At 37.8% G+C, this 288,358-nt stretch overlaps 1 protein-coding gene and 3 long non-coding RNA genes across 7 annotated transcripts; 1 reads left to right on the top strand and 3 right to left on the bottom strand.

The window, feature by feature from the left end:
• Positions 1-70,388: 70,388 nt before the first annotated feature.
• Positions 70,389-229,092, bottom strand: MEI4 (meiotic double-stranded break formation protein 4). Of its 3 annotated transcripts, none has more exons than XM_040551737.1 (5): positions 228,209-229,092; positions 217,483-217,731; positions 201,282-201,841; positions 188,723-188,854; positions 70,389-70,846 (listed from the first exon to the last, which is right to left on the bottom strand). In XM_040551737.1, exons 1-5 carry the CDS (start codon positions 228,249-228,251, stop codon positions 70,691-70,693), a joined length of 1,140 nt encoding a protein of 379 aa, XP_040407671.1. In that variant the 5' UTR covers positions 228,252-229,092; the 3' UTR covers positions 70,389-70,690. The 3 variants fall into 3 exon arrangements, with proteins under 3 accessions (XP_040407671.1, XP_040407670.1, XP_040407672.1); XM_040551736.1 differs by lacking the exon at positions 70,389-70,846 and adding an exon at positions 149,358-150,803; XM_040551738.1 differs by lacking the exon at positions 70,389-70,846 and adding an exon at positions 174,216-174,828.
• Positions 227,467-235,279, top strand: LOC121067352. The gene is made up of 3 exons (XR_005818251.1): positions 227,467-229,003; positions 232,002-232,035; positions 234,160-235,279. It is a non-coding gene; the product is annotated as an uncharacterized LOC121067352 (long non-coding RNA).
• An 11,243-nt stretch (positions 235,280-246,522) lies between these two features.
• LOC121067350 lies at positions 246,523-255,616 on the bottom strand. The gene is made up of 3 exons (XR_005818250.1): positions 255,497-255,616; positions 251,580-251,798; positions 246,523-251,046 (listed from the first exon to the last, which is right to left on the bottom strand). It is a non-coding gene; the product is annotated as an uncharacterized LOC121067350 (long non-coding RNA).
• A 13,651-nt stretch (positions 255,617-269,267) lies between these two features.
• Positions 269,268-285,219, bottom strand: LOC121067349. Of its 2 annotated transcripts, none has more exons than XR_005818249.1 (5): positions 284,851-285,219; positions 279,683-279,739; positions 277,844-277,955; positions 276,350-276,451; positions 269,268-269,453 (listed from the first exon to the last, which is right to left on the bottom strand). It is a non-coding gene; the product is annotated as an uncharacterized LOC121067349 (long non-coding RNA). The 2 variants fall into 2 exon arrangements; XR_005818248.1 differs by lacking the exon at positions 269,268-269,453 and adding an exon at positions 273,081-274,121.
• Positions 285,220-288,358: the final 3,139 nt, after the last annotated feature.

The raw sequence follows: 288,358 nt of genomic DNA, 5'->3' as shown, positions 1-288,358 counted from the left end.
GAAGCCACCCCTATGGCCCCCTGCTACCAAACCTTGCCATGTAAACCCACTACACTTTTTTTTTTTTCCTTTTTCATATGTGAATTCATAACATAGTGGCATTTAATATAGCCATATGTAAAAGCACACATTGAGCCTTAGTGTTAATATAAAAGCCTGTGAAGCATAAAAGCTGTAACCATAGAGCTTACGTTGTCCAGAAAGTGCTAAGCTCAGCTCTAGCAGCTTTGTTGCAGCATTTATTCAAGGAGGTTTGGGAGCTCACTCCTGGATTAACTGGCATTTGATGAAATTTCTTGGTTTGTTCCTTATGCCCAACCTATCTTGAATTTACAAATTATCAGCATTGTAGAATGATAGGTCATTTATTAAAATGTACTACAAGAATAAATGTAGTTTCTCTAAGAAAGTGAGAGTTTGAAGGAAAGCGAAGGTCTTATTTATTTATTTACGTATTAGCAATTGCTGTGCTCAAGGCTTTCTGATGGAGCTCTCCTTCTTCTGGTTCTTCCATTTCAGTCCAGCTTCAGGACTCAGAATCACAGTATTCTTGCCTTTTTTTTTTTTTTTTTCCCTACAAATAGCTATACATAAGATAAACAGGAAGACACACCTTCTGTCTATCTATCTGGGTTTCATGATCACCTCATAGCAATGAGTAACAGCTTCAGATGTTCAGCTTCAGAGTCAAATTACTTGACTCTTCGTGGAAGAATATTTTGTGCTTCGCTTTCTTATGACATTTAATGATGTTTACTGTATCTTGATTCTAACATCTGAGTGTTTACAATCAGACATTTGAATTCTGATTGTCTGCTTCAAGAGGTAGTGCTCCTGAATTCAAAGATGATGCCTTCATTTAGGAATGTGAATTTAAATTTGAAACAGAATTTGACTTAAAAGTCTTAAAACATTCTTTCAACAGCTTTTTATACAATTTGACAAAATCCCCAAGGTGCAAAGAAGTGTTAAAATTCTACTACTTTTTAAAACTTTTAAACACATAGCACATTGTAATCCATTATCAGTTCTTATAATGAGGTGGTATTCTATACCCAAGAAATAGAACTTATATGAAATCTCATGCTCAAAAATATGTTCTCTAACAATGCTAAATCTGCATAGTTTATAGAATAACCCAGTATCAATATACAATATATATTTTTCAGAATAACAACTGAAGCTGTACAGTCTCTCTCTCTCTCTCTTTTCCTTTATAGGGGGTTTATTTCACTAACCATAACTTTATTTGCTGTTTATTGATTTTTTAATTCATCATCACAAGTCGTTCACATTTCTTTTGGAGCCTCTATGTTAATCCATTTTTACTTCATATTGATTCATTAGGTATGTGAAATCTAATAACTTTGTTTTCTTCAAATAACAGTCATATATATTTTTCTGTAATATATTAGGATCTGAATATAATATGGAGGATAACCTAGAAAAAAAATCAGAAAATTAACATTTTTTATTTTATTTTATTTTATTTTATTTTATTACTTATTTCCTAGAGCACCATACCAGGATCAGTCTGCAGTATCTGGCCACTTAATAAATATTTCTTTGTTGAACATATAGGAAAATATTTCTTTCTTGCACATTAGTAGTTCCTTAGGACTGATGCACAGAAAAAGGGTTTTGTATTTCTTTCCATTTAAACCGTTTCATAAGATCCTCAATTTTGTTGTTGATTTTCTGTTGTCCGAAGTTTATCTTTTTTTTTTCTTTTTTTTTTTTTTTTTTTTTTTTCTAATTCCAAATTTAATTTTGGCTGAATACCACAGAGATAATCTTAGGTATAAATATGACAAAAATATTGCATTCTGTCAACATAATTTCATATTCTCTGAACAGCTTTTCAATATGTCTGGAGCCATAAGAGAATTGTTCTTCATGGGCTCCTCCACCCCCCTTTTTTTTTCAATAAGCCATCCCTTAAGGAGACATACCTGATGTATGTTAGGACCTCAAATAGACGTCCTATCTCCTGAAGTAGCTATAAATTTCATGTTTCCAAGATTAACTTTTGCCTTTAAATCTAGTTTAAATGCACTCGTGGCATGAATGTTTTGCCTTTACTGTGTGATGTGAGGTTGGCCTGAGTTCAAACAATGTTTCCTCTTTAGGTTAGTCACCACAATTAACATACATTAACGGATGAGCCAGTGTCTAGTTTCCAAAGGAAAATATTCTACTTAAGAAGGTGATAATTCTACGTGAAGGTGATAAAACCCACAGAAGTTACAGCTATTCAGTTTCTGTAGATGACTTTTTTTTTTTTTTTTTGAGGGTGTGTATATTTTGTTCCTTTGGAGATGTGCACAATTCTGCTCTGCAGGCCTCTACAAAATATTTTCATGCTCTTGAAATTGCTGAGCCATACATACATATTCTGAGTAAAAAAGGAATCATATTTAAGATACTGCAAATACGACCCCTATGTTGCATTAAAGGGTAAGGAAGTTTGGCAGGACCTAAACCCCCTTGCATTCCAGCTTGTCCTCAGATATCAGAGGGGCTGGGGGTGGCTGGGCTTAGATTCTGAGTGATGTTTAATTTGGCACTATAAGTTTGGTCGCATTCAATATATTAAATTATCATGATCATGGATACACAAACAGTGCAATTGGCGCTCTAAGTCAGATTGCATTAATCGTGATCATGGATGCACAAATAGCTCAATACACTTTCAGTCTAGTAAATGACTGGTGTAGTTTATTGAAGGAACAGGAGTTCCTTTGGATTGCCTGTAATAAATACACTGCAAAGCACATGCAAATATTAAGAATATGACAAACACAACCAACTACACATGTGCTAATTTGTGAAACAACTCTGTAGAGAATGTTTGGTTTCCTGGGGAAGCACTCCATATTGTTGGAGAATTGGAATCTCACCCAATAGCTGTCCCTATGGGGGCAGAAAGAGAGTTCAGCCTGTTGACCGATCCCAGAAGTCAGCGATGTTATTCCAGCTTGTCTGTGATGGTGTTTCCCCTGACAGTTACCTCTCTTGAGCCATTTTAGTACTATTTTCTTTTAGATGGAACTTGAGTGACTCTAGTCATACGTGTCTGTTGTGATTGGTATAAATTTTCCTTGCTTTTGTTTCAAAGGTATAGGCTCAGAGAAATTCAGAGTGCATGCTCAGTGAGGGGTGGTTTCACCTTGGAGACGGGTGGCCTTCATGATGGAGGTGTTTTGGCATTATAATGAGATTATAATGAGTGAAGTTCACCCAGAGGACATAATATGGTTATCAGTTAGACTCAAGGCTGGCCATGCAGTTGCATAGTACCATCAGGTTCTCCATCCCTGCAGTGATAGCACAGAGCCTGGCCGAGGTGTCTTCACAGTGGTCCACCGTCCGTGCTATATCTCTTAGAGATACCAGCTCCCCTGGTGTCACCAACGCCTAATGTTGCAGGTTATGTTGCCAAGGGGACTATCATGGAACCAATTCCTTGCATATCTGCCACCTCACCCTGCAAATTTCCTCAACCTTGAACCTTCTCTTAAGATGTGGACGAATGTTTAGGTTCAGTAAGTGACCTCCAGCAATTATTCCACACACCTTGTAGAAAATTTGAATGAAATATTATTACCAGGCTTTCTGTGAGGGTGGAAATAATACAAATACTGACCAGAAATGAAAGGACAAAAAAACGTCAGAATATATTTAAAATAAATATATATTTTTTGGAAATAATATAAATCACAACTCTCTCTCAAAAAAAAAAAAAGAAATACATTCTAAAACTCTTGCACAAATTGCTGTAAAAAGCAAACAGTTTTAAGCTACAATAGAGGATGATGAAATGTCTATTCATTGACAGTTTACTAAACACTATAGTGTCTTTAGGTCAGACAAAATAATCACAATTTTAATTACAGATGATTTCTTTTTGCATCTGTATGTGACCATCAACTATGAAGAGAATGAAAGAAGATGATTGTATTTTCCCTAGAAGTCTCTGCTGAGTAGCCAAGTTCAGCTGACACATTTAAAAAGACTTAATTGGTGTTGGAGTGGTCTGGAATCACAGATTTTACAATGTCTGATGCTTATAAACAGGATTTGAACAGAAGTGCTTTCAGAGTATTTAAAACATAGCATTTCCTAATCTGACTTACATTTAAGCCTGAGATTTAATTCTTAGACAAGAAAAAAGAAATCCAAGAGTTTATGAAAACCAGGTGCAGGAGAAATGACATTGTGACAGCTCAGGCAAAAACAAATGTTAGGCATATTTTCAGGTTTCTTTTTCTTTGTACTCATCATTTTAACCAAAAATGCTTTTATGAACAGCCTTGGGGTACCACTAGATGCATTAATTTTTAAAGAAGAGTCAAAAACAAGCTTCTGTTCAAGCTTGCTGTTTCACTTGCCTGCTAAAGTTATCCTTTAGCACTGGATGAATTGGAAACAAACAATTCTGGCATCTTTTCATCTAGTTTCTCCTGCTCTCTTCACAAGACAGCTGCCTCACATCATGAGCTGAAGAACAAAAAGCAGTGTTTAGCCACACACTGTTTAATGAAGGTCTGAGGCTCATTGTTTTCTCCGTTGGAGGAAACCTCACAGAAGGGTCATGATATTTAATTTGGAGCCTACGCCTGCAGGGTGTGGGTAACTGGTGACTAGGTCTCGGTTCATGCCCTGCTGAGAACACAGTGAGTTGCCTTACAAAATCAAGTATGGGAATTTTTCTTTGATTTCTGGGCAAGAAAAGTACTGTGGCTAAGAAGTACTTCATTTGTCTCCAGATGAACACATAGGAGAGGCTGCATGGTAGATTAAATTGAAGAATTTGTAGCCTTTTCTGGCAAAAGGATAGCTTGGGAGATTCTAGCTTTCCTAGGAAAGAAACATAATTCATGCCAGTTCTCTATAAACCCAGACATCAGCTAATTAGTGGTCTCATGAAGCAAGTTGCCACAGAGATCAGGTGATTTAGCTATTCTCAGAGAAGTGCTTTGTCACATATAAGAGTGAAATCAGGAGTGTGGAGGTGGAAATGCAAATGTAGACTGGCAGTCCAGAGGAAAAAAATAAAAAAAAAATTCCTGGAGTACTTGTCTGGTACTCGGAAAATGAATGATGGTGGATTATTTTAACATTTGGAACAATGTTGGTGTAGCAAACACCTGTCCATATTTCTTCCATGCTAGGAAAATGCAGTTTTAAAAGCAGAAAAATCCACTTCCCTGGTCCAGGAACAGCAAAGGCAGCTGCTTCCTACCACCCCCTGCCTCAGCTGGTGATGGAAAGCCCAACTTCTTTAACCCAAGATGCCCACTCATTGTCTGAGGTTTTATTTTTCTCTGTCTGAGGTAAGTGGGAAACCTCACTGGAGGGTCACTGTCCTGGTTTCGGCTAGGATACTACACAAGCTACTAGGAGAAAAATTAACTCTGTCCTAGCCAAAACCAGGACAGTCACACTACCAACGTAACTTAAAAAAGGGGGCAAAAGTACTGAAAATTTGAGAAAATGTAAGATGAACAGAGGCAATGCCTCAGCATTAAAAGCTAAAAAGGTGAGACGAAGTCATCTGAATGTCATCATAAACAGAAAAAATGAAGTCAATAGGAAATAAACTTTTATCAGGCACAAATTTGTAAGGATTACATTATTATCTTAAATCTTTCCCGTATCACTTAACACAGTTGTTCAATTTTATGTGTGGATCCCAAGAAATCTTTACTTCACAGTGTCACCAGACCTTTTCATAAGCTGCTGTCCCTGAATTTCTGGTGCACTTCATAACAAAAAAAAACATGTTTCACTCACTTCTTGAGTATTGAATACATTCTTATTTCCCTATGACTCCAAATGCACTGCCCAACAAACATACCCCATATCCTTTCACAAAAGTGTTTGCTGTTGAATCTCATAGGTGAGACAGCGTAGGGAAGAAGAAAAAGAGAGAAAGCAAAAGAGAACTTAAAACAGCTCCTTGCTTGACAGGCCTATTATTTTGAGTTATAGATGGAAACAAACTGAAATATAATTTCTCTGTCTCCTTTTGAAGGGAAATAATTTTTTGGATTTTGAAGTTTTGACAGGAGGCAACAGTGAAGATGGCATGTCAGAGCAATGATTTCCTCAGCTCATACTCCTCTGTCAAAGGCAAGATCTTATTTCTACTTATTTTCAATTTTTACTCAGTTGCAGCTGAATTTCTCTTCCTTAACATTTTTTTTCCCTTCTGACTCCTTTTCTTCTACATTTCTCCTGAGGTTCTTACATTTTTCCCTGGCACCAAACTGAGATTCTTCAGCTGTGATAGGACTGTGCAGCTCTCAGTTCTGGCAACACAGCCTGCCTTTTTGTTTGTTTGCAGCAGTATGTCAGCAGGTGATGGAGTTTCCAAGAGCAGAGCTTCCTTCCCTCTTTCTTCTTTTGAGACCGTTTCAGCCATTAAAGGCAGAAGCCATAGAGTTTGAGCAAATCTGGCAAGAAATGTTTCCCTCCTAATAGGATATCAATCAGCTCCTGTTCCAAACCTGCAAGTGGCTTTGGGAGAGAAGAAATGGTAGAAGTTGAGAAATGTGGGAGCACTAAAATAGACAAAAGTGCAGGCAGCCATAACTTGAGTAAGATATTACTCACCATAAATAAATAAATAAATAAATAAACAAGCAACCAAAAAAGTATTACCTAGCAGAGCCCTAGGAAGTAGGGTCAGGATTTCCCCTCAGGACAAGAACTGTGCCCTGCTTTTCTCTGGAAGAGGATCAACCTGTTCACGGCATCCATGTTGTAGGTAGGAGAGATGAGGGGAGAAGCTGTGTGCAAATGTGGGCACACTCAGTCATGTAAGGACAAAGAAGAGACTCAAACACAAGGAACCTTTTGAACTTCTCCCACTTCACACTGATCTGGAAGCAGGCAGCAAATGGACAATCTAATTCTTCCACTCAGCATGGACCTGACACTTGAAGAAATGTCAGTGAAGTATTAAAAAAAATGGGTCAAAAGACGTTTTCTTCTCCAGACCTCTCTAGTATGCTTCATTCTTTCATGCCAAAGTATTACTTTCCACATCAGTTTGTACATCAATACTATATAATCCTTTTCAATACTTTTGAAGCCACCTTCGTGGCTTCAAAAATCAGAAAGGGCTTGCTTTTCTTGTCTAGCACTGCATCTGTATTTGCAAGAGTAGGTTTGCCTGACTTGTGGTTCAGTTTTGTTGGATAAAAATTCCTTGGTCTGTATTCAGTGAACCCCAATGGATCTATGCAGTACTGGGAAGCAGCCTGTGGCACAAATGCAACAAATCTAGCACACAGATTGCTACCAATATATATATATAAAAAAAAAAAAAGGCATGAAAAAATATTTGAACTTTAGCCTGCTTTAGCCTGATTCGTAACTTGAATGGAGTGCAATCAAAGGCACTGCTGATATTTCCTGAATTCCCCTCCTTTTTTTTTAATTGTACTTTTTTTTTCATAAAAGTGGGGTAGTCCTTGAATAAAAATGCAATGAAACATTGATTAGAATACAGTGTACACATAAATGGGTACAGACATTCAGTGCTTGGACTAAGAAGCCAGAATGCTGTAACTGCAAAGCTTAATCTTAAATAATACACAGTGGCAGTGAAAAAAAAAAAAAAAAAAAAAGGAAAAAACTGCAGGAAACCTCATAGTGAAAGAAAGGCTTGCATGACAGCAGCAGCTGAGATCAGGCACAGCTGAATAAAAACAAACTGGTTTTGTTGATCTGCAAGTGGGAAAGGATGTGTTTTAATTGTTCCTTTACAAGGCTGAAAAAGTCCTTTAATGAAAGTAACGGCATCAAGGATTAATAGAATTCAATTAGTCACAACAGGTGTATATTAGAGACCTTTAAACTACAGAACACAACAACATGGTCCTTCAGAGCAACTGGCAAATTACCTCCTAATGAATGCTGACAGGAAACCCCAGACAGCAGGAGTGCCCTGGAAACACCAGCACTGCCAAGTCATTATCAGCAGGAAAATTAGGGCAGGTGTAAATGTTAAGGTTGATGGAGGTTAATGAAGGAGTCAGCAACAATGGACCAGATTGCCTTTTTCTCTGGGAAACTGTAGGGAATTCCGTGTGATTCCTGGTTAATGTTCACTGGCAGGAGAAGCTGCACTAGACCTGAACATTGTAGTTCCCTGGAAAATGCCTTGGAGATGGTGGCAGTGATGTTTTGCCCCTTGGAGACAACCTTGTCAACAACATTTATGGCTGTGATTGAAGTAGCAGCTAGGTTCTGCATTTGGAAACAATTTATTCTTCAGGGGAAGAAAAATTCAAAAAGAGTGTTGTCATTTTATGAAAACAAATAGCCTGTAACTTCTAATATTTTCTCACCTGGCAGAAAGAAAAATGATGGAAAGCTAACAAATGTAGCAGGTTAAGGAAGTTCTGGAAAATGCGATACCATATTTCTATTTCTTGTGATGTTTGTACAGTTTTTTACTTTTTTTTTTCTGCTTCTAAAATTTCAGGTTCTGGATTTCTTCACTATGACAAAAATCTCAGGTTTACTTTTTTTTAATAACTTTTTTTTTTTCATTTAGTGAGGCTAAATCTTGGATATTTCCATGCAAATGTTTCTGATACCAAAAGACAGATACAAATAACCTAAAAAGTGTTGTAGAAAAATATCCCAATCTTTAAGCTAGACTCAGGACTCCTTAATAGGCCTCATTCATAATTTGAGGTTCTGGAGGCTGGTCATATTGTGTATGCCTACCTAGAGGTAAATGAAGGACATGATTTTAAAACACAAGGTTAGACATGCCATATGTGTTCTAAAGTGCTTCCATTTCTCATATCTTCCAATTCTAGCATAATATTAAAGGCAATGATATGTTAGATTAAAAGTCTTGAGCTGTATCTGATGACAAAGGGATTATCAAAATGCTTTGACATCTTTTCTGCAGAGATCTTGTTTTTCTTAGTAGCAAGTACTGAAACAAAAATTGTTGAGGTATCAAAACTGCAGACGTCTCAAAATATTAAATAAACAAATTACAGAAGTGTTGATGCTGTCATATTTGAGTGAACTCTGTGTCCAAGGAATACCTGGGAGATAACCTGAAAGCCTTTTTGAGAGGATATAAACTGTTCTATATAGAAAGGAAATAAATATAAGCTTCAGAGTAATGGATATTGGAATGACTTAGGTCATCTTATAAAGGTATTCTTTAGACATTAGTCTTTTCTGTAAAGCACAGAGAATGGGATTTCTGAAACTGCCCTTTGGACTCATTGAAGTCATTAGCAGAAGCCAATAGATTTCAATGAACACAAGGAGTGGACTGCTGCTGTGATTTTAAAAATCCAACCTCCACTCTCACATCAAGTAAGTGTTGATTAATCTTTAACTTAACAGATTGATGAGCTGCAGGCAGTTTTATTAAAGAGCAGGTAACCCGTTTCATTTCTGTGTAGAAAAGCCAGTGCAAAGCAAAAATATTTCAAGTTAAACTGATGCCAAGTATGTCATACTTGTTAGCTTGATTAAGAGTACACAGAACAATGGTTTTAATTTAAAAGAGAAGAAAGAATAAAAGTATGGCAAATGGGTTGCAATACAGATTAAAGGTTCGTACTGCTTTTTCATCCTGATGGTGTTTTGCCACACTTAGAGAGTTTGAGGAAGGCAACCAAAGTGACTTTATGTTCTGCATAATGGACTGATTAAATAACATTGTAAAAACACTGGAAAATATGAAGAGATTTCATTTCATTATGAAAAGAGAAAAACATTCCGTCTGAAAAGGCAATGAGCCTAACCTTTTCAAATCCATGCAATGTTAACCTAGATAGTTATATTGCACTAAGCACGAGGGAAAGCTTTTGCAAGGGAGGCATGAAGCTGTATGGGTCAAAGCTGAGAGGCAACATAATCAAGAGGAAAAATGGGAATGTGCTTGGGAGAGAAGACAACTAGCATGTCTCCATCTGCAGAAACACCAGATAAGTTTAAGAATGTGTAGCTAATATGAAGGCAAGGAAAAAACAAACAAACAAAAGCCCCAAATAAACAACCAAACCAGACCTTGAACAAACAAACAAAAAACCAAAACCCTCTGACCTTTCATGTTAGGGAAACTTCAAGGCATGTCATCAATATTAAAATTTTTGTGCTGCAAACAAAATCTTCCTTGCCAAACTTACTGATGACTAATACAGAATAAAAACTAGATTTTATATTTGATGGAAAATGCTAATATTTTTACAGGGAAGAAAACATAGATTAGGAAATAGTGAAGATTTCTTTGGTATTTTCTCTCAAAACAACACACTTAAGACATTCATAAATCAGAACAGTTCATGCTGTTATTTTGAGCTTAATACTCTTCCTGTCATCTACCTAGTGTTTCTTTTAAAATGTTTATTTTCCAGCCATTTCACCATTAATTTTCATCTTTGTTGCTGCTTTGTCTCCAAAGGTGTAATTTGGGTGGCCGTTGGAGACTGTGTCTCTCCTGATGCATCTGCAGCCATGACTCCCATGAGATGTAGCACGGATGGAAAAGATTGCACTGTGCTTTCCAAGTCAGGGACAGAGGGACTCCCAAAGTGCCTTGAGAAAACACAACATCAAAAGCAAATGCAGACTAACAGTCAACTAGTTTAAAAAAAAAAGATCATTTCATTCCATTTAGTCCAGTGGAAATATCAGAAAGTTTCAGCATCACCAATGGTAAAAACAGGTCTGACAGAAAATTCCTGACTGACAATATTAACAAGACACTTTGTGGCTGAGTTATTTGAGGATACTAGATTATTTTCCACTAGTTGTGATTCAAAGTTTTGTTACAGTGTTCTCTGTGTGAAATATCAGTTAAGTCTGCTTCACGATCAAGTCCTGAATGGTGTACTGTGCTGCTTCCAAGTAGCAGTACCCAAGTGTTCATTGGTTTAAATGGAAGTTTAAATTTGCTGCATTGAAGCTTTTAGGTGAAAATATAGTGGTATTCGAGTGAGTCTTATTTCCACTATAATTTCTGCTTTGTTTTGTTTTTTTTTCCTAAAATAAACATTTCCCCAGTTTAAGCTAGTGTTGCCCCAGTATATGCATCATAAAAACTCAGCTGTGTTACTCCACTGTAGATAGATTTACTCCAGCAATTGCATTGGCCCAATTCCTTTTTTATTAAGCTCAAATGGAAAGGAAATAATTAGATCTGATAGCTATCATATAAGATAATATGCTGAGGGTGAAGTAATTAAACTGTAATTGTGGTAAATTATGTTTTTCATTGAAGTTGTAAAATGTCTGTTAAATGATTAAGTAAAATATTTTGGGTGTTTAAAGTCCATTCTGTTTTTTAATTCTGCAGACAGAGAAGGGGGATTCACAATATGTGAATGTATATTTGGATACTTCACTGTCTCCTGTTATCAATATCAAATTGTTTCCTGCTGGTTCCATTTTACTATGTATTGTTCATGGTTGATTATAGATAAAATATGTAAGACTCTTTCCCAAAGATGAAACAGAGCTGCTGTGAGAGACTCTGAAATGTAAAAACAATCTTGTGTCTACAATAAGTATTTTATTGTATTTACAAACAATCTGAGTAGCTCATTTACTGATAATAATATTATCAGTAATGATAACAGATAATTTTAATGTCTTTATGTTATCTGTCCTGCTTTCAGAACTCTCTCTTAGAGAACAGCTATTGCAAAAAGGTGTTTTCTAGGGAAATAGGTCTGGCTCCTTTTCAGTGGGGACAATGTTATATCTTTTGTGACTGCATGTGAGCTGTGACTGTGCACCAGTAAGAGGTTCCTGAATACCCTGGTTTGTTCTTGTCTGCTTCAGGTACCAAATCCACTGAATTCACAGCATGTTCAGCTAACAGCCAGGTAGCCCAGGTTCTGTGTTTTTCACACATCATGTATGCATGAATCTCCTAAACAGCATTAAAATACAGCAGTCCAGAAAGAAGAAAGAAGGAAAGATAAAAATAAAATAAAAACACATACCAAAAAAAAAACCAACTCTCTGGGGAGTTGCATGAATCAGGTTATTTTTCTGTAAATAATCAAAATCTTTCCTGATACCAGCAAGGGTTACAGAGAAAATTCTGAGTAAGAGTGAGTTCTCCACAGCTGCAAGACAACCTGAGTTAGATGCTGGCCATAAATCCTCCCAGTCCAGTTTGCCATCAAGCACTGCAAAGATGTGGCAATGCATGGACCATGTGGAAAGAAGGTAATGCTTAAACAAGTATTAGACTTGGAAAAGGAGTAGACATTGTCTCTGACTCAAGGAAGACCTTCCAAATAAATTGAGGACAAACACGTCTTAAAGGTAAACTGAAAGCAGTCAAGAATTACTGTATCTGCGTGGTGTGGCCATCAGTGTCGACATTCATCTTCTGAACCCTAGGGAACTATAAGACCTGTAGCACACACAGGTGCTGCTGGGGTGGGAGTGTCATGCCTAATGTACTTAAAAGCTAGGTGCAGGTTAAAAGGTTTTCTATTCAAAGTTCCTGGATTAGTTAAGGGGCTACATTCCTATATGTGACAGTGTGGTGTGGACTGTTTTAAAGGAAGCATTTAGTCATCTCCTTTTTCCAGTTAGCTAGCAAATAACAAATAAGAAGACGCTGAAGGAGGGGTACTCCAATGGCATCTCTCTAGGGGTTCCTTACTTGGCCTTTGAGGTACAGACCCCATACCTTCTTCTACATTCTTCCAGCAGTAAATCTGTTTTATGCATCGTGAACCAAACAACTACGTGTGGTATGAAAAAGCTTCATTGAAGATTATGTCTCTAAAACTAGAATTTCATCACTAATTTGGCTTTTCTAAGGTGGTAAATGCATAGCATTACAGTCTTGTTTCTAATCCAGTACAGTGAATTTAAAGCATGACTCAGATCCACTACAGCGCTTAAGTCAGATTTAGGCAGAATTCAGTCACTGGTGTTCGCTGGAACCATCTGTGCTACCTGCTGTGTGTAATCCTATGAATTTGGAAGTGCCTAAGAACTTAAAGCAACTGACTTGTATGCTCTAAGCATCATCATCTGGGCTCGCTTAAAAAAGTCTTGGTCATAACAGATATCTAGAAGCAGACAAGTAAGTCTCCAGAGAAGAGAAGTCTATCCGACTGCCTCAGAAAGTGCCTTCAACTCTCAAATGGCATGAAAAACCCAAGAAGCTTGGTGCCACAGATCTTTTCATAAAGCCTGATGATAACCATACTTGAGGGGCCTGGATTTTAGGCTCCTGAAGTGAAGTATCCTTCTCCACAGACAGAGACTGGAAAAGTGATCAGCAAGGGGAAAACTACCAGAAAACTTTAGATTTGTGAAGGATGTGGAGATCATTTCTTAGCCAGTGTCTGTTTTTCTTATTATGTGAGAACTGGGATAGGGGGAAGATGGGGAGAGGAGTTAACACCAAATGAGATTTTCAGGCAGCAATTTTAAAACAATACAGAGGAAGTATTCTTCATAAAATGCGTACTGAAACAGTGGGATTTGGTATTTGAGACCCGTGCAAGGGCATGGGCAAATTGATTCCAAAAGCAACTAACAAGTAAATGGAAGTGTCTCTCCAGGGTTCTTTGAAGCCATACATCACCAAAAAACAAACAAACAAACAAAACAACAAACAAAAACAACCTACTGATTAACAAAAGCTGTGGTGTATGTTGTTCTACAATTATCTTGAAAGAGTGTCTTGTATTCCTCCTTCAGCTGCAGCTGTCAGATGTAGCGTGAAAAATTAGGTGGACTATTGTTCTGATCCCAAATTGTCATTCTGGGGGCCTAAGGGTCAGAACTGATCTAGGCAAAAAGCTTAAAAAAAACCACTGTAAATAACTGAAGAGGTTAGGAACCAGGAAGCACAGCTTAGAAAGCCTCCAGGAGGGAATTTATGTGAAGTTTTCACCTTATTTTTGCTTAAAAAGCAGTACTGTGGGAAAAAAAAATACTGTAATGGTTAACAAGGTATTGGACATTGGAGGAAATAAATAAAATGTCTGGGTGTGAAGGTAAAAAAATCATTTCTCTCAGGTATGCAACATTTCTGACTGAACTTGTGAACAGGAACTCACAAGAACAGGTGCATCCAGGAATGACGGTGAAGGCAATGTAGAAATTTGGAGATATGACAGAGAAAGTGAGCAGAAGAGAGTGCTGAAAGAGTGCAGAAGAGTGCAAAGACAATCTGCCCAACAAAAGGAAAGGAAAGATAGACCTCTGAATGGATGAAGAGGATGAACCATAGAAAAATGAGTAGGGGACTGGAGCATCTCTCATATGAGGAGAAGCTGAGAGAGCTGGGCCTGTTTAGCTTGGAGAAGACAAGACTGAGAGGGGATTTTATCAACGTATAGAAATGTCTGAAGGGAGGGTGCCAAGAGGATGGGGCTGGACTCTTTTCAGTGGTGCCCAGTGACAGGACAAGAGGCACCAGGCACAAGCTGAAACACAGGAAGCTCTGGTTGAATGAGGAAACGTTTCTTTACTGTAAGGGTGACAGAGCACTGACACAGGTTGCCCAGATAGAATGTGGAGTATCCTTTGGAGATATGCAAAACCCACCTGGACATGGTCCTGTGCAAAATGCACTAGGTGACATGCACTAGGTGCAACCTGCTTGTCAGAGAGGTTGGACCGGATGATCTCCAGAGGTCCCTTCCAACCTCAACAATTTTGTTATTCTGTGAGGAGAACAAAGAGGAAGAGACTAGCTTATGGCGGGAAAACAGAGTTGAAAAAAGAATTTTCACTGGAGGAGAGGAGAAGTAGGAAGAATTTTTATCCTTCCCTCCTGTCCCTAAAGAATGGTTACTTATTATTATTATTTTTTTTAATGGCAAGGTTCTAGGATCACCTGAGTTAATGTTTATGTTAGTGAGTGTGAAAAAAGTCAGCTGTGACTAAACTATCAGATAGAGAAGTCGCCGAATCAGAAATATTTATAGTGGAAGATATGTATATATTTATGAGTCATATATTTATGAGTCATGAGCGATAATAAGAGAATTGAGAATTAAAACTAGGGTCCATCCAAAGTGGGAAGAGCTGTTCATGCAAGGAAGGATCCAGTATGGTTCAGGAAAAACTGGATCACAAAAAAAAAAAAAAAAAGCCCACTTGTCAAAACAGTATTTTTCAGGAAAAGAAGGCAATTTACTTCAAGCTTCTAAAAGTTACATATAAAGTATTTGTACATATTAATTTACCTTAAAGCTGTAAAACGTTATTCTCACTGTTAAAAAAAATCAAAGCATTAGATGATGATACTAACTATTCTCTTGACAGTGTGGAAGTTTGAAGGGCAAATTAAAATGTTTCCTAGCAGAACTGGGTCCAATTACAGTAGAAAGAGATGAAAGAGTAGAATTACAACACAGGATGTCTGATATTTATAGTGACAGACTTTGCCCTTTGGGTCGGCGTCATTCTGCAGAAAGTTTAGAGTTGCGTTTCTCACATTTTTTTAACTCTATTATGTTGTGATCAAAGACTTTTCAAACTACTAGCCCTTCAAATTTGAAAGCCACCGTAAGTGGGAGACAGAGAAATGGCAGTCTCATACCCTTCTAGCTCCCTCTGTCACTGCTGTTTCTTGATATGCAAGTATCTTTGGTGATAAATAGTTTTAAGCAGTTGAAATTAAACCAAGCTTATTAAATCAGTAACTCACTGTGTGATTACTTACAAATGGATTCCTTTTGAAGAAGCGTTAATTTAAATATTAACAGGTATTATTTTAGTTGAGATTGTGTATATTGTGTTACTATCTGAAAATGAATTCTAATTCCCAGTTTCTTTCAAAGACATCTGTAAAACAGCAATAAAGGTTTTTAAAAAAGGAAATTGGAAGCATTGGGCAACTGAAAACTAAATCTGTTACTTTATTTATTTTTAGGTTTCCAATTATTGTCTGATGAATAATTTCATGAGTTCTTAAAACATTTTTGGGAGATTTGTTACTCTGGAGAGACAGCTACTGTGGAAAAAGGGATCTTAGATTAATTTAAATTATTAGTTTAATCCTTTTAGTGGGTTTAGAGAAAGACTAACACATTTTTTCACATTACAGAATCACAGAATCACAGAATCGTCTAGGTTGGAAGAGACCTCCAAGATCATCTAGTCCAACCTCTGTCCTAACACTAACAAAACCTCCACTAAACCATATCACTAAGGACTACATCTAAACATCTTTTAAAGACCTCCAGGGATGGCGACTCAACCACTTCCCTGGGCAGCCCATTCCAATGTCTAACAACCCTTTCAGTAAAGAAGTTTTTCCTAATATCCAACCTAAACCTCCCCTGGCACAACTTTAGCCCATTCCCCCTCGTCCTGTCACCAGGCACGTGGGAGAATAGACCAACCCCCACCTCTCTACAGCCTCCTTTAAGGTACCTATAGAGAGCGATGAGGTCTCCCCTGAGCCTCCTCTTCTCCAGGCTAAACAACCCCAGCTCCCTCAGCCGCTCCTCGTAAGACTTGTTCTCCAGACCCCACACCAGCCTTGTCGCCCTTCTCTGGACTCTCTTGAGCACCTCCATGTCCTTCTTGTAGCGAGGGGCCCAAAACTGAACCCAGTACTCGAGGTGCGGCCTCACCAGAGCCGAGTACAGGGGGACAATCACCTCCCTAGACCTGCTGGCCACACTGCTTCTTATACAAGCCAGGATGCTGTTGGCCTTCTTGGCCACTTGAGCACACTGCTGGCTCATATTCAGCTGACTATCAACCAGTATTCCCAGGTCCTTCTCGGCCAGGCAGCTTTCTAACCACTCATCTCCCAGCCTGTAGCGCTGCTTGGGGTTGTTGCGCCCCAGGTGCAGGACCCGGCACTTGGCTTTGTTGAACTTCATACAGTTGACCTCAGGCCATCGGTCCAGCCTATCCAGATCCTCCTGCAGAGCCTTCCTTCCCTCGAGCAGATCGATACACGTACCTAACTTGGTGTCATCTGCAAACTTACTGAGGGTGCACTCGATCCCCTCGTCCAGGTCATCGATAAAGATATTAAAGAGGACCAGCCCCAGCACTGAGCCCTGGGGGACACCACTAGTAACCGGACTCCAACTGGATTTGACTCCATTCACCACAACTCTTTGGGCCCGGCCATGCAGACAGTTTTTAACCCAACAAAGCGTACGCCAGTCCAAGCCGCGAGCAGCCAGTTTCTCGAGGAGAATGTTGTGGGAAACGGTGTCAAAAGCCTTACTGAAGTCAAGGTAGATCACATCCACAGCCTTCCCCTCATCCACCAAGCGCGTCACTTGGTCATAGAAGGAGATCAGGTTCGTCAAGCAGGACCTGCCTTTCATAAACTCATGCTGACTGGGCCTGATCGCCTGGTTGCCCTTCAAGTGCCGCGTGATGACATTCAAGACAATCTGCTCCATGAGCTTTCCTGGCACTGATGTCAAACTAACAGGCCTATACTTCCCCGGGTCTACCCTCCGGCCCTTCTTGTAGATGGGCGTCACATTTGCTAGCCGCCAGTCGACCGGGACCTCTCCTGATAGCCAGGACTGCCAATAAATGATGGAAAGCGGCTTGGCCAGCTCCTCCGCCAGTTTGCTCAGTACCCTCGGGAGGATCCCATCCAGCCCCATCGACTTGCGTACATCCAAGTGCTGTAGCAGGTCGCCAACCATTTCCTCGTGGATAGTGAGGGCCACATCCTGCTCCCCATCCCCTTCCACCAGCTCAGGGTACCAGGTATCCAGAGAACAACTGGTCTTGCCGCTAAAGACTGAGGCAAAGAAGGCATTGAGTACCTCAGCCTTTTCCTCATCTCTTGTAACTAAGTTTCCCCCCACATCCAGTAAAGGATGGAGATTCTCCTTAGCCCTCCTTTTTGTGTTGATGTATTTGTAAAAACTTTTTTTGTTATCTTTAACGGCAGTAGCCAGGTTGAGCTCCAGATGAGCTTTGGCCTTTCTAATTTTTTCCCTGCACAGCCTTGCAACATCCTTATAGTCCTCTTGAGTACCCCGCCCTCTTTTCCAATGATTATAAACCCTCCTTTTTCTCCTAAGCTCGAGCCACAACTCTCTGTTCAGCCAGGCCGGTCTAGTTCTGCGCCGGCTCGTCTTTGGGCACGTGGGGACAGACCGCTCCTGAGCCATTAAGATTTCCTTCTTGAAGAGTGCCCAGCCTTCCTGGACTCCTCTGCCCTTCAGAACCTCCTTCCAAGGGACTCTGCCAACCAGTGTCCTGAACAGCTCAAAGTCAGCCCTCCGGAAGTCCAAGACAGCGGTTTTACTGGTCCCCTTCCTGACTTCGCCAAGAATAGAGAACTGAACCATTTCGTGGTCACTCTGCCCAAGACAGCTCTCGACCACCACATCTCCCACCAGTCCGTCACTGTTTGTGAACAGAAGGTCTAGAGGGGCACCTCCCCTGGTAGGCTCTCTAACCAGCTGCGTCAGGAAGCTATCTTCCACGCTCTACAGAAACCTCTTAGACTGCTTTCTCTGGGCTGTGTTGTGCTTCCAGAATATGTCTGGGAAGTTGAAGTCCCCCACAAGAACAAGCGCTGACGATTTTGCAGCTTCTGCAAGCTGCCTGTAGAACTCCTCATCCGTCTCCTCATCCTGGTTCGGCGGTCTATAACAGAATCCCACCAGGATGCTTGCCTTGTTGGCCTTCCCTCTGATCCTAACCCAAAGAGACTCAAACTTATCATTCCCAGCCTCAAGTTCCTCAACATCAAAACACTCTCTAATATAGAGAGCCACACCACCACCCCTTCTGTGCTGCCTGTCCCTTCTGAAGAGCCTATAGCCAGGCATTGCAGCACTCCAATCATGAGAGTGGTCCCACCACGTTTCCGTGATGGCAACCAAGTCATAGCCTTCCTGCTGCACGATGGCTTCCAGCTCCTCTTGTTTGTTACCCATGCTGCATTGCCATTACTTGTGTTGATGATGATAAAATTGTGTACTACTTTTTTTTCTCAGTTGTAAAGTTGTAAAGTTTCTTCTTCTTCTTCTTCTTCTTCTTCTTATTATTATTATTTTTTTAATGGCAGTTCAATGTCAAAACAACCCAATGGTACTTGTCCAAGAATGCTTACAAGCTCTTACCAGCAACAGAAATCATTTTGAACAATAGATCAAGAATAGCTGTTTTTATGTCAATATCAAAATTCACATTGACATGTGCTAGAATTTTACTGAATGAATCTAACTACCTATTTATTACATAGTTTGGAGTAGTCACTGAAAGGTGGCATGTTACTTTAGTTTCTCTAGAAAGTGCCAATTCATTAGGATGGAAATCTTGGAATAACCTGAATGCCTTTATTTTCCTTACATGATTAGTGTTCATATTTCTACAGTTGTAGAAATTTCTACAGCAGCAAAAAAAAAAATGCTGCTAAGAAATGGTTCAGTAGATATTCATTAGTTCTAGAGTAACTTTTGTTAAATTTACTAATGTGTTACTAATATTGCCATTATAAGTTGCTAATTATTAGTTCATCCATTACCATTCCTAATTGCCAATGCATACTAAATAGGAAGGTTGCTTTCAATATTCCAATTTTCTGAATGGAACTTGTCATGCTTGTCAGAAATGCATTGTCATGCATGTCAGAAATTTCATGCATTTCAAATGACCTAAAAAATGATATGTTGTACATAGGAACAGTGACTTGAGTCCAAAACACTGTCAGTGTGAGACTGCACATGAAAGACACTTTTAACACATTTGAAAGTTGAAGAAATGTCATTATAGTGCAGGGGATAAAAAGATTTTATAGAGTGGTTATCACAGAATGACATTCCTTATTCTCAGAATCCAATCATGCAGTCTTAAATGGTGATGAGAGAGACTCTCTCCAAAGTAGCCTTATTACCTTCTCATCTCTGCTATTCAAATTGAGAAAGGAAAATTTACTCAGGTGATAGGTTTTCCAAACATCCTGCAATGGAAAAAGCAGTTTGAGGAAGATTTGCCAATAATTTTCCCAAATAATCCTTCCTCTGTGTTTAAGTAGATGAGATGTCTTAAAGAGCCAAATTAAAACTCTGAATGTCTTTGAATATTTGAAGTCTAGCATATAAGAAAACACCTGCTTTTTTGTTGTTTTTTGTTGTTGTTGTTTTGTTTGTTTGGTTTTGTAAAGGTGTAAAAATAAACCTAAAAACACTTATGTCACATGTATCTTGTATTGTTTTGTCCTGGAAGAGGTGTCCCTGTCCTTTGCATACATTTAGTTGAAGATCAAGAGGTTTTCTATGGATGTAGGATAAAAACATCATTGGTCCATTTTCAAAACATTAAAAAAAAAAAAAAAAAGATTTTAAGCACCTTGGAAATACTTCAACTTCTGGAGACCACATGCAGTTCTTTCCTACCACACCAGAGTGTTCTTGCTGTCTTAAGAACATAGATTACATTTGTCAGTTGCTCTCACACAAGATTTTATTGTCCTTGTGATTAGCATAGGTCTGTGTTTTAGAGATCTGTTTTACTTGACTTGGGAGTGGTCTTAAGTCCCTCAAAACTGGTGCTTCAATGAACGCTTCATATCTGGAAACTATCTTTCTGAAAGGCTCAGGGGGGTGAAGGGAGAGAAAATATCAAAGTTCACTATTTTCTCTTGAGTACATTTTGTTTCTCTAAACTGCAGAAATCAGGAGCTCTGTCTATGTAAATTATCATGGGTAAACATCTGTCTTATGCATGAATATTTATTTCAGTGCTGCTGTATGTGACAGAACAAATAAAATATCCCCAAAGCTCTAAAGTGATTATTTACAACATTCATTTAACAATAAGTTAATTCTTAAGACAAGTGTAGTGAATGTGCGTGTGGCTAGAGCAGCTGGTGCGTATGCTATTTACTGAAGAGCCTCAAAATAACATGTTCTGTCAAGAGCAATCTGATATATACACATATATAGAGAGAGCTTCATTCTTATGTCAGGTTACAAGACAGACAGCCACTCTGAGAGCACTGCTCACCTATCAGTCGACTTAAAGCTGTCAGTGAATAAACTCCTCGTGGTGGAAATTTAAAAGGATGGCTGGGGAAGAGCCCTTGATTATTAAAGGCTTGAAACCTAAACAGATCTCATTAAATCAGGAGCTTTAATAAATTATACACATAGGAAGCTGTCTGCTCAGCTCTCCGAGGTGCTATGAACAGTAGTTTGATGTGCTCTTTAGACCTACTGCTGTGAGTCAGACAGCTAAAAACACTCCCCTTTCAGATGTGCAGGGTGGCCTGACACCTTGCTCCTGTGTGCCAGTGGTTGTGAGCCACATACCTGGCTACCTGTTTAATGCAAGGTGATACGGCATTATCAGCAGGCAAGGTTGAGCCCTCAGGCCAACCTCTGAATACAGCATCCTCTTCTCTTCACTTGGATTTTCTCCGCTGGAAAAGTCTTTGTAAAGACCTATTTCTATCCATGCAGTTATGTCAGCTGTAGAAGAACTATTGCCTGGGTTCACGTCCACAAAAGTAGCTGACCGGATTACAGTTAATCCACTCTGCTAGTGATCTGCCAGCCTCCTACTGCTTAGCTAGTCCCCAGCCAGAGGGCTGGTTCCCATATATGTGGATGGCTGGTACACAGCAGGCTTAGGCTATTAGGCTGTTAGGCTGTTATCTTCCTTTTAGCATGACCTGGGCAGCTGGGAACTGTCTGTTCTGTCAGATGCAATCAGACTATAACCAGTACATTTTCAGTCTCCCCAATAACTTTAACACTATTTTCCAGTCTGCACATCACCTTATTCTTTCCTCACAGTGGTCATAACTCCCTCTTGCAAGGAAATCATGGCTGTACAGTCACTCTCCTTGCTTCTGCCAACCCCCATATACCACATGGCCCAGGTAGTAAGTGGTAATTAGGAAGAAACAGAAGAGACCATTAATACATAGGGAAAGTAAAGATACAGCTTATACACTGTCCAAAAGCTGCATCAAAGCTTTTGGAGCTGGGAGGCCAATTTCCCCTATCTCCATCTGTCTTTGCACATCTGTCACTGGAGAAGTCAGTCTAGTACTGACAAACAGAGCCATGACATCTATTTAAAGTTGAGTAACGCACCCCAGTGCTGGCACAGAAAAAATTGTCTGTCAGTGGTGCTCTGTCAAGAGCTCACTAGTAAGAGATGGGGAAGGGCGTAAAAGCAGAACCTCGTGGATCTCAGGACAGCAGAGATGCTCAGCTCCAAAAATGCTCCATTTTCATGTGTCATTCAGAGAAGGGACCCAGGAACCCAACCAAAATCACCGCCACACAGTAGCAATGAATTTATGCCCTTTGAATGCATTTTGAATTTATGTTTTTTAAATAGGGGAAGTTGAACTGCTCACTGGACAAACTGAGGTCATTGTGGCAGCATTTCTGCTGCTTCTGGGCAGCTCTTGAGACAACAGTGACACACTTCTGCATGGAAATAGAATTTTTGAGTAGTAAGGAGTGAACATCTAAGTTTTTGGGTAAACTTTGTCCTGTAATCTGTCTCCCAGACACTTTGCATGTCTCAACCATGTCTCATTTGTGGCCAGTGATGTCCTAATTTGTTTACAAAATGCCTTTCTTATTCCATCTGAGCCCAGATTTCTAAGGTTAATTCTCCAGTCTGAGATGGAAAGCACAGGAAAACAGCCTATAAACCTATAAGAGATGTATTACAATTAAAGGCACTAGGACCCTCCCTGACCACTGAGAGCAGACTGGTGCCAAAAGATAATGAGTTGGGTAAGTCCAGACAAGGTATGGTGACCACAGGAAGCTGGAGAAAGGCTCGCATGACCAGGGTTGACTAGCCATTAGAAAAAAATGGTTCAGTTGGAAGGGAGCTGCAAAGGTCTTCTAGTCCAACTGACCAACCACTTCAGGGCTAACCAGAAGCTAAAGTATGTTAATGAGGGTATTATCCAAATGTCTCTTGAACACTGACAAGCGTGGGTCATCAGTCACCTCTCTAGGAAACCTGTTACCATGTTTGACCACCCTCATGGTTTAAAAAAAAATCCAAACTTTTTCCTCTGTTGAAGAACTTGAGTCACACTTCTTATCTAGAGGGTAGAGACTAGTCTGTGCTTTTATATTATTAGCTGTTACTGGATTTCTAAGCTCTTGGGTAGATGCAACGGATACAACTGTTACTTGAATAGGGACTGTGCATTTTGTATTAAAGATATCTCCTTCCCACTCAGATTTGTTATGAGGCAGGAAACTTCCAATAAGCAGGGATTCGCACTGCCTGGTTCTTACACAGCACTGCACGCTGGCTCCCCACATCTTGTGCATGGGGCAGAAGAGCCAGTGCAAAACTAATATTACACTGAGAAAGACTGGTTTTCTATGCTGGGACATGAGAACAGGAGACAAGTGCAAATGGAGGGAAGTAATACTCTGCTAACCCACCCCCAGCTTATGTTTCCTACCAAAGCACTACTTCCAAAAAAAAACCCAACAAAACAACAACAAAACTACCCATTACTGAATAGAATGGGTTAGGAACACAGAGTTTGATTTCTGGTTAAATGCCATCTAGACAGTTTCTCACTGGGCACCAATGCTTTCAGTTCCTATAAATGAAGCTCGACAGAATGAGAAAGATTTTCTCAGTGAACTATCTTCAGACTTATTTCTCATCTAGAGCCAAGAATGAGCGACTGAAAGGCTCATCTTCCAGTTCAGATATCTTCAATCGCCAGTGAGCAATTCAAGCTTTAAGTAAATCAAAAGGCATAATAGTAGGTTAAATAAAAGCACATCTGTATAGCCAGTGGTATAATATCACAAATGCCATTAAAAAAAAAAAAAAAAAAAAAAAAGTATTCTTAATTATTTAACTGACAGTAAAATATTTGTCTTAACAGAAGACAAAGCAACTCTCTTCATATGCGGGAAAAAAAAAAAAACACCAAACAACACTTAGAAATGACATTATTTACACGTGCTTTAATAGTTTTTAATGCTTCGATACTATTTAATGCTCTTGGGACCGAAGCAGCTTTGCTGACAGGACCTGTGGATCCTGGTGGACACCAAACTGAACATGAGTTGACCGTGACAAAGAATACTAACAACATCCTGGGTGGCATGAGAGGGAGTGTTTGCAACCTATTGAGGCAGGTGATCTTTCCTGTCTACTTAGAAGTGGTGAGGCCACACCTGGAGTCCTATGTCAAGTTCAGGGCTCTCAAGTACAAGGGAGACATGGATAGATTGCGTAGAGTCCAAAGAAGGGCCACTCCTTTATATTGGAGTATCTCTGCTCCGAGGAAGTCTTAGAGAGCTGGGACTGTTCAGTCTGGAGAAAAGAATGCCCAGAGGGGAGATCTTATCAAAGTGTATAAATACCTGAAGGGAGGGTACAAAGAAGACAAGGACAGGCTCTTTTCAGTGGTGCCCAGTGGCAGGACAAGAGTCAATGGACATACACTGGAACACAGGAAATTCTATCTACAACAAAACACATTTTTAGTGAGGGTAGTTAGACACTGGAACAGGTTGACCAAAAAGGTTATGAAGCCTCCATTCTTGAAGATATTCAAAACATGACCAGACATGGTCTTGGGCTACATGTTCTAGTTAAGCCAGCTTAAGCAGGGTGCCAGTTGTTCTCAAGACATCACTTCCAATATCAACCATTCAGTGATTCTGTGATTTCTTTTGTATGGAAGAATTTATTTATTTTTTTTCATTTTTGAAAGAGACGACATATCTAAGGATGTCTACCACCCAAATAAATATCATAGAACTTTTCTTATTTATTAACTCAAGAAGAATATATCAACTCTACTGCCTATTTATTTATAATATTGGTTATTACTTTCCTTTAGTACTTGAGAAAGAACTCCACTGGAAAATGTATACCATGGCTTGGCATTGACAGAGGTAATAAAATCATATCATCCTACTTGTAGGTTCCTAAGAAGTTTTAATGTAACACTCCCATGAACAACATTCTTTTAGAGCGAGGGAGAACATTTCAGGAAGGAAAAGTTTAGCAGTGACACAACTTTCTGAAACGCTATATCCTTTGAAAGAACCAGTGATCATTAGTCCACCAAAATCACCTGAACAATTTTGAGCCCAATACTCCAGCTTGAAGCACGCATTGGAAAGGGGGCAGGCAACTTAAAAAAAAAAAAAGAGATAGAAGAATCAGAGGCATGGTTTTCTCTCTCAACAAGTGACATGTCAATGCCAGTTAGATACGCTTTTGTTCTGAAAAACAAAACAAAACATAACAAAACAAACGCTAGCACTTTTCTTCTTGAAATTTTTGTATCTTGTAGCTTACACCAGTCAAATATATTTTCTCTTGATTAACTCCAGAGCATGTGCATAGCCCTTTCTCCTGCTAACATCAGCAAGAGTTTTGTAGTATATTTTAGACGGACTTGAAACACACCCATATTTATTAAGAAGATGAGATGCAGACTATCTAGAAAACGTTATATCCAGTAGCATAGTGCAGCAGTTTGCTGTGAACATACTAACAAGTGCTGCACTGGGCTGTAAACACAGACAGGAAAGCTTTCAATACTTAGGCCACTGACTTTTTTCTTTCACCTCCCACCGTATCTCTCCAGCTCACTTGTAATTTATGAGGCCTCAAAGCTTGGTAAAAGAAACCTGACTAAAATACTTGTGAACATTATACTTATTATTTTGTAATTTGGATAATCAGGCAAACAGGTTATAAATATCTTAAATCATAATACAGACTTATACACACATCTCTAAATTGTAAAAAACTATTTGTTTTAACTCTGAAGCTATCAGGTCATTAGTGGAAATAGAGTTATGCATTTTGCAAGTAGCTAGCAATAATGAAAAGTTATGAGAAATAGCAGCAATAAATTAATTATAACCTGTAAGCACAATCACTCTGCTATGAAGCCTCAAATGCTTCTACTTCATCATTCATCCATTCCTTTCAGTTCAGCTATCATACAGCTTTCACCAAACTGCTGTAATCAATATGTTGATGAGGATAAATAAAGAATAAGGTGTAACAGTAATGTGCAGTCCCAATCCTAGCAGATTCTTTTAAACCTATTGAATTTCTTTACAGTACTTCTCATTTTCAAGTGAAAGAACATTTGGAGTGAATGGTGGGCATCTTGATTTATTAATTGCAAATTAACTATTCTGTTAACAGTAAATCTATGCAGTAAATCCATTAATTCCTAGCCTTGCATAGTCAATAGGTTTTGCATACTCCAAGTTGGTTTCCTAAAAGCAGAGAGACAGCAAAACAATGATCATCCTCCTTATCCCCCAAATTGCAACAAGACTCATTAGAAAAACAAAGATCCTCATAAATCTTGTGTACCCACAGTGATTTTTGTAAGTATTCCTGAGATCACATTTTCATGTTAAAGTTTTTCCAAAGGTTTTAGCCAGGGCACTCAGATGAGCTCCATATTATAAGACTTCAGTCACTGTTACAGCTTGTTAATGATGTGCTCGGGACACTGAGACCCTCAGTGATGACATTACTTATCGTGGTCTCAGGTCTGACCACTCAAACTGCCTTATCTTCTGTCTTTCAGGTCACAAGTTTCATTATGTTAATCTACATGGAAACACATGTTAAATGACACTGAGTATTTTGTAATTTTTCATAAAATAAAATAACTTGTGAATATCTGTGCTGGTATATCCCGCCAACCTGTCCCTTCACTGGTAATTCTGCTCAGATGGCAGCCATCAGTGGCAGCTGTGATGAATACACCTAGTCATGATAGCTGAACCAGGTTCAAGGTGGATTTTGGGGAGATAGGTCCAAGGGCTATTGGAGCATGCACCAAACAAATACGGTTGGTATACAAATATGAATAGTCATTCGTCTTACCCTAAAAATAGGGGACAGCCCAGATCCCGTTGAGCTCTCCTACTGCATGCCAGGATCTTCCCCCGGAGCAGGGACACCTCTCAAGGTTACTCCTTGATGTTGAAAGATTTTCTGCCTGTGACAGATAGTCATTGACTAATAGCTAGCTTGTTGAGACTTTGCAAGTAATTTGCTAAACATGATGAAATTTTGTAAACTTAGCTAAGTGATATAAAGGATTGATTGTGCATATAATCCTTTACGCATCAACTGTTAAGTCTGGGACTGTGTTGTATCTAGACTCACTCCTTGGAGTTTGGATGGCAAAAGGGGCTTCACTCTGAACCTCGTGACTCAAGGTGAGGGTCTTCCTGAGACCTTTAGACTGACCCTGTCCTCAATGCAGTGAATAATTGTGTAACCTTGCCATCATGAATCTTGTTAATGTTACATTTACCATTAGAATTTTCTTAGATCACTGTCTTATTCATGATTAAGCCCTGCTAAGTCTCTACTTTCATCAATAAATATATTGCTGCTTCTTTGTTATGAGTGAAATGCATAACAGCATTTGCGACAACACCAAACTGTAACCCTCTACAACAAAGGCCTTTTGGGAGCCATGTACAGTAAATGTGGCCCTATCATAAGCATAATACATGAAGACATATCTTTGAGGAAGCTGTTTTGCACATACCATTATTAGCTAAATATATAATTACACGACTGACTTGTTTTATCTGGAAATCATAATAAGTATTAAGTCATGCGTGGTTCCTGGAAAACCACTGACCGTGAATCCAGCTCATTAAATCTGCCTTTAAATCTCGACTTTACTGTACACTAGATTTGGTATGAACTATCCTGGCCATACTAAATAAATTTTTTTGTGACATACTAATATGCTTGGTGCCACGGAAGTGATTTTCATTAATTTGCCATTTAAGCAAAGACTCTTATTTCTGGGGAGTAAAGTAAAATCTCAGACATGGTTTACATCAATGGGAAAATCCTTATTCCTTTGAAGCAGGTCAGTATTTTTCCAATAGAACAAATGGAATAATTTTGAGCAGAAGATTTTAATATCTTCTCCAGCAGTGTCCTTCCCCTTTTCCTTGCACCTGGTATTCCATGAGTGAACAAGGCATGTCTTTTTTGATACAGACTAAACACAAATTGCTTCTGAAGTCATTCCTCTGGGTCTCATCCAGCCTTTTCAAAATCAGTGGTATTACCTGGGATGTGAGCTGGAGCAGGAATTGTCCCAGCGTGTGTGTAAAACACTGTGAAGCGTTTTACAATCCTTTTGCCCAAGTACTGCTACACTAAAAATCAATGGTGGTTCCTTCTGTAACCAAGTGAATTATGGACTGAAAACAAACAACAGCCTCTGAAAACTAGGAGAACCTATTAAAATGTCATCAATCATTTTTAATCTTTTTTTTTTTCTTTTTTTCCTTTTTTTTTTTTTTTTCTTCACTTTACATAGACTGCAGCAAGACATTGAGCTTGAGTATAACAGGAATTTTATTCCTTAGTTCTCCCATTTGTTTCCATTGACCACCAGTATGCTCATCATACCTAAATGAAAAAACAGAAGATATTTATAATAAACAGAAAAAATATACCATTTGGGGCATTTGATTCAGCAAGATTTGGTCACCATACAAAATTAGACCTGTTACAACATCCTCACTGTCAGTGTGTGGGGGACTCTGAAGCCCCAGTTGAACATCATTGTTTAAGGAATGGAAGAGAAAAAATCTTTCACGTCATATTGGAAGAAAGAAAAAAGCAACACTGCTTAGTTCATATAGAAGTTTTCTTTTCCTGATATTTCTATCTAAATGCAGATGTCTGTTTTCTTGTCTGTACCATCTATATAAGAAATCCCTCAAGACAAAGATGCTGAATAGAAATGAATGCTTAAAATGATTTTTTTTCTTCTAGAAGGAAGACAAATTTATCAAGTATGTTTTGTGTCACTTTACCAGTGAGCTGAGCCTTCTTTTTCTCTGGGTAACACTGCAAATGTGAAAAAGATGAAACAGACAAAGAAAAAAAAATAAAGATCCTAGGATTGTGTTTGAAACCCTATCCTTGATTCCTCGTTTAGTCTGCTTCTACCAGAACAAAAGCAGAGAGCTCCAACCTGCCTTTAGACAAGACAGACCCATTCTGCAGCCCTAGGGTTAGCGTTTCTTCTAGCTTTTGGGTAGGTAGTATTGATAATGCTGTTTAAATTGCTCTTTATTTGTGTAAGCATTTGGGGCATGGTTTTACTTTCCTACAGAAGAAAAATAAAATACGGCAGAGAGTAATCCATATTCTAATAAAAGAATTAAAACAAATAAATAAATAAATAAAAGAAAACAACAAACTAACAAACAAACAAAACCACAACAGTCTAGCAGTTTAGACTGTAAGAGATTTCTGAGTGACTGTCAGTGCTGGCAAGCTCTTGACAGTGACAAATGAGAGCAGCCAACATTCACAGCAGCCCGCTTCATTGCTTGTGGATAGTGACGTGGTCAAAGTTGTTCTCATATTTCACTGTGCATGGGAGAAAGCTCAACCTGCTCAAATCCTGTCAGGTAAATAACAATAAATATCAACATTTTGTTTCTAGCTACTTTGCTCTGAAGATATTTATTTTTAATCAGTTAAATCAGATGGGACTTACTCTTAACTGTTACACCAAGGAAATGAGAGCAGTAGAGGACCCATGAGAAAGACTGCATAGTTCAGGGAGGTGTCACATGCAAGCTGGAGGGGTTAAAACGACAAAAAAAAAAATTAAGGTGGGAGTTGGCAAAGGTCAGACTGACAAACAAGGAACACAATTTTAGGATCTGTGTAGAGAAGTAGGTGACATTAAAGTCATGAAGGTCAAAGAGAAGCAGGCTGAGGTGAACTTAAGCTATGTGCACGGGAAGAAAGGAATGAATCTCAGAAACCTTAAGAGAGAAGGATAAGTAGAACTTTTATCTAATTTCAATGTGCAAGGTAGGGGCAACTTTTTGGTTTCAGGCAAATGGGGAAAAAAATATCCAAGTGTTGCTTTCAGCTGTGGCTAACAATGTGGAGGAACTGTGAAAAAAGACAGGGTGAACTTTTTTTTCAGTCTTGTTAGGATGGATGCAGGAAGAGATGTTAGGCAGGAAGTTACTGAACTGTAGAATAGAAGGTATGGCAAGATGGAAAAGAAGATTTGTGAACATTCAGTATAAATTGAAATTTGAAACCACATGAGTGCATATAATTAGCCACATGCAGGGCGTAGGGGACCCAAGCAGGAGAAACAGGTCCTAACTGGGACACTGCACTTCGAAAACTAAGTTTCCAAAACAGTGGACTTGACACAGTGTTCAGGATGTCCAGAGTTGTGCTCCATGACTTCAGTGAAATGAGGATTCCTCAAAGAAAGAAAAAGAAAATAGCCAAGTAAAAAAATCTTTTCCTTGCAGAGACAATAAGAGGTAGAGTCTTCTGAGGAGCACTTAAGAAGTCTTAGTAATAACAACACTTCTAAGTTATTTTAAGCTTTCCAACAGCAATGCTGTAAAATGTTTGCAGAAGAGCTGTTTGGTTAGCCCTTGTGCAGTGCCAAGGCTTAGGACCTGGTTGGCATCTCAGAAAGGTCCCGTTGAAACAACCAAGAGCACCTTCATATCCTAAATGGATCCAGAGCTTTAACTTGGAGGGAGGGACCTCTAACAAGAATCTGCAGATGTGGGAAGGAGAAAGTACCATCTAAGTTCTGCTTTGCTTACAAAGGTGGAATGTTTTTTTCTTGAAAAAAAAAAAATCATAAGTTATTCAGGAGTAGAGTAATTCAGTGAGATGTGGAGTAATGAGAATCACAGGCAGTGCAAAATAACAGCTAATGCTAATACCATTCTTTTGTAATTTATTTTTATGTTTGCAACACCAGTTTTTCCTCTCTGTACTTGAAAACCCAGACAACACAAACAATGAACATTAAGTTTAATATGAGACACTAGGTTATGATTTCCCCAAAGTTTCTTAAATTTAATTTTCAAGCTAGAGTCAGGTTTATTGTTTAGAAGTGAAAGTGAGAATTTTCTATATGAAGTCTGAAGACATTAGTTTTGTATACGCTAAATGAGTCAATACTTCATTCTTGGAATATTTTTTCCTTCCATTTAAAGTCCCTCCAGCTTCATTTTATCCAAAAGATAACAGTTCCTTGTAGTTTTCTTGTCTGTCACCTATATCTTTGAATAGGAATACTGTGTGGAGAACTATGATAAAATGTACTTCTTACAGATAATATCACAATTCTCAGTCCTACAAGCACCTAAATTTTTACAACTAAGGAAGGCTGACAAACAAGAAGTAATAGAGTCCCCAGTCCAGAACAGGGTGCATCTCTCCTTTAACATGTGGCATCAGTAGCATTATTGATAACTTTGTCTGAAGAGAGTCCAATTTTAAAAATACAAAATTTCAATATGCAGAAATACTTATATATTTCCTTTTTCTCTATATCAAAAAGATTCATTTTTTCTGATGATTCTATATCTATTATAACTAACATTAAACTGTCAATGAAAACTGTGACAGTGGTAACTATAATAAATTTTTTTATTATGAAAATTAGATGCATAATTGCATATGACATCACATGTGGTAACTGCAAGCAAGTGCTTACTTTTAACATTGTAGTCATTACACATCTTCCTGTCCTACACAACATCACCTACAATGAGGATATTTGTAACAAGTAAACAGATTGTTTAAAGATGCATATCATCATAAAGACGCATTAATAAAGAGGCACAAGATCAACAGGAGATCTTTTGCTAGCATCAGATAAATACAATCAGAAAGAATGAACATTTCTAAAAATTGTAATGCACTCGAGTAATAGCATATGAATTATCTTAGAGTATAAAGATTGTGAAGGAATTACTGAGCAGTGAAAGAATATCTGTACTCTTTACGTTAAAAAAAAAAAGCTAATAACTACAGAATTAAATGAAGTCACATTAAACAGACTACTGTGTTTTTTTCCATTTGAAAACTGTCTGAAAAAGCTCAGCAATATGTATTTATAATAATATGTGCGTACTGTGTTCCAGGGCTCCAGCAGCCAGCCTGTCCTGCAGTTCTCATTGCTCTAATGAGAGGTGACAGACCTCCAACAAAGTGTGTGTAGCTCAGGACTGTGAGCTGGGCCCAAGCAGCAAAGCACCTAACATTTTCCTGCTGAGCTGAAAATTGGAATACCTCTATTTTTTGATAGACAGCCAAAAGCAACTTGTGGAACCATGAAATTAAACGTATTGCCCGCACAAGCTCATTGTAGCTACAAGTTTTAGGTGGCCACTCAATTATAGGTGATTACATCATTCAGCAAGCAGTGCAAGATTGCACTACACTTCTGGAGCTGTTCTTTGACAGCAGAGCCCTGCAAAAAAACAGTTCATCATCCATATGATGCAAACTGTATATTTAAACATTTTGATTTTGAGAAGAAATTGAGACAAGCAGGTCTTTTACTGACTACCTTATAAAATTACCCTTCATTTTCTTTTGAAGAAAATACTCTATTTGTCTTGCAGACGAATCATTGCTAAGTAAGAATCTTTCTCAGACTGGCCATGAAATATATATTAGAGAGCAGAATGCTATCAAAGGCTGAATTTTTTTTTTTTTTTTTTTTTTTTTTTTTTGAGTCTGAGAGCAACAGGAGTCAGGGGAGCAGCATTACCTTTGATCTTCAGTTTACCGCATCTTGTTTGTCCACTCAGACTTCAATCCCCAAACTGACATACTGGCTGCAATTGTAAAAATTATATAGTCAAAAAGTTGTTCTGTTCCTGTTTTTGTTTGTTTGTTTGTAGGGAGGGAGGGAGGATCTGAATACTGTTAATGTATGACTGGAAATTTGTTGATTTGTTGTTTTGTTTTCTTTTGCCTTGAGGCCTTGCTTTGCTGAATGCCCTTACCTGCTCTGGGGATCTCAGCACCCGACCTTTCCTCTCCCGCTTGATCTCTCCCTTCTTCCTTCTGGCAAGTTCTGCTCAGATAAGATCGGATTTTGGACTAGAAAGATGAAGTGAGAATGGGATAAGGTTATAGTTTGTGCTATAAGCACTGAAAAAACTATTAAGGTCTTGAATAGAGCAGAATTTAAGACACAACTGTATGTTTAGTATATCCTCCTTGGTTAACTTGTATTCAGTGACATCTTCTAATAAGGCTGTGCTTTCTGTTGTGTGTGACTCTGACCGCACAGGAAGAGCATTGGCAGCCTGCTTGCATGCAATGATGCCAGCATTTGAATGTGATGTTGTAACCAAAGAGAGCAACCATAAAGGTGCTGCCATGTACAAGTCTAACTTTGACCATGAACAGTTTTAGTCATCATAAAAAAGACCATTTTTTTTTAACATCTTTTTAATCAGACAGCAAGCTTTGTTATTTTATTATTATCATTATTGAAGAGGGATGTTTTACCCATTACTTGCCCAAAATCCAGACATGAAAGATAGAGCCATTCTCTAACAGATGGCAATACATAGCATTAGAGACAAATATATAGAACTTCTTAATGGCTGAGAATGGTCATGAGTATTATAAGCAGATGTTTACATTTTAATGCTAATGTTCCTGTTTCACATTAGGACATTTTCAGAATTATATTATCTTCTGCTTCTAAAGAGAATAAAGTAGCCTCCATTACAGAGGAACATTTTGGTGTAAAGACATCACAGGAGATTTTTAAGAGCTGTGTTTAATTCTTACCTGCAACGTGGATGTCTAAAAGTGTAATATAGGGATCATATAAATGGACTATATAGGAAGTACTGATCACCACCACCACAGAACTTAAATGCTTCCTTTGTCTTGCTGTATTTCCCATAGGTTTCTTATATCAATAGGTTCCAGCGTTACAACACTGGATGTTTAGGACAGCATGAAGCTGTCCTAAAATGACTGAATGTATTGATCAGTGTGCCTAAGATACAGAAACTGTCCTTTACTTTAAAACAGAGCATTTAAACTTTACATCCAATCTCTGTAGCAAAACAAATCATTTCTGCATGAGATTCCTCTTCAAAATTGGGTGTTATGCTGAAATACCATAGAGCAATAGGTATGACCTTTGTAGCATATCAGCATTTATTTAATGAAAAATAAAATAAAATAAAAGAGCAGACGGCATTTGGATATAAACAGATTTTGAAGGAAAATGCTTTTGCTTACTCTGATATACTTCGTATATGTGAAGCAATTTTCCTGAGGCAACACAGAATAGTTCAGAGCAATTTGGTATTTCAGAAATTTTCAAGTGATAAACCTCAAAAGGCTCCCTCATGAATAATAAGAAGGGTCTTCACAGAAACCTTGCTCACATCCTGAGCCACATGATACATTAACAGAGGGACATCTGGAGGCTTAAACAAGTGGTGGCTGGATGCTCTCACAATGGGGGGGTGGATGGTGGGGGGAGGCTTGTGACTTCTGACAGCAGGAGAAATGCTTCTTCTCTGTCCTCAAAGTTGAATTTGCAGTCTTGGTAAAATGTCCTAATACCCAGTGAAGGGGACCAAGCTCCATCAAGAGAAACTACAGGAACCATCTGGGCCTGAGCTGAAAGTCAGCACCAGGAGGAAGCAGTTGGTGATGGTGGTTGCAGGAAGGCACCATCAGCTGATGGGTACATTGTCACCAGAGGTTGCTGCTTGCTGGAGGACAGGATCTGTGATGTTACAGAGACTGCCAAGGTCCCATGGGAGTAGCTCTGAAGCTCAAAGGAACTCAGGAAACCTGTCCTTTAAGAATGGTCTGTCTTGATACTCAGGAAACTGAGTGGACATATCAGGAGACCAGGCAGGCCAAAAAAAGAACTTGTGTCAGTGCTCCAGTGTGAAAAGGGAAAAGAAAAAAAGAAAAAAAAAAAAAAAAGGAGAAGAAGAAGGAGAAGAAAAAGGAAAAAGAAAATATAAAGGAGGTAAAAGTGAGGACAGGTTACAAAGCAGGATATTATCCAGGCATGAAGGAATGGTGTCTGGAAAACTGGCAAGGGCAGCAAGAGCATCTGCTGCTCCCTCACTAGTAAAAGAATAAACAAAGAATACGCTGATCTGCTGTTGAATGGGACAGGTGACTTAGTGACAGCAAATGCAAGATAAGGGCTGAGGTAGTCAATGCCTTCTTTATCTCAGTCTTCAACAACAAGGTATCCCAGACTTTTGTGTTTAGGAACAGGGCTCAGAGAGAAAAGGATTTTGATTTTACCTAAGATAAATTATGCCTGACCAATGTAATTTCTTTCTATGTTAAAATGACTTACTCTGGGGATGAAAAGAGGGTAATGGATGTCATTCACTTCAATTTTAACACGGATTTTGACAACGTGTCCTGTACGATTCTTGTATTAAAGTTAGGATGTTATGATCTGGATAAATGGGTAAAAAAAATAAATAAAAAAGAAAGAAAAAAAATAAAAAGAAAGGATTGGATGCTTACAGAGCAGAGGTTAATGGGTTGTACTTCACCTGGATGGCTGTGACAAGTAAAGTACTGTGGCGTTACCTGCCTTTTACTGTCTTAGACCCTGTACTATGTCTGGCTGGAATGGAGTTATCTTTCTCTGCAGTGACCCTTACAGTGCACTTGTAGCTAGAACAGCCCTGGTATCACACCAGTGTTGTGTCTATGGCTGAGCAGTGCTGGCACAGCACCAAGACTCCTTCCAAGCCACAAGAGCCAGCAGACTGGGGGTGGGCAAGTGACGGGGAGCGGATCTCACCAGGGCAGCTGACCTAAACCAACGAAAGGGATATTCCACACCATACAGTCTCACACAGCAATAAAAGGCAGGAAGGGGAAAGGAGAGGGGAGGCTATCATTATGAAGTCTGTCCTCCTGAACAACTGCTACTTGTATTGAGGGCCTGCTTCCTGGGACATGGTTGAACATCGCTCATTGATGGGAAGTAGAGAATATTTTTTTTCTCTCTCTCTCTGCTTCTGGGCAGCCTTTGCTTGTTTTTCCCCTCTTCCTTTTCCTTTAATTAAATTATCCATATCTCAACATGTGAGGTGTTTTTTTTTTTCTTCCTTCTCCCCCTCTTCTTTTGAGGAGGGGGAGTGAGAGGTGGGTTGTGGTGGAGTTTAGCTGCCCAGTGCCCAGCTGGGCAAAACCAGCACAGACCTCCAGCATAGAAAAGACATTGATAACGTGGAGCAAGTTCAGTGAAGTCACTAGGATAACCAGGGCTGAAGCATGTGCCCTGTGAGGAGAGGCTGAGGGAGCTATGCTCATTCAAACTAAGAAAGACATAGCTTCAGGAGGACCTGACAGCTGCCCCCCAACATCTGGAATTTATCAAGAAGTTGGAGCAAGACTATTAACAGTGGTTGCATGACAGGAGGATGAAGAAGGTGGGTATAAACTGAAGTGGGAAAGTGGAGATAAAGGAAAAATAAATCCCTATGAGAACAAGAAAGCACTGAAACAGGTTGCCCAGAGCAATTTTGAACTTTCCATTTTGGCTCATTTTTTAAGAAATGAACAGGTAAAGCCTTAAGCAACTGGGTCTGAATTCAGCATTGACCTCAGTTTGAGCAGGAGGTTGGAATAGTAGACCTCAGATTTCCTGAGGTCCCTTCCAGCCTGTATGGATCTGCAGTGCCATGAATCTATGAAAATACACTATTGCAATAAAAAGAAATATGCTACACAATCTTGTTTGTCTAAGAACTTTTAGTATGTTATTGTGTATACCAGCAGACAACTTTTTACAGGAGACAACCTTTTGCATGCTGAACCTGGGAACAAAGAGTTCTTTGTATCAAATTAGGATCTACAAAAAGCAGATTTCTGTAAATACACTCAGAACAGACAGAAGAGAAATAGCAAGTTAGGTTTTAGAGATGAAGAGACATGAATATGAAGGACAATGTGTTTAACCATGGATGGTTAAACGGGGAAACACAGTACAATCTAATGCTGGATAATTAATGGTTAATAATGCACACTGGTCCAAATTGCCCCTTTGCTGACTGAGGGATTTATCTGGATTGTCATAAATTAAAAAAAAAACAAACAAAAACCACCAAGCAGTGGAATTAAAGTTAGCCATCATAAAGCTGTCTAGCTGAAATCAATATGTACGTGACTGCAGGCTCAAAGAAGCAAAATCCCCCAAATTGTCAAGAAAAGTCCTACACTCTGCTTTCTCCAAAGACACTCAAAGTTTTGACACTGCCCTTAACGGGCCAAGCCTTCATTATAGGGAAATATACCATGGTGTTAGAAAGACACATTTTATTTTCTATTTAATTGTCTCATGATAGCTGAAAGAGAAAACAGCCATCAAACACTTTTTAAAGAGGAATTACTATTAAATACTTCCTTTTTTACACTTCACACATTTTGGAAAATCTTCCTCAGAGCAAAAATGGACTTTCATGAGCATTTCATGTTTTTTGCCTGTTAATCAGTTCCAGGCTGTATCGTGTATTAATAGTGAAATAACTGATGGTAATAAAAGGAAAATCATTTACTGATTTTGATCAAAGACTGAATGTGACATTACTCCTTCCAACAATATCTCCATAAGAGGATTAGAGAAAGTATGTAGTGCATTTGAGACTGCTGTCACTTGGAAAAAGAGTAACAAGGCAGTGCTGCTAGTAACGTTCTCCAATGAGCTGATGCTAGTAAGCACCAGCTTTGTCCTAGGTTAGAAATGACATTATTTGTTACCAACAATTGTAAGGAAAATAAGTCAATATCACACTTACATTAATTAATTCTCCTTCATTCATCTTCCAGAGCTGGCAGAAAAAGAACAGGCTTTTCTAGTTTGAATTATCATACTGTTAAGATTAGTATGCACAGCTCCATCTTCTGATACTTACATTCAGAAGATCATCACATTATGTCTGTGAGGAAACAGGAGGGAGACTTGTAAATCTTACATGTTCATGGATTCATAATCTTCCTCTTGTCAGGAACGGCAAGTTTTACAAGCTATTTTAAAGGCATGCCAAGTAAATCAAACAACTATTGGTTTTAATTAGCACTCCTGCAAGCTGTAATGCTCTTTAACTGAAGCTAAGTAACATCAAAGAGATATGAAATTCATTCTTGCCTTTGATGTTTTTTCCACATAAAACACTTCTTCTCTCATCCATGCAGTTTTTATTCCCATTTCATTAAGCAATTGAAGGACACCAATGGGAGCTAATCCTTGGCAATGATGTACCTAAACAATCATGAACTGAATTACCATAAAGAAGAATATTTTAATATAATAAATAATAATATTTTCAACAGGGCTTTGAGGTGGGTAATTCTCACATGATTTGTCATGAGGAAAATATGGTTTCGTTGTATTTGTATTCAAAATGATATACAGTTAAATTCAAGCAAGAACACAAAAATACATATTTATTTGCTCATATTTTTTGAGGACACGATCTATACACATATATTTGATGTGTCTGGAGGGAGAATGAAATGCATATTTATCCACATATCAGTTTAAAGCTATCATAAGCTTCTCTGTAATGGAAATTTTCAATATAAATACAAAATGTGCTTTTACAGGTACTTGATACCCTGCTGGGGCCATAGCTGACCTGCAACCAAGGTGACTCTAGCTACTGGAGCCAAGCACATGGACTGTGGTGTCAGCTACAGGCTGAGGCCAGCATAAGCAAGGCGGCTGCAGGGCTCTGTGCTGGTGGCTGAGCCTGTGCTACTGGTTGAGCCTGTAAAAGGGAACGAGGCAACCATGTCCACTCCCAGTCTGGCCAGACACCATGGGTACCCAGGCATCTGGCTGGGCACAAGCACCTGGGCAGAAGCAGTCCTGGGCTGGAGTGGCTGGAGGAGGTGGCTCACTGCTCTTAACATCACTTAACATCTTTACCCAAAATTATTTATTTGTTAGTTGACTCTCTTTGCAAACATGTATTATTTATATATATTTTACTCATGCAAAATTTCTAGCAATTCTGAAAAACAATTGCTTATTGCTTTAAGTGTTTCTAGAATTACTGATATAAACTGCTATTCATTCAGGTTCAGCTAGGTTAATTATTTAACCACATGTTTATTTATTTATTTATTTTTTGCATACAGGCTGCAGTGCTTTGTTTCTTAAGTATTACTTGCACTCAAGATTATTTAAAATGTTAACCTAATGATAAATGAAAGCATAGTAGTGTCCAGTTATTTATAATCCGCTTCATTATTTAATGGATATTTTAAAGGAATTATGAATAGGCTCAATCTTGCTTTCACTGAAATCAATGGAAAATCTCTCACAGAGTTCAATGGATTATGACTAACCTCACTATGTAATGAGTTGTTATTAATGCCTGGTTTTGCTACCTTAATCATTCCCTGACACTAAGCATATAGTTTCTGACTTATTAAATAAAATAAAATAATAATAAAAAAAGGAATGAAAGAAAAGAAAAATCTAATGACAGTAAAATAAAATAAATAAATAAAAAGCAAAATGAGATATTTTACTTTTCCCATAAGACTTTTTTCTGGACTATTAATATGTATGTGGCATATTTAATAATATACAATACACATGCCACCAAACAGGTAACAGGATTAATTGCTTTTCATGGTTGATCTATATTTATGCAAACAGTTTAATGAACTCCATGCATTATAGAAAGTACACCACAAGGAACAGGAAGTCTTAATAACTTGCCACAAGTTATTTAGGTATTTTTCCTCACGAACAGAGTTAATTCACAGTCTCTCTGGAACTTATACATCCTATTGATATATTTAGATTTGGATTTAAGTTGTTAATTTTTATCTTTACCGTTATCTGCAGCTGGTTGAGGAGAGAATAATAAATAGTGGATTTAAATGAAATTATACCAGTTATATGTGAGCCCCCTTACAGCTTTGGTTCTTTACATCTGCAATAGTAAACTATGAGCACCATGTACCAATAAAATGTTAACAGAATATTCACATTTAAGGGACTAACTCAGAGCACAGGCAGCTGTTACAAAGTTAGACATGCATGGACAGATCTACTGTTCTTTGAAATTGTCAAGCCCTTATTTCCTCATTGTATTCATTTAAATTGTAAAAATGCTGTGGAACAATATCATTAAGATACAAGCATCTTGTTTTATGAAGGGTTCTTGGTTAATGTAGGCAACTCAACCAAAATTCTGAGTATTCTTAAAATTTTACAAATTTTTCTTTCTGTTTTAGTGTATTTGGGCAATGCTCTAATTACACCCTTATTATTAAACATAAGGATAAAGAGATTATGCAATAATTGTAAAAAAAAAATACAACAAAAAAAGCAGATTCTGGTTTATAAAAATTCAGTGTGACTTGGTATGAAGCAGACGCATGCTTGCTACAAAGATTTAGATTTTTATGGCTATTAAATCCATGCCGAATAGTAGGATAAGGGGCTTTTAACTCACTTGTGTGCCCTGCTCCATCTCAGAAGCACCATGCAGCCTCATGTCCCATGCCACCACCAACATGTATGACTCTCCTCTGATTGCTGTCTTGCTTTGGCTGAAATGTTGCCTAACAATTGCTTTTCAGAAGCTTGATACCTGGACCATAAAAATTCAGTACAGGTTAGAAGTAATCTATTATTTATGGTGAAAAAAGACACTGAAATAGAATAATAAGTTAATTTTTTATTTTATTATGCTTTATTTTCTAGGGGATCCAAAGTAGGATTTTATGTCCTTGGACCAAGGTGACAAAGAGTCCTGAAATGCAAAATAACACCTGCTCAGAACATACACATTGGATATGTATTTGGACACAAAGAGAGAAAACTACCTCTCAGAAAACAAACATTTAATTGGTGAACTGTAGTAGGTTAGTTATATATTTCAAAAAGTGTCAGATTTGAAATATTCATTTGTTCAAGTCAACAGACTGTGGATGTGCTTTGTGTCTGGAATTTGCTAAATAAAGTAACAATCAAAAAAATAATGATTCTCATCCAATAATTATAAAACTAACTCTAAAACCCAATCCCACGCTAAACAGTATGCTCATTTGAAATATGGGTGTTTGGGAAACCCCTGTCTACAAAGAACTCTGTCTGGGGTCTTGCATTGTATTCCTTTTGATAGTTCCCCACTCTTCCTTCTAGTCTGTGCAATATAAATACAAAGGGCAGTGTAATATAGACAGAAATAAGCAAAAAGCATAAGCAATTATGGCTAACTTTTTTTTTTTTTTTTTTTTTACGATTTATTTATTTATTTATTTTATCAGTTTGATTTATTTGCTTACATATCAGCTTTTACAAACATACTGAACTGGGGTACCAGTTTTGCAAAATGCTGACACTGTTTTTAAGCTACTTGCTTGACACTGTTTCTCAATTCTTGAAATATTGCTCTTTCAAGAAGTTTTAAGAATACAGCAATTATTTTCCTCAGGTTACTTGGCAAATGTTGAGATGAAACTTTACATGCAGACAATTCTGCCTGAGACAGTGACAGCAGCTGCCTCAGGCAGTTGGTGTCCCTGGAGTAGGAGAAGGAGGCACAGACAAGCAGAGATTCCTTCAGGTGAACAGAAAAAGTAGGATGTCTCGTGACATCTACATTGGCAAACTAGACAGGGTCTGCTCTCTGGTTCTGAGGCCAGCTGTCATGGTCAGTCCATACTGATAATATTTAAGTATCCTTATCTCCAAAAAGAGGTGTGTACATCCAAACTGTTTATTGAGAATGGTCCCTTGACCATGACAAACCCCATAGTGAAGTCTGGGAATTGCTGGTGAGAGTGCCAGCTGGCCCAGGCCAAAATCATGCCAGGAACCTATGTTCAGATCTACAGCTTTGCTCTGCTTAATGCTCTGGTCATAATGCAACCATGCTGAGTTCTACGCAACTGCATAGTGAGACAGGTTGCATGGAAATGTCTGTGCTTAAATGATGTTCGGATTTGACATCAACAAAAAGCAAAAGAATTTAAAGCAAATCCTGAAGTGATTACTTTATATTTTCAAGTCCATCATTGTGACTGTATCTTCTGAGACACATTAGACAAATAATTTTCAGTTTGTTATATTCATGTATGTCAATGGCTTATTCCACCGAAGATACATAGCTTTCATTTTGACTATTGATTGAATCCTTAAAAACATAACTTTAAATACTAAAACACTGAAGACAACCATTACTAAAAAAAGAATGAAGCACTCCCAAGATGCTGTTGTCAGGTAGTTACATTAGCGAGTAATAGAATAGCAACCCATTTATGATGTATTGATGGATTAGAGCAATACATAATCCAAAAAGAGGCATTTTGAAGACGAATTACTCAAGAGATGGAAAGGGGTGGGAGTAAAGGATCCAGGAGAGTCAATAAATAGTAATTATAAAACTTAATGGAATCTTTAAGGAGTAGTTCTGCTGACCATTAAATGGAAGAAAGAGACTATAAACAAATGAACTGGTAAATTGCTCATCAGCCATTCAAATTCTTCAGTGAGATGGTCTGTGAAGGTCTAAACTTCAATTATTTTGATCCTTGTTTCTCTGGAAATTGCAGCAAAAGTCCTTAAGAGAAGTGATCCCAAGACTAATTGAGTTGATGAGCATTGAAATGTCTTGTTTTATACACTTGTCACATCCCTCCTTTATGCCACCACAGATAAGAAACAACAACCTTCCATTATTCAGCTGTTTCTGTTTTTTTGTTTGTTTGTTTGTTTGTTTGTTTGTTTGTTTTTTTCCCACTTGTTCCCCTGCTGACCTTTTTGTAGGCAGAGTGGCCTGGGTTTTAGAGCTCTGGATACTAGTCCTTGATTTGCCAAGGTCTGTATTAATAACTCATCCATTTTTCAATTTCCGTTTTTATAAAATGGGATTTTAAAATACTTTTCTGTCCTTTGTAAGGTCAGTTCTTGGAGACATGGTATATATTAAGAGAGCTACAGAAGTAGTAAATGTTTAGGATAATGCTTTACAATGGTATAGCTCTGTTTAACAAGATCAATAGGCACTTGACTTTTAAAATTAGGAGCTGTGAAGAATGTTCTGCAAAGCATCACATGCAATAAGAACTTCAGAGTGAACATGAGCAAATGACAAATGATGCTGAAATAATGCTAGCACCATCTTAGCAAGGTGGCTCATTAACTGAAGGTTGTTGAGTAAGTGGAATCATCAGCACAGCAGTCGTTGAAAAAGAGATCAATCTTTTATTCAACATCCTGCACCAGTCAGTGAGGTTCAGTGACCTATAGTTAGGCCATGGCATGAACAGGGATGAAGATTTTTGTGGGAAGAAACCTGGCTAAAGATCAGATGGGAAGAGATGCTGTAAGATCAGGAGATGATTAATTCTTAAAGTTAATGCACAGTGACTGAAGAATTCACTTCTACATTGGCCTACTGTACCCTACACTTACTCCCCACCTTGTGCTTCAGACATGACATTTGCACTTGAAGGAGAGGTTTGAGGAGCCTGGTAAAGGCTTATGTCCTGGTAAAGCAAGATATGTAGTTGGGTGTTAAGAGCTACTTTAAATGGGCTTCTGAAGCCGGCTAAGTGTTCATAAAAAACACCATGTGAAGAACTGCTGAAAAGCTCTGAGGTATGAAGCAGCTCAGATGAGTGCTTCCTATTCTCCTTTTAGCCCATAACAACAATGGCTTGTTGTTTAGATAACAGGTGCCATATTATGATTAACAGGACTATTGAAAAGAAACTACATTAGGGCTACCAGGAAAAGGTTGATGCAAAAATCAGTCCATCTTGAAGTCTTGACACAATTTCTCACAGGAAAGAAATAGAAAATCACAGAATCACAGAACATCCTGAGTTGGAAGGGACCCACAAAGATCATCAAGTCCAAGTCCTGGCTCCACACCGGACTACCTAAAAATCAGGCCATATTTCTGAGAGCTTTGTCCAAACTCCAGCAGGCTCAGTGCTCTAACCACGTCTCTGGGGAGCCTGTCCCAGTGCCCAACCACCCTCTGGGTGCAGAACCTTTCCCTAATACCCAGCCTGACCCTCCCCTGTCCCAGCTCCATGCCGTGCCCTCAGGTCCTGTCGCTGTCCCCAGAGAGCAGAGCTCAGCGCCTGCCCCTCTGCTCCCCTCGTGAGGGAGCTGCAGGCCGCCATGAGGCCTCCCCTCAGCCTGCTCGGCTCTGGGCTGAACAAACCAAGGGACCTCAGCTGCTTCTCACACCTCTTGCCCTCCAGACCCTTCACCATTCTTGCTGTCATCCTTTGGACACATTCTAATAGTTTTACGTCTTTATAGACTGCTCTAACTCTGTGGGTTGAAATAAAAATGAGACAGCTCTTCTTCCATAGCCTTGCTTCTCATCCTTTTTTGCCTTTCACACCGGCACATGCAGCCTTTCTCCTGGAGACCAGCAAGTGTACAGATGAAAGCTCCCTTTGGGAGAAAGCTTGGCTGTGCCCAGGGTCAAACACCATATATATGTGAAAGAAGAAGCTTTCTGACCTTGGACTTAGGCAGAAAGTGGAAGTCTGAAGTAATTCTGCATAAAGTTTGGACATGAACCTGTCTCTTGAGATGACTAAACACCTAGCAATAAATCTGGGAGTAGGGACCAGATTCACCCTGCTTTCACCCAAGTGACCTAACCTTTAGTCTGCAGCTACCACATTCTTCAGACAGCCTCTCCTTATACCTCACCACCAGGTCTATGTTACTTTCACCACACTGGAAGGATTTCAATATGTAAAAACTGGAGTTCTCATATGTCCTAGCCAAATAGTGGTGAGTGTGCATTCCTGGGAGGTGTGGGTTTGAGCTTTTGCTGGTGGAGAAGTGAGCCACAGCCTGTAACTGTTGGAGCCCTCACTATAAATGTTCTACATTAAAAGTAACTACTGATGTTTTAGAGAAAGAAATTACAGCTTTCTGTCATTTGAAAAATAATGGTAAGTACTCTAGTGGTCCTGTTTCTAAATGGGACAGAAGCGCCTACTGTAGCCCTACCTACATCTACAAAGCTCTGGAAAGAGTGGGATACCAGACAAACACTCCATCATAGCCTCCAGTACCATGTGAAAAATTCATGTTGCCTGCAGTTTTTCCTCCCCTGCCTGAAAAAGGGACAATCCTTGCTGCCCAGTTTTCCCAGCTCCCTCAACTCTTGGCTGGTCTCTTGAAATGGGTGAGAGCCATCCCCAGGATCCACAGGGTGTCATGGAGGTGTTGTCCTTGCTCCATGGGGTGCTATGGAGCTGTTGTCATCCTTCCACTGATCTCTGCTTGCTTCACTTCTCAGAAGGGTCTCACTCCAGAAAGGGAGCCTAAGGTGAAGGAGTCAGATGTGGCTGTAGGATCAGTGTGGCTGCAGCAGCTTGCCTCCTGCTTAGCTCAGCTTGAAGCTGCTTGGGCACAAAGTCACCAAAGCTGTCAGGAGCACATAGCCTGTTACCCCCCGTCCTCACTCCGAGTAAGTATCTCACAGTTACAACAGAGAAGAAACTTTTGGAGCTTGGGGACTGGGAACAAAAGGAGACAGAAGAGGATTTGCCTTGAGATTACTAACTTGTAGAAAAGAGGAATGCAGACTGCAAGCTTGGGACTCAGAAGGGGAAAGAAAATAAGCCAGGTTGACATGTCAAACTTGTAGACCTAGACAGGTTCCTTCACTTCCTATGCCTTCTCAGCCTGTTATTCTTCTTAACTCTTGGAGGAATACATACATAGTTCATATTTACAGTGCTCAATGAATCACACTTTATTAAGAGTCCTTTATTTCATGTGGTTTTCCCAATTAATGATATATCCAGAGAGTCCAGGAGGCAGTCAAGCTTCAGAGAAGAAGAGCAGAGGTGGTTACAAGAAAGGCTGGTCTCAGCACTGTTTGAGGTGGAAAGTTGCCCAAGTTTGAACTGTAACTCTGGATTAGTTTCTGAAAAAAAGGAAGGTAATGTGTATGCATGCTTATGAAACCTTTCTATTTACTTTACAAAAGTCTCTGAGAAGTATGGAAATGACATTAAGGAACCCTGCCAACTCTTTGAAAATCCTAATAAAGGGATAACAAGATTTCAGCACTTCCATTTCTTTGGAAAATTTTAGGGATGATGCAAGCTGTTCACACAAAATATTTCTGGTGTAAAAGAAGCAAACATGCCTCATAGGTTTCTAGGTCAGTGATGGATGGATACATATTTATAACAAAATAAAAAACCTTTTTAAACTAGCAGTGAGTTAATAAGATTGTAACAGTGACAAAATGAGCCTGTGACTTTTTTAGTTTGGGAATTCCTAAATAATACTCAATAGTTCTGCTTCGAGGTACATTCAGTCTCATATATATGCACCTCATCAATAACCTTATCTATAAAAAGTGACATGGTGTAAATTGTATGCCTCTCACCACGTTGACTGCTTAATTGCCCGCATCCATTGTGACACTGCTGCCCTGTCAGCATGCTAAGTAATTGAAAAATTGTTGTGTGATGGAAGATCAATACAACTCTAACAAGAAACAAATATCATACAGTACTGGAAGTAAGCAAATAACCCAAATTGGCAGTTTTGATTATCTCCTGAAGACACACAGACAATGTTTGGTGTTTCACTGGTTCATTTCTGTGTTAACAATGGCAGCCAAAGAGGTTGTTCATGTTTCTATAGTACTACTTTTTCTGGCAGGACCAGTTTGGGGAGATAAGTGAAGTTGTTGAATTTTTGACTTGAAAGCTGTCTATTGTCTGTTTTTAATTAAAACAGTTAATAGTCTTGATTGATTCCTTAAAATGTGCTGTACTAGATAAACCGTTTGTACCTATCCTTAATTATTTACGTCTAAGCATTTTAGGGCTTCACTAAATTCTTTCACAGAGAATTTTTTTTGGGGGTGAGATCAGCAAAAGTACATTCAATTAATTGGCTTCTCTGAATATTTTAAATGTACATTCAAATACACAGAGCAGTACAATTAAAAACAATATTTTAGCATTTTTATTTGCAAGTCCACAGAAGGCACCACAGTCTAGTCAACATTCTTCTTGGAAGTCAGACCTGGATAGGAAAATACAAATTCCAAAAATTTTTAAGTTAATTTTATGCCATTATGTACCATGTGTTCCATAGGTTTTCAGCTTTATCTCGGATAAACTGTAAATTCAAAAGAACATCTAGCAGGTTGTTTTTTTTTGTTTGTTTGTTTGTTTGTTTCATTTGCCAGATACTTTCATTATCTTATAATTTAGAAACATCATAAACTTGTGTAATGCATTCATATAGTGGGCAACAGCTACATTTCTTGATGAGTTACGGCTGAGGAGCTGAAGGGATTCTATCCCTCTGGAAGTAGAATCCAGGTGCTGACACCAGGGAAAGTATGATCACAAATAAGTTCATTTCTTAGAATGTCATTTTTATGTTAAATGGAAGCTTCTGTTTTCCTTAATTTTAAAAATTACCTTAAATCAGATATATTCAGAGAAAATGTAAAAGCAATCCCTGCCAGAAATGACTATGTAGACTAGCACAATTCATTCTACCATTTTCAAGAATATTTATTATTTTAATTTAATCTATCTTTTTTGTTTGTTTGTTTGTTTTGTTTTCCTTTGAGAAGATTCATAGTACTGTATATATTTTGTCAGGGTTTTCTGATCATTTTCACATAAATAAATAAAATCTGGTTTGCCCAAAAAAACAGTACATGAGAACACATCCAATACCTGATTATTAAAAGCAGTCCACAGAAAAAAACTGAGTCAGATATATGACTGAAATATTTTTTCTCCAGATCATTACAATGATTCTTTTAGTCATTAAATTGTATCTATTTTTCCTTAATCCAATATGACATAGTAGCTGCTTCATTTAAACTTCCAATTCTTTATAGTTATTGCTACATACAAAATCCATTTTTCTCCTATGTCAAAATGAACCATCCATCTTTCCAATAGCAAAAATAAATGAGAGACAATATGGTTACAAAGACCACTGGAAAGATTCACTCTGGCACAGCTTTTGTTTTTAAGACATCTATTCCTGAGGACACATTGACAAATGAAATCAGCAATGTCATCATAAACAGACTTGCTAAATAACTGGTCTACCACTTCCCATGTCTAGCTCAGATTAAATCAATAGAGTCAGAGCAAAGATAAATTTGCCTTGTCTACCTGGGTCCAGCACAGATATCACAGCATCTGATGCTGCAGTTATCTGAACCAAACACAGCTTTTGGACCATTTTACAGTCAACAAGAGAACTCAAAAAAACCTGAATGACTGTAAAGAACTAGTTCTTGAAGGCAACAAGTAAGGTGTTACAGGTATAATTCAAAGCAATTGCAAAAGTATGGCATTTTTTCTTCATCTATCAGGTAACTATGCTTCTGCATTTCACAGAGTGAGCAACAGGACAGACTTATGAGGTACAAAGGAAGAAGCCTATACTACTTATACATTTTCACATGGGACCTTCAGTGGAGAAAGAAGGAAGAAGCACAGTGTAAAGGATGGGAAGAAGAAAGAATATGGACCTGAACCATGTATGCTTTCATCCCTGAAGATATGGTGGTACAGCTAGCATAAATCAGCAGCAGTTGGCTTCTTGGGAGGCTGTTATCTTGTGTTCCTGCTCCTATCATGATGCTTTGATCACTGAATCACAAGGGATAAGTCATGCAGCCAGACAGTTTTGTTTTTCATTTCTCTATCTCTATACGTTTCACTTGCAAATATACTTGTCACCTGAGAGCATGGGTGAAATAGTGGTTATCATTAGCTAATTGTCTTCACCTCATGGTGTGTGGCCTGTAAGGAGGAGGGGCCACAAAGTAAAGACGATAAAAAGTCCCACAGAGGGAGGAAAAGACAGAGAAAAATAAAGGATTTAAAGGTCAACAAGTGAGTGCACTATCAGAAAGCTGGTCTGTCTCACCATCCTGCCTAGTGCAAAGTTTATTCTACGATTTTTTTTTTTTTTTTTTTCCCCTGTGAAATCAGAAATCCTTCCCACATTTCATAATGGAGATCCTGGGCTGCATGCAGCAGGACATTTCCCAGGAGGGAGTAAGGTGTAAAAACTTTCACTGCACAAATGTGTCTTTTCACTTCCAGGAGGCAGTGCTGACAGTTAAAGGACTGACAAAAGTTAAACTCTGTCTGTAATATTTCCTCATCCAGTGTAGGTAACCACCCAGTGGTTTGGTTCACACTTTATATAGCCATGATTTTGTAAAATATTCTAGAGAGTTTTCCCATAACCTGCAGAGTGTATGTAAGGCAGTCTGTGTATTACTTCTAAGGATTAAAATAACCAAGAAAAACAAGTCTACTTTTGGTAGTCTTATGTCATTTATAGAGTTGTTTGTACCTTGAAAAAGGTACAAGGGTCAGTAATCAGAAATAGGTTAGAAGCTGCAAGACTGTAGCACTTTTTAGCACTTCTGTAAACTCTAACACAACTCACTGTGGCTTGCTGTGCTGCAAACTGATGCTTTAAGCCACCAGAGTAGATGTGTGTAATAAGTATGCCTCCAAGGTTTAGCAAAAGGTTTCTGTGTCAAATCTGTAGTGTGCAGTTAATTTTCATGGAAGGAGGAATATGAACACACAAATAGTGACCTATAAAATGATATGTGGTGAGCTGCATCTCATTTTACACCTACTTTTTTTTTTTTTTTTTCTGAGTGAAACATTCATTTAATAAATGGAATTTATTAATTTATTAATTTATAAAGGAATTTATAGGACTGTCTGAAATGTATTTTGTTTATTGTTCATTAAATCTAATCAAGACTAGTACATTTTCCAACTGTAAAGAGGCTGTATTGATTAAAGTAGAAATCATGCAATGCATTAATAAAAGGTAAAATGTCATAATTCTGAATTAGGTTGATGACCTATTGTCATATTTTGAACTGAAACATTGATGAATAATGTATGTCATTTTTCATTTGATTACATCTGTAACTTAGCATACATTTACTGATTTTTTTCATCCCCTTTTTTCTAAATCACTAAGAGACTACAATATTTTGATGTTGGTCTTACCTTGTTGCACGTCAAAATGTTCTGTCAAGCAGTCTTGTAGAGTGCTGTAGGAGACAAATATAAGTATTTTTCTCCTTTTTAAATGCTATAGAAGTGACGAGTAGTATCACCATTTCTTATTTATTAAAAACTGTATCATTATCAACTTTTCCCTTCTCTGAGTACAGATTTTATGGATAAAATAGGCCAGACTTTTTTTCCCGACACTTCTTTTACATTTTACCAGGTTTCATCTGAGCATTTCTTATCTTAGTTTCAGCTGTTTGAAGCTTTTTCATTCAGCATTCCTTTTTCAGTGCCGAAGGCAAATACATGTTGTATGAAGAGTTCTTAAAAAGTTAAATTATAGTAAATGGAAGTTTTCAATAAAAGTCTAAGTGGATCTTTAATACTGAATGATTTAAAAGAAAATACATTCCACCTTTTTTTTTTTTTTTTTTTTCAGAATAACTAATTTTTTGTGAAATATTTACTTAAATATTTTTTATCTACTTCATTTGAAACCATGAATTATAAATCTTTGACACATTAATTTGATTTTCTGGACAACATCTGTGTTAAAATCAAACACATAAACACATTTAAGAAGTTGTAGTAGTAATAAATATGAATGAAATCCACAAGTTATAAATCACTATGACAGTCACCCTGAGTAACCAACTCTATTACATGTGGGACTATGTGGAAAACATCCTTCTGCTGAACTTCTCCAGCACATAACATAGACTTTAAAGCACTGCCATCAGATACTGGCTATTCGTGCTTAATTTTATTCATAGCAATGAAAACTTTTTTTTTTCTTTCAGCTTTGAGGAAGCATTCCTAGCTAAAACTCAATCATTTATTTTTAAAACTCAACCATTATCTTCCTGTTAACACAATCTTTTCTCTGTGCTATCTCTCTTCCTGAGATACTTCTAATTTTTGCTAAGGATTACACTTTTTGCTGGTTGCTTGTCTGGTACACATATATATAAAATGCCATAATAAATAATATCCAGCCAGACACATCATTCACACAAAAATGAGAACAGGTTTTCCATAACTGAGTTTAAAAGGCACAGACCAGATTGTGTGGGACAAGAAAGGAAGAACTTCTGCAAAGAGCTCCAAAATTTTTTTTTTTTTTTTTTTTTTTTTTTAGCATGTTGCTCATCAGAGACTGATGCTGTGCTTTAGGCATCTGAGAAAGCTTGGAAGAAACATTATGAGAGGTGTCCCAGTACCTGACAGGGCTTTTCTTTCACTGCTTTTGTCTGAGACCAGTTCCAGGAAAGTTCATGATGGTTTGCTGAGAAGTATATCACTGTTTTCTCTCCTACAGAGACTTTCAGCCAAAAAGCCTCTATAAAGTACTCTGCTAATTAGGGATTCAGGAACTTTCAGAAAGATTTATTGAGTTTTCCCACACAAAGTATCCTGTGTGTGCATTAAATCCATAAATATCACTGAGGTAATAATGTTTGGCAAAGCTTCAAAAGTCCATCAATAATCCCTATCTTTTGAGTCTTGCAACTTCTCTGTAACATGTACTATTTATGATCATATTTTACCTTTATATCTATCTACTCTTTTAACAGATGGTATGAACAACTAGTTTCAAAACATGTAACATTCATATCTTGACTACACAAAGAGAAAAAGGAGTTAGGTGAAGTACTCTAGGTAGTAAACGAAACAAAAACAACAAAAAAAAATCCTAATAAATATTTATTAACTCATTCAAAATTCAAAGATACAGTTCAGATGAGAAGTCTTTCCACCATGTTCTTCTGTGACATTTTTATTTGCACACAAGCATTATTTTCCCCTCATCTTTCATTATTTACCATGGTCACCAAGTTTAAATTCATTTTGTCTTCCTTAAAAGTGATACTAGAGCAGAGAAGTGTGTCACCAAATATGGACTCATGTTTTATGGGCCAGGCAGTCTGGCAAACTGGCTTTGAGAAATCTCAGTGAGTCCATCTAAAGGCATTAGATTTTTGTCTTAGACCCTGATCCAGCTCCCTCAGCATGGTTACTACATTCAGGAGATGAACTGGCCCCCCTCTGTATTGGGATAGAACATAATCCTAAAGCTGACAATGTTTTAAGGCAATTGTCAGATGCCTGAGAGTAAGGCAATGCAGTCTGATATAATGGTGGGACCCCATATACCAAAGATCCTTATGCTCCTCTAATTTCTACTGTCCTTTAGAACAGAAAGGCTGCAAATCCAACATAATATACCTATAGTAGATGGTATAAATTTCCTCTTTTCTACGCCTCTTATTGAAGACAGAAATGAAATTTTGGACAAAAATATTAAAGGAAGAATTGCATCAAATGACTGCATACATATACACATATATATATATATATATATATGTCCTGTTAGTATTAGGGTTGATTATTGCTTTTCATTTTCACTTTGAAAAGTCCGTTATTGAACAAGTCAGTTATTATAATACCACAATTAGTAATAAATATTAATAACCTTTAAGTAATTATTAGTAAATATTAGTAGAATAATAATTAATAATTAACATTACAGCTAATATTACCTGTAAAAATATTTCAGCTATTATACTTAAAACAGCAGACGACAGTTTTATGAATGGCATTGTAGTCTATGAGACTTGTCTGTGGGAGAGGAAGGACTCTTCAGGATTTGTGAAGCTTTGGCTCATAAATTTGAAGAATTTGCTGTATTTTTTGAAAAGATGGGCAAGAATAGTTGCACTTTTGATCCTATGTATGCAAAAACACAGGAGGAAAAGGAAGAAGCTTGTTCAAACTGATGATGGGAAAGAATTCTGAGCACTAGATTTTACGCAAGAAAAGTGACCCTGGAAAGCACATCTGGTGAGTGACTTGGGTTGCAGCTAAGTCCAGACAGGAAAACGACACTGAAAATATCAACAGATATCTAGTGTGGTACTAGGTAGGCTGTCAGTACTCTTCAATTCACCCTGACACCATAGCTAAATAGGATGCCCAACACTTTATACAAATATTTCCCTTATATTGAAAAACAAGATTTAGATTTTTTTTTTGGTGCTGTCATCCTTCTCTGAATTTGGCCAAAAAACCAAACAAGCAAAAAAACAAACAAACAAAAAGAAAACACAAAACAACAACAACAAAAACTGGCCTTTTTCTCTCCCTTTAGATGCATTCCTTCAGTATATAAAAACCAAAAATGTAAAAGAGAATTAAATCAGTAGGACTGTAAAGCAATATACTAGGCTTTACTGAAGTTATGCTAATAACCTACAGACCTAAATAAATTAGAAAAATGATAAAAAGAAAAAAAAAGCTTTGAGTGATCAACTCTGATCACTTTCTACTAAATATTAAAGACATTTATACAATGAAAGGAATTTATCTTTTGTCTAAGCAATCTCTTCAGAGGCTGCGTGTTAAAGCAGAAAGCTTTCTGGAGAAAAGAGGTTTTTTGTATTGCTCTTTAGGGAAATGTTCCTTTTTATGGTCAGGACACTGAAGTTCATTGAATGTCACAGGAATACAATATATACAAAAGATGGTCGCTGAAAATCCAGTTTGTTATATTTGCTGTTTATCAGAAAAATAAACTACTGTGACTATTTGTGAAGCCTTCTGGATGAAGCCAAATAACATAAATTCTGGATTAGGCTGAGAATGAAAAATGTGCTCTTAAATATGCATTATAGAATGATTGAAGGGACTAGCTCCCAGGATGCCTTCAACTCAAAGGACAATAGTAAGGAAAAGACAAGAGTGAGTACGTAAAGCCACCATGCCTCAGGCCTTCTATTAAGTCCGACAGCACATAGTCTACATTGTATCTGTTGCTTTATTATGATCTACCCTCTATGAGCTAAACCTTTTCACTCTCTTCAGTTGTAACTGAAATAAAGTGTGCATTGCTGCAGTCCAAAGAGAAGGCACCATGCAGTTTCATCATTTGAACATAACTTACCTCTGCCAATCTCCTGTTGGAAAAAAATAGTGAGAAATAAGCAGCAAAGATCTTGCAGTCACACACTGTACTTGCTACCCAGAGAATTACTGGTAATATGCAGTTAGCACTGACTATTGCCTGCACTTGCAGGTGATAAATGCTGAGCATAACTTGAAATGTATGCAGTTGAGGTCTTTCCTTTGAAGAGCTGAGAGAGGAGTACTCAAAACCACTTAGTTAGCTCTGACTCTGATTTACATCTTTGGGACTCAGTCAAACAATAGCTAGCATCTTACTCAGAATCAAAAGACCATTTTTCTCTGTACATCTTGTCATATTTGCACATTTCAGCAAGCTAACCTAGCCTAATAAATTGTAATTATTCAGAGAAAAACTAGTGCAGTGGAGAAAGTGATTTTTTAAGTCCCTCTCTTAAAAGCATATCACCTACTGCAGTCCCACTTTCCTCAAAATGTATCACGTCAAGTCAGCCCATGATAACTGAATGTCAAAGGTAGTTTAAAAATTTCCACTCTTGACCCAAAAGGCTTTTTTTTTTTTTTTTTTGAAGAATAAATTTAGAGGTGTGCTAGATTTGAGCAAAGGGAATCAAGAAACTGATCTGAAGACATAAAACACAGTCCCTTTCCATAATATCAAGCACACATCATTGGGTGTGGGAAATACTGCATGAAGTTCTATAATATGGGTTCTGCCATAAGTCACAGTAGATGATCATGATTATTTCCCTATTATTTCCAAACAACAGTGGATTTATTGTCACTATAACAAGGCCTCTTCACACTACTCAGGAAGTGTAAAGTGCCTTTTAAGTGTGCATAAATTGCATTTACTCTCACTTAAAGGACACTTTATCTTGCCACAACTGTATTAAAGACCTGTGATTTATGTTAAAACCAGTCCCTTAAATATTAATGTTCTAGGTTCATAGATTTTAGGTACAGAAGGGACAGTTAATGTTCTCCAGTCCAACGTCCTACATAATACAGACCACAGAATTTAATCCAAATAATTCTTCTGTCATCTCTGGTTGGGCTAAATCTCCTATACTTCAAAGATAAATCTCAACTTGAGAATTTAGATCAAGTGCATTCATAATACCTCTCATGCAGTTGTTGCAATGTCTACCGGCCTTTATTTACAAATCTGAACCTTAATTTCAAGCTGAATTTATCCAGCATCCATTCATAACCAGATAATTTTATTATAACAATGGCTGCTAGATGAAAGAGCTCTTTATCATCAAAAAACTCCCCGCACAGATAACTACTGACTCCATTCATAACTTCTTTGGTAAGTTAAATACATTGTGCTGCCCTAGGGTCTTGCTATAGTACGTGTTTTTGAGGACTTGAATATTTTTTTGAAATATGTCCTCAATGTTCTCAAAATCAGATGTTCTCAACATCTGTTTATAATGTGAGAAAACCAGAAATAACTACAGTAATATGGAAATAATCTCTTCTACATATGTTACCTCCCACTTTCTCGTCCTAATGCTCCCAATGATTGTGTTCCAGCACTTTGTTATCATCATCTTCTCACCGAAATCCAAGCTTTAATGGACAGGAATATGGAAACAAAACAAAACAAAACAAAACAAACAAACAAACAAAACCAAACACAAAAACATTATTTGTTCAAAGAGAATTTATTTATTGTTATTTATTGTAATATCCATACCAAGAACAGGAAAGATCATCCTGCAGGGCATATTGCATGTACTTTATTCCACTTTCAGAAAAACTATCTGGTGCTCTTCACGGAGTAGACTAAGTACATACTCTTTATTGTTCTTTATTTTCTATTTATGTGTTGGGGGATATACTTATTATCCAATATAATAGAGTTACTCTCATAAAAATATTAAAAGACAACTTATTTTTAACATATTCAACACAAACACAATGCTTAGTAAGGAGGTGTGATTCCATGCCCTTGGCCAGTGATTGTTTTTGACACCTCAGATCATATTTCAGGAACGCTGGAAAAACTCTTCTGCCCTACACTGCTGGAGGTGTTAGAAACATCCCTGAAGAATTTATCTTTACTGAGACTAAGTGAAAAAGACAGGGTGGCAACAGCTAAGGCAATTGAGACAGCCAAGGTGAAAGAAACAATTAAGCAAGTACAATTTCATAAACCTCCAGGGAAGGCAGCAAAATTCTGCTGGCACAGATAGTTTTTTGTTGCTTTTAAAATAATTTTATTTTCTGTTTCCATGACCTGTGCATATCTGTGGGAACAATACCAGTATCACTTATCTCCAGTCTATGCTGGAGACATCAGCTACTCCAACACACTACTGAAGGAAAAAATACGATTAATTACATTTTAAAAAGGCCAACTGTACTATTGCAGCATAAATCTACATGTTTTTGCCGGAGTGTTGGTGACAAATCAGGCAGTAAATATGCTCAATTATAAAATGTTTTTGGGAAACACTGATTTCACATTGTTCATCACCATCTGTCAGAGTTACAATGGATGTCATCAAAAGTAGCTGCTGCTTTTTCCACTTTAAGCTCAGAGTATACCAGAAATCTAGAAAATGGAGAATTTAACTTGTATGTTAGATGCTGAAGTTTTTGAACCATGTCATAGACAAAGTGCAGAAGGACTGTCTACTCCAAGTTACAGCACCAATGAAAATCTAAGTTTAAATAGAGGAGCTCAGAAGAAAAAAAAAAAAAAAAAAAAAAAAAGAAGGAACATTTTCAAATTAAAATATATGTCCTTATTTGCTGCTTATTTGCTGACACATTCTAATATCTTGAAAAATTCCAAGTGGTGCTATCAACATGCTCTACTCTTCCTTATTGCAATTTTAAAGTATAAAACACCATCTCGATATTTCTATATACCTTCTACCTCTTCATCCTTATTTTCATTATCAAGCCAACATTTGAAAGAGTGCTTTGTATTCCTTTAGGAATGTTTTTACAGACAGGAAGAATTGTATTTTACAGTTCTGATGGGCAAATGACAAGATGATTTTCCACTTCTACTAGAGAGAAGCAAGAGGAAAAGGACAGTAAGTATTCAGAGAATACTGCTAAGGGATGTTGCAGTTTCAACTTTCCATCTAAGAAAAATTCCATCTCCGCATAAAGTTTCTGAACAAAGTAGATTGGAACACTGCCCCAAACTGATCCAATTTAAATTTTGAAGTAACAAATGAACAAGTACGTTTCAATTCTCTCAGGCACACTTTGATTTATGGTCTGGGAATTAAACTATGCCTTCTGTTGAAGTACCTGTGTGTAAAAAAAATGCCTTTGATAGCTCTATGATACTCACAGCATAAGATTTTAGGTGGATTCAGAGACAAAATGGCGAAGAAAGAAGAAAGAAGAAGAAAGAAGAAGAAAGAAGAAGGAGAAGGAGAAGGAGAAGGAGAAGGAGAAGGAGAAGGAGAAGATGACCAGATGGTATTAAATAATATCCTTCTCCTAACAACCATAAGCATTTTGGAAAGTAATAAGTAGGAATTGTAAAAAATAATAGAGATTTTATTGTAAAAAATGGGGATTTTATTATTTTTTCTCCATAGGAATTGAATTTGAGCAGAAAGTCCACAAGGAAATCCTGTTTCAGACCATTATTTTTAAATATTATGGTTTCTCCAATTTGTAGAACCCAATGAATACATGCAGAGTAGTCTAATTGAAATTTACACTTAAAGAACAGGTAGGATCATTTTGTTTTCTTTGATGCTCGTTAACAGTCACAGAGAGATCTACAATAACCCTGGTAAAATTGATATATGGCATTTAGAAGCTAGGAAAAGAAAATCTACAAACATAGGTGACTGATTTTTTTTTTTTTATTTCAGATTTACAGTGAAGAAAAAAAAAGTGTTATTATGCACAAAGACAAATAATTTTCACTGACACTGGTGCAACTCAACATTCATCTTGCTGAAAATAAAATGAAGTGACTGCTGAAGTAGAACAAGAATGAGAAATAATGATGCAAAAAAGGCTGCCAATGGTACTTTTTACTCAGTTGGGCTACGTTCTCATAGGCTTTCATAGCTGTCAGGTTAATGATTTAGAATTCTGATGAGTTATGGATGCTGACTTACCTGTCACTAAATTACAGAATCCCAGAATGGCTGACATTGGCAGGGCCCTCTGGAGACCACCTGCTTCAACCCCTGTTCAAGCAGGGCCACCCAGAGCAGGCTGCCCAGGACCATGTCCAGGTGGCTTTTGAAGATCTCCAAGGACAGAGACTCCACAGACTCTCTGGGCAACCTGTGCCAGTGCCAGGTCATCTGCACAGTGAAGAACTGCTTCCTGGTGTTCAGATGGAAGCATTTGTGTTCCAGTTTGTGCCTGTTGCCTCTTGTCTGCTCACTGGGTACCACTGAAAAGAGCCTGGCTCCATCTTCTTTGCACCCCCCTTCAAGTATTTATAGACATTGATGAGATCTCTCCTTGAGCAGTCTCATCTCCAGGCTGAACAGTCCCAGCTCTCTCAGTATCTCAGTCTCTCTCAGTCCCAGTATGTCCACATCTCTCTTGTACTGGGGAGTTCAGGATAGAAAAAGTAGCTTAACATTATTTAGATTTTTAAAGCAAATGAATAATGTTAGTACAGCAATGGATTCTTACAGATAAGTGTCTCTGATTTTGCAGTGCTTACAATGATCATTTAACCTGCAGGCCAGCACTGCATCTAGTGTCTCAGTGGCTCCACATGTTACACTGAAGAAGCACTTAGAGCCATCTATCTGCTAAATTTAAGCTGCTTTTAAAGAGGTGAAAGCATAGAAAAGCAACACATCACTCATGTAATACAGTCCCAAATATCATCTGTTACAAGAAAATCAAACATAGAAATTTCCACCATCATAGTTTTGAAACATTCTGTTGAACTATTTTCTCTTCCTATTCATTTATTTAAACTGCATTTTGTCAGAGTTCCTGTGGTAAAAATAGTCTCAAAAAGACTTTGTTATAGAGTCAGATAAATAGAGAAAAAAGTATAGACAGCAGGTAGAGTCAGGGGAGACAGCCATTAGAACTGAATAGCGGGAAAATTCTTTCCTTTCTGCAGTACATCATTTTTCCATCTTCATGATGATATCAGCAATATATAAGATAAAAAGATTCAAATTCTGCAGAGAAGACAGGGACTCAATTGCACAGAGTATCTGCAAAGGCAGCAGGAAGCAGAAAGCAAATTGCTTTACCTTTCACTCCCAGATTGCTGATTTGGCACATTATCAAGTCTACTTGATACTAGTTTCAGGTTCTACAATAATATGTACAATTATTACAGATGATGATGATGATGATGATAGTAATTATAGTGACATAACTGTAGCACAGAAAACAAAAGAGGAAAATAGAAGGTAAAATTCTACCTCAGCTCATCACTTGTCTGAAGGCCCTCATCTAGTTTAGTAGCAAGCACAGTGCTCTTCCAAGGACTCATGATACTACCATTGTATCAACACTCTTTAAAATTCCTAAATATTTTGATAAGAAGTATGTGTTACTGATAGTTCATTGTCCTTTTGTTATGAGAAACTCTTAGTTATCCAGTGTAACTAACGTAACAGTTTATCTCCATTTGTTTCATTCCATCACTTAAAAGAGTTACAGAACAGCCTCAAAAAAATGAGTGTACAAGTAATATATTAAGCATGCTTGAGAGAAATGCTAAAGTAAATAAACTAAATTATTAATCTCTATGCCATGATACATTTTTGTAGTGGAAATTTTCATGAAAAAATATTTCTTGATTTGCTTTTGGGTTAAAATAACTGAAAACAAAACAAAACAAAACAAAACAAAAACTAGAACATACTATTGAGTCCTTCCAGATTTCATTTAAAGATGTATAGATGAAGGATCCTCCACACCAGATACTTCATCTATTGATTCACTCCTATTGCACTGTTCCACTTTCTTAGGTAGGTCTAACATAATTTAAGGAAGTAATCACTTCCTCCCACAAGGGAGAGATCAGGTGCTTGAAAATCTAGCCCATCTAAGCTTCAAATTGTCCCCTGGTGAGGCTATGACATCAACTGAGATCCTAAAACAGGAACTACAGTTAGGTACAGAACGAGGGCTTGCTAGGTAAATTCTCAGAGTGGACTGAAAGAATATTAAGGTGCTCAGCTTGGAGGATGATGGGGTATTCCAAATCTGTTTTCCAAAAAATAATTGTTGTCGAGGTTGGTGTTTGTCCTTTTTGTGCTGCAACAAAGATATGTTTTTCAGGGCTGAAGTAAAAAGGTGGTTAAAATGGCTTAACTCTACCTACAGCTCAGTAATAGACATTTCAAGAGATCTCTGCAGCCCCTTTTCATGGCCAGCACATGAGATATGGATCAGGCCTCAAGGCTGTAGGTCAGTCTACCCAAGTGCTGTCACTTTACAATGTGGCTTTTTTAAAGTCTTCTCTTTATTTAATGGCAGACTCAGGACTGGTCCCAGGAGCTTGGTCCCATACAGTTGAAAACCATCTTTAGCAAGTTTCACATCCCACTGCTGAGACGTGGGAGTTGTGTACCACAGGTGAGGGGACAACCTGGCCTCCTCCAGCCAAGGAGCTGCCATCTCTGTCACCATTCCTGTATGCCCTCACTCTGCCCCCAAATCCAGTGGCACATTCCTGAATTAAGCAATGTAGGGGAAACCAGCTCCTTCCTTCCTTCCTTATTTATTTATTTATTTATTTATTTTATTTTTTGCCATAAGAGAAATTTGGTGTGTGTTGTAGTACTACCCGATCTTCCTTCTACTAGAGTTGTAAATGATGAGAGGAAGTTTTATTTACCTCAGATCACAAAACTTAGAGATGACCAATCTATTCCTGCATGTATTTGGACACCACTGCATCTCTGAACAACAGGTCAGCACAAAACTAATGTGCAGTTGTCAGGAAACTCTCAGGAGTTCTCAAGTTATTGCATGGAGGGTTATGTGATTTCACTTCTGCTGTGATCAGTGCAGACGAGCAGACAAAATCTTCTCTAAAATCTGTAAGCCCTGTTTCTGTGCTAGCTAATGCAAGTTTACCTTGTAAGTAAGGATCTGGCACATGGGAAATGAGAACTACATAACCTGACTATTTGATAGTCTCAGAGATTAATAAGCAACAATATAATGCAGTATATAGAGCAGTGTGCACAGCTAAGGACATATCACGCACAGTAAAAGAGAGCAGGAAATTAGAAATGTCAATAAATTCTGTCTCTGCCATCCTAAACCAGGATACCTCAGATAATACTGGGAGATGTTTATTCAAATTATTATTTAAGAACTTAATTGGTAATATTCAAGTAGGATACTGTCAACAACCATAGTTATAGAGAAAAGTAGTTATTTGCAGATGTCTACTTTACAGTTAGATGAAAAAAAGTAATCTACAGATATCCTCTCTTTGAATTATGCAAATGACTAAATGAATTAACTGAAGGTATCAGCAAGGGAACTGAAGAATTTTAAAGATGAGTGTGTGTACATATTTTACAAAGGGAACTATCCAGCACAAATCACTGCTGCACCCCAGCAGACAGTCTATCTCAGGGGAAGGAAGTGCAACAGGGAGTTGTCTATCCCCTACTCCAACAAGGCTGATAAACACTCCAAACTTACAACTGTTTCATGAAGGAAAGATTATGCAAATATAAAAGTTGCCTTTATATTTTTAAATAATCCATATTGGCATGCATTAGCCCCAAAATTTTGAGAATTTGAGTTTTGAGAATTTTCTTAATCCTCTTCAGGGACATTTTAGCTACTTCAAATTTTTATGGATATTGTTATTGTTCTAACCATTTCTTCATAAATGCTTAGAACAGAAAAGAGTCTTCTCTTGGGAACACTGTGACTAATAGTTTGAGATTCAACACATTTTTTAGTTAGGACTGTGGGCACTAGGGCAGCTTAAACAAACCCTAAAATAAAATCCAGAGGGCTTTGCAAAGATATCTTGGAAAGTCTTAAACATTAAAAATCATCATAAGTGTTTAAATGTTGTTCCTCAAGAAAATATCTGTGACAAGAAATGGTAGGAAAGATCAAATCTCAAGGATAAATTGGAAGTTCTCCAATCAGAAAGTAAAATAGGCAACTACTGAAAGAATAAAGAATTTATTTACAGGTTATTTCTGCTAATTAGAATCTTTCCCAGCTTATTTACTTGGTTTTATGAAGATACTTACCTGAACAAGCACAGGTTTATATCAGTGATACTGAAAAACATAAGAATTATCATTTAAAATAAAATGTGCTGCCCTCTGAATCCAATAACCTGTAACAACTGAGAGGTAGGCACCAGAGGCACAGCTAGTAGGTGTAGACCTAACTAGAAAGTATCTGATTTTAAAAGTGAGTTAATTTCTACAGATTGTATTTAGTCATCAAAATTCCATCATCAGTTGCAGCTATTTCTGTATAAGGCAACTAATGGCATAACAGATTTCTATAGGTGGAATTTAATTTTATTATTGGCTTAATTCATTTAATTAATTAAATACTTTTATTTTATTATTGGCTTAACTGAGAGCAGACCATACAATATTCATCCAAACAACAACCACAAAAACCCTCTTTCTATAACACTTAAGCTACTCAGCACAAATAAAGACAAAATTTTATGTTGAAACCAATGTCCCATAAATAGAAATCACTAACTGACCTCAATGACTAACAATAAAAACAACTTGATTTATCATAGCAGGTTGATTCCACATTGTAAGCCCTCTGTTTTCTAGATGCTACCAGGCTAAGCTTTTCTGTCCCTCTCCCCAGGCATGAGTTTGCAATCAGTCTTTCCTGAGCTCTCAGAAATTCTCTGTACATCTTCTGTACATCTTGCTTTCCTTGATCTTATATGTGACCTGTTCTACGAGGTGTAGAAGTCCAAGCTATAGCCTGTTCAGCTTCAACCTCTAGTCTCTTACTATTTTTTACTTTCCCATCTTTTTTTATCTTTTTTTTTTTTTTTTTTTTTTTTTTAGAAAGGAGTATTATTTTGCCAGACTGAAGGATGGACGGTTTGACATTTGACTTCTTGTGATTACTCTATGAAAAATCTCAAATGATGGACCACTTTAAAAATTGAAATTCATAGTTATACCTGTGACTTATATAGACTGATATGTGTTCCTCTGACACCACTGGAGAAAACAGGGACAGTGCTAGTACCAAAGAGGAAAACAGCAGTTGATGCTTTCATGGGTTTATCAGGGTTCAAAAAGAAAATTAAAACTTCTTATGACAGTGTTGTGATTCTTGTGGCATCCTAAGGAAACTTCAAGCTGTAGAAATGTGCTGAATATTGAAATCCTAGATTTTGTAGGGTTACCATTCCTTTAAAATTCATAAGGAGTTAATTCCTAAGGTAACATGATATGTTCACATTTGATGCACCTGAATCTTTACTTTCACTTACAAAATATTCAGAAGAGCAGGCTCAAAAACAACAACAACAACAACAAAAAAACAAAACACTCCAACAACCAAACCAACAACCAACCAAAATAACAACAACAACAACAACAACAACACATATTTGTTCGTTGCAGAAACTTTTCTGAGGCCTTTTGTACAGTATAGCAAACTGTTCCAGTTTTAACCAGCATTATCTTGCAGTCAATGCCTGAACAAATCTATGAATTTTCACAGTCAATTCAAGCATTTAAATCAATTACAATTATTATTAACACATTGCAGTAAATGTACCTTTGTGAAATGTGATTCTTAGTACCTGTAATAAATAAGCAGGATGATGATCCTCCCCTTTACTGCTCAAAGGAGAGAAAAAAAAAAAAAAAAAAGGCAAAAGAGTCACGTGAAAAATTGATTAGTTCTATTACATTTCTCTTATCATGAAGTGGTTTGATACAAGCAACTTATAATTCAATTGGATTGTTTGCACTAAATTCCACTGCTTGAAAGCAACAAGGGTATGAAAACACTTTTGAAGGTTAATTAAAATGGGATATAACAGTATTTTCAGTTTGCTATTAAGACATGTGGGAAACGAGACAAACAGATGAACTTGAGAATAAATTATGATAAATTATTGTGGTAGCCGTAATAAAATATCTAACTTTCAAGGCTTACCTAAGAATAAATTGTGCCTGTATTGCTTTTCAAATGATACCATCAACTTTGCATATAGATTAAAATATGTATGCTATGGTAGTATCTAAGGAGAAAATCAAAATACTTCAAATTAATATTCTGTGGCTGAATCTTACAACCATATTTCTCCTTCAGATTTCAGAGAATATAGCTTTCAGTTGAAACATAACAGTAAGTTATCTTTATAACCTTCTGTTTACCCAAGGAAATATCATAGGCCGGAACTGGATCTAATGCTATTTTGGAAGAGGGGGGAATTTAATACGTTATTTTTAGCATATCCTGTAGTTATATCATTCAGAAGTGAAAACTCATCACAACAGTGTATCAAGCAAGTATAACACAATTTATGTAGAGGTTTTTACCCAAGAACTTAGTAGAAAAAAGTTTCTTTAACCTACTTAGTGAAGAAATCCCTCAAAAATTTCTAATTAAGATATATTCAGAGCTAAAAAGAACAAAGTCATGAATGAATTTGACATAACAGAACACTGTAGACTAGAAAATGTGGAAAAAGATCACATTCTTTGAAAGTTATCAAGGTATGTTCAGAGATCCACAGCTGATATATGAGGAGAGCTGTGTGTAATACACTTTTGAAATAGTGTATTACTCTTGTTTTATTTTAATGTGTGTTATGCTGAAGCTTCTCAGTATTCTTGTGATTTCTGATACCATCCTTGCCATTTATAAATTCATAAGACACAAGACATTTGGAACTTAAACCATGCGTGTATTTGATTTTATAACATAATTTCCAGAATGTAACCCTACTTTTCTGCTACATTTGGAGCTTTAAATAAAAACAAAAATATCTCATAGGAATGGATAATAATTGGCCTAACACATTATTTATTTATTTGTTTGTTTATTTATTTATCTATTTTAGGATATAAGATATACGTACAAAATAATCAGAGCAAATCTGAGTTTATAAGTCTGTATACTATGGGGGAACCTAATATTCTGCTCTGTAGGGGAAGGAATTTATTCACACATTTATATGCTGGACTATCAGATATGCAAACTAAGTATCTCAACTTTCAGTTCTCTTCTTAGAAATGACTTATACTCTTAAAAGAAAGAAATTATTTTGCCAGAGCTGTAAGAGAAACAGTACAAAGAATTCCCAACCAATGCTGATCAAGAGACGTAATTCAAATAAGGAAAACAGTGATATTCTTGAATCCCTACCAGTTCACGGATTAGCTTTGTCCCAGAGTCATTACTAGACTTCTGCTGCACAGATTTCTACTCCAAAATAAGCTGTGCTCATTCTCCTTGGTAGAATAAAAATCAGCTGCCAGCCTGGAACAAAAAGGTAAGCATTTTCCACTTTTCTTATCATTTTGATAAAACACTGAAGTAGTTTTGTGCTGATCATTTGGCGTTTCTGACGGATAGCTTAAGGACATTTTTTCTCAGAATTTTGAGCAGTGTTAGTGAATAGCAATAGTTGAAACATACTTAAAAATGGCTTACAGACATTTAGGGACTTTGAGTGATTTTCTTTTAATACTCACAGAAGAATGTAATTTCATTTGTGTACTTTCCGATATGAACAAGAACTCAAAGAGTCCCTGCTCCATTAACCTCCTATGATCAATTGCCAAACTGTTGGGTTTTGTTTGTATTGCAAATGCATGCAAGGGCAGTAGTCAGGTCTGCAGTCTTATGTGAAGAACAGTGTCAACAGGTAGGAAGAAATAGCTTGGGAATAATTGGTTTAATCACATTATGATGCAGCTCTGGGCTAGCTTATGCAGGAGGTACAGTATAGATCTGCAGTTTTGTGGCTGCACTGTCCCAGTTCCACAAGTGAATGCTACTCACCTACTTGGAAGACCCATACACAAAAGTGAAGCACCTAAGTGTGGCTGGGTCTTTCTCTGGAAGACTAGTCACTTCTCTTCCTGGGAACCAATGAGGGAGGGATCTTAAAATATTTTTTAGAAGACCTTCATTGAGAGTTTAGGAGGTAGGACTAGTGTTGTGCTCAAATTAGATGAACCTGCTCCCACTGTATGTTTCTGATATATTTTGTTTTAATAGGGTGCATTCATGTGTCTTAGTAAGCTCTAGTTTACTCCATTGTTACACTGAAGTAAAATTCTGTGTCCACATGAGGTTAATGCATCACAGCTGGTATACTGTGAATTCACATTACTGTAGCTTAGTATTTATTTTTGCCCCAGAAAGCAAACCCTTCTAGTAGCAAAGCACAGGAATGAAGGAACAGAAAACATAAATTTACTGTTTGCACGAGAAGAATAGCATAGCCTCAGAGAGTAAGATTCATTTCGATTAGCTCATCCAATTCCACATGTAGTTTATTACAGGCACATTTAGGGGCTGAACTCCCACTTTGGTGAATAGAGATCCACCCAAGAGTATTTCTGCTAGCTCCAAGGCAGACTGCTTGCTAGCTGCATCCCGCCCTAGGCTGACCAAATCCCCACTGACTCTCACAGTAACTTATGCACACCACATATAGTCATCTCCATTTAGATGCTGTATCCTGCCTAGAGGATCATCATGTTACTGATAAAATTGCTCAGGTGAAATCTGCAAAACAGGTTCCTGGATGGCCCAGGATCTTTCAGATACACACCTGTGCCTGGAATTTCAATTCAGGTTACAAAAATATCAGTGTATTATTTGTCAGCTTTTGGACTTCTTTTTTCCTCCTTCATCCTCACACTGCGAGGATGACTTTCTCTTTACTGCCAGAACCATACGTGTCACATCTTCCAGTTTTCTTTCCAGGTACATTTCTGTGGAAATATAGTAGCTTGAGATTGGTGCACAAAAATTGAGAAACTGATGCTTCTTCCTATCACAAGAAAGCCCTAAAGGAGTAACTGACCTGCTATTAGAAGCACCGAGCAAAACAGAAGCAGCTGCCAAATCCCTGGAGGTGGAGAGGACCTTTCTGGCTGGTTTCTTTCACAGTATTTATATATATTCATCAACATTAATTAAAAATGCTGTGTTTTGAATGTGAGAAAACCTTTCCCAGCAGGAACATGGAGGCTTAGCCTCCCTCCCTCTCCACCTCCCCTTGATCTGTAAAATAGTGATTAGAAAGGCAGCAAGACAAAGGCTGCTAAGGATGTCCCTGCCTTTGCCCTGGAGTGCTTGAAAACTAGAATTATAGCTAAGTTCAGTGTCCCAAGCACACAATGTGATGGATATCCACACCTTTGCTTATTTAAACTGAAGAATCTAGCTGGAGTAAAAGCCTGGAGTAAAAGGGTTTTATTTCTGAAGACTATTTTGATCAGACATTCAGACATTTTTCAGTGGGGAAGAAAAGAAGAGAAGGAAATGGACAAATCAGCCTGCCCACTGTAAAGAGAAAATTGTTTAAAAATGTGATATTAAAATCATTTTAAGTTTTAAAATGTCAATTATCTGGGAGCACATTTTTAATCTAATTTTATCTGTTAATTCTGTTTTGAAAGTTAAAATATGTCACTGTCTCCTCACATCTGACTAGGTACTGCTGTAAAATTATGCTACTCAGTGTCTGAAAAATTCCACATGATGCATGTATAACATGCAAATTGCTGTTTAGAACTAGATTGTAAGCACTATAGTGCTTTCTTATTTACTCCTTTACTGACAGCTTTTGCAATAGCAGGTGTATTGGGTTTATGTGGCAGGGTTTTGGTAGTGGGGGGGCTGCAGGGGTGGCCTCTGTGAGCAGAGCCCAGCAGCTGCCCCATGTCAGATCAGAGCCAGCTCCAGCCGGCTCCAAAAGCGACCCGCTGCTGGCCAGAGCTGAGACAGGGACAGATGCTGGGTGGGCCTTTGGGAGAGTAGATTTAAGGAAGGGAAATAAAACCTGCTGCGAAACAGCAGCTGGGAGAGTGAGGAGTGAGAACCAGCCCTGCAGGCACTCAGGTCAGTGCAGAAGGAGGGCAGGAGGTGCTCCAGGCAGAAGTTCCAGGAGCAGAAGTTCCCCTGCGGCCTGTGGAGAGGCCCCTGGTGGAGCAGACTGTCCACCTGCAGCCCATGGGTCCCACATGGAGCAGATCTCCACACTGCAGCCCGTGGAGGAGCCCCCGGTGGAGCAGGTGGATGTGGCCTGAGGAGGTTTGCTCCTGACAGATGGACCCTGTGGTACAGAGCCATGTGGGAGCAGTTCTTGAAGAGCTGCTGCTTCTGGGCAGCCACCGCAGGCTCAGTTTGGGAAGGACGGCATCCTGTGGGAGGGATCCCACGTGGAGCAGGGGCAGAGAATGACTGTGAAGGAGCGGTGGGGATGAAGCGTCAGGGACTGACCACAGCCCCCGTTCCCAGGTCCTCTGAGCTGCTCAGGAGGAGGAGGAGGAAGAGGGTGGATGGGGGAAGGTGTTTTTATTTTGTTTTTAGTTTTTCACTGCTCTAGTCTGCTAGTGATAGGCAATAAATTATATTAATCTCGCTATGCTGAGTCTGTTTTGCCCATGATGATAACTGTTGAGTGATCTCCCTGTCCTTAGCTCAACCCTTGAGCCCTTTTCATTCTATTTTCTCCCACTTTCCATTTGAGGCGGGGGAGTTTGGCTGCCCAGCAGGGTAAAACCACCATAAGGACATACTGAACAATTTCCAAACACATGCATTTGTGTGCATAGAGATATGTGTTTGCAGAGGAAGACCATGTAATTCTGCAGAAAGCACAATCCAACAAGGAACTGAGAGAGGGAACAGGATTTTCTTAAAAATAACAGTTCCAAAATTTGGATTTTCACTTTTTCCCTTTTAGCTGATTTCTTATTTTTGAACCTATACTCAGGATTCATCCTGAGTTTTTGTTTGAGCTTTCCTGGAAAGCACAGTCTTTCTGACAAGGATTCTTGATTTTTAGACTACCTTGAGGTCTCTTGTCTCACTTGTTCTTCCTCTCTGCTATTCACACTTCTGACATACTAGTTTGAAAGCCAGGATTTATAACCAAGATGGAAAATTCCTAGACAATTGTATACTTTGGACCCCATGATGGTTTTTATAGAGTAAGCACAGGTAAATGGAGTTTTTTGACTTTTGATTTGGGAAATATAGAATTCACTTGTTTATAACAGCCTAGTCTGGGAATATTAATCAGGCATGTTTGCCAATTATTTTACGTGTCAGGAACTTATCCTGAAATGGAAGGAATAAAACAGCACCAATTTTATTTATCTGACAACAACTTTTTCTTTTATTTTTCTTTTGTAAATAACTTATTCCAAATCTCCAGGTGTTTTGTAGGCTGTTTTTGCTTCCCAGTTTCATCCCATATCAACCATCCATTTCCTATGGCCCAACCTGCATTTTTTACCTTTTTCTTTCCACATCTTTTGTGGTCTTTAATCTCTGCACTATTTGATGTCATACACCGTTCTTCTGCTCCTAAAAAATCCATTTTTATTTGCTTCAGTAATCATTGCCTCTTGCACGTATCCTCTTACTTTCCCAAATTACTTTTCATTGCTCATTCCCTTCCCAAGGGCCTTCCTCTCCTCCAGGTGCTCCCCCCATTCGGTCTGCACCGAAGCAATGCTCAGACTAACATCCAGCAAATCTCATCCTCCAGCAATACAATGGGTGGGGCACTCTCTTCTCCAAAGCAAAAATTGGATAAGAAGCTGTTCTCCTAAGAGACTGTTTAAATAGTGAACAATACCAGGAGAAATGAATTTACAGTACATTTTCTACTTTGACTAACACCCACCTGTGTCAGATACTTATCTTTGGAGAGGATGAATCATCCCCTGGAGAGTCTCATCTCTCTCTGCTGTCTGTAAGTGGGAACCCAGATGATTAGCTTAAAGTAGCTGTCTCCCTGAATAAAAGGAAAAATAATAAAAAAAACAAAACACACCATACCAAGCAAACCTTGTCCAATGCCAGAGGATAAAAGATCCTTGCCCAATTCAAAGCTCATCTCTCCCAGCTTTGTTCCTAGGGAGGAAAGGCAGCTCCTGAGGTATGGTTTATCTCACCCATCATAACCCCCATCTGAGGATGAGGTGAATTGCTTTCTGGAGTAGTGTTGTGTTTGTGGCTACAGGAGGGTGAGGTGCTTATTTTGGGTCCAGAAAACCAACTTTTAAACACCCAGGCTGGTCAGGGTATAAATGTTGAAATATCAACATTTATAGTCACCACACACTTTGTGAGGGTAAAAATAAAAGTGAATAGCATTTCTGCATTATATTGCTTTTGTAAACAACATCCAAAGTGATAGTAAATTGAAGTACTGTGCATTGCCTTGAGGGCTTGAGTGGCAATACAGAGACTTCATTTTGGAATTAGCCTCTGGCCAGTCTTCATCAGAGGCAGTTCCAGTGGCAGGATGATCTTTTTAGAGCTCTCAACCAGTTTACTACTGCTTGCATTACTTATGTTCATGATCCAGGAACTATCAAAATTCAGACAATGATGACACACAAACAATCCATTAATGAAGTTTATTCCTTGTTTCAAATACATGATGTTACGGACAAGAATTATTCATGACCAGCATGCATACAAATCAGTTCGGAAGAATTTGTTTCCCTCATGAATGACTGAATGACAAAGATGTGCTTTGAAATACGTTTGAAATGTTTTATACTATTACTGCACATTTTCACCACCTTCAAAATAAAAGGTTAATTGCAGACAGGCCAGAAAATAATGAGATAACATCACCATTTACAAACATAGCATATAGCATGAACTTCTGACTGCCTTTCACTGACAGCTGTAATGCAGTAAATGAGTATGACAACTGAATTAGTAATACGCTATTTCACTCTGAATCCTGTACAAGCTCTTTTTCTTGCTGCTTATGATCACTTTCAGCTCCATGTAAGAGAATATGGTGGCTCCGTCCAAAAGAAGCATTACAATATGTGCCATAAGCAGAATTCAGTATAGGTCCATTAAGTCCATAGGTTAAAAGAATCTGGAAAAATGTAGAGGGTTACTTTAAAACAGCAGCAACAAAAATTCACAGACTTTTAGTTTCCAGAAGTTTAATTTTGACATAAAGGAATAAAATGGAAACAAAGCAATAAAAGGAAGTAACAATACTTAAAAAGAACAAGCAGCTTGTGAATGCGATTCAATTCCTAATGGTTTAACAGACATGCAACTAATGGTTCACAAATCATAAGGACTGCTCAAGTGATCTTTACATGATGAGGCAAAAGGTATAAACTGCTGTGAGAACTTTTCTCCCCAGCATTGCTGCCATGGTAGATCAGTCTTTCAAAACACTTTTACCGGAGGGGTCTATGTGAGCAGGTGAAAGGGTTGTGGTGGATCTAAAACCACCAAGGGTTGCTAGACTAAATCTAGATGCTTGGCTACCTTGTCTCCATATTCTGATTCCAACCTTCATGCAGGGACTGTTGACTAGAGAAAAACCTGTGTAACTAGATTCAGGGCAAGGAAAACAGGTGAGTAACTGCACGGCTGCTTTTATCCTGTAGGCTTGGCAGTGAGGCAGGCTGCTTTTCTTCATAGTCTGGGGAACACTTTGAGAACTGGGGCAGTCCGTGGCATCCCCCCATTAGATAATGTGGCACGTTGAGACATAGTGAATTTATCCTTGAGAATAGACAGTGTAGTTGCAGCTGCCGTGCTACAGGCTCACTCTGTGCTCTCACCCGAACAAAACAGAGCATCAGGCATGGGGAGCTGTAGATTCCCCATCTGTGTGTGGCAGGACCAGCTCAGGGTCTTACTCATTTTCCAGTGGGGTCTTGTACAGAACTTACAGTAACAAGTCTAGTGGCAGGAAAAGAAGTCTGAATCCTAAATTGCAAATTATCAAACCCTATAGAATATATATCACCAAGAGGGTATTAGAGAGTTGTATTGCTGCATGATTATGAAAATATTCCTTATTCATGTGCCCCTATGCTATTCCTACAATCAAAATCCAGAGCCAGGTATGCAGCTGGTATACAGCATGTCCTGCTCTGGTGGCAAGGAGCAGACTGGGGATCAAGGCTCCCTTGGGTACCAGAGAAGGCTCCTTTGCTCCATATGCTATGCCCATCATGGCACATTGGACTTGTCTGGAGTTGTCTTCTGTTTTCTTTGGGGATGAATATACATTTTGGACTCAGGGCAACAAATGTAAATGCTGTCACCATCTTAAAAGAGAAGACTTACACTGCAACACAGGGTACAGGAAAGGCTGAAGAGAAGCTCAAGCACCAACACTTCTGATGTCAATGACAAGCATTTCTACAGCTCATGAGCATGCTCTTTTCTGCATGCGGCACTACATCTCTGTTTTATTAGATAGTGGTTTATAGACAGAGTTCTGCCACCATTTTGATTAGAGTCTCCCCAAACTGGGCCGTCTGTACTTATAATCCTCTATGGAAGACAGCAAAAATCAAGATCTCTGTCTTCACTGAGGAAGAAGGCACAAAACATTTTGTTAAAGTTAACTTACCATTTGTGTAATGTGAATGTTTGCATAATCCTAGCAATAGCATGAACAATCAAACTGTACCTAATTTAGAAGTCAGTTTCAGATGTTTCTGAATCAAACATTACAAAGAAAACTAGAAGTGGAAAAAGAAAATTGTTCTTATTGGTCTCATGTGCATTCAAATGACAAAAATCCCCCAATCAGAAAATCTGTTATCAGAGGCAGGTTTTACTATCTGTACAAACATGACCTTGATTAAATGAATACAGAATTAAATGAATCATGCGAGGTGTCAAAACACGAGGTGGCTATCTAGTAAGTTTTTAATGTTGCTAAAATTTTGGCAAAAAAGATTTTGAATTTGTTCAGAGAATGAGACAGTAAGGCAAATCCTAACAACAACAACAACAACAACAACAACAAACAACAAAAAGTAAAATACTTATCCATTATTCAAGCATTTAAGATCTCAGCTTTTGCACATGATCTGCAATAAAAACAATGCAGCTTTTTGATGAATATCTATTGGTAGTGCTATAGCACTGGCCTTCAAGAGTAAGCCCTATTGATAAATAACTGTCTTAACAATCATTGTGGCCTTAAGAAAAGAACAAAAATGCTTAGCAATAATATAGCCTTTTTCATATAAAGGGATAAAAGCCCCTCAAAAGGTTTCAATGACTATTCTCTGATTCTGCATATGGTAAGTGAGGCAAAGAGGAAACAAGTTACACAAGCAAGTCAGTAACAGTTTTGAAAATACAACACATGAATAGTAGCCTGAATCCTGTAAGTTAATGGGAAGCTTTTACATTGATTTTTACTGGAGCCAATATTTCACCTCTTTCTACCTCTGACCCAAAATCCAGCTCCAGGAGAAAGGATGCCCTCCTTGAATCCTTCAAAACACAACATTCCACTGTTTGAAGAAGCAGCATTGAGCTAAATGCTTCACCAGAAAAACAAAAATGGAGCTCTAAGATAGGTGTCTCAGCCAGCTAAATCAACCCCATGGCATGTTAATGAAAGGAACTATCTCAGGAATGACAAAATGTCTCATTGCTCAACATGGGCAGGAGGGATGTGATTTTTTCAGGATGAAGATGATCTTGGTTATCCTCCCTTTGCCTCCTGTTGGACACATAGAAGCAGAGAAGTGCTCAGCAGAGAACTGTGCCTGTGCCCCGTGCACTGGGATTCTTGTCCCTGAGCCAGGGCTTGTTGCACTGGGCTGGTAGCTGCCCTGTATGCTTTCTGTCATATTCTGCGGAATAACTACCTTTTATTAAATTATATATTGTTTGAGCTCTCCTGTCTGCCAGATGACTGAAATCAGACTTTCTGCTTTATATTCAGTGGCAGCTTGGGTATTTGTTGTTCTTCTCTTCTGGCTTACATTTGGGAACTTATTTGCAGTTTTCACTCCTGCTATACTGTCCTTTGTGTTTAATGAGTTATCAAAATCCTCCTCAAAGGTATTTAAATCTCTCAGTGTTTCTTCCTACTTAACCACTGAGATACACAACCTTGCAAGGATATGTTATTCTCTGCTAATTGATTGTGATTTCTTTGGACTTCAGCACTTATGCAATATTAAATTGCAGCACTATGTTTTGCTACAAATCAGGGAACCTAATTTATGTTGCAATATAGTATCTCATCTGTGCTTTTTTATGCTCAATTGCTAAGTAAAAGAAAAGAACAGTACTCTCAACCTTGGAAACTGAATCATGAATTGCAAAACACAAAATGCAAAAAAAAATTCACTGTATGAAGAGGCTGAACAAGTCAGATTTGCTGCTACTTAACAACTTTGTGCCTGCTCTACTTGTGGTCTCTAGAAATGCTTTTCATGTTAGAGGGCCATGTGTTCCTTCCTCTTTTAATAACTGTAAAACAAGTGTACCAAGATTAATTTGAACAATCACATTAGAGGACATACGTTCATCTGAAATATGACCTTTATTTACTGCTGTCTCTACCAGGCTGGCAAGAATGGAAGTGAAAAGACAAGAGCAACAAAGACCAAGTGTATGTAACCGAGCTTCGTCAAAGCATTGCAGCACTGCATGCAGCAATTCAGAGACTCAACAGACTTTCTGTGAGATTTTCCCCTCAGCACTCACTGCCCCCAAGCCCCTTAGAGGGGCTGCACCAATGCTGCTTTGCAGCACAGTCCAGCATGTGGCAACAAGAAGAGTCCAGGCCATAACAGTTCATATGTGGGAGGGGTCAATAGGATATGAAAAAGTTGTTTAGTTTTAATTCATAAGGGTTTGATATTAATTTTAAGATCAATTTCCCTTCAGAGCAGCTAAGCAGACTATTACCTCTTATGTCAGGGGCTCTGTCCAGGTAAGAAATGATTTATAAATTTTACACAGTACATTTTTTCATCTTCTTTGTTATTCTTCTATTTTCTGTCATCTATATTATTATTTTTTTTATATTATTCAACGAAATGGCTTGGAATTATTTGCATTTACTACTTGTTCAAAGAATGAGTTCTCTGTACAAAGGGAAAGTCCTTAATATTTCCTTTGAACAGTACTAGCTTTTTATCACACCAAATTGGATACAGAAATTTTCTCTGGTCAATTACTCACTCACCATTAGCCACCACCACAATCGTGCTCTTTCAGAAACACATGAAGCTAACACCTTTTGGGTAATAGAAAATGGATTTCCTTGTTCTGAAAAATGACCGTAATGATTTTGGAATCTTAGTAGAAAGGATAGCCTGTAGACAGCACTTTCAACTAACCACTAGAAGGAGGTATTATGAAAATAATAACAACCAGAGATCGTTTCTGTAGGAACCAAGAAAACTTGTCACTTAAGCGCATATGTGCTACGCTAGTAGATACACAGGAAAATAAATTACTTTTCCAGACTGTGCCTCCACTGAAAGTTCTTTTCTACTACCTCTTTCTAGTGAACCACCAATATTTTTTTCTGTTACTGCATTCATTACAATACCCTGGAGGACACATAGTGTATCAGGGTGATTCAGGAGGTCCATCATCTCTGAGGAGATGCTCTTAGAGTCCATATTCTGCCTAAAGAGTTGCTGATGATTATTAGTGAGCACCAAAGGCGGTTCTTCTGTTAGGAAACATCGGTGATATCCTTTGCCACTGCTTCCTGCTTCTTGAGTTTTCCCCATAGACTGCAATAAAAAGTCATTTATCTTTCCATATAAGGGAGTAACAAGACATGGATCCATCCGCTGAACTAAGAACAGCAAAGGGGGTGCAAGGCCATCTAATTTAGTGACAATGACTTGCTTTAACATTTTGATTGTGCATGCCTCTGTGATGTGAATTTAGCATCTGTAAATGAATGTATGACACTACCTCAGAACAGAGATACAAAACATTTTTTTTTTTTTATGAAAGGAGTATCAACAGCCTTATAACGTGAATAAGTTCGAGAAATATGTGTTCCTTTACTTAGAAATGGCTATACTAGAATTCCTTTCTTAAGGTTTTAAGTATTTTTTAAACACTGTTTACACAAACAATTGCCAGTCATGTTTGTATAGCATAGTGTCATCCTTCAAGCATAGCAGAGTGTAGGAATGCTTAAAAGAATATGATAAAGATAATGATTCAGGAAGCTTAACATAATTTAAAAAAAAAAGTTAGACGTCTGAACTGATGTGAATCACTTGAGTGAACTGTTGATAAGACGTTAGATGAGCTAGCTGTTGGATTTGCAAGCTAATAAACCTCATACAAATACAATATACAGAATCATAAACGAAATGTTTATGTCAAAACTTGAAAGCAGATTCTCGGGATGCAAATGAAAAGTGATATAAATCACACAGTTGATGTATATAAGTAATTAAGTTATAATATTAGTAAAATTCTTATCTATGTACATATTCTGAAATTGTTAAAAAAAATAAAAATAAATCTGAAGGTTCAGTGGAGAAAAGACTTTCATCCCTTAATGTCAACACCCCCATGCCATCAATCCCTCCCCAATCCCTCCCAGAATATTGTAATTTTTATAATTTAACTTTCCATTTTACCAGAGGTACAGCTGTGGAAAAATGTGGCTTTTTTTTTTTTCTTTTTCTTTTCTTTGTAAATAAGGAAAGATGTTAAGGGAGAAAATGTAAAGGGAAATGAAAATAGATGGACTTATAAAGAGCTCAGAAAGAGGTTTTGAAAGGCATCTCTGCTCAGTAGATGATGACGAACAATGGGATGTGGCAGGTCAGTCAGCTTGCTGGGTTGGTCAGCTTGCCAAGTGCTGGCAGGACACATTAGCCATTGCTGTTCTCTCATTCAGTAGAACTTACTCTCCAGAATAAATAATTAGATCCATTATTTTTTTAGATCCTTCTGTGTGCTGAATAGCATAAAGGACACATGCAACACAATAAGGGCCATGACAAACTGGTTTATAAAGCAGTGTCCATGCTGGCCAAGCTTGTAAACATGCCAGCTATCAGAAAAGGAAGAGCTACTGAGCAGGCAGACTAGCTGCAGATTGCACACAGAAAGGTAGGGCTCACACACAGTATCTGGGGAGCTGAACGAGGCCATAACCATGTCTTCTTTTCTGGAAACTGACTACAGCCAGAACGTGGAGACCAGCTCAAAGGAACGGTAGAGTCAGAAAACACCGGGACTGTAGTGAAGCCTCAAGACTTCAACAAGTGTGAAACTCCACAGTTCACAGGCCCCCTTTGTGCCCTGACAAAATGTACCAAAGATGGAGGAACTAATCAATTTGTTTTACTTACAGGGTAAGTGATGAATCTCTTCACAGCACAGCATGGTCTGACGTCCCAGTGAGCCTCCCAAGGGAGAAACCTGCTTTGAGATGTCTGACCTTATGCAGATAAAGGTGGATCCTTTGGCTCATCCACTTAGTTGAGTGATACTGATTATTGTTTTGCCTAGGTCTGTGATATAGCACACTTAGACTTCAAACACAGAAGAAAGCCGTTTTCTTGCCATTCAAGTTACGCATGATAGCATCAGGCTTGAAATTAATTAAGAGAGGTATGAGAGGAACATGAAAAACAGCAAAACTAATTTATAAGAGCAAGTCTTAGAGACTTGAAACATCATTTTAGGACTATGGTGATGCAATTTACAAATATTTGTCATTCTTGTGACCTACCCGTTTTATTCCCAGAAGAGCTGGGAACCCAGCTGGTGAGTAACAATAATTAACACAAAGAGACTGGGCGCTACTGCTGGCATTGAGTAGAAAAGGACATAAATAGCAGAAAATGAAGGGAGTTCAGTTGTTACTAAACCATCATTTTGTTACACTTATGTCTAGCTTGATCATGTTCATTCATCAGAGACAAAGCTCAATTTAACCCTGAACTTTAGAGGAATGCACTGCACTGAGAGGAAGTGATAAATTCAGTACAGAATACTAGAACTGTGTGTGCTGGAAGAGACCTCTGCAAGTCATATGGTCCCTATCTCTGCTCAAAGTGGGGCTGACTTCAATTTTATCTAGGGTTGCTCAGAGCCTTGTCCAGATAAACTCCACAACCTCTCTGAGAAACCTGTTACAGTGCTTAGTGGTAATTCTATCTGTGATATTTTTTCTTTCTGACTGCAACCTGTACCCACAGCCTCTTTTCTTTTTGTTGTTGTTTTGTTTTTGTGCACCTCTGAGAAGAGTTTGACTCTTTTTCTCTTACTCTTCCCCTTTGACTTGTTAAAGACAGCAGCTACTTTTGACTTCAGCTTACTCCCCTCTTCTCCAGACAAAGGAAACCTAGCTGTCTCAGCCTCTCCTCACACATCATGTGCTCCAGCCACTGAACGTCTATTAAGAGACCAGTCCTCTACTGGTCTTACTCCTGTGCCAGTCTCTCATTCTCACAGCCATTATCCGGGCAGGTTTCACCCACCTCAGAGGCCACTTGTCTAGTCTACATCTTCCTATTCTGTCTGAAAGGAAGCTGTGGGACTGTCAAAAGTCAAGATAAAAGGCATCTGTCATGATGCTCTTGTTCACTGAGCCCATAATTTCATCGAAGGAAGCACTCAGGTTGGTCACACATGATTTCCCATTGGTAAATATGAGCTGGCTGTTCCTAGTCACCTTCATGTGCTGGACACATCCTCCTGGAGGACTTGCTTCACAGCATTCCCAGACACCAAGCTAGGGTGAACAGCTAAAGTTCTGTGGATCCTCCTTCTTGGCTTTCTCAAGGACAAACATACATTGGTCTTTGATCTATTGTTGGAGACCTCAGCAACCTTTTTACTAACAGTTCCAAAGATGACAGAGTGGCCTCACAGTGATATTGGCCAGCTCCCCGAGCTTCCTCATATGAATCCTATCAGGTCATTTTGCCTTCTGCACGTCCAGTTTACTCTTAACTGTCCTCTAACTCAATACTCCCCTGCTCTAGTTGGTACTGCTCTTCCCCCTACACTGTCACAAATCATGGAGACCTGGAAGGCATGAAAGTAGACTTTGCCAGTAAAAACTGAGGCAAAGTATGCACTGAATACCTCAGTCTTTTCCACATCCTCCATCACTGGGTTGCCCCATTCAGCAGCTAGCTAACATTTTCCTCTTGCTGCTGACATATCTCAATAAGCTGTTTTTGTTGCTCAACAGCAACCTTGTCTAGTTTCAACTGAGTCCACCTCTCCTCAGAGGACCATCTCATATGATATGCAAAAATGTAATTACATTACATCTGAATAAAATGCCCTAGGTATGGAGAATGTATTTAAGGTTTTCCTGTTCCTATCTCTGGGCTTAAAGATCACCCCAAAAGAAATGTTAAAGTGTGAGTCTCCCCCTTTTATCCTTTCCCCTCCCCCCACTTTATCCTTCCCTCTTATTTTATGCTTGACTGGTTCTTGCCTTCCCTCCCCTGATTTTATATGCTGGTTACATGCCCCACATTCAATTTTTATGTCTTTATATTTAATCTGGGTTATAGCTTGACTTTGCTGATTCTTTTGCATGACTTTTGTGTCAACACAAGTCAGATCCTTATCTCAGTTCTTAGCATGTCAATGTTGATTACTGCAACACTGAAGAAATGTGATTACTGCTGATCTTGCCAAATGCAGCCTTGCTTTGTTCAAGTATTTTCAGCATGCCCATATTACTGCTGAGATCATTTCTCAGCGTTGTTCTGATTATGTTATGCTCTTCATTGCATTCCACATTGCTTACTTGTTCTCCAGAACAATAAATATTACCCGGTTCCTTTTTTCCTTTTAAGCTTTTCCCTTTTGTACCACTAACTACTAATATTTCACAATGACAGCTACTACCATCACCATCAGTCAGCTTATGCTGCAACACTCCTCTACTTTTAATTTTTAATGATAATAATCTTTACATTACATCCTATCATTTTCAGGTAATTTTTCCTTGTCTTTGTTGCTCTGTATCTACCTATTTTTTATATACTTAGACTGTAATTTATTTACACCAAGAGTTGTCTGCCAAAATTGTGCACAAAGTGGTGTCCTAATATAACATTGGCACACTTGGACTTCAGAGAAACATATATGTTTTTATTGTCAGAATAGACAGCGGTAGGAGGAACACACTGGATAGTCACCTGTTATCCATCCCTGGGTACTGCAGCTTTGGGTGTGTCTACATTTGATCAAATATTTAAGTAGAGATGCACTTCTGTTTGCTTCAAGTTAGCTCAATGAAAAATTGTCAAAAAACAGATAAACAAAAGCTGCAGATTCTCTATGCTACCTCATTAGGTTCATAGACTTGCAACAGGTTTACCTGCTACATGTAGCCAAGGAGTAGTCCTTGAATTATTTACAGCATAGAAACTGTAGACCTGATAATAAAGACCAAATGCTGTGAATACAATGGAGGTGATGAGGGAGAGTGTTGCACCTTTCACAAGCTGTAATTTGTAGGCACCTAGATGATGACAAGAAGATATAAAGCAGCCAGTTTAGAAACAGTAAATTTGGTTTAAGAGCTACTTGACAGAATAATAGGCTTTGTGGATAAAGAAAAAATAAAAGATGTCATATTCTGACTTTAGCAAAATTTGACAGCTTTATATGATATTCCTGAAAGCAAATTAGGGAAAAATTGTCAGATCCAGATTCTGATGAGTGAAAGTAAACCTGGAGTATTTGAAAACCACTAGAAGTAGTAATTAATGGCTCTTTGTCAAAATAGGAGATGCACCAATGAGCTTTGTAGAGGTCTCTCTCTCATGAGATGAGTATTACCCCATGTATCTGCTAAGAACTTATACAGCAGAATGAAGTCTGCAGATGACACTGAAGTGGGAGCAATGAAAGAATACAGAACAGGGTTAGAGTTTAAGATGACTGTGTGAACTTAAGAATAGTATACTGAGTGTTCAGTAAAGCCATGTGGACAGGCTGGATGGGAGTGGGTCACAGTTCTGGAGAAAAAGATTTCAGTTGGAGAAGAGGATTTGATCTTGAGTTGAACATCAAGGAATCTAGTCATGCTTTTGGGAAAATAGACAAGAACTTGAGTACAATATGTATATATACATATATATATATATACAGGTATGTATTCACATATACATGCTTTTTTGGATATGTATATAAAGCTTCAGTTAAAGCTTTTTCAGGAGTAGGAGGAGTTTCCACTCCAGTGGAAAGTCCACTCCACATAGGAGTTAGGCAGGGAAGGGTGTTGAACTTCAGTCTCTATCCTCAGCACCAGCTCTTGGTAAACAGACTACTGTAGGCACTCCAAGGCATCTTCTGTTTTCCATCGAGTATCCCATTGTGGTGTTTCAAGGCAGCTAGGGAACACCAATGAGAGGGAATGTCTGGAAGGGTCACTAGTTTCCATACTCTTTTAAGGCTGTATATGAGCTGTATGTCAGCACACAGTCAACACCAGCTGGGCAGAGGTGCTTCTGTGTGTGTCCAGAGATAGACTTGGGGCACATTAGATTTCAGGCACATTCAGAGCCCAAAAGAACAGCTTATTGGTAGTACAGAGGACTCATATTTCACACAGAATTGTATCTGTGGAAATACTTTGATGGCTCTAGCTTTTGGTTGATTTTTACATCTCCAGTTGTACCAAGGTATATTTTATTTTTCTTTAAGTAACCATCCTGCAAGGATATTTCAATATCACTAATTTACTGCTGATTCTGAAAAATACCATAAATAACAGATGATATGAAAAAAGAATATTTTATATTCTGCACCATTTTATTAGTTGATATTAGTTGCCCTTTAGGCACAGCCTCATTCAAGCTTCTTTAAATAACTGCATTTTAAATATTATTGAACGAAAAGGAAAAAATCTCTTAAGTTAAAAGAATGCTATAAAGGTTGAGAAGTATTCAACAGTCAGAAAATGCAAAAATTAAGGCTGCCTTTGGGAATGTAGCCAACAAATACAAGATCACATTTGCTTTATAGGGGACCCCTTCCCATTTCAGCAAAAGACATTCTGTTTGCTTCATATACAGCATTTCAGTATTTTAAAATTTCTTCTCTGTCTAGTTGGTGTTCCCCACATATTCCATGCCGTATTCAAACCATTTTCTGAAGGCAGAGATATTAATTTCCTCTTATTCATTTATTTATTTATTTAATTTTCCCTCCCTGTGGTGCTTGTTTCAGTGTCTGAAGGTTTTACAAATTGCAGTCAGTTTTCTCAGGCATGAGCACAACCTAGTAGAAGGACTAGAAACAAGACACAAAGGCTTTTAAAAATAATATCTCCTAGCTATGGATATTATTACAATGAGTTGGGACTATTTTAATACTCATTTGTCAGAGATCTCATTAATTAAAACCTCCTTTGTTCAAGGCTACCTGGTTCCAGTGGGTTTCAGCTGTTGCAAGATATTCCTAGCACTTCAGCAAATGCAACCAAAAGTTTTAACCAAAGACTTGAGATGAGGAACACACAGCCAGAGAAATGTTAAAAGACGTATGCTATTTACTCCTGATATTCATGGAAACTGTGTTTACAGGCATAGACAATAAATACTCCAGAATAGAAAGAACTGATATAACTATGGCACAATACTCCAATTCGCTCTGTCTATTCACTGTATCTGCTCTGCAAGACATGGGTGCTGGACATATATCTCAGGTATTTCCTTCCCTTGTTTCATACTGCTGAAGACCTTATTCATGCAGTGAAACACAGGCATCCTGCAAACTAGCATCCTACTCATTTAATTTGTTTTGCAGTCCTTTTACTGTTACCTACCATAGGCTTGCAGACATACCTTTGTCAGAACCTTCGTTCGGACAAAATCCAACAATCCGAAATTGTATAAACATGTTAGGTTTATATAAATTGTGATTACATTTTGTGTCAACTTTCTATCACATCTAAATCTTACCCAAACAAGGAAATAGCACCTGCAATAACATTTCTGAGTCTAGAGATTTCTTAGCCCAAGTCACAAGCACTGTCAGTCAAAACCACAGAATGCATTAAACCATCCTTTATTTTGAAATTTCAATCTCTATGAGATTGATATCCTTTTATCTTCAGTGAGGGTAAATAACCAATAAATAACTGTTCATTTCTTGGGAACTGGGAAAACCCTGAGGGTTCTACGTGCACTGGCATAAAAAACTCTAAACTGTACGTGTGGAAAGTTTGGCTGCTACCTGTGTTTTCTGTTCATGAACAAGACAATTCATATTCTATATGGTGGCCCATATTTTCTGCTAAGGACCATTTTCCTTCTGTGGATGGACATTGGAACTTAAGCCAGTGCTATCAGTAAGAGAAGCACATAAGTTTTGTGCCATCTCCTTCTTGAAAGATGCTGTCCCATCCAGTGTCTTAAATGATTCTTTTGTATTTAGATGCATTTCTCTCAGAACCTTGTGCTGTACAGTTGTGTAGTAAATCTTGTGCAAGATATTTCTAGCCCTGCCTCAGGCAAAACTTCTGGAGTCCAGATGACGGACTGGACTCCTGAATAGAGCAATGTCATTGTCAGTCCTCCAGTATTAGCACTTTATTTCATTTAATGAGCTCCTGGTTTATTTACACTCCCCTCAGAGTGTTGTTTTAGGTTGTTTACAGACATCACCATTAATGTTCAGTCCACTCTTGGAAAACAATTCTCACAATCTCATGGACTAGAAAAGAATGGAGATTTTGCAAGCAATGTTACTGCCAGGATGGGTAGTCATACAGCGGCAATTCACAGTTGTTACTATTTGGTCTCGAAGGACTTGCAAAGCTTGCAAAGGACTTCTCTCTTGCAGAGAGATAGAGTCTATGGATCAACCAGAAATCTCTAGAGATGGCCTATGTAAGTGGATATCTCTATTATTATGTCCTTAAACTATTATTCTGAACTGAAAATATTGCCAAAAGGCAATAAGAACACATAGCTTTAAAATCAAAGAACACATCATGAAATTATTATAATTATAGTGCATAGTGATATTACTTAACTAAAGGCTAAGAAAAGATTTTCCACTACGTTCCAATACACTAAGAAAAGAATTCTTCATGGTGCTATCAGAAAAGAACTTCATTGAATGTTTTTATCATTCCAGGGTACAAAGACTTAATTTTTTTATTAAAAAAGGATTTTTCATCTAAAATTCTTTCTTTTACATTGGCAGAAAATGTATATATGAAGCTGTTAGCATTATTACAGTCTTTAAAGCACTTTTATTGAAAACTGTCTGTAATAAAGAGATGTCAAGTCTTTCATGAGGGTTACCTTAATATAGAAAACTAGTGTTAGCGGAATAAAAACTTCAATATTTAAACAGATTGTGCAGTGTTTGAACAGCAGTTAACAATCTGGTTATTAAACTTTTATTCAAAAGAAAGAAAAATACGCTGTGCACTTTTTTTTGCTATTCAATTTCTCTTTGACTGACTTGAGGTATTTGGCCCAGGTACTGAAAAATAGGCTCAAATTATGTAAAGTTTACAAATGACAGGTGTTAATATAGGGTGGAGAAGTATCAATGTCAATTGAATACCTGGACAATGATTATGTTACAAAATTATAGAATAAAAAGTGTAATTGAATTGAAAGATATGTTTCAGTTATCCAAGGACAAAGAGCAGTAATTATATGATACCCAATAACCTTTCACAGCTTTATCATACCACCAGGTTTCCTCTTTCTTCATCATGCATTGTACAAACAGAAATACAAAAAAAAATACAAAAAAGTTTAAATTTTGTCTTGAGATGTCATTCTACAACATTTTTCAATTTCTTTCGAGTTTAGAATACTTACTCTGGGGACTATGTTGCTGTGACTATGCAATTACCTGCCCTAAATCAGACCAAAGTTGCACTTGGCAATAATCTACATTTAAATTATGCATGGTTCAGCTTTTGTGATAAAATCAAGTTCATCAACAAAAATAATTATTGCTTACATGAACAGTAAACAATAAACCAAAAGGAACAACTGCCAAGAGATTTTTCTTATTTTTTGAAGATGTGAAGTCTCAAATTTGTGGTTGTGAATTTTCTGCCACCCATTCCTTCCTTCCTTTTTTTTTTTTTTTGGAAAACAATGAAACAATGGCCAACACAGGACAGAAAGATCAGACTGCTCAGTAAGGGGAGTTTACAAACTGGCAATATATACCCAGTTCTCTTTGTCACCTGTACTTCCCAAAGTCTTCCTGGGTATAAACCTCAAGCTTTCATCTTTTATATATTTAATTTCCCTCTCTTTATAAACAAGTGTACAGATAACCCACATGTCCCAATCTCCATCTCTTTCCTATTCCTTGTGAATAAGCTTTGTATAATAGACAGTTTTCAACCTTCTGTATTAATAGATTTATGCTAAGGTTTGTAACACATTGTTCCATACTAAGGAAAAACAGCGTGAAGGATGTATATTTTGTCATCTACTGTAGCGGGTTTTACATGGCAAGTTTTTGGTAGTGGGGACTGAAGGGGTGGCTTATGTGAGAAGAATCCAGAAGCTGCCCGGTGTTAGATAAGGGCCAGTTTCAGCTGGCTCCAAAGGCACCCGCCACTGTCTAGAGCCAAGCCAGTAAGAGATGCTGATGGTGCCTCTGTGAGAGCAGACGTAAGAAAGGGAAAAAAAAACTGCTACACAACAGCAGCTGGGAGAGAGGAGTGAGAACCAGCCCTGCAGACCCCAAGGTCAGTGCAGAAGGAGGGCAGGAGGTGCTCCAGGCACGCAGCAGCAGTTCCCCTGGGGCCTGTGGAGAGGCCCCTGGTGGAGCAGGCTGGCCCATGGGTCCCACATGGAGCAGATCTCCACGCTGCAGCCCGTGGAGGAGCCCCCGGTGGAGCAGGTGGATGTGGCCTGGAGGAGGCTGCGGCCCATGGAGAGCCCCCGCAGGAGCAGGCCCCAGGCCGGAGCTGCAGCCCGTGGAGAGGAGCCCACGCAGGAGCAGGGGGTCTGGGGAGAGCTGCCGCCCGTGGGGGACCCGTTGTCCTGGTTTCAGTTAGGACAGAGTTAATTTTCCTCCTAGTGGCTGGCAGGGTGCTATGTTTTGGATTAGAATGAGAAGAGCGCTGATAACATGCTGATGTTTTAATTGTTGTAGAGCAGTGCTTACACCAAGCCAAGGACAGCCTCTCTCTGTCCTGCTAGCGAGCAGGCTAGGGATGCAGCAGAAGCTGGGAGGGGACAGACCCAGGACAGCTGACCCAAACTGGCCAAAGGGGTATTCCATACCATCTGAGGTCATGCTGAACAATATATAGGGATGGCTAGCCGGGGTGGAGGGGGGGCCGGCTGCTCGGGGATAGGCTGGGCATCGGTCAACGGGTGGTGAGCAATTGCATTGTGCATCACTTATTTCGTACACATTATTACTATTAATACTATTATTATTATTATTATTGTTGTTATTCTTTTCCCTGTCTTAATAAACTGTCTTTATCTCAACTCACAGGCTTCACTTTCCCGTTTCTCTCCCCCATCCCGGAGAGGGAGGGGGGAGGGTGAGCAAACGGCTGTGTGGTGTTTGACTGCCAGCCGGGCTAAACCACAACACCCGTGCTGGAGCAGTTTGCTCCTGGGGGATGGACCCCGTGGTACGGAGCCGTGTGGGAGCAGTTCTTGAAGAGCTGCTGTCTCTGGGCAGCCCCCGCAGGCTCAGTTCGGGAAGGACGGCATCCTGTGGGAGGGACCCCACATGAAGCAGGGGCAGGGAGTGACCATGAAGGAGCAGCAGAGACAAACCGTCAGGGACTGACCGCAGTCCCAATTCCCTGTTCCTCTGTGCTGCTTTGGGGGCGGAGGTGGAAGAGGGTGGATGGAGGGAAGTGGTTTTAGCTTGTTTTAGTTTTTCACGGCTCTAGTCTGCTAGTGATAGGCAATAAATTATATTAATCTCGCTATGCTGAGTCTGTTTTTGCCCATGATGATAATTGTTGAGTGATCTCCCTGTCCTTAGCTCAACCCTTGAGCCCTTTTCATTCTATTTCTTTTCCTTTGAGGAGTTTGAGTGAGACAGTGGTTGTGGTGGAGCTCAGCTGCCCACCTCAGTAAAACCACCACATATACATAACCTTATTCAGTAAAACAGAAGCTGCTGGCACCTCGTCCTAATCCTTACCTTCAGGTACCACTGCTCTCTCCTTACCATGACAAATGCATTTCCAAGCATGTTGCATGAATAGAAGGAGACAGAGGCAGTGACTGCAGACCTGGCCTGGGGGGACAACTCACAGGTCTCATGCTCCAGCTGCTGGACCTGCAGCAAGACATTTTGTTTCTCTGTTGTCAGACCTGGGATGCAGCTCTGCGATTTGTATCCAATATTCTACACGCAGGCCCTTTCTACTCCACACATCTATTTTCATTGTATTACTCACGTCATGCAAATATGAAGGGCTTGCTCTGCATTGTCAGACTGACGCACTGCCAGACAGATATTGGGGAACACAAATTGGCTAAAGTCTGGAAAACTAATTTAAAAGTGTGATAAATTCTAGCATGGGACTTACAATGCTGAGTCTGTCTTTGGGAAAAAAAAAAAAAAAAAAAAGAGGTATAGAAGGAAAAAAAGGTGTCAGATGCACTCTCCCCCCCCCCCCCCCCCGCCGCCCCGGGAGTAAAGGATCTGGCCCAGAGTCTTCAGAAGAAAAAAGAAGGAAATCCATCTAATCAAAGGTGTTCATATTGTTCATATTGAATACCTGAGGGACCTGTACGTCCAAACAAATTATTTCCATTTATTTTCATCTAAAAAACATGGATTTGTTAATTGCTGCCCTTTGTTCAAAATGAATTATGTACTTGCTCTCATAAGATGAGAATATTTTGTGAACTCTTGCAGTTTTCTGAGGTGATGTAGATGTTCAAGAGGTTCTTGATTTTAAGGGAATTTAAGACATCTCCGCTGTTCTCCAAGAGTACCTAGAGGTGCAGTACAGCTTTGCAAAAAACATATTTAACAAAAAATAAAGTGGATGCTTAAATCCCATGAAATGGAATAATATTATTCCTTATGAAATTTTAGAAAATAATTATCTGAGACTGTCTGGCATACAATAAAAATGCTTTTCAACACACTTCCACTTATATTGGCACTGCTTGAGATGTTTACATACACAGTAGTTTGTCTTTACAGGAGGCCTCTATTTTCCAGTGCCTATTGGCTCATATATATTATTTTGCTTCCTGAAACACTGACAAAGATAACCACCTGGGAGGCTGAAAATAAATTTCAAATGCAAGATGATTTGTTTAAAGAGGCAGACTTTTTAAACTTTTCCCTGTAGCTGTGTAACTGCAATTTTGAATGCAATTATTTTTCCCTGAGATCACACTTGCAGATATGAGCTACAAGGAGCCTCTTTTAAAAGTCTTGTTTTGAATATGGATGAGTGAAGAACCATTTATACAACATGTATCTGAGGGTTATTTAATTTTTTTCAGAATTAACCCATAACTCCTGGGAAATGACACTGCATTCTAAACTAATGTCAAACATCTCACACTGCTACTGAGAGAACATTCAGCCGTGGCCATAGAAGCTGTATGGTATTACGTTTTAGAAGCTATTTTCTGTTATAGCACAGTAGCATTACAGGAAGAAATACTAGTAGAGTAGTTATAAATATGTAAATGCATATAGAAATTACACCAGATAAAACATCCAAATATTTTTTTACTAACTAGATTTTTATATGGCTAAACTATTGATTCTACTTGATTTGTTTAACTCATGGACCCTTAAAAGTTTGAATTGATTTTTCTTTATGTATCAACATTATATTTACACAAAAATCCTTAATGAGCAAGGCTGCAGCTTTTGCTCTTTAAGTTCTGTTTAGATAGCTAAGCATCTGTACCAGTTATGCACTGCAGTGCATTTTTTTTCTGGCTGAGAAAACTTAGAGAAAACTACATTAATCTATGTTTCAAAAATTGAAAAACAACAAAACCAAACAGCTCTAAATACCCTGAAAAGATGCATCCATATGCCTGGGATAAGAATAATCATGGAAAATATCAAGCCCAAGCTATTTTGCAGTATCACCATAACATGTACCAGAGCAAACATGTAAATGAAGTGGTTCACTGAACCCAGACATTTTCTGCTTCCTCCCACTATATGCATTCATTGCAGCTTAACATTTTTCCTGAAGTATTCTTCATTTCAAATCATTAACAACTTGATTTTTTCAAAGACAGACACTGAATGATACATTTTGAGTTATTAGAAATTACACAGCTGGGTAAGATTGAATCTGAACTTTCATTTCACTTCATAATAATCCAGGATGGTAGCAGTGAGGACACAGGTCACTGAATATCTCTGTCAAGTATTTTAGAGAATTGCAACAGAAATGTTAACATTGGCATGGACAGAGACAGGTCTGGATGTGGGGGCAGCAGGAACAGAAGAGCTGTAGGAGCAGAGTGTAGTGATGGCACGCTGATTAGCAGGTCATGGAGATCCCAACACAGCTACGTGCACCTGACTAAAAGACTCAAACCAGTAAGGGTTCCCATCAGGGTGGGAAGATAAAGAACTGGCTTGGCCACTCAGAGAAAGTGAGAAAAGACGGTGAGGAAATCCTAATGACTCATAGAGGTGGATGGGATGGAAAGGCAAAAATCCCAGGCAGTTCCTCAAGGGCACAAAGGGCATTTACAAGCCCAGCGACAATCCCCATCCCAAGCAGAGCCCAGGAAGCACAGTGAAGACTCAGAGCTGGTGTCTTGTGATAAGCACCTGTCCAAGTGCTTATGTTAGATTTCTGTTAAGATAAAAAGATATTTTCCTCCCGTAAGGGCTCAGGCGGAGCTTGTAGCAACAGTCTAACTTTATTTCCTACATCCCAGGCCAGGTGATCCTCCAGGTCCCCAGCACAGTAAGATGAGGTCAATCATAAAAACAACAGCAACACTTGTCACTGAAGCTGCTCAGGTTTACCAAGGGAAGAAATGGGTAAAGATAGCAGTGGTTAGCTGAGGATTTCTCTCTCTGAGAACAACACAGAGATGTTTAAATGTTGAGCTTTCCTAGGAGAAAAATCCCAGTTATGTTGATACAGATTTGGCTGGGAGAACAGCAGACTGAGAGTGCTCTTTTCTGCAACTTCCAGGAGTTAAAGTCCCTGCAGCCCTGACCAAGAGGGAAGAACTGCCCGCAGGAGAGCAAACTGGCTGTTAATGGGCTTGGTTGTGCTGTGTGAAGTGCCCATTTCTTTTCAATCAAAACATTTCATTCCTTCAGGGGGTTGGCACTTAACACCATGGGGAGTTCAGCTATTCTACAGCTAATAAATGCATACTACAGCTCGCTGTTGTGTAGAAGAAATATACTTTGCTTGTTTTACATTTCAAGGCACACAGTTTGCTTAGATTCACCAACCTTATTTCCTCAAGCCTGTTCTATATTCATTACATACTTACAAGTCCCCTGCTTCTTTGCATTACAGGGATGTTTGCCATAAAATATATTTCCTTGGATCCCAGTATCTTCAAAACACCTCAGGTATTTTCACAAAATCCATTTTATTTTCTTCCTACTGAAGTTTATTAAAATATCTGCTGCTACAGGTAGCAGTACGTGGAAAGAAGCCATAAGTCATACTTAACTACCTTTCTCCAGTCATGCTACCGAGAGCTAAATAAATTTAAACCCTCTTTTTGACTCCATTGACTCCCAGACATGGTAAGTTGTCTATCTTACTAACTGGGGTCATTTGTTTAATAGCCATCAGTGGTCTGACTGGTGATTAAGGATCACTGTTAGCCTCTCTCATCCCGTAATTATTAGCGCCTGTCAGGAAGCTGGGCTTCCAAAATGCACACATTTCTTGTCTTTTAAATTCTCCAGTGCTTTATCTTAGTCTCTCCCATTTTGTTCATTCTATTTTTCCATTATTTGCCACTGTAGTAAAGCAAGACCTAAGGCCCTTGATATCTGCCATTAAGACTTCCACCCAGGGTTAATTAATCCATAACACTGGGCATCTCCCCTGAGCTATGCTTCTTGCTCTTCTACAGAGAAACCCATGTGAACCAAACACTGTGTATGCACCTCTCAGGGGTATAGGCAGTTGGCTTTCTGTTCCCAACGCCCACAATTACCTTGTGAAGTTTTTGTCACATCTTCCCCCCACCACCAGCACCCCCCACACACACCACATGGCTCTCCCTCTCCTTCTCAATACTGGATACATCTGTGTCATCTTCACACCGTACATTTCATCCCCTTTGTCATGCTTCAGAGTGCAGTTTGTTCAGTCTCTAAGAATGAAGAACGAGACATAACTTGATTAGCATCAAAGAAAATATTATATGAAATGTGCTAATCTCATAAAGGAAGAGAAGAACACAGCAAAAAGCAATAGCCAACCTCAAAAAGAAAAATAAAAAAAATCAATTGAAATTCTGTGTACATGTTTAAACATACAGGGTAGCTTACAGAACACGTGGGTTCTATATCTCTAGATGCCTTCATGTCATGACTGGATGCCTTCTAAAAGACTACTTTAAATCAGACTAAAAGTATGGCTCATTATGAGACAAAGTATGTGAAATGGTCTGATTTTCTGCAATAGAAGAAGCTAACCCAGGCTAATGACTGCTTCTTTCTTTAAATTCTCGAACCTACATAAGTTATCTACAGTCCTAGCCTTTTTTATTTTTATTTATTTTTTTCTTTTTTTCCCCTCAGAGTCTTTGTTTACAGTCTTGGGTATTGTGTATTGTATATACAGTATTGGGTACCCATCCTGCACACTGCTTGGTCAAGAAGAGGCATTTTATTTAAAAGAAACTGGTAGTGACAACTACAAAGAAACAAAATTGCCAGTTTCTTACCTGGTTATTGATTGTGAAGAACTGGCAAGAGGAAACTGCATAATGGGAAAGCAGAATTATTTTGAGGACAGCAATAAAATAAGCAAGAAAAGAAGGACATAGTTTAAGCACTTCAGAGTGTGTTTTTGTGCTTTGTTTTTGTTTTGTTTGCATTAACTACATTTATTTATTTATTTATTTAATGTGAGATAGCAGCAGATAGGACACTAATTGAGGACTTATTTAGGGTATCTTTTAATTTTTGTTACCATGTATAGACAACTGAAGTAAGTTAAATATGATTTGTACAAGAGAGAGTCTGGAGGAAAATAAACCCATACTCCATTCCCAGTACCTATATGACTAGGTTGCATTACAAGATATAGGAAAAAGAGATCCATAACACAAAGAAATAAAAAACATGACCCGAAAAGATAAAAAAAAATAACCTCAAAATCTGATACTGTTCCCTATCTACCATCAAAGTTTATTTAGCTTCCAAAACAACAGTTTTGACCTGATGATTGTTAACCTTCATGAACAATCTGAAACGTGTGTCATTGTTTTCCTGCACTTGTGTAAAATGCCAGTGAATCAGGAAGCTATGTCAAGGCAAATCACTGCATTTGTATTAGGTAGTTTATTTCACTCACTTTAGTCCAAATAACTTTGTTGTGGTTTAGCCCTAACAGGCAGCTCAGCACCACACAGCCACTTGCTCGCTTTCCCCAGGTGGGATAGATGAGAGAATCAGAAAGATAAAAGTGCAAGAACTCATGGGCTGAGATACAGGCAGTTTACTAGGCCAAGCAAAAGCTGCATACGCAAGCAAGGCAAAACAAGGAAATCATTTGCCATTTCCCATCAGCAAGCAGATGTTCACCCACTTCCAGGACAGCAGGACTCATCATGGGTAATGGTTCCCTGGGAAGACAAATGCCATCACACCATCAATGGTCCCCCCTCCCCTCCTTCTTTACCCCAGTTTTATTGCTGAGCATGACACCTCCTGGTATGGGACATCCCTTTGGCCAGCCTGGGCCAGCTGCCCTGGCTGTGTCCCCTCCCAGCTCCTGGTGCACCCCCAGCTCCTCACTGGCAGGGCAGCATGAGGTAAGTGCTGCTCTGCAACAGCTAAAAACATTGGTATGTTATTACCACTATTTTCATCACACATCCAAAACACAGCATCATATGAGCCTCTATGAGGAAAATTAACTATCCCAGCCAAACCCACGACATTTATGAACATACAATATTCAAACATGTAGTATAAACTTAGTTTATAGTCTGTTGCATTTCTAATATGTAGGAAAAATTAAAATAGAGTGTAACAGTTTTAAATATTTATAAAAATTCATAGGATTGTAGTGTTCCTGAATATTATAATTTACACAACCATAAGTTAGTAAAAAGATAAAAAGTAAAAGGGTTCTATCTCTGTACTTTTATTATTAAAGGTTGCTTGAAAACAGGTTATATTAAGCAAAGGATTTATCGGAAAGACACCTGGAAGTTCTCAAAGAGGGGGATGTGCAGGCTATACATGATCTGTAAATGCAGGCTCTCTGGCTCTCTGCAGGGACTCTACTCGGCAGCTCAGGCTCACAGCTAGCAGACAAGGAAAAGCATCCTCCCTTCAGACAGCACAGGTTGCCCAGGGAGGTGGTGGAGACACTGTCCTTGGACAGTATACTGTTAGTACTGGACTGGATGCACTGTTATCTGACTACATACAAAAGAAGAAAGTCTTAAGAGACTATTTTCTTGTCCTTGAGATGATTATCAACTGTTTATTCAGCTGTTAAATTCTCTAATACAATTAAATGTGGTTTGAGTAGGGAAGATGTTGCATTACACAGGAATGCATCCCTGGATCAGGATGAGGAAAGGCGAGTCACTTGGAAATCCATTTTTTCCTCTAGCAGACTTTGTTGTGGCTCAATTAGAACTGGGAATCTCACAATTTATAATGCTACTTTTGGGCTAAGAAGTAAAATAATCACAGGTAAGGTCTTGTTTGTCACTACTCCATTAGCAAGCTGCAACATCAGTTACACAGCTCCTGCCTGGGCCCTGGGCAACACAGAAGTAATTAATCAGTTATTTCAAAGCTAGGGCATCGATGATGCAGGCTAGGGCCAGGGATCTGCACAGGGTAGGGATGAAACACTCAAAATCCTTCCAAGGAAGCTCTAGATCCTGGAGTTTTCATCTTATCTAGAAAGTCTTTGGGTATTTCCTAAGCCTTTGCAAACTTAAAATATAAAGCAGAAGAAAATAAAAGGAAGCCTATGTTGTATTTTGTCCCAGCAGTTCCATAAGAAGGCAGCTAAAAAAAATGAAAAAAAATATTGCTGCTGCCAGAGTCTAACATATTTAGAGATTCTAATTGTGAGAAAAAAGCCACAGTCCACAACCGTTACATGAGTAGTGTTTTAAATAAAAGGAAAAGTTATCACTGGGCCTAGCAGTTAAAGGAGGACATAGATAACAAAATGTCTTCCTTCATATCTTTTACCACCACATCATTGATCTCTTTCAAAGTATAGAAGAATATGAATCTTTAAAAATATCATTGCAGTGGCTTTTTGCTCAGTAGTAATTCAGCATGAAGTCTATGAAGAGAAGCCAATGTAAGACCTGAAGCAGTCATGCACTTAGCCACTTTCATTAGTCTTCACAAATAGACCTTTTAAATTTCAGCAATGGGAAATATCACTCAAATATCTAGTTTATGGCTCGACAAGTAAGTATGATATAGACAAATATGATGTAGTACTCAAAAAGCCTACATCTTAAAATGGAATCAATATAGTCCTCCACAACATAAAATTCTTCTGGAATCATTGAAAATAAAGAGAAAAAATTAGTATATCTGGAGAGCAGCAGCACACACTATACCAGCCCACCTTCTACCTTGGTAGTAAAGTGGTAGATTATACACTTCATGAAAAGACTTAAAATATATACAAGTCTTTTAAAGATACCTCCTTTTTTTGTTTGTTTGTTTTGATACAATCCTCTCACATTTAGTTCAAGAGCACGTAACATTCATTCAAAAATACATAATAAGGAAGAACTAAGAAACAAAATAGGACACTAGTGTCTCACGATAATTGCTATCACATAAGAGAAAAACACTTTGTCAACTTAGATAATCAAGAACTACAGACCACAATCAGGTCTCCATTTAAATAATTTTGTTTGCCTTATAATAATTTCACTACTTGGTCCATCTGTGTATGGGACAGGATTTTTGCCTTGTCCATATGGAGAGTAGCAACACTGAAATGCTTGTTAAAAAATAATTGGGAGAAAATCAGTTTGGCGTTAATAAAATAAAAAATTGGAATTTATTAAGTTATCTCATAGTTCACTAAAAACTATCTACCATGCTGTTTAGTTCCTGCAAGTCATTGCTAGGACTATTTGTGCACAGCACTGTGACAGTCCAGTCCAATTTTTCCAGTTTGTCTTGAAAAAGCAGTGTGTTTCCCAGCACACGTGAACTCAGAAAACGCAATTATTATGACCCCTAGCTTTTTATCTCGCAGGTTGGCAGCATCTCACAGCTGCAGACCTACTAGACAAAGAAAATGTGACTTGTCAGTAACTTGGTGCCTTGAATAGTTTCAATGGTGTTGGTGCCTCACATGCTGCAAGATCTGGTCAGAGATATCTTGCAATTTGAGCAGATCAGTTTAGCTACAAAATTAGTAAAGCTGCTTTCTGTTCACACCAATCCATTACTTTTTTTTTTTTTTTTAAGATACGATGCTTTTTTTTTCCACATACTTCCTCTGACTGAACAATAACTACTCAGAATCCCAGGGCAGAAAATGAAACGGACAGGTTTTTGTCATCAAACAGTACCAATTGTTTATTTTGCTTTTATCTCTTAAATAGCATATGCTGGCTATTGCTATCATTAAAAACATACATTTTTAAAACCCCTTAAGCCACTGCTTCTAGTTACTCTCCTTGAAGATGTACTAGCTGGTAACATGGGAACTTTCATCATATATCAATTAGTCAGTGAGAGAGAGCTGGTGCACATGCTAATTTACTGTTTTCATTAAATGGAGCTGAACAGCATTAACACTGATGAGTCTAATGAAACGAATATTACATCTCAGTGGATCTTCTGACTCAGAGGCAGAAAAGTACCTGCAGCTACAGGAATTTTCCACACTGAATTTTGAAAGAAAAATAGATTCATATAGCTAATGCATTCATACACAAATACACAGAAAATGTCTGTTAAAAAAAAAAAAAAAAAAAAAAGCTGTTTTCTTCTTAAAATTCCTTCTTAAAAGAATTTATGTCTGGGAGGGATGCAATTTATTCTGTTGAACAGAATAGAAAAGCTTTGTTTCTGCTACATTTTTCATTGGCTGCTTTGCCTTGTTGTCCCAGACCCTCAGAGTCACAGGGCTTCGAGTGTCTCTGCTCCCATTGCCCCATCTGTTGGGCTGTTTGTTATGCAGCCATCCGTGTGAACACAAGCTAATGTCAGAAGACATTAAACACATATGAACTCTCCAACGAAAGGAAATAGTACGGGCAAGTACACTTCTCTTTGGTTATTGTCACTTTTGCTTCCGGTTTGCAATAAATAACCAGCAATGCCCGCAAAAATACTTGAGCACCTCAGTTGGTATTGAAGTGGGGCTTGCATACTTGTGTCCCAAAGTGTGAATCCACAGTGCTCCAGATTCACCTCTTAGGATCCTGAAGGCCAATGGCCACCTGTGTTTAAAGAATAATAAGGAATACAACAATAAGGAATCCCTTCAACCCTTATTACTTACTGAAAAGAAAAGAAAAAAAAATATTTAATTTCTTTTGCCACGTTAAAAGGCAGAGGGAGAGAAAGTATTAAAAGTGGCAGAAAAAAACAAGAAAACCTTCCCCAACACCAAACAACCAAAAGCCAGAAAGTGACAGGGAAAAGGTAATGCCAGGGAGGGTGTGATGGGTCCCAGGCAGATTTGAAGTAAACACACAAATCTTAAGTGCACATGGGAAATTCCAAGCAGTCATGAACAAATAAGAAGGCAAAACCTATGTCTTACAGACAAAGCTAATGTAGATCATCTTTGTCCTAGAGTACCAAAAGCCAGACCAGGGGAAAGTATGAAAAATCAGCCTTTTACTTAACAACTAACTTTTGTCTATCAGTGATCTTCAGTAGAAGCATGATTCAGACCTACCCAAGCCATGTGCTGGAAGCAGGACTGCATGTTGTCAGCAGTGTCTCTGCTTATCTGCAGGAAGAAGATCTGCAGAGGAGTCTGTATGAAATACAGCAGCTCCGGTTCTTAGCTAATGTAAATTAGTGCTAGCTTCATTATCTTTATAGAGCTGTGACAAATGTATATCAGCTGAAGATCTGGCTTATTCTGCCTTGTTCTGCTTCCAGCAAACACCCTGTTTATCTCCATTTTAATGCAAAACACCCTATTAAAGCCTTCATTTTGACACAAGTGGGCTGCATGAGTGAGAGAGAAAGCTGATAAGGTTCCCAACAGTTGGCAACCAGATCCTCAACTAATGAGTAAAAAATCTGAATCATGGTCCCACTCTTCTGATGATGAATATTTCTAGTCATTGATGTCAGTAATGCAGGTCTCAGAGAGGGGCTGGTTTGGGTAGGAGGTGTTATTCTGTAGGAAGGAGTTACAGACTATGAGCCCATCTCTGAACAGCCATACAGAGATACCCAAGCATTTCGTTCAAAGCTTTGACCTGGACTGATATGATCTACTGTACCAGTTTAATACCATGCTGCTCATTGCTGCATGGCCATGAGTATCGATAAATCCTCTTCCTGACCACAGACCTCTTCCCAAGAAGCAGGACACCTTGCCACAGGCTAAGCTCAGAGGCTGGACTTACACAACGTACTCCTGAGTGGGACTCATGTGGCCTCACGGACATCACCAGAGAGCTTCAGACTGACAACACAACACGTCAAGCTGCTGAGAATTTGTGAGTCCCCTGAAAATTCAGCTAGAAGAGCTGTGTGGCAGGGGTCCCAAATGCGGTAATTAATTTGCCTCTGAGCTGTATACAAAACACAGATGTCCCATCCTAAGCTCAGTGGTTTGTTCTAGGGGTCAGGCTGGGCTGTTAGGAACCAGAGGAATGCCTAGGTGCCCTGGATAAACCACCATGTTTCCTTACATGTTCAAATACCTGTCAAGATGTGAGATCCAAACCTTTGTTTTTGAAGAAAGGACTCCCTAAATTCTCCTTTCAGAAGGGCTCTCAGCCCTTTTTCCTTGGCAGGGGTGATCAGCGGCACTGACTTGTAGCCCATCCTGGGTATGAGTAGTCACTGAGCCTATGACACCACCACCCTAACTGTCACAGCATCCATGGAGATCTAAGAGGCAGGCTTTCCCCTTCCTGGTTTCAACAGATTTTTGTTGTCCAGTGTGTCATTCAATGTAAAAGATATGGAAATACTTTATAGCAAGAATTGCCTCAGTTTTACATCTTCTTATGGAATAGTGTCAGGGATGCTATTTCTACCAGGGCAGGAGTAAATGTGCAGCTATCTCAGGTGGTTCTAAATGACTTGTGCAACCCCTCTTGCCTGAGGTGTCCCAGCTCCTAGCAGGACCCCTGGCAAAGCAGGGGAGGAAATCAGCTCTTTCCCCATTGCAGAAAGCCAGGCAGTGATTGCCAATGCAATACCGAAGATGACCAAAGACTGAATAAAGTTTCAGATGAGTAAACTCAGTGTTAGTATTTCTTGCATTACAAACCATGAAGAGACCTAGGAATCATGCAGAAATGACACCACCGGTTACTTGCTGTTTTTTGGCTATTTTTGAACTCCCTTCCTTTCCTCATCACCACTTTAAAGGTCAATTTGTTAACTTGTGATAGAGTATTTGCAAAGGTCTTGTATCTATGCCCTATATGAGGAAACAGATAGTGGTTTGCATAGCTGATTCAGATGTTGCTGCCATCTGCAATAGTCTAAATACTATGTCTCATTTGAGAAGAGATGTAAGAGAAGACTCATGGCTAACCACATGAGAAACTGAAAACCTAAGGAATAGTACTTTCTGTACAGTCTCAAACACCATAGAAAGAATGTTTATACTTTTAGTGCTAAAAGAGATCAATTTTAGCATTCTGCAGAAATAGGGCTCATTGAAACTAACGTGAGAGAGAATTACAAAAAAATTACATATGTGGACAAAATATACACATATCCACTCTTTCCTTCAGGCATTAAGCTGGAACCTAATTTAATTAGAATTGGAACCAGAAAATACTTCAGTAAAACCAAAATATTTTTGAAGTCGTCAATGTGTGCAATAGGAATTAATTCTCCTTCCAGAAACAACATTTGTATAAAAAGTGCAAGAGAAATCTTCACAACAATTTTTTGTAAACAAAACAAAGCAATAATTTTCTGTCCCATAGCAAATGGGTGTCAGATCAGATAGAGAATTATGCTCAAATCTGTTGGAATTTCTGATCTTTCCTTACAGATACATTTCCTAAATTTCTCATTGCTCTTACTGCTTTTATTTGAACAGTGGTTAGTCTGAATCTTTCCTGGAATGGCTGCTGAAGACCTGACTGAGGACTGCAGCAGGGGCCTCAGCATTACTGAGCAGAAGCAAAGGATTTCTTCGCATGCTGATTGTGCTTGCAGATTTATTCATCCCCGAATAGTATTTCCCTTTCTTCAGTCCCATGCTCAGCTCAAAATCCGTTATACTGCCTAGATGTTCCTTGGAAAGCTGCTCTTTAATCAGGTGCTCCCCATTCTCTATTAGTGCGTTTGATTATTCCGGTTTACGTATCACACTTTGCAGTTGTTCCTATTGCATGTAGATTTTTTTTTCTGATTATTTCTCATATCAACTCTTTTCTGCCCTGCAGCATAACTATAGTACTTTTTTTTTTTAATATAAGTACCTTATCTAGCCCTTCACCCTGACTACTACTGAAAACATAGATGAGACTACAGTGAAGACAAATCCCTGTAGAGCTACATAAATATATGTTTCTCTTTTGTCAAAAAACTACTAAAAAGTATTTTTTGTATGTGATTTTAGTTGCAGGCAAGAGTCTTTTCAACTAAATTATAATTTAGATATAAGCTGTGAATATCACGTTAAATAGTGAAAAGTCTTACTGAGAACCAAGGTACAAAATATTCACAGCTCGCATTCTATCCACAAAGACCATTTTCCCAATAGGAAGGGAATTAGTTTGGATTTGCCAAGAACAAGTTACATGACAAGAGTGTTGGTGGCAACTCATGTCAATATAATTTTCCAGTTACTTATGAATAGGTTGCTGAATTATTTGTTCCAATTTTTTTTCTGAGCATTAAAGTCAGCTGAGTGGTATGCTGCTCCCTTGCTCCTCTTCTCACCCTTGTTGCCCCTAAGGAAACAAACAAACAAACAAAACCAAGGAGCAATGATGTTGTCAATTTATGGCACTTCATCCATCCTTTAAGAATTCCCAGAGGTGACTGCTGCCGGCTCTGGGACCTTTTTAGCCAGTGCTTTTTCTGTCTTAGAACGAAGTTCCTCAAGAAAAGCTAAAAATATCTTATTTATCCATGTCTCTTATTTACTTCTAACTAAGGCAGAGAGCTTACTGCTGGTATTAACTGCACTAATCTCTGCTTGTACCTGACTTCTACTAAAGGGTGAAAGGTAACTGAATGCCTCACTAATAGATAAAAAAAATAATGAACCTTCTACAACAGTTCTAATCTTTTACGTAATGTAGTGAGGGAAAATATTTCCTGAAGTTCAATTAGAAATTTAGTTTACCAAAATTCAATATAAGTCACAATTGCAAATGGTTCAGGCATGCAGTGGAATTCATAACTGTCTATTGTTTTTCCTTTAAATCCTGGTTAACCTCACACTGCTTCTGTATTAGAATAAAAGCAGAGACATGCACAATGAGAGTAACCTCAGAACATCAATATAAATTGATTGAAACATTTTGCTGAGGATGCAACTTGCATGTTAAAATGAACACTTCAGTTGTGATACACAATTGAAAATGAGAGATTAATTCAATAATGGTCATGAACTTTCATCTTCTTAAACTGTTATGAAATATATTGCTATTAAGTATTATGTAAATCATTAATTGTATCCAGAAATGAAAATACTGTTATGTAGATTCCATTTCAATGGCAATAAACATAGAGAGAGAAAATGATGCTTTCTAGCCATATTTGAACTAGAAAACGTGAACTTGCACACCTTTTGGTGAGTAGAAAGTTATTAAACCTGAGGGGAAAAGCCAGACCTAGAAAAAACAAGCTTTTTGATCTGGCAGCTTCTAAAAGGCAATTTGCACTTGATCTGACTTACGTATTAAATACAGTAGATGATTAACTCAAAGAGTAATTGCTTTTAAAAAACATATTTTTGAAAGCACTAGCACTTTAGAAGTAAATTAAGACATGGTTTTAGAACTATACAAGTTGAAAATGCTGTCAGCTTTAATACTTCAGGCTATGGTACCCTCCTTCTCTATTTTCTACCAAGATCCCTTGCTTGTGGGTCCAGAGGAAAAGTTTAGCTAAATTCATTTTAGCCTTACTTCATAAAGGCATTTACGCATGTGTCCAATTCTCATTTAAATGAATGAGGGTTGAGTGCTACAGTTAGGATATGCCTGTGTACTCATTTCTTGAGTATCTTTCAGTCTTCAATAATAAAGTAACAGTAGAAGTAACTATTTCTTATTTAACAGAAATAGAAGAAGCAGACTGAGGTTGTATTAAAGTGCCATCTTTTCCTGTGAAGATTTGGGGTGATTGGAGTTAGCAGTGGGCAAAACTTTACAGAAAACTTTACAAAACACCTGAGGGGGAGAGAGAGGCCCACGTTCCTTGCCACTCGGGTGGAGTGGCACAGAGGTGCCACACACAAAATGGCGCCAAATGGATTTTGCTGCAGATATGAACGTGTGATGATTGCAGGGTTGCACAGGCCTCTGCTGAGGCACCTGCAGGGCATCTGCATCCATCTGGATGGGAATTGCTCTCCCCAGAAAATAAAGAAAAACACTACACAGCAACATTACATTAGTCCTGCAGTTAATATGTCAAGAGGCAAAAACAATAAGGCACGGTGAAGTGCAGCACTTTCAAGAGAGTTGCAGTAGGAGGAGATATTGACAGTCAAGGTTAGCAAAGTAAAATAGAAACTTTTAAGGACCCTTCATATTCATTGAAGCTGGAGGGCTGGGGCTGCTCCACTTTCAGCTCTTGTCAGAGCTCACACTGACTGCAGTGAACTCAGAATTGGAGTTGAAGACCCCAGTTGAGGAGAATACTTAGCCAAATCCTTAAGTGTTTTGTTGATGAGGGCTAGGCTGAAGGATGTGCTTAATGTGCAGGTGCCAGTGCTCACAGAAAGTGAATTGAAAATGCAGATCCCGTAAGGACTGCAGTGTAAAGTTTCACATTTGCTCTCTGACAGACATTCTGCTGGCAGAACCTTCCTGCATGCAACTTGCAGCAATGTGACTTTGACAGAAACAAAGGTGCATCATTTAAATAAACACATAAAGCTGCATGTCTTTTGCTGTTCCTGGCACCTCAATGGGTAAATGTTAAATGGAATACTGGCATTGTGTGGCAAGATGAAAGCATCATATATTGACTCAAGCTTTTATACACACCTGTGGACTTGTGTAAAGCACTCTGTAGAGCAAGATAGTAACCATTGTCCTCAATTTGTAAATGGACTTTGATCATGAGGAACAGATATTTAGGAAAGGTCCTATTGGACATAAGAGATCTAGAAGGAATACTGATGTTATAACTATGCCCTAGAAGCATGAAAGCACAATGGCCACCCTAGTATATGTAAAGATGTTTCACAGTACTTACCCCATCTATGACACAAATTAATCCAAAGGCACAACCAAGGAGATGCATCCTTAGGATTCTTAACATACACAGACAACAAGACTAAGCAGTGCCTGTCTTTTTAGTAACCTAATATTCAGAGTGGGACTTCTAAATCACTTCTCAGTAGTCATTGGCTACAACACAGAGAGGGTCCAAGGAACTGCAGCCATGGGAATTTCCCACTCTTGTTTGAACACCTACATCAGTGCACTGCAGTCAGCCACCATATTGCCTCTGCTCCTCTCTCTCTCTTTATACGTATTCACATGCACAAAGCAAATTTTATTTTCAGCATTGGTCCAGCTACGACAGGAGATGTACTCTCACCCAAGAGCTGGTGCTGCTCACAGGCAGGCACTCCCCTGGAAGGAGGGAATTCTTCAGGACTGAAGAAGTCAAATCAAATGGAGTCCAACCTTTTCCATGGTGAGCACTCCAGACACAGGTTTGTTACATAACAAAAATGGCATCACAATATACTTATTCTAGCACCATGTGTGGGAGGACAGAAAAAGACTTTTTAAATGGAAATGCAAGATTAAAAGACCATTTTTAGCTTCCCCATTTGCAAAGTGGAGCTTTTCTAACTACGTATCAGGATTGCCAAGTTCCTTGAAAGAATTACTTTCAAGAAAGCAGATACAAGCAGAAGAAATTTAATAGGATGGTGCCTTAACTTAGAAGCTACATGATGCCTTTCTGCATCTTAAGGGCAGTACAAGTGTTTTGAATTCATATATTTTTTTTGTACCCATTAATTTATCTTGGATCAATGAAAAGAACTAGCACTCCGCCCTTTGGTGATATGTTATCATTTCTGTATCTTTCAACTATTAGATATTATGTTATATGTAGGGAAAATACACTACATACCTTACTGATACCATAAACCTGGTGAGCACTGATAAGAAGTATTAGTTTCCTTTTTTTGTCTTTGAAAGAATTAAAAGCCATTTCACATTCCTTTCTTAAAGAAATGCATTTACTTCAAACCTTGAAAATATCTACCAGTTCAGAAAGACATGTATTCCCTTCTGGCTAACTTCTTTAGAGCTGTGATGAGGTGATAAAGCAGAGACATGCAAGTTAATATATTATTTGATTGCTATTAAGTCAGCATTCATTCTTCAGCCCCCTTGTTTATCTAGAGTAATGACTGGAAGCTACAGCTTCAACCTTTCACAGCACGATAACAGTAAGGCAGTGATATGTACTCCCAGCAACTTATTTTTTAAGGATTACCTAAGAGAAACCAAGCTGAACCAGAAAAAAAATCAGTATATAGTTCATTTCTCAGCTTTCACATTTGGGCTGGGCTTGGACCTATTATTTTTACAACTCAGATTTTCACAGTGATTTCCAAAGAGCAAACATGCCAAATTACACAATATTGCATGTCAGTGCTGCTGAGCTAGAGATACATGAAAAACAGGGTGAAAAATAAAATTATTGAATAGTTGTGGACTTCTTAGTTGTCACCATGTTAACAGTCTCCTACACAACAAATATAAATAGACCTCAAAAAAGTATGCCTTAGTGCCCCATATTAGGTGGGAGTATTCTCCCCCTATATTTTGTGATCGGATTAGCTAAATTTGAGTCATCTGTGTTAAAAGTGACAGTATTCTGTTCAAGGCTTACAGCCTTTTTCTTACATTCCCAGGAAATCCTTTAATTATCATCACGTCCAGTCTACTTCTTTCAAGCAAAAGGGTTTTGGAGCTTTATTTTTTAATGTAGAGACATTTTGTCAATTCCATTTTCATAGAAAAGTTTTAAAAGCTGTAAGTGCAACAAAAACTGTGTGAAACTCCATTATCAGTGCAAAGCTGGACTGTTCTAAGATAGACTATCGGCTGCAGTTACTATATTGAACCAAGCTAGTTTCATCCAAGAAAATGAGGATAAAATACTGCCAAGAAAAAGGAAATGAGAACTGTGCTTTAGCTGTTTGGTCTGTGATTAAAAGTAATCAATGTGGTTGGGGAAGTTAGGTGTATTACAAAAGCAGCAAAGGTGGCTATAAACCAGAATTCAAAAAGATACGTCTTCAACATCTGCAAACCTCTTGAAAAGATGATATGAAAGACAGAAAATAAAATTAGATGCTTATTTTTAACTTTATCTAGGTGTTCCCTAGCCCCCTGAATGAACCAGCCCAGGGTAATTCTGCAGTTGGTTCAGGTTTGTTGCCTTCTGGCTTGTGCTGTTGTCACCAGTGCAAATTACAGAAATGTTTTTGTTTTCACTCAGCAAAAATGCAATGAAATGTAGTCTAAGATATGTCTTCACAACTGCAGTTGCTCATTTTTTGCTACAATGAAATTAGTAGTGTGCTTCAGCTAATGTGAGCTGCAAGATGACTTTACCATGATGACAGTTTGTGATTAGATAGTCATGGATGATTAGCAAGGGTAAGGTCTGAAATATTGGACAGGGAAGGCAGGGCAAGGACAATTTCTTGGGAGGTGCATTTGTGTCAGTTTGTGTCAATAATTGTATCCTCAGTGTTTACACATCTAGTTTATCTCTACAGCTTTTATCTAACCTTTCATTCAGTACTACTCACTTTCCAATCTGAACTGTACTTTCTTCCCCTGTGGAAGGTCGAATGAGGACAAGGATGCTGCAAGGCAGTTTCTTGATTTGCTTACAGTAGAGTCCTCAAACTAGCATTTGAGATCCCCTTGCCCTCCCTCCTCCCTCCCCGCCCCCCCCCCCCCCCCCCCCCCCCCCCCCTTTTTTGTTTTAAGGATGCGGAGATGAACCAAAGATTTGCAGAGATCATGCTCTAAGATGGAACATCTCTGTGGGCTGATATCAGAACAGCAGCTTCCTGCAGCTACTAACACATCATTTTGTAACAAAAAATGTCCCCACCTTGAGCTCAGCTAAACCCTACGGTGGTGTACACCAGGGCTAAAAAAGAAGCCTGACAGACTTGTGCTGAAGAAGAAAGACAGGAAGGAAAAAATGAAATAATATTAATAGAGGCAGGCTAAACTTGCCTTTTTTTTTTTTTTTCTTTTTTTCAATTTAGACAAAATTGTCTTTTTGGTAGAGCTCAGTCAAGAGACAGTTCAGACACTGAGTTCTGAGCTGAGTTAACCAGGGCTTCAGATTGAGCATGCAGGAGGTGGGGATGGAGATGGACTGCACGAATCTTCACAGTACACTGAGGTGTTCTCATGTGCAAAGATCTGCCCATTTATACCCAAGGTAACTCCATGGCTAACTTAAGTGAAAATGAGGTGAGGCATCGCTACAGACCGGACATTAGTAAGTGACTATGAAATACAGCAGGAAGAAGTAGACAGTATTCCTAGCGGCAATGATTTAGAGAAAGCTGAAGAGATGTGCACTGCTGTTGAAGAGAGACACAATACCCCGAATCACCAAATTAACAGGTGACACAAGTCCTTCCTAGAAAGCCAACAAAGACCAAGAGGCAGATGTGCTTTTCAGACACTAAAACATCTTGTGAATCTCTGGTGGTAATTTTTACCTTGTCCTGTGAGGCTGAAATTTTAAAGAATGTAACCAGAATGCAAACACAGTTCAGCCATAGAGAATTTTCTATCAGCTGCAGCTCTAACAGAAACATTTCAAAACACACCCACAAAGAAATGCTCTGAGCAGGAAGACTCAATGCTGCCATTCAAAAACTCTCACTGGCAACTCTGCTGGGTATCTTCAGGAGACAGGAAAAAACAGCATGGAGGACACTGATGATGGGGCATTAGGAAAGACAGAAAACTTTCATGAGAATGTGGATGGACTTTAAAACTTTCTTCCTTTCCCACTGCTGACATGTATTTTTTTTTCCTGCAGAAAAAAAAAATAAATCTGACTTCTTCAGTCACTTTTTCTGCTGCAGGTGAAAGGGATCTCACAGATTAACTCCCCTCTGTAACATCTGTCTGACATCCTTTGAGAAAGGGACTCTGCAAGGTCTGATACCTCCATTTTGAACAGCTATGAAAGACATTCATAGACAGGTTCTTCTCTGTTCCCATATCTCTTTGGTTAGGCTGTGCACCAGAGCTCTGAACAGTCTGGACATTAACCTCATCATCATCAAAAGGAAGTTACTAAGACTTTACACTGGACAAGGAACATGTAGTGGTAAAAAAATAAACAAAGAGCACGAATATACAAGGCCAAGTATCAATAAGGAGTTACCAACTTAGAAACAAGTGATCTACTTCTATCCATCCAGAACTGAGTTTGTAGGTCAAGTGGGAAAATTGTCCTAATCATACTCTGGTGAGGTCCCAGTTGACTGGAGACTAGCAAATCATAGAACTACAGAATGGTTTGAGTTGGAAGGGACCTTAAAGATCACCTAATTTCAACTCCCCTGCCATGGGCAGTGACAACTTCCATGAGACCAGGTTGCTCAAAGCCCCATTCAACCTGGCCATGAACACTTCCATGATGGGGCATCCACAACGTCATGATGCCCATCCTACAGGAAGGGCTGGAAGAAAAACACAGAGAACTATAAGGTCTATCAGTCTGACCTCAGTGCTGGGGAAATTTATGGAGCAGATCATCTTGAGTGCCATCATACGTCATATACAGGACAACCATGTGATCAGGCCCAGTCAGCATGCTTTTATGAAAAGCAAGTTGTGAGGCACTGTAACAGGCTGCCCAGGGAAGTGGTTGAGTCACCATCCCTGGAGGTATTCAAAAGATGTGTAGATGTGGTACTTAGGGACATGGTTTAGTGGTGGACTTGGCAGCACTACATTAACAGTTGGACTTGATGATCTTGAAGGTCTTGTCCAACCTAAATGATTCTATGATTGTCTTTCATTTACAAGAACATATTTAATCTCTATAACATATTTACAAAATTATTCCAGTAAGTACACAGTAATTCTAAAGAAAATATCAAGGAAACTGGAGGAAAAAATATCTTACTTTGTCATGGCTTTGTCCAAGTTGCCACACAATCAGTTTGTTGGGCAGTAACTCCACTGTGAACTATGCTAAAGAATTTGTTTGAGCTATGTAGTCTTTGTATCTAATTTACACTGTTTGAATTGTGTTTTTTGTTGGTGGTGGTGGTGGTTTTTTTGTTTGTTTATTTGTTCCATTTTTTTCCCTATTTAAAATACAAAGAAGGCATTTCTGGACTAATTCAACATTCACATAGGTGGTAACTTGGGAGCTAATAAGTAAAACATCTCATTTCTTCATTACACACAGAAAATTCAATTTCTCAAGCATAATGTGGAAGGGCTATAGAGGACTGTACCTGTTGTTAGCTGAGGGGAAATTCTCTCCTTATATATGGGGCTTTGAAAGTACACTGAAGTCTTGCAGGTCAAGAAAACACCTCCCATTCCTGTGCACAAGCCAGCAAAGGTTCTGCCAGCAAATACAGTCTTTCTGAGAACAAGCTCGGGAAAAAGCTGGCTCAGCAGATAAGCCTGATGCACACAACCTCCTCTCAGGCTTGGGGCTGAAGGAACAGCCTCAGCGCACTGAAGAACAACCTCGCATTCTGTTCTGAGTTAGACAAAGTTCGTTACCCAGTAACACAAGCTAATTCATTTGCTTGATCATCCTAGGCATCCAGGTTCCCTTCTTTTTTGAAGAAGAATGAAGTCAGCACAGCCTAAATAAATCAGTTCTTAAACACTTCCTCAAAACAGAAGAGGAATTCAGCTGTTGTGGAAAGAATAGCAGAGAAGACAATGAGCTTGATGGAAGAGAAGCCCAAGTCAAATCAACAATCAAGTCAGTCTTGCGAAAGGACAAACATATCATTGAGCAAAGTTGACACAGGATTAACAGATGTCAGTCTTCTGCTCTCTGATGGGAATGTCATCCTATAAATTTGACCTGGATCCAGACTGTCAAACATGGGTGCAATAAACATTGTGGGTATTGAATGATTATGTCACAGAGTGAACAGATTGAAACACCTTGTTCACCCTGGCATTTTCATGTCACATGCAAATGGCATTCATTATTTTTTTTCCTTCTTCTTATATAAGGCTTGCTACAGAATAACAGAAATCACTTTATAACATAGCACCCTAAATAGCTTTGGAGGTTGATTAAATGCTTTAATACTGTGTCAGCTGTTAATTTATCTCAGGGTCACCCATGGCTTTATATGTTTAAAATCAATAGAGATTCTCTCTTAAGTAACTTTTAAGGAGATGAGCAAGCAACGCAGCACTTCACTGAACAGTGTACACAAAGCTCGCTGAAAACAGTTTTATCCTTTATTAACATAGTGAAATCTGAAAAGGCTTTCAAGGTATGTAGGGATGATCCTTTTAAACCAGAAGGGGAGCACTGATTATTGAAAGGCATTTTATTATGACCAACACAGAGATACCTAGCATCACTCCAGTGACTTCAAGAAAGGACACAGAAACTGAACTTCACAAGAGCAGACACAGAGACTGGTCAAGGGAAAAAAAAAAAAAGAGACAGAGAATTAAGTCACATCTGGAGGAGGACCCATGGGTCAGGATAAAGATAATTTTGCAAAGAAATGTAAAGGCAAGCATCTGTTCCAGTCTTGTACTTTTTGCAACGCTCACACAGGATATCTGGAACTGTTGCTCAGGTAATGAAAGGGCCTTGCAGGATCAGCCAGGTAATATCCACCCAACCATCACAATTACTTCCCCACAAGAACAGCCCAGCTGTGGCTGTTTAAAAAATTTAATTCTAAGAAGAAATTAAGCCAGATCAATTATTGTACAATTATTACAGTACATAATATTTACTACAGGCTGTTCCAATTTTTTTCTGGATTTCTGTTATGTTGCTGTGCTGTTAACTGCTGCACAGTTTTACAAGAGAACTGCAGACAAGCAGTCACTTTAATACACTAATATGTAAGAGAGCTTGTCTTGTCATCTTCTTCATCCTTTTCCACTTAGATCTGTTCTTGACTTCTAATTTCTCACTACAAATTCCCATGAGGTCTATACAGAAGCAGAGGATAATATTCAAAAGTTCTGATTTTTGGAAGGAGGTAACACGCAAACAAACAAACAAACGAACAAAACCCATGAGTGATATTGACCAATTGAAAAAAAAAAGGGGGGGAGCTGGAAAAAAATGGATAAAATTCCATAGCAATAATATATTTAGGTGAAAAAATCACCTGCATGAATATACAACTGGCAAAGAAAATACATGGGAAGGATGTTTTACTATGAGAATACCAAGGTGGGGCAGTTTTTGAAGGTTATGCAGAGTGCAAAGGAACAATTTGATTCTTCTGTCTATGGTGGCCAGACAAGAAGTAATGGCTTAATGGGTAGCAATAACAGTTGGAGTTAAGTATTAGGATGAACTTTAAATTGCTAAGGAGACCAAAACATTGGAGCAGATAATGTCATTAGTTGGTGCTGTCCCCCTTTTAAGAGCAGGAATAAGAAAGGACCTCCTCTGGGCAGTGGAGTAGATTGGATAAACCCACTGCTGCCCCCAGGCCCATTCTAGACTTCATCTGTGTAACTCTAGAGATGCCCAAACTAGCTGAAAGGACAAATTTCTCCTTAAGAATAGTGTACAGAAATGGAAACTATCCCAAGAAGAATAAAAAAAGGCCCCAAACAAACCAGAATGTTCTGAGAGTATCAGTCAAGAGGTTGAATACGGAATATAGGAGTGAAGGAAAAAAAAAAAAAAAAGGAGCCTTAATGTCATTACCTAAACAATTCCCTGGTTTAAGGGGATACTGCTTCAAGTTCCAGTATTTCTGAAAGCAGTGAAGAAGCACATTTATCATAACTGTGGTTTCATCCACTGCTTCTGTGGGCAGTAGTGAAGGCCTTAATGAAGAATTGCAAATAGTTTCTATCTTTGTCATTAAAAATGCCTTGGACACGTTCAGCTTTCAAGATTTCAAAACCTGTTCACGGCCAAGTTGCACTAAAAGCACCACTGTTAGAATGCACATGAGAGAAGGAATGGTCTGAGTAAGTGAGAGAATGAACAAAGATGACAGGAGTGACAGGTTGTGGAGTCTTCCTCCTTGGAGACCTTCAGAAGCCACCTGGACATGGTCCTGGGCAGCCTGCTCTGGGTGGCCCAGCTTGAGCAAGGGTTTGAGCAGATGGCCTCCAGAGGGCCCTGCCAACCACAACCATTCTCTGATTCTGTAATAATTTTGGAGTATTCAGAAATAAGTCATACTGAAAGAATTGCTAAGCCCTGTCCTCTCTGTGTGTGTGTCCACGTGAATGTGAATCTCAGGATGTGCAGAGAAAAGTTTTCCTCTAACAACTTATTTTATGCTGTATTAATATAATAACCAAGACACTCAGATGGAAGACAGTGAATGATTTACCTTGCTTCCAATTACTGACAACTTCAATAAAGTATTTTGCTATTTTTTTAATAGTATTTACTAATAGTCAGTGCCCATCTCTTATTTTGTTTTCTGAGCACAGGCAACACTGTGTACTTCAGCTCCTCAGCACTCCAGAGCAGTCAATCTGATGCTTTTAACCCCCAGCCCCCTATGAGTTAATAAGTACACCCAGAATATCAATACTTCATTGAAATATTCACTCCTAATTAGAAGGATAAAGAATGTCAAGCTCAAAAGCACTAAATAGAGACAGGATGATTGAGGCCCCCCTCTCTTAATTAGCAACCACTTCAAGGAAAAAGGACTTTTTATGTGCTCAACATTAACCAGCTGTATAAGCAGGGCTTAAAGCATGACAGAAAGCCACAAGAACGCTGTGCTATGGTTTGTTCAAGGCTACAGATTGTTTCCTTAAAGCATCTCTTTCTCAAACAGCTGCAAGGGGAAGGTGAAAAACACCAACAATATGAATTTCTGCAGTTTTAGTTATAAAATCAATTTTAGAACTTTTATGCAGAGATAAACTTGGTGTGGTTACAATATCACTTATTAGATTAATCGTGCTGCTTTAACACTGCATTCTTTGATTACAATATACTAGAAAGGAATTTCCTAAATGTTTAACCATCCCTGACATTTTACAGGTATGCAGCCTCCTTGCTAGTTCATTAACATTGGTTACTCAAAACCATTTGGGAAGAACTAATTTAGTGCTGTACTGATTTCCTCTGAATGTATTTGCAGCCTAAGATTCACATTTCAGCTCTCAGAGTCTGCAGAGAAGACCTGAAGTAGACTGCATTTGATCTACTTCAGTATTTCTTCTGAGTAGACTGCTGGCTTTTTGTTGATCTGAATAATTCTACATGAGTCAAAATATCATTTTGCGATGAAACTTTACATAATGGCAGGATTAGACAACCTTGAGCTGAACACCTTCCCTTCCCGCACCACTTAGTCATTCTCTTCTGGCATGGAGGTATTAACAGACGTGCTCAATTGTGCTGCACCACGTGAGGTTAACGCTTCAAGGCCAGAGTTCAGGACAACGTGTCTGGAAAGGAGATGGCAGCTGTGAGCGTGAAGGACTTGTGAAAAGGAAATTGGCTGCACAGACTTGCACTGGTATAAAGCAGAGTCTTGCAGCTACTTTGGAGTGTTGGCTGGCTGTGAAGGAAGCGATTGCACGTGTTCTCTGGTACCAGAACAGGCATCGCTGACATTATTTACACCAGTGATGACCAGTTGCTGATCTTTTCTAGGTACAGATGAATAACAAAATGCAAGAGTTCAAATCTGAGTCACTTTTTACAGTCACATTATGTAGTGCCTGCACCCTTTAAAGGTATTTCCCTCTCAGCCAGCTATGGCTAAGAAACTGGTAGATTAGAGGCTTGATCAAAGAGTTCAGGAATCTCTGCTCATACATACACACTCTCTAGATGTGGAGCCAGAGAAACAGCCTACTGAGTATCTTACCGCAGCGTGCCAAAAGCTGAGAGTAGGGGTTGATGGGCTGAGGGGGTTGGGGCTGGTCAGATCAGAGAAGAGAAGGCTCTGGGGAGACCTTATAGCAGCTTTCAGTACCTAAAGGGGGCCTACAGGAAAGCTGGGGTGGGACTCTTTGTCAGGGAGTGTAGGGATAGGACAAGGGGTAAAGGTTTTAAGGTAAAAAAGGGTAGGTTCATTTAGATATTAGGAAGAAATTCTTCACAATGAGTGTGATGAGGCACTGGAACAGGTTGCCCATAGAAGCTGTGGATGCCCCATTCCTGGAAGCATTCAAAGCCAGGTTGGATGGGGCTTTGAGTAATTGGACCTAGTGGGAGGTGTGCCTGCCCATGGCAGGGGGGTTGGAATTAGATGATCTTTAAGGTTCCTTCCAACTCAAACCATTCTGTGAGTCTAAAATAATAAAAGGAAGGGTTCAGTTGCAGTACGTCAACACAAATCACAACAGGAGTAAAGAAAGGAGAACAGGGGACATCAACATTGACATAAAATTTACAGGAGGTACTAAATTAGGCACTAGTCAGTCTTCAGGAGTGGTTGGTATTCACCTGAGCGCTCTGGATGGTTTCATATATGAAATTACAGAGCCAATGTGTGTAACCTGTCATGGAAACAACTGTGGTAACAGAATACTGATGATACAGCTCCCGTCTATGGGGAGGACTCTGCAGAGGACCCTGGACACCACAGACAGATGAGACTGATGTTCAGCTCCAGCAGGATGGTAGATTCGATGGACAAGAACATGAAGCACATGGATAGAGACAGTCTGCTGAGAAAGAGTCAGTGTGAGGTCTGTACCTGCCTCACTAACAAGCTGGTGCTTGAGTGGGGTATCAATGAGTGCGGAGAGAAAGGTGATCCAGTATAGGCAGTGTATTTGGATTCTCCAAAACTCTCTGACAAGATTCTTAAAGAAAAGTTATTACAGCAGCTAATGTGACAGAAGGAAAAGTTATTTTATGCATTTTATCTTCCCACTGTTATAGCAACTGAGCTTCCTACTAGCCTCTGAAACACTATCTCCTAAAATCTGCTGCCTGAAACTCTATCCCCTCAGATTTGCTGCTCACTACAACAGGGTTGAGACTACTGCTCAAGTTTGGACCATCTAGAAAACAACCCAAATTGAAACATACATTTTTTACTAGCAAAGTCAAGGACCTGAAAGTAAAGAAATACCACCTGGAACCTCCCCTCTGAATTTCTGGAAAATCTAAATACCTTTCCTTTTTTGTCTGTAATAGGTCATGTTTTCACATTTCCATTTCTATAAACAGTGAGGCTACAGGAGAATCCAGCATCAAGTTGCAAAAAATAAGGCATTACTCTATATGGTAAATGAAACTTTCCTCTTGTTAACACTGACACTAAGTAGTTCACCTCTCCGGTTCCTTTCCCCAAAACTTGTCTCTCTGCTTTTTGCTTGTTCCTTCACTCATTTGCTCATCTCTCTCATGTTTTCTCATAACAGTTTCTTTCTTTCCTCTTTCTCCTCTGCAAGCCCCGCCCCCCCCCTTTTTTTTTTCTCCCCCAAACTCCCCTAGGGCAGAGGGAGGAACTGTGGCGACAATATCCACAAACAAGCAAGCTGGAGAGCAAGAGCTGGCAGTGGAAGCAGAGAGAAAAGTGCACTTTTGATGATGAAGTATTAGAATGAAGTTTTTAGTGACATAGAACCAAAAAGCTATCTGCAGAAGGAATGTTTTTGATTTCCCCTCAATGTCTGAGAAAAAAATTTGAGTAGTCTACTATTGTTCTGACATGAGAGCTCTGTCAGCTTTCAATACTTCAAGAAGTTGGTTTGGCAGCATGACCAATATTGACTTTCTTATACCTTTCACAAGTAAACACATGTTATTTTCCACTTATTATTGTCTCTTCATCACTTTTTAAAATCTATTGTCAGATAAAAATATGTCAATTTTTCTTAGCAAATTCAGAGCTCGAGTGCACGTTATTTCAGCAAAAATAAGTCTGCTACAGATTTTTTTTTTTTTCCCAAGAGTTAAAGTTCTTATATACTATCAGTGAATCTTGCTATATAAAATTTTCAGCAGAAGTGACTGTTCGTTCATCACAAGGCCATTGTTCTGTGCCACAGATCTCCTGACAGGTGAAGAGAAACTCGTGTTCCCATCCACACAGGCATAAATCCCTTAGGCAAACATCTCAGGTAGAACCCATTTTACCTACACATTTAAATTAGTAGTTATGTAAGGCTATGCCAGCATTACCATCCTTTGTAATTAATGGGAAGAAAAAACAAGTGAGAATACCTGTAAAATACACAAGACAAGTTGCCCTTCATGGGTGCTTTTTTTGGAAGCCAAATTTTTAGCCTTTGCTGCTGTCCAGCAGCAGGCATATTTCCCTGACTACAGCCTGCCTGTTGTACAAGTTTGTCAAGCAAGAGACAAAAAAAATAAAAAGTTCCCTGAAGACAAAGAATTTGTGCTGGAAGACAAGAAATCTCACTCATAGAGGTGCCGTGGCTAGGGAAATTACCTTTATGAGAGGGATTAGGGACAACAGCTGACAGGCCCAAGAGGTCTTGCCCTGCGTATTGCTCAAGCCAGGAGGAGGGCAGCACCACCGCAGGTATACTGAACTGCATCGGAAACGTGGAGGGGACATTTCTCATTGGTACAATTTCTGATGCAGAAGACAAGATGTTCATCAAGGAGAAGGCACGTTTTAAACTTGCACATTCCTCCTCCTTATCTTCAAAAAGGCCTGGGCAGGATGACAAGCCATAGGCTCGGAGCACCCTTTTCTAAGCCTGCTGGCCCTAGCTGGTGAGGGATGACATTTAGGAGCAATCTACTCCACACACCAGAGAGCCTTTGAGGGTCAAATTATTCTTCAGACTGAGCCTTGACTGAAAACTATCCACAGGGAGAGACAGGCTGCTGGTCTTTTCCACTGTAATTTAAACCCTGGTGAGCAGTGATGATTTTTTGCATTCAACATCATGCCCAGAACCCAGTGGATGCTTAGCTGCACGCCATCGCCAGAATTAGCACACAGACGATAAATTGTGTTTGATCCCTCTTGGTAAAGGGACAATTCTGGAAATATTATATAAAATAGTACTCTAATGGGACAGCAGCTTCAGCAGCCATTATTACAGAACTCATTTCCCTGAGCTCTGTGGTTTCCTCCTGCCTCATCTCACTCCCAGCTTGCTCTGGCTGGTATTTCCCCCTGCAAAATGCTGACAAGATTAGTGCTGTTTGATTAGGCTGTAACAGTGGCAACAAAGAATGGTTTCAGTCATCAGTGGACTGTAATTTAGAAACAAAGCTAGTAATAGGGTCCATACAAAAACATTAACAATTCTCAATGGACAGTGCTAATACATTCTTTTCATATACTCTTTTGCTATTAAGCATATTAATTTATTATGAAATCACCATTTAAAAGCTGATCTTTCACACTGTCTGAATCACATACAAATTAAATAAATTAGCCCATGAAAAAGATACTACATACACATATATCAAAATTATTGTTCTGTTTGTTATGACATGTGAAATACAAAAATTGTTAGAAGAGGATAAGAAAATACTTATTTTTTAAAATGCTTCCAAATAAATCCTAAAGCTTTACACACACAGTGGTTTACAAGAACGGATACTGATAATAAATTTTGCATTTGAAGCTGTGCCACTTTTGTGTCTGGCTGAGACCGTCAAGATGTTTACAGTGTTAATTTTAAAGCAAATATTTTAACTGGTATTCAAAATAGATGTCATAAAGCTTAAGGTTAAATTTACATCAGAAGTTACAAGGGATGACTGTTTTGTTCTCTTTTGCAGAAATCATGTTAATTCTCTCCTTGTCTCTTGCTTCCTGTTAAAAACGTTGAGCATTTCCAGATTTTCGCTTATTATTTTTTTAACAAAACATGGACAAGTCCACTTGCGCCAACACAAAACTGGCTGCTAAAGGCAATGTGATCTTAGATCAGAAACCAAAGTCTGAAACAAAACTGTAAACCATTTTGAGCAGTAGGAATACTGAACTGCTGCAGTTCTACTACAATATACAAATTACATTGGCCATACAATTGTGAGCAAGAATTTATTACTTCTCAAGAATAGCAAAGAGTTGCAAGTTCTTAAATGTAGTAGCTCAAAGTAGTTGCTGTCCTCTAGGAAGTCATTCACCAGCAACAATATCAGTTTCCAGAAATCTGTTAAAAATCCTTTTTTTTTTTTTTTTTTACCCCAGAGATTTCATCCATTTGCTTTATTAACTCATTATACGTAAGTAAGCACTTGTTTATGGTGAACAAAGATGACAACAAAATTTTAATCTAATAATGCTAAAGTGAAAGGACTTAACCATGTTTTTGAAACTGAAATGGTTACTAAAAAAAATATAGTGAAAAAACTCTCATGAATTCCACATAACTCATTCAGTACACTGCCTATTTTTTTTTCCTATGCTCTAAAGCTCAATAGATTATTAGGAACAAGTTAGAGAAATTCTCATCACAAGGTATCTGCTGAACTTGCCCCAGCAGAATCAGATGACTCATGGGGAACCCTTTCAAAATTACATCTTTTTATGAATGTACTACTGCATTTGGCACATTGCAAGAAATTCCTCTAGCCCTTATGAAGGATACAGTAAGATGACTATCTAACATATTAAATATATTAGAAAGCAAGAGGGTGAAAAAGAAAAAAAATACCAAAAAAAAAAAATAGTAAACAAAATCCAGGGAGTTTCTAAGATACTACAGCCTTCATAATCTACATGCAGACTGCAGTCCTGCAGTTCTTTCTTGTACATAGTTTGTCTTACAATGTTCCTTTTAAGTTGTACTTTAATTCACCACTACTTCATGGATACATCCCTCCAAGAAGGACTCAGGCTACTTTAGTGCATTTCCCTGGGTCCCTGCCAGATCTTCTGAACCTCATCTCAGGTCTTCAGGTCAAGAAACCCATATATCAGTACTACTTCTGGTCCAGACCCTGAGCATGTCTACAATACAAGTTTCAATTAGATGAATTATGAATTATTATTTATTTAGAGCTTCTTGATGAATAACTTTAAAGCTGATGCACTAATCACTGTCTGGTGACAGACATAAACAATCTCCCTTTTTAGATACAGCTTGAAAAGATGTCCTTTATAAGATACTTTCATTGTCATCTTTCAGTATGAAATCACCTCTATATTGTCATTTATTCCCTCCTGCATATGTCAAATTAACAGTAACATGCTTTAAAAAAAGTTCCTGTTGACTGGTTATTAGGGGGCTAAGTGAAAGAGTCTGATTGTCCCTTTCGGTGAAGATAAGAATAAAGCATCTTACCTGTAAGTTCTTTGATAGTAAAAACCAGAATCAGAATGAGCAATTGACGGTCAATTACTAATTATTTTATTAATTAAAACAATAAATAGGCCAATAAAGCTAACCAAGAGAGAGAGAGGGAGAGAATGAGGGAAGGAAAAGGGAAACAACGTGTCTCAGTGACGGTTCTTCATATGGCTGGTTTGAACTAGACTGTCCTTGGATGCTCTCTGTCATATGTAAGGCCAATAATCCTTACATCACCCTCACAGAATCACAGAATCACAGAATCGTGTAGGCTGGAAGAGACCTCCAAGATCACCTAGTCCAACCTCTGACCTAACACTAACAAGTCCTTCACCAAACCATATCACTAAGCTCAACATCTAGATGTCTTTTAAAGACCTCCAGGGATGGTGACTCAACCACTTCCCTGAGCAGCCCATTCCAATGCCTAACGACCCTTTCAGTAAAGAAGTTTTTCCTAATATCCAACCTAAAGCAACTTTAGCCCATTCCCCCTCGTCCTGTCACCAGGCACATGGGAGAATAGACCAATCCCCACCTCGCTACAGCCTCCTTTAAGGTACCTATAGACAGCGATAAGGTCGCCCCTGAGCCTCCTCTTCTCCAGGCTAAACAACCCCAGCTCCCTCAGCCGCTCCTCATAAGACTTGTTCTCCAGACCCCTCACCAGCCTTGTCGCCCTTCTCTGGACTCTCTCGAGCACCTCCATGTCCTTCTTGTAGCGAGGGGCCCAAAACTGAACACAGTACTCGAGGTGCGGCCTCACCAGAGCCGAGTACAGGGGGACAATCACTTCCCTAGACTTGCTGGCCACACTGCTTCTTATACAAGCCAGGATGCTGTTGGCCTTCTTGGCCACCTGAGCACACTGCTGGCTCATATTCAGCTGACTATCAACCAATACTCCCAGATCCTTCTCTGCCAGGCAGCTTTCCAACCACTCATCTCCCAGCCTGTAGCGCTGCTTGGGGTTGTTGCGCCCCAGGTGCAGGACCTGGCACTTGGCCTTGTTGAACTTCATACAGTTGACCTCAGGCCATCGGTCCAGCCTATCCAGATCCTCCTGCAGAGCCTTCCTACCCTCAAGCAGATCGACACATGCACCTAACTTGGTGTCCTCTGCAAACTTACTGAGGGTGCACTCAATCCCCTCATCCAGATCATTGATAAAGATATTAAAGAGGACTGGCCCCAGTACTGAGCCCTGGGGGACGCCACTAGTGACCAGCCTCCAACTGGATTTGACTCCATTCACCACAACTCTTTGGGCCCGGCTATCCAGCCAGTTTTTAACCCAACGAAGCGTACGCCAGTCCAAGCCATGAGCAGCCAGTTTCTTGAGGAGAATGTTGTAGGAAACGGTGTCAAAAGCCTTACTGAAATCAAGATAGACCACATCCACAGCCTTTCCCTCATCCACTAAGCACGTCGCTTTGTCATAGAAGGAGATCGGATTCGTCAAGCAGGACCTGCCTTTCATAAACCCATGCTGACTGGGCCTGATCGCCTGGTTGCCCTGTAAGTGCCGCGTGATGACATTCAAGATAATCTGCTCCATGAGCTTCCCTGGCTCTAAGGTCAAAGGTCACTGAGGTCACCCTCATCATTGCTTCATTCCTCTTCATGTTAGAACATTAAATATTTGTATAAGGCTCATGTTTTTCAAGTCCTGTTAGTTGATTTTTAGTCCACAGTAGCCTTTATAACCTATATAAACTCCGTGTGCAAGAAAGCTTTAGCAGTCCTGATAATACTGGCACAAGCAGGAAGTAGAGTATATCTGCTGCTACACAACATATGCTCATCTTTTTCACTACAAACAGACAATCATAACTATCTGCACTTGGTGCCATAGCTCTTTTGTTGAATTTTGATGAAAAACACTTCCAAATGAGGCATTTCAATATTACATTGATTGCTTCATTTAAAAGGATACTGAATTGGCTCCTCACCTGGTACAAGTCATAGTGCCATCTGGTACATGGATAACAAGCCCTAGAATATGTGTACTAATCTCTGCAACAATATAAGCAGACAGCGCACATGTGCATATAAAATGTACACCATTTTCTAATGTACAGTTTTTAATAAGCCATATTCTTTTTTTACTGGCTCACTTCAGTTGAAAACCCTAATGATGAGAAAGCACTTCTAATACTTATGTGTATATCTATAACAAAGGCTGTCATTCAATATTAAAAAAGAAAACAACAAAAACAAACAATAATAATAATAATAAAATTCTTGCTGATATTTGATTTTATTTTATTCTCTTTTCCCTCTTGATAATACACATGCTAGCTTATAGGAAACATGAGATTCAAGGTAAAAAAGCAATGTATAGCTCTGCTTCCCAGAAGTTCCCACTTCTAACAATGTGTTTCCTTTTTATTACATATTCTTTAATTCCTCCTTAAAAAGACTTTTAAGGATAATGAACTGCTGATATTATTCTAGCTTCATTACAATGTGTTGCCCAAAAATGCTGATTCATGTGTTATCGATTAAACTGTCAGAGACAGAGTAAAGGCGGTGTTTGATCACTTTAATCAAGGAGGTGACCACCCTATTTCAAAACCAAAGATTTAGTCCCAAAAACCTGAAGCATGTGCATTTTTAATTAGCACTATGTAACACTTATACCAGTAGTCACAACATGATCATTCTGATTTCATCAAGTAAATCAGTCTTTTTACTAGTGTCCACTCCTGCCATATAAATATTGACTTGCCTGTTAGTTCATCCAATTTGTTAGAGAAAGGGTCTTGTACAAAGAATATAATTTTTTCTATCAACTCCTCTCTGCTAATGTGAATAGCTGATGAGAACTTATAATCAGTGCAGGCAGCATGGACTGTTTTTCATTTGCCCAGACTCATTGTAGCTGCATAGTGCAGGTGCTCTTTTAGAGTTACCCAGCTGCAGCTGCTACATGATCATGGTGACATGATGAGGTGTTGCATGTATGCTATCAAAATTAACATTCACAGCTGGTATTCTTTCTATTCTCTATTTTTTTAAAATACACCATATGCCAATTAACATCTCATAAATTACCTTGTTACCATCAATTTGTACCTGCCATTTTGACTTAATCTTCTATGATACACCTTTTATTTTTTTCTTTAAGGAAAAAAGAAACACCTGTTATCTCTAGATTTCACTTTCAAAAAGATTTTAATTGTGCATTGCAAAATCTGTTGGCATGTTGCCTATGCACAAAATCCAATAAAGCCTTTTATTTCATGCACATACACAAAATAAAAATAAAAAAGCGGTTCCTACAACACAACGTTCACAGTTCTGAAAACCCCACTCTTTGCTATCTAGCTGTAAAATCACTAGAAGACCACACAGGGCTTTCTTCCTCGAAGTTACTCATGTGTTGCACCTTGTCCTCTGCTTGTGCCTAAAGAGGATCTGAACTCTGCTGGGTCCGAGCCCTGCTGTGGTGTTGCAGCTGCTGCTCCCCGTCCAGCATCCCCCAGCAGAGAGGGCTCAGTTCATCAGAGCTGCTCTGCTGTGGTTGCACCTGATGGACCCCCACAGAATGGTGCTGCTGCCAGAAGAAAGTGGCTGCCTTGGCTATCATGATAACTGCAGTGCTGCCAGGCTTTCATGTCTTATCTCCCACACCCAGTAACTCTCACATTACTTTTGCAAAGTGGCAGAAAGTTAACACTGAAAGTTAAAAAGATGCCTTTCTCCCCTGTCTAATGTAACCTTTCTTGGATTGCTAAGATAATTGTTGGCTTAGATATTCTTCTGAAGGACTACAGCCAGAAATACAGGTGACTAAGAAGAATATATAATGTAAGGCTTCTTTCTTGGAATATTCAGCATTTTGGGTGTACATAAGAAGTAGACAACTCCACCAAAGAGCTGTCCTTTAAAAGAAAAGGGTGAGCCTTGCCCCCATTGCTAATGAATAATCATAGTCACAAGCCCTGTGGAGACGGCTACACACACACAGTAACCAGACCACCACGAAGGACCTGCACATAGGTACTTGGAAGGAGCCTGCTAGAATTTCAAGGCAGGACTTTAAAACACATCCCTCTTCCCAGCCCTTTTGGAGAGCCAGTTTTACACAACACCTTGCTCAGTGCTTTAGCTGTTTGGATATCACCCTGACATGCCAGACAGTTCTCACACAATGATTATTATGACTGTGTACCTAACTGTGTTTTGGATTCCTTTGTCAGGAACAAAATTCAAATTACAGCGTTATAGTATCTCAATATAGCACATCAAAATTTAAGTCCTTTATTGATCTCTTCTTAATTTAGAGACATCTGGCTTAAAGGGAGCTGATTTTACTTCTGGTGTAATGTTATTGGCTTCCACATACAGCAGATGTTCCATTTTACTCCAGTCATCTTCAAATTTTTCCTAAATAGCTATCTAATTCCTAGATCCTTTTGTCATATCATCTCAGATGCTGGTGAATGAAGAAACAGCTGTGGATAGCTCTGTGCCTTTTTCATTAGCACCTACTCCACACACGTGCAGAAAATATCCTCTTTAACATGCAAGGCAAAAGATAATACAAATTACTAGTGCTGCTGAGGCTGCAGAAACTCTTAGCAATTAGCACACTAGAGAGCGGTGGTAAAAGGGATTGGACAAATTAAAATATTGGGGGAAAAACTGGATTCCTGTTCTGTCCCAACTATTCTGCACGAAACATAGAGAAGCAAAAGGAACCATCAAAAGCCACATTCAGTCAAGACAGAAGTTCTCTAGCATGACAAGTTTGTCTGGCTTCTTGCAAGCTCTGGTGCAGAACAGCCATCACACACCAGAGTGGCCCCCCTCTCAGATCTTTAAAAAAAATGTTAATGCTGGTTCAAGACAGCGTTCAAGCTGTGAGTCCCAAAGCAATGAAACATAGAATCATAGAATGGCTTGGGTTGGAAGGAACCTTAAAGATGATCTAACTCCAATGCACCTGCCATAGGCAGGGATGCCATCCACTAGGTCAAGTTGGCCAAGGCCTCATCCAGCCTCGTCTTGAACACCTCCAGGGATTGGGCATCCACAGACTCTCTGGGAGACCTGTTCCAGTGCCCCACCACCCTTACAGTGAAGAATTTCCTCCTAATGTCTAGTCTAAATCTATCCTCTTTTAGTTTAAGACCATTCCCCCTTGTCCTATCATTATCTACCTGAGTAAAGAATCCTTCTCCCTTTTTTTTATTTATAAGACCCCTTTAAGTATTAACAGGCCACAATGAGGTGTCTCCAGAGCCTCCTCTTCTCCATGCTGAACAGCTCCAGCTCTCTCAGCCTTACTTCATAGCCAAGGTGCTCCAGCCCATTGATCATCTTTGTGGCCCTCCTCTGGACCCACTCTAACAGCCCCACATCCTTCTTGTGCTGGGGGCCCCAGACCTGGATGCAGTACTCCAGGTGGGGCCTCACAAGGGCAGAGCAGAGGGGAAAGATCCTCTGTTGATGCAGCCCAGGCTGCATTCAGCCTTCTGTGCTGCAAGTGTGCACTGCTGGCTCATGTCGAGCTTTTTATCCAACAGAACACCCAAGTCCTTCTCTGCAGGGCTGCTCTCAATGAGTTCTCCCAGTCTGTGCTCATGTCTGGGATTGCCCTGACCTAGGTGCAGCACCTTGCACTTGGACTTGTTGAACCTCATTAGGTTCATGTGGGCCGACTTCTCCAGCCTGTCCAGGTCCCTTTGGATGGCATCCCTTCCTTCTGTTGTGCCAGCTGCACCACTCAGCTTAGTGTCACCTGCAAACTCGCTGAGGGTGCATTCAAATGAAAAAGTCATAAGGGCTGGGCTCTCAGATCATCTGCACAACTTCCCTTTTAGGATAGTTTTATGCAGCTATGCTGTCTCTAACTCTTGGTGACTCCACAACCCACTTTCTTCAATTTAAAAAAAATATTTTCCCCTTACTCTGCATATGGGATCCACCTATCTAAATCTAGGCCCAGAGTGTCTAGATTGCCTATTTTGAGTGTCTAGAACTTACAGAAATAAACGTGTATTAATTTTATCTTGTAATAATTTCTCCTCAGAAAGAGCAGTCAGGCATTGTAACGGGTTACCCAGGGAGGTGGTGGAGTCACCATCCCTGGGGGTGTTCAAGGAAAGGTTGGACGTGGTGCTTAGGGACATGGTTTAGTGGGTGACATTGGTGGTAGGGGGATGGTTGGACCAGATGATCTTGGAAGTCTTTTCCAACCTTAATGATTCTAGGATTCTACTCTGTTGTTTCTCCTCCCCCACAGAGCTTTGCTCTTCTTTGTGCATCTCAACTGGATAAGTCAGACTCAGGGTACTGTTATTATTTTCTGCTGAGAACCTTGGTAAGGCTCTGAACCTCAAATCTTGACTTCGTTCTTAGAGCCCAATTATTAGGAAAAGCTTAAGAGGCTTTCATAGCTAACAAATGTTTTTCCTTCATATCATTTTTACGGTAATGAAGCCTATCCCCATCCTTAATTCAATTCATCCTTGCACTTCCAGTGTCTGCTTTAACTGTCTCCTTCAACACTTTCAGACTTAAAGTCTTTCTCATCTTGGCAGTTGCTCATCCTCTCTTAAAACCTTCCTAGTAAGTACACTGCATGTCAAGTGGGGTGTATTTGTTAATCCAGAAGCTGCACCTTATCAGTCACTTTCCTTAGCTTTTGTGGTATTTTTAAATCAAATTAAAACTTTTCCTCCTTCTCTTAAGGATCCCCAGTGGACTCTCTGACCTCTTTTGTACACCCTCCTCCATGCTCATTCAACACCTCTCATCTTGCCCTCCTCCCATCTGCTCTATTTGTACCATGCTGTATTAACCTGAAGATTTTCTCCCTATCTAAACCTCTGGTTTATAATAAAAACTTGCTTTATAATTTAGCCTTTGACACTGAAACACATTTTACTTTCTCTTTCTCTCTCATCATGCAAGTCCCTTTCACTAGTTTGCTCCTGGAAGTTTCCAAAGCTAACTCAGAAGCTGTTAAATTTTACCCTGCTATTCTGCTCTTTATCATACCCATGCTCTGCCATGCAGAACTTTTCTGGTGGTGTAAGACTCCTATGAACACCCCTAATGTGTGTTGCTGTATGCTTACAACACAAGGGCATGATATAAATATACCCATAACAAAATGAGAAACGCTTTTTTCTTATTACTCAGATAATTTTTTCTTATTTTCTTTTCCTCATTACCCTGGGTGAAAATCATAACATAGGACAGTAATTCCTTCTCATACAGTCACCAGAATGAGGTGAATGATATGTTCATTCCATCATGCTGGAACAGGAGACATTTACAAAGTATACTTGCACAAATTTCATATACTTCTGAAGAAAAAAATGCTACAGTGTTTTCAGACCAGGTAAAATGTGTTTCTCTGCAGCAACCCTTCAATTTTACAGAAATGTAATCTCTGCTTACTTTATTAAACTTCCATGATATATAATACTGGTGTGCTAAGTATTATTTTAAAACTCACCAAAGAGCCAATGCAAAAGTCCTTTGGGTCCATTGTTTATTTCTTAATCCACTTCCTCCTTTATTGAGAGTTTTAGTGGGAGTTTGGAATACACAATAAGCATAAAGTGGATCTTTAACAGCACAGTGATTTTACACCTTAAAAATCTGACAGTAAACATAATTAGGTAAGGTCTTGTGCATGTATTTCCCTGTAACTTGCATGCATGCTTCATTATCAAATCTCAGAGTTTTCATTTACACATAGGGCAATATTTCTGTCATTAAACTATGGCTTTATTATGATTTAGAATACAAAATAAGCATCGTTTATATATTTATTGACTTCTGTGCAGACGCAATTAGGATAAAAAGCAGAGAAAATATTATCCCAGGAAACCGAGTTGTAAAATAATCCTGTTGGGGAAAGTATTCCAGTTTTTAAATCTACATCTTAAAAGAACAAATATACTTTAGTAACAACTTTAAAAATATATTTTTTATGCTGTGGTACAGGGAAGTTTTTGTTTGTCTGTTTCTTTTACTTTGTTTTAAGAAAAAAAAAAAAGTAGGAATTGTGAGAGACAATCACTTACCAATTGCTTTGCCTCTGTGAAATTTTTACCTGATTTCTGTCTCTGGTGTCAACTCACTGTTGTGTCACACAGTGACAAATTTCCCCAGCTCAGAGAAACATTGGGCTCATTTGAGCCACTTACAACTCAACTACTTTAGGCAACAACCTTCTGCAGAAGCTCACACTCATGGTTTGTTGCAGTTTCTGGTGCTTGAAGAGGAGTCTGCAGTCAGATCCAAGAGGTCCACTGCCTTTTGGGGAACCTTTGGTGTTCCTCCAAATCTGCTGCAGCACTACCTTCTCCACTAGCTCCAAAATCATCCCACCTCTTGAATTTCTGAAATACAATTTCCATAGAGGAATTGAAGATGATAGAAAAACAGAAAAGGAGATATGTGCAGTCACAATGTCCCTAAGTGACAGACAAAACATAGGCTTATCTAAATGGCAGTACTCAAAACTTGAGAATGCAGGTATCCTATGCATACAACCAGTGGAAGACCGAGATTATTGAAGTAGGGCTTCAATAACTATGAAGTTTTAAAGAATCTTACTAAAAGTTTTGAAACAAAGATATAATGCTTATTTGCTAAACATTTCCTTTGTAAGACTGATCATATTTTATTTTGCCCTTTTTTATTGTTTGTCTTACATCAAAAAGACAAACTGATGCAATTCCCTGTGATAAGGTAGAAATATTAAATGAAATTAAATCAGTAAATGAGTTTTGCTATTGAAAATCCTATTCTTAACTTAATGGAAATCATGAAGTACATGGATTATTTTTCAAATATAGCACACTGTTGAAATTTAACAAAAGCAGAAATATGTAGAAGTGTTGCTGAGATTCTGCTTTGCATGGAAAGATATATATATATTTTAAACTTTCCCTCTGCTCCCATGGCATTCAAGCTATTTACTCAACAGTAAAGCAGTTTTCCAGGGAACAACTTGTACTAGGTACACACTTATTATAATTGTGCAGATTATATTGTCATTAGTTGCAAATTCATTTCTGAAGTAATAAAACCTATTAAGCTATTCCTCAGTTATGAGCCCGCCAAATCCTGCACTCCTGGGTTACTGCAATTTAAACACATCAGTCACCAAAGCTATGTGGCTCTTGCAGGGGACATGAATAAAAGCTTCATCAATATTTTTGTTTTGCAATGTTTCCTAATGTTCACATTTACACAAAGTGTAATTTAAGGGTTTTGTGCTTTTGCCTCCAATTTCAATTCATTCACCAAGAGAATGGTTTCCTTGTAAAATACTGAAACCAATTTGGCAATCGTTTTAAAGCACTTCATGCGTAACTTTGTACAGAACAATTAAGAGAGACTATTTGTTCTACTACAAAACATTTTTTTACTGTAGAAAGAAGGCAAATTGGTTAAGCTTTTGTGATTTCTGCCATTAAACTTGTTCCTATCAAAGTCTGCTAAATAAAATATGTCAGTCTTGCAATGAGAATGAGTTTTGCTCCAATAATCACAACACATCCCAGGTGGCACAAGCTGAAAATGTTCAAATCCAGAAATTACCCAAACCTTTTGAAGATTATTATTTTCCCTAGGTTTACAACATAAAAGATTAAGAAGTAAGATGTTATTGATAAGTGTATTTTCTAAGACTATGAACAAAAAAGTCTTTGAGCAAAAGTTTTCTTACTTCAGACTGATTTTTTTGAACATATTTCAATGTTATCAAGAAAAATGCCAACTCTTTAACCAATGCAGGGTCTGTTCACCAGCAATGACAAAAAGGGAGACTTAGAATTTAGAAATAAATATATGGATTGATTATCACTGCTATATTAATAATCTTTAAAACATGCATTTTGATCCTATCTTTAAATTTAGATATTAGTTTAGGGATCTGAAGTGAAAAATTCAAATTATTTTTGTTTTGTGAGTTAATACCACATAAAATTATTTCAAACCCAGCCTAGTTGGAATTAATGTATACAATTTTAATAAACCTGAAACCATAAAATCTATTGCAAGCTTTTGAAGCAATATTATATGTTAACTATATATTATTCCAAATCCCTCGACTATCACACTATTAGGGAAACAGTGTTTCCAGGGAACATTTGATTATTGCCTTCAAGTAAATAGCTATACTTATTCTTATGGAATACCCTGTACTAGAACACTCCTTTCTTTCCAAGGGCATGATTTTTGGTCTCAGCCTTCTGAAGGTCTTTGTCTTTAATTAGATGGGCATTTGTGCTCTTTACTATTGTTTTTATGTTTTGTGTTTTAAGAGAGTGCCAAATGCATTTAGCTGTTGGTTTGTTTGTTTTTAAGGCAAGCTGTCGTATACTTTTCTCACTCTTGCAACTGGTCCTTGAGGAGCGGTAATGCTGCATTTCCTCTGTATGCACACCTTGCTGACTGCTAGCGAGAGAGGGATGCTTCTTCTTCATGTCAATGGCCAGAGATCTGCTTAAAATATGTCATCACCAGATGATGTTCAGAGGAGACAAGACGTGTTTCTCAAGTCTTATTTCACACATGCATGCTCTTCTATAACAGGTTTACAACCCACCAAATGAAACTCCTAAAGAAAGTCCTAGTACTTTAAATTCCCATGTTTTCTCATAAATACGTTGGAGCATGATTGAAGTATTAACAAGAAAATATGAGGGCTGAAAAAGACCATGCAACTGATAGAAAAGTAAAGGATCAAAGCACACATTAAAATAAAAATAAAATTGTGATGTCATAACAAAATGTTATTGTGTGCATAATTTCATGGAAATCTTATTTAATTGCACCGCATTCTTATGCATTCAGTAAATCTACCATGGAAAGGCAATAAATCAGAACATTTTACCACGAGTGTTTCCCATAAACTTGTCATATGAAGTCAGGAATAATATGTCTTGAGAACATCACAGAATTGTCTCCAATGCTCTATACTGTGTCAGGCAATCTTCAGATTTATTGGTGTAAATTTTTTTTTTTCTTAGAGGAAATACACATATAGTTCAGGGTTTCTCTAAAAACATAAACAAGCAAATGCGTTTGCATAATAATAAGTAAAATGTAGTTAGCATATACATCAGTTTGGGCTTCCATGGGTTTCTTTAAAGTAAAAACATGTCTTTTGATGGTTGTGCTTTCCAATCAGCATGGTTATAAAAGGGTGATTAGGAACAGCATTAGCTTTTTTTTTTTTTTTTAATCAAATATAGTAAACAAAGCATGGCTATGTTCAATCTAAATAAGCCATCAACAGTTGAGTAAAGGAAAATTATAGCAGTTTAGATTAAAAGGACAGAGGAGGATTTCCAATCTTATTTAAGAATATCAGTATTTTATTAAATAAAGGCATACAATAATGAAAATAGTGGAAAGACACAAAGTGGGGAAACATTATCACAACAGAGTAATGCCCCAAAATAAGCAAAACAGAGGAGGCTACACACCTGAAAATAATGTTAAAAATGCAGCTAACCAGCTGAAAACCACAGAGGAGTAAGTTAAAGGAGCTGAATCCATCATAGGATATGTAAACCATTAATGAGGTGCTGCGGCAAATGTACCAGGTAAAGTGTTGCTAACAGAATAGAGCAATATTAATTACCAGGAGGCAATCTGGAGGAACCAAATTTCTAGTCCTGTGTACATATCAGATAATGTATGCTCAAGAAAGATGAACTCCAGTGAAATAAATTAAAATAAAGGCTGTTAGAGAGACAGGAGGAAAGAGAGGCTTTCTGCAAGATCTGTGTCTATGTTTTGTAGGCTTACCTCAAGGTATCAATAAAAGCACTTGGATCAAAGGGTAGTGACACCTTCTACTGGTCATTAGCTCTGCTGAATGAATTGCTCTCAAATGAGCCGCTGAGAAAGCCCTGTTTCTGGCATACTGAGTGTTTTGTGCTGCTTAAAACAAGACACAGGACTGCTCAAAGGCTCAAGATGGTATTTAGACAGACTGAACCCAGGACATTCATAGATGATGGCTTTCATTCTAAATTTGGAGGACAGTCCAAATATTGAGTGTCTTATTTTCATAGCTTCCTTAGGAAACCTCACGTTGTCCCATACTACTTAGAGGGCACTGATTGACACCCTAACACTGTGAGCCATGCTCTGTCTGCTCCACATTATGCCACTGACTATCATCCCCTCAAAACACATTACTTTTTCTCATTTGCTTTTCACAGAATTGTAGGGGTTGGAAGGGACCTAAAGAGATCATCGGGTCCGACCCCTTTCATTCTTGACTGTCTTTCTAGTAGATTTTAGGCAGGCAAAAGTAGTAATTTAGAAGAATAACTTAAATAACTAAAGTTACTTGCTAAGTTATTCACAGTTTTGGCATTAATGATATAATTTGAGAGACTTTCTCTGCAAAGAACAGAAATTCTCTTTGCTGTATATGGATTTTGAATTGAAGGAATAAGTGAATACAAATATAAAAATGACTAGGGCTAAATTACTGTCAACTGTTCGGTTTCTTAAAAATAAACAATGAATACATCAAATAAAAAACTGAATCAAGCAACCAATGAATCAAAGATAATTTTCTACAGATATTTGAAATTATCAAGTCACTGAATTAGTAGAGAATAAATCCTAAAACTCACATTGAAAAAATTATCATTTGTTTGTTTTCCACTCATGCATATAGAGACTGACAGTAGATGTATTACATCTATTACTTCCAACTACACAAAACCTAAAAACCTGTCTATCCATCACCTTCTTGCCCAATAACTAATGCCCAGTCTGCCACTGGGCCTTTACTTAACAGCTGAAAAATGTGAATTCTTAATTTAGCTCTTTGATTCAGGAAGTTCACCTAAAAGGGCAGTACAAGAAATTTTACTAATTGTTGAGAAATAACGAGATTAAATTACTTTCCCTGAATTCAAAACCTAAAATCTCATGATTGTTAAAATGAGTTTTTCCTTATGCTTCTCTAACAGAAATTAACAGGTGACTTAAGAACAGATAAGGCAAGTATTGAAAAATTAACAGTAACAGATCCTTTACAGAACATCTTACCTAAGCCTCTTTACAGAAAGGACTAAATTTGAAAATAAAAGAGGGAGAAGGAAGCCTGAAACAAGTAGATGTTTGAGGTCTGAGACCTCGCTTGAGCAGTGCTGTTTTGATGGGGATTTTCAGGCCCACCAGTTAGGCACAGATGAGGAGAAGGCTGAGGCCAAGACAGGAGAGGAGGCAGAATAAGCAGTGAACACAGGAACTGCATGGTCAACAGTAAGCCAAGGACAAGTAAATGAGAAAAGAAGGAATCAGACTCAAGAGCAAGAGAGTATTCAGAGGTTGAGATAAAGACTGGCCAACTTCCTACCAGTCTACATGTGGCCAGGAAAGGCTTAAACTTAAAAATAGAGATGGCTGCTGGAGCAGGACATAGGGATAAACTGTCAAAACCAATATCAGACAGACTTATAGATGTGGGAAGTAAATTTTCTGAGAAATTTACTGTGATTATTGCTCAAGGATTAGCACTGCAAAAGACCTAATTCAAACCATCTTCCATCGGTCTATCAAAAGTATTGCTTCCTTAAATCAGACTCAAAAAATACATTGCTAGTTGAGCAGTTTGTGGAGATGCATGTGCCTGTGGCCCCAATGCAGTTGCACTGATACTCATTCAAGAGTAATTCAGATTTTAATTTTACAGTTTTTGTAAGAAAGAACACAGTAGTCCATGTGAACGTGAATGTGCTGAATAGCATTTTTTGTTACATCTTTGAGTCATTGCCATCCCCCCAAAAAAAACAGAAAGTACAGGCCCAAACTATCCAGTGCTTATCAGTTACCCAAAGCATTGAGGTATTATAATGTTTGATAAATTGCATTTATTTGGGTGAAGGTAGCAGTTTGATATCTGTCAGTAATGGAAACATTACTGACCTTTGGTAGTATTATTACTACCTACAGCTATCTATTGATAGAGGCAGAGCTTTTGTTGAAATCTAGTGAGTGCTGAGGATAATCTCCATCATTGTGGTCTCGTAGTGGACCTTTGCACAACTCATTTATCTATCTTAAGAGTTTCTAGCAGGAGATAATCACACATTCAGGTTTCCCAGTTACCAACAGAAATAACCTTGGAGACTGCTTCCTGAAGAGAAACGCAAAGCCCCTTTGAAAGTGTTGAAGAATGACTCCAATCTGGGATATGAAGTTCTGGGTAGAACACAGGTAGACTAGTTCTCTGAATTAGATGTATCTCAAAAACCACAGGGATCCCATATAAGCTCTGTCTTTGCAGAGTATCAAACACAGAAGTAAAATCTTTTTTACTTTCCTAGTGATGTTATCAAAACAAGAAAAAATGCTTAAACAGTTTAAACAGATGCAATGTTGACATTGTCAGGAGCTTGAAAAAATGTCTCTCAGAGACTCCCTTATCTCTTTAAAAGATCCCCAGAAAGGGGAAGTCTGTGAGACAGTGAAGGCAAAGCATTCATAACGCAGCCTCAGGCCAGAGGTTCATGAATTGATGGGAGCATGTAGAGAAGTCTTTGCTACCAGGCTACCCAGAGAAACAGAGGGGACCGGGATCTCCTGGTGCAAGGTCACTAAGGGAATGACCTCTCAGAGGCTTCAAAGACCTGGGATCAGAGAACTTTGCTAGTGCCCAAAGGCATGACACATTCCAGACAAGGAGCTGAATGAAAAGCTTCCAGTCTCTAGCACGACTCAGGGGACAACCCCAGGACCTGCTTGTGCTGTAATTTTTGGCAATGTAGACATCTAATGTGGTCACTTTGTTCAGCCACTGGATAGATGGCCATTGGTGGTTGAAAATAACATCGAGAAAAAAAAAAAAAAAAAAAGTGAAGAAAATAATCAATCAAACTATTCTGGCCAAAGAAAACAAGTGATAAAAGGGAAGCTATACTGACAACAGCAGAACAGATAAATAATTGTATTTATCTTGAGCCAGTGGTGAGAAAAGGAAGTGATAACCATCATACATTTTTGTATGATGTTCCTCCACAGAGCATCAAAAGCAGGGAAATAACCCACAAATTTTATAAATGTGGCAAGCCTTCAGTCTGGAATCAGTTGTCATATGCATATCCAGAAATTCAAAATGTGTGGGTGTTTCACCCTGAAGAACTTAAAATTCTGCTTTGTATGGTTTTAATACCAGAAAACTCCATGAAATTTTTGAGTCTGAACATGGATTGATCCATCACAGCTGTCCTCTGGACATTACCTCCTAAAATCAGTGCATTTTTAAGTTTAAAAATCCGTGAAAATAAGCTACTTTATTATTCTGGTAGCTGCTGTTATAACTATTTTTCTAAAACTATAACTATTTTCTGGCTTACTGCTGTGTTACATTTAATTTAGATTCAGAATTATTTACGGCGGAAACTTATCTTTTTATTATTCTATAAATTCTATGATCTCGTGTAGTGCAGTCTAGTAAAAGATGCTGATATAATTGAGGAGAACAAATAGGCATTCTGAATACTTCTTGTATTCAATACTTCTTATGTAGAAGTATTACTCAAGGTATTAATATCTAACAATTTATTTTTTTCTCTTCTACTTTTCTTCTATCTGCAGAGGTTAAAGCAGTAAATGAACTACCTCACCCCAGAAAGTAAACAGTATCAGCCAAAATAGTAGACTTCTCAGCTGAAGCCCAAAATGAGAAATTAAATACACCTTCACTGTGGATGCCTAGGAATCCAGTACACTGTTGCAGGAATGAATTAATTGTACTTCTCTCCAGGGACATGGGCTGGGGAAAGAAAAATAAATAAATAAAATTTTAAAAAGGGATAAATTCTACCAATTTTAAACAGCCTACCAAGGAAACAGAGAAGCTTTCTCTCCCTTCCTTCAAGCAAACAGAGAAGCCTTTTCTTCTTTTCTTCACTTCTTCCCGAAAACATGAGAACGCTTTACATGAACAAGTGATTTGGACATTTTCTCTTAGCTGAACAGACCTTATTCTCACTCAATTTTTATCTGTTCCCACACAAATGGTTTAAATAGAATGAACACCTTAAACTAATTTTTTTTTCAGCTGAAAGTTCAAGTTTCTGACAGAACAAAGCATGACTTAGTTCTGTCTCTATTTTTAATCAATTATTTTTCAGCGGTGGTTCACCTAGAAGATGCACCATCTGACAACTCTGTTCTTCCATGTTGATTCATGCAGGTAGCCTTGTGAATGTCAGTGTTACACAGAAATTCAAAATACAATTTTACTTATAAAATGTTATGTACTTGAAAGCTGCTACTATGACTCCCCTAAATCTCTGCTTCCTTTAACCCCACCCCACACCTGTCTGCTATTGGTCCTCCTTCTTCTTGAGGCCTTCTCTCTTCTTCTTATAGAGAAGCATGACTTCAGGTTTTGAAAGTTGCACTCTTATGCATTACAGTATGATGTTTAGCAACTGTGCAACAGTGTAGTATTATCTTCAGCTTTTTTTTTTTTGAAAAAGTGCTTAAGCTTCCCATGAATTCAGATTTCATTTGACACTTCTGTTACTTTGAGTGTACTTATATTACACAGTCACAAAGCTTAAGTACACATTTTTATACAAGGATTACTATTGAATTCGGGTAGAATTACTCATGCATATATGCTTAAAATTATGCATGTATTTGTATCCCTTATTCAGGCAGCTCCCTGATGCATCTGTCAAAACATAATTTCACTTAAGCAATAAAATATATAAGAAATGCCATTCCCTTGTGACAGCTGATCGTGAGAACTATCCACAGTTCAGAAGGATCTGAAGGTCTGTAAGAATATTGATCCCATTCCCACCCAGTGCAGGAAAGACACTGATAAACTGCTGTGAGTTGTGGAGGCCACCAAGATGGCCAGTGCTGGAGCACCTGCCCTGTGAGGAGAGGCTTGTTCAGCCTGGAAAAGAGGTGGCTTTTGGGGGACCTAACAGCACCTCCCAGTGCCCATAGGGAGGTTCTCAAGGGGACAGAGCCAGGCTCTTCACAGTGATGCATGAAAAGAAGACGAGACAACAGACATAAGACTAGGTAACGAGAAACTTTTTTTACCAGGAGGCCAACTGAGCAGCAGAACAAATTGTCTAGAAAGGCTGTTCAGTCTCCGTCTTTCAGGGTTTTCAAAACTTGATCAAATAAATCACTAAGAAACCTGGTTTGATTTTCCAGTTGATCCTGTTTCAAGCAGGAGATTAGACTACACCTTTTCAAATCCTTTCCAGCCTCAATCTTCCTATAAACCTAAGAGCCATACAAAAACCTTTTGGAGATTCATTAAAAATGTGAAAGAACGGGGAAATGTCACAACACAGTATTGAATGCACAAGTTCAGCGCATAATGCTTTTTTACTTAAATATAACCTGGTATATTTCATTATTTATGCATGAATTTGCATTGAAAACTGTCAGCCAACTATATGGGCTTCGATGGCTCTGCTGAGCTCTTACTCTTATTCCAAGGAAGGCTAGAAAAACAAAAGCTGAGCACGCAAAAAAGCTCCACTCATAAAGAACCCTTGGACATCTTATTTGTCCCGTTAGCTGCCCTTTATTGCTTGCAAGTTGCATTTTTCTCTACATTTAACAAGCTCTACTTGCAAGGGTAAACAAGTTTCCTCCCAATGATGTTCTGATGGAAGAAACATAATTGCACACCATAAAATCTTAGTAGCTATTTTAATTGCTCCACAAATTATCTGTAAGTGCTGTGCTTGATTTATAGTAGCAAACAGCTCCTCCTCCCTCCCCCAACAGCCAAATAGAGCTGACTGGGAACATTCAAGGGAATGTACTTTTTTTGGGGAAAAATATCCACCTGTTAAAGGCATGCCTTTTTACAGGAAAGACATAATTAAGAAAATAAATTTTACTTGGAAAGGTTTCTTAGATTCAGGTAGAAATTTTAATCAGATTTAAAATACCGGATTAATCAGATCTTAAACGTCGTAAGAATACCAGAGTTGTGACAGACGGAATGATAGCCAATTGGTAAGCTAAGGCATACAGCATGATAAAAACAGGTTCAAGCTCTTGTTTTAACGATATTGCAGGAGAGCCAGAAGCTTCTATTTAGATCTAGGCAAGAGATTTACCCTGGTTCAAGCTTTAACTTTTCTACTGCACTGGAAGAGACTGCACTGTAAAAGACTTATGTAATTAATAATAATGAATCACTAAATTAAATTGTTTCCTGACTAGTCCTATATTTAAATAATATTTAGGCAGCTGTGAAACAAGTAAACCCATATACTTGAATAATCATAGCAATTTCCACACTCCTCATCTTCTCAGCATTTTACAACCATAAATGAAGTGGTAACTTTGATACAGAAGAGCATCATTTGTAGACAGACTGTTGCTGAAAGTAGAAATATGATAAGATTGGCATTTTAGAAAGTGAAAGCTGTTTGTCTACAACAAAGCTCTACACTAATTAGCCCATAATTTATTGAGTAGGAAATAGAAATCAGTGAGGCATTAGAAAAGGCTTTTAGAAAGAGACAAACTTTGTAGCTGTTCCATCAGAGGATTATATTCCAATATAATTACAGTTTATTTATTCAAAGAGTTGTATATTAACGTGCTCCAACTCATTAATGAATAACATTTGCTTCTACAGAATTCAATGTTGACATTTCTCTAAACAACTTTGAGCTGTACTTAATGGAATCCGATCTGCTGAATGAAATCCTGAAATATTAGGACTTTATTGAGCCACTTGTAGTCTAAAGCTTTCTCGAATAAAAAATACTGAGACAAATTTGTCCTATATTTATATATTTATTTTTTATATTTTTGTAATCAAACAAGTTGATTGTGATATAAATAATGCCTAGAGGGTTTAAGTTGCAAAAAATATACAAATATACAAATATACAAAAGCTAAAACCAAAGAAACCAGAGAGATAACAGATAACGTGATAATGTACATATGGAAGTCAAGTAATTCAAGCAAGATATTCAATTTCCATTTTTCTTTTCTCCTTTTTTTCTTTTTTTTTTTTGTTTTTTTTTTTTGAGTAATAGCTCAGACAAAACAGTTAATTTCAATTTGTAATACAAAACAAACGTGAAAAAGGGAAGATTTAAGTGGAAAAATAAAAGATAATTCTGCTCTTTTCTCTTTACAATCTCCTGTTACTTGTTTTTGTCATTGGCCAGAAATTAAGTTAAAGTCAAGAGCAGCTTTTGATATGTTTTCCCTGAGCAGGAATTAATGAATGACATCTGAGAAGAAGCATTTTCCTTTGTTTATTTGTTCAAATATATATATATATACATATATATATAAATATATATATATACACACAAACTTCGTAACTTTGTTACAGATAGTCTTTGCTGCTCTGTGCCACACACCTCACTGTTCAGGGACTAGTTTCAAACTGGAGGCACCAAAGACAAAATGACAGCACATTTCAAGCAGAACTGAACAACAGCTGCATTTAAGATTTAAAATGAAGATAAAGTAACAATTGAAATAATAAAAATTTCACTTAATGTGGCATATCAATAGCGAAGTATATGTCTGCAAAATGTATATACCACTACCAAATTATGGCATGTAAAAGTAAGAAATAATTCTAAAATATGAATAAACCAGAAATAACATATATGTGAGCTGTATATGTGTAAACATATAATTATACTTATTCAAATATAAATAAATATGAAATATAAAGGTGAAATTCTGAGATAAGATTCAGAAAAAAAATATGAAACTGTAAATTTGCAGATGTTGTATTTCATGCAAAATAAGTATCATCAGAATTTCATTACAATTCTGAATTAAAGAAAATTTTGTTATGTCAGTACTTTTATTATGCTCTATATTCACCTTATACTTTCCATATCTTCCTTGAAATGATTCACATGCTAAATTCATGTGTTCATACTCCTTGTCTTTATAAGTTACACAATTTCTGTGCTACTGGAGGATTGTCCCTAGTCTTCTGATCAATCTGAAGCTCCCAGTGTGTAAAAGTTGGTACTGAGTATAAATGGCCTCTTTTTTTTTTTTTTAATTAAACTGTAAGTTTCAAAATCTATTTCTAAATATTAAGCCATGTAACTAGTGTTTTCTGACAAAAACAAAGCAAAACTTCTTATGAAAAGAACATATGAAAAATGGAGAACTAATGACTACTAGTGAAAGTTATAATAAAAATAACAAATACAATAGCTTAATTACATGGAACATAAATTCATAACTCCAATGTATCAACCTTACTCTCAAATGTAAAACAAAATTCCTTCTCCTAACTTCATCTATCAATGCTGTAAAAAATAAAGTTTAAAGTGCTGTGAACAGAAATCTCCACTAACATACAATTCAGTTTTAATACAGTCACTAATCAGCTTATGAAGGCTGAAGAAGTCAGTATTACTTGCTACTACTTACTCTGATTGTATTATGTTAATTTAGCTTCTGAATTTCTTTCACACTGTTCAGCGAAACCATCCTCACTGTCACTGTTTCTCTTCTGCAGTATTCCAGCTACAGCCACTTCAGGAAAAAGCCTTTGCTTAGAAGTAGGTATTTGCTATTGAACTTTTTAAAATCATCACAGATTTTTGTAAAAGTTTCTTTTTTATTTTTACAGAGTGTATTTGGAGGCTGTATTTCAACTAAAGTTGTCCTTTTGAAAGTCAAAACAAGATTCTCTTCTTTTTCTGAGTGATTTCCATTCCCCTGAGTCTTAATTCTTTTACTGTCAGCTGCTCGCACCTACAGTTACTATTTCCTTTAGGATGATAAACACCAGAGTTGATGTAAGGATAAGATCAGTGGAGCTATCAAAGATTTAAACTGGTGCTGGAGATGGAATCTGAATAAATAACAGGACTTTTAGCTTTGACCTTCTCCTTTCCAAGCCCAACTCATTCTCCTCCGTCTCAGGGACCTTATGCTGACTGTCTTTCCAACTTCCCCTTGGAAGCTTCCCCTGGGCTCATACTTGCCACAAGCTGAGTGAATTAAAAACTGCCCAAAGAAGCATTAACAAACAGAAATGACCGACAATAGTGAATTGACTGCAGGCAGTTATCCTGGGGTGTACTGCAGAATATGGTGTAAAGACTGATTTTGGCTGATGTTGTTGTAAGTAATGTGCAAGAAGGCTTAAGGATTGCATTAGTGACCCTCTGAAACATAAGCAGAGTATATAGAGAGAACTTACAAATCACAAATGAGGCAAAGAAATCAACAGGAGTGATTATTCAGAGACATAAATAAAACAGAATTTTTCACTTAACAGAAAAATTAAAATTAATGCCTCCATGAAGAAAACAATCTCAAACGTACTTGAGATTTTAACTCAGAATAATCTCCCAGATCAGACTGCTGAACTGTGATCCAGCTCTTAAACCCCGTGTACTTTGGAAGCACAGACACTACTACTACCTTTCAGGAATGCTTTTATCCCAAGTTTCCTTTATCCCTTTCCTGGGAGTTCAGGCCTCATGGCTTATCACCTGCCTGAAGCTCTGTTTTCCTGCTTTCTCTAGGACTTCTGTGGACACCCTCCTCAGACTCCTGAGAACTTGATATTTCCTTCTGGGTAGAATGACATTTAAAGCAAAGGGCAGAAACCTTGCACTGGAATTTGTAAATACACAGGTAATTAGACTCTAAGCAAAGCATAACACATATACCCAAATTTCTGACAACAGGTATGTCTGAAAGAGATGAATTAGATTTACAAAGAGCAAAGGAGAACCCAGGAATCAGTAAGGCTGCAGACACACCTGCTTTTTTTTTTTCTGATTGTAGCTGGAAAGGTCACTTTTCAAAATTACTTCCAGCTGCTAATGACTGGCATCATAACGGCCTACAACCTTCCAGCTGAATTGCTCTTGTGCTAACATCCAAAACCCACCTCAGTTGAAATGAGCTACCATAAAGAGCACATCCATAGTAGACTAACATTTTTTTTTTAACTAAAATACCTGTTTCATTGTGTTCAGAGAAGAACCAAAAGTGTCTAGTCACTTCTCTCTCTGAAAAAAAGCATGCATGTCTAAATACTACTGCAAGAATAAATGGTACTGTTAGTGGACTAAAGTTAAAAATGAATTCAGCAAATATATGGTGGTTTTACATAAGCACCTGCAACATGGAGAAGGAAGGCTACAATCACACAAAAGAGAATCAATTCAGTCACATTTAAAATAATTACTCTCCAAGCATAATAATATTATCAGAAAGATATGATCAAAACATCTCACAGGATATCAACACAAATAAGGCTGGCTGGAAAGACTGAATCATGGGGGAAAGTCGAGAGGGTTAAATGAAAGCAAATAAAGAATATAAGACCTGACCAGGGGCACAGAATATTAAATGGATGTATTCCTGTCTATCAACACTTGGTAGCACATTGCCAAGACAACACATAAAATGATCTGCTGTTCATCAGTCTGGAAATTAGTAAGATATTCGTTTACTTATAAATTCTCATCTTTACTTAAATTGTTGCTGAAAAGAAGTCTGTCACTCAGCTTAAAAGCGGATTTGATGGTTTGGTTATGATAAGCACTTTTTTCAAAATTTTTTTGAAAATAGTACATCCAGAGGAAAAATACGAAAGGAAAGATGCACAGGCTTCTTCACTAGCGTCATCTATAAGGTTTTTGTCTTTTCTGCTCTTTGGGGCAGGAATGTTATGGGAAAATAGGCTTCATCACCCTGTTCTTCTATAATTCTTGCACCATGTGTGCATCCATAAGTTAAAATAGGCTAATTAAAAAATAAACCAGAAACAGGAACAAAAATATCCACTTGCACTAAGTTACCCTGAATAAGGAATGTAAAGTCTAACACTTAGTTATGTTTGTGTGCTTGCAGCAACCAAAATAAAGGTGAAACATCTTGCAGAAATAAAATAGGTAAGACAACCTCTTGAATGTTTCATTATAAAGATGATCACAGTATTTCAACATTTCATCCTTATTGTTAATGGCCTAACAGGTGCAGATAAACTCTCACTGTGTTGGTCAGCTTAACCAAAGCTGAAGAAGGGAGGGAAGGTGTTAACAGTAGTGGTAAATGTGATATTTGCATGCAGTCCAGAATGCAACAAAGCACTTCGACTGGCAATGTTTTCCCCTGTTGAAAATGAGAAACCTTATTTTATTTCAAAATAACCACAAAGGCACTTTGTGTGGAACAGGATCATTAACTTCACAGTGAAATGAATTGAGTGTATGCTGCCTCTAGTACCCTCTCTAACTTTACTATAAACTAGTAGGTTAAAAAAAAAAAAAAAAGTGTCAAAAATAATTCCAGTGATATACTTGGCTGACATGTATTCCTTTAACTCACTTGTTTCAATTATTGCCTTAAGTGATTTTCATACTGCAACATAAATTATTTTAAGGAGACTTTCCTTCTCATTTGGAGCAAAAAGCTCAAGGTGCCAAACATAATGCTGAAGTTCACAGTCAGTTTACTTCTTGCAGTTTGGGATGTCAATTTTGTTTTATACAATCATTAGAACAAAAAAAAAGTGAAGTTGAGCATGTTGCTCAAGAAACTTACATTAATATTACACAGAAATGCCTGTAACAATACCTTAGTGCAACAAGGAACTTGGACTTCAGTGGTATCCATGTGGAACAGGCTTCCTTTGTGCTTCTATTAGCTTCTAATATATGAGTGTACTTTCAAAGGAACAAATGGTACAAACTGTTTTCTGAACAGCAGAACAAATTGCTGCACTGAAAATCTATATAAGAATCTATTCCATTATATTCTAATGGTAGCAGACTAACATTTAAAATGTTGCATAATTTTCTACAAGGTCTTTCTATTCAAAAGAGCCTTTAGACAAACACAAAAAGAGAAAAAACAAAGACTCCTTTGAAATAAAGGATTTGTTTGTTTGCCTTAAAAAGTAAGTGATAATTAACAGGAAAAATTAACACTGAATGGGATTTTAGCAATCTTCATTGCCCACTCATGAGGGATTTTTTTTTCTTTTCAACAAAAAACATGAGAAAAGCTTCAACTGGCTCTCTATTCAGGAAGCAGACTGTGCTTAGTTCTATTAAGAAAACCCTCTTCCACCTCCTCCCTCATCCCCCAGGAGCAAACTGCTCCAGCACGGGTCCCCCACGGGCGGCAGCTCCCCCCAGACCCCCTGCTCCTGCGTGGGCTCCTCTCCACCAGGGGCTGCAGCTCCGGCCCGGGGCCTGCTCCTGCGGGGGCTCTCCATGGGCCACAGCCTCCTCCAGGCCACATCCACCTGCTCCACGGGCTGCAGTGTGGAGATCTGCTCCATGTGGGACCCACGGGCTGCAGGGGGACAGCCTGCTCCACCAGGGGCCTCTCCACAGGCCCCAGGGGAACTGCTGCTGCGTGCCTGGAGCACCTCCTGTCCTCCTGCTGCACTGACCCTGGGGTCTGCAGGGCGGGGGGTCACTCTTCGCAGTGGTGTTTCTCTCTCCTCTCTCCCAGCTGCTGTTGCACAGCAGTTTTTTTCCCCTCCTTAAATCTGCTCTCCCAGAGGCCCACCCCTCATCGCTCCCTGGCTTGGCTCTGGCCAGCGGCAGGTCCCTTTTAGAGCCGGCTGGAGCTGGCTCTGATCTGACATGGGGCAGCTGCTGGGCTCTACTTACAGAGGCCACCCCCGCAGCCCCCCCACTACCAAAACCTTGCCATGTAAACCCAATACAGCTACAAAATTAATCTTTCATTCTTTCTCTTTTTGGCTCAAGACATGTTTCTTTGTCTCTGGTATGAAAGACAAAACCCAGAATACCCAATGGCCAGAAATAACAACTTTCCAGAGGATGACACCAGTGCAGGGTTGTGAAGGTCAGAGATGCCCCACTATCTTCCTCAGGTAACAAAAGAAGTAATATACGTGCTCAAAGTCTTTTGTGGATGCAAGCCCTTCTTGTTAATTCTGTACATTGAAAAGGTAATAGAAAATTAGGTTGACACAGTTTTTACTTGCATTCAGCAGAAACACAAAGAAAATGTTTCACTAAATCCATGTAGCTCATTTATGTAAAAACAGATTATGCTCCATATTTCCTTTATAATAGTACCTTTTCTTTCAATGTTTTATCTTCTTACAGTACGCAATAGCAATTTACAAGAGTTTCAACTTTGTAGCTTTCTCCTGAGTTTTTACTCCATAATATTCTTCTATCTGTACAAACTTGGATGAATGTACCACAGAGTAAACTTATAAAATCTGCAGGTGTCACCATGCAGGGGTCAGGGAGGACACAGTTATTCTGGAGGAGAGAATCAGGCTTCAAACTTCATAAACTAGAAAGGTGTTCAAAAACCATAACTAAATTCAATAATAATAACCGCAAAAAGTTATGCTTTGACAGAAGAAATACCAGAAACAGCAGCTGACAAAAGATGGCAAGAAACCTCAGAAACTTCTTGGAGAAGTAACCAACACCAGGGCTAAAATCTGCAGTGTCGGGTTTCTAATGCTGTTGTGATGCCAAAAATGCTGACGAATGCACCTATGCTTCTTTTTAAACCCCACTTGCTGAATTGGTGGATTCTGGATGGTACCAGAATTAGCCTTCATCTATTCACGTGTCTCTTTCAACTACAGAAATGTGCGAAGAAAGAAGATTGCCTTTTTTAAGAACCCCAAACAACAATTTTTCTCGGAACTCTGTTCACTGGAGCATTTTCCTGGCTGGCAAAGATTGTTCCTTGAAGCGTAATTTGACAGAGATGTCTCCAACCTGATGTCTAACTTCACAGTATTTTCAAGACTGGTAAGCAGGTGACTTGCAAACAGTGCTCTTCTCAAAGATAAGCCTCTCTTTAGTATAGCAATAACAACTGTGGGCATAACCCCAAAGAATATGGGATGAATTTGAAATCAGCAAGTTTACAAAAAATCATGTTGAAGAAATGGCTTAGTTAAATCAGGGATAAAAAACAACTTTACCTGTTTGATTAGATAAGCAGGTGCAGACTAAGTAAATGTGCTTAAAAGAAAAATGGGAAAACTAAAAGTAAACACAATCAAGGAGGATGAAACAATTTATATAAGGGGAGGTGATTTAAAGTAGCTCTAGGTGAAACATACCATCTGGATTACGTTGCTGTAACTCTATCTGAAATCAAGCTGATCAAGAACTGCAGAACAGGAAAAGACCTTTTCTGTCATGCAACTGTAGAAAAAGTACAAACCAGGAAAGCTACAGGCATAAAGCTGAGCAAAGCTTCTTTGAGCTCTAAAGAGAAATGTACATACATGGAGAGCTGCTCAGAGAATGAAAACAAAGAAAGAAAGAAAACCTCAAAACTTCATCCAAAACCTTTGCTTTTCCTATTTTTAGTTTTAGCATCATGAATAATTAAAAACATTTTAAAACTTGCCCTTTTTTCTTTATTAAACTGAAAAAATGTAAGATTCTAATCCTTTGATTATAACCCAAATGTAGTTTTCATCTACTTCTCTCTCAAGCTGATCATTGAGTTCTGTGCAGGGTCACTAAGGTATAGAGTTTATTTATGGGGTAGGACTGGAAGAAGCTGAAAGTGGAGCCAGATTTGTCAGTGAGGGAGTGAGATGACACTAAATATCAATCTAATTTTGTCCTTGTCTTTCCTCTCTCCTCTGTGAAAAGAAGGGTAAGTGATTAATTTTTTTATTACTTTTTTTTTACAGCACCAATCCCTCTGCCCATTGCATCTCATTTTGTGGCCCAGCCATCCGATATTCCCATATTCCTCATCTCACCTAACTGCTAGCAATATCAAAATCTCCTGCTCTTCTGAAACCTCCTTCCTTCTCATTCTTCTTTCCAGTCTGTTTTTCGGTTGAGCTACTTTTCCCCTTATCCTTGCTCTGCACTTCTGCTTTGTATAACAAATTATGGGTTGGGCTTTTCACCTCTGAGAAGTAAGTTTTATTTTACTCCACTTGGTTGTCCCTCCAGGCCACATATACTCATGAGTTGTGGAACTAATAGAAAAGCAGAAGTTGTAAGATGTATTTTGGTCTGGTGAAACAGTCACTGAGTCTTTTGTTCCCATTACCAGCAGAAGACCTAGATTCCTTTGCCTAGATCAATAAAATATGACTATATACTAATCCACCCCAAATCTACAGCTTTTTAAAAGTCTAAGGTAAACTGAGTTTTAGAGTAAATGCTTTTAAACAAATGTGATGTCAATTCTGAATTTTCAGAGCTAGATCCTTCCGAAATACAGACAATCTTAATTACACTACCAATGACTTTCAAAGTGATTTATATCATGGTACTTCACAGACAGCTTTCAATCAAACTGAGGGCAGCATATAAGGCTGAGGATCTCAATGTCTTCTTTACCTCATTCTTCGACAGTGAGGTCTCCCAGGACTTTCTGCTTTGTGAAAGCATTCAAGAAGAGGAACTATCAGCAGTATATGAAGATCAATTTAGGGTTTTATTTGCAAGATTTCAGCTCATACAAGTCCATGGGATCAAGGGGTCTACATCCATGATTGCTGAAAGAACTTGTCAATGTCCTTGCAGGGCTGCTTTGCATCGTCTTTGAAAGGTGGCAGAGATCAGGTGAGGTCCCTGGCAATGGAAGACAATGTCACACCTATCTGTCTTGAAAAAAAGACCAAAAGATCAACCTGAGGAACTACAGGCCGGTCAGCCTTACTTTACTTCCTGGGAAAAATCACGGAGAGAGTCCTTCTCAGAGCACTTTTCTGGACATGTGGACAAGAAAAATAAGTGGAATGGATTCACTAAAGATAAATCATGCCACACCAACCTGATTGCCTTTTAGGATAAAATGACTGGATTTGGGGATGACTTCAGCAACGTTCCAACACTGCCTCTCACAGCATTCTTGTATTCAAATTAGGATGCTACTGTCTAGATGAGTGAATAAACAGGTGGGTTAAAAAATTATTTGATGGTCAAGCTCACATAGTAGTGGTTAACGGGTTGTACTTGGATGTCTGCCACAACTGGAGTATCACAAGCAGGTATCCTGGAGGAAGTGATGGAGTGCATCCTCATCAAATTTGCAGATGGCACCAAATTAGGAGTCGCAGCCAATATGCTTGAGAGCAGGGCTGCCATCAGAGGGACCTAGACAGCATGGAAGAATGAGCTGACAGAGAATATGAAATTCAGCAAGGACAAATGCAAGATGTGCCACCCAGTCAGTAAGAGCCCCTTGCAGTGATACAGGCTAGGAATGCCTGGCTGGGGAGCAGCTCTGTTGGCAAAGCCCTAGAAGCTCTGGTGGGCAGTGAGCTGAGTGTGAGCCTACATGCCCCTGGCAGCAACGAGGACCAACAGTGTCCTGGGCTGTGTCAGCAGGAGTACAGATCAAGGGAAGGGATGACCCACCTCTACTCAGCACTTCTTATTCCACATCCAGGCTCTCGCTGCCCATTTTGGGCCCTCCAGGAAAAAGAGGATTAATTGAAGTGCATTCAGTGGAGGGCCACCAGGATGGTCAAGGATGGAGCATCTGCCCTGGGAGGTGGCTTAAGAGCTGGGCTTGTTCAGCCTGGGACAGAAATGTTTCCAGGAGAACCTGAAAGCAGCCTCTAGTGCCACCCAGAAGAAGGTATGAAGGAGACATGGGGAAGATATGAAGGAGACAGAGCCAGGCTCTGTATGGTGGGAAGACTAAAGACACTGAGCATAAAACAAACAACAGAGGTTCAGACTGTTTAAAGCAAAACCTTTTTCACTGTGAAAACGGTCAAGCAGGAGAGTAGGTTATCCAGAGAGGCAGTGCAGTCTCTGACTTTGGAGTTTTGAACACCTGACTGGATACTGAACTAGCAACAAGCAACTTGGTCTGACCCTACAGCTAACCCTGCTTCAAGCAGGAGGTTGGACTGGAGACCTTTTGAGGTCCCTTCCAACACGAATTATCCTATGATCATACAAATGTCAGACGAATGTTGTGCCACAGTAAACTAGAAAGTGTTACTCTGTATCAGCTAGTAATGCAAAGATAACTAGAACAAAACATAAAAAATAAAAATATTATTATGGCATTAAAAAGAGGTAAAATTTAATTTCCACTACTACCAATATATACAAGCAATAATTATCTCAAATCAGTAAACCACATATAGATTATAAAAAGATTCCAAATAAAATTTTGGAAAAACATCCTCAGAGAGTTCACTTCAAAATCCCAACCATTATTGTCATTAGCAGGTATGTAAAATTTTTTAGTTAACAGAAGAGTCAGCGGAGCAGCAATAGAATAAAAATTTATTTTTCTTGTATCATAATTTTTCTACTCTCATAAAATGAGACACTCTACCATAAAATTCTTTTTAAAACAGATGCAGACCGGTACAAAACATAGTCACGGGGAAAGCTATGAATGTGGCAAAGTAACAAATTACAAAATCATAAACAGCTGTCTGGCTACTAATTAACAACCACTGCTAATTTGACCATATAAATATATAATTTGACAGCATGTGTATATATATATATATATATACACACACACATCTATGTAAAACCCTAAATACTTTGCATTTTCAGAACATTAGCATTTTGCCAAATTCTAACATATATATATATATTCACAAAACGAAAATCAGCAAGACAAAAGAAATATCCTCGAACTGTTAATTGTAAACCTATATGGCTAACCCAGGTCAAACATTCCAGGGAGCAATAATAAGTCAGACTTCTTTCAGAGTTCTTCTTCTAGTGTTTCCTAGTCTTTAGGTCTAGGACATGCTATGCTCAGCACCTGGGGATTCTAAACTGTTCTTTTGAGTCATCTTTCTCCATTCAGCAAAGACCACATGTAATTTCTCCAGATTTGGGAATCCTTTCTGGAGGCTAGATGTTTAAAAGGTGGATGTTGACATCCCTATTTAGTAGATACTGTAAGACTTGGAGGAAGTTCAAATTGCAGGAAGGTTTCCTCCAACTGCGATGCAAAACCTCACTTCAGAATATATGCCTGTAATTTCTAACTCCAAGGACTGGCTCCATCATCACATTTTATTTCAAAACTAAATACAGTGATGCTTACTCAAGTCACATCTAATAGTCACTGGACAAAAGCAGAAATTGTCTGAAAAGCCTGGACTTAAATCTAAGATATCCTACTCCTAAAAACAAACATATATCAAGGTAGGATTTACTTCTCACATTAAGACACCTAAGTGCATGTTCTTTTCATAAGGAGCTACATATCCAAAATAAGTCTGTATTACCTGCTTGACTCAGTTGCCTAAACAGAGGCATTTAGTGACAATGCCACTAAAGATGCTCCAGGGTATCAGAGGCATTTACATGAAGACAATGAATGTGACACAGGACTTAGAGAAGATCTGCACACCTTTGCAGTAGCAGCTGAAGATTCAGCACAAAACATTAGGGTACTTTTAAAGTTTTTCATAGAAAGATTAGACATCTCAACCACATGGGGACCTCTAAACATCTACATCTGTGCATCTTCATATTGAAGAAAGTCCCATCTTGGTGAAAAATCTCTTCAAGAAACACAAGACAACAAACTAATAACTGTTCTGGTTGCAGAGGCTATTGCTCCCACCACAGCTAAGATGGGCTTGCTAACATGGATTAACCACACTATTTAATTTTGCACTGAAACAGAAGACTAGGAGAGCTCCAGAGGGCAGTTAATAGTACTTTTGCTAGTAATTGTCTAAACTGCTACAATGGTATTACAAGGGGGACTCTCACCCTGCCCCAGCATTTTCAGAACTGCCAACTAAACTTTCACATTCTTGTCAGATTTCATAAACCATGTCTCAGTTCAGCAGTTGTTTCAAAACTGATGAAGGATGCATATATTTCCCCAAACAATCATTGCTCTTCCAGTGGCCTAGAGAGTTTGCTCGTGAGAAAATGGCACAATATGCAAGGAAGAAAGCAATGAAATCAATAAAAAATATATTAATTGACCAACAGATCAGGAAATATGCAGTGATGTGCAATCTGTTTTTGAAACCATTCTCTTTCAGAACAGGAGTCTTGAAACTAAACCCATTTTGCTGTTTTTCAGATTCCAGTATCCTCCTGTGATATCATTTCTTTGCAAAATGCTTTTGAAGACTTTTTTTTTTTAATGCTAAAATGACTGAATATTGCTTAAATTATTACATCAATTATATACCAGTTTCCTTTTGCTTATTCCCCTTTCCTTGATCTTTTTGTAAACATGCTTTCAGTGCTGTTACAGGAATGATGTAAGGATGTGGAAGAACTGATCCTTTACCTTGACCAAACAAGAATTAATAGAACAGTAAAAAAAAAAAAAAAAAAGGCACAATAGTTCCTGAGTGGCTGCCAAACATATGTCCTTATTTAATTACCTTTATTTTCTTTAATTTGGCTAAACTTGTCTGACTTTCTAATGTGAATATTCTGGAACACTTGCTTTGCAAATCAAACAGACTTCTGTTGAAAGAAAATTTGCTAAAAGAAAGGATTAAACAAATGTTACACTATGACATACCAAATACTAAGTTTAAGAAACATAACAATGTTGGATAGTATATAAACAATTATAAGAATATCTTTCACGAGCCAATTCAACATCAAAATAACTGGTTTTGCAAATACTACTATCTTTTAACCTATGTAGAAAAAATAGATTTATCATCTCAAATAAGTGCATCCAAGTTAACAAGATAAATTATTTACAGTACTGAAAATGCCATGTTTCAGATAATTTTTGGACATAAAAATTAGTCTTTAAAAAGTGTAGAGGGAAGAATAAGGACAAATGCTAAAAATGTTTTAGATTTTTGGTGACTATACACTACAAGGAGACATAACAAAACTCAAATGTTGTTTATCTACTAGAAAAAATGCTGTCATTATAAAAATTACCACCACCACCACCACCTCCAATTTATTAAATCCTCTCTGGATCAGTTAAGCTATTGTTGAACTCATTTTACAGGTCTTTTATGTTTCTATTAACATGTGACGTTAATTATTACTATGAATACAATTATATTGCACAAAAATAAAATGTAAAAAAAGGACAACAAACAACCATACAAATGAGATTTTATCAATGTTCATTAATTTTGAACAGAAAGATTTAAAGCAATCATAAAAGGAGTTAAATTTAATCAGACAATCTTTGAAATCATTAGTCAACTCAGAGTAAATTAGGCCTACTGTTTACACACACGGAGGAAAGCCAAGCAATATACAATGAGAGTAACAAAGTTGTAAAACTAAGCATCAGATTTTATTTTGCTCAGATAATAATTATTTTGATTAAATCAGAAACTAAGACCATCCTAGGAGAATAGGTATTGATAAGTTACCACGTTTAAAAATAAACATTTTTTTCTGATTCCATTATCAGACAGCAATCTTTGCTCCATCATACTGAGCATGTTATTGACATTTTTTCCCAGATGTTCAATCTTTTATTTTGTATTATCAATATGCCCAACCATCGAACGTCTCCCATGCACACAGAGACTACAGAACTCTTTGTTTCCTAATGTGAAAGCCTAGGTCTACACACCCATTATTTCTTGGCTTTAAAGTTCATAGTGCATATTGAGCATCACCTGAAACAATTTTCTTTGGTACCATTTTCACTATGTATGCAAACACCAACATATTGTTTTCCATTACAATAAATAGCTTTTATTCAAAACAGCATCTGGATTATTACATTTCTTGTATATTTAAAATTGGAAATAAATTGTGTTATCTCTGAAACTGCTGTATAGCATAGTAGTTTAAAGTAAATGTTTTCCAATAACTACAATTTTCCTGTCTGGCTCAAACATTTTCCAATGCAGTCCCACAACAAAGGCACTGTTAAGAAGTAGGTTGGTTATTTTAATCAATTTGTATTTGAGCTGAATTCAAAAGAACACTCACTCTCCATAAATATAAAGAAAACAAAGGGAATTCATCTGAAAGGTGAAGAATAATTTGATCAAGGTTCTTCAGAAATTTGATTTGTTCTTCTCCATCATAGTCCAAGCTTGAAATATTACTTTCTTCTGTCTCATATTGAAGAAGTTGTTCCAGAATCATGAACAAAGAAAAAATGTTTTCATACTGAGTAATGTCATACATTTCATGGATCTGGGAATAAAGGAAAACCAATGCATAAGCACAGTGTGAAAATGTTTCTAAAGCCCACCATCTCGGATGACAGTTTAAGGAATAATGTTAAAATTTGCAGTAATATATAGTACTTATGTAATTAGAATGGCTATATATTCAGACACAATTACTTCTAAGAAATGTTTTTCTCTATGTGGTAACAGCCAAACAACTAACTCAATCAAATTGCCATATCAAAGGTCAGCACGACCTCCTGTCCTGGAGTCAAAGAAGGTTTTCTCTACCTAATTATCCACACACTGTGACATATAATAATGATCTACAAATCAACAACAACAGCTTTGTTTTAGACATATAATTAAAGTTGGTGGATTTTCATTTTCTGAGAAATTAAAAAAGTAAAAAACTCAATTGTCATCTATTCAAATGATGCTTCTAGAAAGCAAATAAAAAGTCAGGGTTCTTGCTCTCAGTAGAAAATGTCCAAATCAGTATCCATATCTGACTCAATTACAAAGGGGAAGTGCCAGTTTGTCAAATAAGTTTGCTGACCAAACTTAGAATTTATTATAAACATTAGTGCTATCTGACGTAAATGCAACTGTCCTGTATTTGGAAACCAGAATTTCAATCTGAAATTATAGAATCTTTGTTGTATGCAAGGAATAACTGATAAGATAAAACCGTAAACCTTGGGGAATTATCTTTTTGGAATGAAATTCTATGTCCTGCTTAACAGTAAAATCTATCAATAATATTAGATGACCTTGTTCTGAAAAAGACTGCAATTATGGTAGCTGGTTGATCAGAACTCAAAGGTTAATCATAGCTGCTAGAAAATCAATTATGTACTTTAGAAAATGGACCAATAGCTCTAGCAAACCTAAACAACTGTTTAGGCCTAGAGTACAAAGCTATAGGCTTTGACATAGGTCTATGAAATCAGTATAACATCATTTTACCACCCTAAACTATATACTGCTAGATTTTCCAGCGTATAAAATTTATTACGTAACAATTGCTTTTATAGATGAGGTAAGTGATTCTTGATCCCACTAGAATCTAATAAAAAGACAGCATTTTGCCTTCTCCTGGTAACACCCCTTCAGTAGATGGTGGTTCAGGGGAGTGTTTAGTTTGTGTTTCTCTTAAATCTAAAATCCATGTTTGAGGCTCCCCAGTGTAATGTCTTTCAGGTAACCTCCTATGTCAAGGACAGCAGTAAGACACCACAGCCATCTGATTGCAAAGCCTTGATGGGGCAAAGTCATTTTGCTGAATTTTCCAGACATCGTAAAAATTAGGATAATTGATGAAAATATTATCCCTGGCCTTGCAAGTTCCAGTTATGTCTCTCTGGATCTTGGTAAGAAAAAACCCGCGGTCCAAAAGCTACTGCCAATTCAATATTGACATTCTTATCACAACAGATAACAACAAAAAAATAAAAGCATGATATTAAGTATTTGTAAAGTCCAATTAAATCCAACTGTATAATTAGGAAAATCCTTTTTATAACTTGACAATGTAACTTGCATGGTTTAAAGGGTTCTTTCCTTCTGTTGCATGCTAGAAGACACTATCATGTCATCACTGTTTGGCTAGTGCTCTGAAAATACATTTTCTTTCCCTCAGCAACAGTGCATTCACAGCTTATTAATTTGTGTTAGTCCCTCATTAAATATTATAGAAAAAAATAACATACAATGGTAAAATATGATTCTGAGGAGAAAAATGACTATGCAGAAACATAATTTGAAGTTCTATGCTTCTAGCTGCTGTAATTTGGGTATTAGAAGTACAATTTTACAAGGAAAAACCTTTGTTTGATTCATAAGTGTTGGCCTTACAAATTCACTAAGATCTTCCTTTCACATGAGTAATCAATAGAAAATGTTTTAGAAAGCAAATTATGTCACTTCACTTATCCCTATAACCTCAGGCTCTTCCAAGCAGCTAAGCAACTATGTTACTTTCAGTGGGTCTCAAAAAGTGCAACTAATTGCGACTTAGTAAACTATCTAATTGATTATGGATAATAGAAACCACAAGCTAGCTAATTACCTTTCATCTGCAAATACTACTGCACTAAAATAAAATGGGTTTAGCCACACAGAAACGGTAGGTCTGATGGCAAGGAGGAAGCATTTATTGAGGTAATTGCTTTTCAGGGGACAAATGCACTTCAAAATAGTTTTATAATACCAGGAAAAAAAATCAGTCTAGAACATTTGCTGGCTCAAGGCTTATTAACCTTTCCAACCCATTTAATAATGTGAACAAAACATGTCTCCAGTTCTTTTCCCAGATGTTTTTGCGTAGCGCTAATTGATGCAATTACTACCAATGTAAATCTATGCCACAGAATTAGTAGAGGAATATTTTTACTGCTACCGATGGTTAGTTAGATAACAAACCTATTCTTCTTGCTCACCAACGTGTTAACATGGGTAGCAGCATATGCACGTGTACACGACCATAGACATGCACACAAAAAGCTAGTCCATCCAAGAAAGTTCAGAGGTATGTTCATAAAGCAAACCTTCTATATAGACTTTAATTTCAAGATATATTAATACTAATTTTAATGAAGTCTTACATGAACTCTGTTTTTTTCAGAAAGAATTTAAAGATAAACATACTTTTTACAGATCAGATTGATATGGACTGTGGATTTTGGATACTTTTTTTTTTTTTTGATGGGATCAGTTCTTGCTGACTTTTCCTCACGAGGTATATGGATAACATATAACAATAAGATGTATTTTGCAAGCACCACATTTTTCAATTTAACTTTTGAAATTTTCTTATTCTGATTTCTCAATCCAATTTTTTTTCGAAGTAAAATAACTTAAAAATTATTAATTATATAAGACTGAGCTTTACATAAGATGGAAAAAAAAGACTATGGGGATCTCCATTAAATGATCTGCTAATCAGAATTCATGTATTTACATCACCAAGTTGAGAATGGAGGAAATGAATAAACAGCTGCAATTAATTTTCCTGTCTTCTCCAACATTAGAGGGTGACCACCAGGAACAGCACACATTTTTACTACATAATCTGAAAGCCTAGAAGAAAGTCTAACCTGCCTTTTAACTATTATAAAACAAACAAACAAAACAGTAATAACATGTTAAACATCAACAGTGTTATGTTCTCCTGTTACATTGATTTATAAGAAATTTCATGCTATTAGTAAAATAGCCCATGCCACTCTTCCAGGTCACACAGGAGTTGCTCCAAGGAGCAATACAAGTGAGCAGGAGCCTAGTGGTGCCCTGGAGCAGGGAGGTCCAGCAGCCTGCTATACTGCTGGCCACGTGCTCCCTACTTCGGGCCACAGCTAGCTCATGCATTTGCATACCACATCTGGGCCGGGGCAATCCCAAGCACAAATACAGGCTGGGTAGAGAACAGACTGAGAGGAGAATGAGAAGGACCTGGGGGTGTTGGTTGACAAGAAACTCTGCATGAGCCAGCAGTGGGTGTTTGCAGCCCAGAAAGCCTACCGTATCCTGGGCTGCATCAAAAACAGTGTGGTCAGAAGGGCAAGGGAGGTGATTCTCCCCCTCTCTTGTTGGCACAAAGCCAACAGCACCCACCATATAAGAAAGCACACACTAGGGTAACTGAGGTTATCCCTAATTGCTGTTTAGTGTTTAAATAATATGCTGATAAGCATCTCTAAAATATTTTAAGGCAGGCACACATGAAAGACTTCACAGGAAATCTTTTTGTTCTGAATTTAATACCATTGTCTCTTGTTAAAATGTAATTACCTTACAAATTGCTGTGCCTCAGGATACAGTCTTTAGCTGATTAGCATTTCTCTTTAATTGCTTTTTGTTTTGTGTTTTTGAAATGCATAGTTCCCTAAAATCACTCCCAGTAATCATAATCTCCATTACCCACATCAATATCCACCTGCCAAGAAAGTTCAAACTGATTTACACCCTCTTTCAGTATCTAAAGCAAAATTCACGCACCCTACAATTCCTTATTTAAATTTATAGTTAAAAAAAATCTTTTCAAAGCATTTTTGATCTTTTGTTCAATGGGATCTGAAATTCTAGTTTTTCATGTCTTTATGGATGCTATCACTTTCTCCTCAAGTAGCTCAGTAAGATTCAAACATTCTACTTACAGATTAAGACAAAACTTGCCTGCAGAAAGGCTCAAGGAATAACTAATGTTTGTGAAAGTTCAATTGAAGAGGGGAGAATGTCAGTTAAACTCTCAGAACAAATGAATCTGCTGCTACAGTGCGTGCTGTGACTACAGTTCTGAGCAACATTCTGTCAACATCATCTTGCACGTCCCAGCCAGACTCACCCTGGGCTTTTTTTGTGAGATGTCTGAGAAGCAGCTGTAAGAATCCTCTGAAAATTGTCTGTCCAGAAATGGTAATTTGGCATACCATGGAAAACACTTCTGATAGCAAAAGGAACAAGCCCTTTAAATTCTATCACCCAAGGGGAAGATGTTTATCCCAGAAACATCTATGCATCGTGCCTCTTCCATGCATCATTTACCAGGGTCACTGGTACTAGTCCTTGAATACTGAATTTCAAGAAATACTCAGGCCTTCTTAAGCAATATTATTCTTATCTAGTATTATGATTTCTGCAACAGATTGTAAGAAATTAAACATACCAGCAGTAAAGCATGCAGGTTTTTTTTTTTTTTCCTGGATGAAGAGAAAAAAATGCCTCTATACCTGTAAACTCTTAGGAAAAAGCACTGTGACTAAAAAAATAAAATAAAAAATAAAAAATGAGGGGAAAGGGGAGGAAACAGGCCTATCAATTCATCTATAAAGCATAATAAGTTCTTCTGTCTTCTTCAAATGTTCAGACATATGCTTCCCTCCAAAAGGGAGCCTTAACACAATTTATGTTGACTTTCAACTTCCATCAAAATCATAAAAATCTGAGACAACAGACTGTAACACATTTTGTTTTGCCTTACCTGCTACCCCACCTTTAAGGTCCTATTTGGGATTTGTTTTTCTTTCTCTGCCTATGTTCTGTGTAGCTTTCAGGGAGTCAATGGATAGAAGATGGATGATGATCATTATGAATGAGGTACTAACTACAAGTGGAAACCAAGAAAAGACAGAGGCCTCAGCACATAAGCATCCAGATTTTACAACTAGAAGGTAAAGCCATGTATCAAGTTAGAAGAACATAAGAAAAAGTAACCTAAAAATCAGGAAGCGTATAAGCTGTCATCCCATCAGTTTCCCCATTTATTAGGCACGGCTCATGAGAAAAGAAAGAAGTAGGACAGGAGAGGGCTCTTATATTCTTTCTTCAAGTGTTCTGAAGAATGGGAAAGAAGTTCCTCCTGTCCAAAAACCCTACTGTGCATTGATTACATCTGATGTTTGAATGGACTTTCCCTTCTGTCTTCCCAGACAGAACCGCATTCATGGCCTCAATTGTCTATTAAGTTTCCACTCAAGTCCCTGGGTCAGCCTTACAGACAACAGGTTTCTTGTTTTAGCAAAAATGTGAGAGAGAATGCATGCACAACATCACTTCATACTCTAACATATGTTTCTTTCATTTACCGAGTGTGTGAATACCACAGGCAACCACTGTACTGTTGCTAACACAGGAGGTTCCCTCTGAACATCAGGCAGCACTTCTGTGCTGTGCGAGTGACTGAGCCCTGGCACAGGCTGCGGGGTCTCCTTCCTCCAAGACCTTCAAAAGCCACCTGGACATGGTCCTGGGCAGCCTGCTCTGGGTGGCCCTGCTTGAACAGGGGTTGGAGCAGATGGCCTCCAGAGGGCCCTGCCCACCCCAGAAAGTCTCTGATTCTGTATTGGTTTCATAATTTTTGTTAACACAAATTTATATATCTTTGGAGAATGCACAAAAGTACTGAAAATAAAAGTCACTCTGCTTTAGTGGTTCTAACAAGCACAATTCTGAGAGTAATGTCAGATATATGCTCATTAGTACTTTATCGTAATTCATTCATTTTGAAAAGAAGCCTTTTGAACATGCTTCTCATCTCACAGGGCTTTTTTGTTTTTCTACAAGCACGATACACTTGCCTCTCATTCAGCTTGACTTACTAAAAAAATCACCTCTTCCAGTATCAGGGATGAAAAGCATTAAATAAAACTAGCAAGTGACAGATGGCTGGTCTGACAAGAAATCAAAGCAGTAGTTTAAACCCACAACATGTATTTGAATTGCTTGCCACAGAACACTGCAAATGCTGAAAGTTTGCATGGCGTGAAAGGTTACGTATACAAATGCATGTACAAACAGACAAACTCCACCTTAGATAGTTCAAATTGTTGGATACTGGGGAAATATTCCTGTAAATATCTTCAGACCCTTCCCTAAACCTCTACTTTAACAGCTGTCAGAAGCAGAATATTTGGCCTCTGGTCCGACAGCATAACCACTCTTGTGTTCCCCTGCCTCTTCTCCCCATCTTCTTTACTGCCCTACACACTACCAACACCACGTTACTTCAGAGGAAAAAAAATCCCCTCCCTTTCTGGGGGAAAGTAAAGATTATCTTCAGCTCAGGAAGCCACCAAACAATTGCTGTCTATGCAAAACAAACTTCATCAGCTATAGTGAGTCAGCTCCCTCCAAAGCCAACGAGAACCACTCCAGGTTCCCAATCACAAAGTCTGAACAGAAAAAAAACTAAGAGTTTTCAGACTAACTGAAAGCACAATACCTATTCAAAACTTGTATCTAGCTGCAGCAAAACAGAATAGAAAAGCCATGAAAAACAAGATAAAAAACCTACCAAATAGCAAGAAGAGTGATTCTAGACATTGTCCTATATGAAGGAAAGCACAAAGCTGGTTGGAACACAAGCCTAAAATTTGTAAGAAAAAAAATTACATCTGCTTTCACTTTTATCCAATGAATCAGAGTCTCTGTATTCTTTTCATAAATAAAAAAGATATGCTAAAGGAATGCTAAAGACGATAGGCTTCCTTCCAATTAATCAGTTATTCTTCCTCTTCCATGGACAGAGGCTGAATATTGAATGACTGTTCAAGACAATGTTTATCTTAATCAACCTTTGTCTTTGGTTTAGGATGAAGCATTTTATTTATCTACTTTTTATTCGTCTTGTTTTGGCATAAATCTTACATTTTGTTGTACAGAAAAAAATCTTTAGGAAAATATTTATATTTCAAATAAATTAATACAATTTATATTTCATATAAATAAAACATTTCCAAAAACTAGCTGCTGAAAATGGGTATTTTCCTTAGATAAGGCACAAAACATGTTTTTTCAGCAATGTTAGTATCTGCACAAAACACCAGCTTTCCACTAGAATTATGTCAACAAAACCCATCACCTCCTCTCAACTTTCATAGAATACCAAAGGCAGAATTTAACAGGAAGCCTTGAGAGGCATGGTAGGGTATTGTGATTTCATGAAAATTAGATAGGATAGACAAGCAGTAATACTTATTTAATGTATACAAACTATGTGGAATATGTATGTAGAATAAATCTTGAATAGATTATTAGAACTCAATCATAAGAAAATGATGTTGCTTATTCAGCTGAAATTTGTGAGAAATTATAGAAACATGATATCTACCTGAAAATCATGCAAAATATAAAATTTTATGAAAGAACACACCACAGTGTATCTGAGAGATTATATACACGCTGTAAAGCTTCATTTTAGAAGCAATTACTCCTTTTCCTAAAACACGACAAAATAGAGAATTGAACAGATTGCTTCCCACAATCTTTTTAGGCTTTACAGAAATGAAATGGTATGACTGTGAGTAAATACGGTTTCTTCTTCAAATTTACTTTTCCATTAATTTCACATTATACTCTCCCGGAAAACTCCAGACTAGTAGTTTTCACATATTTTATTTTTTTGTTTATTTTTAAGTGCTACAGCTGTACAGAAGTGTAAAAAGACAGGTTTTTAAGAGCTTCAGAGCAGCAGTTTGGAACTTTGAATGTCACAGCAGAACCAGCACTGGAAAGCAATGATATGCAGTTCAAGACTGGCCCTCTAAAATTCAGCAAGCTGGGGTACCTCTAAAGACAGCTACATTTAGAGATATTCTTTTGAAACCAACAAAATTCTACAGCTGTGTGAAAATTGTAGCATCCTGACAGAACACACACACACAAAAAAAAAGTAAAAAAAAAAGATAACTTGAAAGGGATTAGACAACAAATGGTTTGAAAGAAAACCAAGTTGGCTTCTATTTCTGAAGCAGAAAATAATGCAAAAACTTTACAGACAGGATTGTATACAGAAAATTGCTTACAATTCTAAGTTACAGTATCTCGGAAACAATCATGGAAGAATTCTTAAAGAAATATCTGAGATCTGTGAACATTATTATTATTACGGAAATATATTAGGCCATACCAAACCAAACAAACTCCAAAGGCTTCCTATACTCAAATCTGGAATAGTTAGATGTTTGATGTTAGGTTTGGGGCAAATGAGATAGATGTTAGATGTTAACCTTGGGGCACATTCTCTGCTGTGCAAGTCATAGTTTGTGGATGGCCACATCTTCAGTCTGAATTGTTCTGAGCATTGACAACGGCACAACTGGCCTTAACTAAAGGAAAAGATGCTAGACAGTATAAAGTTAGGTCAAAATTTGGATGTAGAATGACAACATTTTCAGCAAGCACCCACTCAGTTACAGCAACACCCATTCATTGTGCTAACAGGATGCCATCGAGAAATGATGAATTTGGGAATGTCAGGATTTGAGATGATCTAGAAGAAAGTTAAAGAAAATTCAAAAGATTTACACATGGCAGGAGAAGCATGTGATTTTTCAATCTGTGGCATAACTTTTGTGACATACCAGCACAGATCAATAACACTACCTAGAACTGACAGCTCACACAGAGGTACAGGCCCCTCCGTCCTTCTCAGATCCCATTTGAAGGGCAATGCAGTGCTGCTGAGTTGGGCACCTTGAATACCCTAGGAAAAAGACAGTCAATTTTATTGTGTCCATGCTAAGCCAAAGACCAAAGAACAATAATGCTAAAAACAACCAGAAGTGTACTGCATTTCACTGAGTCACCCAAAAGTAGACTGTTGCAGGTAAAGTGCAGAGAGGTATCATAACAGTTTAAAGCAATGAAGTTTGAAGCAGAAGCACCAATTTCAGCAATCATTAGAAATAACTGCCCAACCAGAAATGTATGACCGAAGTCAAAAAAAAAAATTTGAACAAAGCCCAGTGAAACAGCATCTGCGCTGAGAAAACTCAAAGACAGCATTTTAGACAAATGACTGAGGTGCCTGTTGGAGCTATTACAGAATGCTGACATAAACATACCTACTGGGGCCTGTACAGGACACTTATGAATGTTAGCAAACTGAATTTTCCTGCAAGAAAATTGTCATTTATGTGGATGTGTTATGATAGCTGCATAAAATGTACATCACAGTAGCATAAAACAAACAGAATAGAACAGTAATAGAACAGTGCATCATTCCATGACACTGCTGGAAGTCAAGGACATACTTGTACTTGGTGGAACTGAACTTTGTAGAAAAAGAGTTCAGAGCCACCTTCCACCTGAGGCTGTGGTGCCCTCATGATGTCCCTGCCATTCCTTTTCCCATGGTACCCCAATCTCCACCCTTTAAGCTCTTCTCCATCTTTTCCCTCCCCCATCTGAGGAAAATAGGAGGCAAAACAAAGTGTCCCATTGGCACAACCACCTTCTTGGCCAAGAATAGAACCACACTAATCTGAAACACATAAGTTGCTTTTCATCACCAGAAACTCCTCTGCGTCTCTGAATTCCGAATCTGAACAAAACAGATTTATTTTCTTTTTAAAATTTGATTTGATCTTCCCACAGGAACAAGGCATTATTTAAGAACTCTGAAACACTGCATGCTGCTTGTATGAAAAGCAGAGTTTAAAAATGCAATTAGAATGTGGCACATACAATTACCGAACAATTGTGGAGCTTAACACTATTTCAAGGAGGTTACAGAAAACAGTCCCTAGTCCTCACCACCATTAAGGCAGCACATGACCTTTGGTGTAAGAGAACAAATCACATCATGCTAGAAGAACTAAGGTAACTGACATTCTCAAAGATCATTCTGTTCTTTCTGCCAGTGCCACAGTGCTTGCCAATTATTAAATGAGCACACAGCAGACTAAATGTAATGCTAATGTCAGGTTTACTGTGCACTCAGAATGCAATGCTAGATACGGCACAATATTTATTATGAATATGTACCGAAAAGATTAGAAAAATTCCAGCAATTCGAAGGAGAATTAACCTTCCAAAATGATAGCTAAACTTCATTTTGAGACAGATTTTTTTTAATTAGATTGGTCTGGAACAAGAAATAAACAATTACTCCCTTCTAACTGTGAACCAGATGTCACAATTCAAAATACCTGCTACTTTATTTTGCATAAAAATCTATTCACTATCAGTTAATTCTGTTTAATGACTACCAGTAGGCAATGCATACAGGAATGTAGCAATGCTTCTCTAAGGGCCGTCAGCAACACAATGGCATTCCTCTTTTCTCAGCTATTGAATTGTGTTACTTTAAACAGGTATAATGTTGTACATTTAATACAATTTAACATAATTGCTTAATTTATTAGTAAGGATTAAAACTACTGTGCAAGATATTAAAAGATAATATTAACAACTCGCACTGAAGACAGGCCACATAAACCTTCAAAATGATTTCAGATGACTGCAGGAATTACATTAAGAAAAATATGACAGGAAATCATTATGGACTGACTCATTAAAAGAGGAGAAAAGAAACAAAATCAAATGCTATCAAAATTAAACTGCATAGATCATCTTTGTTATGCTGTACTAGACATCTAGCAAAATTTTAGCTCTTAGGAGATGTAGGCTACATGGACTAGTAATCTACTAACCAGTGAAAGACATCAGCTACAATATTAATAAAACTCTTGTTTTAATGGTCAAACTTACATCATTAGACAAAAGTCACTATCTAAATCTGGGCTTTTTATCATTCTGTTGCTACCATCCATATTCTCTGCAAGGGCACTCATACAGCAGAGAGAAAAATCCTGGGACAATACAGCAATTTTCAGACCATGAACAAGTAAGAGAGAGACTGTTGCTGCATTTTAATGGCTTTTAGGTAGCTATACAATACATTCCCTCAAGCTTCTCTGATGACAGCACATTAGCCAATAGGGAACTCATGCTGTGACTGTTTCTGCTACCTGACCTAACTCATTTAAATCTAATTCAGGTCCTCTTACACTATATTGGCATACAGCCATTGACTTAGAAATGTTTTTAAGCTTTCCAGTCCGCAAATTCGTAAGGTTTTCTCATTTGGTTTTGTCACAGGTCCGTCTCTTTTCCTTAATATTATGTATTTTAGATCCCTACGGAAGATGGAGTGATTAACACCACATATAAGCTATGGTTCATTTAATGCTCTTTTTAGTCCTGAATCCTCTGGCCAATGAGAATTGAAAGAATTCCCTAATCCTAAAGGATTAGATTTTTTCCACCTACTGTTCCCTTAGTGGGATGTCAGACTAGTGTTCAGAACTGTACAAGGTCAGATTGGGGCCATTACCACTCTGTATGTGGCTTTACCTTCCCATGAAGCTTTCTAGGATAGCTATAAACTCTTTTCAGAATAAAATGTGTCTCAATATCTGTTCCAATCCCCCTTGTTCCCAGGTGACACAGGGGTTTATCAACAAGCAAGAAATCAGCTTATGTATATACATTTTTCCCCCATACCTTGAAAGTCTAAGATTGTATTACAGTTAGCAACTCACAGATGAAGGACCTGGGTGACTGTGTTCCAGAACAATATTCATCCTACTCCTTCTCAAACAAAGTAAGATCCTATGAGCTGCACTTGTCTGAGAGCGTTGTCCAAAAGCTTCTTGAACTCCAGTGGCCTTATTGCCACGGCAGGTTCCCTGTGGAGCCTGTTCCAGTGCCCGACCACCCTCTCGGTGAAGAACCATTTCCTAAAGAGGAAGACTGCTTCACAGAGTAGGTAGTAGAATCCCTATGCTCAGGGAAAGGCAGAACTTGCAAAAGCAAGTCATTTGCCACATCATGAGGAGCACCATGGTCTCAAGACAAAGAAGCTTCTCAATACTGCCAAATTCCCAAGCCAGAGAGTCTCAAATAAATTGGGCTAAAAGAACTAAAGCAGTTCTGAGAGTAATTCTCCCAATATACCACATTTTTCCAGCAGCAAGAATGAAAGTGGTGGCATCTTCTGCTGGTGCTTAAGCATGGGACACAAGACTTTCTTTTGGATAAAGTCAATGGCTCTTGCTGCTTTATTAGAGATAACTGACAAAGTTACTAACAACAGAAATCATACAAAGTTTTGTGAATTTTTTCCAAACGCTGAAAAAGGGTAGTGGAACTTGAAAAGACAGTTTTCTGCCTTTTTCACTCAGCAGTTGTAAATCATCATCATTTGGGACAAACATCTTTTATTTCAGACCTCTATTTGAGCACTAAGTTCATGTTTTCTGTCCTAAGACACATTTTACTGTCAAGCAAATGTGCACAACAGCAAAAAAGAAGAAATATATTTGACCATTAGCAGGACAGATAGTGTCCTGCTACCTATCTGCTGTAATAATATGGAGAGTCAGATAGTCAACAGCACATTCTTCCTGAACCAATGCTGTTTCTCACCTCACAGCCATTTGTACCAGAAAACAAGCTCAACAGATTAGCCGTGTAGCATTTTAAATATTTTTATCGAAGTAATCCACATGCATTGTTCCTAAGAGCAATCAACACTTGAAGGTGGAAGACTAAAGTGACAAGAAAGTAGTTATTCCACATATACGTGGTCTTCCCATCCTAGCCACCTGTCCAGGTGTCACCTTTTCCTCCTGACAAACTTAGAAGAGTTTTGGAAGCATTTAGAAACACTGAGTGAGAGTTTTCAAGGAGCAGTTACAACTTCTGAATTCTTTAGCACATTCAGGGTTTCTTGCATAAATTGCAGCATCTTCTAATGACATTTTCTAAGAACATGATAAAAGGTTAGAACACAGTATTTTTTGAACCTGCTATTCTTATTCACTGTTTAGGATCCATCAGACCTAGATCCTCAGAGAACCACAAAATACTGGCTGAAAGTTAATGCCTTAGAGAGAAACACATCTGAAGTGTTATCAATAGCCCAAAGATAAAAGTTAAAGCTGAGAAGGACAAAAAGGTTGCATAGAATTAGCTCACATAATGGACTGAGCTAATTCTTTCATGGAATGCCCACATGGAAGAAGTAGCAAAAAATTTCTGGCACAGGATCTGAAGACTGGGAAAGAAAATATACTACGTGGTACCTTTGAACAAAGGTATCTCTGCATTGTATGCATGTGTTGTAATCCCTCATTTGTTTCCTCTTTAAACCACAATCTTCCTTTCTCTCAGAATAGATGACCTTACATGTCTCTAAATCTGCTGCTCTTATCTGAAGCCTTTCTGTTGTGTTGCATATTTTTCTGAGAAGACATTATCACATGCTTGCTGCAACTCAGTCTGTATCTTTACTAGTTTACCTCACAGTCTTAGTAATAGTCTAAAACAGTTGCTCTGCCTGGAAATAACAGCTAGCAACCTGTTTTCTGCACTTGTTAAATGATATGAAATTAAGTTTCAAGAATGCATTCTTAAGGGTGAAACAAAATATTCATTCGTTATGGCCAAGAATGAAAAATAACACTAACTGAAGTATTCCAAATTTGATTCTAAAATAGCTAGCACCACCTTGCTACACTAACTTATGAAAAAATAACAAAATACTTGGAGTGCTTTTAAATTTTATTCTCTTTCACTGCAGTATGATTTATCTTATGATTTAAAACTGTGCTTAATTGCATATTAAGAGATGACAATATGTGCAAAAAGATTTTATTAATACAACTGCCTGTCATATTTCATATTGAAAACAATCTACACTGGCTCACCTATAAAATGAGCTCATAAGGAAGGCCTACTTAAGAAAGGCTACATAAGAAAGGCAAAGAAGCACTTTTAATATTCCACACAGACTGTAATTGCCATTCTACTGGTTGTATAATATTCATATTTATAAGCAGTTTTGAAGCTCCCCTTACATTTACATTTAAAACCTTTGAGAAGACAGTCACTGACTGGCATTAATAATTTTGCAGGAACATAGATACATCTTTTAGGTGTAATTTGACTTTGCTCAAGTCTGGAAGTATTTTTTTCTTTGTTTAAAAAAAATTAAATAGTTCAATTATTTAGTGATTATTCCAGTAGCTGCAGAATTCACTATAGAGCCAGACAACTGAGTTCTGAATTGCTTTAGAAAGCTACAGCACAGTAGTAACACCATCAGAACATATTGCCACAGATGCTTAAAAGACTTTTGATAATCTATTTTAAGAAGGAACTCTGGATTTTAACAGGGTGTGTAAGTAAATAAAAGAGGAATTAATGCAATACAAATATGAATGACCTGTAAGATTAGCAAAACACACTACTTAAGGTATTTTCAATGTGAAACTGAGTTAGCAAGACTGGAAAAATGTGTTTGACGGGCGTCTTCCTAGTTTTGCTAACCCTTCTAATTTATCCTCTCATTACGGAAAGTGATGCAAGAAACAAGTATTTTGTATTAATTGCATGCCCTATTTAGTGCTGGACTGTTTTTGCTGTGCTTCATTAGTTAATCAAATGTGAATATTATATAAGTGGTATTTTAAGTGGTATGGTATAGAACTTAGTAAACTGCAAAGAACAGTGCAATCTGTTAGCATAAATCAGAGATGAAAGTGTACAAATTTATCATTTCTGCAGAAAGTACCACTCTGTAAGAAAATGGGACATCAAAAGCACTGTTACTGATTGACTTTATTTAAATGAATATATGCAAATCTCTTCCTTCCCACTTCCAACTTGAAATAAAAGATTTTGATTCTTCAACTAAGGAAAACACTTTGCAATTTACAAACTGAATCTCTAAGGTGAGTTGCACAGAAAAACAAAATTTAAGAAATATGTGTTTCTTTAACTTTTCCTACTTTGTAGAAAAGCTGTCTCCCACTCATTGTATCTACTGCTGTCAAGCCTATCCTTAAATGTTCACTTCTTTCTGAGCACTGTATCAGGAGTTTACTGAAAGATTTCACACTGAGAAATAGGCACATACAAGTGGAAGCACTGTGGTACTTCTTCAGTTATGTCCCACTGTGATGGGACACTTGCAGTCTTACAGTACAAAGCATTTCTGTTGTTTGTTTTCTAAATCAAGAAACATACAAGATAAAAATATAAATATTTAATAAAAATAAGATGAATAGCAGTTCAGCTTCTAAACATAGTGAACCAATTAAAAAGTTCTGAAACTAGAAATATCAACAACCTTGGAGCAAACCATGCAGTGAAATGACAGGGATCAATTATTAAAAATGAAAAGCAAACGGAGATGCAAAAAGTTGTGAAAAAAGAAGCAAAAACTGACTGACAGCAAAAAGCTAAACAGACAGTGATGGTGACTCACTAGCCCACTTTGAGAAGTGCACCCTAACCAGAAAATCACATCTACTGCTCAGTCTTTAATATTAGCTTCAAGCAGGCACACAATATAAGAACCAGAAAAAACAGTAAGCTGGGATAAGAAATCAGTTATTTCAGGATTTACAACCAGACAGTCCTTGTTTGTATATTTTTGTAGCTTTTCTTCAAGTCTGTGACATTCTATTTTGTGTGTGCATATGGGACTGCAGAAGGCTGTAATTCTACACAGTCCATAAAATCAAAATAAATAAAAAAATCCTCCTTTGCTGCTACTTTGCTTATTTACAAATCAATTATCAAAAGGTTTTTCTTTCTGTTGCTGTTTTCAGATCTTATGACACAGTTTCTTTCCCCTTCTTAATTCTAAGTCTGTATTAATTCAGTGGTGTTTCTACAGCACAACTGGCCTCGAAGGGAAGAGAGTGTAAAAAGAAACTAAATAAACAAATTCATATTTTTCAGAACAAATATTTTGATTTACACCAAAGAAACACACACACAAAAAAAGCAGTAAGTCTACTCCATTTTGAAAATAACTTCAAGTTCTTGGTGATCACATATCTGAAACAATATTAAATAATGTAGTGTGATGTTTTTACATAGTATTTAATTTTGTATCCAGAAGGAACCACAAAGATTATATTGTTCAATCATAAAGGTTCTCAAAGATTTTTTTTTTACTAGAAATTGCATTTAATCATCTTTCAGAAAGGCACTTAGATTTCTATTAAAGACAATAAACCGTGGAAGTCGCTATTCTCCTAATCTGTCATATATAACCTGAATTTTCCAAGTGTTAATATTAGAGATAGAAAAGTATGCTGATGTGAAAACAAACCCGTTAAAAGAAAACATGAAAACAATGATAAAGCTTTAAATAATCTATACACAGAAAACAGAAGAGTATGCAATTAATAGTACTGAAGGTAAGGAAAAAAAATACAAGTAACTGACAAGAGAATCTAAATGGATCACATAATATCAATAAATAGTAGATTAAAGAAAAATTAAGAAGTTTAAAGCATATTAGGAATAAGAATAAAACCACAGAGAAACTAAAATACCCTACTAAATGCAGGCATGAAGATTATTATTAACCATACAGAAAAAGCAGAAATAAACAAGTTTCTCCTCTGATTTTGAAGTGGAAGAAAAGGATATAATTTGATATTCTAGTCAGATCTGAAAAAGAGGGGATAAAAAACAGCATCTGCAACAGCCTACCACTTTGTTAAGGGAAGCTGTCAATGTTCTTTCCAGAGCACCTTTCCAGTATTTTTTGCACAACATCAAGATTCATGTTAAAACATCAAATGTCTGTACATTAAGCCCTAGATCACTGTATGAAGGATCTAAGTCAACAGGATAAAGCATTTTCTAATAAGGCAGTGGGGCCTTCTGCTAAGCAGATTTCCTTTGTACTAGTACAGTTGCGAATGAACTATAACACAGTTCTGCCCCCTATGTTCACTCTGAATATTAAAAACAACAACAACAAAAAAAGCATGATGTTTCCTGTGCAAAAAGAAAAAAAAATGCTATGTTCAACACAAACAGAATATTTCATTGTTTGGACTGCAAATGAGGAGTATCAGATCAGACAGACCTTTCTTCTGCCTCAGAAAGACCCTGACACTAACAGATATTTTATTAAATGATAAAATCATAATTTACTTTTATATAGTTAATTAATTTTAAAAGAGCATGAAGAAGTAAAAGAGCAAAATTTATTATTATGGCTAATCATTTCAGGGATTATAATTAGTTCTAAAATAGTATTTGTAAGATGCCAATTTATTTTAAGTATCACAGTTCACTGCTTGTGTTTCTGGATACAACCGGCAGCTAATAAAACCAGCCTATGTTTTATTTATTAACTTAGCAGAAGTGCACTTACTAGATTTCACATTAATTGTTAGTATTCCACTACAGCAACAGAGCCTTGAAGGTTTTGTTAGAAATATGCCAGTTTCAACTGGTTGCCTATATCTGAGTTTGTTTTTCAGATATAATTCTTTTAAACTTAACAATTCAGGTTTCTGGAAAAAAAGTTTGTCTGTTTGTTTTGTCCATGGTAGAAACAGTTATAATGTGACAAATAATTGTCCACTGCTGCTCATTAATATACCACAAGAGCAACTAAATCAATGTCTCAATTCATAAATAAATAAATTCCAGAGACTGTACTGTCAATGTTTTATAACTACATTGATAGACAGAAATTCTTCAAAATCTTGCAAATGCATCACATGAAATAGCAACTCCTGACTCTCCTTAAACTTCTAGCTAAAGAAACAAGTTCCTTAAAAGCCTTTTTTTTCCAGACATATATATATATATATAGTGTATATAAAGCTATATATAAAATAACATAAAATTTATTTATGTCTTCTTTGGAATTTGGAACTTAGCAAGGGCGGATATTTTACAAATAAGATACTGCTGCCCAAATGACTACAGGCATCTTTGTGAGTGAAATTCCAGAAATCTGCCTCCGGAAGAGCCAAATGTAATAGAAATCAGTGTCTTGTGTTCAGATTACAATAAAGCTTGCCATGCATATATATACCAACACCTGCTTGTGCAGAAATTCATTGGGTGCCACCACTTCTGTGCACATAAACCAGCCTCAGTCACTCACAGTGAATCCACACATGCATATCAATACTGATTAGGGGAGAAAAAATGTTATTTTCTTTCCTGTCCTAGTACTACATTGCCTATTAAAAGAAGGAAGTATGCATTAATTTAAAAATGCATTCAAGAATGCATTTTTAAAGACAATATAACAAATGAGAAGTTGATTGTTTGGGGGTACTGCATGTAAAATTAAAAGTCATGTTGCATGCTATATACTATTCTGACCCAATTTCTCATACCTGCAAGCGTGACAGTTTCTGAGACTTTTCCTAAAGTCTCTTTAAGGTTGCCAGCAAGGGTATTTAAAATGCCCTGTTTTGGTTCCTCTGCCCTCACTTTTCAGGTAGGAGACTCAATTAGGAAGCACCTGAGGACGATAAAAGATGTGCCATGCTGTTACAAATGGTCCTGCAGCTCTACAGGGAGAATCTGCTGCTTACAGGGTTGGCTGTCTGTGGTACTGTGCCTAGGTCACAGGGTAAAGCAAGAGCATAAAAGCTCAGCCTGGCACCAGAAAGAGCAAATGCTTTGCCATGGGCAATTATGCCACATTTTTTTCATCTTTGCTATATTATTTTGGCCCTATCTTTTGGGGGCATTGAACTAAAAGCTTAAAATGTCTTACTCATTCCAACACTGTTAAGGAGAAAGACTGAATTGCTGGAACAATTTCTAATATCTTATTTTTTTGCACCTGGCAGTCACTCAAAATCTCAGTCAATGTCTTCTTTGAATATCTTACACTGTAATTTAAAAACAAAAAAGAAAGAAAATATGGGTGACTTGAAAGTGATCACAATCATGAAATGGTTTACACAATTGTTTTCTCCTTAAACCTGATATTTGAATTTATTACTGAGTATATATTATTGTCACTGTTGTAATCTTAGAAGAATCATAACAGAACTGGCCGGTAAAATGTTTGCAAATGCAAATACAGTAGTTCAGTTTTGCTAAATATGGTACTCTCTGCACAGAGGGAGAGAGAGAGAAACCTATTTTAGAGCATCTGGTAGGAGAGACAAGCAAGGTAAACATCACTGATACATGCAGTTAACATTATTTAAGAGTACTGTCATTAAAAAAAGGATGAAATTATGTTTTACATGAGGTCATAATAAAAATTACTGATACAAAATATCTACTGTCTGAAGTAGAAGAAAAACAATGAACTCCCAGATAAAAAGAAACCCAATTATATATGTAAACAAGCTCTCAATTCTTGTTTTAAATTCTTATTCTATTATTTTCAAGGTAGCCACTCTCAGCAACTATGTTAATACTATCATATACATCCAAAGGATTTATCCAAGTAAAAAATGGAGTCCTCTAGTGATTCCTGCAGGCTCTAGATCTGGTCTTTAACTTCTGAGGTACTGCAGGATTAGCGGCATACAGAGTGCTAGCATACCACAGCACAGCCAGGATTGGGTCATTCACAACTGTCTTACCCGATACGGAAATCTGGGGAATATTCTAAGCATAGCTAACACTTTGAAGTGAGTTCTAGTAAAAACATTGTTTCCATCAGCTGGATTTTTTCTCCAATAAACATGTTTACAAATATATAATAAACAAAGAAGATCAATATTTAGTTAATACTATTGATTCATGTTGATTCAACATAAAACTAATTGATTGGACAATTGGCAATTATGCTTTGTCCATAATTTATCTAGTCTTCTATATAACTTCATGTATTGTACTATACAGTATTATGTAGTTGTAATACTATTCTAGAATTTTCTATCAATCTTGTTCAGGGCTTTTTTTTTTTTATAGACTGTAACTGAATTGTAGGCAATAAAATTCAGAAAAAAAGACAAATTATAAGCTATTATTAAACTAGGAGAAGAATAAAAATTGTAACAATTAACAGAATCAATAACAGACTTCAGATCACATAGATTAATAAAAATATCTTACATTCCTCTTCTGGAAAATTCACTTGTACAGAAAGGAGATTGGATTAAATTACTCCCTCTGACCTCAGAATCCATGAATCAATAATATAATTTAACTTTCAAATGCATTTAAAATTGTTTGCAAGGAAGTTAAGCTGTATGTTCTGAAATTGAAATGTATGCTAAAATACATTTTGAAGAACAGCTCTTATGATAAACAGAAATATTTTAAAATGAGCAATAAGTAGCAAAAACCTCTTGAATAATATTAATTTTGTCATTAGCATAAAACAACCCAGAACAGTACATATTATTTGAAACGCTATTCAAGCGAGCACAGCTGTAAGCTACTCATTATTCAGATACTTATACATACGTATAGCACCACTGTAACTGAGCACAACTCTATATCTCAACCCAGTACTGTCTTCACTATATTTTTCTTCCTATTTCTGAGACCTCTCTTAAAATCACTGTTTTCTCCATCTCTATAGATTAAAAATATTATACATAGGTGTTACAGTGAAAGCTGAATATAAGCTGAGAGATCCAAAGTAATCTGCCTGAGAAATACAGTATTCACAGGACTCCAAATATGACACAAAGCAGTCAGTTCTGTGCAAAAATCACCCATTTAAAACCCCTGCCAGGACACATCTTACCTACATCCTGAATTGCACTGCTGCCCGAAGAGGAGAATTTTAACCTCCTGCACTTTGAAAACCCAGTCGCGGAACATGTCAGTACTCTTCTAAACTATCAGTCAAATTTTGTAATTTTTCTGCAAAACCTCTTTCCTGAACTACTAGCATTAATTATTAAATCCTCATTATACCCTAATCGCCCCCAAACTATCATCCGCACAGTTAATCAGAATAGTACTTCCATATTTTCCGGAATTGAGGAGCAGAACTTATATGCAATGGACTTTTCCCTTCTTCCCTCCAACAGATTCAGATTTTAACCATAAGGATAAATGTTAACATAATGAATAAATGGGAGCACAGAGTTCAGATTTACAGCTGAAAGGATCCCCAGGTGACCAATTTCTAGTCCAATGCTTCCACTCCAAGACAGGTTCAAGTACACCTATGTACTTGAAGACCTTCAGTAAAGGAGAAGAAAGTCTTCTGTGTTGGCTGTTCCTGTGCACTCTAGCCATCCATCCTAAGAGGCAGCTAACTGCTTACTCTGTTTCAAGTGTTTAAGCATTTTAACAACTAAAATGTTTTTTGTAACACGTAATCTTAATGACCAAATACATTTCTTCTTGTTCACTTCAGGAGCCAAAAATTTGCCGTACAACCAAAAATTTGCTGTACAAATTCCTTGTACAGCAAATTTTCCCACTCTGAAAGACTATTACACATTACAGCTGCTCTTCCCCTCAGCCTTCTTTCTGCTAGATTAAATGATTCCAGCTTCTTCAACATTTTATGGATGTTCACATTTTGACAACGGTATCTTAATGTACATTAAACATGCCCTCAAAGAAAATTTCAACGCACATACAAAATCAAACACAAAAATGACCTATTCTATGATCTACTATATTTTCAAATAGATGAAAAACTGCAAAGCAAACAAAACCCAACACAAATTACCAAGAATCGTTGTTTCAGTAAACAGAAATACATTGTGACATCTAGATCAACCGATTCTTTATATCACAACTTACCTACTTATATATTAGCATAATTGTAATGAACGTTAGGCAACCTTACTCCCCCCCCATATTAGTAAGTCTTCCATGATTTAAAAAGTTACACTTTGAAGATGAGTAGTAGTGTTGTATGGCAAATAGCCTAGTACTATTATATAAAGAAAATACTTCTATAAGCAGTTTAATCTCCATGTGCATCTTCTAAAACCACTGTGGGAGCTAAAACCTTCTTCCTCTTCATTAGTCTTAAATCATGCAAAGGGAAGTCTCAGAAGCTTTATACTGTACCCGAAAGTTAACTTCTACTCTTTCTACAGTGGTACCCTCAACGAGAAAAATGGACAGACAGAGTTTAGAAGGAGTTGCCGCCCATATGATAATTAATACATTTTTAGAATCTGTGACCATGGAAAACTAGCTTAAAAGCTTCTGGAACCACAAACTGAATTAGCTCTCATGTTACGAATAATGGAAATGTAAACTGCTGATTCATTAAATTTGAACACTAATCAGGGCATACCTTACTCAAAGTACTTAACTCCAAATGACTCTTGAGCAACCACCATGCAGAAATGAGCTAGCAGCATATATTCCAAAGGCTGGTCAAAGAACTCATTAGCACAGTCATGAAACACTGAGGAAATTAAGGTCTATGATTCAGACTATGTTCTTTAATATTGCAAATTAATTATCTCATTTATTTTTTATGGTTTCTTAATGTACTACTAGCTACCTGCTTTTAATTAGGAATAGCAATTTTAAATCAATACAATGAAATTGTAAGCCTAATTTGACTCTTATGCCTATAGTTTTAATAACATGATCAGTTCCTCTATTTTTTTTTTAATTTTTTTTTTTTGCAAAAGTACTTGCTTCTGTTCCTGATGATGCTGACTTAGAAGGAATACTATTCAGTACTTTTCCTATCCTTGTTACATGCATGGATGTAAAATGTGCAGCATTCACTTTCTGCTTCGAATACAGATTTTTTCAATGACAATCATTGCTATAATTCCACACATAGCACATGTATAACTTTAACTTCACCACCTTTAGAGAGAGGCGGTGCTTTTATCTTATTACAACAGAATCTTTGAAATACAGTATCTGTTAATGCCTAGTCTGCTAGCTGACTAGGATGTGAATTTACAATGCCTGGCATCATACAGAATTGCATGAATTCAAAGCACGGCTCCTACTGGCTCCTGTCAAAGCTGTGAGCTCTTACACCTTGTACATCAAAGTTGTACACATGCACCCGCAGAAACAAAAATAAAACAAAAACGCATATAAAAATTGCCTGAGGTAGATATCTATAGAAAAAAAGAATCAGCCAGAATGGCTAACATTTGCCAAAAGTGAAAACAAGGTCTTATGACAGAAAACACTGACATTTAACATTTGCCAGGTCTACAGTGTGGATTAATTTTGTTGTGGAAAATTGTGTCTATTTTCTTTTTAGAAAGAGTCAGAAGTATTCTCTCCATGGGTTATAACTAAAATTTATTCTGTTTTCAGCAGATGATACAATGCCTTTCAGTCATATAGCATTTACTTGACAGAAGAGCAAATAGCTGCTTGAATTCTGCCATCCATTTTGAAAATACCAAATGGAATCACATATCATTTATTTTTAAGAAAAAAAAAAAAAAGCTTGGTGAGTATCCATATTTACTTTAGTCACACTCAACTTTGGTTGTGGTCAACAGCTTGATGTCCAAGTGGAAACTGGTGATGAGTGCCATTCCTCAGATGTCTGTATTGGGACCGGTGCTATATAACATCTTTGTCGGTGACATGGACAGTGGGATTGAGTGGACCCCCAGCAACTTTGCAGACGACACCAAGCTGTGTGGTGTAGTTGATATACTAGAGGGAAGAGATGCCATCCAGAGTGACTTGGACATGCTCAAGAGGTGGGCCCATGCAAACAACATGTTGTTCAACAAGGACAAGGGCAAGGTCCTGGGGCAATCCCAAACACAAATACAAGATGGGTGACAAGTAGATAGAAGCAGCCCTGCAGACAACTTGGAGGTAATGGTAGATGAAAAGCTCGACATAAGCCATCAGTGTGTGTTTACAAGCCAGAAAGCCGACTGTATCCTCGGATCCACCAAACCGTAGCAAGCAGGTCAAGGGACCATTCTCGTGAGACCCCACCTGGAGTACTACATTCGGCTCTGAGGCCGGCAGCATAATGAGGACATGGACCCCAAGCAGGTTCAGAGGAGGGTCACAAAAATGATCAGAGGGCTGGAACGCTCTTCCTGTGAAGAAAGGTTGAGAATTTGGGTTATTTAGCCTAGAATTAGGCCAAATATCATTTTGCAATGAGATTTTACATAATGGAAGGATTAGACAACCTTGAGCTGAACACCTTCCCTTCCCGCACCACTTAGTCATTCTCTTCTGGAATGGAGGTATTAACAGATGTGCTCAATTGTGCTGCACCACGTGAGGTTAACGCTTCAAGGCCAGAGCTCAGGACAACGTGCCTGGAAAGGAGATGGCAGCTGTGAGCGTGAAGGACTTGTGAAAAGGAAATTGGCTGCACAGACTTGCACTGGTATAAAGCAGAGTCTTGCAGCTACTTTGGAGTGTTGGCTGGCTGTGAAGGAAGCGATTGCACGTGTTCTCTGGTACCAGAACAGGCATCGCTGACATTACACTAGTGATGACCAGTTGCTGATCTTTTCTAGGTACAGATGAATAACAAAATGCAAGAGTTCAAATCTGAGTCACTTTTTACAGTCACATTATGTAGTGCCTGCACCCTTTAAAGGTATTTCCCTCTCAGACAGCTATGGCTAAGAAACTGGTAGATTAGAGGCTTGATCAAAGAGTTCAGGAATCTCTGTTCATACATACACACTCTCCAGATGTGGAGCCAGAAAAATAATCTGCTGAATGTCTTATTCCAGTGTATCAAAAGCTGAGAGAGTTGGGGATGATGGGCTGAAGGGGTTGGGATTAGTCAGCCTGGAGAAGAGAAGGCTCTGGGGAGACCTTACAGCAGCCTCCCAGTACCTAAAGGGGGCCTACAGGAAAGGGAGAGAAAGACTTTGTCAGGGGGTGTAGTGACAGGACAAGGGGTAACAGTTTTAAGCTAGGGGTGGATTTATATTAGATATTAGGAAGAAATTCTTCACACCTGCCCATGGCAGGGGGGTTGGAATTATATGATCTTTAAGGTCCCTTCCAACCCAGTCCATTCTATGATCCTATGATTCTCATTTTTTAATAATAAGGCAGAAAGAAAGTTCTGTAGCATGAGCAGCCATAGCTTTGTCAAGCCTGTAATTGCAGCTGCAAGCTTGCCAATTGATCTGCAGCATGATGTAAACCAAAGCAAGACCCTTCCTAAAATCAGTCAAATTTTAAATAAGTTTTTTTTTAGAAAAATAACATTAGTTTCTGAATTTCCTTGTTTAAAATAGAAAAAAAATGCAATAGAATTAAAAAAGAAATAAAACAATATCAAGGCATGGAACATACTTGAATATATTTTGTTCTAGAATATTTCTGTTCTCTGTTTTCAGAGAAACCTAAGGTTTCTCTGAAAAATGTTTTGGCCATGGAAGAATAGAGGTTAACTTAGTGGATAAAGTGTCCTCCAGTACAGATCTCACACTCTTCTTCTCACACTACCTTCTCTAAGGTTTTCTGAAGGGAATTTGATGAAAAGGAGGAGTTTCAGAGCATGTCTCTCTAGTCATCTTAAATTACCACAAATTCAGTAGGCTTCATTATGAATTATTACCTTCATATAATTGGTTGCTGACTTTGAGAGTGTTACTGAAGCATCTATAAACTTTCCTGAAGATTACTTCTTGACAGTTGGAAAAGTGACTTTTCTCTATATGAATTAACACTTTCCTTGGGAGCTCAACTGATTTGCAACTATAATATCACCTATTGCTGGAAAACTAAACAAAAGCAAGAAGCGGGATCACAACCCTGGGTGTCAGGAGAGCACATTTCAGCTCCTTCAGGAATGTATTTCGGAAAAATCCAATGTGATGTGATTCTGGAGAGAAAAGAGACCTGGGAGAGTTGATTTTCAAGGATCAAGCTCAAGAATGGTCTACCCGTGAAAGCGAAATGGGGTGGGGCCTAAATGGATGAACAAATTGTTCCTGACAAAATTCAAACATAAAATGGAAGCATACATTAGGTGGAAGCAAGGCCAGGTGACTTTGGAGAAATACAAAGACACTGTCCAAATTTGAAGAGACAGAGTTAGCAAAGTGAAAGCCTATCTGGAGCTGAATCTGAGAAGGCATGTGAAGTGCATCAAGATAGATTTCTAGAGGTACATCATCAGCAAAACAAAAAGACCTTTCCCAGGTCCTGGGAAAGGACCTGATGACAAAGGATGAAGTGTCCTCTTCAGCTTGACCTTTACTGGTAAGATCAGCCTTCGGGAGCACCACATATCTGAGACCAGTGGTAAAGTCTGGACAAAGCAATACTTACCCTCAGTGGAGGACAATCAAGTTAAGGAACATTTCAAGAAACTGGACATATAAGACCATGGGATAAGACCATAGAAAACCTATGATTTCTGAGGGAGCTTGTCAATAGCAAGGCCATTATCTTTGGAATGTCTTGACTACTGAGAGACGTTCTTGAGTAACGGAGGAAAGCAAATGACAGTCCTGTCTTCAGGAAGGAGCACCCTCAGGGAACTACAGGTCAGTCTGCCTCACCCTTGGGCAGGTGATAGAGCAAATAATCCCAGAAACAATTTCTGGGCATATGATAGAGAAAATGGTGACAGACAATATGACTACTGTCTGCATAGATTTACAAAGGGGAAAATCATGCTTAACGAACCTGATAGCCTTCTACAATGAGATAGTAATGGTGATCAAACGCTGGAACAGGCAGCCCAAAGAGGCTGTTGTAATCTCCATACTTGTAGAAATTCAAAACTTGATTGGATGCAGCCCTGAGTAACCTGTTCTAGCTGAGCCTGCTTTGAGCAGGGAGGCTGCACTAGATCACCTTCAGAGGTCCTTTCCATTCTTAGCTATTGTGTAATTCCATGAACATTTGACAAACACACTTTAAGCTAATTATGAGGACTGAACTGCAGTTCACATAATAGAATTGTGTAGGAAGGCCTCAAACTGAGTAACTGAATATGTTAACCTAACCTAAACTCTGTTTATAATTTATTCCTATAGGCAGAACTACTACTCAGATTTTAATCTCTGTGTAACCTCTCTCTCTCTCACTCATACACAATTCCCTGCAGTATCCTATATTAAATGTAATAGCCAGGCTTAGTAAAAGAGCTTTGAATAAATGATAAGGCTACATGAAAAAGAGTTCTTTAAAACAGCAACTTCAGCTAGAAGTTTGATACTCTGAAAACTCAGAGAAACTAAGAGTAACTTTTAATGAAAGATCTAATTTTAAGGATGAAATGAAGCCAAAAGTATCTTGTTTCAAGATAAAACACCTAAAGGTTTAATTGTGCTTTGCCAGCTCAATTAAGGGATTGACAGACACAGGGAAATACAAAGTACACAAACTAAATCTTCAAAGGTTGCGCTGTAATCATGTAACATGGGATGCCAACATTTACAAAAAAGGACAAATATCAACAAATATTTTTTTCTTCTATTTCTCCCATTTCCTTGCTCTACGAATTTGACTCAATTTATTTCTGCCTATGTGAATTGTTATTGGAGCCAAGTGAAAATAAACCATTCTGAAACAACGGGAAATTAAACTTGAGTAGATTCAAGAATGTTATTTACTAAATCTAATTTTAATTTTGTTAGTGCTACATGCATTTCAAACATCTTTCAGCAGGAAAGAATTAATTCTAGAAGACATGCGATACAGACTGTGCTACTGTAAATTATTTTGAGAATGTGCACGTGTGTACACTCAGAACTACGGTTCAGTTGAATAAATATATCTGGTTGCACGTATTTCATCCAAGTTTAAGAACGCAACCAAAAAATGTCTTAATCCTAAATCTAATCAAGCCACTTAAATTATCTGTTGCCCGAGCACACCTCTTTCTGCAATACCCCCAACTTTAGTGAAGCATTCTCTGCTGCACAAATCCTGGACATCCAAACCTTGCTCTGTACCTTAAGACCAATCCAGCAACTCATGCCACTGACACTCAGATCTAAACACTGCAGTCCACTGTTGCTGCCTTTCTCCCTCACCATAAACCTAGCACAGCATCCCCTTCCTGTATCTCCCAAACTCTTATGAGTCCCGAAGACATTATTAAACTTGCTTCTCATTCTTGCACTCACCCAATCCCAATCATACATTGCACACATGGAATTAGCTGTGTCTAATTAAAAATGAAACTCCTAAGCCCTTGGCTCAACAATGCAAGCCTAGCTCTGTGATCCCTTTGGTAACCATGTTCAGCTTTAGCTCATCATATCCTATCTCCCTAAATTAAATCCATGCCAGAAATCCTATGAATCTAACAATCTGAATAGGTTTCAGACTGATGTCAGCAGCAACTCCTACTTTCCTCTCTGGGAACATTAACACTATTTTGCTGCCCTGCCATATCAAGCCTTAACCAGCCAGGTGAGTGCTGTCACCAAAGTCTAGACCAACTACAGAACCAGACTTAACCTATTGCATGCTTCTCAGCCACACAAACCATAATGCCACCCTTACCTACAAAACCTAGACAAAAACTCTAAAACTAAGCAGCCAACCCTTTCAGCCCATATATAAAACTACCTTACTAATCATTTGTACATCACTCACTCAAAAACTAACAGCACGAGTTCTGGTTGTTTTGGAGCCTAACTGGGGACTGCAGCTCCTTCTGGATGTGGCATTAACTGCAGATCATCAGCATGAGCAGACCCAAATCCCCACCACCACCACAACTGTAGTCTATGATAGCTCAGCTGAGGACATGTTCAGCATGTTTGAACACCAGCTCTAGCCTGATTAAAACCTAGGCAGCAGAACGACCACAGCTTGGTAGGTCATGACAAACATCGTCAGCACAGAGGATAAAGTTTGAAAGGCAATCAATCTTATTTTGCCATCCTAAATCTAAATCTGGTTCTAAGTCTAAACCTACCTTCAAGCCCACTACAGCCATCCCTACCACCTAACAACCTAAGCTAAGCCATATGGTCTCTTGAAAATCCAGAGCCCAGCCCAAGCACACTCACAAACAGATTGCAAAGCAAAACCGTTGCTTATCAGAGAATATGTGAGGAACAGAAGCAGTTTTTCTATGCTTGATGGAGTACGACAGCAGAAGATACACCACCGTGCCTTATGCCTCATGCTTATAATATCTCACAGCTACGTCAATAGTTTTTTTAAAAGCACTTTAACATTTTAGAAAGCACTGAACAAACATCAGCTAATCCTCCTGATATTGTGATTTAAGTAGTGATGGTTATACACAAACACAATAGGTTACAGGCACAGCTTCAAGGTATTTTTAGCCAAAAAAAATAAATCAGCAAATAAGTTCCCAATGGGGCAGGCCAATGTTCTAAGTCATTACGGACATGACTGTCCCAGATGTTTAGAGAGACATAAGTAAGCATGAAGATAAGAAATCCAAAGATATTAATGTGTCCTGTAAAATGAAAAGATCATCTTGAAAAATAGCTGACGTGATGATTTCACTGTCACTATCATTCCATAGGTTCCACTTACAGTTTACTATATTTAACTAGGTTATTATTTAAAGACAGCTTAACCATCGACCGTAATTACTTTTTTTAAACAGATATCCATTATGTCAGTAACTTCTAGTTAGGGCTAGAATACTTCCCATTTCTATTATATGTGGATAAAAAAATACTAAAGCAGCAAATAAACTGCAAGCTATCAACACAGGAAATATGCATTTATACTGTTTCCTGGAAAGCATTCAGTGAAACTGTGTTAAAAGTACATCATAATGAAGACTTTAAACAAGTCTATAAAATAAAATTGGAAAATAAATCTGTAAGGAAAAGTTACCTTGTCTATAAATTGAACTTTTAAGAGCACATATGGTGTATATGCTAATTCACATAGTTAACTGCAATATCCAAAAGCATTAAGGAAGCTGTGCTTAATTCTCTGTAACATCATTCTGTTTTGCAGATCATTGCCATTAAACAGAAATGCCCCGTGAAGAAAGCAGGTTAACAGAAGCATACCTATTTGGAGACACAGATTAAGTAATAATCAAGTGGTCTTCCGGACTAGTGGGTATACCATGTATGCCCCAAGGATCAGATGAATCAAAGAACAAAAGGAATTCAAAGAGGTAAATTTTGATTTTTTAAGCATGTTATTTTTTGCTTTCTGAACAGTCTTTTTATAAAGCCTAGATTCTGTGAATTTTTTAAACACAAAGGTTTCTAGGAATATTACTGTTTTACTTGTTGAGGTATATTCTGATGTCTGAAATTAGGCATTTTCCCTTTCCAGTACTTATGTTTCCATGAATGAGATGATTCACCAATATTAAGGCTAGTAATTCTTTGGTCAACAGCTATACAGAGATCTCCTCATGTAATAGATTCTACTCCCAAGCACACCTGACATTTTCTGATTATATCATCCTCAGTTTCGCCAACCACCTAAGAACACTCAGAGCCCTACTACCTTTTAGCTCTGTAAGAATACTTCTCTACCCCTTTCTCCTTAGTGCTACCATTTTATGAGAGGGAAAAGAGAAACTGCATGAACCGTTTTTCATTTTCCAGCTCTGACATGCCACACTATCTTGTATGCATCTTAAAATCTAATCTTTAATAGGGAATGACATATGCAGCAAACGTAGGCGTACACTTCAAAGATATATGACCCTCTTCTGACATGTACTGAGTCTTGACTGATCCTTTCGCTGCTTTCTTTTAGGGGAGAGATTTATTATTTCACAAGTACGTGCCTCCAAACTAAGTACATATCTATGAGACAAAATGCAGATCCACTGATTATTCTATAAAACCATTAGTTCCTTTGTTACCGGTGGCATCAGCAGTCACATGGAATAAAAAATAATCCTGTATTTACCTAGAGCACTATTTTGCAGCACCTTTCACCAATAACAATCTGAAGTATGTTACAATTTGTGCTTACAAGCTTAAGGAAAGAATTACATCTTAAAAAGGATGAACGGATGTCCAGATGCAAGTTTAATTAATTTCATGAGGTCTACATACCATAAATCTCTTTTCTCTTACCTGGGTGAAATATTAATAATCCGATGTGTATGTGAAAGTCAACAGCAGAAACTGCAAAAAAGCCAAATAGGCTGAAAAGTCATTTTAAATTTTTTTTTTCTAGCTGCATAATGTTCTCAGTTATTTTTTTTCTAATTAACAATTAAAGACAATTTAAGCCAGCAATTTAATTATTTTTTTCTAATTTAACAATTTAATATTTGGGAATATTATATTATTTAGGAAGTAGCAAGGAATTTTTCTATCCTGTGTTAAAGCTCTACTACAACACATATAAATGTATGGCTGAAGAGATAAGACGTATTGCATAAACAAAGCAGAATTCTTGGAAAGAGTTGCTTATTTGAAGAATTCTTCTCATCACATCAGACACACTTGCATTTGGAATAAAGCACTGTTGAGTACCATACCCACCCACAACATCCAGTGGATACAGGATGGCTGCATGAAGAAAGGCTTATGAAGACACATCCTGGCATTAATAGTGCAGTTCTTAGAACTTCAAACCTTTCTGTTTGAATCTAACTGAACATTGTTTCAGGGGAATTCTATTTTCCCTGATGGACTGATTACCAACTGAGCTCGTCCAATACTTGCAATGTCCCTGTTATGCAGACCTACTAGAAAAAATGGCTGTCCAGACACAGGAGCGTTCCAGCCCTTCATATGCTTCCATGTAATGCCATGTAGTCTGGCATTTCAGTGATATGACTGTTTGTTGTGCACAGCTGAACTGCAACAAAAAAATCTATGAAAATGCTCATCATTCTACTACATCCATTCTACTCCTTGTTCTTTTTCTTAAAAAAAAAAAGAGAAAGAAAAAGAAAAAGAAAGAGAGAGAGAACCTGTGTACTCTGTCAGTTTAAAAGAGATTCCTATTTAGAGGCACATGCATCAGACAGACCATGGCTGAACAGAAGTTCCAAGAAGCTCCAATACATGTATCCTTCACCCCACTTCTTCATTAATCTCTTCCAATGCGGTCTGCACTTAAAGACTTCCAGGATCTGGGAACTAATTTCACTTGTTAATTATCTTAACTAAAATGTATCATTTTATTATTCTCAAAGTCAGATATCTGATGCGGTTATTTATGTAAGTTCATCAGTGTCCAGACAGAAGTACACTTTGCACGATTACCTGTTACAACTGTTTCAAAGGATCGGGCCTTCCCTGGCATAACAGTTCTGGCACAGATGATCCAGAAAGAGAACTTCAGAGAGATCTGATGGGATTCTCCTCACTTAGCTATAGATGTCTACGACATAAATGTCTACCTTTGAGCTGTTCAACTTAAGTTTCCTTCCTCATAGCCAGCAGACAGAAGAAAACTATAGGGCAAATTATTATGATTATGTACATCCAAAATACATGCTCCCAAAGAAATGCCTCTTTCCCTCCCTTGGCTATACAGGGAAAATAAATGAAGCAACTCAGAAGGAAACATCACCTGAAGTTAAGTGAAACAAATCCCATCATGTATCTCTCTAACTCATTGAGTCAAAACTATGCTGTCACAATGAACCTGATTCGCAAGAATTTATGTAATATTCAATGCCTTACACTTCGATCTGTCTTAATAGTGGTAATTTTTTATTTAACCTTAGTTACTTAATTGACTTCTGTGAGAATGACAGCAGTCTCTACTACACACATAGAAAGAAAATAGAATGAATCCTACCCTGTATCCTGTGTCCAAGTCTAACCATACTATTACTTTCAGGACAAAAGTTAGTGTCCACATTTGGATTTGGATTTAAATTTAATGCTTATACACAATGTTAAGAATTACAAGCATCTTGACATTTCAATTTAAATGTCCTATTCAGTGTACATTTTTTGTGACAAACATTTTAAGGTTTTAAAAAAGGAATAATACTATACAGGGAGGAATGCTATATGTATCGCTATGTATCAGCAATAGCAAGGGCTTTGCAAAAATACAGTATGTCTCCCCTTTTTTACATTTGAACCTATTTTCTTTTGGCTTTGTTTTTTAATATTTATTATTATTTTTTGGAGTTCTTGGAATTAACACCTGGGAGGTTAGAAATGGCTACTGATCTAATATGTGTTTTCCGTTTCTAGTTCTCTGTCTTTGAAACAGTTATCATAAAGGAAGATCTGCTATCATGGTGAGGAGCTCAACATTTGAAAAATAATCCATCTTCCACAGTATCATTCTGAAATCTCAGTATCTTAAAATTGTATCTGCTCTGCCAAAGGAATCCGATTGCATATCAAAAGATTTCTATTTCATAGATTTCTGTTTCACAGGAGGATAAGGTTCAGTTGCTGCATTTTGATAAACCACATTTATGAAGCATGGAAGGTACCTATTACAGATAAAAATGAAAAGTACATATGCAACATCAATAAAAATTAAAGGAGCCAACTGAGTTTATATTAATATACTATGGAGAAGTTAATGTCCTGGGGTCAGCAAAGTTCTGAAGTATGAGTTTCACTTTAAGCACACGATGAAGTACTTACATGAATTAAAGCAAACTACGAAGTTGCTTGAGAGTTTACTACCATAAAAGTCATCTTAAATGGATGAAAAACAGGATAGTTACACGGCTTTATATGCTCCCAGGTAACTTTCATTCTCGGTATTAACATATGGGAATAGTGGTCAAAAATATTAAACAAAGGTTCATTATTCATGTATTTCAGACAGTTTTTTCGTATTTCAAGAATAACAGATTTAGACAATTAGGGAACAATATAAAAACATGAAGCACAATTTCTGTACTTTTCTGTCTTATTTCATTCAGTTGACTTCTATAGTCAACCTATTTTAAAATTTTTAAAGCTAGGGTCATAGGTAGCTCTTTAAAATTGTGGGTCATAGACAGATAGACGTGTTCCAAGGGGACGCAGATACAGACTTATTAATCAGTCAGAATTTTAAAAAACTTTCAATATTTATCAAAGAATATATCCACAAACCTACATAAGCTGAGCTGCACACACTTCCTACTGAAGAAATGATTTAACACGAAGCTACATATTCTGGAATGCCAACATTTTACAAATTAATTGTAACTCTGCTCAAGTCCTAGTGATGAAATTATTAGGTTTTTTTTTTTTTTTTAAAGAACTATCTAGAGGACTTGTTTAGTAAAGTTAAAAGGAATTTTGTTTTAAATCCAAGTCAATATTATAAAACATTTTCAACTTTAATAAAAACCTTATAATTGTACAAAATCAAAGACAAAAATTTGCTTGGATGAAAAAGCCTTCTTAAAAAAAAAATCACAAACTGTTTAGGAGTTAATCGCAGGCTAACATATACACATCCCCACACAATTTCTTTATTTGTCCCTTCTGCCAAAAGAGAAAAACAAAAGAAAAAAGAAAGCATTTGCGCACCTTTAATCATAACTAAAACTCTAAGTCCCTAATTTGACTATCTGAAAAGGAAGACATGAAACACCTTTGTTATTAACAGTAGTTTTGCTTAAGTAACAGAACAGGATTAGGATACTTGTCAGCTAATTTAATTGGATTATATAAAAATATTGCCCTTCTGTAAATTCTAATTTAAAAACTTAAATTTGTTAAAACTATCATTTGGAATATTTCTAACTGATACTGTATTGTTAGTTTTGATTATAAAACAAGAAAAAACATTTTAATTCCTTTCAGAATCATTTCTACCAAAGGTAATGCTCCTCAAAGTCACTATTTGCAGCAATAATTGTCACATACAGAATGTATAAGAGTTTGTAAATGAACATAAAACATCTAGTGGAACTAAATAAAAGAATGCATGAACTTAAAACCAACCAAACAAAAAAAACATTAACTTCTCAGCAAACCAGAACTTCAGTTACTTTCTCTATATAAACTGCAGCTTTTCAAGATCTTATACTCCTATAAAGGGCCACCTACAGATATACATGCATAAAGATCCTGCAGCTATACGTTCAGCCACCTTGAATCTTCCACAGTCCCCAGAAAAGTGTGCTGGGGCTAAACACTTCCAGACTTGCTACTGTAAAACATTGGAGACTACTTAAATGTCCTAAATTCACTTACTTTCCTGATGCTTACTTAAAACCAATGTAGTTTAAAAGGAGTCAAAGAAAGCACCATAAATTTAGTAAGATTATATGAAAGTCCTGTTCCAGGCCAGGGTTTCTGTTTGGTTGATCAAGATGACTACCCTTCCAAGAAACACTGATAGTGCTGGATGAGGAAAATATAAATAAATAAATGCATTTATCAGAAGGTAATATGCCTTCACTACCCTCACGTGACCCTGTGGGAAAAGGGAGAGGAAAAAGGTAGATCATGTTTCAGTAGCAGAAGGCAGACTGATAACAGTGGGAGGAAGTAGAAGCAGAGCAGGAAAGTCTCCTTGTGTGAATATGTTTCTAAATCCTGGAATGTAAGAGAACTAAATTATTTCTTGGGGTGAACAGAAAGTGCTGTTTAAAAAAAGGGTAAAAGGGAACCTCATTAAGTGTTTTGTCAGAAAATCTTTCACGCTTCCTTTTGCACTATAGTAATAATACATCTCATTTTAAAAGTGGGAGGCGTTTTGTGAAGGTTCTTGCTAGTACCAAATCTGAAATTCAGTACCATGTATTGATAACAGAAGAGCTTTGCAGCAAGCACAAATACAAGTTAATGAAAATGAGGCAGATGGAGAGCTATAGGTAGCAAAGCCTTAACCTGAAAAAGGACTTGGTCTTGAAGCTAAACAAGTCAAGTAACAAATGCATTTTACTGTCCTGAATTTCAGTCCACGTAGATTAAATATGAAAAAAAAAAAAGAATAAATGCACAAGATCAAAAATATCTTTATTTTATTCTTTAGAGTAAAGGAGTGTATATTCCTGCCCCCCTAGAAATTCTCCTGAGCTCTGAACCTGGGTCAGCTCTCTACATGAAGATTCTCCTGGGGAAGGGTAGGAAAGACGGTAAGGAAAGAGTTACATAGGAAAATAACTTATTAGGGAGGAAAAATGACATCTCTTAGACTTTGCACTGTACTTATTCTACAGAAATTCCTGGCACAGGTTTTAACCACTTCCGCCATTTCTTCCTGCGTTAAAGGAAAAAAAAAAAGAAAGGAAAACTGAAAAACTGTTGTACGCATCAACTAAGGGTATGAAGCCATCCACGAGAAACTGACACTTAAGCCATTTATTATGCTAGCTGCTGTATAGGAACTGTTTAAGGATTAAATTATGATTTTTTTAAATATTTATTTATGAATCCAATCTTCTGCCGTCTTCCCATAAATAAACAATTTATTGCACATAATAAAAGAACTGCCATAAGAAAAATCCAAATCACAGCTGTGCAGTTAAAAAGAATCTTTTATGGTTAAAAAGCACAGGATACTAATTTAATTTATTTTTCTCAAATTCAAGTTATATAGTTTTACAATCTCCCTTTTTATGATCTTAAAATCAAAATATATTATTCTTTCCAACAATAAGCAAAGCCAAAGAGGAGTCGGACTTAACAAATTTTTAGAAATAAATTTTATGTACCAAATACAAAAGCTATATTTAAAATAATTATGGTATGGTAAGGATAAATAGTACTATAGTAACTAATTCAGCAAAGTCCAATGTTCGACGCAAGCTTTTCATGAATGTGGAACACAGAGGATAAGGTTTGCAACAGCCTGGGTTCTGTACTGCTGTTGGTGAAAACCATGCTGAAAGGAGGAACGACTATTTCTATTAAACAAGTGAGATTTAATCACGTTAAAAACGAGAAACTTGTTTAAACTAACAACAAAAAAATCAATTTTAATTACACATTTACTATCTTTACATTTATTTAAAGCCTGTTTGCTTTTGGCTGCTATGATTAACTCAGGTATGCTACTAAAATAAAACACAGCTGTCTAATTTTTTCAAAAGTGGTCTTTTTGAAGCCTTTTCAGAATACAACTCAAACATGTTATAAGTTAAGGTTAGAAATTACAAGTTCCCTCTCCATCAGTCAGAATTTACTCCCATATTATTCCTTACAGGGAAGAAAAAAAAAAAAAGACTGCTTGAGCAACAGCTAAAATTTTTTTTAAACTGGACCAGAGTTGATATATCTAGGCTGAATATTTTCTGTATACCTCAGTAACTTTCTTTTCCACCTAATAAAAAGCCGCATGCTTTCTTTTTATTGACCCTTCTAGGACACTATATAATCAAGTCATAATCCCAAGTGAGGCTGTACAGATTTTATTAAATAAATACCACCACACACAAATATATGCAAAATATATGAAAACAATTGATTTCACACATCTCTTTTCCCAGTTTTAAGGGAACATCTAATTAGTCTCTTTTTCTTTCTCCCTATAAAGTTTACTGGAAAAAAACTACGCTCATTCCACATACACAAGCTCTGCATACTTTCAAAATAAAAATTTAAGAAATTAATTTTGCCAAATACATTATCTCCTCTCCATTTTGCTTTTCATCTACAAACTACATACATTTTTAAGTGCTTAAAAACTTTTGTATCATATAAATTAATATTATAATGTGAAGCATGAAATCTAATTCTGAAGGAAAATAATACAACTTTCTATCTCGTATACAACTGGAGATGGCCATAATTCTTTGTGGGTCCAGCTGGATACTGAAGTTGTATGCCTGTGCAGACCACAATTTACAGCTTTTGAGAATTATTTTACCTGCACATTCTATAGAATCATCAACTTTCCACATTTCATGAAACAAAATGCTGTGCCAGCACTGCTCAGCAATAGCCAAAATGTTGGTGAGAATCTATGCCATTCTAGCTACAACTGCAGAGCACAGCACTATAGGGGATGCTGTGGGGAAGTTAACTCCATCCCAGCCAGACACAGTAGAACATAATACAGAATGTTACTTACTACTTATTACATTTTATGAAATGGATGTAGATAAAGCACACCCCAAAACCACTCCTTGGATTTTTTTTCCAAGAGACAAGACAGCAGTACCTGGTAAGCTTGCAACAGCTGCTCAGCAAACTGCCGTAGTTCTGACAGTAGAAAAGATATTAAAGAATTCCTTAGTATGTTGTTCCTTCCTAGCAAAACCAGTGTGTGTGGTACAGCATCCAGCGCCTGAAACTAACAGAAATACACAGTAAATTTAAGCTTTCAAGATCTGTGTCTTTTTTACCCCAAATGATTTCCTTCAACAGTAACAGGATTTACACATTTTTTTAAGAATAAAGTTGAGTATTTTTAATAGTTTATATATATAATTAATGTAGTTTTAAAGTATATAGGAGATATATATATATATGTTCTCACATACATATATGAGAAATGCACATCCCTTGCCCAGAAACCTTGCATTCAGCACTACAGGACTGGCCATATGAACAGAAGTCTCCAAGGGTGGGAAATCCCTGTGAGGCAGCTCTTTGGCATGAGCAGTCATCATGCCCATTCTGCTGTCATAGGAAGTGTGTGAGCACCCTGCACAGACAGTATTTCTTTTTGTCACAGGTAGGCAAATGAACAAACAAATTCTTTGAAATTCAAATGCATAAGCAAGCTAAGAGCTATACTGGATTCCCCAGTCAATGGATTTATCAGCAATAAATGTGATTAAATGCTAACTAATAGAAGATGCACTGAACTTTCAAGTTCAAACAAGTCAGTTTCTATTTGTTGGTTAATGAGCTGTAGCCAAGGTTACAGCTTTTGATTCTTTCAAACCAGAAGAGGAGTGATATGAACTTACAAAGATTATATTTGTAATTTCTTTTGCCCATGTTATTTTCAATCAAAAAAATAAAAATGATTTTCTTAGTTCCTTGAAATGGAAATGTACAGCCATTGCTATACTTTATGTAACATACTACTTTACACAGTAAACAAGACATTATTTCATAAAATACTACTAGAAGAATTTTTTCTATATATAAATGTGTCAGAGTTCTTTCAAAGAAAGAATAATACACATTAAATATGACTACTAAACTTCTATACCCCTACAGCATTAATATTCAGTATCTCTTGCACAGTGTCTGTTGAAACAGCTTACGCACCGTAGATGAATAATTTTGACTGACAAAAGGATGCTCTGACCCCAATCTGTATCTCTAAGAATAACAATGTCTTAACCACTCAAAAGCAGACTATTGCATTTTATGAACAATCCAGTTTATTCCTCTTGCCTGTTCATGTACATCTGCACTTAGACCACCCAGTGTTTCCTGCCTATGTTGTTTGGCTGACAGGTGCATACAGAAGTATAATAAACACCAGTTTTAACTCTAATTTAAATTTACAGTTAGATACTTAAGCCTATGGAAATCTACTCCTATGCATTTTAGCATATTAGTTCATTATTGTCTTGGTAAGTATAAGTTACCTATTACATTCTGGAACTCTCAAGTGTTCTATCAACAATAAAAGCTATCACTAAAAGAAAAACAAGCAAACAAACAGAAAAACCAACCACAAAATGATGCCAAGTAAAAGAATGAAAAAGATGAAACGTGCTCTGAAGACACTGCTCTGCCCTTAGTAACTTGAGACAGCAAGTAACATTCATGAGCATTCAAAGAAAAAAATTATTTTTTTTTTCTGGTAGCAAGGCAGAGGACATTAGTACATGATGATTCTGCAGATGCCTTTTGAGCAGATTACATTAAATAAAGCTTAATTCACTCTATCTTGAGCTGGTTTTAAACAACTATTACTAATTTATCTGTGCATACAAAGGAAATTTTGCCTACTTCTTATCACAGATAGTTCTACTCTACATTGAGTTCTACTATATAAGGAGCATGAACATGTCTTCGGTTAGGATGAAACAACTAACAGTTGTATATAATGTACTTAACAACTTTACAAACTAATGAGATTTCATTAGATATCAGTCAGTATTACATGTTTCTCAAACAGGCAAAACTCACTAATTCAGCCGTAATTCAGAGACAGAAATTAGACAGGAATACAATCTGCTTTAGGTGCAATAAAGTAGTTTTTCAGTGCTACCCTTCCCAAAGAACACACTCAAAATAGATATATAATTATGATTGTTCTTTTTTAGTCTCTCTTTCTACTATTTGGTTTCAAGATTTTTAGACAGATGGTGAAACAAATATTTATTATTTTTGTAGTTATTAACACTGGCTACTGAAATTTGCCTAAATGATCTTTCAAAAAAAATATCTGTATTCTTTCTACTTTGTCAAGCATCATTATTTTCTAGTAGGAATTTTGTAGGAATAGATCACAGGGAATCTTCAAATTTAAGGCATGAGCCTCCACTAAGTGATGGACATAGAGATTTTGTAATGATGGACTTAGGGAAATTAAGATATGGGTATCAATGACTGAAAAATCCCACCTGCTAAGTAATTTATTAAAGAGTATGGATTTAATGTTGCATTATGGTGCGTCTCTTAGTGTATTTTATGAAAATAAGATGACAAAGAATTAGGGTTGAAATAACCGTCACAGGCTGTATGTATTAAATGCACACAGACTTTATAACATATAAGCAATAAATCTGTACGTGGAGAAGAAAAACAAGCCTATCTTTCAGAGTGACACTCATATATTTCTAATTAAGTTCTGGAAACATTCAAACTGATAATAGTTCAAACACTATGCAGTTTCATTAAAAATAAAGCATATCCTCAGCTCTCAAGTCTATCAACCAAATGTTAGAAAAGGAACAGAAATCTTTTAATCCTTTGAGCTTGCTTAATGGTACAGATGAAATAAAACTTATGCTGTTCAGGGATTCCCAGTTAAAAGCAGTCAGAAAATTAAATTGTAAAAAAAACAAAAAACAACCATACCAGATGCAAGAAAAGAATGGTGCCTGGTACCGTGTTTTGGAGCTTCACCATTTGCCCCTAACCCTCATCCCACACCCCAGTTTCTGTTCTCTTCCCATGTTCCTGATGATGCAGAACAAGAGACAGCAAAGCCGTGCCCGTGGCTGGGAAGGACGTGTGAACTGTCCATCTGCCTGTCGCCAAAATGAATATATAATGTCAGCGTTCTGCTTGCCTCAAGCATACTAATATGGTCTCTCCTCCAACCAGCCATCAATTTTAAAACCTACTGGAAGGTATTTTTGACCTTCCACTTCTCCTTCCACATAATTTCAAACTGGCTATCATTTTCAAAAGCTATTAGTATGGAAAAGGCTGACCAGCAAGACAAACAGCACACTCTTAAAAGCCTTGTTTCTGCAGGAAGCCAGGATACAAATCTTTACGTATGAATTATTTGTTTAGATTTCATTTACCAGAATGTTAGACTTTTCTTTGATAATGGTTATCCAAAACGTGTGAGTTTTAAAATTACTAATTCTTATACAAGCAAAGTAATTCCTTCGTGAGTTGCATGATTCAGTACACCCTGTGACTATGAGAACTGAACCTTATTTTCTTTTTCACCAGTTTAAAATTTCCATGCCAATTAACAGCTCTTATCCCCTAGCAACTGGTATATTTGGCAACAGAGGACAAAGGCAAATAATTAAACAGGTACCCTCAAACTATGAGGTATTAAAAATAAGACGGTATTTCTGCCTGTGAATTCACGTCACCCTTGCACTTTGCCCATTTAGTCCATCCAACTTCCACTAAGTCACCAACGTCAATCGAAAATGTTCACTTAAATACAGAGAGCATTAATATACCTTTTCTTATCTTACTGTCATGTTGCTTCATTTGTTAATTTGATGGTTGTCATTTCTCTCTCTCCTCCTGCTTATGCTGCAGTGTTTACCCTGTCTTCAGGTCTTAGGAATTTGTTACATGTTACTCTAATTCTTGGCTCTGTAAACCTCATCTCACCCCTTGCTCTACCCTTACCCCTTCACAATCTTGTTCGGGCTTCTTTCTGCTCTTCTAAACCTTCTTTTCTCTACTAGGACCATCAGCTACCTTCCTTGCAGCACGTTTCTTTTTATCCTGCAGTATTTCAGTACTGTTCTGAAGAGCTTTGGCTGAAAAAACATTCTGATGGACAGAGCTGGGACTATTTGCACCACGTCTGACTGCACCACAAACGTTTACAAAATCAAATGAAATGTGAAAAAGATTCCTTATTTTATTTTATTTTTTTTAAAAAAGAGGCTTGGAAAAGGGATAAAATAGTGAAAAGAAAACCAGGACATTTCATTATCTGGGAAAGAATGATTGCAATACAGCACCCACTTGCAGTGCAGAGGATGGAGATTGAGAAAGAAATAAACTGCAGTTAGCCCACGAGGTGTCCTGAGAACCAGAACACTTTGGTGAATGATGCTGGAAAAGCCCCAAATGCCTGCAGTATATAACATGGTACTCACTGAAAGAAACGTGCAACCTACTAGCTCCAGTACAGGTTTGATGGGTTTGCGGCGTGGGGAGCGAAGACTTCCAAGGAAGAGTGCTACACGAACCCTTCCCACTTTTCTTTGCTGTCCATGAGACTTATATGCCAGACTGAAAGCAAGAAGGTGCAATTTTTTCCACCCATGGATTGAACATATCTTTCTTAGGCTTATTTCCTCATGGCTGCCTAAAAGTCACTCTGATGCACTGATCGGCATGATCCCTCTGGATCCATAAATGCTTTAGTCATCCCAATGCCAGTTCCCTAAGGAAAAAGGCAGTAATTAGTGCATCTGCTTGCTCCTGTCCACAGGCACTAAGTCAATCCGGCTGCTGCTGCCACATCAGCAAGGAGAGAGGGAACAGAGAGAGCCCAGCAATTGCTGTGAAGGACAGACTTGCAGCTACCTTCCTATTAATCCCCCTTACTGCTTGTTCACGCCACTCTGACAAAAGCAAATTTTCCAGACTACTTACTAGGGTTTTTTCTTTTCCTTCCCTGCACAGGGGATGGCTGTTACTGCTGAAGTAAGGACAGACTCACGCCAGACCTGCAGAGCCGGGACTAGCCACCAATATTAGTAAGTCCTCTGACTGACTGACATATGCAAACCTGTCTCTTCCTGCTCCTGCCAAGGATAAGCAGTACATAGCACAACTTGCTGCTGCTTCTCATCCAGTTCCAAAAGATTAATGCATTAAAGAACACCTTTTTCAGTTTCATTACTATTTTCTAGCATGAGCTACATAACAAATCCTGTATTGAACAGAACAGACAGATAGAAACTACAAAATTACCATCTACAAACACAGTTTATTTTACAAAGAATGCTCTTAGGTTGTTCTGCCACAATTCAACTCCGGTAAACTTGCAATGCATTTTATATCTTTTATCTCTAAATCTTTAATTATTCTTTTAACTTTGCTCTACAGCTTTCTATGCTATTGAGATAAACTGCTACCAGATAACTTCCTTTTAACTTTCACTCTCGATTATAGAGCATGCTATATTAGAAATCCTACATTCACAATAACACCATCTCCAAGTCTTTTATTCTAAACTTATAATTACAATTTTTTCCCCTTCAGTTTAATGGGATAAAGATTTATCTTGTCTTTCCCATTTTGAATGCCTTATATTCTTGAGTTAGATAATACATACAAAATAAATGTACCTCAGTGATCAGATAAAATAAATGTGAGACCCTGTTGTGGATGTGTGCTTTTATTCTTGTTGTTTTGTTTGTTTTTTAAGGAAAACAAAACACTACAAAACTAAAGTGTGAACTGGATAGCCTTAAAAGAATTGTGGGCTGTAAATCAGAGTTAAATTTAATTCTGCTTCTACTTCAACATGGTATTATACATTTCCACATACTAAAACCAAGCATCTTGCTTACAGCACCTCAGCCCAATCACCTTTACAGAAAATACATCTTCTGTCAGGGCACACAAACACACAAGTCACCAGCTCATCTAAAGACTGAATACAAGCAACTGATCTACAAAGAAATCCTGCTAACTACTTCAGACACTTGGGATCCTGCTGGCACCTGAGTTTTCCCCGGTAAATTTACTTTAAGCAAAGCTACATTGGCGGAGGTCAATATTTGAATGTCTGCACCTCCTTGGGGTTCAAGAAGCGATCACCTAGATACCTAAATCATCCAAGAGTCTGGGGCTAGTAAACACTGTCAACAGGAACACAGCATCAGCCCCAGTCAAACAACATTCACGAGAGCTCCTGCTCTGAGATTGTTTGCTGCTGCTGCTCCCCATTTTCTTTAAGACCTAGGGTAAATATTCTACTGATTATTTAGAAGTTGCTCTAATGCAAAGTCTCACAGTCCTGCCCGTGAGATTCAAATTAGTACTTCTCTTGATTATCCCTTCTGAACTAGTGCTGGTCAGAAGCCTGCAAGCAGGCAGAACCGCTATCTCCCTGAGGATGCTGAGCGTCTAGCCCATGTTAAGGGATGCAGAATACACTGAGCAACAAGTGTGGGCTCAGCCAGAGCAGAAGAGTTATGGATTCAAATTTTTAATCTGATATCCACTTAGAAAAAGTCACTGGATAAATTACTTAAGTATTTTTAAGTTTTTAGGCTTTTAAAGCTAAAGAGTGTGCTGGTCATCCTTAAAGAATTTTAGTGATGCAAATCGAAATCTCATTTAAGTGACTATGATTCACAAGCAGTCCCTGAAAATGAAAATGGATTTCAGATGTTTACTTCTCGATCCATCACTTTCCTTCCTTCTCCTTCCCCACAATATGCAAGCAACTTGGAATACCCCTTAAAAGTGCCAAGTATCCAGCATGCACTGAATAGAGAGAACGGACAGCTTGTTTAGGGTTGTAGGTTTCACTGTGGAAGTTGAGCACTGAAAAGTTATGTAAGGCATGTCTTTGCAACTGGCTGTAGCGAACAGGCTCTACAGAGCTCATTTTTCATTTCTATCCTATCACCGTAAACACACACCCCCTATTTGGGCACCCAAAACTATTTCCTACAGAAGCTTGACAAATTTAAGCAAAGAGAACTTTACGGAAGCTACTTTACTAAGTTCATTAATAAACAGGCAAAAGAACAGAAAAACTCTAAGGTCCTTGTTATTAAAGTACATACATTTTAAGCAATGGTTGAAGACTACTATCAAAAACCCAATGCAAATTTACATCATTACAGATGGGCTGGAAACCACCAAAAAATCTTTTTTGCGCTAACAGTAGAAATAAAAATCCAGCTAACTTCATCCTGTAAATCTTCAGTAATTGTAGCTTTAGTTCATGATGTATATCAGCTGAGGATGGCTGAGGAGGGAAGGTGGACAAAAGTCTCAGAGGCAGACAAAATTTTATTTCCTTCATTCCTGACTAGTTATTTCTATGATCCACTTCACTGAAGTAAATGAGAGTCAGTCAATTTGGTGATTGCTTTAGACTGTAGTGATTTACAAGACAATGGATTCTGATTACCATTTGACTTAAATAGCTCTCCACACAGGACAACAGATTGCTGAGAAAATTTAATCCAACAATCAAGGGATTCAAACATTGACTCTTACTAGACCATAAAATTCTGGCAACATATTTTAATATTCATACGAATGAACTGCTGTTCCACTACATAAGCAAAATTCTTTGGCCAACCAAAACACACCGTGTCTCAAGAGCCATGAAATTCCCCTTTGAACTCAATTAATTTCAGAAAATTGAAGCTCACTAGTTTTTTTTACTTGAGAGCCACTGGTGACAGGAGTAACTATTTTTAAATATTATTTGTCCCTGAGCAGGCAAGGCTCTTGTAAACTGATGACTCAAGTATTGTCCCGGCAGTTGCTGACAAAACATGCTGCAAACCGTACGTGTCTGGGGGAACTTGCTGTCACCCACAGCTAGTTGGAACACTGCTGCACGCATTAAAACCATCGGAGTAAGTCTAAGAAGATTACTCTCTTCTGGGCAATTTCAGTCATTAATGAATCATACAAGTTGTATCCTAGATAAGAAAAGATTTGAAACCCTGGTTCCGGTTAATTTGTACTTTTTCAAATGCACAAACACATTTTCATACATTTCATAACATAATTGCCAGTAAGATTCATACATCTCCCTTTTTCTGCTTTTCACCATATTATACTTCAACTCGACATTTTCATCAAGGTTTGTGACTCCTTTCTCATAAAAAACATTACGCTACTAACAGGAATTCTTGCATTTGCTTTTCTACTAAACGTGCCATTAGTAATATTTGAGTTTTTAGCTAAATTGTTCATGAAGACTTTGAGATGGAACAGAGAAAATTAAAATGGGCAGTGAAGTCCCAAACAGGATAAACTTCCTAGAAATTGTTCCTGTCTCAGCATCCATTCAGATATTCTTAACACAAAAATCTTCAAAACAACTCAAAACAACTACCCTAGAGGTAGGGTAGCCAACTTCCTAGGTGCAACGAAAAAAAAAAAGAAAAAAAGGAAGGAAATAGAACAATGTCTTTTGTTTTGTTAAATGGTGCAGGCAATTCGTGAGTCTTGACATCATCTTCTAGAGTCAGTATTGGTGTGCAAACCAATACTGCAAACAAGAAGAAAGCAATTGTGGTTCACTGAAACAGGCTCTTTTCCTTCTGGACAAGACGTGTTTGAACATAATTAGAAGAACGGGAGGCGGGGGGGAAGGTGGATGAGGTACTTGTTGAACAGAAACCAGACACCAGAAAGCAATATCACCTGAGAACCCTACACGGCTCAACTTTAGTATAGAGTCCTTAAAGCACTGTAGCATTGTCTTCTATTTCAGTGTTTTGACTCACCCCTTAAAACAAGAGGTCCAACAGACAGACACAGGTCTCCATGACGAACCCATGGTGAAGGCCAGAGTCTTCTCGTACAAAATTGCCCAGAGTTGTGGATGCCCCATCCCTTGAGCTGTTCAAGACCAGGGTGGATGAGGCCCTGGGCAACCTGATCTAGTGGGTAGCATCCCTGCCCATGGCAGGGGGGTTGGAACTGGATGACCTTTAAGGTTCCTTCCAACCCAAACCATTCTATGCATTAGCTACGCTCCAAATGACACTATCAGCTGCACCTAGAAGTACACAACCACTGAACTGAACTTCTGTCAAGATGCAGGTAAACTAGTGTGCATTTATACCACTGATAGCTGCTTTGCCAGCTGCTAGAGAACAGCCCATTTGAAAAGCAGAGTGGGTGGCTCCAGAAACTGAATCCAGTCTCACAGAGGTTTTGTGTAACAGACAGCTCTGTCTTTGCTTCAAAGCAGGATTTGAAAGAACCTGTACAAACAGGATAGTGGTTCTGCTGACAACGTAATGACTCTTAACCTGAATGAACAATTTGCACATCGAGAGTAATACACCAACAGCAACAGACCCGTATGAACCTCCAAGAGTCTCAGTGCTGAGGATTCAAAAACTGGTGACAAGCAAAGTGCTTGCTCTGAAGATAGCAGTGACTATCACAGATTTTGCAACATGAGAACCCATCTGTACCAGAATTACACACGCGATCCTCACAAGCGTTTCTGTGTCAGACAAACAGGGCTTCAAGATCACTCCAGCAGAAGGTGCAGACAGGTCTTCTAGCAGATGGATTTATCCTCAGTGCATTCATGCTTTACCCTTAGCAGCAGGGACTTAAGACCCCTTCTAGATACTTCCGGAAGGATCCTTCCAAAAGATTTTTTGCCAGTTGTGTGCAGACTTTTGAGCTGCTCTTCAAATACGGTGGGATAAGAGAAAAATAAATAAGGAAAATTCAAAAGGTGGTTTTTATTTGTAGTTCTTTGATTTTAAATGGTTTTATATTTTATTTAATATTTATTTTTATTCTACCTCTCTACCTTAAAAGATATATATATATAGCTACTCATGTCCATTGGGAGTTTCAGGTCAAAAATTCTATCCAAAGCGCACAGTTTTCGGCAACTGAATCCAGGCAGAGAAGCTCTGAGTAAATGTCTTTCTGGTTCCTACAGTTTCTCCAGTGCTTTATAATTAGAAACATCTCAAACAATGGGACTCAGCAGTTACAGAAAGTAATTCTACTGCTGTTTTTCTTTCTTTACATCTAATGTAGAGATAATTATCTCTTCTCCAATTCTCAAAGGTTTTTAAAGTTATTTGCTCTGCAAAATGCTGGGATTACTTTTGAAGATGAGGCATTCAGTGTAACCCACAGCCATTTTGTTCTTTGTTCACTTTTTGAAGGTGTTTCTCACAGCCCTTTGTCCTCCTTGACAGATCCTGACAGTTTTATAGGTGAGGATGGCAAAAGGAAAGTAGTGTCAAATGCTATAGCTGCACTGGTAGCTGGCTATACAAATGCTTTTTGACAGTTAGTAAGGTTAGATTCAACAAAGTTCCTAATGTTTTTATACTGCAGGAATTTAAGCATCCTCCTAGAACCAAAATTCATAGTTTGCCACTCTTTTCAGATGACAGCCTTATAATTAATGGCAATTTTATTTTAAACCTATAATCTTGGTATTTCAATCACCACTTGAGTAAACAGTGATGATTAGAACTGAAGCATAAAGTGTCTGTGGGAGATATCTGCTACATAGCACATGAAAAATTAGTTGCAGTTTCCACTAATTTGGAATTCTACATATTTATCTCCATTTTCACCTCAGTTTAAGAAAACCAAGCTTGTGGAAAAAAAATAGTTATTTTTTTCAATAAATCTTTATAAACATTGCATTTACCACACACATTTTCCCTTTTCCCTAGAAATCTGGAAACTACTAGGATTAACCCTTAATAGTTGGTTTTTTTTTTTTTGCAATTTTTAAACTCTCTGAAAGCTGTTTGATTGAAGCATTAGCTGCTGCTATGAATGACTGCTCAGTCACTGCTGTGGTAGAAGCAAGATACAAAGCATCTCATAAAAAGCCATCTGTTTCAGTGAAGTCATTCAGAGAAAAGATGGCACTTGCAAATTATGTGGACATACTCTACGCTTCCTGAATGATTTCTAAAAGCCCTCTGCAAATTTGAAACACCCCTTATCTTTGAGGATATTTTCTCCCATTTAAGCTGCAACATCTCTCACGTAAACTTCTCTTTTCCTTCCGTCCTCCCCCTAGATTACTCCAATCAACCAGTAATCCCTCTCTGGATAGCCTCTCAGCTCCTACAATTACCATTATTTTATATTATTTATAAAATTCCTGTGAGAGTAAAGGAAGGGAACAGGTGGAAACAATGGATATCACCAGCTGTGAAGAAGTCCTCATTGAATATCTACTCAACTTTTCTTTGTTCTCTATGCTGTGATCACACAAAAAATAACAGCAGTCACACCTGCATGACTCTTTTCTTCATATCACACAAACACCATGTATGCTCACATCCAGGAACAGTTCTAAGGAAAAAATAAGTACCACACTATGGCAATACTGAAACATAAAGCACCCTCCTATTGAAGGCACAAGGCTCTAGTGCTGGAAAAGCTTCTGTATTAACAGTTTCCTTCTGAATGCTTTTGTTTCCCTACCTCTAACAAAATCTAGGGACATCCTTGCCTCCTCCTGCCCCTTAAATTTATGTGTTTTTTTTGTTGTTGTTGTAGGTTTTCTTTTTTTTTACATTTACATTCTGACGTAAATACTTAACACACAGTGAGTGGGATTTATTCTAAATTAAGACAAATACATACTTGTGTCTACAGGTGTAGCAGATGTCTAAGTTCACATTTTGCTCAAAACAACTTGAGAGCTCATCCTAAAACAGGCACCTAACAACCAGTCAGAATTCCATCGGCTCCATGGATTATATAGATACAATCCTCACTTCCTGTCATATGAGTTTAGTTACGTATATGCAGACACTGCATTGAGATATCAGAGCCTCAAACTAAAAATTCCACTACCATGTCTGTTTCAAGTTACTCTAAAAGACAGACTGAAACCCCCAAATCCTAAGACAGACAATGAAATTAATTACTTATGGGAAGTCCTGTGAAGAGAGATTAGAGAGATTTCGACTGGATGTGGATACCAACAAGATGATGCATGGAACAACCACTAAGTAACGTGGTCTAGTGGGAGGTGTCCCTGCCCATGGTGGGGGGGTGGAATTAGATGATCTTTAAGGTCCCTTCCAACCCAAACCATTCTGTGATTCTATGAACAAAGCAAAGTGATGAATACAGACAAAACACAACTCAGTCCTACTTGCCGGGTGTGCCAGGGACATGCCATTCCTCTCTTCTGTACTCATTTTCTGATTTATTTTTAAAACACAAATCTGTAAGTATCTAGTGAGTAACAGAGATGACCTGAAGCAAACCAACATATGTAATCTAGGCGAACTAAAAATTTAAAAAATTATGGTCATTACTTTGTGAATATCTACGTTACATCCTCATGTAGCAAGAAAGACAGCATATTTTTCTCTCATATCTTCTCTAAATTTGTCTTAATCTGACTTTCTAACAGTTTTTAAAAAGTACTGTACTCAGGAGTAGACTAGAAGAAATTGCATGCATGAGCAAGAATTTATTCAAATGCATTGCAGCATTCATCGGCCATATCACAAAAAAAAGAACAACTACAAGAATAATCTGTGAGAAGTACCTTTCAGAACCTAATAAGACAATACTTTAAAAAGCATAAAAACAGAATAGTATTACATTATACTGAAATGGTACAGAAAAGATGGAAGATGTTTTAAACTTACCCTATTGACACTGCTGTTTCTTAAAATAATCTGAATTAGATTTTTCTTAAATTCTTCCAGCTTCTTGAAACATTTCTTCAGAACATGATTAGATAATTTAGTATCAGTTATTAATCTGATCAAAACACAAACTGCCTCAGTAAGAACACTTGAAACAGGAAATTTAGGACTGTTGTAAAAAGCAGTCAGTCCATCAAGCAACTGAGACACTGAATTGCATATGGTAAAAGAATCATTCTCAAGCTCTGTGAAGTCTGCTTGCAGAATTCCTCCTTCTGACAGTTTTCTTATTTCAAGCAGATGTTGAAAAAACTGTACTGAAGCAGTCAGCGATTCATCCTTGCTAGCACAGCAAAGATTCAATGGGGGAACTATTTCCAACCAACTTTTAGATGCATCAATATTATGCTCAGATCGGTGAAAATCAGAAGCAATGCCTAAAGAATCGAATGCGTAGTCATTAGACACATCACATCCAGAGTCTTCTAACTGGCTTGAGTAATTCACAGGATTTATACATTCCTGATCCAGAATAGTTTCAGCAAAGGCACCTTGTTTACCTGAAATACAAATGTACACGTTACATCTATGTAATACTTGTTTATAAAAAATGTCTTCCTTCCTTCCTCCTTTTGCTTCCATGCAAAGATCACATCATACACATGATATTCTTGATGCCGAGAACTTCCCATGACTAGAGTTTAGCTGCTGGAAGGTGATGTTTTTAAAGTAGACTCAAGACTTTTAGAAGGTAACATATTTGTGGACCAGATATTTTATGCAGATAGTAGTATGAATAGCATTTCTGAGTTTAAAATTTCCTGATGGTTTAAAGTTTTCACATGGACAATTTAAGCGGACAACACACAGACAATTTAGTGAGCATCTGTACTACCATTAATTCCCAGGGAAGGAAATGTATGTAAATTTCTGCCTCCTAAAACACTTCTCACTACTTTCATTATCAAGAACTCAGATTGCTTTTAGAAAACAGTAGAGGTCTGTTACTGTAACTACATCAAATACAACTTTCTCCTCTATCCATACTCTTTTTCCCCAGGCCAGGTAAGGAATTCTAACAGAGCCAAAGTTGAACAGAACATTACATTTGAGCTTTTTATTATTTAATGAAGAAAAATACTGAAAATCATAAATCTCTTGAGTCATTGCCTATCTTATGCTACCTAGTTCAAAAATACACAAACTATATTACAGATGGTATATTTTATATATGCACTATTAAGAAATTATTTTCATATAACAGTATATAAGCTCCATCCTATTCCATTTCATATTCCATATAAAAATTCATATCCATATTCCATATTTCAGAGCACAAGGACAGATGACAATAGACTCATGTGCCACATACTGCCTATGGCAAAAGACTATGGTCAAAACAGTCAAAAGACAGTGGAAGATCAACACAACATCTCAGTGCCATGAAGCAAGGTTAGACCCCCATGCGCGCAATGCCAGGCTGTGCCCCACTTACTGTGCCACAGTCACACACTGCTTGCCCACTCATTCTTAAAAAACATGTATATAATGATCATATATTCCATAAGGACCCAAAGCAATACAATACACCTCGGTGTCTGTATTCTCAAGTGAATAAGAAAAAATATAGATGGTTTGGCGTAATGGCAAATAAATGTCATAAACACTATATTCCATGCAGGTTAAAACAACAACAGCAATTTAAGACTATTTTTAAAAGTTCATACAGATTCCATCAAATATATATTTTCATATTGAATTCTGACCATTACTTCAGTCACTGAAAACATACTCTGGTATTGAGTTTTAATCTCAGTAGCACTACCCTCACTGGATGGAAGCATGATTTATTTTTATTTTATAGAATAGAGTAGTTCGGCTGGAAGGGACCTTCAAAAAATCTTCTAGTCCAACTCCCTGTCCACTTCAGGACTAACCAGAAGTTAAAGCATATTATTGAGGGCATTGTCAAATGTCTTGAACGCTGACAGGCATGGGGCGTCAACCACCTCTCTAGGAAGCCTGTTCCAGTGTTTGACCACCCTCACAGTATAGATTTTTTTTTTTTTTAATATCTCGTCTGAAGATTTTTAGTTAGTTTCATGACTTTAACATTCAGACACAATAAAAACTGAGCAGGACTGGCACCAACTGAATCACGATGAAAGAGCTAACTGCAGGGAAATCAACTGATATTTCCAGGAAGTAGGAGAAGCAGGGCTTCTAAGGCCAACCTAGCATTTTAGATATTAACACGGTTCCCAGATGCCCTGCAAATCAAACCTGGAAAGCAAACAAACAAGAAAAGCACACTTGCCTTGGTCTAACAAAAACAGGCATCAATCTTTCATATCTTCTCTCCCTAGTGCTTTGAGCAAAAGACACACACAAAAAAAAGTAACAACTGGAAATTGTTTTTTCTACTACTTAAGAAAAATAAGCACTTTTAGGGAATCCATCTACTCCTGTGAGTATCACCACATGAATATTTCGTTAGTTCTTAATCCCATAGGACAGCGTAAAAATTGCTCATGGAGATGTAAGTAACTCCAGGACAGAAGAAAGCACAAAAGTAAGTGCAAATCCCATGTGTGTGTTTGTTGATTATCTTGAAGCTCCCACCATGGAGATATTCAAAAACTGCATGGGCAGCTTGTTCTAGGTGTCCCTGCTTAAGCAGGGAGAGTTGGACCAGATGACCTCCAGAGGTCCCTCCCAACCTCAACCATTCTGTGATTTTGTGAAAAAAAATAATAAGGCAGAAGAAAGGAAGAGAAAAGAGATGAAAAGGGAAAGAAAAGAATGGTACATACATATCTATAAGAACCAAGCTTACAACCATCCCAAAATCAGAGGTAGCATAGACAACAAAATACTACCAGCAGGAGACAGTATTGCATTTGTGCTTAGGTTCCCCTTTGCTGAAATACAAAACAGCCCTCCCGTGATCAGCTTCCAGAAAACCCTGTACAGTTATTCCCCAATAGCAACATATTTCCAGTTGAATTTGTAATACAAGATGCTTTTAAAATGTTCAATGATTTATATGTTCTAGCCACATGAAGAGTAAGTCTCTTTTAATAAATAAACAATTCATGACTTCCCTCAAAACATCTGAAACCAGCTTATCATTTATTTCTTGAAAGAAAGTAAACTAATCACTTTGTACTTACCTATTATTTAAATGAGAACGTCTTGATGTTCACACCATGTGGTTATCAAATACAAAAACAAGGAACAGTATTAAGCCTGTCTTATGCTAACAACAATCTCTTATACTAACAACAATCCTTCAATGGCAATTTCAAGAAAATTTGAATATAAAAATACTAAAACGAGAAATAACAAAAAAAAAAAGACTGCACGTGATACACTAATCTCAGCATTTTACAATGCCTTTATAAAGGTAATGATATTATTTGTTCACGAGTAATTTTACAGGCTTTGTAAAAATGTTGCATTGGATTCATTAAACATTTAAACTCTTAATTCCCATTTAGGACTTCAGCTTCTCAGCATATTAAGATTCTGAGCTGAAAATCACAACTGTGTGCTCACCAAACAAAGCAAGAGGCAGTCACAAAAAAAAGCCTTGGGGTGCAAAGTCTGAAGAACTGGCGTCCCTCTACACGTATCTACCACTGTGGAAAGAGACTGGCCTGAAAAAACAGCAGTTGCTCAAGGAACAAGGGAGTGACTTGTATACTGCACACAGTATGTAAACAAGGTTGCAGGCGCCCCTATGAAACACGTCACTGACAGACCACAGAGACTTTTATCATGGGAGTGAGATGCCAATCAGTTAGAGAAAATGGAGTCTTCAGGTAGTCTTGATGCAGGAGAGCTCTGACAATCATAGCCCACCCCACTTCTGAAATGAATTCTGTCACTTCTGAATAGTCAACACAAACACCAAAGCTCAGTTTACGGACAAGAAAAGGAGGAGGAGCAGCCAGTTGCTTCATCAGTACAGGAAAATCATTTGTCTCCAGAGTGCCTGCTGTCAGCACTATGATCATAAGGATTCTCAGAGCTGTGAAGAGATAAGGGAACAAATGTTCATAGTCCTACCAATGCAAAATAAGCGAGGCAGTATCTGTAGCATACATATAGCGGGAGAGGCAGTGGTGGAAGATACTTTCTCAGACACCAGCACTACTAGCTGCTGCAGACCGGACAGTGTTTGAATGAGGAAGGGAACATGCTGCTGTACATGTGGTTCAAAATTTAAGAAATGAAGATGGGTCCCCAGCTGATGAAATTGCTGTGGAATCACAAGAGTGCCTGCAAGTCTTTTGTAGAACTTAACATACCTACAGTTATACTATCAACAAGGATTCCAATACAGAAAACAGTCTTGAAGGTGATAAATGTAAGAAACAAAATTAAGATACTATTTGAAAAAAAAAAAAGTCCATTTTCAATCATTTGGCATTGTTTGTATTCCCTCACTTTGTGAGCCCACACAGATTAACACAAAGCTCTCTTAAACCTCAATTACCATTGATGGGCTCAGTTCCACTTCTAAAAAAAAAAGTCAACTAAAAATGAGACAACATTCACAATCTTAGAAACCTCTTTGGTGATACTGCTTTCCAAGTAGGTATTCAGTCAATGAATTCTAAAAGGAGAAGAAAATATACATGAAATGATTCGTATTTCTTCCAATTCTGTTCACCTCTCCACCTCTACATTTTGCAGGACTCTGTTATTTTTCCTTTAATCTTAATCAATTGATTTGTTGCAGGTACGCCTTCCATGAACAATGAATCAAGTTTGAGTTCCTCTTCGCACACAAATTAATGGTTTTCTTCACTTTTTCTCCATAATCTTGTTTGTGTGAGCCTGTCTCTATTCTGCTGTTTTCATCAATAACTAAGCTGTTTAAGGAAAAAAAAAAAAACAAAAAAAAAACCTCTGTTCTCCCTCATAAATGTCTGTTTAGCACACTATTGCTGTCCTGATCTGGAATGAAGGCATACTTCTGTACGTACCAAAGCAAACAAATTTTGCCCAGGTTTCTCACATATTTAGGCTATTATTATTTGAATATTTTGAAATCAAAATTAAAAATAATAAAAAGCTTCCTTTCTCCAAAGAACAATTATTAGGTCTGCATCCCACACCTTGCTTCTGCATTTCTGTGGATTTTTATAACCAGCTTGGAAAAGAAAGCTCTTCTTTTAAAGGCTAAAGTACTTCTTGCTGCACGCTTTGTCCCTTGTAGGAATAATTTCGCTGAGTTGAATACAGGCCTGAGTAAAATTCCCAAATTAATTTGGTACCAGGATTTAAATGTTTCTCGGAAAGCCAAGAAGCACGTATTTCAATTTGTTATGGATTTCACTTACACAAAGAATCAGAACATTTAGAACTCAGTAATAATTAAGAAGGATTTTGAGGATATAAATGTTAATTTTAGGAGATTTCTGTGGAAGACAGCATAGATCTTTTGCAGTTCAAGTCAAACAGAGAATACTTGTGACAAAGACATGGAAGGATTTATCATCAGGTGATTAAATCAATTGAGACTTGGCTCAATTAATGTTCATCAAGTAGCTCTTAATACAAATGATGTAACATATGCTTTGCAATACTGACCATCTCAATGACATGACTGAAATCTGAGTTATGCTGGACAGGGGATATTTCAAGATACTAAATGAATTAATGTTACCTATGAAGACTACCTGTCTGAACTGGAAGCACAATATTAGGTCTTATTAAAACAAATAAACTCAGCTGCTCTAAGGGATAGGAAGTATCAGCCACAGCATACAGCAATCATCTGGCTGCTAGTGTATTAACAACAATGTAGTTCCAGATATTCTTTGTGACTTTACAAGGTGAAATGAGGTAGACTCCATAAAGAATCAGCTAGGTTACGCATTCCTATACAACATCTCTTTTCTTGAAAACAATACCATATAAATGTTTGGTATTTTGTGTTTATATACCCAGAAGCCCACCAAAATAAAAATAAATAAATAAATATATATATAAAATATCTAATTAAGGAACTCACACTTAAGTTTGAGTTAAGCTAAGGTTGCCCAAAGAGGCTGTAGAGCTTCCCTCCCTGAGGATATTTAAGAGCCCTCTGGATGTGGTCCTAAGCAAGAGGCTCTGGGAGGCCCTACACTGAGCAGGGGGTTGGTCCAGAGGTCCCTGCCAGCCTCGGCCGTCCTGGGATTTTGCCTTTGCGGAGGAAAATTTGATTGATCCTTAGCACCCCCAGAGTAGACTTATAGGCAAGAGGATCCCAGTTGCTGTGGCCACGCTTTTAAACTATATATATTTTATTTTTTATTTTATTTTTTTTTTTTACAACATGCATTCCATTTTTCCCCATACTATCATTCTGTTTACCAAAAGAAAGGGAACAATATACAACAAATTACCGGTCCCAGTTGCTTTTACGAACCTTATTCCTGAAAATCACTGTGCATCTCATCAGAGACTCAATATATACAGAGAATATACAAGATAATCACAAACCCTTCCCTTTGCTAGGATAATTGGGTTGTTTTCATCTCTGAATGGGTTCGTTATAAAGAAACCTGGAAAGAAAGGGATATTACTTGGGTCCCTTTGCCCCAAGTATGTGCTTAGGAGAACTGTAGCAATGCCAACTGATAAGACAGACAGCACCTGCTTTCAAAGGGAAAAAGTTTCCAGAACCAAACCAGATCTGTTATCCATGGAAGGGGCGATACTCTGAAATTTCAGTGACTGATTATGCTCCAGATGGTGCTATTTCCAGACTGCAGATTCACTTCATTATTCTGAAAAGGCCTCAACTTTATGAAAGTTCCCCATTGTGTCACTACAATTATGGGGAATGGATTTATCTCACCATCTTATTCCAAGAGCCATTTTCTATACTGAAAAGACTTTAACCCCATTTTTGCCACCTCACATATCTGTTCTTAATTCCCCGTTCCCCTCCTAAAAGATATAAAGCTCTTTTCAGGTTGCAAGACCTACTTCCAATGCTGCCTACTCACATCAGTACTGTTGGTAGATGCATGGGAGTACTACTAGTACACTTAAGGTGTCAGAGGACTGTTCATTTTTGAAGTACTGTCTGTCTGACACCACCATGCCTTAAAGAAAACATTGGGCTGCCCTGTACGGACAGAAGGCCACCTTTGCTCAGTAGAGAGAAGAATTCTTTCACATAGAAGAAGCCATCAGTCCTAGCCATCACACAAAAATAATCAGAACTCTTTTCCATAGCAACAAACTGTTAACTTCTGCCCAATATGGAATTTTCTCACCTCGGAAAAAGGAAACTAGGGAAAGAAAGAAGCCAAAGACATCCCTCGGAGCCTGACAATTCTTCTGCTCCTGTCCTGTTGCATTCCTTGCTCCCCAACAAACACCAGGGGAAAAGCAGCAGTGACAGGACATAGCAATTTCTAACAGCAGCTAATTCAAACATACTGATCTGAAGAAATAGCCTGTACATAGACTAGAATTTCCAAGTTCTCAGGGTAAGTTTATATTCCCCTACCTTACCTACACCATGGCGTAGGAACTATTTGCTATGTGCTATTTGAGACAGCTGTAAACATTTCACACCATTCTGTCTACTTTCAGGGGAGGGAAGTCATTTCTCCTAATGGACTAATATGTTTTTATCATTGCTGTGTTTTTATCATTGCTGTTTAGTCTGATTTGGACTGCTCCTCCGTCCACTAAGAAGGAATATTCCTTTATGAAGCTGCAGCTTATATATTCACTGAGGAACCTGCATATGGCTAGGTCTGTTCTTTCTGAATTCACCTAGTTGGTTTCTCTCTGAAAAAGAGTTGAAAAAAACTGAAATATTATCAGTGTTCTTCCCCTGCTCCTATCAAGAAGTATATACAAACAGAAGTATATACAAACTCTGAACTTTCAGCAAGAGAAAATGAAGCTGAAGTGTCTTAATTCATACTAATCTATAAAGGAAATTGCTCCCTTTTTCCCCACGTACAGCTAACTACCTCAAGAAATGCACTAAGTTAAGGTGTGAAGCAGGGGATACAAAATGCTTCTTGTCTTTGGCTCTCCCTTACCTCCCTTGGGAGGTAAAAATTGCTGAAAGTGTCTTGGCACAGGAAGCAGAATTTAGGGGACAATATCCTGAAAAGTCAAACGCAGCCTCAAGACCCAGCTGCAAGTCAACCAGTCACATGACTCACATATTCTGAATCAGAGTTCAGCTTCTCCCTTAACACGCAAACACGCTGTGGAAGAATGTGCTGGCAACCATATGCTACTGTGGAAGCTAAGAACATGGGACGGGACTTCAGCACATGGGAGATGAAGTTCTACTGTAAATGATCCATAAAAGGAAGAATAAACTAATTCTAAAAAAAAAAAAAGCAGAGAAAAAAACACTTTAAAAATTTTTATTAGAGGAGCAACCAGTTCAGTAAATTCCTACCCACTGCATAAGAAGACAAAAATAAAAACCAAGACTGAAGGTGAAGCTAAGAAAGAGAGAAAACAAAAGCATGCTAAATATAAGTTTTGCTAAGAATATACCCTGGATAACTGACTTAGGACTTTTCAAGTCTATCAGCCTAAAGCACCGAGGCAGTAAACATCTATCCTTTAAATCATCATTCCCCAAATACATGCTGGAGAAAAAATGGTAGAGTATTCCATTTATGCCTGCTTGAGTTGGAGTAACAGCTGCAAGCTTTTCTCATCTCTTTAGCTGAGGCTGCCAAAAAATAGTATGATTGTTGATTTAATGAACTGATCATGGTTAAGGAACTTTGCCTGAGAGGACAGGTGCTTCAGTCCATGAATCTATCAAAAAAAGGCAAGAAACTGATTAATATCTTTTTTTTTTTTCTACCCATAGGCATAGCTGTCAGGACAATACTGGCAAGGTGAAAAATAATGAGCGATTACAAAGAATCACAGAGCAGTTCACATTGGAAGAAACCTCTGGAGGCCATCTGGTCCAACCCTCTGCTCTTGCAGGCCCACCTAGAGCAGGTTGCTCAGGACCACGTTCAGGTGGCTTTTGAAGATCTTAAAGGAGGGAGACTCCACAGCCTCTCTGTGCAATCTGTGCAAGTGCTCCATCACCTGCACAGCACAGAAGTGCTTCCTGATGTTCAGAGGAAACCTCCTGTGTTTCAGTCTGTGTCCATTGCCTCTTGCCCTGCCACTGGGCACCACTGAAAAGAGCCTGGCTCCATCCTCCTTGCACCCTCCCTTCAAGAATTTATATATATTGATAATAACCCACCCTGAGCCTTGCCTTCTCTAGGCTAAACAGTTTCAGCTTTCTCAGCTTTTCTTCTTATGTGAGATGCTCCAATTCCTTAAATCATCTTCACGGGCCTGTGTTGGGCTCTCTCCAGTCTGTCCATGTCCCTTTTGTACTGAGGAGCCCAGGACTGGATGCAACACTCCAGGTGGGGCCTCACCTGTGCTAAGAAGAGCAGAAAGATCACCTCTCTCAGCCTCCGGCAATACTTTGTCTAATGCAGCCCAGGACACCATCAGCCTTCTTTTTAGCGAAGGCACACTGTTGGCTCATGGTCAAATTGGTGTCCACCAGGACTGCCAGGTCCTTTTCTGCCAGTCTGCTTTCTGGGTGGCCTCCAGCAAGAACTGGTGCCTGGGGTTGTTCCTCCTCAGGTGGAGGACTTTGCATTTCTCCTTACTGAACTGCATGAGGTTCCTTTCAGAACATTTCTCCAGCCTGTCATGGTCCTGCTACAAAAAAAAAATGCTTCTCCTCCTTGAATGACTGATAAACAGCCAAAAGTATCACCATGTGAAAAGGATACCAGTGTCCTTGCGTTCAGAAAGACGACCGCACATAAAGTTAAATATGGAGTTTCCATACAGAGTCAGTGAATACATACTGTGGCAACTTTTTAAAACAGCACATTAAACTATAACAACCCATGCTGGAAAACAAATAGCTTACCTGTAGCAAAACATGCTTCTCCCCCTTATTGACAATACCCAAACTTTTTAGTGTCACTGACGACAAAGGATTAATAAAATTGGATTCAAACAATTTAGACAACAGAGCTTTAGAAATGGGTACTTTGTGCTTTTTTTCATGTGCTTGTACATCCATACTGTGTTTATCTTTATGTGAAGAAAGAAAACAGTCACTACAGTTTCAAAGAGCTTACAAATTTTCCACATCAGGGAAATAAACCTTCATAAGGAACTATTAGAGATTGCCTAAGCCTCTGAAAAACCTACTATGATTATTACAAACAGCAGGTGAGCTAGGACAGCTCCCACATTCAGAATGCAGAGCAGGGAAGACAGCTGCAAAGTGAGTCTCGGCTGAAAGACTCAAACTCTTCATCTCTCTATATGCAGCATGAGACACAAATTCACTATCTGATGCTTACAGCATGAGATTTTCTGGTGACAGATTTTGTGGAAACACTGGTATTTTTGCATATATAGAACTGTTAAATAGAACACAAGAAAGCCAAAGAAAAGATGAAGATTTGAATTCTTCCACAGTTTGCACTGTTATAGGCATGTCAAAGGATCCATGGTAAACTGTAGATTACTTGGCCCGTAAAAACAACCCATTTTACTCTCAACCCTAAAGAGAACTTCTTTGGTGCAATATTAGGTAGAAAACATAGTGAATATATAGCACACTTCAGATGAGCAGGATGGAACATCACTTGCAACACTTTCTTTTCAACTTTCTTCAAGCCTCTTGTGCCTTCCTATCTCAGCAGTAGGCACCCATTACTTTCTATCCACAAATTTGAAAATCTCAAAACAGGCACAACTCGCAGGAGAATTTTTTTTTTTTCCAGACCAGAAGATTTCAGTGGTACAGCATCCCCTATTTCAGGTAGGCTTTGCCTCTTCAACCATCTTCCTTTAAATTTTAGTCTTAGGTGTTCTTCTCTTAATATAAATCATTGACTGGATCAACAGAAGAGCGCACAGACCTCACCAAGAGATATCACATCAGATATCAGTAACTATCTTTCTTTACTCAAAAGCAACAAACTGATCACATCTCCAATGTAAGCATAACCATGAATGCTCACTCAGCAGTTATACATCTGATGAAGAGTATCTTCCTTCCAAAATAACAGATGGCTCAGTTTCATTATCAGGAGAATTTACATACCGTGCCAAGATTTAAGGGGAACAAAAAAGACACTCAAGACAGTCAAAAGAAATTCCACAAAAAACAGACATGTCAAAGTTAGACTCCAAGAGCTGGAAAGTGTCCTTTCCTTTAAGGAAAGCCTGTATGAAGAAACAGAAATGATGATACTACATTTTCCATGTCTTTTTGCTTCCTTTCACACAAGAGGTTAAGAGTAATTGAAAGGACAGAACACATCCTACTTGTCTTGGACAGCATGTGAGGTAGAAGAGGCTGAAGTGAACTTTCATAAATATTTAAAATGTCAAAAGGTCGTCTGGCTAACAGGTTTATCATCAGTGCAAACAAATAAATAATAATGAAAAAAACTTGAAGGGAAAACTAGCTACACACTGATCTTTCATTTTAATTGGGTGCTAGGGTTTTGTCTTCTTGAGAAATTGAAGGAATTTAGGAGCATAGACAGCATATCCTCACTTCTATCTATGATTCCATTACCTAAACACAGACTGAAATTAAAGTTCGGCTTCATTGAGGAATGAGGCTTTGTCACTTTTAAAGTTATTTTTACTCTTAACTAAGCTTTGTGTTTGGAACAGGTTATGGAAAAGATGCATACAAACAGTAACTAAATATGAACAGTTATTAAATCACTTCTCTTGAGAGACAGGCCTACTGTTAAAAAAAACATTAAAACTTCTAGGTAAAGTCTAATACATTTCCCCCTCCCAGTCAAAGTTAGAATCCAGAAATCTTTTCAGAAGGCAATAAAGAAGGTACAGTTTCAGTATAAAAGCATTCTAGTAAAGCATCATCAAGTTTTCTATTAGGGGACCTTCTAAAAAAAATATTGAGGCTCAAAAAAAAGTCATATTCAGAAGCAACTAGCTAGACGTTTTGATTCCAGAAACTCCTCTCAGCTGCAGACTATCTTCATACTTCTGCCCACAGCATTTTGACTTCGATCTCCCAGACGCAATGTCTCCCCAGAGGCTGGAGACATCCTCCACTGCCTGATTTCCAAGCTCATTTTGTGTCACTGATCTCGCAGGGAGTAGAGCAAGAACAGCTCAATCTACGTACACAAGTCAGTGAAACAGTTCTGAGTTTTTTTTTTTTGTTTTTTTTTTTTTTTTAAACCAATTTCACTAGATAACCTGGAAAGTATTGAAGATGGAAAAATTATCAAAGTTCATATTAGCAAACCAGAGAGTTAAGTTCTTGATTGCAAAATACAGTTGCTGTCTTTTTTTTTTTTTTATCATGTATGATGTTTATTATGTTTTTATTATGAAAAACCCTTTCCGGTGTACCAAGATTGCCTGAATCTTCTGAAATGCAGAACATTGAAGGAGACATACACTAGAGATTTTGTAGCTGATTAAAGGAGAGAAGGATATAATTGCCCATGAAAGACATGGTACAGACAGTCCAATCAGGAAGATCAAATAAATGATCTTCCTTTCATGAGTGACTGACCTAATCATCAGAGCCCAGGATCTAATAGCATTATCAGATTTCAATTATCCAGACATATTTCAGAAAAGGAATATACAATACAGACTCTTTCCCAAATGGCTGAAATGTGCTAGAAAATAAAAATTGATACAGAGGTGGAAAAAGCAGCCAGTGACCATCTCCACTCCACTCCCATGAAGTGCAGGGTACAAGTTAATAATGCCAAGGTAATGAGGAAGATTTATTAACTTGTACAACAGTGGCTGTGAAACAATGGCGTTCTTGATCTTGGGTACAAAAGAGGAAAAACAAACAAAAAAAACTGGGAAAAAAACACTTAAAACCCTCTTCAAACAATGTTAAAGTACAAAGATTGAAGATTTACAAAATGGAAGTTATGTCAAGGTTCCCAAGTAAAAAAAAGACAGAATTATAGAAGTGCCTAGGGATCAAAGCGTGAAAAAGCAAAGCACTAAGTGAGATGCAACTATGAAGGGACACCAAGTGTTAGGTGAAATCATATCACATTATTATGAACAGAACAATAGATGTTATCAATAGATACTGATAAGAGAAAACAGTGTTTTTTGTTTCTTTTTTGTAGTAGCTTCCACTGAAAAGGGCAACTAAAATTAGCTGATTATAACACCAAATAGTAAAACATTATGTGAAAATGGGGCAGGACATCATCCTCAGATAAAGGAAGAACCTTTGAGAGAATAAATGGGCAATTTGGACATTTATCACTAACCATCACTTTATAATACTGAAAGAAAAAGCAAATTCACAATGAAAAGATGTTATGTTTTGGAATTTGTGAAACACAGGTGAAGTATATATACATATATAAAAATATGAAAGGTTTATGTAGAATCTGTTTCAAAAAGGAGAACCAAAAAGCAGTCACTGTAACACCTGTTCCTGGAATAAGTCATCAAGCAACCGATACATAAACACCCAGAACAAAGCAAGAATAGTAACAGTTGGTGTGGATTTTTTTAGTAAGAAAAAACATGTCAAGTCAATCTAAGAATTTCTTTATGAGAGCATAACAGGCTTTCTGACTACAGGAAAAACAGTAAACATTGTTATCATGGCAGTTTCACATTATGCTCTCACATTCAAATGCAGGAAGCATAATACAGAGGAACCTTCTTCAACATGGGTACCAAACCGCTTAGAAAACCATACTCTAGAAGTACTCATGATTGAATTACAATGAAAAACCATAAATCAGTGGTTCCTTATCAGACTGAAACAATGTACTAAACATGGTATCTTACACATAAGTCATCTACCTGGACTTCAGTAAGGTCTCTGACACAGTCCCACACGACATTCTGATCTCCAAGTTGGAAAGATATGCATTTGAAGGGTGGACCATTCAGTAGGTAAGGAATTGGCCAGAAAGCCACACCCAGAAAGTGGTGGTCAAGGGTTCAACGTCCAGGTGGAGGCCAGTGACGAGTGGTGTCCCTCAGGGGTCTGTCCTGGGACCGGTACTGTTTAATATCTTCATCAGTGACATAAGAGCGGGATCGAGTGCACCCTCAGCAAATTTGCTGAGGACACCAAGCTGTGTAGTGGAGTTGATACAACAGAAGGACAGGATGACATCCAAAGGGACCTAGACAGGCTTGATAATTGGGCCCACATGAACCAAATGAGGTTCAACGAGTCCAAGTGCAAGGTGCTGCACCTGGGTCAGGGCAATCCCAGGCAGGAGGACAGGATGGGAGAAGAACTCATTGAGAGCAGCCCTGCAGAGAAGGACTTGGGGGGGTTCTGGTGGACGAAAAGCTTGACATGAACCAGCAGTGTGCACTTTCAGCCCAGAATGCCAACTGCTTCCTGGGCTGCATCAACAGAGAAGAGGCCACCAGGGCAAGGGATTGTCCCCCTCTGCTCTGCCCTCATGAGGCCCCACATGGAGTGCTGCATCCAGGTCTGGGGACCCCAGCACGAGACGGATGTGGGGCTGTTAGAGTGGGTCCAGAAAAGGAAGATGATCAGAGGGGTGGAGAACCTCTTGTACAAAGAAAGGCTGAGAGAGCTGGGGCTGTTCAGTCTGGAGAAGAGAAGGCTATAGGGAGACCTCATTGTGGCCTTTCAGTACTTACAGGGGTCTTATAAAAAAGATGGAGAGTGACTTTTTACAAGGGCAGATAGTGACAGGACAAGGGGAAACAGTTTTAAGCGAAAAGAGGGAAAATTCAGATTAGATGTTAGGAGGAAATTCTTCACTCAGAGGATGGTGAGGCACAGGAACAGGTTGCTCAGAGAGGTTGTGGATTCCCCATCCTTGGAAGTGTTCGAGGCCAGGCTGGATGGGGTCCTGGCCGATCCGATAACTTGATACAACTTCCACAGAAAAGAACTTTTTATGTCCCACCACTGTTGCTCATTCATGTTGACTAAGTGTAACCACAAAGGAAGAGATGCTAAAACACAAAGCAATACTTTCACTCTACTTATAGATGGTAATAAAACCTCAGCTGACCATGACATCCCACCCTTGAAGAGTGCACTACATTTTAAGAAAGATTAGGGCCACCTGGAAAGAGACCAAAACATTGTTGAGTATGATCAGAGATACAGAAGAATTAGCTATGAGTGAAAGAAGGAAGAAAGTGGAATTGTCTAGGAACTAGGAAAAAAAAAGGAAGCAGAAGTGGGGATCTAGAAAATCTCCAATTACATTCAAGTGTGCTATACAGAGAAAGAAAATGGCAAAAGTAGTAAAGAGGTTGAATTGTAGTAAGAAAGCTCAATTTAGACAGTAAGGTAAACAAAATCACATTAAGCTAATGAGGTACTGGAACAAACTGTCAGGAATGATCACAGAGCTTAAGAAAATCTCTCAAAATTTACCTGCAGGTAGAGGGAAACTAAGAGACATCCAGTTCCAGGCTTCTGATTTAGTGACTCCTTCTTTTATCTACCTTTATTAACACAGATGTTTAAAACAAAACAAAAAAACCTTGCTCTTCTCATCTTCTAAGCAGATAAGAATGTAAATGCAAATGTAGCAAGATGCCCTTCCTTACTCCAAAACAGTGTGGTTTTTTATAGTCTTTAATTAAAAGCTTTCCTGAATCCTACAATATCAGACTCAAAATTTTATCACATCATAATAAATATTCATAGCATCCACAGTCTATCCACATTAACAGAGACAGCATACATATAGCCCTTTAGCCATTCCTAACTTTCTCTCTCACATGTATTAGAGTTATGCTTTCAACATATTAGGCCTAAATTCTAATTTTAAGCATGCTTAAAGTGGTAAAGTCATACAACATACATATATATAAGACACTAGTGCTTCCCAGATTATAGAGTAAAATTTTGTATAACATACATACAGTAATATTTATACATCTGGAATTATTCCAGATGATACACATTGATTTTGAAGGTTAATATATGTTCTAAGTATTAAATTCTCAAGCTAAATTCCATTGCAACTGGTGTAATTGTCCTACTACTTCAGGCTTTTGGAAAAACAGGAAACTGTACACTAAAGGCTCCAGTATCTAGGTATAAGAAATGGTGCAGCCGACATGAAAGCTGTTGTCTTTTGCTACTGCACCATAGAAATAGTCAGAAATGATTTCAGAAACTTACCACTTTCCAAGCAGACTCTCCGACAGATCTTGTTCAAAAGAAGTTCCTGACGTAATCGAAAAACTTCAGCTTCTAGTACTTCAACTTTCGATTTCCAGCCAAAATCTTGTTCAGATACAATTTTGGCAAGGTACTCAGTGTATTCTTTGCAGCTCTTCCCTGGTGGTTTTGAGTGGATAATTGCAAAAGCCACAGCCAGTTTTGATATTTTCAAATACCAGACTTGATTTTCTTTTCTGCCTTTGACTTCTATTACATTAGGAAAAAAAAAATAACATCACTGTGACTTTATCAAAGCAAATTATGCACACTATTTTCTTAGCTTTGAAAACTGTTCAACAGTGAGACCAATTATTTTATTTCTAGTGCATTCCTAAAATCAATAAAAAAAGAGAAGAACCATAAACAATTGTCCACAATGTGAGAACAAAACATACATGAGCTGCACTCCAGCTATAACAGTAAAACTCAGTGTTTGAGAATAATTATGTAAATTAGCAAACACTTCAAATAGGCTTATTCTGGCAAAACATTAAATGTAAATGTTGTCTCCACTAAAACAAAAATGAAAACATTAAGAATCCTAAAAAACAAACAAACAAACCTACTAAAAACCTAAAAGCATGAGTGAAGAATGGGGCTATACTAGCTTAAACCCAACATATACTATTTTTTGAAAATGTACCAAAAAGACCCAATTCTCAAAAAAATAAACACCTGAGGATGTTGGTAGTTTCCAGTTTTGGACACGTGGTACTGCCGTACTTCTGGTCCTAAGTCTACATTATATCTCAGGCCTGCAGAAGGGTCTTTGCTGAGAAGTACTGTTAAAAATGCAGACGAAAGCTGGACTAACAGTATCTTTTCTTTCCTATTCTTGCCATCAATATCCATAAATTTAATCTCTTCCCTTCAAAGTAAGAATACACATCTTCACTCATAACTCACACAACTTCACTTATAAGTAAGGTTCTTTGCAGCAGTCAAGTAAACTTTGAATCAAGAACTTATAATTACATGAACACAGGCAACTGTAATTTTGTAAGCGTAAAATGACTGTGTTGACAAAAAATACATCCTGAAGTTTTCTAATTTTATGCATTATAGGAGCAAACAAATGAAAAGTAAAGAGGAGACTGAGGTGTCACTTCAAAGTGACATAAGTGGCTAGTAAGACAAGGAAGGACATTTTTATCAGCTCTGTTACAAACAGCAAGGATGAGGCAAATGGAATTACAGGGGTCAGAGAAAGAAAAGGCTTATCTAGATGATTATGTTATGGGCAACAGCAAAGGACTTAGGAACAAAAAGAGAAAAAATGAAATTAAAAACATCAAGTAACATCCAGGCTATCTAATTAGCAACATTTTTTTTTTTCCTAATTCTGCACCATTTTCATTCAGTATTTCATGGCATGTTTACTTAAAAAAACACACATTACTTACAGAAGAAAAAAAGCCTTCTTATACTTTCATCCTGGCATTAACACAAAAATTATCCATAATACTATTTTTTCTCTTGTTATCTAATAATTGTGCAAAATAAGTACCATAATAAATTGTGTAGAATAACTGTGAAATAGTAATAGTACAGATTTCAGTAAGGGATTTTATGTCACCCTTTCACCAGATCATCTGATATCACTAAGCTGATTTCTTCCTTTGGTTCTCCTCAACTTCGGACAGTAAGGCATAACACCATGCATTTATTTATCCAGCACATGCACTTAGAGAAGAGTTGCCTTTCAAATATTTCTTTTACCTATCCTATAAAATGCACAAACAATTCCTGTGCATTCCTTGCACGCTGTCCATTCAGATACACCAGTCACATTTTGAAGTGTGAGCAGAGGATAAGACCACAAGGATTCCTGGGGATCTACCACAGCCATTCTCTAAGTTATTTTTCTCCACTTGAAACACGACATTCCTGCTCTGACAGTGCAAAAACAATTAGTCTAAGCCACCGGGGCACCGATAAAGATTAATGAAAGAACCTTTACCCTTAGAAACTGCACAATACTATCTATACCCACTGCCTAAAGCAGTTGAACATTAAATAAATGATTCTTCATATATAGTTTCTTCCTTGTAAAATCTATTTCACTCATATCTTTTCCACTCATAGCTAGGGACTCCATTGAAAAATTGCAAGTTAATTCCCTCAGCCCCAAAGAATCAACATCTCTGTGGAACAACTAATTGATTAAGACACCCTTTTGCCTTATACATCAAAGGAAATGTTTTGCAAATGCAGAACCACGCAAGCAACTGAGCTACCATCTAGCTGTGAATAAAATGAAATACGTAGAACCACACAGGAAAAAAAAAAAAAAACAGTAACAATTGGGGATCCAGCATCTTTGGCTCCAAACCTGAAATGTGCTCCCCAGATTATCTCATCTTCTTAAATAGAAGTTTCACCTAGGTATCACTCAAACTGTATGTCAAGCTCCATTCTTGCTAAGTTCCCTTGCAGAGCAGAGCCAAAAACTCAGGCAGCCAGAAACTCTTCTTACAAATGGCTTTCATTCCTGGTTTATCATTTTGATATCTCCAGAGACTTCTTTGCAAAAGCTTTCTGATTCACCTCCTTTAAAAAAATATACAGACTCACTTTCCACTCTATAACATGTCTTGCCAGTACGAGCATTTTCCCATAAATTACATTCCGGAAAGTTGCAGAAGGATAAACATTCTGCTACGGGTCAGGAGACGATATTTAATTTCAGCTCTTTGTGACTGTTTATGTACCTTTTATCATTAGAGAATCAACATCAACACCTTCTTTTCATGCAATTTATTTCTACTCACGAAACAGACAAAGAGCCAAAGTCTGCTGTTTGACCACTGATACTTCATCACCATGCGGTTCACATGCCTCAGCCCATAACTGCATTGGCAAAGTAAGTAAATAAATCCACATAGCCTCTATCCACTATTGACAGAACATGTCTATATTACTTGAAGTAAAACCCAAGAATTCAGGAAGTTCTCTCCGACTATTCCAAGTTTTCAGCTTTTGTAATTGAAATATCCAGTGATTCGCAGTCAAGAAAAAAGTACCCCCCACACACCTCCCCAATAACTAGACAAGCATTATAAGCAACTGGAGTGGGAATAGTTGAGACTGAATTTCTGCAGCTCAACAAAAAATAAAGTATGAAATGCTGCTTTAGTAAGATTTTTCCCTACTTAGCAAATTACTGAGTCACTTTTTTCCTTTTACAGGGCACTACTATATTTTAACCAGAGCATAAAACTTAGTGCACATGTTAATAATACAACCCAGACACAGATAAGCTAAAGGCTCTTTCCCTCTCACCATGTTGAAATGTTATTTACTAAAGGAAATATATGACTAATAAAACACATAAACCATGCTTGTTTTGCTTTAAAACACAGTCATCAAAATACGGAGTAGCATTCCACCTTAACATTTTGGACATAGAGAGAGGCCTTTTCCTCTTTAACATCTTAAACATACTCACTTCTACAGTAGGAGTACCTTATACTGAATGAGCTTAATGAGAAAATTTTTCTTAATGGAAAAAAGAATTACTTCTTTTGTGGAAAAAAATCCTTGTAAAGATGCTGTTCAAAAAAAAGCAGTCCTGATTACAAAGTTGGTCTTCCTTTGGAATATGACACATTAGAAGCAATTTTTGGAGAAAGGATTCTGTTGGAACCTCAAAATATTGTTTTAAATCAGGTAATTTATGACAAATGTTGATATACCTGTACATATTTCTGGAACCAATGGATTTTCTACAGATTTTATAGAGAACATGCAGCTCATTCACCTCCTTCCTATTACTCTCCCATCACCATCTCTCTCCTCTTTTCCTCTTTTATGATCATGGAAAGAGAAGGTTCTGGGACAAAAAGCAGGAGCTGTAAGAATTGATTCAAGTTTTCCACAACTCCCTAAACAGAAAGCCACTCTCTTCACACAACACTGCAAAAATATCCTAGAAAATAACTCAGTGGTTGATGCTGTTAGATACGGGGGTCCTTGCCAATTGTGCATTAGCAAAAAGTGCACAGCAATCTGTTGCTCTCGGGAAGTGCTGCACCAAAGACCACCAAATGCGAATGCATTCCACTAAAAGCATATTGGCAGCTACAGAGTTTTATCAATAATATTTTCGCTCATATCAGCATAAAAGTAACACCAGTGGTTAGGCACCAAAAAAAAAAGTTCAGAACCAAACCAGAAATTTTCCTTGGTTGGGAATGACACCACAACAACAATTAGAAAGAAGTCAGCAGTCTAGCTGACTAGTGCCAAAATATATCCGATAGGAATCAGTAGGTTCAGGAACTATCCAGCAAGACAACTGGTACCCCAGTTACTCAGTGAGAATACCTACTTACTAACAAAGCTCCATTTGCGTGTTCATTCAGTGGTTGAGGAGGGAACCAGTAACACCCAGCAAGAACGCTCTGCTAGAAGTAGGAAGCAGTACCCTAACAACAGATATCAACTGATAACAAGTTGTCTGTGCAAAGCCTCGATCCACAAACTGATCCTGGAAGTGCAATCAGGGGATGGGATCAGCTAAAACAGCTGTCAAACAGGACTGGGTCCCCAGATTCTTGACACAAATGAGGAACCCTATCTCCAGCCCTCTAACTCAATCCCGATGAGGTCCTAGCTGAGAAAGGCTGCTGGGAAGTCCTTCAGCTGCTGAAATAATTACAAAAGAAGTCATCAACTGTCCTGTAGATCTCTATGTTAGATAACTAAGGGGAACTAAGAGGTAGTGTAAGATCCTTTGAGGACCTTAGACATAAACAGAAAAACTGAATGAAACAGGCTAAATCTGAGTCATAAACACCATCTTACTACACCAATTCGCCAGTCCTGCTGTTGTGCAGCTGCATTTGATACAGCATTTCATGTTATACCATCAGCTACAGTAAGATACCTTTATGGCAAGTCTCACCTCAGTTTTGACACTGTCTGCTACATGTGAAGAGGAAAGAATTCTCAATTAAAAAGAAAAGAAAAACAAAAACAACTTTCAGGTGATCACTAAAGTTTTCTTTCTTCCCATTTAGAAGCTTCATGTATTCAGCACTACTCTAAAGGTCAAAGATTTCCCATTATTGGTAAAAAGTTAAAATAATTCATTAGTTAAAAAAAACTTCAAAACACCTATTAAAGCTATGAAACTTGCATCTAAATTTAAACCATTCATTAAAATCATTTAAGTAGTTAGAGAATATACTATCATATACTTCAGAATTCCTTTGCATGTGAAATTAAAGCAGCCTAATTAAAAAAATATCAAGTCTGACCATGAATACCAGTATTTGAAAGAAATACACATTGCATGAATTGGAAATGGAAACAGGAGCTCTGAAGCTCAGTAAAAGTTTGTTAGCAATTCAAGCACCCCTGCTCGTATCAGCTGGCTGCTGAACAGCACCACCGGAAGAGGCGGTTGTGCACCTCGCTGGTTAGCGGTCCCAACTTGCCTTCCTCTATCAAGTTCTCATAGACTGAAAGCTGAGGTCATACACAAGACATGAAACAAAATTTCTGAAGCTCACTACTGGCACAAAAGCATCCCTTTCACCCCAGCACTCTCAACTGTTAGCAGATGCCTTTCTACCTCTTACCTGTTTCTTACTGTTTCTTTTTTCACTGTTAACGACACACAACTAAACCGTGCAGCTCAACTTCATCTCCTGAATGCATAGCTGTTGCTTTCTTTGCAGCACACAACACCAAATTAAGTCTCTAGAGTAAAAAATATTCTCCTGGATGCTATCTGGCTTTTTATTTATTTATTTTTTCCTCATGCAGAAATTGCAATAGCATTAACCACAGGCTGATAGGGATAACAATAATTTTCTATTGTTTGAACACTGCCCTGGGGAACCTGTTCCAGCACCTGACAACCCTCTCGGTGGAGAACCTTTTCCTGACATCCAGCCTGAACCCTGATTAACCCAGAAAGATCATTTAACACCACCAAAATAGCGACCATGGAACGAGACAGACGTCTCCCTCACCCAGTTTTGTGTTCCTCTACTGGGCACTGACCACAGAAAGTGCCTGCAGAACCCAGACACGGAGGGATTAACTAATAGGTTCACACAAGCAAATCCTCAGCTCGAGAGCTTTTAACAAGTCTTTCACGAGGTATTTATGGGTAAGGGATGTGAATTTTAAACAATTAGTCTTTCTAAACCCTACCTATAATTTTTTGACTGACCTTGGAGACATGGAAGTTACAGGATGGGGAGGGAGTGGGGGAGAAGAGGGTTAAATGAGTGCATTTTTAAAAACACAGTTATATTGTGATTTAAAATGATAAGGCACCTCAAAATAAAACCAAAACCTAAACTTGTTTGAAATAATTCAGTATTCGAGGAATACTCATGTCACAGGACTGCACACCTTAGGCCTGATCCCTAAGTTTGCCCACGTAATTCACGGCTAATAATGGAAGAAACTTCTTCAAATTCCATTGGCAAAACCTTACTGTTTACAGGACATTTATTTCTTATTCAGAACATTATCATCTAAGACTGAAAGCTTTAAAAATTAATACAGTAAGACACAAAATACACGGTAACTCAATTAACTTCCAGGCCATCAAGGGCTTAGTTCTCTTCACATTTGAAATAGATGATACCCATTAAAGGACTTGCCAGGGCAGCACCAAATTGCTGTCACCACTGCTACACGGCTAAAAATCTTCAAACAGTCCTAAATTATAATAATAAATATTAGAAAAAAAATAGTTTGTTGTCTAAATTAAGTGTATGGTCTGTCACTAATAGCACAAATGTAATAGGAAAAACTGTTTTGTTGGCATGATTTTCACTTCAGCTGGTCTGTCAATTTCACGCTGAAGATAAAGGTGAAAATATTGCCAGTATCTGTGTAACCTCATTGTGCGTTACATGACAGCAACCGAGATACTGACCTATTATAATGGCACACAAAACAGGTCACAAAATGATGTGAGTGCTCTAGTGGAACTGAGCTGAGCTGCAAACACATATGGCTATAACATTAAGCAACAATAAAATAAACTTGATTTAATTAGTATGCCAAACATAATACCGTCTTTTATGCATATAATAAATAATGATAATAGGACAGCTGCATAATCAAGATGAACTAAAGTATGCCTTGTGTTCCAATTAAGCAGCTTTTATTGTAAAAATGTATAAAATGCATATTAAACCAAGGCTGCTTGATGGTGTCATTTTTAAACAACATAATATACAAACATATGTAATGTGGATATAGTTACTGAGGGAAACATTCAATTTTACTACCATAATCTGAAACAATACCTCCAGCATATTCTTTTGTTGTTGTTTATGGACTCAAGATGCTAAAGTGATACTGAAAATAATAAATATTTAAAAGACGTTATGTGAAAAGCACAAGGAAACTTGATTAAAATGCACCATGAGATTTATTTCTTCAAACCATTTAACTCTTAAATCATTTTAGCTTCTAAAATCAAGTCATACAAATTCTCCAAAAACAATTAAGAAGAACAACTTGAAAAATACGTTGGAGCTTTTTAACATTCACCACCTGTAAACATTGCCTAGCATTAAGAACATAAGCAAGCATAACCCCTCAGGATTTTGGTAAAACTTAAGAGGCAGGATTTATCTCCTCTTAGCTACAGAAATCTACAGTGCAGAAGGCTACGGCTGAGTTAGCTGTCTAGACTTCCTTTAAAGATCAATGGGCAGAAACAGGGATTTCTAATAACACTAAATCAAGTGATTTGTACATCTGCCTTGTGATGACATTATTCATGGCCCAGAAAGGCTTGTTTCCCTCCTTGGACTACAAAGGGAGCTCAAATGACGGGATCAGATGCACATACATGTATTACACACTGTGAGATGGGTGCTCCAAAGGCAGCTAAAGCTCAGACCTGCAAAGAGTATTTAAGTGTCTAACTAACAAGTAAAATTATGCAGGTTTAAAATAAACATCTTTTAAAACAAGTTTGTAATTCTAGGCCTTCTGAATACCTCAGAAGAAATTAAGTTTTCTATAAGAAAACCCAGAAATCATGGAAAAATGTTGAGAAACTTGTAAACGTTTCAACATTGTTCATGCACAAAAAAAACTTGGCATACAGGTGCCAAGTAAAACCCATGAGAAGCATCAAATATCTAGAAGTCCAGAATTAAATAAGCATAAAACAACTAGATTGGCCCTTCATAAAGCTGCTGTGCATTAGTCTTTGGCAAGATCACTTGAGGAAATTATACATTATCTCCTCCCATTTGAAAATGAGTAAACCCCCATTTTTAGATACCAAAGAAAACTGCCTTCTCAAACACAAGTGTGTATATGTACACAAGTATGTATATAAACACAAAGTGTGTGTGTATATATATATATATCCATAACTGTTACATGCTTAGATTAACTCTTTCAAGGTTTGAACTGTTTTGGCATTTTGGTTTCTGAACAGAATCAGATAACTTTTTTTTAAAAAAAAAAAAAAAAAACTTTTCCCCTAACATACCATTGCAGTGACACAGACATTGAAGAATCTTAAGTCATTCAGAAGTTCAACCCTGTCAATCTTATTAAAGAAACATTAAAAAGCATTGGCAGCAAGGACAGTTTATGCACTATAGGAGCCTTAAAGAGATAAAAGGATTCTATTTTTGTTCTATTCCCATCAGAATAGGCCAAGTAGAAAACCCTAACATAAGCCTGAGATTTCTGATCATTTTAAATTATGTATATGTTCTCCCTTCAAGCTGAGAGTTCTTCCTTTTGCACTTTTTTCTCCACTAACTTTTTTTTTTTGGCTGTGCCTCTTACAATGCTATCTAGTGAATCTGACATACATTACAATTACCACTACCATGTTTTTCTTTACTATTCTCAGCACTGAAGACGTGTGTATGGATGTAAAAGGGTATTTATTCTACAAAGCCTGCTGCTCAGAAATTAAAGTATAACTCCGTGGTGGACACCCTTCTGCTCTTATGTTGGCACAGAAGTTTTTCCCCTACAGAAACAAAACTGTAATCAGTCAATCAGGTGTAACTCCAATTGCTTTGGAAATTGAGAATATACTTTTCATTACTGCTTTACAAAATACACTGTGAAAGTCAGATCTTTAGTCATTTACAAAAATTCACGTGTGCTAATAGTATTTAGTCACATAAAGGATAAATTTACAGTTGACATTTTGGACTATGAATATATGTATCTTTAAATAAAGATACATAAAGACTATCTTTAGCCTTTATATACTGCCAAGTTGCAACAAAAAAGTTGCTGTACCTCCAACCTTTATCTACTACATTAGTTCCTGAATGTAGAATTTCAGAGAAGAACTTTAAAAAGGCAATCATAAATGGTTTGGGAGATTATACAGAGATTATTTGGCTTCTTTCCTCTTCCCACGTTAAAAATATACTGAATAAAACATTACCATACTTTTCAATTTCACATTTCCAACCTTTATCCGAATAGTTCCATTCTCACAAGTTTTTTATATCTGCGATATCAGTAGCTTTCAGTGAACAAGTAACTTAAAGGTAACTTAGCAGAAAACTTGGCTTTCTCACACAAATTTTATACTGGCAGAACGAAAGATGAGTTTGTTCAAGAGAAAGCAAATGTTTTTTGAGACAAGAAGAATAGTAGGCTACTAGGAATCTAGTACTCTAAAAAGCATACAGTATCTGATCAAGAACAAAGCTTTATATTTACTACAGATACTAACGTAACTATAACCACAATTACATGCATAGTTCTTGAATATCAGTTTGTGAAGCACTGAAAGTTGTAAAAGATAGTCACAGTGAAAGTGACTTGCCAAGCATTCACAACCAAGTCTACAGAAAATAAATTATTTTTTACACTTCAGTTCTGCTCAATTACTACTTTATTCAAATTAAGAAAATGAACAGGAGAAAAACAAAACAAAACAAAAAACAACAACAACAAAAACATTACTTTCTTCCATTGGTCATAAAAGTGTATAAAAGTGTGGGAGACTAATAAGATGATACAACCGTATTTTAACAAGCAGCACATTAAAAATATTAATTGCTGCCCATCATCTATCCAACAGAGCAACAACACAACATTCTTTCTTGTGATTTAGATCAAATGCATAAGAAAAAAATCTTCAGATTTGTAGCATATTAGAAAACTGAAAACCTGAATAATAGATAACCTGCAGTTAGAAGTCATTCACAGCTTATCCTAATGAAAAAACAAACCAAAACCAACCAAACAAAACCCCCTACGTTTTACATGAAAGCTGCCATTTCTTTCCAAATAAACTAATAAAAGTGAGTCTTTCTTCAGGAGCTCACCCTGAAGAACCCCGCCCCAACAAACCGAGCCATGGCAGCCTGAAGCAGCCCCTCACGCAGCTTGCCTGGGACAAAATGGCTCCAGGTTCACCAGGCCCACGCAGGCAGCCAGTGATCAACTGCTCACACACTGAAATGAAGATGCCTGCTTCTCTCACTGGCGCCCCAGATAATTACCAGATCTCCACCCAAAACACAGTATTTACAAACACAATGTCTCCACACACAGCAACAGCAGCAGCAGGGGGAGGCTGCCCACTCACACCAACAAAATGGCATCTGGGTGGGGGTATCTCCTCAGGTGGGTGCCCAGCACCTTCACCCAGCCACCCTTAGCATTTCCCTGGCCCTATGGAGATCGAGGCTTTCAGGAAGTCCCAACCCACCTGCAGCAGGACCTCTGCTTTGGGGGACGCTCCAGGGCTCCATGGCAAGCCCTCACAGGCGGCTCACTGAGATCCACACTGCCCCCTCGCAGGTGGCAACCCAGCCCCAGGGCTGAGGGGTTGCGCTGGGGCAGGCGAGCTCCTGGCTCCAAGTCTGCCTGGGCCCTGCCAGGCCCTCGCCTAGGCTGAGGGGAAAACGAAGGTGCTGGGGAAACGTGGAAGCCTTGTAGAAGATAGCCAAATTAACAACCACCTTCCTGTCTTCAGAAAGGGAGGGAGTCCCCCTGTGTGAGGGAAGCGGGCAAGCAAGGTCCTGAGGAGAAGTGCAGAGGTAATGGCTTGGTGCACAGGCTGGAGCTGCTGGTCAATCAGGCTCTTAATTTTAATTTTCATGTTGGCTGTTGAGGTGGTGTTTTCACTTAAAGCTCATCATCATCACCTGTGTCTCCTAAAATGGTCCTCCATGTTTTTATGCTGATGTGTGCTTGGTGTCAAGCTGACATTAGTTTTACTGAGCATGAAGGTCTCATGAACTTGTTGATTAATTAGGTTCTCTTTAAACATTTCTTGTGTTTGGATATCCATGAGATCTTAAAAACTTTGAAACAGTATTTTGGAGATATATGCTCCCTTTTGGCTGTGATCAAAGCTTGCCAATCGACTGAAGAAGTTATTATTGTATGTACAATTAAATTCTTTACACAAACTATGCTGAAAAGTTTGTGTTAAGGCCTTCTTGGCCAGATATGGTTTCTCAGCAGTTGATGAAGGAGGGGAGGGAGGGCAGGAGGAAAGGTAAGAAATCAGTAAGGAAGCTGGTTGCATTGGAGTTAGGTTTATCAAAATATATAAAACTCTTCAGTATAGGATTGATCTTTATAAACACAGAAGTGTTCAGATATGAAAAGCAATATATATTTTTAAAATTCTCATCCCCCTTTTTTTTTCTTGGATAATTTGAACAGCTTTGTTTTTAACACCTTAAGCTAATTTATTAAAAAATCCTAATGCTTTTATCAAGATACATAGTGTCAGATTTCTGATCTTTTTTTTTCCTTGAAAAATAAATTCATCACTGCCACTACAGAAAACGTAACACATTGCAATTTTCATTTTATACTCCAAATAATAAAAATAAATTAGACTGAATAATTTAGAGAGTATTTCCTTTCTGACAGTGCTACTTATTTGTCAGTGAAGCCCAGGGGAAAAAATAACAAAATATTCTCCAGCCTTTTTATATTATTATTTTACTTTACAATAACATACCAGCAGCCATACTTTGTTTGTCCTTTCCTGTATATCTTTGTGCATCTGCTGTGTATAAAAGTGATGCAGATACTTCTCAAAGTGGACACTCGTTATGTAGAACAAAATGTCCATATTTTCACATAATCTTTTCAGTTGTGACTGAAAGAAAAAATTGAGAGACATAGAAACATAGAATCATAGAATCATTTAGGTTGGAAAAGACCTCCAAGATCATCAAGTCCAACAATGACTTTAGTGCTTTTACCTGCAATTCTGGGTTTTATATACAGAGAGCTGAATGTGAAAGGCAGAATTAGGCAGAAGCAATTATTACTGTTTAAAACTAGAAAATGGCTCTGACTGTTTTTTGTTTGTTTGTTTGTTTGTTTTTTAAAGTACCAGTGGTACCCAGAAGGGTAGGCTTGCTGAGAGACGTCTACCAAGTCTGAAACCTTCTACCAATAAATAGTGCCAGTTAAGATGTTTTAGGCTTGATTATTTTGTACTTAAACATTCAAGATCTGCATAAATTTAATTTTAGATTCACAGCTCTTTTTTTGGGATTTGGAACTAATAGTAGTTAAAAGCAATGTTTCTCAAACTTCTAAACTCATTGTATGCAACTTTCAGAATACCAGCCATGTACACTTTACAGTTTTTAGTTTTGCATTTTAAATTAAATGAAGCATCCCAATATTTTAAGGTGGAAAAAGCTGAATAGTTCCCCTTTCCCTCTCTCTACCCCCCACCTACCCCCCATTTAAACAGAATATCTCTTTGCTATTCATCAGAAAGCAGCAAATAAGGGCACAATCGGCTGCAGACTCACTTTGAGATACATAATTTTGGTCTATTGAAGAACCTTTTTCAAACGTAACGTAGCTTTTTTTAAACTTGCATTAACTTTATGTTCTCAACACTTCCAGTGATTGCATAATCTAATAGATCAGCTTCGCAATCAAGGAACAATGTGTGTGCGTTTGTGCATGTGTGCAAGCAAGTTATATCCAATAAATAAAAAATAAGATACAATTTCTATTTTAATACCCAAACACTGGGTGATTAGCACTGCGTGTAATTTCAAGTGAAGCAACAGTAAAACCAAGCTTTGATTTCAAATAAGGAGTTTGTATATCACGAAGGGAACTGATTCTACTAGCTGCTGATAAATTCTTTTGATCTCTGTTTCTGAAGATGCCTTTTGATCTGAAAAATAGTCAAAGGATATATTCATGGCACAAGGTCATACAAAATGACTAGCTGCTTTTATTAATTATTAAACATAAAAGCAATGCGGGTGTTAAATTACATTAGAGGTCGTGCATTCTCAGTATTTAACCAATCTGTACACTGAATAATTACAGACAAGTCAGTGGTCAACTAAACACAAAAACACAACCTTCAATCAATTGTTACATGTAAATGAATTATATTACTGTAGAATATGCAGGCACTGCTCTTACTGGATGCCTGCAGTATCAACAATTTGAACAAACATGAAAGTATAACTTTTCTTTTGGAGAACTACAATTTATCAGAATTCATTAGACATCTTTATGTTTTAGCACATCTCAATTTACCCAAGGGCTGGAAGTGTCTAAAAACACATACAAAATATGTTGTCTCAACAGATGTAGTCTGCAGTTTTGTGTAGTTGATGTGGAGCAAGAGACGTACCAATTTGAGAAGAGTAAGTGAAAATCACTAACAGGAATGTCAGTGTCTTCTCATATGAGCTTTCATTCTTCTGTGTTACACTGCTATATATAATTAAAGATAAAAATTTTGGCATCATGCATCTTCATTACTCAGCATCACACTCTTCAAAATGGATTGTAATGTGTTTGTGATGGCTCTATTCTGTATGTAATTATGATGACAGAAATATGGTTCAAGTACATTATTAGCCTTGTTGATCATAATCTGCAATTCTAAACAAATCATCTGATTTAGGATGTTCATGAAGTTATGCAATGACTTCTTTGTTACTGTTCAGAAATAAAGCATTACCATCAGGAAGGAAAGATAACACTTCAGCAGCTGAAGCAATGAAAACCTCGCTTCTCCAAAAGCAATATAAAAAGTTAGGCACAATTTGAGAAGAACAGGGAAACAAACAACACTCACTACTAATTAGAGGCGACATACCATCAGTTATCATGGTATGCTCTGTTATGAAGAAATACTTTACAGTGCTTTATTTAAATGTTAGCACTTACGTAACACTGTAAAATTAGATGCACACACACGATATGACAGCAGAATCCATTCTCTTCTCTTATACTAAACAAAGAGAAAACCTTTCCCTTCAAGGATTTCACTGTCTAGAAACCAATACAAAAAGATCCCAATGAAATCAGGTAAGGAAAAAAGGGCAAAAACATCCTGGCAAGTAATCCAAATGATGGTCATATTTTAATGTTGACATGTTTAAAAATGATGTGACAATGTAACAGACAATTTTCTGCATTTGCATTTCATCATTGATCTAAGACTAACAAAATAATTTTGTGAGAGTTTATTCTTCATTTCCATTTTACAGGACAACAGACAACTGGAAAGAAAGAAAAAATAATGTAAGTACATATAAAAAGAGTTTTCAATGAATTTATTACATCATAATTCCATGAGCTTTTCTTTTTGAATATTAGAGTTGTGAAATATCTATCCTATGACAAAATTCAGATTACATTTCTACACATGGGGCTAGAATCAAAGAGCTTCTGAGGCATGTAAGTCCTCCCTAACTGCCTCAGAATACAGAAAATTAGGTGAATTAAAATATCTACATGATTCGGATTTATGCTGAGGCATATTGATTATCTGTGAAAACATTGGGTGTCAGATGAATCACGGACTACAATGTTAATTTCCTATTAATTTCCAGTGTTCATGGACCTATTATAACAAGTCCAGAGGAGTTGATCAGAGGGCTGGAGCACCTCTCCTATGAAGACAGGCTGAGAGAGTTGGGTTTGTTCAGCCTGGAGAACAGAAGGCTTCAGGGGAACCCTACAGCAGCGTTCCACTACCTAAAGGGGGCCTACAGAAAAGCTGGGGGGGGTACTCTTTGTCAGGGAGTGGAGTGATAGGACAAGGGGTAATGGCTTTAAACTAAAGGAGGGTAGGTTTCGATTAGATATTCAGCAGAAATTCTTCACTCAGAGGGTGGTGAGGCCCTGGAGCAGGATGCCCAGAGAAGCTGTGGATACCCCATCCCTGGAGGTGTTCAGGGCCAGGTTGGATGGGGTCTTGGGTAACCTGGTCTGGTGGGAGGTGTCCCTGCCTATGGCAGCGGGTTTGGAACTAGATGATCTTTAAGGTCCCTTCTAACCCAAACCATTCTATGGTTCTGTGATTTCTTCCAACTGACCTGAACGGGTCTGGCATAAGCTTTGATCAAATTAGTTCATCTTTGGAACATACCCGCATAACTGCAATTCACACACACAAAAAAGTCACATGCTACCTCACTTAATACAGAGTAGTTGTGTTAGTGTTGCTAGCATCTGTCTAGGAGTAGCTTATTGTTCAGAGATTGAGAGATAGAGAATATTTTTTTTCTTTGGGGGAAATTTGTACCTTGGCTCCCATAGGAGCATTGCAACCTGTAAGCAAGATGGTGTTACCAGACAGAAACATGTTAAGGTACATACTATCTGTATTTTGTGAAAGACATGACTATTCCAGGCCTAAGGTCAGGGGAACTTTTAGAGTCTGTGAATCATATATGGGCCAAAGTACTCTTCTTCCTGCAGTTCACAAAAGACAACATTTTCTCTTATTGTGAAAACTTATATTGTTTATATACACTCATGTGCATACATAGATGGTAATTGACAGACCTAGTTCTATGGGCTAAGCAGTCCTGTTTAGTCTCCAAAATTAGTAATTTTGAGGGTAATTAGTAATTTGAGGGTAACTTCTACCCTCAAAAGACATGTATTGCTCTTGTAGGTGAGGAGGGGCAGGGCAAGCTACTCAGCCATGTAAATTGTCACCATTTCATTCAGTCAAAAGGAGTTTTGTCAGTCTGCTGTAATTATAAATGTGTCCCACTGTGTTTTACAAGATTAAACAGTTAATTCATTTGTTTTTCCTAGTGTGAAATGTAGGCTTCATAATAAATTATTAAAAATGTACATTCATGAAGCCAAGAATTACTTGTATCTAGGAGATTGGAGAAAGAAGAAACATTCCTCAGAAAAACTTAATTTTTTTAGACTAGTAAAATTAATTTGTAGTGCAATATATGCCATAAATAGAATAGGTCATATACAGAGGTATGTACATATACTGATGTATATACACATGCATTTAGATAGATAGATAGATAGATACATACACAGACAGGCAGACAGATAGATATAAATGACAAAGTGAAACAAGCTGTAGACAGAGGAAAAGAAAATAATTTTGTTATCTGTCTACTATGTTCCAACTATAGCAACTGGCTTCCAAAGATAAAACAAACACTTTGTCCCCTCTATACGCAATTTTCTTTCCCTTAAAAAAGTGCCATCACTTGTCCTAGTTCAGCAGCTACTGAACTTTACAGCTGAAGGGCTGAACGTAATTTTAACAGATCAAGGGAGCTTCAGTCAATACTGTATCTGTTTTGAAACTCTAATCCTGTGCTTCCTGGGGCTCCTGGAGCCCATCAGGGAAGGATAATGGACCTAATAAATCCTTTCTTCCAGGCACTGAGTTCTTGCTGTGGAGAAGAAGAGCATCTGCTGAGAGCATGAGAGGGACTAGTTACTGTGGTTCCCATGCCTGAATAAAATGGTGGTGATACACAAATGTGAACATCAGTAGATACAAATGAAGATGCCATTTAAAACGTGCATGGCATGGCTCAAGTGAAACAATTTCAAATTCAAATAAAATCATTACAAGTCCTGGTGCAGCTGTCCAGAAATCTGCAGCTCTGCAAGTGGGCAGCAGGCTATGGATAAGAACCACAAAGGCTGAGCTGTGCATATTTTAAGGGGAAAAATTGCACATGTCTGTAAGACTCCACTAATATCTATTTTGTAGAAGGATTTAAGAGACAATCACCCATCTGCCAAAATATGCATGCTGTCTTTAACCATGTTTCTGCAGAATGAAGAAAAAACATCAGAAGGAACTTTAAAGAAAAAGTATACAAGGTTGTCAACTGTATTTCTCAATTACTTATTAAGAAATCTGTCCAAGACAAATGATTAAGAGGAAGGAATATGCAATGAATGTGAACATACATTTTATGATATGTGTAATTTTGGAACTAGACTGAGTGGTTGTGACTTGCAAGGTCACTGAGACACCTGTGAGAGGGGAGGATGCTTCACTTAAATCCATGAAAGCTGTTGCATAAGTGTTGTTCATAAAATTAACTAAACTAATTCAGCTCTGGCTTTGATGAAATAATTCACTATTTAATTTTTGAGTATGTAAAATCAATGCATGTTTTTTCATTTCAGCTGCAACATTTTATTAAATACCCCTTACTGTAAGCTTGATTTGTTGTATAACCTGAGTTCTTAACTATGTGGGGGAAGATGAAAGAAAAAATAACAAGTCAGCAGAGTTAAATCCTTATGCAGGTTACTTGGGTAATTCAGATCTGAGAACAAAGAAAACTAGAGTTCTGTGGAGTATATATGACACTTGATATATGTGCTGTATATGTAAGTTCCTTTAGGTTTGTAAGAGTTAAACTGAAGTATAATCAAAAGTTTTACTCTGCATCAATCTGTGAGAACCTGAGGTGAAATTGGACCAAGTAAAGTATTTGTGGAGTTAATCCTCTTGTATTCCCATGCACCTTGCATTTGGAGGGGAGTTATTTTCCAATAGCTTTTATAATTTTCATTCCCTCTTCAACTCTGCTATTTTATTTATGCTTTATCACCAAATTCTACACACAGATATGTGCATGACTTCATTGAGAGTCATCTCAAGGGAAAATGTGGCCTTTAATAAATATGCAATGAGGCACAGTTGTGATTGAGGTAGGTAGTTTTAAGATGCATAGCTTGATGATTTCAAAACCAGATTTCTTCAGACATGCCAAAGGCAGGTATATGTCATACTAAATGCTTCTTGAATTGGAGTATAAAAGGGCACCCTAAACATTTTTCAAGTGATGCGGAATCTATTTCCTCATTTTCCATAACTCAGAACCAGCCAAATTGGATTTTTAGCACACTTTCATAATAATTCATATTTGGGTAGTGAACAAACATGAAAATGTCAGCACAACAGATTATGTTCTTAAACCTATGACTGTCATGAAAGAAATACCTTCTCAACCATAATTAAGACCATTGCAAGTGAGATACTATAAAAAGTAAAAAAGATGCTTTCCTCTTTGTTTCTTCATTTGAAATGTTTGCCTAGGTAGTCCTCAGAACACTGTTCGTTGCTATTAAATGTCTTCAAGGAATAATACTTAAAATGCTCCAGACTGTTCAAAATTTGAGAAGCACTGTCAAAGTTCAAAGAAGCCTATGTTGCCACTGGTGTTTCCTCATATGCTAAGATTCCCTCTCCTCCTCTGAAGTGATTACTTGTATACTTATTTTCAAGGCTAGAAATTGTTCTGCCGATTTTCATGAAGACCAGCTTGTCCTCACTATTTTTATTTTCCTTGTGGAAAACAGTAAAGATAAACTGTTTGAATGCTCTGTGAGTTTACTCCTGTTTAAAGTTGATACTGAGCCAAAGAGATGATCCCAGTGTCCCATAGATCACTCCTTAGCCTGGCAGTCAGTATGATTTCACCTGGGTCTCCATATCTGGTAAATCCAGTAGAAGGGACACCAAGCATGGAAGTGCACATCAGTTAAAAGCATAAGAAATGCCCCAGTGAGTCCATCTAACCTATTTTTTTCTCCTATAGCAGCAGCGGAAAAGGCTGTTAGAATACTATTTGGAGATTGCTGGCTGGCATCTGTTTTCTCCTCTGTGCTTTGCTTCAGCTCTCAGACAATTTTGAGCCCTTCATCAGTGCTATAGCTGAGCATCTTGCTATTTTCCTTGACCATCTTCATGTCAGAAAAGTGCCATTGCTTAAACTTTTTTTTGTAAACAGAGTGTAACAGGTAATCAAACACAGTGTGAGAAATTAAATTCTTTCTTCAGTATCCTTACTAGCACCCTATCTAATAGAGTCGGTTATCCCATTTGACCCGTATGATTAACAAAATATTAACTAACAACTAACTTGGACAGAAGAGTTTGGTTTTGCTTTTTTTTTTTATTTTATTTTTTTTTCCTTTTTCCTCCTTCCTTGGTGAAATGGCAACTGTAAGCCAGGATATATCTGTATAAAACATCACTATATATTTTTCAAAGACACTGGTGCAACAGAGATACTAATGCAGTTTTCAAAAACTGGGTGCTTAAATAAATTGATTATAAATTTGATAGACTAGGTTTTAGCATGTCCCCAAAGCACTATTCCAAACACATCCTAAATTCTCTGCAAATTTGCAGGACAGAATATTTGTGGTTTTGTGTAAGAACATCCAAATAAAGATACTACAGAATTTGTAACTGAAAAAAAATGGTTTTGAATATCGTGTCAAATGTCATTCCATACCAATTTTCTATCATTAAGTTACAGTTCCATGAGTTAAATGCAGTAAGCTTGCACCGCAGAGCTAAGAAAGTCCATGTGAGATATCTAAGTAGCTCATAGAAACCTTTCAAGCTCCTGGTAAGTATAGGAAATTCTGAAAGGATCATTCAGATGTCCCTGAAGGAATTCAAAGATTATGTGAACGACCTTGAAAATAAAACTTCATAATAGAAAACTGACAGGTTCTTAACTATAAAATCGTAAATGCAACTCAAATCAGACTTTTGAAAGGGCTTAGTGAGTTTTTAAAGGAGATCCTCGAATGGGAACTTTTTGAACATTAATATCAGAAAATCATGAACAATGGATTGTTAGGTGACTAAAACAGTTTGAGCTAAAAAGAAAAAAAAAAAGATAATGTAGATTTATATTTTAAATTTAAAAATAAAATTTAAAAAGAAATTTAAAAGCTTTAAAATAATGTTGAGCCTCCACAAAATCACAGGAAATTATTCCCATCTTCTTCATTATTTTTCCCCATATAATAAAGGCTAACAGATAGAGTCCATTTTTAATTTTTAGGATCGCTTCTTAGAAGCTAACCTGGTTTATATGGTGATTAGATGGTGCTGCAAAAATGATGCAGTTACAAAAGGCATAGAGATAATTCTTTGATTCTGAAAGGTTTGAGAAATACTTGGTAACATCTCATTTTAAAGTATGTTTTTAAATCTTTTTGAATAGGTCATCTTCTTCTTATGTCTAAAGTGGGAAAAAAAAAAAAACCTCACAGTATAATATCTTCTTGTTTAGTCATTAATAATAGTAACAACAGAAACACCTAGATTCAGAAATAGGATAGAAGGAACTGTAGAAACTTGCTGCATAGAAACAGGAAACAAGAATCAAGAATCGTTATAACTCCTTTCTTTGGTTTTCTTGATGTAAGTCTCAGGTGCGATTGAACCCATAAAAAAAATATTGGTATAAATTTTTAAGATCAAAGCAAGGATCCTCTCTTTCCAAATATAAAAATGCTGCTGCAGACATACACTAAAATAACCAGTGAGGTGAAAAACAGCTGATTGTGCTTTTTCGGTGCCAGTTTCTAGGAAGGTGATCTTCAATCACTTGGGTCAATGAATGATAAGGAAGTAAATCATTTCACTGTAGATCAGTACCTGTTTGCTTTGCCCTAGTCTGCTGCCAGTCTCCCTGAGGCTGAAATGAAATTGTGAAGGAGCAGAAGTAGTTTTGATTTCATTTCTCAATGTTGTACCATTGAGATTTAACACTATACAAGGTGCCCAGATATTCCAAGACTGTAGATTATGTGTCTCTTCTGGTAAATGTTTTGCAGGTCAAGGAATTGCTTGAATTATCAGTAGGTGGGCAGAATAGACTCTTTTTTTTCAAGGACGGTTGATCACGGGTTTCATTCAGCTCCTTCCACACATCACTTTGAGTAGTGGGCCTTTGGGTCAGGGCCAGGAAGCTGGTGTGTTTCCTTCTGAAGTCAACAGAAGCAATTGCTGCTTTTCAGCTTTTAGCAGGAATCTACCAGACTTCCATGTAAATTGCTAAGCCAGGCTGGCAGGTAACCTAGGCAAATGGAAACTGCACGTGCAAACTGATTCATGCACCTTTGCATGTACAGAAGGTAGTCTGAAGAATCAGGCTTATGGATTTGGACACACCAGTGTAGGCGGATGGAAGTCAATTTTTAGGTCTCCTTGGTTACTCTACAGTTAGCATAAGTGAGATATTACTAGCCATCTTCATTAAACTCCCCTTGAACAAATTCATTGAAAAAACTCCATGACAAGTAAGGATCAGCCTAGAATCTCCTGTGATATTAACAGAGAACGGGAGGAGGAAGAATACAGAAATCTGAAAAGTAATATTGAAATTGGGATGTTTTTACAGATATTTTGGAGGCAATATTAACTTTTCTTTTGTATCCCTATTTACGTAGCTTAGTTTGTCAGTCTTCCTTTTACATCCTTTCAGATAAGAGATTGATAGGAGAAACAAGAACATAGAGTTATGAGCGTGCTTAAACTGACAATCCAAGTGTCATGGAGGTCAAGTCCCCCAGGAAGAAATTCTCTGATGCTGTAATCCTGAAACGTGTGGGCAAGCCTCTCTGCCTCCAAAGAGCTCAAGGAGAGCCGCAGAATGCTTTGGATCCAGCAGGATCGGTTTCATAGCTTTCTCTGCGAGAAGACAGCAGTAATGTGCATTAAAAGTAACTTTTGCTGGTGGATTGGATAAATTTTACTAATGAAATAATCTGAGTTTAGAGGTACAAGTAATGAAACCTAATGTTTAATAGATGGATCTGAAAGCTTCAGAGCCAAACACAGCAGGCCAAATTCTGGGATTCCTGATTCATAGAACTGTTTCCTGATTTATGAATAGTACCAGTTTACTCATCATAGAATCACAGAACAGTATGGGTTGGAAGGGACCTTTAAGATCATTCAGTTCCAACCCCCCTACCAAGGGCAGGGACAACTTCCACTAGACCAGTTTGCCCAAAGCCCCATCCAGCCTGGCCTTGAACACTTCCAGGGATGGGGCATCCACAGGTTCTCTGGGTAACCTGTTCCAGTGCCTCACCACCCTCTGAGTGAAAAATTTCCTTATAACATCCAATCTAAATCTACTCGTTTAGTTTAAAACTAATACCATTTGTCCTATCATTACAAGTAAAAAGTCTTTCTCCAGCTTTCTACCAGCCCTCTTTAAGTATTGAAAGGTCGCAATAAGGCATTGAAGTGCTAAGGTTTCTGACAGATTTGGATAGAGATTTGTATAAGATCTAAAACAAACCAAAATAAGACTTCAGGATTTGATTCATCGTACCTGTCAATATTCCACAACCTTTCCTTTTCTGCTCTCTCACAATGAACACTTGCTAGTTCAAGTCAACTTTTCTGGCGATTACCATTCTGAGGACAGACAAGCAAACAAAAGAACCATCAAGGAACCGTGCAGAGACTTTCAGAAAGTCATCAGGAGCTTGAAATTCTGCCTGAAGAGAGTTCTCCCTTTCTCATGGATCTGTTTGTTTTTGGTATCTCCTCTTATGCTTTGCAAATGAAACACCCAGTCGTGCCTTGCTGGAGAGTTGATGGATGAATCTGTTTTACACTAGAAATGATCTCTACACTGCTAGTCAAGCTCTTTTTGTCCCCCATGGATTCTATGTATGTCTGGTTTTCCCCATACAGAATAAGAAGTAAACAGAGACTGATAGATATTGGCTTTCAGTCATCTCAACTGTCAGCTGCTGTACATTAAGAAGTTATCTATGCCTTTAATTGTGAGTAGGAAAGGGATTTAGAGCTTGCAGAAGCGTAATTGTTTCACAGTAAATCTACAGATAAGACCCTCTTCCTTACTGCCCACACACAGATCCACTGACTTTAAAATATTAAATTGTCCCTTTCCCTTCAAACACTAGTGCCTAAAACAAGATCTATTATCCTGAAGCCTTCTTTGTAGCTTGGGCTTGAAAAAAATGTCAATATTGCAAACCAATAACCAAAATGAGGAAATATTAAAATGAAGCAAAAGGCTGCCTTTACTATTGCCATATTTCTTTACTGCATTAATTTTGAAACATGCATCTATATTCTGTCTAATCCCAGTCTTAGTGCCAAAAGTTTTGGTAATTGACAAGCTTCTTCCTATATGACTGTTGCTGGAGACAAGGTGTAAGTTTGTGGGGGAGGGCAAGGCAGGAGAAGATGTTTATCTTTTAATGTGCTAAAAACTGAGAAATTTTCTTTTTAACGTACTTGATCAGCTAAAATAGGCTTGTTTTGATGTCTAAATCTCAAAGTTTGGTGAATTGCTTAGTCTTTGTTATAGATGGGTATGAAATCAAGGGAGCAAAATGCAAAAATTGCTTAAGAAAATCAGGTAAACAGTCCTGTGATTAAATAAGTATCTGCAGTCTCCATGGAGTTGCCTTTGTTTCTTTTGAGGTCTATCAAATTTGTTGTGTTCGTGTAGTAAGAATGCAAGGATATATGCCTATTTAGCAAAAAGTACCTGTGTAAACAAGCTAATGAAAGTCCCAGTTGCTTGTATTCCTCAGCCTGCCTAAGAAGGCAAGTGATTTTGCTTATTGATATTATTAACAAAAGAGGAATGCACTCCAGAAAAAAAATGCCTCTGTTTATCCATCCTTTGTTCACTAATTGTAATTTACACTGCAATAACATGCAAAAACAGCATGGTTTGGACCAGTGGGTGATGCATGGGAATCATGCTATAAAAGAAACAGACACCACTTGCACCAGCCCGGGTTAGGACAGGTTGTTCCAGTTTTACCTCTCCAAACAAGCAGGACAGGTCATACCATGGTGGTCAACACCGCCAAGATTCCATGTGACAAGAGTGACCAGGTCAGGGGACAAGGAGATGTGGTCTGAACCACAGCTCATCTCGCGGTAGACTTCCTGCTGCAAGGAGCTGATAAGCCTGGGAGTCACCAATGAAAGCTGGTGCAGTTTCCGAGCAAGATAGTGCCTCCTCTACACTCTTTGCCACACAAAGCAGGCAACTATCCTAATGTCAAAGATATTTAGCATTTCAGTGGAGAGATACATGGCTATAGATAGTTAATTTTATCCCTGTCTTCCATTTTTCATTCTTATTGTCCTTTCTTTCCATTAATTTCATGAAAATAAATTTTTTAACACATACAAAAAGGCATACTGAACCATTAAATGTCAAATAAATTATAGGAATAAAACATTTTGGCATTGTGCCACTTCTTTTAGGCTGCAGTAATAGCATTTGGCTTGGTATTTCCTCCAACAAAGAGGTAATCTGTTTCCACAGCTACCTCATAGCAAAGGATGATGTTAAAGGAATATTTGTGGAATTCTTCGTGCTTGACATCTGTCTTTCCATTTTAATTGAGTTAACAGAATTCCTTTGTGTTATGTGTGTATTTCAATAACCATTTTCTGCTAAAATTTTCAGGTGGAACTTCAAATAGCTTACAGTAGAATTTTATATTCTGATCAACGATGAATAGAAAAATACAATTGTCATTCTTTTCCTTCCTATTTTTCTAAGATGATGAAGTGGAGTGTGTACTGTTACAAAAGCAGTAGAAGGACAAAGTCAGGGTGGGATCCTAGTATTTGTTATAAACTATATGATCCTTCAATTCAATAAGTATACAAATTTCAGTAGAAAAGTGAGAAGAATTTAGCAATACTGTCCGAGATTGACTTGACTTACTGGTCTTTGAGCAATTTCTGTGTGCTTAAGCATATACTCATAATGGCACTACATTTTAATTAGGATATTACTCATTATTCTGTTGATACTCGGCTGAAGGGAACAGAAATATATCTACGTAGTGAGAAAACAGGCAAATGGAAGTTCAATAAAGTGTTAAGTGATAACACCAATGACAACCATAAAATAAGGTGGTAGGAAAAGAAGGGAACTGACCGCTGACATTGTTCAACAACCCATGAATATAATATTAATCTTGAAACACTGACTTGCAGACTAGCCAAGAAATTGCATAAATTACTTAAGAGCCTTTAACATTAATGTTTTTAATAATGTATGTCATTTGCAATATGCAGCATGTCACATCTTATTGCAGTACTCAATATGTTATCTGTTACCATCTACTTGGTTGTTGTCAAATTTTCCTAGCCTCTTGTTGGTATGTAAGAGAAAAAAAATCAATCATCTCCTTATATAGTTTAAAGAAACAAAATGAAAAGTTAAAGCTGCATGGAAACCATTTTTTATTTTGATGTTGAAAATTCTTCTCCAACAATCTATCTAGAGCCAAGAATTCTCCCAGTCAGACACCAGGGCTGATAAGCTGGCTAACAAAAAGACAGATTGTTTCTAATATTTATTGATTTTATTAACTTACCTTATTATTAACTTAGCTGAAAAGCTGTTAAACTTTTCAGTTTTTCAGTTTTATTGGGCACTCATAAGTCAGTAGACTAAGGAAAAACGTCTTGTAGAAAAATACAGTTTTCAAATACTTTCAGTAGTTTCAGATGTTTCAATAACTTTCTTCTCTGCCATTAAACTTGTTTCTATCAACCAGTAACATTACTCTACCTTGAATCTTGCCAGAGATCTCAAAAGCTTTATAAGTGGATCAAAGAAAATCTTCAGATTCTTTGATACTCTTCTCACAAGTAAATGAAATCTGAATCGATGAAGTTGTTTGTTTAGTAAAGTGGTATGTAACTATGGAATCTCATGCTTCTGAGACTTTGGTTTAAAACTAGTTTTCACCTACAACAATTAGAAAATTAAGTGATGATAAATAGGTGAACAATGTTAGTTAAGTTGGCAGTCTCAGTATGAAGAACCTTTAAAAAAAAACCTTTAAAAACAGTCCCTCTTTAATTTTTGGTGCAGATGTTGGAGATCTGACTGATGTTGTATATGTGTGTGTATATACACATATATATATATACATATATACATGTGTACACATATACACATATATACATGTGTACATATATATGTGTGTGTATATACACATTCATACTCAGACAATTCATTTTCCAACTTCTGGGATGGATGCAGCTTAAGAAGTGAGTTTTATATCAAATAACAATACCTCTCTAAAAAAAAAAAAAAGGTACCAGAACAGACAGACCTTGGAAGACTTTTAGTCTCATACATGCGACTGGTGGACTTTGTAGAGTTGAGTTGGGTAACAGTTTGCTGAGCTAGACCTGGAAAACTCTGCATTTTGCAGGATCAAGTAAATCTCTACAATAATTTCCAAATCTCCATATATTTGGGCTGTGTGGCAGAGCAGGTCTCTTTATCAGGTCATGCTGGGAAAAGCATTAACAACCCCCCACTCCTAGTAACACTCCTGGAGGTTATGCTAACCCGTGTTTACCACCAATCAGCTCAAAACCCTCCCTCCACAAAACACACACGGGAAGATAGAGATGGTCTTTTAGGGAATTTATTGAGATATTGTGGTGGCTTTTTTCTTTTCCTGCTTTTCTCCTGAGGCCCAGAAAAATCCTGTATTTTCTCCCCCCACTCGTGTGTTCTTTGTTCATGAGTTGAAGGGAAGATCAATCTAAAGGTACTGAGAACCATGCTACTGTATTTATTTCAGTTTTAAGAAGAAAATTCAATGCCTGATCAAGGCTTCCACTTCAGTGAAACATTGTTTTTTTCATTGACTTATAAAACTATGAGATCAGACAAAACAGCTCCATTACAACAAAATAAGGTACAGCAAGTGTTATTTGTAAAAAGTAAATGATAGTGCTAGAAAGCAAACACGTTTCCTTCAAAAAGAGCTTAAAAGTCATTTGCTATACTGGAAGGGCTTTACAATTACATCCTGGTGCCAGACTTGACATTTAATCAAATGTGTTTAATCAAAATTCAAGTTATTTCCTATTTGCAAATAAAAAAAAAATTACTTTGGCTTTCTATTCACATACATCTTTAATATAAAGAATCAAACAGTAGTGGCATAAGAAGAAGTCTGGGAAGTTTTAAGTTAGCAGTAAACAAGAAATTCATATTGAATGGAAACAGACTTAGCAGATGTTTTTTGTCCTGCTGATTACATTTATCTTCTTTCATGCGGGTTTTGAATGACTTGAATTTACTCAGTGGTTCACTTATTCATTTATGAAGCACTTCACATAATGAGAACACTATTCTTTTATGTTATATGGCTTTTAAGTGGATCAATACTCAATGAATTTACTTAAGAAGTATTACTTTATATTTACTGATTTATGAATAGTACCAGCTTACTTATCATAGAATCACAGAACAGCTTGGGTTGGAAGGGACCTTAAAACCATCCAGTTCCAACTCCCTTGCCATGGGCAGGGACACCTCCCACCAGACCAAGTTGCCCGAAGTCCCATCCAGCCTGGCCTTGAACACCTCCAGGGATGGGGCATCCACAGCTTCTCTGGGCAACCTGTGTCAGTGCCTCACCACCCTCTGAGTGAAAAATTTCTTCCTAACATCTAATCTAAACATACCCTCTTTTAGTTTAAATCCATTCCCCCTTATGTTATCATTATCTGCCCCAGTAAAATTATTTTTTCCGTTTCCATTTATATACATAAGTATACTTCAGCGATAATCCTTGAGAAGTGCATATAACCTGCTTCCACTTTTCTTGGTTACACCTTTAATTTTGCTCAGATAAAGTTATTGTGATTTTATCTGTTTCGTTAATTTTCAAAAGTCAGACATTTTAATCCTTTTCAATCAACTCAGAAAAGGTTTGGACTATTGGCAAACCAGCGTAGGAAGATGTGGAAAGTTATTCACCCTCTAACTACAAAATTTCTTCACCATTGAGAATACTATTTGTTGTTATTGCTCTTGCATCTTAATATCTTCAAAAGAAGTTTGACCGTGTGTATGTCTTCCCTTATGCAGAGCAACTTGCTTACTGAGATAAGGGAGTTCTGCTAACGCTAAAATTAGTTTGGTGTACGTTAAGGGGAAGCTCTGGTATCTCTTGAGAGCTAGCAGTGCCCCATGCAGTTACTGTTAGTCAGCTGTCATTCCTGTAGATGGAGGACAGACACCTTCAGAGAGTGGTGAGGTCCACATGGAGCTTTGGCTCTGAGTGCAGCTGTTCCTGTCTCCTTCCATTAGCTAGAAATGGAGCAGATCAGCATCTATATCCCTAAGCTTAGAAAGTTGATGCTAGGTGAGAGGAGTCACAGTCTGAGTGGCTTAATGCGTTACTGGGGCACAGGCACCACTCACGGTGCGGTGCTACCTCAGAGCAGCAGCTCCTGCGTGCTGCCAAGGCGGCAAACTGAACGCGTTAATGGAGATGGCAGGTGGTGACCACTGAGATGTCAATGTCTTGGAAACCAGGGCTCTCCAAGGGCCTCCTAAACACGGCTGGCAGTGTGTGTCCAGACTCAGGCTTGCTGGCTGAGCGTGGGGCCGGTGTGATGGTGGAGAAGAGCTTGTGGTGAACATGGTGGGTGAAGAGATGCAGCTGGGTCACGGTTAGTGATGCAGGGCAGAGAGCTGGGGAGATGAGTTAAGTATCAGCTTGAATGAGCATAACTGGTGGGTGGGGAAGGGTAGAACAGGGACATCTTTTTCCTGCACATATATGTGGCCTGACAGAGAACTGGGAACTGCTGTTATCAGCACCAGGATACCGTCAAAGACAGCTGAGCTAACCAAGTTTGAAATGCCCTGCTGCAATATTTTTGCAGTGCCTCACTCTCCCAAAGCACACATTAGGACCGAAGTTCATTTTCTTGCACTGAAAAATCCTGACACATATGGGGTATAGTACTGCTTACCAGGATTTCATTAAATAACTAAGATTTCAGTGTCAGAGATGATGTTATTGTTTAAGAGTAGTGCACTCATGAAAAAAGCTTTTTTTTTCTTACCTTTAAATCTTCTCTGAATGCTTTCATTATTTGTTATAAAGAAATTACAAGTTGTCTTAGAAAAATTTGAAACAGTCTTTATTCTGTAAGTAGAAGGATGCACAAGAACAAATAATTGCAAAGATATATATCAAGTGTATGCAAACACTACAGAATCATCATTTTTGAAACAATTTTGTAAAACCATCTGAAATTCTAAAGTGAGATGTCTTATAAAAGAAACAGGTAAAATGCATTTATAGTATGCAGAATAAACTTCTTAATTTACACTTTTTGTAAATATTTGCTACAAGGAGTTATTGAAACAGAATATGGAATATTTGCAACTTGCTCACTCACTCTCCTCTTACCACTTCCAGCATTTCTGTAATGAGACAATTATCTGAAAAATTATTATTGTTTTAAAATGACTCGTTTGAGGCTACATTTAGGCATGAGATAAGTGGTACATTTAAGTCATTAAAATTGCATTTGTGTGGAATTCTCATGAGTTCTGAACCTAGGTTGAATTTAAAAACTATAATCCTGTTTCACTTTAGCAAAAAAGTGAGATGTCATATTCAGAAAAGCTCCTAATGGCCATATGTGGCAACTAATACTAAAAGTGTTGCAATAAAATATAAACCACACACAGGAAAAAAGAATGGAAGTAAGAAATTCCTTAAGTTCCTTAGCCTGCCTTCAAGGTGGATGTGTGTTTGTTTTTTTGTTTTTTTTTTTTTTCATGGAGTCAGGGCAGACATCTGTAAATGGTGACACTGAAAGGAAAAATCTCAACCAAGGGTATAGAAGAAAATGTGGCTGCTCTGTTCTCTCCATCACAGCAAGCAGAGTAGAAAGCCCATTTCTACATGCACTCATCTACCTTACCAAGGTTTCATGGAGAAATTGTGGCTGACACTAGAATTACAGCTAGGGCTGTAGTTCCCAAATTATTATCCCACAATAAAGATCTGAGGAGATGGTCAGGGCTCCCTTCTCTGGAGAAAAATCTTCCCACAAACTCAGAGACATCCAACCCTGGCAAAGTCTGAGTGCCTGGTGTTTTTCAGTGGTTTAAATGCTCAGGATTCCCCACTAATGGACAAAGAACAGGCATTGCCTGTTCTTATTGCTTGATAAAGCGTAACTTGTTTAGTTTAGGCCAAGGGGTAGCACAAACTGTAATGCCTTACCAGATACACTATGTTAAACCCTGAAGACTTTTGTCGGACTGAAGCATTAATGACAACATGTACCAAAGACAAAATAGAAGAAACCAGAAGTGTCAGTCATGCACAGGCATGTAATGCACCATATAATAGTAAAGGAGCAGCTGCCTGTGCTAGGTGGTGACTCTGGCCATGCCCACTGTCTTCAAGGAGTTCTCAGCAGCCACAGCAGCTACCTCAAACTGATTCTCAATCTACATGTGGCTCATGAGCAATACGTCATCTCCAACCTGAATATATCTCAGCCCCAGTAGGTTGTTAGCTTGCCCTAAGTCCTTGCTGAATTCAAAAAATTCCCTGTGCACCTAGCACTGTCGGCCATGTCTCTGTGGTTTTGGACATTTCTGTGACATTGGCTGTGCCATGTGCATGGCCAAATGCCCTGTGTGCCACCCCCATCTCTGCGCCAGGTGACCATTCAGACAGCTCTGCATTTTTATTTATCCGTAAGGTGAACTTCATTCTGAGAAACGAAGAGCATCCTCACAGAAAAAGGAAAAGAGGTAGGAGTTTCATCTCTGTATTCAAAAATTAGGAGAGGCATAGGTGATCTGTTGGGTGCTACCAGGAGGTGAACAAATTAAAATGTAAGAGTCACGACCGTGTCAGGCTAGCTAGTCTAATTCTTGCCTTGAGCCAAAATGTGAGCAATAATTATACTCTCTAGTGAGCTGCTCCATGGACATGAGTAATTATAATCCTCTGCACACAGAAATGTTTATCTCATTATAATGAAGCAGAGAAGTAAACAAAAATAAAAGGACTAGAACTAAATGTTCAGAATGTCATTTCTATGCTCTGCTGTAGTCAGTCAACTCCAGTTTTACATGACAAGGAAGACTGCAAGTGAAAATCTGGTATTATAAGTGAAGTTTGTGTGAAGACTATTCATTAGATGTATTAGTCCAATGCCTGAAAAGACAATAGTTATTCGATTCCAATATTCGGTTAGATAGTAAACAAAGGAAGAAATCTGCAGAGATACACTGCTTTTAAAGTTAAAATACAATTCTTTGCTCATATTTCTGTGCTAACTAGCTTAGTAACATTAAATAATTCAGTATTTCAGCCCTATTTCATTAAAACCCTAAAATACTTACTTAGTATAAAACTATAAAATCCACGTGACTAAATGTAGTTAGTTACTGCAGACTCCTGTTAGAGTCAGTGCAGATCTAGAAGAAACTCAGTTCAGTCTAAAGCAGATGTCTTAAATATAATGTAGATATGTATATTTAATCAAAAGAATCTACCCTAGGAAATATAAAAACTTTAGAGCTAGAAATCCAATCTCCATACATTCAGATTTCATTAAAATAAATCTGATACCAAACTTTCTGGGTGCAATCAAAATGTATAAACCTTACCAAGCAAAAAGATTCAGTGGAAAGCTGTACTGGCCACCCAGCTATCAAGAGAGATTTGGAGACCACTCAGATCAGTTCAGTCTGATTTTTCCACTTTCCATTTTTTGTAGGGAAATTGTCTACATGGCTACATAAATTCACATAATTACCAGCCTTTCCACATTTCCTTCCATGAAAGAACATGACAATAAAACACATCAGTGGTTGAAAACTTGGTTCTGCTGAGGTCAATGGAAAGATTTCCTTGAATTCGAAAATGTCAGAGTTTCACCCCAGGCCAAGAATGGCTGTGCCATGTTACCACAGATCTGCACAGGGAGTGAAGATAATCCCCCACACCTCACAACAAAACCCAATAACCCCCCTTTGCCTGTCAGGTTCTTAATTTTCCCTTCTATCAAGGTAGCTGCAGGCAATTCTGTAGTAGGGAACAGGATGTCTTATGCCTAAAATGCAAACAAAGGAGCGAATGTTGGAGTTCAGCTATGACTCACATTCGGCAGCACATATTTCTGTCACTTCTGAGCGGCACTGCCCTACTCTGCTCCACAGAAACATTTTAAATGATGTGGGAGATATTTTATATGGAGAGGCAAAGCACTCTTGTATGTGACTCACAAAGATCTCATTATTATTTTATCCTTTATTCAAATTACTCTTTAGATCAAGATTGTATTAATACTCATAATTAATTTGGCCTTATATAATGCTTTTAATCCAAGTATCTCACAACACTTCTCGAGCATTATCTAATTAAGCCAGTCACAATATCTCTGTGATGTAGTCAAGGAATCTGTATGGCTCGTTTCTTCCAGCTCCAAAAAACAGTCACCTCTGGGGTCAAATGAGGCAGCTGCTCAATAATGCATAGCAGCACCGTGCCACGCTTTGGGAGAGGAAGTGAGAAATAGCAACTCTAATTGGAACTACAGGGGGACTGAGGGAGGAGAATGTAATTATCTATAATTTCAGATTTAAAGGTGATAACTCGTCTTTTCCTCTGAAGGTTGTCAAAGGCTCTCTAATGTCCAATTGTTTTTTTAGCTCATGGTACAGATGTCTCATAGAGTACCACAGGTCCTCTGGTACTCTCTGGTCAGAGTCATAGAGGAGTGCCTTACCACATCATCATTTCATGACCTATTTTAAATTGAAATTCTGCTTCTACACATATAATTTACTTGCCCAAAGTAAATAGCTAGTGTGATCCTTTGATCAAAACCTGCAATAAACTGCCAATATTTTATATTTCTTCCCGCAAGGCTGGTTTAAAGTAAGTTGTATTATCCCCACTGTACCGAAAGAAAATGAAGCAAGGGGAAAATAAATTATCTTCCTTTACATACCCAGAAAGCCAGTGATTAAAAGGTCATTGAATCTTATTTTCCAGACCTGTATTACTTTGCTAAGCTCTCACTCATCCTTCTTTCTGTCTGTTAGAACATCTTTAACATTCAGTCTGTATTTTTGATATCCATGATTAAAATAAAGATCAAACGTGGAATCTAAAATATTCTGCTAACAGGAGAGCTTTTCCATATGCATAGCCATTTGTATCTCTACTAAAACAAAATTTAAATAAAACAAGCTATGAACCCCACGGACGCAGAAGCTCCCCAAGTGTCTTTTAGACAACTGCTCCCTGAAGGTTGGGTGCTGTGTTTTTGCCCACATTGCTGCTTCAGCCCAGACCTATCCCGTGGGGACACACAGCAGGGATGTGGGCACAGCCCCCAGGGACTTCTAGGGCTTGTCATGCTGAGGGACATTGGACATGGGGCTTAAGGTGTCTGCCAGAGGGATACAGATGACTTCATGGGCAATTCTCTCTTCTCAGGACGGGCAGGAGGAGCAGTCTCATGGAGAGGGAGTTACCTACATGGCAGTCACTGAAAACACCTCTCAAGTTTTCACAGATTCTTGTTTGGATCAGGAGGTGTTGATCTCCTGTGGCCTACTGTGTGGCATGGAGAGCTGCAGATATCACCAAGGGATTTTTGCACCAGATCTGCACCAGATTTAAGATAAAAACCTGGTCTCAGTTTAGATGTTGATGTCAAAGGATATGCTGTGTCTCTAGGTAAACTATTGGAATGGAAAGGTGCACTTGCCATTGAATAACAGAAACTTCACTGAATCTCCGGCCACTCAATCTTGATTATAAGAAAATGCATCACTTGTAAGTATTTATAAACAGGTTTGCTGAGGTGAGGGGCCCGCATATTTTCACCACGACCTAGCAAAGCCAAGGGGTCTGGAGAAGTCACCTGTCTCCATCCTGCCCATAGTACAGCCGTTTTTCAGACTTTAGTTCTCATGTGATATAGGGATTTTTAATTTTTTTTCAGCTACTGTGTAATAAAACATGTATGCTTATGAAGCAAGAAAATGGAGAAAAATAATAGGGAACATGATAATGATTCGTGTTTTTTAAATTTTGAGAAAGCACAGCAACTACTGAAGAACCTGGAAAATACAGTTCTTACACTACACAGAAAATTATAAATAATTTAAGAATACCCATAAACGTAGTGCTCTTACTATCTAGCAGTGATATAATCTGCAGTGACTTAGACCATCCTCCATGTTACAAAAACTGTGGGAAGTGCTGTCCATTATCACCAGGGAGCAGACATGACCATTTCTGAGATGAAAAGACCTTTGCAAAATGACTTGCTAAGTAGGGTGCCTGAGATGATGAAAATTCCAGTTCTTGGATGATTTTAGTTCTCCCCAAATCTTGATGCTTTCAAATACTTTCTGAAATAAAAAATCCAGAAAAAGTTCATTTTTTTTCCCACTTTTCTGATTATAGAATAATTACAATTTTGAAACAAAGTAATTTCTGAGGGAAAAGTATGAATATATTAATAATATGAAGAAATATTTCAGTCAGAAAAAGCATTGTAACAAAAAGTTCTGACATAATCTATCTCTATGTTATTTGTGTTAAAATTAACACAGTTTTACATTTCACCAGAGCAGAACATCTGTCAAAGTTTTAATAGCTTTTGTTGTGTTCTTTAAGCAACTTCACTCACTTCAAATAAAACAAAATGGAACTTTTTATTTCAGGGATAATTCTTTTAAAAGGAGTTTAAATTCTCTTTCCAATTACATCCAGAAGTATCCACTTCTTCTCAATGGATAATAAATTTCAAATGACTTTATTATGTTCATTATGGTGTGCATCACAAACGGCTGTAGCTTCACGGTCATAGTGGATGCACTTATATCATCCTTGCAGAAAAATGCAAGCGCTTTCTCCTCAAGAGAGAGGAAGAACATCTCTAGAGTCAGCTATGAATAGAAGAAAAATTCTAAGTTTTTCTCGTTGTGGGCCAGGGAGCCACACGTGAAGGGGGGTTGAAGTTAACTTCAGGGGGACTAAAAGTTAGACAGACAAGTCAAAGTCAAGCTTTTCTTAGCAATAAGGGATGCAGGCTCCTAGGTGATTCATCTCACTACAAATTAGCTACCTAATTACATACCTTCCCTAATTTAGGGAAAATAATTGCCATTTGGAAATACCCATTATTCTCTGCTGACTCTAAAGGGAACCAAAGGTAAGTAACTCACTGCTTGATAGCTAACTTTCTCTAAATTTTGGTGAAATGATCCTACCCTAAGGGCCTACAATTACCTTTAAATACTGTTTTTAAATTGCTTATGGATTTTGACAACTATTCCTAAAACTGACAGGAAGCCTTCCAACCTGGGCAAGTGGTAGGGATAGCATATCTAAGGGTAATGCTAGAGCAGTGACAAGTATGCAGCAACAGTCTCAATTGTAAATTCATTTTTCAGTTTTAATTCTTCATATGATATATCACTTTGGTGACTTAATAAACAAATGTGTTGTTGGAATAGTGCTATAACTGTACCTGCTGCTGTACATATAGTGGATGAAACATTAAAGCCCAGTAGATATAATGAAACACAATACTCTAACCAAAGCAGAATGGCCAGGTGGCTCAGCACAGATTTGTGAATATTTTTCTATAGGCAGAGCGTATGAGACCTTTGATCTCATTTGCATGAACTTATATTTGAAAGTAATCATAAGAGCCAGGTGTAGGTTTTAAGTATGTCTTGCTAGTGCAAGAATCTAGCTGAAACAATTAGTTGTTAGAAATGTTAAACGGAAGTACTGCTATGTGTCGTTGTTCTGGTAGGATTTAGAGGTGCTTTAGGAGAAATGTAGGGAACAATCTGCAATGACACAAAGGGACTGAGCTCTTTTCTTAAAGGTATTGACATGCCTAGGTTAGCAGAATAGCAGAAATACCTAAATTAAAAGTTATTTTGGGTACCTCCACACTGTGTTACTGTCTGACATATTCTACATTAGCATCAGTGGGACTGCACAGATGTTACAGAAGGGACAGTAAGCCCATTCTTGTAACTTTACAGCATATGTTTTGTTTTTATGTTCAGTTCGGTTTGATTTTACTAGCTAAATTCAAAATGCATGAAATGTCAGTGGTTTTTCTAGTGGTAACCATGTACTCCATGGAAAAATTGCATCATTGGTAGAAAAAAACAACCAACCAAACAAAAAAACAGGTGATAGAGGAAAGTAATCAAGAGAAAAATGAGGGAGATTCTCACAGAAAAATGTTTTAGAGAGTTATTTGCGCTGAAACAATATAGACCATCTAACATGCTAAACAGTTCAACATCCTACCCAATAAAGTATACTTACCAGACAATGCAAATCAAGACCATTATAAATAAATCCAGCCCTCACCCCCTTAGAGCACTAATCAAATACAGACTCAAGACAGACGGAACCCCAAGTGCAAAAGCAAACATCTCGTTTCTCAGTCTTAGTCAACCAGGAGAACAGATGGCCCTTAATAGCATGCCCTGAAACATCTAATTACATGAGGAACTTTGTATAGTTTTTCTAGACTTTTAATTGGTCCCCTAACTGTGTGTGAAGAGAGCCAAATGTTTTAATAGATTAAATACTAAATATCAAGATAGATTATTTTACAGCATTTGCAACACCTTGCTGGGTTATTATTAATGTGGATTTCAAAAATATGGCAGTACAGACTGTGGGTCAAGGCTGTCATGCAGAATATTCATTTCTTTGGAAGTCTTCCTCATATATCAAGCTGAGTGCCTTGCCTTTCCACAAAATAGGAACAACAAGATGTATATGATAACACATTTAGGGTCATTAGGAATTTAGCCTACATAAATAACATGAGAGGAGAAATGGCTGGTAACTATAGCAACATATAAAAACCTAAGAGGAGAAGAGAATGGACATTACGCATCAGCATGCCAAATTGAAATGTAACAATACAACCAGGAGATTACCAATATCTTGCAGAAGTCTAATGTAGAGCTGGAATAATAAAATGGTATTTATATATATTATTAAAAGAATTAAAACACGTTTAATGACTAAGTACCTAAAAAGTAGAAAAACGATGTACAAACAAGTACACAAACTCGTTTACAAATAACAGATAGAAAAACAAGAATTAAGTGTGGCAAGAAAAAAAAAATCAGCAACAACGAATATATTATCAGTGTGCACTGAATTCAGAAACATACCTAGGTGTACAGGATCTTTACTTCTATTGTCCAAAACCATGTGTAATGTTTTCTTCTGGTAATACAGGCCATAAGAAAGCATCAGAGTTCTGCTGTTTTGGTCAATCACATCATTTACTCTTGGTTGTGATCATGCTGTTTAACAACAATAAATTTTTTGCTGCAATTAGGAAAGCTGTTCCAAAACATCGTTGCTCTGATGCTTAGAAACCTTCTTTTCAGATGAATTTATTAATGGCCAGTTTATACCCATTTGTTCTTGTGCCAGCTGTGGCCATTAGTTCAAATAGCTTTTCTCTGGTGTACTAGCATGCAACATTATAGACCTCCTTTTTGTTAAACTGTGAAAGCCAACTTTCTCTCAGAAGATAACCTTTCTTTCACCTAATTATCTTAAAGTCTTTCTCTTCCTTTCATCATGCTTAATTAATTTGCATGACTAGCTATAATTTTACATTACATTCCAGGTAAACTCTTGCTGGAGTACCATTTAGTACTTCCCTGTCCCTGAGGATGAGATTTCTTTTTATATGGCTGCATCACATCAGTCTATCACAGGATCATTACCAGGTTTTTTATTTTTTTTTATTTTTCCTGTCTGCTTTTCCAACTAGGCAAGCTCCTATCTCACTACAAAAGCTCTAGAAACTACTCCTCAAGCCTTAGCTTTCTGTTTTGTGCCACTAAACGTTGTCCTATTTCTAATAACTCAGTTATCAACTCAACATGGTGCACAAACCCATATAGCTGTTATTATGTTTGTTCTTCCTGTTTAAGTGCCTATGTGGTGATAACAGCCTTATTATTTATATATGTCCTCCAACATAAACTTGGAAAATCGTAGTCTTAGTAATAAGAATTTACTAGAAATATAGACCTGCATTCACCTCTCTTCAGGATCTGTGGCTGTACTTCAAGGGCTGCCTCAGTGAAGTCTTTTGCAAGCCTTCCAGAAGGCATCTGACCAAAATCCTTTCTGTTTTAATCGACCTAACCATTGTTTCACTGCTGATTACCACTATGCTGATTCTTAGCCACACCAATTTCATCTTATCTTTCCTGAATGACACACAGCTGTTTTCCGTTATGCTTCTTATTTCTGTATAGGAAATAATAAAGTGATCTAAAGAAATCCAGACAGATCAGTAGTATTTTACACATATTGCCAAGATCATAGAAGGAAACAGGGAGTGAAAGTCAATGGAGGATTATGAACATAAAGTTTATAGCACTAAAATAAAAGCAAATCCTGTTCTGCACAGATACAAGTGTTATGAAAGTGAAATAACAATGTAAAAGGTATAATGCCTATGATGATAGCACTTCCCCTATTGGTTTGTAGAGTTAGCCAACATGACACACCTTGTTACCTGTCTTTGCTGTATCCTTATCTGTTACCAGGGGGAAATGATTAAATCTCTGTTTACAGTGGTCCATTTATTTATTTATTTATTTATTTATTTTCATAAGCACAGCAAAAATCTTATGGTGCAAGAAAATTTTCAGCTCAAGGCCTATTACCAGCTGGCACTTCATGCAAGAGCTCCCTCTCTGGGTAGCACTACAAAGGTCTGCAGAGCCTTCATGGAGTTTTGTCCCTGAGGTTCTAGTGCTTGTGGCCCAAATACAGATACTCTCTATAAAATCCACTCTCTACCACATGCAGACACAATTTTCTAACTGTATATGGATGCCAGCGTTGCATAAGCCCTGGGTTTCAAGCACTGTTCCCTCACACTATTTCAGACTGTGTATTTTCACTTCTAGCATGAAATAACTAAATCACATTTGATGAGGCTGTCAGACTCCCACCTCCTGCCCCATTCCTCCTCCCTGGTGCAGAAAGGTTTTTGTCCGCCTGCAATTCTGCAATTTGCTCAATGCATAGCCAAGCACCCAGTGGACAAAATGGTGATATCTGTACCAGGAACTAACTCGTCCCATGGTCCATTCATGAATCCCCGGGCCAGCTGGCTTTGCTTACCTGTGCCCACTCTGTTTAATTCTCTCAGCCTCGTAAATGGGGTGGCCACTTCCAACTTACCTGCTGGGAATGGACCCTGGCATGGTTAGCCTATGCTACGGAGACATTCAAGAGTCTGTCATTTGTCAGGTCAATATTAGCAATTCATCAGTGCAGGCATTTGATTGAATCAGTTTAAATTACCATTGAAGACAGCCACAAAGTTGCTCATACTCTTGCTATTTCAGTTACAGCACCCATATGCACATATTTTCATATGTGCTCCTAAGAATTACCCTTCTAAGGACTGGATTTTAGAAGTAATACCAAAACCTCTATTTACAGCTATCAGAAGGTCTGGGAGCCCAAGAACTTCTAAGATTATAGCCCTTGAAGTACGGAGATTTATACCTAGCAATTAGCATTGTTGTGTCCCCAGATGAGGCAACTTGCTTGTGGTACAGAGACCTGTGGGGGTCTGTCCCTTTGTATTATGAATTCCAGAACCTAGAAAAGCTCCCTTGTATTTCAAAAACCTACAAAGAAGTTTAAGAAAGATCTCCTCATTTAAGTGTAAAGAGCTAAAAAGTAACTTTGCTACTCTTTAATTATCATGACAACTGCGCTGCTAGAGGCAAAGCTGTGTTATTGGATGTCTTCCAGACTGAAGAAATAGGATAAGAAATAGGATAAGAGAAGTAGCATTAGAGAAGTACAATGTTCCATATTACTTTAAGGATGCTTGCTCTGCAAGATGTTCAAAGGAAAGGAGATTGTTAAAGTGATGGGCAAAAGGGGAGGTAGGAGAAAGCTGAGCTTGGAGGAAAGAAAACTAGTATCAGCAATGCCAGCAGCTTCAAAATACTTTGATATATTGTCCAAGTTGTCCTGTACTCATGCTGAAAAGAGAGTCTGACCATGGGAATTCAAATAAGGAAATTTTGAAGCAGTCAGAAAGAGCTATGAGAAAGCAAATTATAGATAAGAAAGAAAGTTATTTGGAAATACTATTTTGCATAATAATGGACAAGCCAAATAACATTCTGGATGAAATCATGTTACACAAATAGGAAAGGTGAAACACAACAGTCCTATAATTGAATAAGAGTGCTAACTAAGATGACTTCTGATAAGTATTCAGCACAAAGGATGGCAAGTTTATAGAAAATACAAGAGAAGGCACATCCCAGAGACACCTACATGTGCGATCACTGTTTAAACAATCAAGCAGATGAATAAATCAAGTGAAGATTAAGTGTATTAAAATTCTTAGCACTAGATTAGAAATAGAACAGAAATCTTGTTTGTGAGGCAATAGATCTATTCCTTTGAAATAAGAAATATGAAGGAGACTACTTTGTAAAACTGTGAAAACAGTTCTTAGCTAGCATTACAAAACATAGTCACTGCTGGTAGTTATTCTGCATTTAAATTGGATGTATGCAGCAGTTAGGAATTGCTAGCAAAGCAGAATAAACCATCTGGGTAGCGTGACCACTTGTTTGCTATTTCCTCTCTCATTGCACATTTGCTTTATTTTTTATTTTTTTTTTTTTTTTAGTTTTCCTTCTATATCTCCATATCTGTCACCTTTTTCAAAATAAAAATAAGTAGATTGAGGCAGAGATATTGTTTACTGGGTATGCATTACAGGATGGGTTTTAAACAACCAGGGTTAGGGTTTCAAAAACCATAGCATCACAATACTAGAACAAGGCATTAGGTTACATATTCAAATTGAACCTCATATCCTGTGGGTTTCAGTGGTAACCTATGGGTGTTCAAATCAGGCTAGGCAAAGAAGCCAGTTATTGCATGCCTGTCACATTACTGATATTATTTTGATTGAAGCACCTGTCCACTGAAAGGCCCTTTATGCATTAGAGTTATTTCCAGACCTTTGCCTTCTGAAATATACTGTTTCTTCTCTATTGGAAGATTGAAAATACATTATTTTACTGTGTGATTTGATAACAAAAGTTCCAAGAAAGTAGTTTTACACACAATAAATTAACATCTAACATAACTTTATATTGAGAAAGCAGAAGATAACGTAATCTAAAGTCAAATTGTTAACACATTGAAATAAACAAATAAGGCAAAATACTTTTTAATTATATGTCTGCATTTCCCCAGTTCTAAGCAGAATTATTGTGGACAACATAAAATTCAGAACATTTTAAGCAAAAATAATAGTGTAATTGGATAGTGATTATAGAGTTCTAAACACCTAAAATGGAAAATGTCATAAATACTATGACTATTCAACATAATGTCAGTGTAAAAATATATACTGCTTAATGCTTCAGGTTATTCTCACATGGCTACATAGCAGTTATTATATCCTCTGCTTGGGCTTAGAACGGGTATATACATACATGTCTGTGTGTGTACACATACGCACACATATAGATATATACTCATATAAGTATGCATGAATGGTGAAATGGGATGTTCTTTAGTGTGTTCTCATTTACCTTTTAGTCAGAACTAAACAGGAACACAATTCATGTAGACTCATAGAAATTATTAGTGTTTGAAGAAAACAGTATGCACACACAATAAAAAGGTGGTACAATACTCATCAAATTGTCAACTAGAAATATGTTTCCACATGCCAGGATCTCACCATAATTACAGAAACAAGAAAATTAGTATAGAAGTAGAACAGCATACTAAAAGTAAAGACAGGTTATTACACAATTTCAATATTGAATTATAAAAATAAAGGCAGAATGAAAGTAAACAGAAAAAGATTTTCTCTAAGAATTTTCTAGGTACTCCTTTTTATAAATTCCAATTTTATAAAAAACAAACAAACAAACAAAAAGCAAAAAGAATGGATACCAAAAATATTCCTTTGCACTTAGATAAGGAAGCTGTTTGACATCTCAGACACAGCTCTCAAGTATTTAACCCCATTTTAAACTGGAGAAGCACAAAAAATAAATTATCTCAGCTACTCAGCCAAAATGAGTATTACCCCTAACATACCTTGAATTAATTCAGACTAAAGAATTAGGCTCTCCACCTGCAAATAAATAAACAAATAACAAATTCTGATGGCCCTAGATTATTTGTGCCTTTCCCACAGAACTAAGAAGCTTTGTGGATGACCCTGCCTGCCTCTCAGGAATGGTATTTGTGGTAAATGTAAGAGATCATACGAAGCCAGCATGAGAGAAAGGAAATACTGTGAAGGAGGAGATAAGTAGAGAGCACCAACAGGGAAGCAGGGAGTCAGAGTCTGAAAATAGCAGTTATTCTAGGAATTGAATTAAGGCTCTAGCCACAAAAAGGGTACTCAAAATAATAGTGCAGTATTGAAATATAAGGTTTCCATTCCATACTTATAACTTAATACTGTACAAAGACAATACAATTTCAGTCAACTGGAAAAAAATAAAAATTAAAAAAAAAAATCTTGTAAGTATAAACCACATTCTTAGGATGTTTATAGTGTTTTCCCAAGTTTCTTTCCCAAGGATGATCTGGGACTAAGTCCAAATGGGGAAAGCGGCCAGTGGAGGAAGAAATAGATCAGTGCCAACCATACAGCCTTATAGTGCCAACATAAAAAATAATAGTGACTATTAAATAACTTGAGAGTTTTCTTCCATGGGAATGCCATAAAAACTTCTTCCTCAAATTAAGCCTCGTATTTTTATAAATGAAAAGTAGAGTTGATTGGGGATTTTCCAAAATTAAAAACCAAAAATTAAAGCTTTTGGGTGAGCTCAGAAAGAACTAAGTATCTGGAAATGTTAAGATGTGTAGTTTAGCTTAGAATGACAAAACATAACAAGAGAATGGGATGCCATGAAATTTGATTTGCATGTAAAAGAGTATCAATATTTTGTCTGACACTGAACAAATTTTGAAACCTTGCCATTTTCACAAGATGGAAGTCTTGATTTGCCACCAATTCTGATAACTTCAAAACCTGCATACTGTTAAACAAAAGATGTGAGTGCACCATGGTGTGAGAGGAGAGCCAGGTAAAGCTCTGGGGTGAATGTCTTGACCCTCGCTTTAGGTTGTAGACCAGAAGACCAGAAAACTCTTTCATCTCAAATGCAGATTTTATTAAAATATAAGCCAATGTAATTAACCTTTTAAAGACACAAAAGTTAGAATGGCTAAATCAGACAGGATAGAAATAAAAATGTATATAAACAAGTCTCTATCCATTACATCCTTGCAGGCAAGTTCTTGCTTCTCTGCTTGGTTACTACAATCACAGTGGCTTTCGATTCTAATTTGATTTTGATTTTGGCCAGCTCCCTCCGATCCTTAAAATGTTTCTCTCTGCCACTGTGGGGGCTTTGTTAGGGGTCAGTCCCTGCTCCTTTCAGTGTTAACTCTAAGGGCTCTAGCAGCTGCCTTCTTGCCATGACTCTCCCATTCTCAGAACCCTTCTGCTACCCTGGAACCAGTGGCCATCTCTCAGCCCTCTGGAGGCACCACTTGAGCGTACCACACTTTGCCAAAAGAGGCATCACATTACAGGCAAAATGAGAACAAACTGTCCAGCACCTGTGACAAAATCTGGTTTTATTTAGTTTTAAAATCTGGTATTTGGACCACAGAACTGCACTGTTTGTCAAGATAACAGCTTTTCTGATTTAGTCAGTATAAAAGCATCAATTATTTGACTATATGAGAAGAATGTTTTTTCCTCATGGTGAATCCATTGCCAATATTAATTAGCTTTATCTCTGTATGAGATTTTTTTCTCTCTAAGAAACTCTTCTGATAAAGTCTTTCATAAGTTTAAAGCTTTATTTAAGCTTTCCAGCCTTTATGATTCTATGTTCAACGTACTTAACAGCTTTTACATCAGCATGATAATTTTTGACTTTTTAGAATGTACCTTTTTTTTATAATAGCAAATTAAGGAAAATATTTATCACCTCCAAAGGAGAAACAATTCCAACATTATTCAAAAGAGCACAAAGAAAATTGCTTGAACCACCAAGCAAAATAATATAGATGTATATTGATGATATACAGGCAGCTTGGAAGTGATGAGAGCAAATTTTGTGCCAATATTCTGCTGATGGAAGAAGACACTGAACAGAAAACTCAAACATAAGCTGAGGGGTCTCAATGAAGTAGTGACTCCCCACTTGCTACATCCAGGAAGATGATGTAAACCAGTAAGATCTCTGCCCAGTTCAGGCCACTTGACTGCAAATAGTTAATTGCAATAAAAGCTGCCTTTTTTTTTTTCTGAAAGAAATGGTTACACATTTTAAAATGTTTTCTTCCTATTGTAGATTACTTCAGCAATTATCTGTAACTCTTGTTCCATACATAGACTAGAACCAACACCTTTATGTATAGACATCCTTAGTCAGACATTTTACATTAAATATGTTTAATTTAATAAAATAAAATAAATAAAATAAATTTCCATGGCATTATTCACATAAATAAATTTAAATTTCTGAGTGGAAAATATGGTTCCAAATTAGGAATATGTCAATGCAGTCACCAAACGTACTTGTAAAATCAAGTGTTCATTCACACTTATTTTCATTATAAAGAGAAAAATCTGGTATTTCTCTATAGAAACAATCTCACTTCTTGTAAATATGTCATCTGATAATGAGATTCGCATATCTAAAAGTGGGGATATGATAGATGCAGAACTTAGTCTTCACAAACATCTTGCTCAATAAACAGACAAACCTTTTGTGTCTTCTGAAGATGTCTCTGGACAGTCTCACAGGACACAGCATTAGTTGCAGAAGGTACAAGAATTATTTTAAATAGAATATGAAAGAGTTTAGAGTATGGAATTGATCATAAATTGTAACAGTTTGATTATTTCCCTGTTCTGTGGAGTCTTTCATAATGAAAATGTTGAAGAACAATTCCAAGTAATTAAGAGTTATAGATGGATGTAAGGTGCTAAAACCTAAAAATAAATATAGATAAGAGATCTAGGAAGAAAATGAGGAAAAAACATAATTGAAAAAGAGGTATCTGTACAGCCATCTGGTTAAAAGCATTAGTCATATTTAGACTGCATCCAATATCATCTTGAGTGAACATGTAACCTATGCACTAGAGAGAAAACGAGGCAAGTACCTGGTAATGGAGTAACATGGTACATGGGAACAGATTGGAGAAGCTTCCACCTATATTTTTTTTTAACTTAATCCTGTCAAGATATCCATGATGAAAATAATATTTAATACACAAATATCAGTCTTAACTTATTAGAAGTAATGTTCTTTACTTGATTTTCTTCTAATGGTCTTCCATCATGAAAATTTATTTTTATTCAGGAAGTCTCAGATTAAATATTTATTCAGATCAACAGTCTGATAAAATAAAAAATGAAAGTTGATTTAAATTGCATTCTGTACACACAGAGAAAATCTACACATTCAAGTGGAAAGGAATTTATTTACAATATGAGAAATGAAGATTTAAAAACATCCTTTATAATTAGTTAAAAACTCAAAATCTTTAAATAGTCAGAGACACTTTATGTTCTCCATGTGTCCCTTTTTAATAATTTTAAGGCCAGAAGGTTCTCATCAGGCTTTCTAGCATTAGAATACCCCCCTTCCCCCCCCCCCCCCCCCCAGGTTTTATGGGAGACCCTGATATTTTTGTGGATGGTGTCCAGAGCAAAATAGATCCATGTTTCCAGCAGCTTTTGAGCCTGGACTTGCCATCTCCACCTGATATTTGCCTAGCCTGTAATGGCACACCTACTTAATGCAGTATATTGCGTGTAAAGTTCCCTAGAGATGTGTAAATATAGTGTCAAGCAGAGGTGCTCCTTCAGCCCCAGTGGTGCTTTTTCAGGGCTAGTTCATGAGGGTGGTGTGCCCACCATGCTTTTGGCTACAGAGTAAACACAAGTATCTCGGTGTAGCACTGTACTGGGCCATGTAGTTGTACCATTTATTTTCTGCATTCAATGGGAAGACAGAGGTGCTTCTCTAAAGCATTGCATGTTATCTGTCTTGATGTCTATTGCAAGATAAGTTCACTTATGCTCTGAATGGTTGTGTTTCATACTGGGTCCTCCAGGACCTTTCCAGAGCTTAGGAAAGTATTTTTTTATCCCAGTTGAAAAGAAGGGAAATGATGTGCAGAAAATTTCTTATTGCTTAGAATTAGCAATAATGACATGCTCCAGCAATTCAAAATGGGGAAAAAAATGGTGATTGGACAGAAACACAACAGAAATCTATGGAGATGTGCATATTGGGATGATACATTCAGACCAGCTAAATCAGGACAATTGACAATTATTACCTCTTGTAAAGGTGATATAGGATTCTAGAAGGAAACTGAAGGAAGTGTGATCTAACATTTTAATTCCCTACTTAACAAGTTTGACTTTTATTTAATCAGACAACCCAGTCTATTATTAATTTTTAAGACTGTTCAAACCAATGTCTTATAATCATTAATGAAGCTGTTTGTTTAAATGAACAAATATGTCAAAGTACTTTAGTACCAAATCAACACTAAAGCATAAAAACTCCTTGTTTTATAGGGCATTTGATGTACGCCAGTGTGCTTTGACATATTTACCAATAGATGAAGAAAAATGAGAGGCCTATGTGATAAGTGAGGGGTCCTGAAGAACAGCTTACCAAAATGTTAGAAGTATTTTTCTGCCAAATAAGATTGCTGTAATTGAAAACATCAGAAGTATCGAGATCTCCTACATGGGTGTCTTGTTCTTAAAAGATCAGCATAATACCATGTGACCTCCCTTTCTAATGGCTGCATGAATGATTGCAAGGGGAAGCTTACCGTTTGAATGCAGTAAGTTTCCACAATGCATAAGCTTTTGCTACTGAGAAACTCTATTTTCAGAACTTATTATTTGAATAAGAAGTTCGTATTCAAATACAATGTTAAAGTCTGATAAATATCTTTATTCATATTAGAAAAATTCTAATCTCATGAATTTTTCCTTTGTGAATTGGTTATGGGGATAATTATAACCATAATTATACATCCTCTAAAGACTCATGAACATAAGGTTCAGTGAGGATGAGTATGCCAGAAGGAAGATTATGTCTTCTTACCCATTTAGTGCTCTCAAAATTCCAGGGCATTTTTTTATAAGAAGAAGAATATTGATAGAATAAATTAATAAATGATAATTTATTTAAATTTTGTAACTACTTTTTGACAAAATCCCTCACATTGAACTAATAAAGAAATTCAGTAGGATCAAGGGAATTTATTGCCATGGACTAGAAACTGTTTAAGACACAAACTAACCAACCAAACAACAATAATAAAAAACACAAGCCAAACTAATGATGATGGAAGGTGAAGGAAAATCAGAAAGCAAATGGAATATTAGGCTTCAAAAGGCTGGTATGAAGAATAAAAAAGAGAAAGTTCATAATCCCATTTATAAATCAAGATATAACTGCTGCAATAGGGATACTGTCCTCAGGTTAAACTATCTCAAAATATTATTTCTAAAGGTGCAGATGAGAGTAATAAGAAAGATTAGGAAGAGAGTGAATAGTCTGTACTAAGAATCTGTTAGAGTCAATTACATAAACAAACCTGAGGAACTATCTTATCCCCACCCATGCTGCAACATGCTAATCACAGATGACTTGTTCCAGTTTAAGAATAACATTTAACCTAGTGGAAATTCAGACAATCAGAACTGTCCTGTTCAGGTACCAGTCAGGCATCCTCCTGCAGATTCAACAGTCCTAGATTGTGATTCAGCCCTGAGGCCCAGGAAAGAAAAACCTCGAGTTAATGAGGAAATCCAGTGAAGGAAACAGAATTTAACATGAATGAAGTTCACAGTTGTTGATGCATGTGTAAAATGCAGGCTCTGTTTAGGTTACATTTCTTCTAATTTAAGTCCCAAAGCGTGACTGCTTCAGAATCTATGTATCTGCACTTTAGCAGTGATTCTTCTTATGAAATAGATGTGCCTAATATCTCTCTTTGGTTTAGGGACTGATAATATGTCTTCAGTGATTGCAACACCATCTCAAACAAGTGGCAGATATCCAGAAAGCAGGCAAAGATAGGTAGTGACAGTTTTGGGGTCTTGAACTCTGAAATGGGAAATTTGATGATTCTTCCATTTCAACCTGCACTATTTGTTCAAGTGGCAAGAGGGAATGTGTGAAGAGCATTAGCTCACTACTTCTGCCATTTGTTAAGGCAGAAGAACAGCCCAAGGAACAAGACCTGCTGCAAAGATGCTTGCTTGTAAAGTAGCTGCCTGTTTGGGGAATTCCCTGAAGGTGAACAGGGTGACCTATGCAGAAGGGATTAGGGTCCCTATCCTAGATATCATGAGCTGGAAAGACACACCAACATCTGAAAATCTCTGCTGATGGTATGATGAGGTATCTGGAAACCTAACTCCTCAATTTAGGAGGAATAAAACTAAGCTGATCTAGTCTTTATTTTCTCTCCCAAGAATCATTTCCACTTCAGTGGAAAATGAAACTTCTTCTAAAACAAAATCACCTGCATTTGTGAAGAGCTTTGAGATCATTCTAAACTAAAGCTGCTTACCACAATCTAATTCATCTACATTCATTTTATAGCACAGTGAAAGTCAAATGAAACATTTTCCCAGACAAAATTTCCCATCTTTCCCTCTCACCATTTCTACTTAAATTCTCAAATAGTTAAAATAGCCTCTCCTTTTCCAGAAGAGTTCTCCTCCCCAAGCCTCAGTTCTCAGATTCAGATTACAAAATTAACTGTGAAAAGGATGGTGTAAATGACATGGAAAATCTGTAAGTGCATTAATGCCACAACTAGCTAGAAAACTAGTGACATCTTTATGCTACATCCCTTCTGTACTTCATTTTTCGCTGCTGTGTTCTGCTGTTAACCTTTGTCCTGTGCTGTTCAGAAAGTGCCCATATTATCTGAGTGAGCCTCTGAGGCTTAATAATTTAGCTTATTGGTTTGAGCTGGCACAAAATGTGGCAGAACTGATGGCAGAAATAAGACAAAAATAGATTTGATGGAATTAATGGAGCACTTGTGGGCAGGAGTTGGCTTAACACATTAAAGATTTTTTTTTTTCCTAGCTTGACAGTGAAATGCAGGGCTGTATCTACAGGGGATGGAGTTAACAGGGACTGATAAATCAGTGTAATGCAATAGCTGAAACCACAGCTACATGGGAAAGAGCCCAGAGAGAGCCAGGGCTGCATGCCACTTGGGCAGCACTGCTGGTGGTACTTGGCTTAGGGAGGGTGATAAAATGGGTAAAGGAAATTGTGTCTATAAGCAGCCACTAAAATGTGCACTTTGATCCCCTCTGGAACATGTGACATAACAGGACTGAGCTATCCATCCCTTGTCCCTTAAATCCACTGCCTCATAGTTGTGGTGTAGAAGTCATTTGCTTTTCTGTTAGCCACAGCAGGAAGGGGACAGGGGATGCCCACGGTGTCAGGGGTGAGCCTTTGGGACAGGGGACACCCATGGTGTCAGGGGTGAGCCTTTCATTCCTCAGGCTAGCACTTTGGGTCTTCCGAAGCTTCCAGGTGTTTTCAGTGCTCTCAGGCATTCTGTGGTCCCATACAAATGAAGGAAAGGCCCCTGAGTCTTGTGATCTTACTTGTGATCAAGACAGGAGCAACACATGGCTCCCTTATCTTCAGGAAATTAAAAAAAAAAAAAAAAAAGGAGAGAGAGAGAGAGAGAGAGGGAGAGGGTTGACTTCATTTCTGAGGGAAATGCCAGGATGTCTTGTGGGAAGTTCTAGACATGTTCTTATATCATTCTATACCTGAGCCTGTCCCACTTGCAGATTGCCCTGCAGAGAGATTTTCTCTGTACCTTCTTCCTTCAGATAGCAGAAGGAAGAAATAGCATTTCTGGCTTTAAGAAGTTGCAACACAATTCACAGATTTCAACTGTGACTTCCTGAACTGTTGCTCCAGGATGGCCAGTAGCCAGCCTCCAACTTCAGGGTGAATTTGTGCAGTTTTGGAGCAATGCCTAAAAGGCTCGAGGATGTTTTTGTTTCTTTTCAGGGAACAATGAAATCCTCCTGCACATGAGTGGTGAGCTAAGGGAAGAACAGTGTCCTTTGAAGGAGGGAGTTCTGTAGATCTACCCCTTCATAAAAGATGCTAGCATCATATTTTATTCATTATAACTGTCCAAGTGAAAAGGAAAGAGAAACATAATGATTTGGCCTTCAGACTGAGAATCTTGAGCAAATTCACCGTGGTAAAATACCCCATCCATGCTGTGGCACAGCACATCAGCAGGCTGGCTGGAAGATCCCACGTGCTGGCCAGAGTGACTGAACAGGCAGTCTGAAGCCCAGAACATCAAGTCCTGTCTGTTTTGCTGCTGTTGAGCCTTAGTCTTGTTTTCCTCACTAAGCAACAGTTATGCTGGTCTGACAACACCATGGAAACTATTTTTCTGAGGTTTCCCCCAGTGTTTGGAACAGTTTGTTGTACAACACACTATCATCACTAATTTCTGGCAAGCAAAATTACTTTGAGTAAAGAAAAAAATAAAATTTGAGAGGGTAGTTAAAAGAGAAGAATACTCTAGAGAAAACCTTTTTTTTTTTTTTTTTGTGGAGATAGAAAGTAAGAAGGAGATTTTCTTACATATTTTAATTATGCAATGATGTTAGAAAGGAGACCTTAAAGGTTGCTGATACATATATAAAAAAAAAAAAAAAAAGTGAAGAAAATTTAAAAGTAAAAGCTTCTGCTTAGCAGAATTCAAAACTACTAAATACAAAACTTTCATTTCAGAAAAGATGGCCCGATAGAGTAAGGATACCCAGAGAAAGCAACGTGTAATTGCTTCATATTTGTAATGAATATACGTCTTTCATATTTATCAATGGTAGAAATGGTTAAAACATACTAAGAAAATACTGTACATCAAAAGCTGCAGTTTCTTATAGAGAAAATCATGGCACAAACATGAGAGGTGTGTAAGGGATTAAGGCTTGTTTTGTGAGGAAAGTGTGAGTATGAAGAGATTCTGCTGCTCTGGACAATGCAGGTCACCACATACACAAAAGTATGGCTCGGGTGTTTGAAAAAAGCTGGTGCAGTGATTCTCCCAATTTTTCCCTTCCCTTTCCACAAGAGCCAGTGCTTACATTCCACACCTGATGTTAAAAATATGCTTAGCAAATGTGGCAAACTACTGATGATCCAAGTATCACATTGTAGGATCTGAATAGGTTAGTTCGATGGGCGAAGTCCAATTGCATGACATTCAACAAGGCTAACTGCTGGGTACTGCCCTTGGGTCGCAACAACCCCGTGAAGTGTATAGGCTTGGGGAGGAGTGGCTGGAAAGTTGCCAGGCAGGAAAGGACTTGGGGGTGCTAGTTGACAGCAGCATGAATATGAGCCACCAGTGTGCCCAGGTGGGCAGGAATGTCAACGGCATCCTGGCCTGCACCAGAAATAGTGTGGCCAGCAGGACCTGGGAAGTGATTGTCCCCTTGTATGCAGCACTGGTGAGGCTGCACCTTGAACGGTGTGTTCAGTTTTGGGCCCCTCACTACAAGGAGGTTACTGAGATGCTCAAGTGTGTGCAGAGGAGTAATGAAGCTGTTGAAGAGACTAGAAAGCAAGGCCTATGAGAAGCAGCTGAGGGAACTGGGGTTGTTTGGTTTGGAGAAAAGGAGACTGAGGGGAGATCATCTCTCTCTCTACACCTACCTGAAAGGAGGTTGCAGCAAGGAGAGCGTTAGTCTCTTTTCTCAGGTGACAAGTGATAGGATGCAAGGAAGCGGTCTCCAGTTGTGCCAGTGGAGGTTCAGACTGGACGTTGGAAAGAATTTCTCCACAGAGAGGATGGCCAAGCATTGGAACAGGCTGCCCAGGGAAGTGGTGGTGTCCTCATCCCTGGAGGTATTTAAGAGACATGCAGAAGTGACACAAAGGGACATGGGTTAGTGATGGGACTCGGTAGGTCAAGTTGATAATTGGACTTGATGAACTTTAAGGTATTTTCCAACCTAAATGATTCTATGATTATATGATTCTATTTTTCAGTGGAATGAAGGAACACAGGAGTGAAGGATGAAAGACACAAGCATTTATTGAACAAGAGGAAAAAAAAATAAAAAACAGAAAACAAAACTCCCTCATCCCCTCTGACCCAGATCACAAGTATTGTAAGATTTTTGCATAAAATACCTTTCTTTTGCTGGCTGAGTCTTTTGGCTGTTTGAGTAAGTTGCACTAGTGGGTAATGCAGGTCAATTTGACTGTCCTTCTGTTCCTTATGAAGAGATTCCAGGGGGCTGCAAAAAGAGAATTTTCCCAACCAAGTCTATAATAAGGTCATTTATGATTCATTGTACCATGCTTCAGCACAGGTCACAGACTGAGCACACCTATGCAAAAGTCAGGAGGATTGATTTTACTGCAGAAGAAACTCACGGACCACTGTGATTCATCATCAATTACTATTGGTTCCTGTTGATGCCATGGCTTTAAAGAGAAACTTAATAAACAAGATATGAAGCAGGATGAATTCCTGTGCCTAACAGTGAAATAAAAGATTTCGGGAAAGTTAAATAAAACACTTCAAGGGAAGAGGTAAATCCTTTCAGAAACCAGTTGCAAAATGACTTCTGTAGCTGTTTCCAGTTTGGTTGGAGAAGACTTGCCAAAAAGGTAGGACACGTTGGGGGAGGAAAAAAATGGTCTTAAGAATATGGCAGTGACAACTGTATTTGATGACCATCAATTTCAAGCATATTTTGATGCCAAAACTGTTGAATGCTGCCTAAATCAAGACATTCTGAGAATCAAAAGTGCCTATGGCAAGCAATATTCGTTGTAAGTACTCAATGTCAGTGAAAATTAGGATATGTATTCAGCAACCTAATACAGAATCACAGAGTCACAGAATCATTTAGTTTGGAAAAGACCTCTAAGATCATCAAGTCCAACCATAACCTAGGTATAGGTTTAACTACACATGCTTAGAAAATCTCACCAGTGTACTTTTATGTAGAATATAATTCTGCCACTCTTAGTGATGAGTAGTAGCTGAATACGAGTGATTTTATTAAATAAATTGTGCTTTCAACATGAGTTAGACTTTTAGGACCAGGTCCAAAAATATTACAAAAGCTGCATCAACAAATATTTATTAAAGCAGTGGAGCATACAGAAGAGCATCCAAGGTGCATTGTATATTTGAAAACTGACAGGCAAGGCGAATGAAAATAAATCTAAACCAAGCCCAAAGGCGAAACTGGCTTTCTATTTGCTGCAACAAAAGCAATGACTAACAACCCTCTACTCTCTTTTTGCATTTCTAGAACATATATTTCCAAAGGCTTGGCATCACTGGATTGCTCACAAAATACTAAAATACAGAACTTGCCAAGCAACACAGTTTTCTTTCCTTCCTTCCTTCCTTCCTTCCTTCCTTCCTTCCTTCCTTCCTTCCTTCCTTCCTTCCTTCCTTCCTTCCTTCCTTTCTCTTTCTTTCTTTCTTTCTTTCTTTCTTTCTTTCTTTCTTTCTTTCTTTCTTTCTTTCTTTCTTTCTTTCTTTCTTTCTTTCTTTCTTTCTTTCTTTCTTTTCTCTGTATTAGTGATGAAATAAGCCCACATCAATGACCCTGCTATCTTGTAATCCTAGGTGTGTTACCATGCAACCATTATATGCAACAGCACCTAACTTTTTTCCCTCTAAAAACACCTCAAACCTCACAAATCCTTCCACTTAGTGCTCTAATGAAAGTGGTATCTTTTACTGCTAAATGCTTACACATGTATTTTCTTTCAAATCTGCAGAGTGACAGAATGCTGGTTATCCTTTTCTGAACGTATCACTCTTCATTGCACAATGTGGTTAACAGATGTATATTTTTTTATTTCTATTGAACTATATGCTTCAGATAAGGCTATACTTGGAGACAAGTGTTTATTTTTAGAAGCTAGTAACAATGTCAACAATTGTAATATGAGTAAAAAATGTGTGGGATCTGGATGACTATACCAAAGAATTTATTGCAAGACAAATACAATTTTCTATCCTCAATGTGATGCAATTCTGAAACAGTAAATTAGTATATAGCTTTTCCAAGGTGTCAGTGGAAGATGCATATTTAGCATTCAGGTAATGGAAATGACAGAGCAATGTTTTCTGTACATTTTCTTATGGAAGACATTATGAGCTAATGAACTCCTGAATTTGGTAAAGCAAGACCAAGAATAACCTGGAGAAACTGCAAAAGTGCAACTCATGAAGCAAGAAAAAATTAGTGACTAAATGGTGGTCAACATCTTCTTGCCAAAGCAGTGGGTCCTATGTGAAAGGAGAAACACTGCTTCCAAAAACCCTCAAAGCTCTGCAGTTAATCACAAGTCATCCCATATTTCTACAGATAATAAAAACTCTAAAATTTAACACAGAGGACACAAAAAACGTTCCAACCAGGTTTGGCTGTAAGGAGACTTAAGTCAGATTGGAAGACGAGGTGTAAGAAACTTCTGTGTATGCTATCCATCAAAATGGCAGCAGTGACAACCTGAAACCACTGTGCAATTAGCAGCTACCAGCACAGCCTTCCTGATGGATTACTGGCTGGTGATAAATCCAGCATAAGCAGAGAAATTGCCACTGATGCTGGGCAAAAGATCTCATACGAAGAGAACAGCACTGTTGTAACTCATGTCTTCTGTATCCTGAGTCGAGCTTTTCTATGGAAAAGTCTCTGGTTTCTGTGCCACTAGAACTCTTTACTAACTTAACTCAGGGTTAAAGAAACTTTAAAATTAAATGTGAATACAGTTTTTCATATACTTCATATGCTTTTGCAAACTTCAACAGGGCATCCTATCCTATTGCAGAGTGGTATTACAGTGTTACAGTGATCTCCATGTTGCATCGGTTGCTCCTCTTCAGTGTCCCCTGAAGGCTGGAAGAGTCAGTGGAATTTTTGAAAGCCCAGAGACATTCAAAGCAACAAACAGCAGTAGCTATGGCATGAAAAGTGCACTCTGGAGCAAGGAATAGCAACAAAATAAGTAGAGTACTTATGCAAGCTTAGCAAAACTCTTGCAGAGAGCTAGCAATGACACTTGAGAGGCCAGTAAACTTAGGTCAGTGGAATGCCAAGATGGAGATAAATGAATGACACCATACACTTTGAGGCCAATCCACTTTACAGAATGTTTAAACTCCAGGGTAGTTTAAGCAACTAAAAATAAAACTTGTTTTGTTCTCTGAACAAATTACACAGAAAAAGCAAGAGGAAACAGTAAACACTCAAACCTGATATTCTTTTAACTGTCCACATAGTTTCATTTTTTTGTCATTGGTATGTCTGTTAAGTGGAAGGGCTCCTCACATGGAGATAGGTATGAGCAAAAGGGGCAATTCACAGGATGGGTTCAACCGGGGGGTATAGGGGTCCTCTGAGGAGCAGAGCTCTGCTGTGACTCTGAGCTGAAGGATTACAATTGGCTGAAATAAAGTTATTTTGACAGGAAAAGATGTCATCTTGAAATAAATTGTATCCTCAGTGCAGGCCAGGAAAGAGAAAAAAAAAAAGATCAATGGGAAAAGACATACTTTTATAGAATAAGAAAGAACTAAAAACATTCAAAATAAGTAAATTTTCATCACCAGGAATTATGCAGCCACTGAACCTACTGACAGCTCCTGTTTCTGGTTAAATAACTAAATGACCCTGTAAAGGACTTCCCTGCTCTGATTTTCTATTAATCTATGATAGAAAGATAGCAGTAACTAGCAGAGCTAGTTCTAAGCATTTTGAAATTTGTTTGACTTTCAATCAACTTAAAAGGGCTTCAGTCAAGTCCTTTTGTTCTGAATTTTGAGATAAGTCATTTAAATGATAGAAGCCTGAAAACAACAGCAGGGAGATATGTTCCTGATGAGTTTTATTCATGGTAATACCCTTCTAAAAATTGATTTAATGTATACCAATCGTTATTAATGCAATCTCTCATAAAACAGAATTATTTAATTGGCTAACGGGAATACATTTATTAGATCTAATTGAGACAATGGTAGAACTGTTCACAGTGACATTTTAATCTATGATAAAACACAAAGACTTAATTTTAGGTGTATTTGGGGCTGAACCAGAGTCACAGAATTACATGAACAGAAGGCATAAAATCTAACATACAATTATTTATTAAATTTGTCCATGGCAAGACATAGAAAAGAGGACAGTTAAAATACTATCACAGATTATGTCAGATCACACGAATAGTTATCATATTGTGACTGATGTAATATAGCTGAAAGAAATACTAGGCAATGAAGACAGTTTTGCATCAGGTTAAAGTATACTTTCCTAGCCTGTTGAATGTGTGTTTTACAGGAAACCCAGGAAGCACAATTTTATGCTAGTCTCATACAGCTAAATATCAAACTATATTCCAGCCAAATTCAAAATCAGTCAGTGCCTGGCTTAGTAAAGGTATGACCCAAAGAGTTCTAAAAGTCAGTGCAGCTGTTCCTTGCAACAGTGGACCAGAGTCTGGATTTCCTCATGGGAGCAGGAGCATAGGAGATTTCTATAATGGGAGAAATCTTGTATCATTCATCAGACAATCTGAAATACTGCATATGAAAATAAATAAAAATAAATAAACAAATAAACAAACAAAATAATAATAATAATAATAATAAACAAACCTAATTTATCGCTTGAAGAAATGATGTATGTAAGAGTACATGCATGTTATCCTGGTTTTGGCTGAGACAATTTTCTTCATAGTGGCTGGTATGTCGCTGTGTTTTGGACTTAGGAGAAAAATAGTCTTGATAACCCACTAATGTATTTAGTTGTTGCAGAGCAGCGCTTACACAGGCCAGCGCTTACGCCAAGGCCTTTCCTGCTCCTCGTGTTGCCCTGCCAGCGAGGAGGCTGGGGGTGCACCAGGAGCTGGGAGGGGACACAGCCAGGGCAGCTGGCCCAGGCTGGCCAAAGGGATGCCCACACCTGGTGGTGTCGTGCTGAACAATAAGACCTGGGGGAATTGGCTGGGTGGGGCTGTTGGGCCAGTGGGCTGTGTATTGGTCAACAGGTAGTGAGTAATCACACTGTGCATCACTTGTTTTGTATATAATTAATTTTCCTTCCTTCTCTGTCCTATTAAACTGTCTTTATCTCAATCTGTAAGTTTTAGCTTCCCCCCTCCCCCCTCCCCCCCACTGTGGATGAGCGAGCAAATGGCTGTGTGGTTCTTAGCTGCCCACTGGGTTAAGCCACAACACATATGCACACGCAAAAAATATATGCCATGGACACCTCTTTGCAGATCTGTCGTCTTCCAGATTATTTGCTTGAAGATCATTGGCATTGTTGCAAGATCATACACTCACTTAACAAATATACCATCTAATAGTTACAGCTTCTCTAATTTGTGAGCTTATATTATTTAGAAATACTCAAATACTGTATTGTATATGATATTAGAAAATCGTAACATTTGGCTTACTGAAGTGTAATATTACTTTGGCTCTGTCCAAGGTATTAAAAAAGAATGAAGAACTTGAGGATCTGCATATTTTCTGGAAAAGTCACATCTCTCCTAAACATTACAGATGTATGTCTGGAATATTACTTTCAGATATTTAAGAGAAGGAGCAATCTATATTATGAAGCTTTGCATTATTTTTTCTTCTGTGACGTCTTTTTTTTTTTTTCTTGTTGGCTCCATGGTACTTATTCTAATGCCAAAATTGTTCAGAGCATTTTCTAAGGGCTTTATATTTGAGCATTATAAAATCTTTCATAGATGGGTGGAAACCTGGATTATTTCTTTTCTTCTCATGTATTATCACCAGTAATGAAGGCTGTGTTGACCAAATTCCATTTCTGGGCACCTCTCAGCCATCCTCTCATATTGTGCTTAAGTAGCTGCATCTTACACAATTGACTCTTCTGTTCATGGTAAACAGCAAAGAGAAGAATTCAACTCTCTCTCTTGTTTGAGTTGACTCTGAATATGGCTTGAGGAACTGCTATGTATATAGGTACTATAGCAACTCTGCCTTCCTTGTGTCCTTTGTTAATGTTGAAACACAGAGCAGATTTTTGTCTCTGCAAAACACTTCCAAAAGCATTATGTATATTGCAAGTCTGAAGACTGCTGCACATAACACTGTGATAAATAGGTGTTAATAGTTCCCAGTCAACTTTCAGTGCTTACAGTAAATACTGTAAATTGTAAAAAGCATTTAAATGGAATCCTTTAATTCACTGTGAATGCTATGGAAGACTGTCGATAAATTTAAATAAAAGCTATTATACAGTAAACCTACTGATGTTTCCCACACAGTCTCTACTTTGTTGCTGTGATACATGTTCAAATGCAAAAGTTTTAGCATTTATCCTTCATTTTGGGACTGAGCTGCTATTTGTACTAAATGTTCATGTTTGTGTTAGGCTGTATGTTGGTGTGGACAACTCTAAGAAACTCTTTTGTCTTTAGCTAAAAGACAAAATAGCTCAATTAAGCAGAGACCCCATACGGGTCAAAAGAATAAAATTCCTCAGATCCATCACAAATTTTATATTTGCAGCACATAAACCATGAAGTCGCACTGATGGGATGACAGTCTGGTATTTGTTAGATGCCCTTTATTCTTCTGAAAGGAAATATACTAAAGGAGGATGCAAAAATATACACTTACAAAATATCACACAGACACTAGGTCACATTTTGCCCTGGAGTAATCTCACTTTATATAGTGGGGAATTTGGATTCCCAAATAGAAGAAACAACACTATCCATACCTGTCTGCTTTCTGGAGATGAGAGAATCTCTGGCACTGACAACATCAAGTGGCACCATGCACGGAAAGCCACATCTTCCTAGCTTCCCAGCCCACACTCCTTCTGTGAGGGTAAACAGATAAGGTTTAATTTATTAATAATAATCTGTGAATGTACATGGATAAGGTTTAATTTATTAATGGCAATTGCCTAAAAATAGACGTGTCAAACTTCTTCATCTGTAAAAAACAGAATGTGCCATGAGCAGAAGAAGGAAGGAAACAAATAATAAAAAGAAGAGAGGGCAAGGAACTGGGCACAAGGAGTAGCCAAGTTCAATGTTCCTAAAAGATCAGATTCTAAATTGAGAATGAAGAAAGGATCCAATTAGTGGATCAAAGAACAAAAAGTCATGCAGTAAATTAAAGCGATGACAAAGAATAAAAAATGGCACTGGTGTTAATCATGTGCAGTTATGTGAGATTCATAGAATCATAACTGTATGAAGCTGGACAGAGCTGTGCAAGAGAAAATGATTAGTGAAGTGGAATAGAACTGAAAATTCATGCAGAAACCATGGGATTGTACCCAGGGGCTAGTAAAACATACAAAAGAATGGGGTTTCCTGCTGTTTTAATTTCCTTTATTGCATAGGTGCTGATCGCAAGTGAATACTGTTGACTTGTCCGTATCAAACCAATTAGAATTGCTTTGCTGATCTTTTTCTCTCTAACCTCAGACTACTTAACTTCATACTTGAAAATAATTAACTGATTCTACATCCTGACTTCCTCCTCCTGGCAAGGTCCAAGTTAGATCAACTGATGCACCACATTTGGCTTTAGAGTTGAAGAGTTCAGCAAATTATAATCAAAAATGAGATAAATATTACAATGGGATAAAAATGGTCATCCTAATAAGGACAAAATTTCAGGAGATCAGAGATCTGGCATTGGCTGTGGCTTCTATTCTGAAGCACAGTCAGATATACAGCTTGAGATGAGACCTATATGCTTTCCACTGGTAATAGCAGCCATCAATCTTTTGCAGAGTTGTCACACCATTAAAGAAGGGAGCATTACACAAGGTAGCATATCAAGACTCCTTAGAAACATTGGCAAAGAAGTTTAGGACAAACACATGGCTATGAAATTGCTTTTTACTTTCAAAGTCAGATGACTAAATACAACATTGCTAAACAGGCCTAGATTGCCTAACGACTATTCAATTTCAAAGCAATGTTTCTAATTTCAAAACATCACGTTAAATGAATGTTGTTTCCATCAAGTTTATCGTTTTCTCATTTCACTGGACTTGTGAAACTATTTATGACTTTCTTAGTCTAAAATGCAATTAAGCCCTAACATATATATATATATATATATACACACATATAATCGTGTTTTTAAGCACACGGATGGATGACATAGGGGCTCCGCACTTTGGAATAACAGTTTTGCAAAAACAGCTGCGAATGCATCTAATTATTAATTTTCAACATGATTTACTGCTTACCTGTACAGCTAGCTGAGGAAACTCTGGTGATTCTCTGAGGATATCCCGCTGTTCTGCTCTTTTTCCTGGATGGTCTAGTTTCTCTCTAACTCTTCATGAACCAGCTTTGGAACTTGTAAGAATAAACAGTAAAATAAATAAATAAAAAGAAAGAAAGGAAAGAACTTTTCTCTTACCCATTTTCCCTTCTCCTATTTTTCCAATGGAGTTTAAGCTTTCAGTAGATGTGGAGAAGATGACTCTAAAATATACCAGCTATAGGCACAGATAAGGAACAAGACAGACAGATTAAAACGAAGATAGGAACCAGGAAAATATCAGTCAGAAAAACCCATGCAGCTGCTTCAAAGTTATTCCTAAATGTGTTAAATGGACCAGGTTTGTTTCAAGCCAGTTCAGCAAATTCTGTCAGGGCAAACATTGGAGAGTTCTTCTCAAAGCCTGGAGATTTGAAGGCCCCATGTGAGCTATCAAGTGTACTACAAAACAGTGTCAGCATGATTAAAGTTGCTGAATATGTATGAAGTGATTCTGGCTACTGCATTTCTCAGAGGGCCCAGAGAGGCTATGTCTTAGGTCCTCTGAGCCTGAGTGATGCTGAGCCCAGAGACGTCTCTCCAGAAGGTCTCTGTCATCCTTGTACCCTTCCCAAACAAGGATATCACAGGGCTGGTGTCCTTCCTCCTCCTCCCAGGTCTTCTCAGTGTTCCCTGTCCTTCACAACATGGATAAGTAGCCTTGCCCATAAGTTCCCACCTGTCACCATGAAAGTGATACATCCTGCTCTATCCCCTGGCCCATTCTCAATAAATATTTCTTCTAAATGAGCATAACCAATTCTACAAAGGGGGAAAATACTGCCTAAAGCAGCAGCTGCTGCCTCATTTTCAACCATAAGACTCAGGCGGATGAAGAAGACGTGCTGCATCCTCCCTGCATGATGTGGTAGCAGAGCTGTCACGTGGAGCTGGAGAGGAGAGCCAGATGTCCACTACTTACCCTTCTGCTTCATGCTGCAGACATCTGTTTCCACCTCTATGTGCAGTATTATTTGGTGTTTGTAAGCTGTGGTTAATCCGCCATCAGCATGGCTAACTCAGATAAGACTATACAACAGGATGGTCATGTTCCAGTGGTTCCCCAGTGTGTCTGACTGGGAGACCACTGAGTGAAGGAAAGGTTTCCCTCAACACAGCCCTGGCAGACCTATGCTGCACAGACTGTCCAAGCTCCTTTCCGTTGTTGAGTCACGTGCATGTCTTTCACATAGGTCACCACTCATGGATGTAGTAACCAGCTACTCTGGCTGAGTGCTCAAGGGATGTGGATTTAGTTCAGACCGCAAAGAGCCTCTTACCTCTACTGCCGTGAGTCTGCTTTTTTCTTTGTCAGAAATAAGGCTGATGCTACCTGCATCCAGAAACTGCTGACACAACTTAGAGGAATCACTGCTGAGGAGCTAGCTGCAGCCTTCCAGTGCTTCAGGTTTGCTTTTTGCTGATGGGATCATTTGAAGGGCTCAGATTCCCCCTTCCTGGGCATTGTGAACACCTGGACTGCAATAACCCAGGAGATCCCTTCTCATCTCCTGCATGGCAATCACTTCTCTGGTCATAGTGGATACATTTGGCATAGGCTAGCCGGGCATTTCCAGACCAAGGAAGTGAAAAACAATATTATGTTTCTGGCCTCTTGACTCTGTCAAAGTGATGTAAAGGAGTGAGGCTGGCAAAGGTAATTTTGGCTGCAGTCACTTTTATAAGCATCTTCATGCCATGCCCTTGCAAAGCTGACTCCAGCACATTGGCTTGATAGATTGAAATAGGAATGTGTTCCTACCAAAGGACAACCACAGACCCCTGAGTTAATCCAACATTTCTTGTCCTCGTCGCTCATCTGAAAAAAAAGAATTAAAATTTACTTTATCAGATGGCTACTTTTTATCATATCTGTTTTGCTCCATACCATAACAAATGCATGACCCTGAAGACTTAAAATGATAGCTGTGTGTACAACTACCTCTGTTGGTTAAAGGACTGACCTGTGCTTTATTAATATTTATAGATTTAAATTTTTAATATGCAACAATTCTGCATTATTGAATAGGTGATGTTCTGCATTTTAATGGTTATGGAGTAGGAGGGGGCTCTTTGTAGTTAACATTACAATAAATTTTTCATTATTAAATAAGAAGTTGCTACCTCTAACCTCCTCAAACAAAATCCACACAGACAACATGTTGGTGCAATGGTGAAAAATTCTCTCAAGAGATATATATTTGTGGTAAATTTGCTTATGGAATTTGGTTTTATGGTACACAAATTTTTGGAGTAGGACTAGGATGTAGATTCAGGCTTCCATAGGTTTATTCTGAAAGCAAGACTTTTGCTAAAGGTTTAGTAATAGCTGCATTGTAAAGAACTTGTATTTTAGAGGACAATTTGGGATTTCGAGACCTCTTAGGTGTTACACAAAAATATGAACCATTTGGTATAAGATGGGGTCAGCTCACTTAGGAAATAATTAAGCATTTAGTCACAACAGTTACTGACAATTTTCTTCTACTCTGCCAGCTAAATATTCTATGAATATTGTCAAGGTCTGGTTTGTGTGTTTATGTGGTAATAACACCTTCGCCATCAGTGCATCAACAGTGAAGAGTTTCTCTGGAATAACAAACCTGGTAGAGTTTCACCCTCAGGTGTGTCAAGATCTCCACATTGTCAGTCAGGTGGGCTGTAATTGCATTAAGTACTGTGCTCTTCAAATAACAGTGTGAGTCCAATGTATTTTCATTTAGGAAAGGATACTCCATGTGAATACCAGAATCACAATCTAGTCCAGTATAATTAATAAAACTTTTTCTTAGAATGTCTCTTAATGTCAAATTTGTACTGCATAAAAATTAGTCATGTCAAGGTTCTCGATCTCAAAAATATTAATAAGATTTGAATTAGGGTTATTTGGATAAATTTAATGGTACAATACTCAACTTGAACAAGCTGTTTCCCATATCAGCTTTCTTTTAAGTTTATTTTTATTTGTATCTTTCAAGTACAAAGAAGTCCATCTCACCCTATATTATTTTTAGAATATAGTCATACTGGTGAGCCAAGGATTCAGCTGGTGGATTTGCCACCATGCTTCTTTATTTCATAAGAATTAAATACTTCTTTATATTCATATTTTTATTCGTACTTCTTTATATTCATATTTTTATTTTATACATCATGGCTCCATATATCTGCAATGAATGTAAAGAAAGATATAATTCTTGCAATCTGTGTGGAGGAGTTAGTGTTGCTTTGAAAGCCAGTCACCCTAATTGAAGAAAATTGGTCACATGTATAATTACGAGATATAACTTAATATTCAGAATGGTCAATAATTCAAAACTGTAGGTTCTGAATTTAGATCATGTACTATCACATTCTGTGCGTGACTTCTCCAGTTTTAGAGAAGTGTTTACCTGGAATTTGGAAACAAGGCAAACCAAACAGTTTCATTATCTGTTCTGTTGTGTATCTACATCCCAGTGACAGTCAGATGAATGTACTTGCACACAGTGGCTGAGACAGCTAATAAACTCTTCATGGCACTCGATGAAAGGGATTGTGTTATCTTAGATTCCTCCCTGATGTTATTCTCAAGTTGACTTCACCAAAGGCCATGTTTGCTAGTAGAGAATTGAAAAATTAAATGGGTTCATAAAGCAAAACAACAAATATAACGCAGTTATGGTATACTTAAAGCAATTATAATTATTAATTAAATATTTAGGATGCAGTGTTTCCTTTTAAGAAAACCGTCTGATTTCACAGCCCCTGAAATCCAACACAGTCTGTGAAGCTCAATTTCACTATATTTTTATCTTTACTTGCAAGTAAATGTTTTGCTTTTCCCTTTAAGCATGAGTTAATCTAATAATCTAATCAAAGATCAGAGCTTTCTCTATATATGAAATACAATAAATTTATGCTATTTTACAGAAAAAAAAAAAAGTACAAAAATGCAGCCACTGCTACATTTCATATCAGGACACTAAATAAAATAGCAAGACTCCCACTCTCATTATACAGTGCTATAAAACAAATACCAGGCCGTAACATTATTTCCTTGCATCTTCAGAAATGCAAACTGGCAAGCTTGCCTGGTGTGTGATTAACAGCTTCTCAGCTGGGGGTACTTTACAAATGAAATTATTTCTTTCATGATTAACCTTTGATGACATCAGTAATTCCCACATCTAGGACACAACAGTGCCTGGTAATGGGCACAGAGGAGGAGCGCACACTGACTCACGCTGCAAGCAGGCACACTGAAACACAGACTTTTGGATAGGTTTAGCTTCCATGTCAACTGCTAAGCAAATGCCAAGTTTTCAGTAGCACTCAGAAACTTGTGGCTCCCACAGTGAGCCTATGAGGACATTTTCAGAAATATGCAGGCACCAGCTCTTCTGAAAAATCTACTTATTGCTTTAGGTGCTGGAGACAGTGCAGTCTCCTAATGAGCTGCCCCTTATAGACTTTCCTTAGCCTTACGGAACAGTAGCTCGAAGGCACTGCCTTGCTCTGCCATTCCTCTGCCATTATTTTCACTTACCCCTTCCCTCCCAAGCCTTCAGTGCCTGCATTTTACTGCTGTCACAGCTCCTTCCTCTTTCAGAGATAAGCATGGACTATTTTGTTTTGTGCCTGCCTAGCAGAATGGCGTTTGAGCATCCTGCTCAAATTCTCTGGGCACTGCTCCAATAAAACTGACGTCTGTTTGCAAATTACGCTAGCGCTAGGAGACAATGATATATGACCTTTCACAATATTGGGCGAGGTATTGATCAGAGTCATTGATCCCATTTTTGAGTGACTGTCTCACCCAGGAAGTGAAATAAAAAGTCTGACGGTGTCTGCAAAAGCCTGTGCCTGATCAGAAACTTCAAAAGCTTTTTTCTTTATTTTTTGCTGACCTTTCAGCCTGAACAGTGTTAACAGATATCATACTATTGTTTGCCTGTTTTTTAGAAGAGCCTTCTTCTATGAAAATAACTCGTTGTTGTTGTCTGTTTTTTGAATAGACGAGACAAATGGATATTATACCACACTTTACTTGTGTGCACAACCCTCAGTTACAGGACCACTGCTCCCTCAGGTAGGAAACACTTTGCAGACGAGACGCAGGTCCTGTGAGAACATTTGCTAGGGCTAGGTCCACACATTACATATATGCTTTCCTGTTTTGGAAGAAGCTTTTCTAGTTTTTAAATGAGTAGCCGCCTAGAAGAAACACTTATTACTTCTTTCTGTTACTTTATGGGGACATCATTAGTGGCTTGTTCTGTCTTAAACAGACAGCTAAGACTGGCTCCCAAACAGCAAGTGATAAAAACATATCACCTCACAAGTCAACTTTTAATACTTTCAGACTCACAATCGTAACATGGTATTATCTGAAAATAAAAACAAGCTCTTTCATTTCATTTAGAGCTGTGCTGCATATACATACCCACGGCTGGTTAGGTGAGGCTATGCAGTGGCAGCCCATTTCTGAAGGAGCACGTAGGCAAATTTCTGCTGATGATATACAGACAGTATGAATAATGGATTTAGCATGCATACATGCTAAAGTGGGGTAGTGAAGATGCTGGCCTTGGCAATTGAATTCATGTTTAAATGGAAAAATAACTCTGTATTACATTCTTAGATCTGCAATGCCAAACAGATAACCAGTATCACTTGGGAAGGGAGATTTGTGTCAGAACAGGTTTGATCAGGACATCCTATGTTTTTGGGAGGATACAACAGAGTTTAAATAGAAATTTTCAGATGGAAAGCAGATCAGCTAAGGAGACTGCTGAGAAATTTAAGTACCAGTTCTACGTAAAATGTGAATGTTGAGAAAATGTTTTCAAACTGAAGCAGAATGAACCAATGAATACTGATTCTGTGCAAGAGGCTTGCAGTGCAGATTCTCAATTGTCCCAGTATGTTCCATCTCCCAAAGGAAATTCTGTTTTACCTCTCATCCCTAGTGTTTAGTGACACGTGCTATATTGCTTATGAGACATGCTGTGCAGCATTTTTCCATCAACAAATCAAAATATAACACATTTCTTTTTTTTTTTTTCCCATTAAAAATTCATTTGCACATAGTATAAGAAATCTTTCTTTATTAAGGTCAGCAACCCTACAGTCAGCCCTTGTAAAACACCTCTCCTAGCCTTGCTGGATAAAGCTGCATCTCATTGCTCCCGTTGCCAATACCTCAGACTGCAAAGCATTGCTGAGGCTACCTGAGGCAATACAGTCCCACCTTTGTGCCCAGTCTCTTTTAATCTCATCCTTAGGCTCCCTGCTCATGATTATTCTTGATTAGCTGATAACAACAGATAAATGAAAGCATTTTAAAGGCTGAGGCACACCTCACTGGAATGCTACTCTCTTTATAATTTGCCACCTTCACAAGAAAACCAAACAAGCCTCCCACTCCAGTCCTGTCACTCGAACTTTCAAGTGTCTGGAAATAAGCCACTAAGAAGCCCAGCCAGCTCCATGTAGAATTGGCATAACCTATATACACTTTCCTCTCCTGCTATTGCCCCCTAATGCCTGACAGAATAGGCACAACAGAAGCAATCAGCAACTTAATCAAGTTTCTCTGGTTTAGTAAATGTTTAAATTTTTACTTATCACCTAGTTACCAAAGCATTAAACAGTATTTTGGGACTCCTTTGTCCATGAAGTCCCTGATTTTTAGCCTTATGAATAATAATGAAAAATAAATAAATACAAAGAAAAAAAAATGTGTTGCAAAGCAGATTTCAGCTGAGCGTCCCCCAGCAGGATACCTCCCAAGTTTCTTATCTCAGGCTGCAAAGTGAAGCCTGGACTCACCCATCCTTCCACCTGCAATGCTTGAAGAGCATCAGCCCATGCAACCTAGGGACTGTTTAAAAACTGAGCACACTGGCAACACATCCTCCTCAGGAGCAACTGCAGGCTTGCACTCACCTCTGCAGAAGAAGGAAAGAGGTTCCCTGCATCGGCATCTCCACAGTCAATGAACTCTTCCAGTCACCTCTCACATCACTTGTCAGGGAAATATGCTGGCACCAAACACACAGAAATGAAAGCAAAAGCCTTTCCCTGCCGGACCAATCAAGCCTGACAATTGTCTTGCGGTGGATGCCAGAGAGATTCTGAATATTTTGGCAGAAACGCAGGCTTTTTCTAGGTGAGAATCTGCCTACATAGGATTTATGCAAACATTTCCTCACTTGGTCTGTAGCCACCCCTTCGCAGCTAAGCAGTTTAGCATTATCTCCAGTTCTTTACATAGTTCTGAGTTTAAAATACTACCACCACCTAAAATAAGAGGAGTTTCAATTACAGTGCTCTCTGAAATGAAAGAGGTGGAAGCCAGTTTGACAATTTAAGCTGATAGCTGAGATCCTGCCTTGCTAGCATTTTTGGCACTTGGCCTAGGGAGGAAGTAAAGAGAGGGAGGGAAGGGACAAACAGAAAGAAGGAATAAAGGAGGGCGAGAGTGATCCGGTCCACCTAATATAACGCCACATATTGCCTATGAAGGAAACTTTATAGTCAGTGACAAGAGAAGTTTGTTTTTTTTTCAAATGCTACAGAGGTTATTCTCATCTACCAAACAGAAGCCTGTCTGTCCCTTCACTGACAGTGTAGGGGTCTCAGGTGTTCTCAGGGAGTGATGAAACCCACGAAAATGCATTGCCTCTCCTCCTCTGAGAGCACATGGAGGCAGTGGAAAGCATCAGATACTTCCACTCACTTGAAGTATGGTCTACCTGATGCTTTTCTGAGAACAGGCACCTGCTGGAGCAGATGATAGAGCTCTGTTGAGAGCTCAAAAATTTGCTTAAGAGATGGGAGGAAGGAATTGTTCCCAGACCTCAGTTGCAAGAGTGTGCTGGAGGGGACACAGATTTACACCTACTTGGAACAAGCACATCAGAACCTGAATTGTTAGCAGGCTAAATTATTCAAAACAACCAGTCTGCGGGTCTGGTTTGCAGGTTTGAAATTGTGGGTAATTGCATTTGCCAACAGGGCAGAACAGTGTCGGTGGGTACCAAGCTGCAGCCCCAAGCTTCCAGCTGAAGCAGCAACGTTGCTGCCACACAGGGAGCAGGGAGCTGGTTGTGCACCTGGTAGAGCTGCTCTGAGACAGAACGTGGTCAAAGGGCTTATGTCTAACATGACGGAAACAATCGAGCCTGCAGGTCGGAAATGTAATGAAGGCCAGTATTTGCTGAGCCAAAAGTGACTGCCTTGGATGGTGGCCAATATAAAGGGTGGCTCATAAATCCACATACAGGCACAGTAAATGCCAGGTAGAAAATAAGCGTTTCTGCATCTGCACCTGAACTGAAAGCACCAGTGTGTGAAAACTGATATGATACCCAGGCAGATATACAGTATGCCTAAACAAAGCATTCCTGAGCGTTGTACAAGCACAAGATCAGACATGCAGGAGAACAACATGGTCGTCAGCAAACCATCTCTTGTGAGCATATGTACAAATTACTGAACTAGATACTGGAGAGTACTGACATGAGAAGCTCAAAAACAACATCTCAGGCTGCAGCAGGAGCTCTCAGACTGAAAGAAGCTTTCTGCTGCAGGGCAGTATGCAGGGGTGTGGAGTGCTCAGAAAGATGCTCAGGCATGAAGCTCATGGGCATTGCTGGGCTGCCTAGGCATCACATGAATGGAGCTGAAGCAAGAATATTACAAAAGTCTGAGGTAAATGGAAGTATATGGAAGCCAGAAAACGTCAAATCGGTGTTTAGCTCATGGTTACACCAAATCTAGCAGCACATTGTAGAAAATCTAGAGTGCCAGGCAGCATTACCGTTCAGAAGAAGGAAGTTTGCTTTATCATACTGGATATGTCAAGCTTTCCCCTCAGTGCCAACAACCCAATGGAATCAAATAGGAAAGCAGAAAAATATTCCCAGGCAAGACCATATTTGTAAATGCATCAGGCAACGTTTGTCTGAAGCTAAATGAAACATTTTGCCACGGAATCCAAACTGGCCACTATAAAGAACTATTAATAACTGCAAAACATGTCATTTAGAAAGCCAAATAAAAATCCCTTCTGGATTATACTGTCAAGACCAACATATTCAGGGCCAACGCAGCAAACAGGATTCATTTGCAACTGATCCGCAGGATGAAGGGGAGGAGCAGAACCCAGCAATGGTTCCAAATTTATTATCCTCTGTTGACATAGACTTTTCAATTCCAATATGTGAGAATTAGAGGCAGAACAGAAGGTGCTGAAGCTCCTTTGGCCAAGCGGTAAAGATTGCCAAGCACCAGCTGTGAGCTGATCTTCCAGTCCTTTGAGCAAATGGTCACAGGCAACGCAGCAGGCTGCCCTGGTATTCAGGGCTGTCTCTGTGATGAAGTGGTGATGTGTCTCTCCTGGAACCAAAATGGCCCCAAAGCCACCAGCCTGTGGGAGGAATGATCATATGTAATCTCTAGCAAAAGAGGTTTTGCTTGTCAGATCTCGTGTATTCAGACAAGGTATGTTATAACATAGAGAGAATATATTTCAAACCATCTGATTTCTCCAGTAAAGCCCAGGTTTCCCACCCCATCAGATGTGCTGCAGTTTCTGTGCAGGCAGTGTAATTGCGCTTTATTGGTAGAAATACCATGGACAAAGGCTTGATTCTTACTCAATGGCCACTGCTGTCTCTCCTTGCTCCTTTCCCTCAAATTTCTTGAGGGTTAAGATCCTGGAAAATATCTGTTTATCCAGTGGGTGCTGGTTAAAAAAGAAATCTATGTGCATATTTTATACAATGCACATCAATGCTGTGACAATAAATAAATAAATAAATAAACAACCTTCAAAATGTAAACTGGGTGAAGACAAGCTGTGCACAGAAATGTGCTGTGCTACGTCAGGCCTCAGTACCTCTACGGGCTGGAGTAAGCTACAGAGTTAGCAGTGATTTCCCCCCTCTGTTGTTACTGTCTTTTCCAGTAATTTTTTGCTGATATTTTTTAAAGAAGAATTTATGATGTGATCACCTTCCCTTGTTTTTATAAATGCATATCTTCGAATTCTGTGTAAGCAAGCTATCTGTGAACCATGCAGAAGACAGTTGATAACTTCTGTGTCGTTACTGTAATTTGAATCACTGTAGACCAGTAATTTAATATTTTAATGTCATCCTCTACACACCTACAATCAGCAAGTGCGCATTTAGAATTAAAAATTGTTTCAAAGTGCCACCAACTGTTGTTTTTGCAAACTGCAATTCAAAGCATACATTTTTGAAATGCCTCTACTGAATGTTATCACATTTTGTGGTGTAGAACACAACTTACACGAATAACCTACATTATCCTTTTCCCAACGCAGACAAGCAGCATATCCCATTATAATATCTCCCTCTGGCTAGGTTTCAGAGGCAACAAACATAACATGCTTTACCAGGCACACCTTTCCTGTTGTTTGTAGAAT

Source organism: Cygnus olor, chromosome 3 (assembly GCF_009769625.2).
Source record: "Cygnus olor isolate bCygOlo1 chromosome 3, bCygOlo1.pri.v2, whole genome shotgun sequence".
Lineage (NCBI taxonomy): Eukaryota > Metazoa > Chordata > Aves > Anseriformes > Anatidae > Cygnus > Cygnus olor.
This window is presented reverse-complemented; position numbering and strand designations above follow the sequence as displayed.

Bases quoted from the DNA above. Each gene is read 5' to 3' on its own strand.
- MEI4 (XM_040551736.1), bottom strand. From the start codon at position 228,251: ATGGAGCCCTGGAGCGTCCCCCAAAGCAGAGGTCCTGCTGCAG. The intron at 217,732-228,208 runs GTGGGTTGGGAC...CTAATGTAATAG, and splicing joins AAGCAGAGGTCCTGCTGCAG to AAGTCAAAGGCAGAAAAGAA. The intron at 201,842-217,482 runs GTAAGTTTCTGA...TTTGTATTTCAG, and splicing joins GAGAGTCTGCTTGGAAAGTG to GTAAACAAGGTGCCTTTGCT.